This window comes from Macaca nemestrina, chromosome 1, assembly GCF_043159975.1.
Source record: "Macaca nemestrina isolate mMacNem1 chromosome 1, mMacNem.hap1, whole genome shotgun sequence".
NCBI lineage: Eukaryota > Metazoa > Chordata > Mammalia > Primates > Cercopithecidae > Macaca > Macaca nemestrina.
Window position 1 is genome coordinate 177,247,480 of NC_092125.1, and position 288,358 is coordinate 177,535,837.

At 39.7% G+C, this 288,358-nt stretch overlaps 1 long non-coding RNA gene across 2 annotated transcripts; it reads right to left on the reverse strand.

The window, feature by feature from the left end:
* Positions 1–31,869: 31,869 nt before the first annotated feature.
* Positions 31,870–194,954, reverse strand: LOC105495127 (uncharacterized). Of its 2 annotated transcripts, XR_011620447.1 has the most exons (6): positions 194,717–194,954; positions 188,646–188,708; positions 86,506–86,645; positions 49,838–50,007; positions 47,170–48,682; positions 31,870–32,285 (listed from the first exon to the last, which is right to left on the reverse strand). It is a non-coding gene; the product is annotated as an uncharacterized lncRNA (long non-coding RNA). The 2 variants fall into 2 exon arrangements; XR_011620446.1 differs by having other exon boundaries at positions 188,646–194,954.
* Between the last annotated feature and the right edge of the window lie 93,404 nt (positions 194,955–288,358).

Here is a 288,358-nt window from a genome sequence, read left to right on the forward strand (position 1 = left end):
AAGGGAAGAAGTCACATATCTGGGACAACAGGTTTAGTGAGGATGTGGGCCCACTCTCACTCCCATAAAATGCTTCCCCTCCACCCTCCCTGTTTTCTCCTGGGAGTTTGACTGTCCTTAGGGCACCTCCGAGTTTTAGCTGTGGGATTGCAAGTTTCCTGAAGGTGGAAGCATGCCTGTTACCTCTTGGCTGGCCTTTCAAGCCACTCAGGAATCTCAGTACCTGCACTGACTCATTCAAAAATGTTTGAATATGTATTCAAACACAAATTTTTAGTTCAAGGGCTTAATGCCTGGAAGTTAGTAATAATTTAATGTTTGAATAATTCATAGTAACTGATACTAATAACAATAACTAAATTCATAGTAACTGATATTAATAACAATAACTAATCTTTACTTAGCCTTCTAGTATGAAAAATATTTTCACACATATCTGCACATTTGCTCTCATGGTTGCCTTGGCATTAAGTATTATTATTTTTTGTTAAGGTGAGGAACTTGAGACTCAGAAAGGACTTTCTTAAATTCTTTCAGCAAATAATGGAATGGAGACTCGAATACTGAGTGTCAACATTGTGACCATCCTATTGTATTGTACTGTTGTGCACAAATAAAACCCCAAAAGTGTGATGCAAGTGTGCAGGTAAACCATCTATTAAAATAGTTGGAATTTGATGAAAGAGATCATGCAAGAGGAAGGATGTAAATTGTCTTAGAGATTCCTGTACTCATGTGTTTATGGCAGCACTGTTCACAATAGCAAATATATGGAATCAACCTAAGTGTCCACCAATGGATGATTGGATAAAGAAAACGTGGTATACATACACAGTAGAACACTATTCAACCATAAAAATGAATAAAATTATATCTTTCACAGCAACACAGATGGAACTGGAGGCCATTATCTTAAGTGAAACAAATCAGACACAGAAAGACAAATACCACATGTTCTCATTTGTAAGTAGAAGATAAATAATGTAGACACATGGACATAGAGTGTGGAATGATGGACACTGGAGACTGGGAAGGGTCTGAAGGTGGGAGGAGGGTGGATGATGAGAAATTACTTAATGGGTACTGATATGGTTTGGCTCTGTGTCCCCACCCAAATCTTACCTTGAATTGTAATAATCCCCACATGTCATGGGAGGGACCTGGTAGGAGGTAATTGAATCATGGGGTTGGTTTTCCCCATGCTGTTCTCATGTTCTCATGGTAGTGAATAAGTCTCACAAGATCTGATAGTTTTAAAGGGGAGTTCCCCTGCGTATGCCCTCTTGCCTGTCACCATATAAGATTTGACTTTGCTCCTCCTTTGCCTTCCACCGTGATTGTGAGGTCTCCCCAGTCATGTGGAACTGCAAGTTAATTAAACCTCTTTCTTTTATAAATTACCCAGTCTTGGGTATGTCTTTATAAGCAGCGTGAGAACAGACTAAGAAATGTCTAATCTACATTACTGGAGTGATGAATAGCCTAAAGGCCCTGACTTGACCACTACATGATCTATGCATGTAACAAAATTGCACTTGTGCCCCATAAATTTATACAAACAAAAATTAAAATAAAACACAGTGAGATACCATTGCACCCTAGCATGATTAAAAATAAAAAGACAAATCATACCAAGGGTTGGCAGAGATGTGGAACCTGGAATTTCCATGCATTGCTAGTGCTAGTGGAGAATGGTATAGCACTTTGGACACCATTTTTCAGTTTCTTTGAGAATTAAACATACACTTACCATAGGACCTAGCAATTCTAGTCCAGAGCTTTTACTCCGGAGAAAAATGAAAGCATAGAAAAATGAAATGATACCTGTGTATGAGTACTCATGGCAGCTTTACTCACAATAGCTCAAAAGTGGAAACAATCCAAATGCCCATCACTTGGTGATTGGTTAAATACATTGCAGCGCATCCATACAATGGGAAAGTTGGCCTTTTAATTAAATGGTGCTGGAACAATTGCATAACAATTTCAATGTGATAAAAAGGAAGGAACTGCTGATACTTGTAACAGCTTTGATGAATCACAAAAACTTGATGCTAAGGGAAGGCAACCAGATACAAAATGATTCTAATAATGATGAACTTCTGGAAAAGGTAAAACTATAGCAGTTGAAATTGGTAAATGGTTGCCTGGGGCTAGCTATAGTAAGGAATTCACTGTAAGGGAGTATCGATGTTACTTTTGGGGGAGGGGAAAGTGCGTTACATCTTGTTTGTGTTGGCGGTTACATTATCGTACGTATTTGTCAAAACTCGTTGAATTGTGTATAAAATTGGTGAATTTTACTGCATTAAATTATATGTCATAAAGCTAATTTTAAAATAAATAAATTGTCTTAGAAGGAGGAACAGTGTTCAGAAGAGAGGTTAATAATTAAATATGTATGTGCCTGTATGTGTGTGTGTGCGTGCATGCTCATGTGTGTAGAGGGGAAAGGTGTGCGTGTGTGTGTGTGTGTGTGTGTGTGTGTGTGTGTGTGTTTAGGCCATTCCAGAAGGAGGCAATAACCTAAGTGGGCCTTGGATGAAGCATGGTATGTTTATTGAATGATGAGTTTGAAGTCCTAAGCTGGAAGGTGTATTCATGAGGCAGGCCAGTGAGCAGGAAGGAGGAAGGAGACAGGCCCAGGGTGGTTTGTGTGGGGAGGATAGGATCCAAATCTCCATTTGGTAATTTACTAGCTGTATGACTTTGGGCAAGTTATTTATCTCAGCTTGTTTCCTCTTCTTTAAAATGAGCATAATACTTAGCTACTCCAAGGTGGTTGCAAGGATTAAATATCACTATGCATGTCAACAACATAGTTGGCCCATTCCCAGATGATTTTAGGTGTTCAAGATAAATTAGTACTCGCTCTTCAACCATAAAAGGGGCTTTGTGATACAAAGTCTATAAGGAAGCTTAGCACCAGTCATGAAGCATAAAGGAGTGTGAATAGTTTCCCCAAACTGGAGAGGTTGGTGGTTTGTGAAACATAAACAAATAATTTTTTTGTGTTCACTTTCGTTTGTTCCTTTGTTTTAGAAAATTGTGGTCAAGATAGGTAATAAATCAGAGTCTGGAGGCAGACCAGGCTGGGGGTACTTAAAGGACATATGTGAGAAGAGAAAAATTCTTGTGATGTAGTAGAAGAAGAATGAAGGGGAAAGGTAGGGATAGGGCATGAAACAACAACCATCAACATTTACTGAGTATTTCCTATGTGCCAGGCATTGTTCTAAACGCTTTAAAGCCTGAACTCATTTAACATATCAGATGAATTAGCTTGTTCAGTACTCACATCGCACCTGAGGTGGAAGTTGCTCTTATCCGTATTTGGAAGTAAGGAAACTGAGGCACAGCCAGGTGAAGGTGCAAAGAATGTATGCATCTAACCCAATTCACTTTTAAAATGGATTTTAAAAGTTCTTAAAGAAACATGCTCTCATTATAGAAAATTTGAAAAAGATTTCCATCTCCACTGCTCTCTTGTGTTCAATGTATGTTGGTGTGTTTTCTTTGAGAGTGTTTTAGATGATTCTACTCTCTACTTATATGTAATTGCAATCATGGTGTACATTCATATATATCAGGAGCATATTGCTTCTTGCCTTCATGACTATAGTTTTAAATGGTGGTTTAATATTTCATTAAGTGGGTATACTAGAACTAGTTTTTTCTGCTCATGTGAACACCTTGGGACATGAATCTTTGACAGCCACTCTTATTATGTTTTAAGGATGCATTTCCTGAAGTTGAATTACTGAATGAAATAGAATGGCCAATTTCATGGCTCTTCATTCATATTGCCAATTTGCTTTTCCCACAGGGTTGAACACATTTATAGTATCCTGAACAATGTAGGAGGCTATCAATTTGATTACATCCTTGCCAGCATTGTGTGTTTTTATTTTTAGTTTTTGTGAAATTTATTAGGGAAATATGGTAGACTGTGTGAATTTTAATTTGCATCTTTTTACTTATTATTGGGACTGCTCATTTTCTTTCACATGTGTTCCCTTTTTCATGATTTAATAAACTTTTTGGTGAGTGTAATTTTTTCAAAACAAACATTTGCATGTTAGGATAAATGAAGTACATAATTGGGCGAAGAGGGGGTAAAGTTGGAGAACCAGGAGATTTTGAGTCTAGAAAACTGGAAGAAAGGCCAGCCCCAGCCTTAACAAACAGAGGGGAGGCAGGAGTCATTGGTGGAATACTTGGAACCTGTTTCAATGCTGTCCAGAAAGTGGTAAGCCTTGCTATCCTCTGGATAATATCTTCTTTTTCCTTTTTATTAAACAAATAAAATATGTTCATTGCAGGAAAAAAAATAAAAATAAGGACAAAGAAATAAAAATCAGCCATATTTCTACCATTCAAAGACAATCCTTTAACGTTTCATTATATACTCTCTCCCTCTTTGTATAGAAAACATAACACACATACACCTCTATATAATAGTGTCTCTTTTGAGCTTTTGTCTCTTAGCCATGAAGTTCTTGCTCTTCCTTCCTTCCCTTTCCCTGTCATTCTCTCTCACAGCTCAGATGCCTTTGATCTTGCAGTTGTTTGCACTTCCTTATTCAGAATTGCTTAAGAGACTTGAGACCTCAGGTCACATCTTCAAGGTCCTATGGGAGTTCATATGGATTCTGAACCAAGCCACACAGTTGGCCACAGTTATTTCTGTGTCTTTTTTTAAACCTGATTCTATTTGTTATCAAGTGCTTCTGACTGGCAGAGGGCAACTTGGCTAGATCTGGAAGGACAAACACAAGATAAATCTCATTTGTGTGCTCATAGTCATCGTGGCTTCTTTGAAGAAAATCTATGTAATCTAGTAGATATTCTCCAAAAAAGTGATGAAAAAGTTCATGTTAGACTGATCTCAACACTTCTATTATTGACTTACGTTATTAAAAAATTAAAGTTTCAAGGGCAGCTCTCTTCATAGGCTCAATTTATGAAAGGGGAGCCCCATTCTATTCTTAGGGCTCCTTCACTTCTTCTTAGCCTTTAAAAAATTTGGTCGATAGGGATAGATGGGTTCTAATGAGGCTCAGCAGGCCACCAGCCCCTAAATTCCCTGTCAGAGGCAGAATTTTGGATGGAACACTTATGTGGTTATTATATGATAAACTCTTTTACATACATTTAACCTCTCTAGATTCTCCAATCTTTCCAAACTTCAGTTACTGTATCTGTAAAATTAGAAATAATAATGCCTATTTTGCCAATTTGCCATGGGAACAAATGGTATAGAGAAGGTAAAAGCTTAGTTCAGGAAATGGCTCAAAGAAGGCACCTGATATATGGCAGCTCTTATTACATAAGGGGCTACAATGGTGATTTCACCCTAGCACTGATCATGACCTGCAGTTGTGTTGGAAGCTCCTCTGGGAGGACAGCCTACAAAGTACGCAAGATGATTTACACAGGCCATCCCATTTAATCCATCCACCATCCTACGAGATAAACTATTTACCCTCCATTTTATGGATTCATTTATTCATTCAACAAATATTTATAAAGCACCTCCTGCGTGCCAGGCACTATTTTAGAATGTTGGAGACACAGATGCTGGTGAACAGAGCAAAGCCCCTGTTCTTATGGAGCTTACATTCAGGTTGAAGGAGACAGGCAACAAGTTTAAGTGAATGACTATTTCAGGGTGTGGTAAGATTATGAGGGAGGAGAGAGCAGGATATGGAGGATAGCAGGGCAGAACAGGGGGAGGTCACTATTACATAGATTCATCTGTTTCTGTGAAAGGGGGATCAGAGGAGGCCTCCAGTGGTGTGAATCTGTGCAGAGACCTGCAACAAGTGAGAGAGTGAGCCACGCTGATGACCTGCAGAGGCACACTCTGGGCAGCAGGCCCTGCACCTGCAAGGGCTCGGAGGTGGGAACGCACTGGTTGGAGGCACAAGGAGGGCAGTGTGGTTGGGATGGAGTGAGTGAGAGGGAGTGCAGTGGGAGAAGAGGTGAGGGAAGAAGTACTGGCTGTGGGAGAAAATATTTAGTAGGGCCCTGCCGGGCACTGTGAGTACTTTAGCTTTTACTGAGGGAAATAGGAAGTAGAGAAGTGACACGTGATCTGACTTTGCAAAGTATCACCATGGCTGCTGCATGAGTAAAGTCTTTAAAGGTGAGAGTGTGGAAGCAGGGAGACCAGCCAGGTGACTGTTGTAGTAATCCAAGCAAGGGATAATGGGAATGTGGATCTCGGTGCTAATGGGGTGGATGGCACAAAGAGGTCAGGTTGGGGAAGGTAGAGCTGGCAGGCTTTGTTGATGGACTTGGAAGGTGGGGGTGTAAATACAATATGATGGTTTTAGACCTGAGTAACTGGTGGCATAGGAGTTACCATTTTCTAAGATGGGGAACACGGGGTGGAGCAGGAATCAAGAGGTTGGTTGGGGTGTGTTAAATTTGAGATGTCTATAGATGGTCCAGTTGAGATGTTAGGTATGTACTTAAATATTAGAGCCTAGGGTTTTGGGGAGAGGTCTGGGCTAGATAAACATTTGGAAGCCTTTGGCATATAACTAGTATTTGTCATATAAATAATATTTAAGGCCATGGGTAACATCGCCAAGGAAATGAGTACAGACAGAACAGAGAAGTGGTCCGAGAACTAAACTGGCAGCATTTCAACATGGCACAGGTGAGGGAAACCTACGACCCATGAGAAAATCAAAGCAAGGGGAGTCAAGCCATTTGCTTCACAGCAAGTAGCAGAGATGGAAATCCAAGCTCTATGGGTCTGACTCTGAAGTCTGTGTTATTAACCCCTGAGCAACACTCCAAATGCTGGAGCAAAGAGGTCTTTTCCTGGAGACATAAAACATAGGTGGCTTGCCAGTCTCACCTCTCAATACGCCAGGATTGCAAGCTAAGCCCTCAGGTTTGAGCAAATAAGATACTTCAGTTGCTGGTAGAACCAGACTACATCCATCAGTTCCACCTGGTGCAGTACTCAGGGATCTCCAGGGAGCAAGAAAGGTCTAGTAATTAAGAAAGATTCCTTTCCTGAGCTGCACTGGGTCACAGTGACTGTCAGGGTTGAAAGATTGATGGCTTAATAAAGACCACCTGAAAAGGCAATTGACCAGCCAGGGAAAAACAATCATTGCCACCCACCCACTACCGGCAGAGTCTCCAGCGAATCCCACCATGAAAGCAGAGCTGCTTGGAACTATCTACACTCATTATCAGAATTGTTTGAACAATCCTCAAACAAGCATAAGATGCATTCCTTCCTTCACTGGTAGTCTACTCTCTGCCCACTTACTCGACTAGATATGTCACGATAAATAAGCAGGTCCCCTGCTCTTAGGAGTTCAGAATATTGCAGAGGCCATGATTATATTCAAGATTCTGAATAAGCCAAGCCCCCCATTTAAAAATACCGCGTGTATGTATGTTTTAATCTTTTAAAACTTCACTTCTATAATGGTATGGTGATTTAGAGCCCAGTATGTAGTAAATATTCAATAGGTGATTCACTGAATTTGAAGCATGTGTGGAGTCATAGAGAAAGGGCCCAGAATCAAGAATTAGGAGACCTGACTGGGTGTGGTGGCTCACACCTGTAATCCCAGCACTTTGGGAGGCTGAGGCAGGTGGATCACTGGAGATCAGGAGTTCAAGATCAGCCTGGCCAACATGGTAAAACCCCATCTCTACTAAAAATACAAAAATTAGCAGGTGTGGTGGTGCACACCTGTAGTCTCACCTACTCTGGAGGCTGAGGCAGGGGAATTGCTTTAACCTGGGAGGCAGAATTTGCAGTGAGCGGAGATCTCAACACTGTACTCCAGCCTGGGTGACAGAGTGAGACTCCATCTCCAAAAAATTAAAAAGAATAAGGAGACCAGCATTGCAGCTACAGCTTTGCCAAAAAAAAAAAAAGGCCTTGTAGCTTTAGATCCCTCCCTCTTTCTTCTTCTCTGGATTTTAGTTTGCCCATCTGTCAAAAATGGTTGAATTAAATTATCCTTGGAGATATTTTAGATCTAAGATTATAATTTGTCTAAAGGTCTAAAAATATAAAAAATAATCCCCTTCCTAAAATGCTACTAAATGTCAAGATGTGCTTTTCATAGCACAGGTGTTCCAGAGGATTTAGGAAACCGAAGCAGATGCATGCTTGCTGTGTGAAAACTGCCATCTTCTTTGTGGAACCTGCCCCTACCCCAATATTCCACAGATTCTAATTGCTCAGCACTTCAGCTTGATGGAACACTTGGCTGGGCAGTTTCCAGGAAACTTAGCCCAGGTCATTCTCTATGGCAGCCCAACAGTGGCAAGGTGGAACATATATGAGCTACCTTTGCCCATTTCATTGCCTGCCAGAAGCAGTGCATATGTTGGCCAGGAATATGGCAACTGTGGAGCTTCCTCACACTTTGATCCAGATGAAGGATGGATCTGTGGGTGCCCCAACCCAGAATTGGGGCAGCTGGTATGCAAGTTGCAAAAAGAAAAGGTGCTTTTTTCACTGGATACCTCTTGAAAGAGAAATTGCCATGTATTTGCTTTAAGTTTAGGAAGTCCCTTTTGGGGAGCTTCCAGTGCAGAATTTTCCTAAGGGAGAGAGTCCAGTGAATTTTCATCCTTAGTGCCACCATATTAGTTCTAGCTCTGGCTTTTTTCTCAGCAGAACCATTATATAGCCTCCTTTTTAAGTGAGGATCTGCCTTCAGTCTCCTTCCAATTCATTTTCTATAAAGGAACTATTAGTAGAGTTACCGTTAAGAAAAAAAACAAATAAATAAAAGGGAACTGAAAATTCCCCAAACAAATTGGATCATGCTACTGCCCTGCTAATGAGGCCTCCAAAGGCTCCCATGGCACTTAGCAATGATGCAGACACCCACCATGGCTTGCAAGCCCAAGTGGCTTCATCTGTCTCCCCTTCTGAGCTCTTGTTAAATTGCGTCATTTTCCTTTCACTCATTAATTTCATCCACTTTGGGTTTTCTGAGTTTGCCACATTTTTACCCATCTCAGAGGCTTGCCCAGTCTTTTCTCTCTGCTGGGGCTACTCTTCTCTCTCCCATTCCTTTCTCCTTCCTCTGATTAAGTTTGCCTCTGAAAGTGTTTCCCTGGCTACTTTATCTAAAGTTAAAGCCCTCACTATGTTTTCTGGCTCAGCTCCTTATACATCAAAATGTGCAAATGTTTTATTTATGTGTTTTTAGTCCCCCTACTACTCCTACCAGGTTCTAAATGCTCAACTTCAGGAAAGCAGAAACCATTTCTACATTATTTACTGTTGTCTCTATCACCAGGGCCTCCCTCAGTGCCAAGCACATAGTAGATACTCAGTGAATGTTTGCTAAATGACCGATCTGGTTCTGCTCAACTTCCTAACATCAACTCCCATCCCAACCCACATACACTTAACTATGTCCGAGTCTTAAAGCTTCTGCCAGGTGCAGCACGCTTCCTGGCTGCTGCTCGTTTGCCTGTACTGTTCCCTTGCCAGAAGTATCCTTCTCCCCTATTTTCCTCCTGAAAAACAAACTCATCTTTCAAGACTCAGTTCAAATACTATCTTCTCTTTGGTGCTTGTTCCCGTCTTTCTTGGCAAAATTAAAAGCATCTGTCCCATGATCTGTGCACACCCAAATTGCAGCCTTTGCCATTCTTGCATGGTCCTGATCTGTTTTCATATCTACTTCCCCCACTGCACTGACCTCTTAGAAACAAGAACAATATCCAACTTACCTTATATCCCTACTTCTTAACAGTGTTTGTTGAATAGTCAACATTTGACGAATGTCTGTGGAGGTAATACATACCTTAATAAATAAAGGAGCTTTCTTTGTGAAATTTCAGTATGTTGAGTCTTCCTATCTGAGAAACCCATATGTGTATACCTGCTGTTTGCATATTTCCTGTTAGAAATTTTCTCCGGGGTTCCTGGTTCAGGGAGAACATCTCTCTGTTTTGTGTCTTCTAGGATTAAGCAGTTGGTTTGGTTTAGAAAACAGAGTTTGCTGTTACCTGCTTTAAAAGCAACCTAACAAGTAACAAAAGTCCCCTGGGAGAAATCCGGTTGCTATTGAGGTCGCAGCCCCACTCACAAATATTTCATTTGCTGGTCTACCCACCTGTGGAACTGTTAAGGATTCATTCATTCATCCACAGACTAATTCATTCATTCATTCACTATCCATTGTTCCCGTGCCAGGCACTGTGTTGGTGCTGTGGTTACAGAGATACAAGAGGTAGAGTGATGGTCCTGTTCCTTGTGGATGAGGAAGCACAGACAGACAAATAGTGTAGTGGGATCAGTGTTCTGGTTGGGGCTGTGTGGGCAAAGTCATGTGGCAGCAGAGGGAGTTAAGGAAGCATGCAGGGGCTCTTTATGCTGACTTCTGATACATGATAGAATTATTTGGTGGATAACGGAGGTAAGAAAGAGAAGAAAGAAAGAAGATGGGGGGAACAGCATCCACAAAGGCATGAAACAAGGTAGTGCGTGTGCTTGAGAAATGGCAAGGAGTTTGTAATTAACTGTCTTCAGAGCTTTGTTACTCAACGTTTGATAAGTGGACCAGCAGCATTGACTTTGCCTGGACACTTGCCAGAACAGCAGAATCTGGTGTTCTCCTCTGGCTCAACTAAATCAGAATCTACGTGGTAATAAGATCCCCAGGTAGTTCCTGTGCACCTCGATGTTTCAGAAAAACTAGGCAAGAGGCATTTTTCAAACTCTAGCACACATCAAATCCCATGCAAGGTTTGTTAAAAAACAATAACAATAACAACCTCCACAACAAAAACAGGTCACTGGGCTCCACGTCAGTTTCTGAATCAGTAGCTCTGGATGGGGCCTGAGAGTGCACATTTCTCTAAAGTTCACAAGTGATGCTGATGCTGCTGGTCCAGGCACCACACTTTGAGAACCACTGTGTATAGTAGAATGGGTAATTTCTGGAAAATGAACATGGGAAGGTAGCTGGATTCAAATCCTGAAGGACCTTGAGTGCAGAAGAGTTTGCACTTTGCCCTGGAGTGCTGAGGACCACTGTGGAGTTTTCACACAGGACAGTGACATGGTCACTCCTTTATGTTGGGAAGATCTCCCTGGCAGCATGTGGAGGATGGTTGGGATGACTGTCACTATATTCCAGGTGAAGCTGATGGATTTCCAACCAAGTCAGGGGCAATAGAGATGGCTTCAAGATAAATTAGGGGGCCAGAATCTACAGGATTCAGTGGCAGTAGAGATGGCTTCAAGATAAATTATGGGGTCAGAAGCTATAAGAGTCCGATTGGTCGAATATGAGGGTGGGAGGCACACCCCTGGTCTCTGGGGACCTGGGTGCTGGAGGACATCCTGTTGCTTTTTCTCTCTTGTGGCTGTCACCCTTTTAGGTCCAGAAAGCCATCCCACTTTATTTGCCTTATCTGCACAAGTCTGCCTCTGGCTCCATCTGACAGGTTTCAGCCTGCAGTGTTTGCAGAAAGGGATGCAGTAAACCATTCAGAAATAGGATTTATTAATGGGAGGCATGTAATTACTGCCAGACACAGCAATCTGAAGAGTTTATGGCTGAAATGTTTGGTGTCATTCATTAAAACAAAGTGGGCTCTTGGCATGGACGCTGTCACCCTGTGACCAGATCCATCTGTTTCTGTGAAAGCTCCTCCCCTCCCGGGTCTGCTAGTTGAGCCTGGCTGAAGGGACAGAGCCAGGCAAATCACCAAGGCAGGGTGTTCGGTACTGGCAGTGGGCCTTGCTGGAAGTCCTTTAAGGAACAGGTCCTGGTTTCAGGGCAGAGTTCCCAGAGGGGATCATTGCCTGTCTGCATTTGTCTCCTGAACCTCTGATCCCATAGTAACATGTTGGCAGACCTATTATTAACAATGATCTCTCACATTTATAACTCCTCCAAAGTCTTTCTCCCTGTTATTTTGCTTCTCACCAGCCTCTCACAGAACCTATGATGCAGATGGCAGAGGGTAGCATGGCCTCTTGACAAATGAAAAACTGAGGCCCAGAGAAACTGGGTGAGTCCCCGAAAGTCATACAGAAAAAGGAGCATGCTTGAACTGAGGTCCCGCAAAGTTGTGCTTGAAATCCCAGCTCAGTGATGAGAGTGCTGGTTTGTCTCGAGGACAGACCCAGCTGTCAGAGGCACTGCTGCTGCAGGACTTGAGTTCAAACAAAGGATTTCTTTTGACTAGCACTATGAACTTGGGAGAGCTGCTCTGAGCATCAGTTTCCTCAAGTATAAAATGGGGGAGAGGGAAATATGTGACCTTCTTTACAGGGTGTTGTGAGGGTTAAATGCCCTTGCAGGGTTTGGTGCTGGTCATCCACTTTCCCCTGACTTGTGGCCCTCTCTGGGCCTCACAGAAAACCCTGAACTATTCAGGATAGATATGTTGGTGCTCAGATTAGATAATGGAGGGATATGCTTTGGAAAATCCTTGTACAGCATTCAAATGTGAGGTAATAATAGGAAAATGGATCTGCTACCATCCTGCCAAGAAACCAGCAACTTTTGAGACAAAAAGCAGACCTGAAATCTAGAATCCTCATCATCATGATTGGTTTTGGACAGAGGAATTTTTCTGCCCTTTCAAACATTTATCTCAAAAGTTATTTTATTGTGAGGACTGAAGAGAATGCCTATGAAGCACAATGTGAAACCCATAGTAGGCTATGGATATCTGGCAGGTTGTATTAGGTTGGTGCAAAAGTAATTGCAGTTTTTGCCATTACTTTCAATGGAAAAATACCGCAATTACTTTTGCACTGACCTAATAAAACCTGCCAGATATCCTGCTTAGTACACTAATCAGGATATTATTCCATTCAATGGTAAGCTCTTCCCAGGGGACTGACATCTTATTTATCTTAGTATTCTCTAGTGTCTAGCACAGGGTCTGACATATGGTAGGTGCTTAACAATTATTTAAACTGAATCAAATTAGATTCTCTCATATTCTATGGACTCTTTGAAAACAGAGCCTATGTTTTACCCATTTCTCTCTTTCCAGAACTAAGATTAGCGTCTGGCCCAGAGTAGGTACTTAATAAATTCAGGTTGGGTTGAAATAAAGCACTGTGAAAAATAAGGTAGTTTCACTTAATGTCTGCCCTGAACCATGCGGGACCCAGGGCTCCAGGTAGGAAAGGAGTCAGGAATTTGTAGCCTGAGTAGGTACCAGTCAAATGACACGCTCACTTCAAAGGCACGTGGTGGGGAGCGAAGGGGATGTGGTTTCCCAAATGCCTTTTTGGCTGGGTGAAAGCCTCAGTTGGCGGCAAGAGCCAGGTCGGGGAAGGTTGGCAGCATAGAGAAGACGGCGACGGCAGCCAGGACTGCCAAGGCAGGAACGCGTCAGAGGAGAGGAAGCAACTCAGATGGAGACGAAAGGTGCTTAAAATCTTCCCCTCTCTGCATCTGCAGGAACAGACGTGGCAGCAGTGTACACGCTGGAAGGAAAACAGGCTTTGCAGTCAAATAAATCTGCAGATCCTCTCAGTGCAAGCCAGGGCTGGGGGGTCGTGAATGTCATGTTTTATTTTTCTCAATCTCCATTTCCTCATCTAAAAAAATGGGATCAGTGATTCTTACCTTACAGGGTTGTTGTGGATATCAAAAGAGTGTTTTGTAAGTAATAAAACAGCCATTTATTAGGCACCTGCTCTCTACTAGGTACTGAGCCTAGTAGCTGTATGGATTTAATTAGTAATCCCCTAATCATCCTGCAAGGTAGTGATGATCATCTCTAGTCTCCACTTCCGAGCCGAGGAAGCTGAAGTTCAGAGACGTTGAGCAATTTGCTCAAGTAATACAGCCAGAATTTCAACCAGGTTCTTTTAGTAAAGGTTACCATATGAATATGGACATGATTATTAAATTTTATAAATCTTTGTCAAGTCTCAAATTCTCCCAGAGCAGCAGGGTTCCTTCATTATCAGTGCTTTTTCTCTCCCAACTTCCCCCAACTTTTTGTTTTTTTAAACTAACCCTTTGGCTAACCTGGCAATCTATGAAAGAGGGATTCCACTAAGTGATTTAAACATGATTCCACTCTCTTTGTCCTGTTGCTCTTCGGCTTCAGTGGGACATGGATCAGGAAATTATTTCTATGTGTTTATATGAGGAAAGAGGAAAAGCTGCTGAGAGTTAAACTTTTAGACAATCCAACAGAATCTGAAATATCAAAAACTATCCTTCTAGAAGAAAACTATCAACTCTTTCAACAGTTTTTGAATCTTTCTTTGAAGCTAAAAGGTAAGGAAAGCAAATTAACTTTTATTGAAATCCATCATGTGCCTGTGTCTTGATGTACTATCTTCTCAGTTCCTCCCAGTAACCCCGTATGGTAGGTATCATTAGATCCATTCTTCCACATAAGGATGCTCAGAAAGGTAAACATTTGTCTGAGATCATACAGTGATTTGGCAGCAAAGCCAAGATTCAAACCTCAGCCTGCTTGGTCCTAAAGGCCAGGCTTTTTTTTTTCTTCTTCTTCTCTCTGCTTCTGAGTCTGCAGTCTCCTGAGGGGAGCAGTTGTTTCCTCTTTCTTTAAGGAGTCCAGTCCATCCTTTTGTCCTGGATAGCCCCAGAGAGATCCTGCATCTTCAGAAGAAAAAGGACTTTTCACTTTAAGATGGCTTGGGACCACCAAAGGTATTTAGCAGAAAATGCAAGCAAGCACCCTATTGGAAGGTGCTCTTAATGAAATGAACATCGGCTGGATGGTTCTATTTTTGGATGTGGGCTCAGACAGTAGGAGCAGCAGTATCTTTTCTTTTCTTTTTCTTTTTTCTTTTTCTTTTTTCTTTTTTTTTTTTTTTTGACAGGATGGGCTGGGGTTGGGGGAGGAGGGAGCAAGAATTAGAGAAGGGGAACTCCTTTCTGTTCATCTAACTCAAAGTGAGTATTATGGATCTAAATAACCCATGTGCAGTTCCTATTACTTAGTGGTTTTACTCAGATCCAGGCTACTACAGCTGAAAGATGTTCTATCTGTCCTGTGTTTAATTTTTAATACAGTCTTGAATTGCTTTTGTAGAAAAATCCAAACAAGCTACCAAACACTTAGTTTGCATGCCATCCTCAAGACTCTCCTTCTGGGGTAGTGGAAAGCTCACAGGCTTTGGGGATCATGAGGCATGAGTCTGACCTTCCGCCATGCCACTGATCTGTGTGGCTTTGGGGAAGCCATCTAACATCTCTGACCTTAGGCCCCTCATCTATAAAATGAGTACAATCTTGCCTGCTTTTTAAGGTTGTCATCATTGCAAAGTGCTTGATGCTTGGCAGACACTCATTAAACATTAGTTACTTTTTCTCCCTGTATCTCAAAGTGCAAATTCTTTATCTTTATTCTCTTCGGTCGAGAAGGGCATGAGTGATGACCTGTACTTTTAGGACAGCTTGGATCCACTCAGATTGTTGGCAGGGACTATTGGCTGTGGTTTAAGACTTAAGCCAATGCCCATTATGTCATTATGGAGCCTGCAAAAGTGATTACTAATGTTACTTTTCCAGTTCACTGCAGAGCAGAGGGGAGAGTTTTTCACACTGCTGGCGTTTTGTTGGAGCACGAAGATACGAATCACAGATGGCTTCCTCGGCAGATGTGGCCCTGTAGAACTGCAGTGCTGGTTTATAAGGGGTTTAATGAAAACCTGGCACCCTTCCAGACTTGAATCAATCCTCTGGGGTCTCAACTTATGCACGTACAGACCAATCTGCAAATGTGCACCATTATTGATGGTGTGGGGAACGCTGGGGTGAAAAGTTTTTACCTGAGAAACAAAGCCAAACCTATCTGGCCAAGTTCACAGGCTTGGGCCTGGGAGATGGAACAGTGCCGTGGAAGGGAAGTTGGTAGGAGGAGAGTGGCTGCAGCTGGAGGATGTCCAGATGGCCGCTGCCCAGCTGGGGGTGATCTGGGCTCAGGGTAGAACGATGGTTTTACCAGCTGTTTCGGGCTCACAGTATTTTCTTCCTTGCCATGGCTAACAAGAGTGAGCAGGACTCACAAGTGGGAGATGTGGAATTTCGAAATAGTTTCTATCTAGTTCATATTATGGACTGGAACTGAACTTGCATATTGTTGCCTCTGCTTGAAGTGTTCTTCAAATGGTCAACTTGCTATTTCTCATCTGTTTTATTTTGGCTTCAGTGTCATTCCTTGGCAAACACGTTCTTGATCACTTCCCTGAAATAATCTCCAAGTTCTTTGCCATATTCTATCTTAGTTGTGCATTTGTTCATAGTATATTACAATTTATTTGCCTATTTGCTTGCTGTTTTGGTCCTTTACTAGAATATAAGCTCTTTGAAGGTAGGAAGTCTGTTCATCTTGTTAACCAATGCAGCCAAGTGCCTAGTGGAGTACCTGGAACATAGTAGACATTCAATAAATATTGTTGGATGGATGAATACATATTGTGACAAGAATAAGGTAAATCAATCTTTGTAGCTTAAAGCCACCACTTACAAGCTGTATAACTGTCCAACTTACTTAATCTTTCTTAGTCTCAGATTCTTTATCTGTAAAAAAAAAAAGATGACCGGGCACAGTGGCTCATGCCTATAATCCCAGCACTTTGGGAGGCTGAGGCGGGTGGATCACCTGAGGTCTGGAGTTCGAGACCAGCCTGACCAACATGGTGAAATCCCATCTCTACTAGCAATACAAATTAGCCAGGCATGTTGGCGGGCGCCTGTAATACCAGCTATTTGGGAGACTGAGGCAGGAGAATCACTTGAACCCTGTGGGGGGCGGAGGTGGCAGTCAGCCGAGATCGTGCCACTACCCTCCAGCCTGGGCAACAAGAGCAAAACTCCATGTTAAAAAAAAAAAAAGATATAATAGAGGGTAGCTGTTTGTGTAGAATAGTGTCTAGAAATAAGAAATGATCAATAAAGCCATTATTATGCAGTTATTGAAGAATTAAGTTAACCACCAACAAATATTTATCAATATTTCTATTCTAATATCTATTGAGAATCTAGTATATGCTATGCCCCACACCAAGCCCTTTTGCATGCATTATCTTATGTTATTCCTCACAACCTTGTGAGATATTCTTCCCATTTTAGAACAAAGGAAATAGAGAGATTAAGTGGTTTGAACAAGCTTACATAGCTACTCAGTGGCAGAGGCAGTATTAACTCCATTTCTATTTTTAAAGCCATAATTTCCCCCCATAATTCCAGGCTGCTTCCTATTAACACTCACTCTGGATAAATAAACATAAGGAAGCCACATTCTCTGTCCTCTGGGGGCTCTGGTTTAGGTGATAAGACATATGTAAGAGTAAAATGAACACTAATAAAAACCAGTTTTTTTGTGTGCTGCTTTGAAGTTTACAAAGCTTGTCCCAATATTTACAATACATTCAAGTTTTAAAAGATTATTATCCAGGATATATAAATAATTCATACAAGTCAGTAAGAAAAAGACAAACAATGGAAAATCTACAGATTATGAACAGGCAATTGGAATGGCCAATAATCATATATAAAGATGTTTAACATTATGAACTGTTGGGGAAATTCAAATGAGAACAGTAAGACACTATTTCCCATTGTTGGATAGGCAGAAATAACAGTCTGAGATACCCAATGTTGAGGAGGATAAGGAGACATGAGAACTATCATACCATGTTGGTGGGACTATAAGTTGGTAAAACAGTTTGGGGAGCAATTGACAATACATAGTAGCAGTCAGTATGAATACGCAACTAGGGCTTCCTCTATGAGGTAATGGCTTAGAGAAACTTTTGCATATGTGCCAAAGGAGATGTGCAATAATGTTCAGTGTTAGCATTGTATATAATAGTGAAATATTGGAAACAATCTCAAAGTACATTAATAGAGAAATGGATAAATAAATTGTTTTTTAGAGAGAACATAAAATAACAAAAAATATATAAAATAGCAACTAAAAGAATAAATTAGAGCTACATTTAGCATTATGATAAATCACTAAAACACTATTGAATATAAAAGACCAAGTTGCAGAAAGGCACAGAAAATATATCATTTACATGTATTTAAAAACATGCAGGCTGGCCAGGCCCAGTGGCTCAGGCCTGTAATCCCAGCAGTTTGGGAGCCCAAGGCAGGCGGATCACCTGAGGTCAGAAGTTCGAGACCAGCCTGACCAACATGGAGAAACCCAGTCTCTACTAAAATACAACAAAATTAGCCAGCCGTGGTGGTGCATGCCTGTAATCCCAGCTACTGAGAAGGCTGAGGCAGGAGACTCTCTTGAACCTGGGAGGTGGAGGTTGCGGTGAACCGAGATGGTGCCATTGCACTCCAGCCTGGGCAACGAGAGTGGAACTCTGTCTCAAAAAATATATATATAAATAAATAAATAAATAAAAAATAAAAAATAAAACCGCAGGCTGGGAGCAGTGGCTCAATGTCTGTAATCCAGCACTTTGGGAAGCCGAGGTGGGCGGATAATGAGGTCAGGAGATTAATACCATCCTGGCTAACACGGTGAAACCCCGTCTCTACTAAAAATAAAAATAAATAAATAAATAAATAAATAAATAAAATAGTAAAAAAATTATCCGGCATAGTGGCACATGCTTGTAGTCCCAGCTACTCGGAGAATCGCTTGGACCCGGGAGGCGGAGGTTGCAGTGAGCCGAGATCGTGCCACTACACTCCAGCCTGGGCCGCAGAGCGAGACTCCGTCTCAAAAAAAAAAACAAAAAACAAAACCATGCAAAACATGTTTTCACTTATAAGTGGGAGCTGAACAATGAGAGCACATGGACACAGGGAGGAGAATGACACACACTAGATAGAGCCTGTTGCGGGAGGGCAGGGAGGTGTGGGAGCATTAGGAAAATAGCTAAGGCATGAGGAGCTCAATACCTAGGTGATGAGTTGGTAGGTGCAGCAAACCACCATGGCGCATGTTTACCTATGTAATCTGCACATCCTGCACATGTACCCTGGAACTTAAAATAATATTTAAAAAACATGCAAAACAATGCCACAAGTTTAAAATTAATTCTTTATGTACCATAAAGATCTGGTAAGGAAGAATACATGCTTCTAGACGGTAATAATTACTTCTAGGGAAGAGGTAGGGAAAGCTTGTTGAAGGAACTTCCATGGATCTTGAACTAAATGTTTTAATTTAAAAAAAATCTGAAGTAAGCATGGCAAAATATTAACATTGTTAGATCCAGGTGGTGCATTCAGTGCGTTTGTTATACTTATCTTTGAACTCTTCTGTGTGCGGGGGAATATTTTCTGTATGTACGGGATACACACATACAAACACCTCACTAACCCAGAGCGTCTTCCCCAAACCTTATCTAATTTGGTCCTCATTAAGGTCTTGGGAGCAGCAATGAAGGAGAAGACGTTAAACTCTCGAGTTTCAGTCTGTGCCTCTCCTGACACCTGCTTTTGTTTTGCTGATTGGGAAAGCTGGTCAGGTGGAGTAGAGATGAACTGATTTTCATTAGAAAGGGTCTGCAGCTATGGTGAGGATGGGGTGGGGTCAGGGAAAAGCGGGAGAGAATCAGGAGGGCAAAGGTGCCAAAGTTCTGAGAAAAGGCTGAGGAAACCAAGGTTCGGAGGAGGAGAGTAATAAATCAAATGTCCTATAGGGATAGAGCTGGAATCTGCTCCTGGTTACCTAACCCCATATTTAAGTCAAAGGCAAGTGTATGCTAGGGACAGGAACATGGGCACGGAATTTGGACTGATCTTGGACAGATCACAGCTTTGCTTTTTAGTATCTGTGTGGCCTCACACAGCCCACCTAACTCTCTGAGCTTGGGTCACTATTACCTCTCTTAGAGTGTCACTGGGAGAACGAATAACGTAATATGTACAAAGGTTACATAGTGGGACTGGCACTGTCGGCATTTTACTCCATAAAGAATAGTTATTACCACCAGCAGCAGCATCTTTCCAATTTGTTTCAGCCATTTCTCAATAACTTGTTCTTTTACCCTCTTTCCTTCATTCCCCAGCCTAAACTGGGACAGTTTCCTATGGGTGAGAATTTGGCTTATCTCTGTCCAAGAATTGGTCTCAGCATTCCAATAAAATCTACCAAACCCAGAGACAAGCCGAAAGATCACCTCCTTTTCTCTGGAGTCCTTCCTCCTATGAGTGCAGTCTGAGGTCTCATCAATTTTGGGATCAGCCAAATCATATATTACTATTCCTATCAACTAAAGCCCTTGAATCTTTTAATATGACTTAAAATTTGCCCACCCTATACAGTTGGATTTTCTAACTCAAATGAAGAATCTTGATTAGAAAAAGAGGAAAAGACCAAGGTATTTAAAAAGAACTTAGTACCATGGAGGAAGTAAAATTGCTCTTATTTGTGAGTATTTAAGAGAAGCCTATTTTTGCTCCTTTTGGAGTTCTGTGACATTAAAACTTGAAGATCATAGGCTGCTCTGCCTAGGGAGTAGCCATTCTTTTATTCTTTTACTTTCTTAATAATCTTGCTTTCACTCAAAAAAAAAAAAAAAAAAAAAAAAACAAAACTTGAAGACCATAGAGTTGAACTCAATATTCCTCCTTTTCCTCCTTTTCCTAGTAGTAACTACTTCAAAGAACAACTTCCTTCTTTCCTACTTTTAATTTTATATTTATTATCATGATCTTATGGGTTCTTCTTTCTTCCTTATTCTTTTTTTTTTTGTTTTTGTTTTTTTTTTTTGAGAAGGAGTCTGGCTCTGTCGCCCGGGCTGGAGTACAGTGGCCAGATCTCAGCTCACTGCAAGCTCTGCCTTCTGGGTTTACGCCATTCTCCTGCCTCAGCCTCCCGAGTAGCTGGGAACACAGACGCCCGCCACCTCGCCCGGCTAGTTTTTTGTATTTTTTAGTAGAGACGGGGTTTCACCGTGTTAGCCAGGATGGTCTCGATCTCCTGACCTCGTGATACCCCCGTCTCGGCCTCCCAAAGTGCTGGGATTACAGGCTTGAGCCACCGCGCCCGGCTCTTCCTTATTCTTAAGTGTACTATGAATTATTATCACCATTATCTTTTTGATTTCCCAATTGATTTGACCAGTGGGAATTCCTTCAAACCAATTCTTACGTTCTTTTGATATTTCGCCATCAATCTTTGAGTACCTCTTTGTTTTCTGACAAGATATTCTTGACTTACCTTATATTTTCTTTGCCCCAGAGCCAAAATCAGCTATTTCTCTAAGAAGCAGTGGTTCTTTTTAGTGGAGAATGGTATTTAGAAATCAAGATTTAGACATAATATGTGCTCTCTGCTACTGGGGTATCATTGCTTCTGGGCCCTTTCATTACAGAGCTAGAATAAATAAATGTATGTGTATGTATTTCTGTCTCTATCTTCATCTATTGGAATCTCTGATGGTTAGTTTTATATGTCAGCTTGGATGGATCACAGTGCCCAAATATTTGGTTAAACATTATTCTGGATGTTACTGTGAGGATGTTTTTGGATGAGATTAACATTGAAATCTGTAAACTTTAAGTGAAGCGGATTACCCTCCTTAATGTGAATGGGCCTCATCCAATCAGTTGAAGGCCTGAATAGAACAAAAGACTTATGTCCCCGAAGCAAGAGGGAACTCTTCAGCAGATGGCCTTCAATCTTAAACTGCAACATCGGCTCTTCTCTGGATCTCTATCCTGCTGGCCAACCCTGCAGATTTTGGACTTGGGAGCCTCCATAATCCTATACACCAATTCCTTGAATAAATCTCTCTCTGTATATTTGTGTGTGTGTGTGTGTGTGTGTGTGTGTGTGTGTGAGTATACAAATCCTAATGGTTCTGTTTCTAATTAAGAATCCTGATTAATACAGAGTCTGATAACTCCAATTACAATACAATACTGTGTTCTTGCTCACGTTCCTCATTGATATTTACATCTCCCTTTTTTTACAGTGAGAATCATAGTTTCCAATTAAAGTCTATATAGTTACTCATTTTTTTGTCCTAGTCCAAATATATATAACAAGACAACTGTCTTAGAATCTTCAAAACTGTCACTATCACGAAAGAAAACAAGTAAAAAGGCAGGAGAAATGTTCTGTGTTAGATAAAACTAAGGAGATCTGGCAGCCAAATGCAATGTGTGATACTTGTTTGGATTCTGAACATTACTGGGGAACTTTGAATATGGACTGTATATTAAATAATATTTTATGAAATTAAATTTCTTGGGTCTGATCATGATATCATGAGGAAGAATATCATGGTAAGAGATGACAGATTCATGTTGAATTATTTAACAATGCAGTGTCTTAATGTTGGCAAGTTATTCTTAAATGGTTCACAAAAACATATATATGTAAATAGATATAGATATAGATAGATTGATTAATGAGGGAGAGAAAGACTGTGTGTGATGGGGGAACACGTGAAGACATGGCAAAATACTAACAGTTAAGTATATCTAAGTTTAGGAAATATAGGAGTTACTTGGATTATCCTTTCAACTTTTCTGTTTGAAAGTTTTCAAAATAAAAAGATGGGGGAAATAGTAGCAAGTATTATATATCAAGTATTTATATACCCTCGAGCAGGTATTATATACCAAATGATAACTTTGTTTTAGGCATGTGTTAAATGCTTTATGAACATCATTAACTTGTTTCATCCCCGCTACAATCCTCTGAGGTAGGTAACATTATCACCCTACTTCACATTTGAGGAATCTGAGGCTCAGAGAAGTGCAGAAACTTCCTAAATTCACCCAGCTAGCAGGATAGGAAATTGAGGCCCACAGAGAGGAGTGACCTACCAAGGCCATCAACTAGATGTGACGACAGCAGGACCAGGACTACAACATCTGATTCTAACTCTGGGCCTCAATCCCTTGCATCGGAAAGGTTTTTACTCTTTGTTTTCTTGCCCACTTTGGCTCCATTTAGAGAACGGGTTCTGCTAGTTCTACTAGACTTATTCTGAAGAGAAAAGATTGTTGCCCTCTTCCCCATTAAAAAAGATAAGCGTCCAGCTTCCTGTCCTCTGGCTTTTACCCAGACCTTTTAGACTCATTATTCTCAGCAATGCATGCTCTCTCTAGTTATTGGGTCACAACTTTATCAGATTCCAGAGATGTGAAAACCCAAGCAGGCGCAGAAGCTTCGGACTAAGGGCAAGCATTTGCATTCATTAACAGAGGGACAGTGATTCTTTGTCTGCCTCTAGCTATTTGCACGCTATTCACTTTAAACGCAAGCATAGAGTTGGCCCAGTACAGTCTTCCCTGCACACTGCGGGTTATGACCCATCAGTGGGTCTTGAAATCAGTTGAGAGGGTGGCTGTCAGCATTTAAAAAATGATTTATAATCAAACTGGATAGAGTAGAAAATAACCGCATACATGCTCATTATAAAGATAGGTATTGTTTTGTGAGTGCACGGACAGACGCACATAGATGTCTATTCTGGGTGATGGTATAAAATTTATTTCTTGTGAGTCACAGTTAAAATGATTCTAAAGCTGCTGATCTAAGACAGGGGGTGGCAAATGACTGTTTTTGTGAACAAAGTTGATTGAGACATAGCCATACCCACATGTGTATGTATTATCTTTGGCAGCTTCTATAGGACAATGGCAGAGCTGAGTAGTTGTGACACACTGTAGTGCCTGCAAAACCCAAAGTATTTGTTACTTGGTCCTTTACAGAAAAATTTGCTTGTCCCCTTATAGCCTAGGATATTAAAGCAAAAATTTCGACTTCAAAGTCAAATAAAGTCCCCATTGTATATAATCTCTGGAATTTCTATCTCTAGTATTTCTTCCCCAAAAACTAAGTTATGTATTCACATATAGACTTATGTAAATGAATATATAATTACAGAAATATAGATATAACAGCAATTATTGCTTAGGAAACAAGGAGTATTCCGATGCCATGTCCTTTTAGCACATAGCAAACAGGATGACCTTTCCATCCTAGGAAAATATTTTTATGTTTAACCTCATTGCACTCAACCAGACGTTTCCTTGCACAGATTTTCAAGTGAAATATTTCAATCCTGCATTCATCTTGGGGGCCACGTGTCTTATCCAAGTTAAATATTTCCAGAAAATAAATGTCTAGACACCGTCTCATATAAATTAAGCACCCGGTTTTTAAAAGATTCCTAGCAGACCTCCTTTCTGGTGTGTGGGTGAATATAATTTTACTCCTGTGAAAAATGCTGGGTAAAACCTGATGTGCCTAAGTCAGTGCACCTGCAGGTGACTAATGAGTGCTGCTCCTTCATTAGTGGACAATACATGTGTGTGCTTGTGTGTGTGCATGTATGTGTGTGCGTGTGTGTGTGTGTGTGTGTGTGTATTAGGGAGGGGGAGGCCAGATGGAAAGACAAGACTCAGGGAGTATATTTCATGGAAGAGTCCCCTCTTCTTTGAGATTATCATTTATAAGAATCTTGGATGAAAGAGTACATGTATGTTGACACCTACTTCAGGGAGGCTCCAGATTTGTTGAATCCTCTCTTCAGAGAATAACAAACATGTGAACGAAGTGCATGAAGATAAATTTCTGTTGTAGCTCTTTGACTTTTTATTTTATTTGTGTTTGATGTTTTTCAAACTGATGGGTTTTATTTAATTAATGTGAGCCATTTTTAGTGTTTTTGCTATTTATAATTTCTTTAATATATACTTCTGTATCACTGTGAAATAAATTACAGTATTTTTCATTAAAAGCGAACTCTTGTAATCGCAGCACTTTGAGAGGCCGAGGTGGGCGGATCACGAGGTCAAGAGATTGAGACCCTCCTGGCTACCACGGTGAAACCCCGTCTCTACTAAAGACACAAAAAATTAGCAGGGCGGGGTGGCAGGTGCCTGTAGTCCCAACTACTTGGGAGGCTGAGGCAGGAGAATGGCGTGAACCGGGGAGGCGGAGCTTGCAGTGAGCAGAGATCTCGCCACTGCACTCCGGCCTGGGCGGCAGACCGAGACTCCGTCTCAAAAAAAAAAAAGTGAACTTTTGGCCGGGCACGATGACGCGTGCCTGTTATCCCAGCTACACGGGAGGCTGAGGCAGGAGAATTGCTTGAACCCAGGAGGCAGAGGTTGCAATGAGCCGAGATCGCGCCACTGCACTCCAGCCCAGGTGACAGAGTGAGAGCCTGTCTCAAAAAAAAAAAAAAAAAAAAAAAAAAAAAAAAAAAAAAAAAAGTGAACTCTTTAAGGAAAACCAAATATGTAAGGGAATGAACAAACATTTTTAGCTACTTTTATTATATTTTATTACATATTTATATTTTACATACCTGCTATAAATATGGATATTCATATACAATTTATTTTTATAAATGTAAATATAAATTAATATTACAAATATTGAAATCATTTGTATATTATATAAATATATTAAATGTAAAACAATTATGACAATAAGTATATAAATAAAATAAATAAAAATATGTTATATTGTGTAAATTCTCACTATATTTTTTAGCTATGCTTATTAAGATAAAATAATTCCATATGAGGGAATTCATAGTAAAATGCATTGAACCAACTGAAATTCTCAGGAGAGGTAATTTAAGAAGTAGTATTTTCCTTTTCTAGATTTTTGAAAAAGTCATGCAATCATGCACAGTATTCTGTGTGTCATACTTTTTTTTTTTTTTTTTTTTGAAAGGGAGTCTCGTTCTGTTGCCCAGGTTGGAATGCAGTGGCATGATCTCGGCTCACTGCAACCTCTGCCTCCTGGGTTCAAGCTATTCTCCTGCCTTAGCCTCCCAAGTAGCTGGGATTACAGGTGCGTGCCACCACATCCAGCTAATTTTTCATATTTTTAGTAGATATGGGGTTTCACCATGTTGGCCAGGCTGGTCTTGAACTCCTGACCACCTGCCTTGGCCTCCCAAAGTTGGGATTATAGGCATGAGCTACCACACCTGGCCTCTGGCCTTTCTTAGCAAGCTCCATTGCAGTGGAACTTTCTGGTCTCAACTGTTATGAATTCTGAATGTGGGAGACTGTGTTTTCCAAATATGTCCACAGTAATATCTCCTATCCCACATTTCCTTTCTACAAAAAAATGGCCTTGGCAATTTCATTTGTGGGAGTCTAGTTTCCTTCTCTTGGCAGTTTCATTTGTGGGGGTCTAGTTTCCTTCTCTTGGCAGTTTCATTTGTGGGGGTCTAGTTTCCTTCTCTTGGCAGTTTCATTTGTGGGGGTCTAGTTTCCTTCTCTTGGCAGTTTCATTTGTGGGGGTCTAGTTTCCTTCTCTTGAATCTAGTTTCCTTCTCTTGAATCTGTCCTTCTCTTGAATCTTTCCTTCTCTTGAATCTTGTGACCACGTAGAAGTAATTCTATGGGACTTTAGAGACCAGGTCATAAAGAGCAATACAGCTTCCATCTGCATCTGTTGGGATGGTAACTCTTGGGACCCAGCTGCCATTCTGTGAGGAAGCACAGGCAGCCACATGGAGTGGCTTTTTGTAGGTGTTCTAATTGACAGCCCTAGCTGAGATTCTCACTAACAGGTAGCATCAACTCCAGACGTGTGAGTAAAGCAGCCTTCATAGGATTCCTGCTCCTACCATCAAATTACCCCAGCCTGAGTCTCCAAGCTAAGGCCTGAGACACTGGAACAGAGACAAACTGTACCTGCTATGCCCTTGCCCAATTCCTGACCTAGGGTCTGTGAGCACAATAAGATGGTTGCTGTTTTACATTATCACATTTTGGGTAGTTTATTTCACAGAAGTAGACAACTGAAACAGGTATTTAGTGTCTTTATTGTCAGCTGTGGGCACTGCTGGTATCTTCAGGCACAGAAGGATGGTACTCAAGTTCTAGTATCATTGAGTTAAACAAGTTAACCTAATGGAATCCCAGAGACATGTCCTTAACCACCAAGATAAAAACACAGGCTAGATCATTTAAACAGCCAAGCTGGGTGAAAAAGAGGCAGATGATTCCACTCCTGTGCGGGCCTCACTGATAGACAACCAGTGAGCCAGCCTCTAATGTGCCTGCACTGTCTACCCACTGGCCTTCATGAAGGCTTTGAGAATGTGACCCCTCTTCTATATGACCCCTTCACAGAGCTGAAGACAGGCATCATCTTCTTATGTCCAGTATTAGGTCATTTTTGCATTGCTATAAAGAAATACCTGAGCCTGGTGGGGCGCGGTGGCTCACGCCTGTAATCCCAGTACTTTGGGAGGCTGAGGCAGGTGGATCATGAGGTCAGGAGATCGAGACCATCCTGGCTAACATGGTGAAACCCCGTCTCTACTAAAAATACAAAAAATTAGCTGGGCGTGGTGGCACGCGCCTGTAGTCCCAGCTACTCGGGAGGCTGACGCAGGAGAATCACTTGAACTCGGAAGGTGGAGGTTGCAGTGAGCGAAGATTGTGCCACTGCACTCTAGCCTGGGTGACAGAGTGAGACTCTGTCTCAAAAATAAATAAAGAAAAATACCTGAGCCTGAATAATTTATAAGAAAAGAGGTTTAATTAGTTCATGGCTCTGTATAGGCTATACAGGAAGCATGGTAGCATCTGCTTCTGGGGAGGCCTCAGGGAGCCTTTACTTATGGCGGAAGGCAAAGTGGCAGCAGGCATATCACATGGTCAGAGCAGGAGGAGAGAGCGACAGGGGAGGTGCCACACACTTCTAAATGATCAGATCTCACGTGAACTCCCTCATTATTGTGAAGACAGTATCAAGGAGGATAGTTCTCTACCACTCATAAGAAATCTACCTCTTACCAGGCCCCACCCCCAACATTGGGGATTACATTTCAATATGCGATTTGGGCAGGATCACACATCCAAACTACATCATGATCAAACCATGTTATTTTACTTGCCAGTCATTGAGAATAGTCTGCAAAGGCCCCAATCAAAGGATCTGTTCAAGCTTTTTCTGCCCACGCCTTAATGCCTGCACACAAGTGCAGCCTCCCCTATTAATCCCCTGTGCAGTTTATAGCACAGAGATTAATAACATAGCCATGGGAGATATTCTACCTGATTCAAATATTTACTCAGCAGCTTAATTGATCGTGAGTACATTACTTAAAATATCTAAGCTTCAAGTTTCTTATGTATAAAATGGAGATGATGATAATAGTACCTATTTCATGGCAATATTGTGAGAATTTAGCAATGAATTAATTTGTAAAAACATTCAAAATAGGATCTGGCTCATAGGAAGCACTATAGTAAATAAATAACATAAAATATACATTTACATATAATATATAGGAAATATATAGAATAGGCATATATAGTTATAAATACCTATACAACTATACATGAGATATATATAATATATGCTTATATATGGTAAATATAAAGTGTGTGTGTGTTTATATATTTTGTTTTTCTTAAAGCCCTTGCTACCCTCAATATTAATTGTATCATAGCCATGTGGTTATACATATTCTTTACCTACCCTGAAAATTCTTTGATATGAGTAAAGCAGGTCTTAGTCATGGTTGTTTTAACTTGGAACCAGTGAAATACTCTGCCTCCTCTCTCACCTCTGTGACTGCAGAATCCAGCACAGGCTTGTCCACCGTAAGAACTCTATAAATATTGCTTGAACTAATGAATGGCTAAGGGATCCATCTGGGATGTGTCAGAGGATGGGCAGCCTAATGCTATGATGTTGAAAAATCAATCCTTTCTTCCATGAGCTCTCTGAACGTGCATCGTCTCAAGTGGCAGAAGGTCTCAGACAAGCCCCAGTGATCTGGCTGGTCAGCCTCCAGGAGGGAGCCAAAGTCAGAGAAATTTGAGGCAGTCATTAAACATGAAGGGAGGGCTAAAGCAACAAGAGCTTCTCCTGTGCTGTGACATCACCTTCTATCCATTTATATGGGTGAAAACGGTTTACCAGTGGTCCTGGGAATTTTTAAAAAAACATCTCAACTTCTCCATACATTTAAGGATATTAACGGCCCCAGGAAATGACTTGGGTGCTGAGGTCATTTCCTAGATGGGTTTGCAAATTTCATTTGTCGTCAATTGCAAGGCAAGTGCAAAGAAACTGGAAACTGGATGTGAATAGTTCTGGGAAGTAGGGGGACGTGGACACCATGCATACCACCCAGGGTCCAAGGAGGAGCTTTTGAAACATAACATCATAGGCGTGGGACCGGGTCAGGCTTCAGTGATAAGGCACTTGAATGTGGAATATGAAAAGAGAAAATCTCTCCCAAGTGAAGTGGAGACCAGCTGCTATGGCGTGTGGTCATGTAATAGATTCACATTCATTTAAGTATTTTTGAATACACACTCTCTGCCAGACCATTCTGAGGACACAGAGATCAATACAATCTTTATCCTCAAGAAACTCACTCTTGTGAGACACCAGCATACAAGCAAATAATCACCAAACATGTTCTAAGTGTGATGAGAGAGGGAAGCAGAGGTGCTGAGGAAGCACAAAGGAGAAACTGGATCAAATCTGCGAGCATGAACAGTGACTGCCAGTGTGGAAGAGGGGGCTTTGCTCATGATATCCTACACATTTGCCAGGGTGATTTTTTAAAACTGCAAATGTGGCCATGTTATTTCCTTCTTACAATGTTTTTTAAATAATAATTTCTATGTACTAAATGTTTGTATCTCCCCATAATTTATATTGAAGCCATAAACCCTAAAGATGTGATATTTGGAGGTGGAGCCCATGGTAGGCATGTAGGATGAGGCCAAGAGGGTGGATCCCCTGTAATGGGATTAGTGTCCTTATAAGAAAAGACACCACAGATCTTGCACTGTCTCTCTCTCACTCTCTCTGTCTTTGTCTCTGTCTCCTTACCATGTGAGGACACAGTGAGAGGGTGGCTGTCTGTAAAGCAAGAAGAAGGCCTGCACCAGAACCCAACCATGTAGGCATTCCCTCTCAAACTTCCAGGCTCCAGAACTGTGTGAATTAAATTTCTGTGGTTTTAAGTCTATGGTATTTGTTATAGCAGCCCAAGCTGACCAAGACAATCATTTAAAGTAAGAATTGCTATCTCGAGTTTTCCCCTCCTTCCAGATTGAACCAATGTAAATCTTACATGTATTGATTGATGTATTATGTCTCCCTAAAATGTATAAAAGCAAGCTGTACCCCGACAACCTTGAGCACATGTTGTCAGGACCTGCTGAGGCTGTCACGGGCTCGTCCTTAACAATGGCAAAATAAACTTACTAAATTGACTGAGACCTGTTTCAAATATTTGGAGTTCACAAGGTATATCAGTTTTCTTTACAAACCATTCAACGTTCTTCACAGTGCACCTCTGGCCATTGCTCTCCTGTTTCCTTTTCTGCCACTTCGCCACGTGAACCTTGCCCCACAGGCATGTTCAACTGCTTGTACTTTCCTGAAGAAGGCTGCATGCTTCGGCATCTGCTGTTCTGTCTGCTCTCATGGTGGCTTTCTGCACCTTGTCAGCTAGATCTGTTGCTAGTCATCCTCCAAATCTCAGTGGACTGGAGTTTCCTCTGGGAAGCTTTCCCTGCTCTCCAGGATGGAATTCACAACTCTGCCCTCTGGGCCTTTGCTTATGCCACTCTAGTACCCTGAAATGCTCTCCTTCTGGTTATCATCGACTTCTCTTTCAAAACCCATCTCCAGAATTATCCCAGGTAGGAAGTTTTTGCTGACTCGTCTGAGACAACCAGTCATGATTTCCTTGATGTTCCCACTCAATAGACTTCCCTTATTCCACTTGTGACATGGAGCTCTGAGCTCCTTGAAGGCAGATGCTATGATTCTGTCTCCAAATCCTCAGCCCTTAGTACATGTTTGGGAAATGAATGGATGGATGCATTTATCACATCACATTGTAATTAGCCTGCCGGTGTAACCTTGTATACCACTGTGTAACGTGAGCCCCTGAGGGCAGGGATTTGTTCCTCTAATTTATTCTATCTTTTCTTTTTCTGTGTTTTCTCTCTCCAGCACTGCTATCCACCCAGACTAACTAAAAGGCAATGTTTGTTAGATGGGTGAGTCAAGGCTCAGGCAACTCATCCGGCTGCATTTGTGTTATTTTTAAACCTTACACTAAATGAAGTGACCCAATTAAGAGTCCATGCTGAATTCAAAAGAACACCTTACAAGAAGCCCTATGCTCTGACCTTCCTACCTTTATATCCAGAATCTTTACTGTGACCTTGGTCAGTCACTTACTCACTTTGAATCTGTTTTCTTGGAATGACTTGTCAGCTAGACTAATAATTTCTAACACAGGGGGTGGTTTTGAAGATGAAACAAGACAGTATACACAAAATGCTTGGTACTTGAAGGTGCTCAATGTTCATTTCCTTTTACTTGGTTAATGTCATAATATGGCTTCTATTCGATTAGTTCCTTAAAAGCAAAATTCTGTAGGTCTTTGAGAATTATAGACACAGTCTGGGTTATGTCCCCCAGTCAGCTGAATGTTAAATGGTGCCCTTGAAACCTGACACTAGACTTTGCCAGGAAGATATTAACCTATTCCCAACTCATGCTATTTTGGGATTTGATGGCTTTGGAAAGAAGATAACAGCTGACTTTTATGCAGATAGAGGATAGCTGTGTTCTGAAAGAAGGTGCCAAAACCTCAACTAATGCCACTTGGAAAGAACTCCACACACTCTGAAGTTGGGCATTCAAAGGCTATTATTTGTATGCCAGCATAAGAGTATATTCAGGAAGTTGCAAAAAAAAAAAAAATCAAATCTAGTAGTAGTGGACTCCAAGAGAACTGGAAAATTCTTTAGCCCTGCTGCTTGTATGTGTTCAGCTGCCATGAAGATGGAAATAAGGGTATATTTGTTAGAGTAGTCTAGGTTATGTTGTAGTTACAAATAATTTCAAATTTCCAGTGACTTGAAACAGCAAACATTTTATTTTATTTATGCTTCATGTTGCTTATGTGCAAGCAGGGTTCTGCTCCATGTTGTTCTCACTCAGGAGTTGAGGCTGACAGAGGCTCCACCAGATGTAAAGCCCTATTCATTGTGGCTGGGCGTATAGGCCATGGTGAAGCACACACTGAGTCTCACAACTTCTGCGTGACATCTATCCTATTAACACAGGTTTCATTGTCCAAGCCGGTCCAGGGTGATGTCTTGATTCCTCATTTTGATGATGGGGTAAAGATGGTATAATCCACCAAAAAAGATACGCTCAGTTTGGGACATGTTATATTTGCTCTGCCTAAAGACAAACAGGAGCAGATATCAAATAGGCAGTTGAATATATGGATGTGGAGCTTAGGTGAAAGATATGAGCTTGAGATAAACATTTGGTGGCCATCAGCTCAGAAGTGGTAGACGGAGCTAAGGTAGAATGGAGAGAGGAAAAAATAAATAAGAAAAGTATGACAGTGTCATGTTTTGGTAAGGATGTCAATAATGCAATGATGATGAAGTACAAATTGATACAACTGTTTTGAAAAACAATTTTCAATTAACTATTAAAGATGTGCAAACCCTCTCACCCAGCAATACCAGTTCTGGATATATAGCCTAGAAAATTTCAGAGAAAATATAGAAAAGACATTTATAGGAGGAAAAAAAAAAAAAGAAAAAAAAATTGGAAACAACCCAAATATTCATCAACAATAGAAAAGCTAAAGAAATGTGAAGTATTCATACAGCAACAAAAAATTGTAAGGCAGAGTTGCAGAAACAACATGGATGAACCTTACGAACATAATGTTAAGTGGAAAAATAAAGTTGCAGAAGAGAATATCCAGGATGATTCTTTTTATATAAAGTTCAAAGCTTGCAAAACTAAACACATGTGGTAAAACTTACAAGTGAGGAACTGATAAACACAAAAATCACGATAGTGGTTGTCTCTGTTGGGAAAGGGTTGGGGATAGGATCCCAATAGTACACAGGAGGTTTCAAAGACGAGTGTAATATTCTATTTCTTCAAAAGGGTGGTAGGAACGGGGGTGTAAATTGTACGTTTCCTTTATATCCTACGTGTATTTCATAAATGCCATTTTGCTTCTACTTAATACTTGTTACTACTTTATTTTTTAAAGTAGCAATCTAAAATGTAAAAACAAGCAGACAAAAAACAAAATAAACGAGGATTAAACCCTCAGGCATAATACATTTTAAATGGTAACCAGAGGACAAGGAACCTTTAAAGGGGACTCACCCAATGGGCAGAGAGACAGCCAGGAGGGAAGAATGTCTTGGAAATTAGAAGAAAGGTAATCATCATGGCTATCATTGATGAAGCATCTTCCGTGTGCTAGACACTTGGCTAAGCACATTATAAATATATTTCATTTGATCTTTCAACAATCCTATGACATAGATATTATTATGTTCTCTTAACATATGAGGAAAATGAGAAACAAGAAAGTAATGAGTCCAAGGTCTTATATCTGTTTAAGTGTCAAACTTGCTTTGGAACAAGGTCTCTGACTACAAGTCTATACTGTTTACCACAATGTTATGTCCGAGGGAATAAGGATTTTGAGGAGGAAGGGGTCAGAAACATCAAATGTTGCAGAGAAACCAAAATAAAATGGAGCAGAAATGCTTCCACTGGATTTGAAAGTGAGGAGATTATTGGTTTCTGTCCACAGGGTCAGCAGTGATCATGGAGTGGTGAAGTGAAGTTCAAATTGTATTAGATCAAAGCATGAATTGAAAGCGAGAAAGTAAAAATAAATTGTATCTAATATTCCTCAAAGGAAAAATTGCCCTAAGCAAAGGTCATCTTAAATTGATGATACTAAAAATTTGGGTAAGAAGGAAACTTATAAGTGGTTTGCAGAATCAGGGACCTGATTTGAGTCAGGAAAGCGAGGGATGGGAATATGTGAGCAAGAGGACCAGAGAGTAAAAGACCAGGGTAGATAGAGTGTTTTCACTTTCAACCCTGATGAGGTAACAAGACATGAACTTAACCTGCTCATAAACAATAAACAACATGATAAATTAGGTGAAGGAACTGATTTCCAACATTGGACAATAGGTAGCGCAGGGCTATGATCCTTAAAAAGAAGTAAACAAATAAGGTGAGCCCTAAAGCAGCTCCAGCTTTCTGCCTGCAGGTAACTTCTAAACTGTGAACTTAGGGAGAACCTGAAAGGAGCCTGGAGACCCCACTTGAGGGCCATATAAGAGATGAGGAAATTGACGTATTCCGTTTCCATGGCAGAGCTATAGAAAGAATGGATCAAGGTAAAAAAAGGATCCCCAGAAATCTGCGTAGGGTCCTCTTAAATCTTCGCAGAGTAAAAACTCACATTTGTATAGAGTGAGGTGGCACAAAGTCAGACAAAGAATGACCAGGAGTTGTAATCAGAACAATTCCCAGAGGTCACAGAAGGCAGAGGAACATTCAAGCTTCCACCAGTCAAATTGCAAAAGCCTTGGTGATCATCTGGGACATTCAGTGAAAACTCCAGAGAAATCATACCATAGTCAAAGGCTGAACAACCTCTGCAATAAAGCCTGTTCTGGAACTGCACCAGAAAATCTTACAAACAGGTCTCTAAGGAATCAAACTGATCCACAAATAATTTAACTACTTGTCAAAATAAAGCACAACACTCTTTCAAGGAAAAACAGAAAACTCCAGAACCTCATTGACATAATAGTCAAAATGTCTAGAATCTAGTAAAATATTTACAAGACATAACAAGAAAGAAGAAAATATGACTTTCAGCTGGCAGAAAAAAAAAATCAAACAAATGAACACTAATCCATTAGTAGAAACAGACCCAGAAATAACAGAGACAATTATGAGCTATTAGAGAAGGACGTTAAAATAGCTATTATAAGGGCCAGGCCCGGTGGCTCATGCCTGTAATCCCAGCTCTTTGGGAGGCTGAGGCTGGCGGATCATCTGAGGTTAGCAAATCGCCTGAGGTCAGGAGTTCAAGACCAGCTTGGCCAACGTGGCAAAACCCCCATTTCTACTGGAAATACAAAAATTAGCCGGGTGTGGTGGTGGGCACCTGTGTTCCCACCTACTTGGGAGGCTGAGGCATGAGAAGCTCTTGAACCTGAAAGGCAGAGTTTCAGTGAGCCAAGATCGTGCCACTGCACTCCAGCCTGGGTGACAAAATGAGACCTGCTCTCGATAAAAAAAGCTATTGTATCTATGTACAGGTATTAAAAGGCAAACATGAAGTTAAGCAGAGAAAGAGAAGATATAAAATAAGACCCAAATGAAATTTCTAAAAGTTAGAAAAAAAATCCCAACATCTAAAATGTATATTTCAGTTAACAAGATTAATAGCAGATTAAATATTAGACAAAAAAGATGTGAACTTAGAAAGAAGCGAACTTGAAGACATAGCAATAGAATCTAAGTCAAAACAGAGAGAGAGAGAGAAAAATTCTCTGAGGAACAAAAACCTGAGTGTTAACAAATTGTGGAATAATATCAAGTAGGCTAATAAATATGTAATTGTAGTACTGGAAAATAAAAAGTAGGGGGAGGGACAAAAAACATGACGAATAATGGTCAACATTTTCCAAATTTGATGAAAACTCTAAATGTTCGAGTTCAAGAACATCAAAGAACCCCAGCGCATGAGCACACACACACATGCTCACACACACAATCACACCAAGGTATATAATAATCAAATTGCTCAAAACCAGAGATAAAAAAAAATCTTAAAAGCACTGACATGAAAAGGATTCTATGTATGTAGGAACAAAGATAAGAATGGCAGCATACTTCTTTTCAACACCAAAATATAGTGCTATGTATTTTTAAGTGTTAAACAACATTTTTTAAGTGCTAAAAGAGAAAAAGTAAACCTAGAATTATATGTTGAAAGTGAAAATATATTTCTTTTTTTTTTTTTTTTTTTTAAAGAGCGTCTCACTCTGTCACCCAGGCTGGCGTGCTGTGGCGCAGTCTCGGCTCACTGTAACCTCTGTCTCCTGGGTTCAAGTGATTCTCCTGCTTCAGCCTCTCGAGTAGCTGGTATTATAGGCGTATGCCACCATGCCCGGCTAATTTTTGTATTTTAGTAGGGACAGGATTTCACCAGGTTGGCCAGGCCGGTCTCGAACTCCTGACTTCAAGTGATCTGCTTGCCTCGGCCTCCCCAAAGTGCTGGGATTAAAGGCTTGACCCACTCTGCCCCTCCCTGAAAATATCTTTCAAAAATCAAGGTAAAATTTTAAAAGTTTTCAAAAACCAAAAGCTGAGAAAATTTATTAGCAGTAGACCTGCACTAAAAAAGTCCAAGGAAGTTCTTCAGGGGAAAAAGTATCAGGTTGGGGGTAACATAGATCTACACAATGAAATGAAGGATACCAGAAATAGTAAATATATAGATATATATTAAATACATTTTTTCTTATTTTAAAAATAGGGAAATTGAATGTGAAAAACAACATGCATGACAATAGTATCATAATGGGCTAAGGGTGGGGGATGAAACTAAAAGTTTAAATGGTCTTTACATTATATACTAGGTGGTATATTACTTGTATGTAGACTATACTATGTTCAAGAAGCATACTGGAAACCCTAGTTAAAATACTGAAAGTTAAAGAGGTTTAGCAAAGAAGCTAATATTGAATATAAAATAGAATAAAAATCCCCAAATTATTCAAGGAAACCAGGAAAATAGGGAAAAATAGACACAGAAACAGAGAAGAAAAGTAGAAAATAAATAGCAAGATGGTAGATTTAAACCCAATGATATCAATATATGTAAATAGTATAAATGCTACAGTTAAGAGGCAGGGATTGCCATACTGGATAAAAAAGCAAGACACAACTATATGCTGTTCACAGAAATCCGCTTAAATATCCAGACACAGATACTTAAAGAGTAGATGAAGATATACCATGCAAACACTAAGCATAAGTAAGCTGGAGTGGCTATTTAATGTAACATGAAGACGACTCCAAAACCAATACTCTTCCTGGAGAAAAGAGGCATGTTATGGACTACATGTTTGTGTCTGCCCCAAATTCATATGTTGAAAACTAATCCCCATGTAATGGTATTTGGAGGTGAGGCCTTTAGGAAATAATTAGGTCATGACAGTGGGACCCTCATGATCAGTGCCCTTATAAGAAGAGCCTGGAGAGCTAGCTCCATCTCCTTTTACCATATTAGCATACAGTGGAAAGTCGGCAGCTTGTTACTTGAAAGAGAGTCTTCACAGAACCTGCTGTGCTGGCACTCTGACCTCAGATTTTTAGCCTTCAGAAGGGAGAGAATTAAGTTTCTTTTCTTTATAAGCCACTCAGTCTAGAGCCCTTTGTTGTAGCAGCTTGAACTGACTAAGACAGGGAATATATGAAAAATTTGCAGCTATGTAAAAGTGTAAGACAATGCTTTCCAACCAAGATTGGGAATGAACAGTGAATACCCAGTCTTACCACTTCTATTTAGCCTTGGATTGGAGTTCCTGTACAGTGCAATAACATAAGGAAAATAAAAGAAATAAGAGGCATACAGATTGTATAGTAAAAGGTAAAGTGTCTTTATTCATACAGTATGTGATTGTCTATGTAGAAAATCATAAAGAATTTACAGAACTAAAAGGTAAATGTATCAAGAATAACAGATCAATATAAAAAAGTTATGTATTTCTATATGCTAGCAATGAGTTACTGGAAACAGATTATTAAAAAGGAAATCCATTCACAACTGCATTCAGAAAAGATGAAATACTTATGGAGAAATTTAGCAAAATATGCAGACCTGGACAATAAAGAATATAAGATATTACTGAGAAAAATTAAAGAAGACATAAATAAATAGGGACTTACATCAAGTTTATGGAATGGAAAATCCAATATTGTTAAGATATTTATTTTTCCCCAAATTGATCTATGGATTTAGCATGATCAATCACCCCAGCAGGCTTTTTATCAAGATTGACAAGCTGATTTTAAGGTACCTATAGAAATGCAAAGGACCTAGAATAGACTCATATTTTTTTAAAAAGGTGAGCAAAGCTGGAACATGTTACTCAATTACATATATATTTTTTCTAGATTCACGGGGTACATATGCAGGTTTGTACATGGGCATATTGTGTGATGCTGAGATTAGTAGTAAACATGGTACCTGATAGGTAGTTTTTCAACCCTTGCCCTCCTCCTTTTCTCCCTCTTTTTGGAATCCCCCATAGTTAGTGTTCACATATTTGTGTCCGTGTATACCCAATGTTTAGCTCCTACTTGTAAGTGAGAACATGTGGCATTTAGTTTTCTGTTTCTTCATTAATTTGCTTAGGATAATGACCTCCAGCTCCATTCACATTGCTGCAAAAGACATGATTTTATTCTTTTTTTATGGCTGCATAATATTTCATAGTGTATATGTACCACATTTAAAAAAATTCAAATCACTGTTGATGAATACCTGGGTTGATTTCATGTCTTTACTATTGTGAATAGTGTTGCCTGTAATAAACATATGAAAGGAGGCACCTTTTTGGTAGACAATTTATTTTCCTTTGTATATATACCCAATAATGGGATTACTGGGTTGAATGGTAGTTCTATTTTTTTTTTCTTTTTCCCCGAGACTGAGTCTCACTCTGTCGTCCAGGCTTTAGTGCAGTGGTGTGATCTCAGCTCATTGCAAGCTCCGCCTCCACGGTTCATGCCTTTCTCCTGCCTCAGCCTTCCAAGTAGCTGGGACTACAGGCGCCCGCCACCACGCCCGGCTAATTTTTTGTATTTTTAATAGAGACAGGGTTTCACCGTGTTAGCCCGGATGGTCTCAATCTCCTGACCTCGTGATCCTCCCGCCTCGGCCTTCCAAAGTGCTAGGATTACAGGCGTAAACCACTGCGCCCAGCAGGTAGTATTTCTATTTTTAGTTCCTTGAGAAATCTCGAAACTGCCTTCCACAGCGGCTGAACTAATTTGCATTCCCACCAAGAGTGTATAAACTTTTCCTTTCCTCTTCAACCTCACCAACATATGTTACTTTTGGCTTTTTAATAATAGCCATTCTGTCTGGTGTGAGATGGTATCTCATTGTGGTTTTAATTTGCATCTTTCTGATGATTAGTTATGTTGAACATTTTTTCATGTGTTTTCTGGCCACTTGTATGTCTTCTTTTGAGAAGTGTCTATTCACTTTGCCCCCTTTTTAATGGTGTTATTTGTTTTTTTCTTGTTGATTTGTTTAAGTTCCCTATGGATTCCGGATAGTAGACCTTTGTCAGATGCATAGTTTGCGAATATTTTCTCCCATTCTGTAGGCTGTCTGTTTACTCTGTTGATAGTTTCTTTGGCCGTGCAGAAGCTCTCTCATTTAATTAGATCCCAGTTGTGAATTTTTGTTTTTGTTGCAATTGATTTTGAGGACTTAGTCATGAATTTCTTGGCATAGGCCAATCTCTAGAAGAGTATTTCCTATGTTTTCGTCTAGGATTTTTATAATTTGAAGTCTTACATTTAAGCCTTTAATCCAGCTTGATTTAATTTTTGTATATGGTAAGAGGTGGGGTTGGGGGGGTCCAGTTTAATTCTTCTGTATATTGTTAGCCATTTTTCCCAGCACTATTTATTTAATGGGATATCCTTTCCCTACTGTTTATTTTGGTTGACTTTGCTGAAGATCAGTTGATTGTAAGTGTGCAGCTTTATTTCAGGAGTCTATGCTGTTCCATTGGTCTATGTGTCTTTTTTTTTTTTTTTTTTTTTTTTTTTTTTTACCAGTACCATGCTGTTTTGGTTACTGTAGTCTTGTAGTACAGTTTGAGTCAGATAATGTGATGCTTGTGGTTTTATTATTTTTGCTTAGGATTGATTTAGCTATTCAGGCTCTTTTTTGATTCCATATACATTTTAGAATAGTTTTCTTCTAGTTCTGTGAAAAATGATGAAAATTTGATAAAATAGCATAAATCTGTAGATTGCTTTGGGCAGTATAAACATCTTAATGATATTAATTCCTCCAATCCATGAGCATGGAATGCTTTTTTATTTGTTTGTGTCATCTATGATTTCTTTAAGCAGGGTTTTTTAGTTCCCCTTTTAGAGATCTTTCACCTCCTTGGTTAGATGTATTACTAAATATTTTATTTTACCTTTGTGTGACTATTGCTAATGGCATTGTGGTTTTGATTTGACTCTTAGCTTGAATGTTATTGGTGTATAGAAATGCTACCAATTTTTGCATATTAATTTTGTATCCCAAGTATTTGGTGAAGTTGTTTATCAGGTGTAGGAGTCTTGGCAGAATCTTTAGGGTTTTCTAGGTATATAATCATATTGTTAATGAAAAGATAATTTGATGTCCTCTTTTCCTATTTGGATGTCTTTTATTTCTTTCTCTTGCCTGATTCCTCTAGCTAGGACTTCCAGTAATATGTTGAATAGGAGTGCTGAGACTAGACATCCTTGTCTTGCTCCAGTTCTTAGGGGGAATGCGTCCAACTTTTGCCAATTTAGTATGATGTTGGCTGTGGGTTTGTCATAGATGGCTTTCATTATTTTGAGCTATGTTCCTTTGATGCCTAGTTTACTGAGGGTTTTTTTTTTTTAATCATAAAGGGATGTTGTATTTTATCAAATGCTTTTCTTCTGTACCAGTGGAGATTATCATATATATGGCTTTTGTTATTAATTATTTCTAAGTGGTAAATGTGATTTTTAAGTGGTAAATCACATGTATGTTGAACGACCCTTGCATCCCAGAAATAAAGCCCACTTGATCATGGTGAATCAACATTTTTATGTGCTTCTGGATTTCATTTGCCAGTATTTTGTTGAGGATTTTTGCATCTATTTTCATGAGGGATATTGGCCTGTAGTTTTCTTTTGCTGTGTCTTTGCCAGGTTTTGGTATCAGTATGATACTGGTTTTGTAGAATGAATTAGGGAGGAGCCCTTCCTCCTTGATTTATTGGAATAGTTTCAGTAGAATTGATATGAGCTCTTCTTTATATGTCTGATAGAATTCAGCTGTGAATACATCTGGTCCAGGGTTTTTTTGGACAGTAGCAATTTTTTTTTTTTTAATTATGGTGAAGACTCAATTTCATTACTCATTATTGGTATGCTCAGGATTGCTGTTTCTTCCTATTTTAAACTGGGGAGATCCTTTGTTTCCAGGAACTTATCCATTTTCTCTAGATTTTCTCCTTTGTATGCATCAAAATGTTCATACTAGTCTCTTTCAAAAACCAACTTTTCATTTTATTGATTCTTTGTAAAGTATTTGGGGTCTCAATTTCATTTAGTTCTGCTCTGATTTTAGTTGTTTCTTCTGCTAGCTTTGGGATTAGTTTGCTCTTATTTTTCTAGTTCCTTTAGGTATGAAGTTAAGTTGTTAATTTGAAATCTTTCTATCTTCTTGATGTATATGTTTAGCAATATAAACTCTCCTCTTAACATTGCTTTTTCTACATCCCAGCGGTTTTGATAAATGGTGTCTCTGTTTTTGTTTGCTTCAAATGAGTTTTTTATTTCTGCCTTAATTTTATTGTTTTACCCAAAAGCCATTCAGGAGAAGTTGTTCAGTTTCCATGTATTTTTGTGGGTTTGAGGGTTCCCCTTGGTATTGATTTCTATTTTTACTCCACCATGGTCCAAGAAATACTTGGTATTTTAAAAAATTTATTGAAACTTGCTTTATGGCCAAACATGTGGCCAGTGTTGGAATGTGTTCTATGTGTAGATAAGAAGAATGTATATTCTGTGGTTGTTCGGTGGAATATTCTGTATTCTAGTAGGTCTAATTGGTCAAGCGTCAAATTTAAGTCTAGAATTTGTTTTTTAGTTTTCTGCCTTGATGATCCAATATTGTCAGTGGGGTGTTGAAGCTCCCTACTCTTATTATGTGACTGCCAAAGTCTTTTCTTAGGTCTAGAAGTAATTGTTTTATACATATGGGTGCTTTAATGTTGTGTGTTTATATATTAAGGATAGGTAAGTCTTCTTGTTGAATTAAACCGTTTGTTATTATTTAATAACAAAAAATAAAATTCTTTGTCTTTTTTATTGTTGTTCATTTAAAGTTCATTTAATCTGATACAAGAAGAGTGACCCCTGCTTTATTTTTGTTTTCCATTTGTATGATAGATCTTTCTCCATCCCTTTACTTTGAGCTCACAGGTGTTGTTATGTGTGAGATGGGTCTCTTGAAGACAGAAGAAGAATGGATCTTGTTTTTTTTTTTTTTTTTTTTTTTTTTTTAAAGCTGATAGTCCACTCTGTGTCTTTTAAGTGGAATGTTTAGGCCATTTATGTTGAAGTTTAATATTGTTATGTGAGGTTTTGTGTTGTTTTTAGCTAGTTGCTTTGTAGTCTTGATTCTGTAGTTGCTTTATAGGATCTGTGGGTTGTACACTTGCATATGCTTTTATGGTAGAAAGTATTGTTCTTTTGTTTCCATGTTTAGAACTCCCTTAAGCATCTCTTGTAGGGCCAGTCTGATGGTGATGAATTCCCTTAGTGATTGCTTGTCTGAGAAACACTGTTTTTCCTTAGTTTATGAAGCTTAGTTTGGTGAGATATGAAATTCTTGGCTGCCATCTCTTTTCTTTAAGAAAGCTAAAATGGGCCCTCAATTCCTTCTGGCTCGTAAGGTCTCCGGTGAGAAGTCTGCTGTTAGTTTGATGGGTTTCTTTTTATAGGTAATGTGACGCTTTTTTTCTAGCTGCCTTTAAGATTTCTTCTTTCATATTGTCCTTGGATAGTCTGATAACTGTGTACCCTCCGGATGGTCATACTGTATAGTATCTCATAGGAGTTCTTCAGATTTCTTGTATCTGCATGTCAACCTCGTTAGCAAGGTAGGAGAAATTTTCCTGAATTATGTCTTTGAATATGTCTTCCAAGTTACTTACTTTCTTTTATTCTCTCTCAAGCATGCCAATAAGTCACAGCTTTGGTCACTTCACATAATCCTGTATTTCTTGAGGGCTTTGTTCATTTTTAAAAATTATCATTATTATTATTATTGTTTCTGATTGGGTTGATTTGAAGGACAGGCCTTTGAGCTCTGAAATTCTGCTTGCTTTAGTCTGTTATTAAGGCTTACAACTGTATTTAAAAATTTCTGTAGTAAATTTTTCAATTCCAGAAGTTCTGTTTGGTTCTTTCTTAATACAGCTATGTCATCTTTCAAATCTTGGATCTGTTTTTTGGCTTCTTTGTATTGGATTTCAGCTTCCTTTTGGATCTTGTTTTCTTCATTATCCATATTCTGAATTCTATGTCTGTGATTTCAGACGTTTTATTCTGGTTAGGATCCATTGCTTGGGAGCTACTGAGATCTTTTGGAGGCAGTGAAATACTCTGCCTTTTTGTAATGTTGAAGTTCTCGTGCTAGTTTCTTCTAGTTTCTTCTCATTTGAGAAAGCTGACACTTTTTAAAAATTTGCTATTGTTTGGATGGGGCTTCTTTATTTTATTTTATTTTTTTATATTTTCACTCATGGGAGTATGGCTGTGGCGTATATTTGTAGGATTGACTGGCTTCATTTATGGGTGATTTCAAAGTACCAATGCTCTGCACAGGTTCCTTAGTTGCAAATAAGTTGCAGTGGCTTTCTCTAATGCATACCCTCCCCCAGGTATGCATTTGCCTTCAGTGGGGGTGGAGCCACTGGAGAAGCCCAAGAAGCAGTCTCCTTCAGCCTACACTCCCCAGGCCCTGACAAGAAAAGCCAATGCGAAGTCCACAGCAGTATACTGAGGAGGGGGCTGGGATATGAGATATGACCCCTCTCCACACCAAAGCTCCTGGGCTTTGGTGGTGCTGCCTTCAGTGGCTGATGCCATGCTTGCATTTTCTTTGACTTAAGGAGGGCTTTGGTAGGCTGCATTCCCCTGTCCTTAGGGGCAGACTGCATTGAGGGTTGGATCTCCAGGGGAGTGGGACCCCTCCTTCTTCTCAGAGCTGGTGGGGCCCCGTCCCTCAAAGGAGCTAGGGAGCAGGCTGAGGCCCCCAGCAGTTATGCCCACAGATGGGTTCCAGGTCATAAAGCTGTCCCTGGCTGCAAGTCTTACTGCCCAAGAGAAACTCAGCTTCAGCAACTCTCCTCTTGCTACAGTCCTGTGATGACAGAGGACTTAATTTCAGCAGCTACTGCTGGGTCACTTTCCACATTACCTGCTCAATTCTGGCTATGGGAGCCCTTCCACCATTCCAGAGCAAGTTCTCCAATCTCTGGCCCAAGACTAAAATGTCTGTTGTGGCTGCTGCTGCCAGGTGACCAAACAGTATCTCTAAATTCTCAAAACAGTGCCATATGCGGGCTTGTGACTGGAGAGAGTGGGGCCCTTCTCAGGTGGAAAGAGCATGGGCAAGAAACTGTGCGGAGTGTGGTCTGTTAAAGTCTCAGTCTCACAGCAGCTCCTAGCAGGATGTTGGGCATTGTCCTACGTATGCATAGGAGAACTTGGCTTCCCTGTCCCTCCTTGACTGGGTGGTGGTTGTAGCCATATCAGCCTAAACTCAAGCCAAGGGTGGTTCTCAAAGTAGTGCCATGAGCCTGGGACTGGAGAGGGTGGGGCACCACACAGAGAAGCAATGTGAACAAGAAGCTGTGGAGAGTGTGGTCCATTAACGTCTCATCCTCAACAGCAGGTCATAGCAGGGTGGCAGGGACCCTCCAAGGGCTGTGTGGAAGTGGCTATTCTCTTCTCTCTCTCGGAGAAACACAGTGGCCGCAGCCGTGTCTGGAGATCACTGGTATGTGAGGACTCTCACAACGGCACCTGGCTGAGGCTGCTCTAGGTTCAGATACCCGTGGAATTTTGTGTGGGTTCTCTTTCTGAAGCAATGTCCCTGTGCAATCTTTAGGCAGATCCATATGTCAGAAACAAAGCCCTCTTGGGTTTAGAGTCTCTCCCAGAGTTCTGGGGATTTCTCTCTCACTGTTTTCCTGTGTCCAGGAATACATATCTACATCATAGAATAATTCAGTCTGGGTGGTTAGTGTATCCATCATCTCATGCATTTATCATTTCTTTGTGGTGAGAATATTCAAAAGCCTCTCTCTTCTAGCTATTTTATAATATACAATATTTTGCTGTTAACCATATTTTACCCTACTGTGCCATGGAACACCAGAATTTATTTATCCTACCTAATTGTAACTTTATACCCACTTACCAACCTCTCCCTATCCTCCCCTCCCCTCACCATTCCCCATCCTCTGGTAACTACTGTTTTACTCTGCTCCTATGGTATAAACTTTTTTTTTTTTTTTTAACATTCCATACATGAGTGAGATTATGCAGTATTTGTCTCTCTGTGTCTAGATTATTTCACTTAACATGATGTCCTTGAGGTTCATAAGTGTTGTTGCAAATGACAGGATCTTATTCTTTTTTATGGCTGAATAGTATTCCATTGGGTATATATATTACATTTTCTTTGTCCATTCATTTATTGTTAGACCCTTAGGTTGATTCCATATCTCAGCTATTGTGAATAGTGATGCTTATAGACATGGTAGTGCAGGTATCTCTTTGACACACTGATTTGATTTCCTTTGGATATATACCCAGCAATGGGATTACTGGTTCATATGGTAGTTCTAGTTTTAATTTTTGAGGTAATCTCTACACTGTTACAGTAATGACTGTATTAGCCTGTATTAGCCTGTAACTCTATCTCTGTTTTCTGCAATGATTATATTAGCCTACACTCCCACCAACGGTATCCCTTTTCTCCACATCCTTGCCAACACTTGTTTTCTTTTGTCTTTTTGGTAATAGCCATTCTAATTTAGAGTGAGGTGGTATCTCATTGTGGTTTTGGTTTGCATTTTTCTCTCTGGGGAGGCAGGGCTACCACTAAGCTGGATGTTGGGCCAGGTAGGTGTGCATGGGTGTATGATGCTGGGTAGCCCAGTGGTGGTCTGTCAAGAAAGGCAAGGCTGCTGATGACCAGCTGTTGTGCCATTGTGATGTTGTGGGGCTGGGCAGCCCTGTGGCAGTCTGTCCCAGATCATGGCTGGACTGGCATTCTGGCTAGTCATAGGCACACATGGACTGGGTGGGCTGCCTCCCTGTGTGGTGTGGGTGTGGGCAGGCAAGGATGCTGCGTGGCTGTGTGTTGGCTTTTCCGCTGTGCAGGTCTGCCTTGTCCCTGGGAGTGGTGGTGTGCTGCATCGGTTTAGACACCAGGGTCTTGGTCATCATATCTGGCCTAGGCTCTGGGCAGCCAGCAGACAACCATGTGAATGTGATGGAATGACAGTGGGGACTCAGGAATGGAGACAGTCAGTTGCTACTAACCCCCAGGGAAGGACTGATGATAGTAGTGGTTCCAGTTTCAAGATGGTGCCAAGCTGTTTGTGGCAGCATAGCTCACAGGGAGGGAGATGCTCAAGGAGGGCTCCTACTATGATGCAAGGCTGCTGTTTGAACTCCTGGCTACTCTCCAGATGGAATTCGGTGCCTGCAAGGACTGGAAGACTCTCCTGTAGTAAGGTTGGCTGGCGTTGGTAGTGACAATGAAGACTACTGGGGATCTCCGGCTTACCTTTTCCCTGTAAGAAGTCCCCTTAACTCTGAGTCTATCCCAGTGGAGGAAGCAGTGTGGGCAGAGGCAGAATGCCTTGCTCCCCTCTCCGTGGCGCTGTCCTGGGTTTCCTGTGCTCCACAGTGATATCACCTTTCCCCTGGTGCTCTCTAGCATGTTTTCTTAGTCACTCCGGTCATAATATAGTTGTTTATTTGTTGTTTTGGTCTCGCGAAGGGGATGAGCACCAGGTAACCCTAATTAGCTATCTTGCTAATATCTCCTGTTCTCCTTTCAGTCAATTGATTTTTTATAAAGGTGCTAAGGTAATTCAATGGGAGAAAAGATAGTCTTTTCAATAAACTGTGTTGAAAAAATTTTTCCTCATATATTACCTATTTGAGGAAAAATTTACCTTGCTCTTTTCATTATACCATACATAATAACTAACTGTAATAACTAACTGAAATGGGTACAAACCTAAATGTAAAACCTAAATCTACAAAACTTCTAGAAGAAAGGAGAACATTTTTACAATAGGATTGGCAATGACTTCTCAGGAAACAAAAATCATGACACTTAAAAGGAGAAATTAGGCCAAGTGTGGTGACTCACGCCTATAATCCCAACACTTTGGGAGGCTGAGGGAGGAGAATCACTTGAGATGAGGAGTTCCAGACCAGCCTGGGCAACATAGGGAGACCCTGTCTCTACAAAAATAATTAAAAAATCATTTGGGCATGGTGGCAAGTACCTATGAACCCACCTACCAAGGAAGCTGAGGCGGGAGTATCACTTGAGCTTGGGAGGTCAAGGCCACAGTGAGCCATGATTGCACGACTGCACTCCAGCCTGGGTGACAGAGCAAGACTCCATCTCAGAAAGAAAAAGAAAAAAAGGAGAAATTAATAGATTTAATTTCACTAAAACACTCGAAAACACTTAAGAGTATCTCCAAAACACTGTTAAGAAACGGAAAGGCAAGTCATAGACTGAGAAAATTATTACAAAACATATATTTAACAGAGGCCTTGTATCCAGAACAAAGAACTTGTGCAATTCAATAATATTATTACCAATTTAATAAAAAAAGGTGAGAAAAAGATTAGAGAAGATTTTTCATAAAACAAGGTGTACAAATGAGTAATAAGCACAGGAAAGGGTGCTCTGCTTCAGAATCACTTTTCATCCTTCATGTGTTATTCCAAGATTTCTTTGCAAGTCCTCCCAAGTTTTCTAGTCTCTACCACAGTGTCTTGCAAAAACACATGAGTAAAGCAATATCATGTGATTGTTGAGCTATAGTCATGGATCTTACCTATTCAGTCAGTAAAATTTCTTTTTCCTATGTAGTTATTAAGACGGACAAACTCATTAGTAATTAGGACAACATAAAACAACAATTAGATACCACAACACACCAATTGGAATGATTATAATTCAAAAGATTGATGATGCCTAATGTTGGTAAGGAAGTGGGGCACTGGAACTGTTGTCTATTACTCACTGGAATGTAAAATGGAATGCCCACGTTGAAAAACAATTTGACGGTTTCTTGTAATGTTAAACATATGCTTGCCAACTTGGCAGTTCCACTCCTGAGTATTTACCTTAAAAAAATGAAATCAGGAGGCTGAGGCGGGTGGATCACCTGAGGTCAAGAATTCGAGACCAGCCTGACCAACATGGTGAAACCCCGTCTCTACTAAATACAAAAAAATTAGCTGGGTGTGGTGGCACATGCCTGTAATCCCAGCTACTTGGGAGGCTGAGGCAGGAGAGTCGCTTGAACCCAGGAGGCAGAGATTGCAGTGAGCTGAGCTGAGATTGCACCATTGCACTCCAGCCTGGGTAACAAGAGTGAAACTCCATCTCGATAAAAAAAAAAAAAGAGAGAAAAGAAATCATAGCTCAAAGACTTGTATACAAATGTTCATAACATCTTTATTCATAATACCCCAAACCTAGAAACAATCCAAATATCCATCAACAGATGAATGCATAAACAAATTTTAGTAAATCATACAATGAAATACTAGTTAGCCATAAAAAGTAAGGAAATATTGAGGTATTTAACTCAACATGGAAGAATCTAAAAATCATGGTAAGCAAAAGATAATGTACACAAACGACACATACCGTATTATTCCATTGATAGGGACAGAAGGAACATCGGCGGTCACATGGCATGTGGGAGTGGGGCACGTGGAGGGAACAGGGTAGGCAAGTTCTTCATCTTGAGGGCTTGGATTACAAAGGAAGCTTGGAAAGGGCACAGGTCAACTGTTTGGGATTATGGAAATATTTTATACCTTGATTGTGGTGATGGTTATGTGAGTTTATACATCTGTCAAAATTTATCAAATTGTGTTATTCAAATGGGTGTGTTTCATTTTATATACATAGTATCTTGATGAAGTTGATTTTTTTTTTTAAAGCCAGAGTCTAGACTCCAGGGACTTGCATGATGGATAGGTGACAAGGCAGATACTGAGAATTAAGTTCTCCTCCTTCACTTCAGCCCAGGTTCCTCTTTTTTCAGGACCCATATTTTCCCAGGTGATGGCAAGAGTACCCTAAAATTCCATGTGCCCTCCTGCCAGTACAGGGCTCATTGTAGGTACTCAAGATGTATTAACAAATCCAGAGTGATGCTGAGAGGTTAGCCATTAGCTCCAATTTTGCTTTTTGGCAATTGTCTCTTGGTTTATTAAATAGCTTTAGTTGTTAAAACTTCAAAAATTTCCCCTCTAACAGAACAATTTTACTTAGGATCCATCATGAATATCAATCAATTTTTAGAAACACATTATGACTGGAGAAGAAAACTATCTCAAATCAAAACATTGTGCATTCCTGAGTCTCTGTGTACATAATTATATCCTAAAATAATAAATAATAATCCACTTCTCAGGTCAAGTAATTTAACTTCATGGCTTAAAACCCTTCTGTGGTTTCCTATTGTTTTTGAGATGAAGTCCAAACTCCATGGCCTGGCTCCTTAGATCCTTCATGATCCAACCTTTGCCATTCTGTTCCATCTCATCACTTGCCACTTCTCTCATCAGGCTTTAAGCTTGTGGTTTTCTATGCACAGCACTCTGTCAGCTCTATTCCTACTCCCTAGAATATCCCTTTCTCATTTGTTAATGTGGCAAAGGCATACTTGACTTTTAAGACTTAAGTCATATGACAGCTGCTTCCAGACCTTTCTGACTTCACCCTCCTACATTCCCTGCTCCCTGGGTCTGGGATATGTAAGTCTTGTTCGGTGTTTCCACATACTCTATGTCAGGGGTATTCAATCTTTTTGTTCCCTGGGCCGCACTGGAAGAAGAATTATCTTGGGCCACAAATAAAATACACTAACACTAACAATAGCTGATAAGCTAAAAACAATTGCAAAAAGAAATCTCATGATGTTTTAAGAAAGCTTACCAATTTGTGCTGGGCTGCATTCAAAGCCTTCCTGGGCCACATGTGGACCATGGACTGCAAGTTGGACAAGTTTGCTCTTTGTAGACCTTGATTGCTGCATTTCTTTAACCATGTGAAATGATTTCCTTCTTATCTTTCTTATTCATCTTGTGTACATGGATTATTCATCTCTGTATTTGCAAAAAGATAGTCAGAATGATGTATTATCCAACTCCTGGACTCTTCGAGTCCAGGAGTTGAAGGATGCAGTGAGCTATGAATGCGCCATTGCACTCCAGCTTGGGTGACAGAGTAGGAACCTGTCTCTGGAAAAAAAAAAAAAAAAAAAAAAAAAGACAGTGACAAAACCAGAATTTTAACTCAAAGCTATGCAGCCCTAAAATGTATCAGTCCATGCCCTGCCCCTTTTGCCTCTGCTGCAAGAATCAATAGCAAGGGTTGGTTTGGCCCATTGCTCACCAGTTGATAGCATGTACATGTGTTTCACTGGTTAAGTTTTGAAGTGAATTGTTTCTCCCAACACTCTTTTTAAGTGACCAAGCTAAATTTGAGGTCAAGTGTCTTTGGTGTCATGAGAAGCTCCAGTCCAGTTGGTCTCTGTAAGAGCCCCTCCTAGAACCTCCTCCTGGACTGGTCTACTATAGGAGCCGTCAAATGCATTGGTTGGCACCTTAGTGGATACCATTAAATACTTGTTGAATGAGTAGACCCAAGAATTACATAATTTATAGCTTACAAAAGGAAACCTCTCCCCAAACTCTTCTTCAGTAGAGTGAAATACTCATCTACACCCTCATCTCATCTCCAATATTTCATGTAGAGTCTTGAGCAGAGAGCCATGAACAGAGAAGGAATTTAATTGATGTTGACATCTTTGTTGAAACATACATTTATGATAAGTTGTCTTTAATAATTCTTTTTATTTTCAAGTTAAAAGACTTTAGTTTTAGCTTTGGTTCTGCTATCCTTGTGAACTTTAATAAGCACTTTCACCTCTCTTAGCTTCACTTTCCACATCTAAATAAAGGAAATGATAAAACTTACCACAGAGGACTATTTTGAGAATGAAATGATATATCATCTAGATCAAGAATTGTGGCATTTTAAATGGTCAGGGAGATCTTTCCTAAAAGGTGATATTCACAATTATTCAGAGATGGTCTAATCTGGAGAGCCTGGGGATGCTGGCTCAGAAAGGCTGCCTGAGGTATCTAGTCAGTTTTGGGGCTGATGGCTGAAAGATAATCTTGAAAAATCAGAATGGGTTGTGGTACAGCAGGGAGAGGCCATAATCTTTTCTTGCCCTCTTTCTTACCTCTGGAGACTTCTATCCACATCTGGCTCAAGTCATCAGGCAAAATTAATGTGTTGGTTTCACCCTGCTGATATCTGTTTCTGGCAGTGCAAGCCCTTGGCAGCTTGGATGCAAATGAGCACAAGTGTCAGCCCTTTCCCCAGGGAGACCCAAACAATATGCCTGAATTGGGAAGGAGATTTGGGCATGAGTGAGATACCATTTCATGATGCTGTCTGAAAATATATTGAGTCCTCTAAATGACAAAATTTGAGCAAGGGCTACTTCTGCATTTTATGGCAAGTGTCAAACCTCTTGCCTTGCAAATAGTAACAAAACAAATCAGAGACAACTGCTTTGGTTCCTTTCTTATTTAAAGTGGAAAGAGTTGGATAAGAGAGTATCAATGATGGTTGGATGCTGTGGCTCATGCCTGTAATTCCAGCATTTTTGGAAGCTGAGGTGGGCAGATCACCTGAGGTCAGTAGTTTGAGACCAGCCTAGCCAACATGGTAAAACCCTTCTCTAAAATACAAAAATTAGCCAGGCCTGGTGGATCATGCCTGTAATCTCAGCTACTCGGGAGGCTGAGGCATGAGAATCACTTCAACCTGGGAGGCAGAGGTTGCAGTGAGCTGAGATCACGTCGCCGCATTCCAGCCTGGATGACAGAGTGAAACTCTGTCTCAAAAACAAACAAACAAAAAAACTATCAATGAAAATAATTATCCTGTTACAAATGTACACACCTCTTTTCTCTGAAAGTAGTTATTCATTTTCTCATTTGATCCTCACAGCAAGTCCTTGGGGGTAGATAGGGCAGGTATTAACCCTATGTCATAGCTAAGAAAAGAAATACTCAAGTTCATGAGAGTTAAATTCCTATCCAAGGTCACCGGCTAAGAAGTAGGAGATGTGGGTCTTGACCTTAGTCTCCTGATTCCAAATCCTCATTGAGTGACACAAGCTGTTTTCTCCTCCATGTCTTTGCTCATGTTGTCCCTTCTGCCTGAAACAACTTAAAGCAAAGAAAGAACTTTCTAACAGCCACAATATCCAAAGAAGGAATGAGGTAATGAGCTCCTCATTGCTGCAGAAGGGTAAGCAGAGGGGAAACCAATTGGCAGGGATATTGTAGATGAGATCCAACTATTGAATTGTAGATTGGACTTGACAGTCCGAAAGTCCCTTCCAAACCTGTGATTCAGTATCATTAGCCTAAAAGTACTAAAGCTAGCATATAATCCCTGGACATGGAAGCCAGGCTGAGAGAGCAGAAGTGTGGAATATGGATTCTGAACCAGAGGGAACCCTTCAATTCATGTAATCTCAGAACATCATAGCCAGAGGGGGCCTTGGCCCAGGTTCCTGGGCCAACTGTCAAACTCCCCTCCCAACAATCACCATTGTGCTAATTAGGACAGCCCCAGCAATCTGAAAAAGAAGAAGTTTAAGGGCTGTTCTGGCTCTGAAAATCTGGAAAAAGGTGCCTCTTGATGGCTCCTGGAGTAGACCAGTCTGGGAGGCGGTTCTAGGAGGGGCTCTTATAGAGACCAACTGGACTGGAGCTTCTCATGACACCAAAGACACTTGACCTCAAATTTAGCTTGGTCACTTAAAAAGAGTGTTGGGAGAAACAATTCACTTCAAAACTTAACCAGTGAAACACATGTGCATGTTATCAACTGGTGAGCAATGGGCCAAACCAACCCTTGCTACTGATTCTTGGAGCAGAGGCAAAAGGGGCAGGGCATGGACTGATACACTTTAGAGTTGCATAGCTTCGAGTGAAAATTCTGTTTCTGTCACTGTCTTTTTTTTTTTTCTTTTCTTCAGAGACAGGTTCCTACTCTGTCACCCAAGCTGGAGTGCAATGATGCATTCATAGCTCACTGCATCCTTCAACTCCTGGACTCAAGTGATCTTCCTGCATCAGCCTCCCAAGTAGCTGGGATTACAGGCATCTGCCACCACACCTGGCTAATTTTTTAATTGTTATTTTTTTGTAGAGATGGGGCCTTGGTGTTTCTCAGGCTGGTCTCAAATTTCTGGTTTCAACCAATCCTCCTGCCTGGGCCTCCCAAAATGCTGGGATTACAGGTGTGAGCCACTGTGTTCAGCCTCTGTCACTGTCTTGCAAATTAGTCGCCTGTCTTTCCCTGCTTTCTTATCTATAATTTGGGAAATATGTAGGCACCCCTCTCAGAGAAATGAGTAAAATAACATATATATATATATATGTATTCACATGGTACAAAATAGGTGTTTAATAAATCCCAATTTGTTGACCAGGCGCCGTGGCTCACGTCTGTAATCCCACCACTGTGGGAGTCCAAACTGGGTAAATCACTTGAGGTCAGGAGTTTGAGACCAGCCTGGCCAACATGACAAAACCCCGTCTCTACTTAAAATACAAAAATTAGCTGGGTGTGGTAGTGCATGCCTGTAATCCCAGCTACTCAGGTGGCTGAGGTATGAGAATCTTTGAACCTGCGGGGTGGAGGTTGCAGTGAGCCGAGATCGCACCACTGTGCTCCAGCCTGGGTGACAGTGAGACTCTGTCTCAAAAAAAAAAAAAAAAGAAAAAGAAAAAATAAAATAAAATAAAATAAATCCCAATTGGTTGCTCCCATCCCAAATAGTAACAGCGTGTCCAATAACTGAAATATAAATGTTGTATAACATGTAAAGATACATGAAAACACTGGGAAAAAAAGATTTAAGAAATTGCCTACTGTTTTCTTAGACTTAGAGTGAGAACCAAGGGCTAACATTTATTATCCATCATTCAGCGCAATTTGAAACAAAACAATGGGAGCCTGTGGGCCCTTAATTTGGCTGAAGAGGTTATCGTGCCCAAGTCTAACCCAGTGTTCTTCACAGCTTTGCCCAACACTGGATTTTCCCCTGCACTCTCCACCCCACGCCCCCTGTCAACATGACTGATGAATTCAATATCCCCCTCTTTCCAGCTGACGAGTCATAGAGCTGACTCCAATCAGCAGGATCCCCTGGTCGCCTGACTCAGGCCTCCCCAATCAGAGGTAGAGTCTGCGGTGGACAGACAGACAGGTCTGGAGAGGCTGGTAAGTAAGAACTCCCCGAGTGCCTCCGCCAAGAACCAATTTGATGAGGCTGCCATTCACTCTGTCAGGCTGCGTGTGGGATTCATCAGGACCCAGCCTCGCTCTCTTTCACCCCCATCAATGTGCCCTAAAGGATTTTTCTTTAAACCTGATTGCTTGGAAGGCATCGTAAGTCCACTGCCTTGTGATTCATCAATCCATGACAGCTCGTTATTCCAGAAGCGTTTAGGCCCCGAACCAGGAGAGAGGGAAAGGTTTCTTGGTGCCATCACGGGACAAAGATTCACTGGCTTATTGATTCATGCCACAAATATTTCCTCAGCCTGCTCTTTAACTGTGGAGATGAACTAGGGGGTGGATATTTGCTGGTGGGCCTCACTATAAAGAAATCCCACTCAACAAAGTGGAGTCCAGAAATTCTGACTTAAGGACTATTAATATTGAACTTCTGAGAAAAGCGTTTTACGTACATCACCTGACGGACTCTATGATGTCTCTGTATGTAATACAGTAATCTTTATTTCACGCATGAGAAAACAGAGGCTCACGGGGCTCAGTGGCTTATTCAAGTTCCATAGCTAGAAAGTAGCAGAAATGGGATTCAACCTGTCTGACTCCAAATCCCATGCACTTAACCATTTTTTACTGCATTACTTGTTCCCACATTTTTTTTAGTTGTTGATAGGTTAAAAGGAAAACAAAGCTGTTTATGGAAGCATTTGAAAAATATAATACTCTCAGTTGTAAGAGAATACTGTGGTGTCGAGTTATCTGGAATTGCACCGGGTGTAACGTTCAATGGGCAATGGAGCATTTGGTAGCCTGACCTCTCTTCCAAGTTCAGGAGGCCTCTCAAGTTTCAGTCATCAAGGCTCCCTTGGAGCACTGGGATTCTGAACTATTTGCTTATGTACTTCTCCTGGGCTGAAGCTCCTGAGTGTGGCTGAACCTGGTGGCACTCTTCTGCCACATAGAGGTGAGGTCAGCCTGGACACTGCCCTGGGGTGTTAATCTAAATAACCACTGGATCAGGCTGCATTTAAGCTGGCAAAAATGTTTATTTCTTATATCTATTTGAAGTAAGCTTCCTTTCCAAGAGCTCCCCACTAAAAGAGAAGGGATAGAGGGTTTGTCTGTGTTCAGAGAACTCTCTCTTGTATTCATTAGTTATCAGTAATAGAGGCTGAGTTTTTCAGATCCAAAAGACATGGAGATAGGATATTAAGAGAGAATATGGAGTAGCAGAAAATGTTTTGAGCTGGGAGTCTTACTCTAGGTCAGGGTCCCTTGTATTCATTACTCCACTCACTGTCATTTTGGGCAAGTTGCTTAACTTCTCTGTTTTCATTTCTACATCTATAAAATGGAGACGATGGGCCGGGCGCGGTGGCTCAAGCCTGTAATCCCAGCACTTTGGGAGGCCGAGACGGGCGGATCACGAGGTCAGGAGATCGAGACCATCCTGGCTAACACAATGAAACCCCGTCTCCACTAAAAATACAAAAAAATTAGCCGGGCGTGGTGGCGGCGCCTGTAGTCCCAGCTACTCGGGAGGCTGAGGCAGGAGAATGGCGGGAACCCGGGAGGCGGAGCTTGCAGTGAGCCGAGATCGCGCCACTGCACTCCAGCCTGGGCGACAGAGCGAGACTCCGCCTCAAAAAAAAAAAAAAAAAAAAAAAAAAAAAAAAAAAAATAAAATAAAATGGAGATGATAATACTTTTTATCTTACAGAGTTATTGTGCAAGTCTTATATAATAATAATTTTATTCATTCATTCATTCACTCAGTAACTGCTAGAAACTTGATATAATGATGAATAAGACAGTCATAGTCTATGCTCATGAAGCTTACAGTCTAGTGGGAGAGATAGACATAAATCAATCTTGATAGAGAGGTAGTTGTTCAAACAAAAGTTATGAAAAGTATTATAAGAAAGGAATATAGGGTGCTGTGAGGGCCTACTACTGAAAGTGTCATTGAAAATGAAACTAGAGGGATGAGTCATAGGTAGTGGAATTAAAGGGGAGAGGAAGGGCATTTTGCTTAAGTAAAGCAGCATGCATGAAGTTGCAATGCAGTCTTGCACAAACCAAGAATGGAAAGTCAACATGTAAAGTGACCATATGGTCCTGTTTTCTGTGGATAGTCCCTTTGTAAACCCAGTGTATTTGTTAATAGAGCTTTTGTGCACTCCCTAAAGCATCTCTATTGGATGGAGAAATAATACAGTCATCTCATTAACGTGGCTGGTGTGTACGGAGCAAAGTGGGATGTTAGGCTAAACAGGTTCACTTAGATAGACCCAAGCTTTGTAGATCATATTAAGGAGTTTGGTCTTTACTTCAACAGCAGTAGGCACCAATTGGAGGGTAAAAAATAGATCAGAATACTAGTTAACATTTATTTAGTATTGCTACATGCCCGTATTATGCAATATGCTTTAGAAGAGAGAAGTGCCATTGCAATCTCCATTTTATATACGAGGAAACTGAGCCTTATACCGATCAAGGGACTCGCCCAGGGCCACTTGATGGTTAGGGGCAGAGTGCTGATTTAAAGCCAGATGTCATTCCTGAGTCTAGGTATTTAATCTCTCTGACACTGACTCCCAATGTGGAAGCCTTTAGCTGTAAATGCATTCTTTTCAAAAGCTACTTCTTTTCTGAGCACTTAGCCAACTTTTGTATAGGTGCGTTGAAGTGATTTGAAGCCTTCATTGCAACGTCTCCCTACTCTATGAAACAGTAGAACTGAGTGCTAGGAGGGACATCAAAATAGCAGCAATGAAACTCACTGTGGTATCAGTATTTAGGATTCAGGCCCTGGTTCTGCCAGCTGTGACCTCTCTAACAGGACAAACCTGGTCTTTTACCAGGAAGAACACACCAAATGTGAAAGGGCCCTGCAACCTGGAAAATGCAATAGTGATAACAACAGCCAAACACAAGAAAAACCTTTGTTAGGAGATTTCTTCTTACCAAAGGACTGTGTTAAGTGATTTATAGAATTTTTTTTTTCCATTTACCCTTCAAAATTGCCCCACAAAATAGGCACGATTGTCATCACCATTTAACACGTGTAATCTGAGGCCCAGAGAATTAAGTAACTTTTTTTTTTTTGGTAGAGATGGGGGTCTTGCTATGTTGTTCAGTCTGGTCTTGAACTCCTGGCCTCAAGTAGTCCTCCCACCTCAGTCCCCCAAAACATTGCAATTACAAGCATGAGCCACTGCACCTGAAAAGAATTAAGTGACTTGTTGAAGGTCACAGGGTTGGTACTAAGAGCCACTAAGCTAGGGTTCTTTGCCATTATATAAGTTATGAAACAATTTTATGAAAAGTACTATAAGAAAAGAATATAGGGTGATGTGAGGGCCTATGCCTGAAAGTGTCATTGAAAGTGAAATGGGATGAGTCATAGGTGGTGGCATTAAAGGGGAGGGGAAGGGCATTTTGCTTAAGTAAAGCAGCATGCATGCAGTTGCAAAGGAGTTTCGCACAAACCAAGAATGGAGAGAAGGTCTATGTGTAAGGTGGTCATATGAACAGGATATATCCTGTTTTCTGGGGATAGTCCCATTTAAACCCAGAGTACTCATTAATAGGGTTTTTTTTGCACTCCCTAAAGCATCTCTACTGGATGGAAAAATAATAGTTATCTCATTAATGTGGCTGGTGTGTACTGAGCAAAGTAGAATGTTAGGTTACAAGCTTTGTCCAAAGAGGACAACATACCATGGCTCTGAACCATTTATCCCGAGAGCTTAAGAGCCCCAAGGATGAGGATGTTCAAGAAGAGAAGAAGTGGAAGGCAGAGAGGCACTGGCTTATGGGAGTCTGTCCAGGAAGAGAAAGTGACCTCAGATTAAGGTTCACTCACAGGGTATTGAGGGAGTCCTGAGATGGCCAGGAAGGGCCAGAAAGGAGTCAGTGATGAGAAGTAAATTTTTTAGGACACAAATGATGAGTTTTGTTTAGAAGACAGATCTCTTTTTTGCTGTGAATAGCATAGTAAATGAGAATATGACTGCCGTTTTGGTGAGTTCTCAAGTGGATTATGTTAAGGATGGTACAACATTGCCTTGTGTTTTCTCTCATCAATCAATCAACAAATGCTGCACAAACCAAGACTCAACTAATGTGATAAGTGCCATATTTTGAGAATTTATTGCCTCTCAACTATCATTCCATATTTTTTATATGTATTACTCCAATAAACCTTTAAATCAGGCCCTGTTTTACAAATGAGGAAACAGCACAGGAAGTGAAATTCTAAGCCAAAGTTCCCATAGCTGGTAAATGAGTTTGAACAAAGTTGTTCTGCTTCAGAGTTTGCTTTCTCAATCACTGGACAAGGTCACCTTCACCGATATATACCAAGTAGAGTGGTCTCAACTCATATTTATAAAATGCCTGCTCTGTCCTGGGCCCTAGGAGTTGCTTTTATATAACTTCATTTAATTTGGCTTTGCCATATAACCCTGGACATGGCACTTAACACTTCCGGTCTGTTTCCTCATCTGTAAAATGAGGACAGTAATAGTACTTACCGCAGAGGGCTGATAAGAGAATTAAGTGAGATAAGCAATGCAAAGCACTTAGTAGAGAGTCTAGCAAGCAGAAAGCACTGGAAAAGTGTTTGCCAAATCAATATTCTGGACAACTGCCTTGTTCTGTAGTTACTTTATCTATTATTCTAATTTTAGCCTGGAGCTGAGAGCCATAAAGAAGGCAGAAGACACTATTTGCTTGCCTCTGGATGATGCAGAAGAGCGACTCTTAGCGCCATAGCGACTATTGCTTCTTCTTCCTGATCCTCTGCCTCCTTCTCTTCCTTCTTCTTCATATACAATAAACTGCACATGTTGAAAGCATACAATATGATACATGTATATATACACCTATGAAACTATCAAACATAACTAAAGTAGTGAGCATATCCATCACTCCCATATGCTTCCCTGTACCCCTTGATGATCCTCTCTTGTCCTTCTCTACTTGCTTCCTCCAACCTCATTCCCATCCCCATCCACATCCCTATTTTCATCTCCATTCCCATCCCCATCCACACTTCCTTCCCATCCACATCCCCACTTGCATCTCTACTTGCATCCCAATTGCCATTCCGATCCCCACTCCCATTCCTGTCTCCACCCCCATCCCCTTCCCCAGCGCATCCTCATTTTCATCCCCATCCCTGTCCCCAAATCCATATCCATCCTCATCCCCATCCCCATCCCCATCTCCATCTTCAGGCAACCATGGATCTGCCTTCTGTTACTGTACATTATTTTGTATTTCTAGCATTTTACATAAACAAAATCAAACAGTAAGTATTCTTTTAAAATTCTGCTCTTTTTAATCAGCATAATTATTTCGAGGTTTACCCTGTTATTCTATGTATGAATAGTTCATTCTTTTATTGCAATACTATTTCATTGTATGGATATACCATATTCATGGATCCATTTACCTGCTGATGAACATTTTGGTTGTTTCTAAATTTTAGACATTACAAATAAAGCTGTTAGGAACAATAGTGTTTGTATGGACATATGCTTTCAGTTCTCTTCGTTAAATTCCTAGGAGTAGAATGGCTGGGCCACATGACAGAGGTGTGTTTAACTTTACAAAGATGTCAAAGTGTTTTCCAAACTGATAATAACATTTTAAACTTCTCCCAACAATGTATGAGAGCTCTACTTGCTCTGTATTTTCTCCAGCACTTGGTGTGTTAGTCTTTAAACATTTAGATATTCTAGTAGGTGATTAGCATATCTTACTGTGCTTTCGTTTGCATTTTCCTAATGACTAATGATGTCAAGCATCTTTGCATGTGCTCATTTGCCATTTGTATATCTTGTTTTTGGTGGAGTGTTCAAATATAATTTTATTTTAAAAATTGAATGATTTTATTTTTATTTTTTTATTTTTTATTTTTGAGACAAGGTCTTTCTCTGTCACCCAGGCTAGAGTGCAATGGTGTGGTCATGGCTCACTGCAGCCTCAACCTGGGATCAAGCCATCCTCCCACTTTCACCTCCCAAGTACCTGGGACTACAGGCACATGCCGCCACGCTGGCTAATTTTTGTATTTTTTGTAGAGGCAAGGTTTTGCCATGTTGCCCAGGCTGGTTCGAATCTTGGGCTCACCCACTTTGGCCTTCCAAAGTGCTGAGATTACAAGTGTGAGCCACCGCACCTGGCCTGGTTTGATTTTTTTCATTACGAGTTTTGCAAATTCCTTATAAATTATGAAAATATTTTCTCCTAGTCTGTGGTTTATTTTTCCATTCTCTAAATGGTCTTCTCACATAGCTTAGTGATGATTCATTCATTTTTTTTTGTTAGTTTTTTCTTCCCTCTCTGTTTTGTTTTGGATAATCTGCATATTCACTGTCTTTTTCGGGGTTAGATTTGCCATTAAACCATACAGTTTGTTTTTCAGCTCAGATGTTGTAGTTCAATTTGTGTCTTTTTACATCTTTCATGTCTCTGCTTAACATGTTTGACCTTTCCTCTGGCTTCTTGAGCATGCAGAATACCCTTTCAATAGCTGTTTTAATGCCCTCGTCTGTTTATTCTATCATCTGGGTTACTGTCATTGGATTGATTTTTTTCCTCATAATAGATTGAGGTCCCTTCCTCCTGTCTCAGGTAGTTTTCTTTACATGCACATGCTGCTTGTAAAGAAAAATTAAATTGTAGAGAATTCATCACAAAAAAGCTGTTATTTGTTTATGTTCTCCCATGTTGGCAACATTGTATATAGGCTGTTCTCATGGCCTAAGATGCAGTATCAGCTGAATACTTAAGGGGGACTGTCAGCACATCTCAGGAGTTCCCTCTCTCATTGGCTTCTCCTTCTAGAATACTACCCCTTGAACCCTAGACACCTTGGTCTCCCTAGACCACATCAGCTTTGTCTTCTCAAATCAGGGTGTCCACTAGCCTCCATCTGGATGTCGCATCCTATGACCACATCAGCTTTGTCTCCTCAAATCAGGGTGTCCACTAGCCTCCATCTGGGTGTCGCATCCTATGCTGTGGCCTAGAAATTAACTCGAGGCTGTAAGCTCGGGCAATCATAAGACGTACCTTCTTTTCCTGTTAGTATAGTTTGGATATTTACCCCACCCAAATCTCATATTGAAATGTAATCCCCAATGTCGGAGGTGAGGCCTGGTGGGAGTGATTGGATCTTGGGGGTAGATTTTTCATGGATGGTTTAGCATCATCCCCCTGATGCTGTCCTCACGATAGTGAGTGGAGTTCTCATGAGGTCTGATCACTTAGAAGTGTGTGGCACCTTCCCTTCCACTCTCTGTCTTGCCCCTCCTCCTGCCAGGTAGTGTGCCTGCTCCCCCTTTGGTTTCCACTGTGACTGGAAGCTTCCCAAAGCCTCCTGAGAAGCAGATGCTGCTGTGCTGCCTGTACAGACTGAAGAATCATGAACCAATTAAACATATTTTGATATAAATTACCTAGTCTCAGGTATTTCTTTATACCAGTGCAAGAACAGACTAATATAGCTGTCTTGCAGGAATCATTGTCCTACATTGCCTAAGTGTCCAATGTCTTGAGAACTATTGTTGTTGTTGTTGTTCTTGTTGTTGTTTGATTTTTCAATTGTTTCAGGTAGGAGAATAAAGCTGGTTCCTCTCACTCCATTTTGGCCAGAAGTAGGTATCTCCATAGTTTTTTTTAGGACTCTTTTAGTCCTTTGTCAAACCTATTATTTTTACAGATTAGGAAACTGAGGAACTATGCATCTATCATCTACAGTAGATAATTTGGGATTTAAGGGGCAAAACATGCACTATTTGGTGTTGAGGTTGGGGGATAAATGTCACTAAGGCTGAAGGGGTGGAGAGAAGACAGAGAGTAAAGAATGTTGAATACCATGTAAGTAGAAGGGATTTTATTTTGTGGTTGGTGAAGGAGGAACTGAGGAAACATTTTAAGTCTAGAAACAGCAGAGTAAGGCTTAATAGCCTAATTAATATTAACACATCCTTTTTAAAATGCAGTTGAACTGTAGTTACCTCTGATACTAGAAAGGAGTTGATAGAGAGTGAGGAGTTGTGTTTGCTGAGCTCTGGACCATATTCTGATCCTATCTGTGTGACTCTGAACACATCAGTTTATCACTCTTAGGCCTCAGTTTCCATGTCTGTGAAAAAATAATTAATAAAACTGAGGGTCAATGAGGTTGTTTTGAATGTGGTAACAGAGCAAGTAAGGACCAGCACTGAGGCTCCAACTCAGCTCTCAGATAGTTTTCCATGCCTATGACCCTTGAAAGCAGGATTTCATCCAAGAGAGGTAGTAATGACTGGTTGAGGCAAATAGCCACAGGGCCATAAAGATATATACAGTGGTGGTGAAGAAGTCTTCTCTGCCCACCAGCACTCCTTGACCCAGCTGTTATATCCCAACCTGACATGATTTTCTGACAATGAATGTTGAAAGCTGTTCAATGTCAGACACAAAGAGTTACACTTTACCAGCTGTCTGCAAATGAAGAATCAGAGCTCGACTGTGGTGTGCAAAGGTTTATGGTCATAAGTTTTAACATAATGTTTTGGGAAAAATTAAATTGTCAAGAACTTCAATACACACACACCAAAGCTTTTATTTGTTGATGTTCTCCTATGTTGGCAAGATTTTGTATAGGGCATTCTCATGGCCTAAGATGCATATCCACTATCCACAGTGTTCCTTATATGTCTGATTGGAAAACACACACTCTTCCTTCAGTTCTCAGATCAGATACTATTAAACATTTCCTGACTTCCTCAGGCAGATTGTATATATTTTTTTCTATTCTTGATTCCTCTGCATTTTGCAAATATTGTTCTTTTCATAATTGACTTTTTTTTTTTTTAAATCATGCTATTTGTCTGTGTCACCCATCAGACTGTGAACTCTATAATGGTAGCTATTCCTCATTTGTTAACTGTAGTATCCCTAGAACCTAGGACAATTCCTCGAACTGTTAATGCTCAATACATATTTTTAGATAAACGACTGGATGAATGGGCATTAGGAATAGAAGGTGAAGTGATATACGTAAAGAGCTCTGCACATGGGAGTTCCCCTTTTCTCATTTGCCTCCCTTGTGCCAGCCTGAGCTTTCATGGGGTATGTATGATGTCTTGTTTATTTCTACATATTTACCCTGATAGGTTGTTGCAGAACATAGCAAGGGCTCATCAGATGCTGAATGAACAAACACACCAGCCTGGAGCCGTAGTTGCTTTATCTGTTGCATGAAATGGTTGAATTAGATTTCATAGTCACTCAACCAGTATCTCCTGAACCTCTACTATGTGTCAAACACAGCCAGGCCGGGCACTGTGGCTCACACCTCTAATCCCAGCACTTTGGGAGACTGAGGTGGGCGGATCACCTGAGGTCAGGAGTTCGAGACCAGCCTGGCCAACATGGTGAAACCCTATCTCTATTAAAAATAAAAAATTAGCCTGGCATGGTGGTGTACACCTGTACTCCCAGCTACTCATAAGGCTGAGGCAGGAGAATCACTTGAACCCAGAAGGCGGAGATTGCAGTAAGCTGAGATCGCGCCATGCACTCCAACCTGGGCAAAAAAGAGTGAAACTCTGTCTCAAAACAAAACAATGAACACTGAGCCTGCTTCAATCATGGACGGTGGCATCAAGACTACAGACTAGTTAAATTGAGACAGGGACTATAATGCAAGGTAAAAAATGAGGGGTTGCATGTTGAGATGCAGCTGAGACTGACAAGGAGTGAATGAGACTTAAACCCAGGCCTTTCCTGTAGGATGGGCAGGTTCTTGGTAGATGGTGCAGCTACAATTATGGGAAAAAAAAAAAAAAAAAAAAAAAGAGTTCGACTATCAACTCCTCTACACCCCTCAGCCAGAGGTAACCTTTTTTTCATTCAAAATGCTATAGGCCTCTCTCTGAATTCCTTTTAGAATACCAATTCCTTTCTTGGAGGTTATGATGTTTTATGTGTCAACTTGACCAGGCCAGATATTTGGACAGACATTATTCTGGGTGTGTCTGTGAGGGTGTTTCTGGATGAAATCAACATTAGAATTGGTGGCCTGAGTAAAGTAGATGGCCCTCCCTAATGCGGACAGAACGCATCCAATCAGTTGAAGACCTGAACAGAACAGAAAGGCTGAGGGCGGGAGTGCCTCGTGCCTGGCACTTGAGCTGAGACACTGATCTTTTCCTGCCTTTGGGCTCCAGCTGAAAAGCTGGCTCTTCTCAGAGTTGTGAGTTGGCTTTCAGACTGGAACTTATGCCATTCACTCTCCTAGTTCTCAGGCCCTCGACTCAGACTAGAACCACACTATTGGCTTTTCTGGGAATCCAGCTCGCTGACTTCAGATCTTGGGGCTTCTTGACTTTCAAATCATGTGAGCCAATTTCTTATAAGTCTCTTTACACACTCATACACACGGTCTATCTGTCTGTCTATCTATCTGTTATCTATCTATCCATCTATCTATCTCCTATTAGTTTTGTTTCTCTGGAGAAACCAGACTAATATGGATGGTTAAAACAAACAACAACAACAACAAAAAAGACAAAAAAAAAAAAAAAACAAAAAAACTTACCCTTTCTTGAGCTAAAACATGACAGGTACTGGGCTAGGTGATTTATAGCCATAACCTTATTTAGTTCACATAATACTCCTCTGAGGGTGGATGTAATTTCTAGCTTATAGATGAAAACCTTGAGGCTCAGAGGAGAGACACACCATTCCCAAGGTCACACAACAAGCAAATGACTAGTCAGGTTAAAACCCTGTTTCCTCTAGTTCAATACTCCATGCTATTTCTCCTCTACTCAACCATATCCTTCTGTGCATGTTTTGTTTCTTGATTAGGCAGTAAGTTATCTATGGGCAAAAATTAAGTATAATAATTATCATTTTTTCTATCTGTTCGCTTTTAATTCTTGTGCCTACCATGGTATTTGGCACATGAAGGTGAGGAGGGGGCGGTGGCCTCAGGAATTCTTGTATGATCTACTTGGGTCATGAGACTTCTCTGCAGGGAAAGACTTCAGAAACCACCTAACGCTTTCCACCCCTCCCTTTGTTCTTGTTTCTAGACTGATTCCTGTCTTCTCCATGCTGTTAGTAATTACTATATGGCATGTATTCCCCAAGGGATTGCAGGGCATCCTGAAGTTTGCACCAAAAGTTTGGGGCACATACCTGCTCAGGATACACTTCCACAAGCCCCTTTTGGCACCTTGATTTTCCTGCCACCTGGGCCTGGAGCCAGATCTGCAGTTGTGCTGGAGCAGGGAAGAGAGAGTGTGAGCTAAAGAGCACACAGAGACCCTGACAGGCTCCTGGGGCCCCCAGTGGTTGAATTCTGGCTATAAATAGAAGGAATATGAAGCAGAATGTCTTTTTAATATGCACATGGAATTCATTTATTTAATGAAGAATTTTCCTGGAACAGAGAGCTTGCCGTCAGAGCTGAGCTATTTTTGAGTAGGATGTGAAGGAAAAACTCCAGAGAATTATTTGCTGTTTGGATTTATGCTTTTAAAATAGGTTGTAATAAAAAAAGCAAAACTATAGGAAGAGAATTAAGATCAGTGTTTGCCAAGGGTTGGAGGTAGGTGCACGGGATTGACTGGAAAGAGGTGTGAAGTGACTTGCTGGGGTGCTGGCAGCATTCTGTATCTACTGTGGTAGTGGTTACATGGCTGCATATGTTTGTTAAAACTTGTAGAACAGTTCACCTAAAATGTATGACTTTTACTGTATGTAAACTATGCCTGACTTACAAACAATGTGTCACCGTGTTCTTTCCAAGGGAGAAGAAGGAGGAAGGAATGAATGCTTTCAAACATCTCCTTTGGGTGGGGTTCTTTGTAGCTTCTTTACATTATTTATTCTATTTAATACCTGCCAAGCACTATGAGATAGAGATTATTATCCACATTTTACAGATGAAACACCTGAGGTTTTGAGAGCTTAAATTAATTGCCCAAGGTCACACATCAGCTTCTAGTGAGAAGTAAGTTTCCAGATTCCACAATGACCTCCTTCCACTTACCTGATGTTCATGTAGATGGAGCTTAGAATTAAAGCCTTGAAAATAGAACTGAGTTTTGCTCCTTGAAAAAAATGCTTCAGACAGCTCCATGCTTTCTCTCCAAAATGTTCCCCCATTCTATGTTCTTTGGCTGTTTCTGGCTGCATCTGGGAAAAGGTCTTACTAAGGTGCTAATGGTCTCTAACAGCTTTGTTTAGTGCCCTCGGATCTCCCTTTTTATCAAGCAGGCTTGGCTTTGGGCATACTTTGAAATCTTAAAGGGATGGGATGTGTTCTGTAGGACCTGGTAGCATTCCTGGATCCCGTTCCCTTGGCTGGCATCATTAATCAGTCGTGATGCTCTCTGAACCCTGATTTGCCCTTGTGATGCTCCATAGCATGGTCCTCGGGGCAGTAATTACTAAGAGATTTGAGTTGGCATTCAAGATATCAAAGCCTATTTTGCATACTACCTGTGTTGCTAGGCCTAACCTAGGTACATTTATAAATTGAGGGTGAAATCTTATCTTTTCCACTCCTAAGACCTGGAACCCTGATAAGAGTTAACGTCTGGATCTAGAGGCAAAAGTCGAAAGAAAGAACAGGGATTTGAAAATTACAACTGGGTTTAGAGATCAGCTCTGTACCACTTTCCTCCATCTCACCCCAACACTCATTTTCTTCATCTGTATTATTAGATAATAATAATAGCTATCTAAAGGTGTTGAGGTGAAGCTCAAATTGAATGAGATAGCACCCAGGAAACAGAAGCTCATTATGTGCTAAGAACTTTCATATGCATCATCTTGTTCAACCTTACAACAAAGTTATGCATAGGAAATTTAAATCTACATTATATAGATATGCTTAATTTGTTCATGTCACACAGTAAAGGGTAAAGTTGAGAATTGAACTCAGGCCTGACTCCAAAGCTCGTATTGTTAATGACAAGCTACACTGCCTCTTGTTCCAGGCATGGAACAAACAGTATTTGGGATGGTCCCTCTTTTATTCCAGGTCTGAGAGGATGCGCAAGGACTCAGATCAGGGACTACCACCACATTAGGCTGGTGCAGGCACTGAAGAGGTGGAAGCAGTCCAGTGTGGCAAGACAATCTGGGAATGGTGGCAGGTACAGGTACCAGCACATGCCTGTGTTAAGGATCTTATATCTGGAAATGGTTCTTTCAGGGTCCTGCTGGTCTGTTTGGTGCCTTTGTATAAATTAGAAAAAAATGCTCCCTTGGGACAGATGAATCATATAAGGTTACTCCCTCTGGAAGAACACAGCTCAAAAGAATCAAGGCTGAGTGGTTGGATTAAAAAATTCTTGTGAGCAGAAGAATTAGTACAGTGTGGACTGGATTTCAGCAGGCATTCAGCCCCTCAGCTACTGTGTCTGTGCTGAACATAACTTATACAGCAGTACAAAGTGGTCCTGGGTCTTGATGGGAGGGAAAGGTGTAATCTTAAGGAATCTAGGAACAGAAAAAAGATAAATGTCCAGGGAGCAATTTTGTTGGGGAGTTAACGCCATTGGCCTGAACCAGAATTGGATCCAGCTCTAAACAATTCCAAAGCCAGTGGGACTGATCGTGAGCATCACTTGGGGGGTTGGGGGAGTGGGTCTTGGTAAAAATGCAGACTACCTGCTCCTTCTCCTGAACAATTTAACTCAATAAGTCTGGGGTGGGCAATTCTAATGATCAGAAAAGTTTAAGAAATGCTGCTCTATTTCATGCTTATCATACTGTGTTGTAACTGTCTCTATTAGCAACCCTGGTTGCCATCTGGTTGGCTGGACTTTTGAGTGTTTCAAGGGCAAGGCCATCTCTGATTCAATTCCACATCCATAGCACGTAAAGCAACGTCTGGCAGAGCAAATAACCGATCCATCAATTGAATGACATCACGGCCAATTTTCGAATTCTGGCTTACTTGTCATGTTATCACATCTGCCAAGGCAACTAAAACTATGTGTATTCCTTCCTGCCTCCTCACGTCGTCCTATTTCCCTAACCACCATCTATTACTCAACCTAACCTGAAAAAGGACAGTCCTGACACTATGGAAGATGCTTTCAGACTTAAATCTAGAACGTGGCATGTTTCCTGATATCCACACCTATGTTTGGGTCTGGGCTCCATGATGGTGCATATTTGGGCCTCATTTCTCCCTCTATAAAATGAACAGTTTTACAACATGATTTCTGAGGTGTCTTCCAACTTTGACATACTAGAGTCCTCTGACAGGAATCGAGAGTTTCCAGTAAATTCTGTGAGATGTGAAGACCTCCTTCGAGGCCTCCATATTGGCATCCTTCAGCTCGTTGGTTGGAGCCCAGGCGACGGACAGCTGCAGTCTGGGATTTTCCTGAGGTCGACTTCACTGGTGGGTAGGCTTCGATTACTGGGCATGTTCCAGCAGGCACCCTGTGGGCAGGTCAGTAAATACTGGCTGCCTGACGATGTCTTGGATGGGAAGCCAGTTGGATGAGGGATGTGTGTGAAGCCCTGGGAAACACAGCAGTTCAAAGGCTGTGCTGAGTAGGTTTCCAAATGGACTCACCCTCCCAGACTTTGAATTTGAGCTCCATCGGAAAAACACAAGTGTTTGGTTCCAAGGGAATGGCTTCTAGTAATAATAATAATAATAAAAAGGGTTTTGATGGCTTCTTGGAAATCAGTTTCTATAAAATGGTGTTTTGAGAATTTGAGTGCAAGTCAAGCAGAAACATGGATTGAAATTCTTCCCTTTCATACCCATTCTTTTAAAATATTTTATTTTTAAATATGAAAATAATGTGTGCATATGATTAAAGAATGCAAACACTACAGAAAAGTACAAAATAAAAAGTGTCTTTCTTCCTCCCTCCCTTCTCATCCTGTCTCATGTGGTAATAATTTATTGTTTTGTGTGTGTGATTACTATGTGAGTTATTTTTTTTAAAAAATTTTATTGTGGTAAAATATACATAACATAAAATTTACCATTTGACCACTTTTAAGTGTCCAGTTCAGTGGCATTAAGTATATTCACATTATTGTACCTATCACCACATTCATCTCCACACCTTTTTTCATTTTCCCAAACTAAAACTTTGTATCCATGGAACAAAAACTTCCCATTCTCCCCTGGTACTAGCCCCTGGTAGTCACCACTCTACTTTCTGTCTCTATAAGTTTGACTGTTTTAGGATGTCAGATAAATGGAATCATATAATATTTGTCTTTTTGTGACTGACTTATTTCACTTACCATAAACAATTTTTTTGGTCTATTTTTTGTTTAGGTACGAACCTATATTTTCTTTATTTTTGACCATTTTTTAAATTTAGGTACTAACCTATTTTTACCATAGCTCTAATTACATGCTTATATCGTGTCACTTAACCTCTCAAACTTAAATAGCATTTGTTAATTCCTTGCAATGAAAGATTTAGCATAATTACCTCACATCCAAAATTCCTTCACACTCTTCATCTCTCATGCTATTATTTCTAGATCTTCAAGTAGGTGTTCCTTTCTTCTGAACTCCAGACTCATGCCCAACTGCCTATTTGCTATCTCCACCTGGCAGTCTAATCAACATCTCAAACTTAAAGTGTCCCCAGCTAACTAAATTCATGGTGTTTCACCTCATCCCACTTGCCGTCTCCAATCTGTCTCCGCTTTCGTCTTCCCACTCAGTGAATGCCACTTCATCTGTGTAGCTGCTCAGCTCTCAAATCTTGTAATCATCTTCCAGTCCTTTTTGTCCCCTTCACATCTCACATCCAAAGTGATGAAAACTCCTGCTGACTTTGCCTCAAAATATATCCAGACTCTGACCATTTCATACTGACTTGCCCTAGGATAAATCATCATCACCTCTCACTTGGATTATTGAAATAGTCCAACTTGTCTTCTGCATCCTCCTTTTCCCTCCTGTAGTCAAATTACAAAATAGTAACCCAAGTGCTTCTTCAAAAATGAAAGTCAGATCATGTCACTTCTGTGCTCAGAATCAGCCAATGACTTTTTATCTCATTCAAATAAAAGTCGAAGTCTTTATAATGGCCCAGGGGGCTCCACACCAGTGATTTTCAAACTTTAATGGGCATAGTATTCAACTAGGGATCTTGTTAAAGTGCAGATTCTGATCCCAGGGGATCTGATGTTGTTGGTTGGACTACCACACTTGTATTGCAAGACTACACAGTCTCCTGCTCAGACCTGCAAAATCCTCCTACAAAATCCAGCGCTGGGTCTGCCCCCTGTAGCTCTCGTCCTCCCTCTTCTTGCTCCAGCCTCATGGTTCCTTTGTTGCATGCTCCCACCTCAGTCTTTGCACTTGCTGTTCTCTCTGCCCAGAACATTCTTCCCCCACAGATATGAGATCTAAGGCTCACTCACTCCCCTTCTTCAGCTCCTTGTCCAAGTATCCATCTCTCCCATGGCCTTCTCTCATCTCCCTGTTTAAAATGGCAACCTTTCTCTTTATGGCTCTCCCTAGTCCTTATCCCTGCTTATTATTATTATATTTTTATAGCAAGAGTGTGCAAACTGTGACTCATGGGCTGTGGGTCAACTCGAGCCCACTGCTTGTTTTTGTAAGTAAAGTTTTATTAAAACAAAGTCACACACTTTTAAAATACATTGTTTATGACTGCTTTCCTGCTACAGTGGCAAAGTTAAGTGTGTAACAGAGAGGACTTATGGCCTGGAAAATTTAAAATATTTACTATTTATCTGCTTTTTACAGAAAAAGCTTGCTGACCCCTGCTTTGTAGCATTGATCACTATCTGACTTACTATAAATAGATAAGTCAGTCATTTATTTGTTTATTGTAAGCTTCACCTCACTAAATTGTAAACTCCATGATTAAAGGGGCTTTGTCTGTTTACTGTTATATTCCTAATACGTACAAAGGTGCCTAGCATAGTCATTCAGTAAATATTTGTTAAATAAATAAATTATTACTTTTACAAGTTAAAAAAATATATATATTTTTGTCAGCAGTTTAGATAGCATCAACTGACTTCCCACCAAGTGAGAGGACACTCTTGGACTGCACTTTCTTCTCCTCTCCTTCCACCTTTCCTGACTCCTGATGGCCAGCATCATTTTTATATTTTTAGTGTTGATACCAATTATATCCTGTACTATCATTATTATTACACGTTAATTGTTTTGCCTATAGATTGATTCTAAATATTCCAAAGAAGCCATATCAAATATTGTAATTGGGCAAGCAATATTTACTACAGAATCTAGGTATGTGATTGAACCCATGGAGAAGAAATGATAACTCTAAGCCATAGGCATAAAGGGCAACATGTCTGTTATCAGGGGTAAATGGATTCTCTTTTCTAACTCTCTGTCAATTGCTTAAAATCATACATATTTGGGGCATGACTTTTGTATACGCTTTCTAACCTTTCCCAAAGTTCCTAATTAATCTTTTTTTAATTCACAGAAGATATAAATGTCTTCATCAAATATTTAAGATCCTGTGCTTCTCAAACTTATAATGTTTGAAATGGAATTTACTTTCTCCTTTAAGATTTTCACAAAACCTTTAGCTTTTTTTTTCTAATTTTGGTGGAATGCTTGTTAGATCTGTTACATAGCTGTCAACTCTGTCTTTACATTTACTTCTGGATTACTTCCATTGTATCTTGTATCATGTATGTTTCCCTTTCTTAGCTTCCACTTTCATTTTGCTAGATTATATCCTTAAGTAACTGTTTTTCAAAGTGGAGTTTGGGAGGTAATTCTAGTTGCTCTAACACATTACCACAAATTTAGTGACTTAAAACAACACAGATTTATTATCTATAGTTCTGTAGGTTACATGGCTGACATGCATCCCACTTGGCTAAAATCAAGGTATCCACAGTGCTGAGCTCTTTTCTGAAAGCTCTTGGAGTAAGTCTGTTTCCTTGCCTTTTTCAGCTTCTAGAGGTCACTGACATCCCTTGGCTTGTGGCCCCCTCCTCCATCTTCAACACCAGTAACGTTATATGTCCCTGACCATGATTCTGTAGTAACCTTTCCCTCTAACCACAGTGTTAAAGGTTTATTGGTTTTTAAAGAAGACATTGATTCTTTTAATTGACTAATCAAAATGGTATATATTTGTGGTGTATAAAATGATGTATTGAAATATGTGTATACTGTGGAATGGCTAAATCAAGCCAATTAACAAAGGTATTAAAGTATCCTGCTTTTAATGACTCATATCAAAGTCTTTAATTTGATTGCATCTGCAAAGTTTCTTCTGTAATGAAAGGTAACATGTTCACACTTCTCTGGAAATACAATGTGGATACCTTTATCTGTGGTGGAGGGCTAACAGGAGACTTGTTTTTTCTACCACCTAACATTTCAGAATCCTCCCAAATACTGAAATTTCTTTAATTAAGCTTCACACTGTTCATAGAATTCTAGGTTCAAAAACATGTTTCCTCAGAACTTTGGAGACACTTGTCCTCTGTCATTTGGGGTCTAGAATTGTTGAAACAAGATCTGAGCACAGTCTGATTTTTGTCCTTTGTAAGTACATTTACGCTCACATCCTAACACAGCTTTTAAGTCTGTCTTCTTGACATTTTATCAGACTATGACTGGGAGTGGGTTTTTGTTTTGTTTGTTTTTCACATCCATCACATGTCTTATTGGAATAGCTCTTTCAACCTGAAGAATTGCATCTCTATTTAAGATAAGAAATACTTTCTTCCTGTTTTTTCTTTGATAACATTGGAACCCTCACAGCCTTCACTAATTTCTCCACCTAGTTTTTTTTTTTTTTTTTTTTCAGTCAGTGAAAATTTATTGAGCTCCTATTACAGTCAACCATTATGTTAAATGCTGGAGAAGCAGCAATGAACAGGACAGCCCTAGTTTCTCCTCTCGTAGAACTTATAAATTTAGCTATAGCTACAGACACTAAAACAAAAGTGAAATTTTTATTAGCTATGTTCCCTAAATTCTAAAAACAAAGTTATTATTTTATTTTATTTTATTTTATTTATTTTTTTAATTTATTTATTATTATTATACTTTAAGTTGTAGGGTACATGTGCATAACGTGCAGGTTTGTTACATATGTATACTTGTGCCATGTTGGTGTGCTGCACCCATCACCTCGTCATTTACATCAGGTATAAATCCCAATGCAATCCCTCCCCCCTCCCCCCTCCCCATGATAGGCCCTGGTGTGTGATGTTCCCCTTTCTGAGTCCAAGTGATCTCATTGTTCAGTTCCCACCTATGAGTGAGAACATGCGGTGTTTGGTTTTCTGTTCTTGTGATAGTTTGCTAAGAATGATGGTTTCCAGCTGCATCCATGTCCCTACAAAGGACGCAAACTCATCCTTTTTTATGGCTGCATAGTATTCCATGGTGTATATGTGCCACATTTTCTTAATCCAATCTGTCACTGATGGACATTTGGGTTGATTCCAAGTCTTTGCTATTGTGAATAGTGCCGCAATAAACATACGTGTGCATGTGTCTTTATAGCAGCATGATTTATAATCCTTTGGGTATATACCCAGTAATGGGATGGCTGGGTCATATGGTACATCTAGTTCTAGATCCTTGAGGAATCGCCATACTGTTTTCCATAATGGTTGAACTAGTTTACAATCCCACCAACAGTGTAAAAGTGTTCCTATTTCTCCACATCCTCTCCAGCACCTGTTGTTTCCTGACTTTTGAATGATTGCCATTCTAACTGGTGTGAGATTTCTCCACCTAGTTTTTTCATGTCTGAAACTCTTATTAAAGGAATGCTGATGCTTCTGGGTTTATTCTCCATTTAGTTTAAGTTTTAATTTTCTTATATTTTCCTTCTCCTCACCTTTTGCTACATGTTCCAAGAGATATTTTTTACTTCATTTTTCAAATTACTAATTTGGTCTTTAACCACAACCAGTCTACTACTTAGCACCTCCACTAAATTTCAAAAATGTTGACAAACATAGTTTGCATTTCCAAGAACCCTTGACTCCCTCTTTCTCATAGCAACAACAACTTCAAATTTCTCACAGATTACATATAAAATTTATTTTGAAAATTCTTTTCTATTTCTTGCTTATTTCTATTCCTCCAGATTCTGTTGTTTGCATTTTCTTAATGTTTGTCTTTCTCTTTCTCATCAGTTTTCCTCAAAGGTGGACCCAGTTGACTTCCTTTTATTTGTGAATCTCTTGCTTGATAGCATACATAGCTGGCATAGGTTTCCTTTGTAATCCTGCAGGTTGTTTACCCAAAATGCCTTTTCTCTAGATTGGTGAGCTGATGGTGAACTCTGTGCAGATGAGCGTGCCTTGCTGAGTGGCAGGCTTGTCTTTATTGTGCATGGTCGGGAGCAGGCCAGTTTGCTTGCGCCCTCCACAGTCTCCACGGTGAGCTGATCCTCGGGTTAGAGCACTGCAGCATGTTTCCTTTCTTAATAGAAGCATCCTTCCTCTTTCTTTTCAGGTCAAGGCAAGGTTGGGGATTTATGCTGAACTGTTCTCTGCCTCCATCCAGAGCCCCTGTCTAGACTATGGGCCATCTCCAGCCTAGGCATGACTCCCTCACCATGGCCCATTCCATAGCCTTCTTGGCTGCCCTGTTTTTTCTTCAATAAGTTCAGCACCCTCATGACCTTCCCTAGCTGAGGTCTTTCCAGGGCTCCATCAGGTGACACAGTGCACACACTCACCACAATCCTCTGCTTGTGTCTTGCACTGAGTTCTTATGCTCCAGTTTAAGCCTCAATGATCCCGTTTGCTTTCCACCCTCCGTGGAAACCTGAGTAAATCTCTGTTGTATGGGTATCACACTTTTTTTTCTTAAATTAGAATTAATAATGATTTATGTATTCTATTTTGTACAACTTTGTTTAATGGGCTCTTATCTGAGTGGGTTACCTTCTCTGCTATATTGAACCATAAACCTGAAATTCTAAAAGTCTAAATACAATTCAAATTTGAAGGAAATAACATGTATTGCCATTAAGGAGTTTTTTCTCCCCTCCTCTCCACCCAGATTGGTCAAGACCCCTCGTTGGGGTTCCCATGGGAGCATCTTGTGCTTCTGTTTACCATGCTACATCACATTACTATTTGACTCTCTCTGTAGTGGCTGCACCTCCAGGTTATAAGGCCTTTGAGTGCAGGTTGCATGTTCATCTTTAGATCTCTGGAGCTGCACACATAGTAGATGTGCAGTGAATATTTCCAGATTGAATGCATGTGCACCTACTCGATGAACATGAGGAATCAAAGGTGGCATCATATAGCTTTAGCTTTCAAGGAATTCAAGGCATATGGAGGAAAACAGATATGACAACTAATAATCATCAGACAGTGTAAACAGGGTGGGTACAAAGTGTATGGGCCCACAAGCAAGAGAACAGAAAACTGTGCCTAGGGTGGGTATAGAGGTCAGGAAAGGCCCAAAGTTATGTTATGTTAGTTTTGAGGGTCACATAGGAGCTGTCAGGAGTATTGGGAGTATTAGAGCCTTCGAGAAACAAAAGAGAAATTCAAAGTTAATTATGGCTGGGATGTAAAGTATAATGGGGGCAGTGGCAGGGGAGGGATCCTATGAAATAAGAGGGGGCTAGAGCACACCAAGAGCATCGGCAGCCCAGGAAACACTTGCATTTTATCCTGAGTTGAGACATCAGAAAGTTTTATTCAGAGAGTGGCATGATCATATTGACATAAAGATTTCGACTGCAGTATAGAGGATGGACTGGCAGAGTCCTAAAGATTTGGGACTTGAATGCAGTAGTACAGGGCAGATGTGATAAGGGATTGACTAGGGAAGTATGGGCTGGGATACAGAGACAGATACAGATTTAAGTGATGGCAAGAGGGTAGAATGGGCAGGGTTTGATGGCTGCTTGGTGTCAGGGGTTGCTGGAGAGGAAAGGGGGCAAGCATTTTGAGGGCCCTTCCAGTGCTGGGGTTCCAGGGTCCAGTGACTATAGAAAGAACATGAGCTATGTTGGTTTTTAGTCAATGTAGAGTGAATGGCAGAAAGGCTGTGGTTGGAGTAATTTATGAGATTCCACTGGGCTGTTTCCATCTTTTCTGAAGCTGCAGATTCTAGCTGAAATGAGAAAAAGGTGCATCTTCAGTTCTGTTTTGACAGCCTGTCTACTCACTTCCTTCCCAGGAGGATGTCCTGGTAAGATGCATAATATCAGCTTCTTGTCAATTTGGTTTAATTTTTAAAAATTGGATTAGCATCCAACTGAAATGGATGTCAACTGCTTGGAATGCATCTTTGGATCTGAGTGATTTTGATATGAACCAAATGTGATCGCCTAAGAAAGGTTTTATCTATTCAGAACCATCTTGATGTTTCAGCCACATCTCAAGTTTAACTCTTAGGAACCCAGTAAAGAAAGAAGTACATTTCACTTGTTTTGCCTTTGTGGATTTATACTTTATCATGGTGATTATTTACTGTCCCTAACAATGACAACAAAACACAAAAATGTTCATGAAAAGAAAGGGAATAGGTCTTACCATATATTGAGTGCCTTCTATATGTTAGGCATGTCCACTAATGTTATTGCATAGATTCTCACGAGTTAGGAGGTTGGACTCAATGCCAAAAGTGGGTCTCAGACACCCAATCAGATTGAGGACTAGCTAAAACAGGGCCAGGGTGGAAGCAGCTTTGCAATCAGACATGCCCACCATTGTGCCATGTCAATTTATCATTGCCGTGGCAACACCTGGGAGTTACTGCCCCTCTCCATGGCATGACCCAATGACCCCAAAACTACTACCCCTTCCCTGGAAGCTTCTGCATAAACTTCCCCTTAATTTGCATGCAATTAAAAGTGGGTATAAATATGACTGCAAAACTGCCCTGAGCTGCTAACCTGTGTCTGTGGGGTAGCCCTGCTCTGCAGGGGCAGTCATGAAGCTGTGACACCACCAGAGATGTAACACTGCCTCTTCAATAAAACTATTTTCTTCTACCTCTGGCTTGCCCTTGAATTCTTTCCTGGGCAAAGCCAAGAACCCTTCTGGGCTAAGCTCCACTTGGGGGCTCACCTATCCTGCATCACTCACAAACACATTAAAGAGAAGTATTATATCCATTTGATGGATTTGGAAATTAGATCTCATAGGGGTCTCTAAGTTAGTAAACGGAAGAGGGGAATTCAAACTCAGAACCAAGTGATGTATGGAGCACCTATTATAGCCTGACATTACACTCACACTTCTTTATTTAATCCTCAAAGCAATGTAAAATATAAAGGCTTAGAGAAGCTAAATAAAAAGAGGCTTAGCAAGATTAAATAACTTCCCCAAGGTCACTCACCAGAGACCTATGTTTTCTTTTTCCCTCTTTATTTGCAGACCAAAGATAATTATTCTATACATAAGGGTGTGTTAACAAATACATGGGCAATATTATGTCATTGCTAGGAAAACTCTTTATGATGCTATTCAGATAAAGAGAAAGAAACCTTTTTCAGAAGCAAAAACCTCTGTTTGCTAGAGAGCCATTCACAGAGCCTTTAGAGAGGGGGCCAGAGATGGGGAGTAGGTTGCTCCAGGCCCTGTATTAGACTACTCCACATGCCACATGTAATTCTAACACCCCAAACAAACCTTTGGGGTGGATATAATTATTCCTGCTTCCCAGATAGGAAAACTGAAGTTCAGAAAGGTTATGTAAAGGTTAGGTAATTTGCCCAAGGTCCTACCCAGGTCTCTTTGACCCAAAGCCACAGGTTTTCAGGATAGTGCTAACCCACTTTGAGGGCAGTTATTTAGAGAAATGTGAAAAGGAAGAAGATGATCAGAATGCAAGCTCTGCCATTGGCATTTCATTTTGCCCCTGATGTTTCCCTGGGTAGGTGGTGAATAAACGCCCTTTGATGAAATTTGCAGATGATTCTAAATCAGGCCCTGGGTAAACATGAGCAGCACAGAAAAGCAATACAAATGATCCCAAATGAAGGAGGTTAGAAGTGCAGGCAGGAAATAACATGATGAGACTGATTACCACACGGGAAATTCTGAATTAAAACATCTGGGTAGGCCAATGTGAAACAGGCCACTAACATTAGCACCTTTCAGTAGCTCCAGCTCTGCAGTTGGAAGGGCCTGAGTCAGTCCTCTCAAATCCTGTCACTGCTTTGTTAGCTGAGTTTATGTAACATTCTAGATCCTTTGTTGTCATGTCAATCATGTTCATGGGATGTTCACGAGGATTAGATAGTATCTTAATAAACTGCTTTCTTTGCTCATTCATAAGAAGCACCTTCTCATCTGTTCAAATTTTAGCATGAGATTATAGCAATTTAGTCACATCCTCAGGTTCCACTTCTAATTCTAGTTCTTTTTCTGTTTCCACCATATCTGCTATTACTTCCTCTACTGAAGTTTTGAATTCCTCAAATTCATCCATGAGGGTTGGAGTCAATTTCTTCCAAATTCCCATTAAGTATTGACCTCTTCCCATGAATCAAAAATGTTCTTTATGGCATCTAGAATGGTGAATCTTTTCCAGAAGGTTGTCAATTTACTTTGTCCAGATCCATCAGAGGAATCACCACCAAGGGCAGCTATAGCCTTATTAAATGTATTTCTTAAATAATAAGTCTTGAAAGTCAAAATTACTCCTTGATCCTTGGGCTACAGGATGGATGTTGTGTTAGCAGGCATGAAAACAACGTTAATCTTGTTGCACAGCTGTACTGGAGCCCTTGGGTGACTAGGTGCATTGTCAATGAGCAGCAATATTTTGAAAGGAATCTTTTTATCTGAGCAGTAGGTCTCAATGGTGAGCTTAAACTATTCAGTAAACTCTTCTGTAAATGAATTTTGCTGTCATCCAGGCTTTGTTGTTGCATTATTAGAACACAGATAGAGTAGATTTATCATAGTTCTGAAGAGTCCTAGGATCTCCTTAATGATAAACAAGCATTTACCATTAGGAAACCGTAATGCCCAACATAAGTCACCAGCTACATAGCCTCTGACAAGAGAGTCAGCCTGTCCTTTGAAACTTTAGAGCCAGGCGTTGACTTCTCCTCTCTAGCTATGAAAGTCCTAGAGGGCTTCTTCTTCCAATGGAAGGTTGTTTACATTTACTTGTACATTGAAAATCTGATGTTCAGTGTAGCCACCTTCATCAATGATCTTAACTAGATCTTCTGAATTACTTTCTGCAGCTTCTACTTCAGCATTTGCTGCTTCACCTGGAGACAGTTTCTTTCCTTAAACTTCATGAACCAACCTCTACTAGCTTCCAACTTTTCTTTTGCAGCTTCTTCACCTCTCTCAGCCTTCATAGAATTGAAGAGAATGAAGGCTTTGCTCTGGATTAGGCTTGGGCTTAAAAGAATGTTAAGACTGGTTTGATTACCCAAACCATTGGAACTTTCTTCATGTGAGCAATAGGCTGTTTCTCTTTTTTTTTTTTATCACCTGTATGTTCACTGGAATAGCATTTTTAGTTTCCTTTAAGAACTTTTCTTTTGCATTCATAACTTGGCTAATTCTTTGGCACAAGAGACCTAGATTTTGGTCCCATGTTGGTTTTTGACATTCCTAAGCTTAATCATTTCTAGTCTTTGATTTAAAGTTAGAGGTGTGATGTGTGACTCTTCCTTTTATTTGAACACTTAAGAGGCCATTGTAGAGTTATTAATTGGCCTATTTGTAATATTGTTGCATCTCAAGGAATAGCGAGGCCTGAGGAGAGGGAAAGAGATGGGAGAATGGCCAGGGGGTGGAGCAGTCAGAACATGCACATTTATCAATTAAGTTCACCATCTTCGATGGATGTGGTTCGTGGCGCCCCCAAATAACCACAACAGTAACATCTGATCACAGAGCATTGATCACAGATCACCATAAAATATATAATAATAATATAAATGTTTGAAATATTGTGAGGATTACCAAAATGTGATATGGAGATATAAAGTGAGTATATGCTGTTGGAAAATCGTGCTGATAGATTTGCTTAAGGCAGTGTTGCCACAAACTTTCAATTTGTAAAGAATGCAACATCTGCAAAGTGCACTAAAGTAAAAGTGCAATAAAATGAAGTATGTCTATAAATCATAATACATGATTCTCCCCTAAATATCTGAATGTCTGAATTCACTGAATTCTTATAGCAGTACTCTGAGATAGGTACTCTTAAGTTTTAACAAGTACTTGGAGAATGGAATGTTACTAATCTATCAGTCAATCAAATCAAAAGTGAAATGTCCAGCAAAAGTAATTTGTAAATATTCAAGCACCATAAAAATATAAGTTAACATTTTAGTTCTTCTATTTCTCTACTTTGATGTAGGGGGCACACTGCTCAGGCTTATAAAAAAGGGAGGAGAATAATTTATAGAGAATTCAGAAACACTGTTCTTCACTTACGTGATTTCATTTAATCTTTCCTACAGCTATTTGAGGAAGATATAACTAGCCCATTTTATAAATTTGGAAACCGAAGCTCAGATAAATTAAGTAATTTAGTAACTTGCTCAATAGCCACCCGACTATGAAGTGGCAAAGTTATGATCCCAAGTTGGCTATCTCTAAAGCCCTGGTGCTTCCGGAAATGGCTAGGGAAGAAGAGGAGGCAGGGAAATGGAGAGCAGAAAAATAGGAGGATTCCGATGGGTTTGCAGGGCTCCACAAGCAGGACTGGATTACAACAGGGATTAAAAATATCAAGGCCGGCAGAGGTGGCTTATGCCTATAATCCCAGCTCTTTGGGAGGCCAAGGCAGGCAGATCAGTTGAGGCCAGGAGTTCCAGATCGGCCTGGCCAACATGGTGAAACCCCATCTCTCCTAAAAATACAAAAATTAGCTGGGCATGGTGGCGGGCACCTGTGATCCCAGCTACTTGAGAGTCTGAGGCAGGAGAATCGCTTGAACCCAGGAGGCAAAGGTTGTAGTGAGCTGAGATTGTGCCACTGCACTCCAGCCTGAGCGACAGAGCAAGACTCCATCTCTCTCTCTCTCTCTCTCTCTCTCTCTCTCTCTATATATATATATATATATATATATATATATATAAAGAAGAACTGGAGCATTGCATCTACTCAGCTTTCAGCATGATCTCAAATGTTTTTCTTATTCTGAGAGTCAGAAGCAGATGTCCCTGAAGTACCTCTGTTTTCAGGGAAAGGCTGATGAGCACTCTGAAGGGAAGAGCAAGAGTTGAGATGTGTGCCTATGGGGTCTATGAACTGTGAACACAATGATTACTGTGCTTGGGTTATACTCTTTTTTTTCCCCCCCAAGTGTCAGCAAGAAAGCATGTGCAAGTGGCATGAATACTGAACCAGAACTTAGGTGATAGCACCTGGGAACCTTGCTAACTTGCTTTCTGCCCTTTGGCCCTCCCCAATATCCCCCTCTGGAGGATCTCCTTCTTAACTGAGTAAGAGTGGACTGGACCAGCGGACATGCAAAGGCCCTTCCTGAATTATATCCTATGGTCTTAATTTATTGTTTATATTCTAACTTCCTACATCTTAAAGAGGGTGATTCAGGTCTAACTTTGAAAGAAGATGGGGCATTCTCGTCTGGTATTTCTGAAGCATACCTTTACTAATGTCACATCTATGCTTAGGTCTCTTGTATGGTATTTTTGCAAATTTCTTACACTATGTGTCTCAGGCCCTGTACTCAGTACTTTAAATGCTTATATTATTTAATTAGATGGTATGGGTGGTAGTGAGGGAAATGGGGGAGAAATGCCTGAAAGGTAGATTCCCTGTTTGCAATCCCAGGTTCACTTAGTACTAACTGTGAAACCTTGAACGAGTTACTAACCTCTCTAGGCTTCAGTTTATCCTCTGTAAAAGAGAGTAATAATAGTACCTACCTGACTGAGTTGTTGAGAGGAGTAAATGAGTCTGTTTTTGGAAAGCCCTTAGAAGAGTGTCCAGCCCATAGTAAACACTCAATGATACGTTATTTTTAAAATAAATTCTTACCAATACTCTCATTTACACATGAGAAAATGGACCTTCAGAAAGTTTAAGGAACTTACTTGAGGTCCTAGAATAAGCAGATGCTAGGAATAGTGATGGCAGTTTTAGGATATTTTGATTGTATTTCAACCATGGACTTGGAATTGCTTATATAGTAACTAACACTCTCTTACCTATGGTGCTCTACAGCCAGAGATTTCTAAACCACAAAGCAGGCCAAGCCATTCCCAGATTAAACCCTGCGCTGGCTCTTCCTTGTGAAGAGGAAATAAATCTGAGCTCCTTAATATTACACAGAGACTACTTCTTATTTATATATTTATTTATTTATTATTTTTAATTTCAATAGGTTTTTGGGAAACAGGTGGTGTTCGTTTAAATGAATAAATTCTTTGGTGGTGATTTCTGTGACTTCGGTGCACCCATTGCCCAAGCAGTGTACCCTGCATTTGATGTGTCAGACTTCTTTCTACCTCCCCAACCTCACTGCGGCACCCCAACCCACCCAGAGATCTTTGCTTTAGACCTTCACTTAGGACTTTCCCTGTGCTTAGAATGGTGTTTCTCCTTCTGTACTGACCTTCTTGGCCTTCAGTTTTCACTTAGATATTAGCGCTTCTAAGAAGCAATAGCCCAAGAATCCCTTCCAATGTCCACTTGGAACCTTCTCTCTCATCACTTCCCCCGGTCTGCTTATTTGTCCTTATAACTTCTTTGCTGAATCCTATTTAGACTGATGTGCCATTTCATTGTGGGATGGATCAGTCTCCAATTTGGAACTTTTGGAAGGTGCCACTCTCGTCTCTCTAGGCCATTCCTGCTTACCCAAAGAAGATGAGTGAATAGTCAGCACTCAGTTTATAACATGAGCATGATGAATGGATACAATTCCAGCCAAAAATGGTGGGAAGAAAAATCCTTTTCAGTTCTCTTAGCATGGTGGCCCTATTATGGTTACAATATGATTTCCTTGAAGTCTTGTAAAATTTTGACAGGATCCCCTGAGCTGTTCTTTAGGGAATTTTCTCTAGGACTTTTTTCACAAGACTGAACCTCAAGGCTCTTAATTATGCCACAGGACAGCAGGGAAGCAGTTGAGGAGGAGAAATTAATGAAAAGGATTCTTATCATAAGCTCCTTCTCTAATTTGGGGAAACAGAAACCTCTGCATGTTTTCTCAATAAGCACTCTATCAGAAGCCTTCTTATCCTGACAGGCTTCATTCTTTCATAAACACAGCAAGAATAACCTCTGGACACTGGCCTGCCATAGTCAAGTATGAAAATGTGAATTCCATGGGTCACTGTTTTTGCAGCCGCCAGATGTGGATGAAAGAGGAAGGGTGTTTTATTGTGTTTTCTCAAGAAACAGAGAAAGGTCTGTCCTGAGATGGGCCTACTTTTCTCCCACACAAGTGGCCACCATGTGGCCAGAGGACAGCTAGCTAATTTGCAAGATTAAGCTTTTCCAAATATTTGGAATTGGTCCATTCTGTCTTCAGCTAATAAAATAGATCTTTGCTCCAAAATGGATTTAGGAAGCAGACAGAAGAGCTCCTAAGGGCTTGTTGGCAAGTTACCTGTTAACAGGGTCTGTCAAATGGATACACAATGGGTAGGCTCCATATGGACTGTCTCCAACTTGACCTCTCTAGGATGCCTGCCTTCATGCAGCGGTTCTGCCAACGGCAGATGGTATCCAGTGCCAAATGATGCTGAAATGCCCAGGATATAAGCTTCTGTTCTCTGTCATTCACTCACACCTGAGTAGTGAATACACTGAAACAAGCATACATTAGAAAAACATATGCACAAGTGAGGAATCCATATTAATTGCAAATATCTGATTTAAGGATTCATTCATTAGTTTAATATTGGGTGTCTACTATGTGCCAGAGATTTTGCCAGGTATTAGGGAAATAGATGAAATAAGACATGGCTCCTGCCATAAAGGAGCTTATGGCTTATTTGGGGAGGCAGAGTTATAAACATCTATAATATAAAGTGCTATAAGCTGCAAAAGAGCTCTGGAGAAGGAGCCCCAGGGTCTGTCTGGGAGAGGCAGGGGAAGTTTATAGTGGAAGTAGCCCTTGCATTGGGTCTTAGAGAATAAGTAGGCGGTTTCCAGTGGGAGAAGTATGTTCAGGACAGAAGCATAGACCCTTTAGAGAGCATTCTGTGTTTGGAGAATGGCAAGTTGTTCACGTGGCTGGATTGTGAAGTGGGAGGGAAGGTAGAGGTGGCTTGGGGGAAGACCAGGGCCAAGTCATCTGGGCATTAGTCATGCTAATTAATTTATATTTGACTCTGTAGGCAATGGGGGGACATGGTGGAGAACTGAATCATATTAGTGGAAGAGCAACATGGTCATGCTACGGTGTAGAAAGTGGTTTAGAGGTGAGTGGGGCAATAAATATTTAGTCCAGAGAGTGAAGCGCAGCTGCCAACAACTAACTATAATACAGGGTAATGAGTTTTAATACAGCAAGCTGGGGCTCTTCCTTCCTCACTCCTCAAATCTTTCTCTCCAGTCTTCAGAATGCTCTGTGCCCCAGGGGGATGACCTGTATGGACTGTTCCAATGGGCTTCCTATCTAGTTGGGTTCTGCTCATAGAAGCGCAGGAGGGAGATGGAAAGGAGAGAGGAGAGTGAAGTCAAGGTATTTATTCCCTTGGGTGCTTCCCTGAGGAGTCACCTTGGGCTGATTTTGTTCCTTGATGGAAGCCATAGCTTCTCTTAAGGGGCCCCTCTCCACAAAACTCTTTCTTTTTGCGTTCCAGTAACCCCTCCTGTCCTTAGTCCTTCAGGTGTAGGGTTGCTAAAAGCCTTGCTAGCATTTGAGTATGATGCTATTCCTTGTGGTTTCTCTACATTCTACACAAATCTTCCTAAATCATCCTTTATTAAATCCTGTTTGTATTGTCCAAATTTGAGTAGGTTGTCATTTCATGGTGGGGCCCTGACTACTCTGTACAAGGTGGCATAGGAGTAGAGGGCATAGAAAAGTTAGTTCTGCCTGGGACAGGGAAGAAGGGATCAAGAAGAAGAGGCAGCACTGGAGCCCTGTACTGAAAGATGAGATGGAGTTTCCTAGGCATCGAAAGTATGAAAGGCATCCTGGACTGAAGGAACAGAGTCAATAAGTGAATGGCTGAGTGAAGAAACAGGCATTTGTAGGGAGCAGTGACTGAGAGGAGAGGAGGGGCTGATAAGGGAGGTGAGGTACTACAGGAGGTGAAGGGGCAAAGATGAAGTTGGGTCAGAGTGGAAGAGCTTTGAATGCCAACTGAGGAGTTTGTGCTTTCTTCCAGAGGAAAAGGGGCAAGAATGGTGACCACACTGGGAAATGAGTCATATGAGGATAGGGGATATGTGCGTGTTTATCTTGGAGAAAAGACTTGGGAGTATGATTGTCATCTTCAAATATGTGGAGGATCTGGATAACGATATGGCACTATGCATCATGAGTTCATAGTTTTTGGCCTGGGAATTCTGTGTCTAGGAATTTAGCTGAAGGAAATAATCCAAAATGCAGACAAAACCTTCTGGCCAAAAACATCCATTGCTGCATTATTTATAATAAGCAAGAACTGGAAACAGCCTAAATGCCCAGTGACAGAAGAGTTGTTAAATGAGTATGGCAGGTCTTTACAATAGAATATTATGTGGTTGTTAACAGGGTGTACAAAAAGTTTAAAGGTGCAGGAACATGCTTTTAATATGTTAATTTAAAAAATTGGATATAAAATGTCTATGTAATTCAGTAATATATAAAAACAATATGAACTAAATAAAGACGTCAAAATATTATTCATAGCTATTGCTATTGATGACTTTGTGGGTGACCGATATTCTCAGGCTGTTCCAAAGATCATTTGTAAACAGGAGTTGGGAACTGGTAGTATCATTAAGATAAGTACACAACCTCTCAAGTGAAAATCGTTGAATGGGACCCCTACCATTTAAATATATATTTTATGCTGTTTGTTTATCACCATCATCACCACCACCATTGAATTTATTGAACGGGTACCATCTCTTAGGCATGTGCTACTTTTTTTCCCTACATATTTTATCTCTTCACCCTTTTAACTTTGTAAAAGTTTTATTTTTACTTGCATTTATGAGACAAGAAAACAAGAGTTCAGAGAGGTCAAGCAACTTGTCCAAGATTATTCTACAAGTAAATTTCATAGTTGAGATTTGAACCCAGGACATGTGATTCCAAATTGTGAGGCTGTACTGTTGCTGTATTACTTTTGCATACTCACATCGTTGTCTCCAGTCATATGTCACTGATTAGAAGTTTTTCCCAATAATGAACTCCAGTGGTCAAAATGGTACATCTTCTTGGTAATACATTATAGATGCTGACTGCATTTTAAGTAGGTGACCCAAGTGGGACGAAGTCCTATGAACGGGAGAAAGATTCATAGTAAATGCAGTAATAACTTGTTTAAGAAAAGTGATAAATAATATTGATGAGCTCTTATCATGTGTCAAGCAATATTCTAAGTTTTTTACATTAACTTTTATAGCACTCTATAAGCTTAATACTATTACAGTCTTCATTTTACATACAAGGACACTGTGTTTAAATAATTTGTCCAAGGTGACACAGCTAGACGACATATACAGCTCACTATGCTTCCTACAGTGCAATACTGCCTCTGGATACGTGCGTAATGAAGTGAAAAAGGAATTTTTAATCTTAATGGCTAGTGCCAGAATTCTTTTTTTTTTTTTGAGGCAGAGTCTCACTCTGTCTCCCAGGCTGGAGTGCAGTGGTGTGATCTCAGCTTACTGCAGCCTCCATCTCCCGAGTTCAAGCGATTCTCCTGCCTCAGCCTCCTGAGTAGTGGGGATTACAGGCGTGTGCCACCAAGCCCAGCCTTATCTTTCTTTATTAAAATACCTCAATAGGCCGGAAGTGGTGGCTCACGCCTGTAATCCCAGCACTTTGGGAGGCTGAAGCGGGCCTGAGGTCCGGAGTTTGAGACCAGACTGACCAACATGGAGAAACCCCTTCCCTACTAAAAATACAAAATTAGCCGGGCATGGTGGCGCATGCGTGTAATCCCAGCTACTCGGGTGGCTGAGGCAGAAGAATCGCCTGAACCCCGGGAGGCTGAGGTTGCGGTGAGCTGAGATTGTGCCATTGCACTCCAGCCTGGGCAACAAGAGCGAAACTTCGTCTCAAACAAACCAAACCAAACCAAACCCTCGATAAACTACTTTGGAATAAAAGTTTTAGCAACAGCTTCAGCAACAAAAGAACAGTCAAGCTTCTCTGCCTGAGAAAGTGAGAGGAGTTTGTTTTTCGCTCTAGAAAAGGAGACGGGAGGGAGACGTGTAGTACATCCTGCAGCGTGTAGATCCTGCCGGAAGGCCAGCCGGCAGCAGCAGGGGCAGAGATGAAATGCAGGGAGGCCAAGGGCATAGAGAGAGCAGGTTACACCTTCACTTCAATTTGAAGTTAGTTGTGTCTTAAATGTAAAGTCTGAAGTTAGTTGTGCCTTAAATCTCTCCCTCCAGAATGTCAGTGAGTACTACTATGCTCACAAACAATGTATGATTATGTTGTTGTTGTTACTGGAAATTGAAGAAGGGCCTGAATTTTATATCTGCCTCAACACTGTGTGAAACAAGGTCGACAAATTTAAACTGGGATCCTAGAACCATATACGTCCTATCAAGAAATGCCCCTGGAATTTGCAGAAACGTGTGTGTGTGTGTGTGTGTGTGTGTAGGGGTGTGTTTAGACTTTCAGTGTCTGGAACGGGAGACTCCAGGAAGTATTTTTTAGATGTCTCCAGGAACAGAGGCCCCAGCCAACACCTGAGTTACCTGCTTCATCTGGTTTAAATTTCCTGACCCTCCTGTAATCTCTTGCTCTGGTCCTTTTTTTTCAAAAGAAAGAAACTGTGTTCAGAGAAGGTACAGAACTTCTTCAGGTCTGCAAGGAAAAGGAAGTGCTGGGACGCAAAGCCAGGCTGGTCCAATGGATTACAAAGCCCATGGCTTCCCAGGACCTTGGCTGCCTCCTCTGTCTTGGTTTTGCTTTTCTGTTGAACCTCTCAAGGAGACCACTGCAACTTCAGTGGTGGAGATTCTGAATCTCTGGGTATTGGGATGGTCCAGGTCTTAGTCCATAGGCCAGGCCTTAACACTAAGTCAGCAACCGGGGTGGACCTCCTCATTTGGTTATACAGAAGAACAGATGACGCTAGGCCCCTGTGAGGGTGAGCCAATGGGCTAATTTGGGAGAGCAACAGGTTATTGGTAAAGATTTTAAAAGTAATGGTTTCCCAGTCTTACAAATGTGCAAGACACATTTTCCCAGTTTTAGACCTGCAAATTCTTATTAAGATGTGCTCAGCCTTATCACTGAATTTTCATAATTCTCAAATATTTTTAAAATTGAAAATGAATACACATTGAACATTTGAGAACTACAGAAAAGAGTAAAGGAGACAAAATCTTAGGAATTTTAGCATGACATTATCAGTAAAAAGTACCTTTGACAATTTGGTTCATAAAAGCCATCACTTATTGTTGTAATTTGCATTGCTTTGAATACTCAGGGAGACTCCCACACCTTTCCATACATCAACTGACAATTTGTTTCTTCTTTCATAAGTTGCTTTTTTATTCCTTTGGCCCCTCTTTTTCTGGATAAAATTTTTGTTTATATTGAAAATAGAGTTCTCTTACAAGCTCTGAAAAGAGGCGGTTGTCCAAACATCCTAGCACTTCACCTATATAATAACTGTCTTTCTTTGGCTTCCCCATGTATAAAGATGAGGGGGAAGTGAGTTAGCATAATCATGATAGAGAGCGGTATTTCCCCAATTGTGCTTTCTGGAACAATAATACAAGGGGGAAGTTAGTGGGTGTAATGGGGGAAAGGGCTCAAATGAGTTGGAAAATCCTTTATTAAATAAAAATAAATGGTTTCCCAAATGTAGTAAAACTATAGAATATGCCGTAGGCTTTTGGTGTTCATAGGGACCAAGACTTCTCTGGAAAGGGGTAGAAGATAACATTTCCCACTCAGCACCTCAGGCACTTCAGACATCCCTGGTGTGGAGGAAAGAATGTAGGAGAGGGTGGTGGCCAAAGGCCTGTTTTTCTCCAGGTATGACACTGATATGTTTTATGACTGTAGGCAAATTCCAACATCCAATCACTGGTAAAATAAACAAGGATATGTTTGAGATGAGGCTTGAAGTATGCATAGGATTTTGATATGAGAAAAGAGGTTTCAGGTGGAGGCAATTGAATGGGCAAAGTCCAAGATGCTTTTCTACCCAGAGAGATACCAAACCAAATACTATAATTCTGGCCCCCTGTTTTGTAACAACCCCACCCTTTGAGTAGAAAACAGATGTGTTTTCTTCTGAGACACAGTTTCACCAAGTGCCAAGATTTTAAAATTCTATTTCAATGCTCAGAAACCCGCCTACCTTTTCCGAAGTGTTCCTGCCCACCTAGATAAACCACATCATACAAATTCATATTTGAAATAAGAAACCTCAGTGCTTCAGTCACTTTGACAGCCAGACTTTGGGCTTATGGAGAAATTACAGATGAATGTCTTTAAAATTCAGTGAAAGACTTTTATGATCCGTTACTTGAATAGCAGGTCTAGAATTTTCATACATGGTTTATTTATACTAATTGTATAAAATATCCATGCAAACTCATTAGAAAAGTATCTGTTTTATTAAGGTGGGGAGGGGGGAAGCATGAACCAGAAGATTATTTGGATTGCTAATTGTGAAATAAGTTACTCGTTTTTAGAAAAATCTTGAATTTGCAGTCATTGTATTACATGTATAATGTAATACATTTCAATTCACTCAAATTTCTCAAACATCTCTTTTGCATCTGGCACAGCGCTGGAGCATTCTTGCTATCCAGGAGCTCACAGACTAGAACACAGCTAAAAATAATCCTGCAGTGCCCCCAAAACTATGTTAGTGTTCTCAACAAAAAAATCCTACAGATCCCAGAGAAAAGAGTGACTGTCTTGCTTGGGGAGATACATAAATTCCACAGAGATAACATTTAAGCTACCTCGTAAAGCTGAATAGGATTTTCTCCTTAAAAGGAAGGACATAAAGTCATTCCTTACTCCAAGAAGCCTTCCCTCATCTTCATAACCAAGTCAATTTCTTCTACCATTACTCTCATAAACAATGTTCCTCCCCAGTGAAGCATGTACCATCTCCTAAGTTCCCATTTCTTTGTACCATTTCCTAGTTCATATCTGTTTAATTCATCTAGTTAACGTTAGACTTTACGTCCAATGGAGGTAGGGGCCATATCCTTCTTTTTTCCCTATTCAGAACTCAGGTCAGAGAAGGAGCTCAGCAAATGTTGAAATGGATAAACAGCATGAACAAAGACAAAGAAACAGGAGGTAAGGGCACTTTAGGGGAAGAAAGAGCAAGTTATTCAACACATCGGGAGTAGGATGCAGAATGGACCTGGAATTGGCAAAAATTTGAGCAAAAATGTGCTAGCTCTTAGCTACCAATTTTGAACTAAAGTAACCAGAGGGAAGTGAAAATTAGCCAAGCAGCATTTCTAAAAGGCCAGGTTGACTCTCTCCAACACCCTGAGTCCATCTGTGGTTTCCTACGTCCTGTCTTGTGGTTGAAGTCCTTGTCTACTCTAAGGCTGCAGGTGGACAGACCTTTGAGCATTTTTGGTTTTTCAAATAACTCCTTTTAGTTCAAAGACATTTTATTCTGTCTACTCATTCAAAGTAAAGAGGAGCTTTGGGGACAACAAAATCCTTCTCAACCTTCCAAGTGAGGTTCATGTTCTGCCTCATGGAGTTCTTGAGCCTCAGAGCTAGAAAGGACATTAGGAAGCTGAAGAAATTGAGGCTCAGACTGAGGAAAGGACTTGCTGAGAGCCACACAGCTAGGAAGGAGCCAAGCTAGGTTTAGACTCCAGGTGTGTCTGACTCCACACCATCTCATCATCCACTACTTTTCTGAAACTTCTTGTCTTTCATTCAGCAAACTTCTGCATTTCCAGGCTTCCTGCCCCAGAAAAGTTTCCTGTTTCACCTCCAAAGCCATTAGCAGGCCTTAGGCCCCTGCCAAACATCTGGCACTTGACAAGGGTGTTCCCTGCTTCCCCATCTCTGCAGGGTGCTGAAGGGGTGGCTCATGAGTTATGCCTTGATTCCATACAGCCAAGCAGAGTGCAAATAAGCAAGAGGGGAGAGCACATGTGCGAATAGAGTGGATGGCACGTCCTCCTCTTTGTGTGGCTGTCTGCAAGACAGCCTTCAGTAGCTTCTCTCTGTAGCTGCCTCAGACTTTGCCTTAGCAGGGATTCCTTGAGACTAGGCCACTATCTGTGCCTTAAATATGGACCCCTCCTAAATTATCTCTTTCTTCTCCTATAATACAAAACTGTGTGTACTTCCCATAATGTGCCATGTTCTGTCATACTGCCAGGTTTTCCATTTCGTCATCTCTCTTGTTAGGAATTCTCTCTCCTGAGTTTTTGGGCCTTTAAGGCAGTTCAGTTTAAGAGTTACTTCCTTTGTGAAGCAGCCTTAATTCCTCCAAACTTGAGGGCTTCTTTACCCATTTTTATTCTGCACTTTCAACTCCTTGTAAGTCCATCATTGCATTTATCTTATTGGATTATACTATCAATCTCCCCCATCAAATATATAACAGCTATCATTAATAACTATAATTTATTAAGCACTGACAATGTGCTGGGAAATGCATGAAGAATTTGTCTCATGTTATCATAGTTAATCTTTGCCATGACCTGGTAAATTTGATGCCTTAATTTGAATTTCCCTCAAATTGAAGGTTGATTAAGGTAGCTGTTATATTTTTATATCCCCGGTTCAGGGGATCTCAAGAAGCAGGAGTGAGGGACAGGGAGAGGGAGACAGGGGAGGAGGAACAGTCAAAATAAGTCTGTTTTGTTTTGTTTTTGAAGTCACCGCTGTAGGCAATGGGTGTTAAATTCTGTCTCCTAGGAGAGTGGGAGGCTGGTGCATTCACTCATCAGCCACCATGCCCTGTTGATCAGGAGCTGTCCTGAGGGCTGGGAGTTGTTAATGCCCCTGCACTTCTGGGCTGAACTTACCTACACAGGTCAAGCAGATTATGGCAACCCTGGAGAATGTCCTGGGACAGAATACTGAAAGATGGGAGCTACTTGCTTGATGTGGGAAGCTGATAGTACAAGGTGATTCTGAGCATGGAGATATCTATCACAGCTGCAGCTGGAACAAGGTGTAGGTCAACAGGATGTGATGAAGGTGCTATAGCAGACAGCCTCTGCCATAACAGATAGCCCCATTTTACATGTGAGGGAACCACCATCTCTAACTCTGAAGCTTGGGCTTTTTAGTGGTATAGTAGAGTCTAAGTGCCCAGAGGTTGAGAATCGGTATCTTTTGTCTCTGCAGCTTTAATGACTAGCAAAGCCCTGGCACATTCTGTGTCCTTAGAAGATGATAGCTGAATAAATGAATGAGTTGCCAGAGTAGTAATTTGAGGCCCTGTAGGATTGATTCTTACCGTAAACACTCATCCGACTTACGTTAAGCAACCCAAGAAGCTTGTAGCCAATCAGGAAAGGCAGATAGCAAATAAGTATGTTTTAAAAATCTGATGAGTGTTTTAAAAGTAGAACTCTGTGTTATGGGAGCATGCAGTGGGAGGGCTCATCTAGTTTGTAGCTCAGGAAGGCCTTTTTGAGGAAATGAAGTTTAAGCCAATACTTGAAGAATAAATAAGTAATGGAGGATGGGTGGGAGGAGGAAAAGCACACTGAGAATGCCTGGCAGTGTGGAGAAGTTGTGGAGCTGAGAGGAGGTCAATAGAGCTGTTGTGTGGTGGGGAGGGCCTGGTTGTGATAATTAAGGCTGGAGAAGTAGATGGGGCTAGATGATGGAGGACTTCTTTGTAAGCCAAGTTAGAAAAGAGCATTCTGGCTATGGTAAGAAAAAGGTATTGGAGAGAAGTGAGTGTGGAAGTGGGAAGACCAGTTAGGAGATGGTAGCTGATGTCCAGAGGAAAAATGATGGCAGCTTAGTTTCGCATCTAGGGGTGGCGAGGATTGGAGAAGTTGGTGAATTCTGGAGATATGTATGGAGCTGAGTGATTAGGAATTGTGATCCACTGGAGGGAGGGGAAGAGACAGTCATGTCAAGGGTGAGTTCTAGGATTCTGGCTGGAGCAAACAGATAAGTGGTAAATGGTGGTGTCATTCCCTGCGATCGGGAGTATAAGAGGACTAGGTTGTCAGTGGAAGTTGGTAGGATCCATTGCAATCATGATGAACTTGAGAGGCCTATGGATCAATAACTAATACACAGACCTGAGGGTTAAGGGTCACGACTAGAGTTAGTCAAGCAGGCACACAGCAACCAAAATTTAAGGAGGCACTCACTTTCAGGGTACTGTAAGCACAGGGTTAGCACGTGAGAATAAGTGTCTCCCTAAATATTGTACCTTAGGAATCTTGCTTACCTGATTGCAGTCCCAGCTCCATAGGAGGTAAAGGAGAGAGGTTCTGGTTGGAATTTTAGGTTGGGACGATAGCAGCATCGGTGATGGAGTGGACATTTGCCATTGTTTCGCTTCCCAGCATTGATTTCTACTTCCTAACAGCATTCAATTTCATTGGGGAAATTTCATTAGCTTACTCCATTGTGTGTCTTGGTGGGACATTGTGTGGGAAATAGGTGCCTTGCCTCCCACAATAGAAAGCTAAGAGGGCCCCTGGAAGGACACACTGAATATCAGAGCTTGAATCTAAAGTCCATTGTTGTACTCAGTGTAAATTTTGATATAATGGTTCTAGCTCAACAGTTAAGCAAGAGAGTCAAAGAAGAAAATGAACAACTATAGGCCATTTCAGTTTGCTGGCCATCATTCTGTCTTCTGGTCTCCCCATTGCCAATTTTTAATGCAATGTTTCAATGTATTTTTCAACAGAAGAAAATATCACCCTTTTCTAAAAGTGTGATGTGTGAGGATTTGAGGTCTGTACCCACTACAGCAATTTTTCTTACTATCAGTGAAGCCCCTGAAGCTATTTTTGGGCTGGGGTTATGGTAGGCTGGCGGCATACAGAGCAGTTGCGGGAGGAGGACATGTTGAGTCTTGGAATAAGGCAGACACCATAGAAGGAAGACCAGAGACTATGAAAGAAATTGCATCTTTGGTGACATTGTTGGAAACTTCTGGATCAAGTCTACTGAAAAGAATTGTGTTAGTAAGTTATAGACTATGCTGCTATAACAGACTCCTCAATAAAGGGACTTAAATAGCATAGAAGTTCAGGTCTCTCTTAACATAACAGTACAGAGGTCTGCCATCTGCCACACATGGCTTGGCGTCTCTAGGTTCATAGTGATTGCCCCAGCTGACCCATTTCTCAGCCAATGGGAAGAGCAAAAGAAGAATTGTAAAGCTATCAGCTTCTCTGTTAAAGACAGTGGCTTGAGAATTGCACTTATCTCTAATTCACATTCCACAGCATGGTCACCCCTAGATGCAGGGCAGGCTGGGAAAGGTAGACTCTGGAGGGTGTATGAAAGAGATGAGTAGAACCTTTGGGTCTTTGGAGACATGATGGTCTATTACTAAACGAAAGAAAAGGAGACAAGCTTTTGAGGGTAGTGATCAGCTTTTGTCAAACCAATACATTATTTTTTTTTCTTCCCTCAATCCAATTGGAGTTTGGGTTTCAGTTCTTAGCATGAAAATTCCCCCAATATGAGAGAGGATTTGTCACTGAGCCTTTGCTCTTCCCATCATACTGCCTCTCTATCATCTCAAAGGGACAGTCCAATGCTGTGCTTATTTGAATGCAATCAAATTTAATTTGTTAAGGAAAAAAGAGGGAGGGAAATAGCCTGAGATTATACTACATGCCAGCTACTGTTCTACAATGTTTACATATGTGATATCCTTTAATTGTCAACATAACTCTTTGCTTTCTTTATCTCTGGGTTGCAGGTGAGAAAAATGAGGTGGAGAAGGGTTTATACAGGTGGTACAATAGTTAATAGAATTGTGATTCAATCCCTGTCTGTCTGATTTTATAGCCCCTGCTTTGTGTACTCCATTCCCACTGTGTCTTTGTGGTATTGAGGTGCATGATGGCATAAGAATTAATGGGGACATGGAAGGAAAGATTGGCAGTAGGGAGATAATGGTAAGAGCACAGGGAGCAGTAGGGCTAGGTGTCACACATGTGTGTATGTGTATGTATCTGTGTGCTCATCCACAGAGGTGAGGAGGCAATCAGGAGCCAGATATGTGCTGATAGGACTAGTGAGAGATCAGCCCATAGTCATCACTATTCCAAGGCCCCTTCTTTGTCAATGGCACTCTCAACTCCTCCTTGACAGGAATTTACTTGTTGACTGGGTGTTTATTTGAATGAGATGGACTGCAGACCTGAAGCCTTCTTTGCTCTGACAAACTTGGGGAGGCTGGTTGCATAACACAAAGGTCTGGGATTTAGTGCAGAAAGTCATTTGAGGCCCATCCTGGCTGAAAGCACCATTGGGAAGCTGTTACATAAGCAGAGGAAGCAGTAGCTGGAAGTGCAGGGCATTGAGCAGGGGCAGAATAAGGGTGGGGAGGCAGTTTGTTAGTGAGATGAATTTCCAGGAAGGAAAGCCTGCTCTCCGCCACCCAGGCTGCATTAGGGCTGCTGCAGGATGTCTCATTCCTGAGAAAACCCTCTCACAAGAATTCTATTGTCTGATCTTCAGGAACGCAAGGAAACTTGTTCCTTAGTGAGCACAATGAGGACGCCAACAGCCAAGGGAGGAAGCGAGGAGTCCTTGAATTTTCTAAGAACCTACTGCAGACTGCCTTTTGGCAAGTGTTCAGGGAGTGGTGCTCTAGGAAGAGCCCCTGGTGGAGCAACCTGGCCTGGGAACAGTGGTGAAGCAGAGGGGTCAACCTCATGACCTCACTCAACCCTGTCTCCTTCTATCCGAGGCTTATAACTGGGAGTCTCCAGTCTTCCTTGTGCCACAGCCCAGCGTGCCTTATTTCGAGCCAGGCAAAAAGGCTCACCATCCCTGAAGAAACAGCCCACTTTCACCATCCCAGGTTCCCTGTCACACCCTTTCTTTCTCTACGTATCTGCTCACCCTTCAAAGGCCTGATCAAATGTCACTTCTTTGGGGAAGCCTGCCATCATGGATGCCTACTTTCTACTGAGCTCATATTACTTTTACCTGCATACCTTCACACCTAGCTTATCATCATAGGTTTTGCAGGTGCCCAGTAAATATATGTTGGTAATACGAATAGTCCTGATGTACTTTAATGTTATTTTGGATAAAAGTCATACTTTAAATAAACAAATAGGATTGCACTGTATAGGTTTCTGGATGAAATTCTCAAGAACTTTCTTGAACTTTGTGTTTTTTTTTTTTTAGTTCATGGTGTATGGTTAACCTGCATTCAAATGACATGGTAAATGAATTACATGTCACTCACTCGTTTCTGACTGTGTGCTCCTCAAGACGGCCACTCTCTTGATTTCCATCTCTAAATAAGGGTTAGGAAACAGGGGACGCTAAAGTTTCTTCTAGCTGAAAACTGTTAGGTCCCAGGTCTGAAATATTTAAAATGTGACCTCCCAGAAACATTTGCGTTTTAAAGGGTTCACTTAATTAGAGGCAAGAAGCCTTAGAGGTGGAACTTTAATGGAGGATGTCATAGCAAGCAGAGCTCCAAAGGCAAAGATTCAAACAACTTTCTCCAGAATGAGGAGGTAAAGATCCTCTATTCAGCCTCCTTCGAGTATCCTTATTTGACTTGGTGTGAATGTACGTATCCTTTTAAAAATATAACAAAGGAAAAGACATGGAGACAATTTTTTTTTTTTTTTTTGAGACGGAGTCTCGCTCTGCCGCCCAGGCTGGAGTGCAGTGGCCGGATCTCAGCTCACTGCAAGCTCCACCTCCCGGGTTCATGCCATTCTCCTGCCTCAGCCTCCCGAGTAGCTGGGACTACAGGTGCCCACCACCTCGCCCGGCTAGTTTTCTGTATTTTTTAGTAGAGATGGGGTTTCACTGTGTCAGCCAGGATGGTCTTGATCTCCTGACCTCGTGATCCGCCCGTCTCGGCCTCCCAAAGTGCTGGGATTACAGGCTTGAGCCACTGCGCCCGGCCTACATGGAGACTACTTAAATGCACGTTACTAAGTGAAAGAAGCCAGCCTGAAAAGATTATACGTGGTAGAATTCCAACTATATGATTTTCTAGTAAAGGCAAAACTATAGGGATGATAAAGAGATCAGTGATTGCCAGGGATTCAAGGAGAGGGAGGGATGATTAGGCAGAGCACAGGATTTTAAGGAGAGTGAAACTACTCTGTAGAGTATCATAATTGTAGGTACATATCATTATACATTTGTCCAGGTCCATAGAATGCACGACACTAAGAGTGAACCCTAATGTAAACTACAGATTTTAGTTAACAGCAATGTGCCAATATTGGCTCTTCAATTATAACAAACCCACTACAATAATGCAAGATGCTAATAATAGGGCAAATTATGTGTGAAAGGAAAGAGGTCTACAGTAATTCTTTGTAGTTTTTGCTATATTTTTCAGTAAACCTGAAACTCCTCAAAAAATAAAGTTTATTAATAAGAAATGAACCACACATCTTCTTAATCATAGCTAACATTTATATAGCACTTACCACATACCATTCACTGTTCTAAGCACTTTGCACATATTAATTCATTGGAAAAATTCTCACATCAAACTTGTGAACTATGTATTATTGTTAATCTCATTTTATAGAGGAGAAAATGGAAGCGCAGTGAGGTTAAGTGAGTGTGCACCATGCTACACTACTCTTTTTTATTCTGTACTATACCATATGCCATATGTGTACTTTACATGCCCAGTTGTCACCTCTTCCAGGAAGCCTTTCAGACCTGCCATAGGCAGGGGTAGGTCACACCTCTCTATGCTTTTATAACATCCTGGCCCAACTCTGCAGACATATTCCATTTACCATCTATTTGTTGAATGTGTATTAATGGATTTCTAAAGAAGTGTTTGGCACGTGTTTTGTTGAATCCCAGAGAAGCTAAGAACTTCCACTGAACTGACAACTCATAACTGTTCACAGAAAGGCAGGAGGTGAATGAGTTTGCTGTGGCATGCTCTGTGCACATTTATGCAATCTCCTGGTCACTTCTGCTTCCTTCTCTGATATCCTCAGCTCTCCCCTTTGATCACCTCATCTGCCTCATTGCTTGATCCAAATGTCAAAGCCACTGCTGAAGTTTGCTGTGTCTACTTCTTTTTTCTCATTTTTGGAAATGAAAATAATGTTGGTTAAGTTCCCATCCTTTCATGCTGTTCTCCCTCTTTGTGTGTCCTCAAAGCCCCATTTTTGGGATGGAGTTCAATACCAGCCAAGGAATGAGAACTCAATTAGAAAAATGAAGGGTTCACTTACAGTACCCCAATCTCCTGGAGACGATTTTTCTGGCCAGAGAAGAAAAAGGAGTGGGGCGATTCAATTTCCCCTCACTATTTCCCAAGCATTACACCATTGGTCCCAATCAGTAGGCCACCTTCACATTCCCAATTCACCCTGATTCTTCTATTCACAATAATTGGACTGTGGAGATATGGGTAAGTGTGGGCTGAATTCTTCAACTTGACAAATGGATTCCTGGGAAGAAGCTGTGGTTTGACTGGGATTCTGGAAGGTTGGTTAGAGCTAGGGTCTCACTGAGGATTATAGGTTGCAAAGCATGGAGCCTAAGGACGTCTGAAAACTGTGCAGTGTAGATAGTTGGAAGTGAGTGGAACAGCCAGCCCTCTCTGCATAACCTGGCTCTGGTGCAGTCACATCTCATACCACTCACTCCACATCCTCTGGGACCCAGTTACCTTGAGCTCCCTTTATGCCCCTTGCTCCCTGCTCTCCCTTCCCTTGGCTAACTCAGCTTCTGTCCAGTCTCAGCTGAAAGGCCAATGTCTCCAAAGATCCTCTTCAAAGATTCTCCAAGATTCCTCTTACAGGATAGAGTGCTAGCTATATTTCCTCATACGGTCCTGCCTTCCCCTAGCAATGCACTTGTTACACTTAGTAGTCATAAGTATAAACCATGGTTTGATTTCCTTATTAGTTTATAACCTGCATAAAGGAGAGAGAATGTCTCTGTCTGGCTTGTCATTTTATCTTTCACTATAATGCCTGAAGTAGGAGAAGTGCTCATTAGTGAGTGTAGACAAAGATGACCACTCCACACAAAGTCACAGGCCAGAAGCCACTGTCGGTAGGACAGCAGCAATAGCCTATGCATTTGTTAGTTTCTCTGCCCCCAAAATGTGTGTTTAACAAATGAAAGAGTATTGATTTCACTATGCTTGGAGTTTGAACCACAATATCCCCCCAAATTAAGTAAGCCTCTAATGAAGTAAAACACTTTCTCCCCAAGAATCAGAATGGCCTCTGCTGATAAATTTTGGCAAGTGCTGGATCACAGATAAAAAATTAGAGTTTTTCACCCTTCAAAGTACTTCCTTGAGGATGCACTGAATCACAGTGAATGGCCAATTGAACCACTAGCAGGCTCATTAGAAAGTGGGTTGTCAGAGACTCATATTACGTAGGATTAATATTAGGCATCTCTGTCTCAGCCCAGTGAAAGGCCTCAAGTGTCCTTGGAATTTCAGCGACCTTTCACCATCAATGATGACATTGTTCTCCAGGCTCGATGGCTTAATTCATAGGAAATGCAACACACTCCTCATCATGATTGCCCACCACATCTGGGATGGGGTCTGGGGGCCTGGGAATACTGAGCTTCAGACACCAAAATGTTACATTTCCCTTGCATAAACTTCCCAGGCTTTGGGAGTTCCTGAGTGTTTTTTTCTGAATATCTCGACAATCTTCCCAAGGGTCTTAACTGAGAATTAGGAAGCAATTGCACAAGTTCTAGGAGCCTAGCAGGTCTTAAACCTGTCATCAGTGGGCTCCTCTGATCCAATAAGGCATAGCTGCAGATGACAAAATCACCTAGAAGTTAGGCAATATTAGTAGGACCCAAGCCCATACATACCATTTTCAGTTGGGGAAATCACAATGTCACTAATGGGTTGTTGGCATGTTTGTTTCTAAATCTTCTTTGTGCCCTTAAGAGTTTGCTATTGGTTAGCTTTCATTTTACAGATGAAGGGGCTAGGGTTCAGGATACATAGCAATTAAATGGATTGCTGGGATTCAAATGTAGGTCTGCCTGATTTCAGACAACAGAGTGAGTGGTGATGGTACCTATTGAATGCCTAGTTGTATTACACAATGTACTAGGGGTTTTACATTCTTTTTCTTGTGTATTTCTCATTGCAACCTTGTGACGTAGAAACTGAAGCTAAGACAATTTTGTTAATTTTGTTATGATGCAATGCAGCATTATTAAGCAAAATTGGCAGCCAAAGCAGGGAAAATGAGTGACTGGGTGGTGCAGAATGAGTGATCTGTAGTCTGGTGAGAGGATGGACTATGTTGGAGAGGGAGTGAGGGCAGTCTGTAAAAGCAAGGATGGGTCTTATTTAAGGTGAGTCTTCTGCCTGGAGAATGACTGGCACTCAGAATATGTCTTCTGAATAGATGTGTGAATGCTAGCAGGAGGCTGGTGGACAGGGAAGGTCCTGGAGGATCCAGTGGGATCTAACAGGGAGTCTTCATTTGGCCACACATTACTCAGTCTTCTAAACCTTCTCCTAGGCCTATCTGTGCTCTTCGTTGTAAAATCTAGTTTTAGCAAGAATGCTACTAAGTCAGTTTTGCAAGAACTCTCTGCCCTCAATACCTGATCTCTCTTGATATCTGGTAGGTTCCTCATCCTGCACCACCAAGTGATGACTGACTACTCTAGTCTATCTTCAGCAAGAATCCTGTTAGGTCAGTTTTGTCAGAAATCCCCCTTACCCTTGATGTTTCTGCTTAGCAATTTTCCATCCACTGACTGCCACCCTGATGTTTGGCTATAAATTCCCACTTGTCCGTGCTGTATTTGGAGTTGAGCCCAATCTCTCTACCCCACTGCAAAATCCCATTGCAGTGGTCCCTCTATGCCTATGGTAATGGTCCTGGATAAAGCCTGCCTTACCAATCTTTAACAAGTATTGCTGAATAACTTCTTTAATAGGCCTTAAAGCATCAGTTTTGACAGTGAGCTACCAGGAGTTGAGATCCTAGAGTGGAATGGTGGACTTTAAGGGTCTTAGAAGAGGAGTCATTTGCAATGATGACAAGAGCCAATGTGGGGTCGTGAGCCGGGCAACCGCAAAGACATGTGGCAATGGCCCCTGGCACTGAGGAACAAGAGGCTGAAGAGGGCATAGCCTAGGGTGACTCCTTCCACTCAGTTCCTGAGTATTTCACACTCTTCTGGGTGGTTGGTGCACACAGGGGTAGGATGGATGTAAATCCTCACTTTGAAGAGCCAAGTGTCAGGTTTCTCCAAAGCTCAGTTTCCAAAAGGGAGAGAAGGCTGTAAACATCTTTATATCAAGGTCCACTTTGCTCCTGTGATGTTAGGGCTGCCTGTGGTGTGTAACCAGGAAGCTCAGATGTGGGCAGTGGTGCCTCCTACTGTGGCTTTCTCTGGATTCAGTGGAAGGTAAAGACAGAGTTAGTTTGTAAGTACATTTTCTTTTTCATCCAGGCTCTGCCTTTACCCAATCAGCCCCTGCTTCCTGCAGCACAGATCTGGGCTGTAATAGAGCTGGCCTTATTTTATTTTTTATTAAGTTCATGAACTTTAGAGGAAGGAACTTGAAAAAAATGGTCTCATTACCTCAGGAATGAAGGCTCAAACTTCTTTTAATGCCAGACGTTGGCGTGGCCTTGCTTGTTATAGCCACAAATAATCCTGGTGGAAAATTGCAACAGAGTGGCCAGGCACAAACAGGATGGCTTCTTGGGGTGAAGCAGGTGGGGTGGAGGAAGTGGAGGTCAGTGAAGGGTCAACTTAAAATGGAAAAGATCCTGAAGTTGAGGCTTGTAGACTTCAACTATGGCTAGCCATTCATATAGATTGGCAATGGGAGGGCCAAATCTACCATTGACCCTTCCAGATGCTAGGATATTGGGAAGAGCTTGGGCCTGGATTCAGATGCACTTGATTCTTATTCCCATGCGGCTACTTACTATAAGCTACGTGACAGTTTACAATTTTCTTGAACCTCTTGTGCTTTAGTTTTCCATGTCTGTAAAATGCAGAAACTATCTACCTTGCAGGATTGTTAAGGGGATTAGAGGAGAACATGGGAAAGTTGTCAGGCTCTGGGTCTATAAAGGAAAATGTGGTACAAGCAACATTCTTTAGGAAAATATCTCCTTGCATAACCCAGGGCAGCAGTTCCCACGGTTTAATTGTTAACTGACCAGGAGGCTGACCACGGTGCTGGAATCTCCCTCCTCTGCAAAGGGTTGTTGGAGGAGTGCTGAGCCTCAGGGCCCAAAGGTCATTGTTTGCCAAAATTCTCTGATGATGAGAATCTCCTGAGGGTGTTTGTTAAATATTACTAGTTTCTGGCTTTGTCCCAGACCCATTGAATACGAAGCTCTAGGAGGGCCAGGAACCTGTGTTTTTAATAAGAGGCCCTGACAATTCCTATCATCAGGGAATTTGGGGAAACACAGTTATTGCTTCCTGCACTTCTGAATGATTGGTGATAGGAAGCTAGTTTTTGTCTCTGTATGAGTAAAATACATATTTTCTACACAGATGACCTCCAAGGTTCGTATTTATTAAATTTCTTAAACCTTGTATTTGACTGAATTTAGGGGAAGAATGTGTCATGTTTTTAGGGGAAAGACACTGTGTCATTGCTCCCTGCCTTTGCTGTTGCTGTTCTTCCTGCTCGAAATTCTCCCCCTGTCTTGTCTACCTGGCAAATCTTGCTCCTTCTCCAACACCCGGATCAAGACATTTCCTCTGCAAACCTTTTGTGACTCTTGCAGGCTGGATCAGGTGCTTCTTCCTCTGTGTTCCCTTTGTGACTTTGTGATATGAGAAGTGATTATAAGAGGAACCATTTCATATTATGTGTTTGTTTTTGCACACCTTCCCACACTAGCTTATATGTATAGGAGTCAAAAAGAATCACGGTACCTGTATTTGAATCTTATGAGTCAGGTCAGGCAAAACACTTGAATAGGGAGTTGAAAGAGTAAGAGTGGTCCAGATTAAAAAAAAAAAAAAAGGTGATTTCCAGTGAGTAGCAGGTGCAAAAGTGTGGATGTTAAAGAAAAACACAGCTTTTTTTTTTTCCCCATCTTGAAACATTTTTAATGAGAAAATAATTTTTTTTGAGATGGAATCTTGCTCTATCACCCAGGCTAGAGTGCAGTGGCGTAATTATAGCTCACTGCAGCCTCAACCTCCAGGGGTCAAGCAATCCTCCCACCTCAGTCTCTGAAGTAGCTTGGACCACAGGTGTGTGCCACCACGCCTGGCTAATTTTTTTATTTTTTGTGGAGATGGAGTTTCGCCATGTTGCCCAGGCTGGTCTCAACTCCTGGACTCAAGCAGTCCTTTTGCCTCTGCCCCTCAAAATGCTGGGTTTACAGGCATGAGTCACTGCACCTGACTTGAGAAAATCATTTTTGCAATGATAACTTTTGAGGTCTTGAACATTTTTTAGTAAGGCCATGATTGGTAGTTTTTCATTAGGATTTAGTTACAAAGGCCAGAAAAGGGACTATTCTAATTCTGAAAATAATGTTTTTAATTGTTAAAATTAAAAAGAGCACAAATTAGTCCTTTGTGTGTGAAAGTGTGCGAAAGGCTTTGGCTTCAGACATACCTGATCACCTCTGCCTTTTCTATCTCTCACTGGGTGGCCTTGAGCAAGTTACTTAGATTCTTTATGCTTCAGTTTTCCATGTGTAAAATAGAAAATGAACACCCTTCTCCTTTCATTCTATCCTTTCAAAGTTGAAAGAGGAAATTAAAAAATCAAAATAATAAAGATTTTAAAATAACCCTGATAGGCTGGAGCACTGGACTAACACTACTTAGATAAAATTTTAAAAAGATAAATATTGGCCGGGCGTGATGGCTCATGCCTATAATCCCAGCACTTTGGGAGGCCGAGGCGGGTGGACCATGAGGTCAGGAGATTGAGACCATCCTGGCCAACATGGTGAAACCCCGTCTCTACTAAAAATACAAAAATTAGCTGGGTGTGGTGGCACATGCCTGTAATCCCAGCTACTTGGGAGGCTGAGGCAGGAGAATGGCTTGAACCCAGGAGGTGGAGAGTACAGTGAACCGAGATCGCACCACTGCACTCTAACCTGGCTGACAGAATGAGACTCTGTATCCAAATAAAATAAAATAAAATAAAATAAAATAAAATAAAATAAATATTAAGTCCAGAATTCACATACATAATAGAAATACTGGCTTGAAATGAATTAATTTGGTAGCAGCTCATGTCAGAAGCACTCTCCAAAATTATTAGAAATTAAGTTCAATCACTCCAATGGGTTAATGGGACACTAAAAATGTACTTTTTCCTCTGGCATTATAACTAGGTTGGTAAAAAGTCTGATGTATGATGTGATGTGTTATCAGGAAAAACAGGATTGGGAACCCTCATGCGCTGCTCGGGGGAGTAGTGCAGTCATTCTGGAGAACAGTCTGGTACTACTAAACAGGTGAAGTTTGTGTATGCCCATCACTCATCAGTCTCACCCTTGGTTTGTGGCAAGTTTTATAAATTAGTTCATCCAACTTCCTTCTCCCTCACCACAGAACATGGTTTCCCACACACTAGGGGACACAAAGGGAAAAATCAATATTTTCCGGATGTCTTTATTGCTCAGGGTCCATTTATTGGATTTTACCCTTTTATCCCCTAGTGTGCAGTAAACCGTGTTCTAAGGTTGCACAAATACATGCATGTGATGGTTGGAAAGTGCAAGGAATTATCATGAGGCAGAGACCTTGCCTTTGTTGCTTCTGTTACTTTTGCTAGTGTGCATAATCACAAAGACTTTAATTTGCTGCAATTTATTTTTTGGAAGACGTAGCCAAGGTCCTAGTGTCTGTTTCTAACATGGTGGCATTGGGAAGCTGGACACTGGGTATCCCTTTTACTAGTTGTGATGGCAGTAGAGGTGGTGTTGGTTTCCAAGCCCCACAGCCCTCCAATGGTGGCAAAGGCCATTGCTTCTTGGTGTACCAGTTCAGTTGTGTTTTTCTGGGGGTTGTTTTTGGAAGCTCAGTCAAGATATTACTTTGTTTTGGCCATTTAAAAATGCAGAATTCTTTTACACAACGTGGTAACTATAGTCAATAATAATGTATTGTATGCAGACGTACCTCATTTTATTACACTTTGCTTTAGTGTACTTTGCAGATTTTGTATTTTGTACAAATTACAGATTTGTGGCAACCAAGTCTAATGGTTCCATTTCTCCAATAGCATATGCTCACTTCATATCTGTGTCGCATTTTGGTAATTCTCAAAATATTTCAAACTTGTTTGTTATTATTATATCTCTTAGTGTAATCTGTGCTCCGCAATGTTTGCTGTTACTGTTGTGGTTATCTTGGGGCACCATGAATCTCATCCATATAAAATAGTGAATTGAATCAATAAATTGGTGCATTCTGACTGCTCCCCTGACCAGGTGTTTTCCCATCTCTTTCCCTCTCCCCAGGCCACACTGTTCTTTGAGATGCAACAACATTGAAATTAGGCCAATTAATAATTCTACAATGGCCTCTAAGTGTTCAAATGAAAGAATGAGTCACACATCTCTCATGTTAAATCAAAGGCTAGAAATGATTAAGCTTATTAAGGAAGAAATGTCAAAAACTAAGATGGGCCAAACCTAGGCCTCTCATGCCAAGCAGTTAACCAAGTTTTGAATGCAAAGGAAAAGTTCTTGAAGGAAATTAAAAGTGCTACCCCAGTGAACACATAAATGATAAGAAAAAGAAACAATCATATTGCTCATACGGAGAAGGTTTTAGTCTTCTCGATAAATGATCAAACCAGCCTCAACATTCCTTTCAGCCCAAGCCTAATCCAGAGCAAAGCCCTAATTCTTTTCAATTCTACGAAGGCTGAGAGAGGTGATGAAGCTTCAGAAGAAAAGTTTGGAAGGTAGCAGAGGTTGGTTCATGAGGTTTAAAGAAGGGAGCTATCTCCATACGTAAAAGTGCAGTGCAAGGTGAAGCAGCACTGCTGATGTAGAAGCTGCAGGAAGTTATACAGAAGACCTAGTTAGGATCATTGATGAAGTGTCTACACTAAATGCCATATTTCCAATGTAGAAGAAACAACATTCTATTGGAAGAAGAAGCCATCTGGAATATTCACAGCTGGAGAGGAGAAGTCACTGTCTAGCTTTAGAGTTTTAAAGGACAGGGTGATTCTCTTATTAGGGGATAATACAGCTAGTGACTTTAAGTTGAAGCCACCCATTTACCATTCTGAGAATCTTAAGGCCCCTCAGAATTATGTTAAATATACTCTGTTTGTATTCTATAAATGCAACAGAAAAACTTAGAAGATAGCCCATCTGTTTACAGCATGGTTTACTGAATGTTATAAACTCACTATTTAGATCTGCTACTCAGATGAAAAGATTCCTTTCAAAATATTCCTGCTTACTGACAATGCACCGAGTCACACAGGAGCTCTGAAGAAGATATACAAGGAGACGTATGTTGTCGTCATGCCTGCTAACACAGTATCCATTCTGTAGTCCATGGATGAAGGAGTAATTTCGATTTTCAAGTCTTATTATTTAAGAAATACGTTTCATAAGGCTTTAGCTGCCATAAATAGTGATTCTTCTCATGTAGCTGGGCAATGTAAATTGAAAACTTTTTGGGGAGGATTTACCATTTTAGATACCCTTAAGAATATTCATGAGTCATGGAAGGAGATCAAAATATCAACATTAGAAGGAGTTTTGAAGAAATTGACTCCAATCCTCATGGATGACTTTGAGGGGTTCAAGGCTTCAGTGGAGGAAGGAACTGCCTGTGATGGAAGAATCAAGAGAACTAGAATTGTAAGTGGAGCTGGAAGATGAGGCTAACTTGCTGAAATCTCATGATAAACTTGAATGGATGAGGAATTGCTTCTTAGGGACAAGCAAAGAAATACAATCTACTCATGATGAAGTTGCTATAAACATTGTTGAAAGGACAACAAAGGATTTAGAATGTTACATAAACTCAGTTGATAAAGTAGCATCTGGATTTGAAAGGACTGACTACAGTTTTGAAAGAAGTTTTACTGTGGTTAAAATGCTATCAAACCGCATTACGTGCTATATAGAAACCTTTTATTAAAGGAAGAATCAATTGATGCAGCAAACTTCATTGTTGTCTTATTTTAAGAAATTACCACAGACATAAAAAGGAATGAAGTCATGTCATTTGCAGTAACATGAATGCAGCTGGAGGCCATTAGCCTAAGGAAATTAACACAGGAACAGAAACCAAATACGGCATGTTCTCACTTATAAGTGGGAGCTAAACAATGAGTTCTCATAGACATAAAGATGGAAACAATAGACACTGGAGATTTCTAGAGAGGAAGAGTGGCTAGGGGACTAAGGTTTGAAAAACTATTGGGTACTATACTTAGTATCTGGGTGACAGGATCGATCATACCGCAAACCTTAACATCATGAAATACACTCAGGTAACAAACTTGCACATATACCCCTTGAATCTACAATAAAAGTTGAAACTATTTTAAAAGAATCTTAAAAAAATGCACAGTCCAATAGGAATACTATGTGAGCTGTATATTTTATTTAAACTTTTCTAGCAGCCACAGTTTAAAAAGCAAAAAAGAAACCGTTAAAATGAATTACAGTAATATATTTTAGTTTTCCCAACATATCCAAAATGTTATCATTTCAATGTGTATCAATATAGACAATTGTTAATGAAAAACAAGGAATTACCACAGCCACCCCAACCTTTAGCAATGGCCACCCTAATTAGTCAGCAGTCATCAATGTCAAGGGAAGACCCTCCACCAGCAAAACTATTACCACTTGTTGAAGGCTCGGATCATTGTCAGCATTTGTTCACAATAAAGCATTTTTAAATTAAGAGATATACATTGTTTTCTAACACATAATGCTATTCCACTCTTAATAGACGACAGTATAGTATAAACATAACTTTTATGTGCACTAGGAAACCAAAAAATTTGTGACTCATTTTATTGTGATTGTATTTATTTATTTTTGCAATGATCTGGTACCAAAGCTAGTATCTCTGAAGTATACCTGTGTTTCAAAAAAAAAAAAAAAAAAAAAAAAAAGACAGTAAATTTCTTTTTTTTCCTTTTTTTGAGATGGAGTCTCACTCTGTTGCCCAGGCTGGAGTGCTTTGGGGTGATCTCTGCTCATTGCAACCTCCGCCTCCCACGTTCAAGTGATTCTCCTGCCTCAGCCTCCCAAATAGCTGGGACTACGGGCCTGGGCCCCCACGCCCCGTTAATATTTGTATTTTTAGTAGAGATGGGTTTTTGCCATGTTGGCCAGGCTGGTCTCGAACTTCTGACCTCAAGTGATCCACCCACTTCAGCATCCCAAAGTGCTGGAATTAACAGGTGTGAACCACTGCACCCTGCCAAAGACAGTAAATTTATAATGTGTCATTAAATCTAACGAACATATCTATTATCTCATTTACCAATAATAAGAAAAACAAAGATATGTTTATTATCTTGATTTAATCATTCCACATTGTATACATATATCAAAACATCACATTGCACACCAAAAATGTATATAAAGATTTGTCAATCAAAAATAACAGTAATTAAAAAATAATGAATTTTCTTCATTAGATATCTTTTTGGTTATACTAGGTTGAGGAGATTCTGACAACTTCAAATGATTAAGGAGAACCTCTTTTAAAGGGGATATGAATGAGGATGTCCACTACAATGTTACATGCAGTAACTGGGAGTTAGAGGCCACTGTTTACCAGCATTGAGGGGATGGATTTATAAAATGAGATGGGTGGACGCTCAAGAACACTATGCAACAATTAGAAGCAAGGAGCCACATTTCCACATAGTGACATGGACAGATCTTAATAGTACTTAGTTTAAAAAAAAAAGATGATGTCTATAGCATAATGCCATTTATTCAAATTGAGAAACACATGTGTAAAAGACAATGATATGATTGAAAATGACATACCTTCTTATTTGATCTTTCCTGCAACAGAATGAGTGACTAATTGGGGAAAAGAAACAAAAGCAATGAATGCAGAAACAAGGAATGAATGAAGAAGAAGCCCTTTCACATACTCTTGAGGAACTCAGGAAAATGATTTATAAAAATCTTTGCACCTAGGATGGGGGAGGGAAAGAGAACCAATGTAATATATCACAAGATAAAATACTTCTAAGTATCTCTAACACCACATCCATAATGCAGTATAAATTTTTCTGTACAATAAAAAAGGAAGGACTTTGACAAAAAATAATGCCCATGAGGAAGGAGAGTAGGATGATGACAGGTCCATGAAATATGTTACGAAACAAAGTTTTAAGACCTTGAGGATCTTCAGCCTGGAGACGAACAGAGAGGAGGCCAGGTGACCAACTCTCCTGGTTTTCCTGGAACTTTCTCAGTCTTAGCATTGAAAGTCCTTTCTCCCAGGAAATCCTTTAGTCCAGGGCAAACCAGGATGGTTGGTCAACCTAGGGAGGCATAATTGCTATCTTCAACTATGTAAAGAACTTTCATAGAGAAAGAGGAATTAAACGGGCTCTATGCAACTTTAGAGGGCAGATTTTAGACCACTGAAAAGAACTATATTAGAGAAAAAATAATTTGGCTCAATACATGGAGGGTGTTTTATTTGATTTTATTTTTTATATATAATAGACGTAGTTTATTACTTTTAATTTTACTTTAAGTTCTGGGATACATGTGCAGAACATGCAGATTTGTTATAGAGGTATACATGTGTCATGGTGGTTTGCTGCACCTATTAACTTGTCATGTAGGTTTTAAGCCCCACATGCGTTAGCTATTTGTCCTAATGCTCTTCCACCCCTTGTTCCCCACCCCCAACAGGCCCCAGTGTGTGTTGTTCTCCTCCCTATGTCCAAGTGTTCTCATTATTCAACTCCCACTTACAAGTGAGAACTACATGGAGCATTTTCTAATGGCAAATTGTGAATCAGTGAGCAGGCTATCTTTGTCTACAGCAGTTAGTAATGTTAAATATCGCAAATATTGGAGTTTACCAATTATACAACAAAATAATGTAATGTATGTGATCTGGTTTAATAGATCTGTTAAAGAAAGACACATCCACATACTCTCCCACTTACCATCTTTACGATGGTAGTAGATAAAAACAGGTCACGACAGTACCTGTCATACTACTGACCACTGCTATTCAGTGAGTACCTGCAAGGTACATAATCTCATTAGATCTTCACCATACTGCATTTAATTTATGACAAAACAAAATAACTTTCCCAAGGTCAGGCAATTAATGATTTGAACATAGTGCTGTCTGACTCCAAAAAAAGTCAATGTTCTTAACTGCTGTCTTTTAAGACAATTTAAAACTTTCAACACCAAGATGGTAAAATTGAGTGCTACATTGTATGTTACAGATTAACAATGCTCAGAAACTCAGAGGTAAAGAATTTCAGTGAAATTCAATGTGCTTTCAGGGACAAATTGTGACTTGATGATGAAAATACTTGATTCTCCTAAGAAGTCTAGCAGACACAATCCTGAAAGTCTGTCTCTGGATGGAAAACTCAATGACAATTGATAAGGAAAGAGCTTTGAAGAGCTTCACTACGTGCGTTAGCCCATGATAGACTCTCCTATTGTTGAGCCTTGAAAAGCAAAGCAGTTTATTTATTTATTATTATTATACTTTAAGTTCTAGGGTACATGTGTACAACGTGCAGGTTTGTTGCATAGGTATACATGTGCCATGTTGGTTTGCTGCACCCATCAACTCGTCATTTACATTACGTATTTATCCTAATGCTATCCCTCCCCCAACCCCCCACCCCTGACCAGCCTGGTGTGTGATGTTCCCCACCCTGTGTCCATGTGTTCTCATTGTTCAACTCCCACCTATGAGTGAGAACATGTGGTGTTTGGTTTTCTGTCCTTGTGATAGTTTGCTTAGAATGATGGTTTCCAGCTTCATCCATGTCCCTGCAAAGGACATGAACTCATCCTTTTTTATGGCTGCATAGTATTCCATGGTGTATATGTGCCACATTTTCTTAATCCAGTGTATCATTGATGCACATTTGGGTGGGTTCCAAGTCTTTGCTATTGTTGATAGTGCTGCAGTAAACATATGTGTGCATATGTCTTTATCATAGAATGATTTATAATCCTTTGGGTATATGCCCAGTAATGGGATGGCTGGGTCAAATGGTATTTCTACTTTTAGATCCTTGAGGAATCGTCACACTGTCTTCCACAATGGCTGAACTAATTTACACTCCCACCTACAGTGTAAAAGCGTTCCTATTTCTCCACATCCTCTCCATCATCTGTTGTTTCCTGACTTTTTAATGATCGCCATTCTAACTGGTGTAGGAGGGTATCTCATTGTGGTTTTGATTTGCATTTCTCTGATGCCCAGTGATGATGAGCGTTTTTTCATGTGTGTGTTGGCTGCATAAATGTCTTCTTTTGAGAAGTGTCTGTTCATATCCTTTGTCTACTTTTTGATGGGTCATTTGTTTTTTTCTTGTAAATTTGTTTAAGTTCTCTGTAGATTCTGGATATTAATCCTTTTTCAGATGGGTAGATTGCAAATATTTTCTCCCCTTCTATAGGTTGCCTGCTCACTCTGATGATGGTTTCTTTTGCTGTGCAGAAGTTCTGTAGTTTAATTAGATTCCATTTGTCTCTTTTGGTTTTTATTGTCATTGCTTTTTGTGTTTTAGTCACGAAGTCCTTGCCCATGCTTATGCCCTGAATGGTATTGCCTAGGTTTTCTTCTAGGGTTTTTATGGTGTTAGGTCTTACATTTAAGTCTTTAATCCATCTTGAGTTAATTTTTGTATACAGTGTAAGGAAGGGATCCAGTTTCAGCTTTCTACACATGGCTAGCCAGTTTTCCCAGCACCATTGATTAAATAGGGAATCCTTTCTTCCTTGCTTGTTTCTGTCAGGTTTGTCAAAGATCAGATGGTTGTAGGTGTGTGGTGTTATTTCTGTGGCCTCTGTTCTGTTCCATTGGTCTATATATCTGTTTTGGTACCAGTACCATGCTGTTTTGATTACTGTAGCCTTGTGGTATAGTTTGAAGTCAGGTAGTGTGATGCCTCCAGCTTTACTCTTTTTGCTTAAGATTGTCTTGGCTATGCAGGCTCCTTTTTGGTTCCATCTGAATTTTAAAGTAGTTTTTTCCAATTCTGTGAAGAAAGTCAGTGGTAACTTGATGGGGATAGCATTGAATCTATAAATTACTATGGGGAGTATGGCCATTTTCACAATATTGATTCCTCCTATCTATGAGCATGGAATGTTATTCCATTTGTTTGTGTCCTCTTTTATTTCATTGAGCAATGGTTTGTAGTTCTCCTTGAAGAAGTCCTTCACATCCCTTGTAAGTTGGATTCCTAGGTATTTTATTCTCTTTGTAGTAATTGTGAATGGAAGTCCACTCATGATTTGGCTCTCTATTTTTGGTTTATGGGAATGCTTGTGATTTTTTCACATTGATTCTGTATCCTGAGACTTTGCTGAAGTTGCTTATCAGCTTAAGGAGATTTTAGGCTGAGATGATGGGTTTTCTACATATACAATCATGTAATCTGCAAACAGACAATTTGAATTCCTCTTTTCCTAACTTAGTACTTTTGATTTCTTTCTCTTGCCTGATTGCCTTAGCCAGAACTTCCAACATTATGTTGAATAGGAGTGGTGAGCGAGGGCATCCCTGTCTTATGCCAGTTTTCAAAGGGAATGCTTCCAGTTTTTGCCCATTCAGTATGATATTGGCTGTGGGTTTGTCATAAATAGCTCTTATTATTTTGAGATATGTTCCATCAATATCTAGTTTATTGAGAGTTTTAAGCAAAAAGGGTTGTTGAATTTTGTCGAAGGCCTTTTCTGCATCTATTGAGATAATCATGTGGTTTTTATCGTTGGTTCTGTTTATATGTTGGATTATGTTTATTGATTTCTGTATGTTGAACCAGCCTTCCATCCCAGGGATGAAGCCAACTTGATTGTGGTGGATAAGCGTTTTGATGTGCTACTGGATTTGGTTTGCCAGTATTTTACTGAGGATTTTTTGCGTCTATGTTCATCAGGGATATTGGCCTAAAATTCTCTTTTTTTGTTGTTGTTGTGTCTCTACCAGGTTTTGGTATCAGGATGACACCAGCCTCATAAAATGAGTTAGGGAGGATTCCCTCTTTTTCTATCAATTGAAATAGTTTCAGAAGGACTGCTACCAGCTCCTCTTTGTATCTCTGGTAGAATTCGTCTGTGAATCTGTCTGGTCCTGGACTTTTTTTGGTTGGTAGGCTATTAATTATTGCCTCAATTATAGAACCTGTTATTGGGCTATTCAGAGATTCAACTTCTTCCTGGTTTAGTCTTGGGAGGGTGTATGTGTCCAGGAATTTATCCATTTCTTCTAGATTTTCTAGTTTATTTGTGTGGAGATGTTTATAGCATTCTCTGATGGTAGTTTGTGTTTCTGTGGGATCAGTGGTGATATACCCTTAATCATTTTTTATTGTGTTTATTTGATTCTTCTCTCTTTCCTTCTTTTTTAGTCTTGCTAGCGGTCTATCTATTTTGTTGATCTTTTCAAGAAACCAGTTCCTGGATTCATGGATTTTTTGAAGGGTTTTTTTAGTCTCTATCTCCTTCAGTTCTGCTCTGATCTTAGTTATTTCTTGCCTTCCGCTAGCTTTTGAATTTGTTTGCTCTTGCTTCTCAGTTCTTTTCATTGTGATGTTAGAGTGTCAATTTTAGATCTTTCCTGCTTTCTCTTGTGGGCATTTAATGCTATAAATTTCCCTCTACACACTGCTCTAAATGTGTCCCAGAGATTCTGGTATGTTATGTCTTCGTTCTCATTGGTTTCAAAGAACATCTTTATTTCTGCCTTCATTTCATTATTTACCCAGTGGTCGTTCAGGAGCAGGTTGTTCAGTTTCCATGTAGTTGTGTGGTTTTGAGTGAGTTTCTTAATCCTGAGTTCTAATTTGATTGCACTGTGGTCTGAGAGACAGTTTGTTGTGATTTCTGTTCTTTTACATTTGCTGAGGAGTGTTTTACTACCAATTATGTGGTCAATTTTAGAATAAGTGTGATGTGGTGCTGAGAAGAATGTATATTCTGTTGATTTGGGGCAGAGAGTTCTGTGGATGTCCATTAGGTCTGCTTGGTCCAGAGCTAAGTTTAAGTCCTGGATATCCTTGTTAACTTTCTATCTATCTGGGTGCTCCTGTATGGGGTGCATATATATTTAGGATAGTTAGGTTTTCTTGAATTGATCCCTTTACCATTATGTAGTGGCCTTCTGTGTCTCTTTTGATCTTTGTTGGCTTAAAGTCTGTTTTATCAGAGACTAGGATTGCAACCCCTGGAAAAGCAGATGCAGTTTCTGTCTCTAAAGACAGAGTGGATAACTAGAGTAGTCACAACTGTGAATAATAATAATAATAATAATAATAATAAATCATAATAAAGGCTATCTTTCTTTGTACATATACTATGTGTTAAGCATGGTGCAAAGTGCTTTACATGCATTCAGAGTCAATCACAAGGATGCAATCTCGCCATAAATGTTTGATGAGCAGGTAATCTCATGTAGTTTTCTGCTGCATAGCCATACCTGGAGACCCTATACAACTCTAAATCGCAGGTCCTGTTATTATGCAGTCACTGAGGATCAGAAAAGAATTTTACTGCTACTGTCATCTTCTGTTTTTCCCTACTACCATTGTAAAATTGGGAAGTAGGAGAGTATGTGGATATACTTTCCTCTAACAGATTTATTAAACTAGGTCACATACATTATTTTCTTGTATAATTGGTAAACCCTAATTTTTGCAACATAGTAATATTACTAATCATCTCATTTCTTCTTTTTAGGTTTTTAACTCATTTCTCTTCCCAGTGGAAATATTTTACATTTTTGCTCTGAATTTATTTTCATTAGTTTTATTCATTTTTTGGATGGAGATATTTTAAACTTGATTTTGCCATCTATCATGGTTTCCAAAATCATGGCTGATGACAAAGATTACCTGGGGTTCTTATTTACAATGATTTGTAGGCATGCCTCTGGAGATTCTATCTCGGAATCTGTTTAAAGATCCATCTCATTGTATTGTGTTATAATTAGTTATTTACTATGCAGTGACTTTCTTAAGGTACACAATGCTCAACAGTAATTTGTTGAATGAATAAATGTATCATATAGACTTACCATATAAATCTTCACCAAGCAATCTGTACAGTTGTTAAAGAGAAAAGGAAAAGAAGTGATGACGATGCTTTTGTTCCAGAATAATTTTGATTTACTCTTTAACATGATTTTCATTCATTGACAAATTGACAAATTTAATCAACTCCAAATGTGTCTAAATGGCATTATCTTCTTGCTAATTTTTTCTGTCTTTTTCACGTGAACATTTTGCGAGATTTGTTAAATGCTTGAGCAGGAGAGAGAGTTTGGCAGCATTCGTGATTTGAATCATTTATACCCCAAGATAACTTTATTTTTAAAATGCTCCTAAATTTTGCTAGTAATTAGTGAATCTGCCCATAGTCTTTTAAATTCATCCTTAGTTGTCTTTTAAAAGACAAACACTTTTTCCAATCTCCTGTCTTGTGGCATTTCTCTAGCCCTCCAATATTTTAAAAAATTCCTGAAAATGTTTCTAATATCTCAACTCAGGGACAAATTTCACTGGAACTGGATTAGCTGAATAACTTTAATCTTCTAGTTAAGCATTCATCCATTCATTCAGTTTATTGCCTTTGTTGAGTATCTACAATATGTCAGATTTTGTGCAAAATACTTGGGAAATGGCAGTGAATAATGATGTGGTCCTCACGGTTTAGGCAGGGATAACAAAACTAAACAGTTGATTATATTATGATGAAGGTAAGCTGAGGCTGCTTACAAGAGAACAGTGAAAGGACACTGGGCCTTCTACATTAGCTTGGCATCAGAGAAACCTCAGGAGAGCTGATTCTTGGGCTGTGGCTTAATGGATTCTCAGGCAGAGACATGGGAAAGGACATTTTAGGCAGAAGCAGAGCATTTGCCAAGCATGGAGGCAGGGTAGGAGTAAGAGGAGACTGAGGAAGAGAACTGGCAGGAATTAGCACCCTTTCTCTCCAAGACCCAATGCAAGATCTCTTAGGAAGCATAGACATTAAAGAATCCCCTCCTTGTCCTCTACTTGAACTCCTTTGGTGGTGGGCAATTCTCAGCTCACAAGGTAACCACTCAATAACAATATATTGGCATAAGATGAGGAATTGCATGGAAACAATATTGCCCCAACCAATGATCTGAAAGACTCAAACAGATTCCAGTGGCGCTGATGGGGAAGAATAAGAGATTTTATAAAGTGGATTCTGAAGAAGCCCATATTCATTTACGTCTTATTGCTAGCACATGCCTTGCATAATCATTTTGGTTAGTGCCATGTGCTCCTTATCCCACTCACAAAGCTGCCTGCAAAGCTAGGATTTATATTTATACATGGTTGCACTGTCTGCAATCAAGAAGCTTTGCCTTTGACTTTGCAGCAGTTTTCATTTAAATAAGAATAAAATTAAAATCAAATGTTGCATTTTGAGCTGGTCTGCTTTCTTTGTCATTTACTAATCAGCGCTTCTCATTATTTAACCTCAGAAATCAGAGCCGCTGGAACCGATGCATGGAACTGTGTACCTGCCGTCCATTTGTTTATTAACTTTACTTATTCTCTAGTTTCCCTATGAAACTATCCCACATGTTGGTTTCATATAGTCCAGCTAAATTAGTGTTTCTCAAGGTGTGAACTCCAACACATACGCATCAGAATCACTGGAAACTTTACTCAAAATGGTGATTCCCCAGACCTCAGACAGGCTTTCAGCATCAGAATTTCTGGATTTATAAATGCCCAAGTATCAGCATATTAGTCTCTGGTTGATTCTTATTAATATTCACCTATTATGTGCATCTACTTTGAGTACTGTGAGTACCCGTGCTTGGGGTTCAAAGTTGAATAAGACACAGTTAGTTCTGGCTCCCAAGCCACAGTCTGGTTGGTGACAAATGAACACACTCAGTTTATCCAAACTGATAAGTGTAGGGGTGAAGCACATGCATTAGATTAATAAGCACTATGTCAAGGCATGATGGTGGGTGATGGAACAGGAACTTTGCCGCTATTGATTAAAAACATCAAAGTTCATAAATTATTTTAAATAAAATATACATTAAGTCAGATTCAAGGTTTCTTATGTTATTTTAACATATCTTTATTATGAAAAGTTTCAGACATACACAAAAGCAGTATGACTATAACAACAACAGTGGTAATAATAACTACAGTATGATAATAGTAGAGTGTTGTGTAATAGTGTAATGAACTCCATACACGTGATACATACATCAGAACTTTGCTTCACTCCCTTGCTTCATCAACCTCTGCATCCCCAATTCTGCCCAATTATTTGCCTTTTTGAATCCCATATCTCATGTCCTTTCATCATGCAGAGTCCAGGATACATCACTTAGGAATATAGACATTGTCTTAGCTAACCACAGGATTATGATCACATCTAAAGAAATTCACTATAATGCCTGGTGCAATATTCAAATTCCTCCAATTGTCTCAAGAATGTGATGTTACTGTTGACTTATTCAAATCAGGATCTAAACAAGATCCACATATATTGCATTTAGTTGTGTTTCTTAAGTCTCTTGGAATCTAAAACAGCCTGTCCTTCTTGCCCTCTTTCCCTGACCCCTCCATTTTTATTCTATTTTTTATTGACAAAGCCATGTCTTATAGAAAGACCCACATTCTGAATTTGTCTGTTTACCTTTTTGGGGTTTCATTTAACTGATTTCTCTATCTCTCCTATTTATAGCAAACTTTAGAAGTTCATTCTAAAGTCTTGATTTGATTTAAGTCCAAGGTCTATTTCCAAGATGATTTCATTGTCAGGGCCGTGTACTTCCTTGTTGCGTCATATTAGACAGCACATAATGTCTGGTTGTCCCATTTTTCAGGATGCTAATTTAATCAAGGGCTCAGATGGTGACAGTGTGGTATCTCTATTCTAAAATATCCCTTTAACCTTTCATCCAATGGTTTCCTCTATGGGTAATCTTTGCTTGAGTCAATTATTTCATTAGGGATTGAAAAGTGACAATCTCTCTAATTCTAATTCCTTTTACGTTTATTAGCTATAATTCTTCTGTAAAGAGCCATTATGCTCACAAGCTATGAATATCTGATTACCCTCAAACATATTTTATAAAGGAAAAATAGGATATATTTTTCCCCTTTAATCGGCAATTAAATGCCGATTTTCACAGAGTTCGTGCTTAGTTAAAACTAATGATGGTTGAGTGTGGTGGCTCATGCCTGTAATCCCAGCATGTTGGGAGGCCAAGACAACAGTATCGGTTGAGCCCAGGAGTTAGAGACCAGCCTGGGCAACACGATGAAACCCCATCTCTACAAATAATATGAAAATTGGCTGGGTGTGGGGGCACATGCCCGTAGTCCCAGCTAGTGGGGAGGGTGAGGCAGGAGGATCACTTGAGCCTGGGAGGATCACACTACTGCACTCCAGCCTGGGTCACGGAGCAAGGCCCTGTCTTAAAAACAACAACCAAAAAAGAACAACAACAAAAGAACTAAAACTAATGATAAACACTGAGAACATGGAGGTTATTTTATTTTCCTATTATCATTATGAGTGCCTGGGTCTTACACGCAGTGTTTCAGTACATTGCAGTCATCATTATTTTGGCCCTGAGTTCTTTTATTACATCCTTGGTAGTCTTTGATAACTTCCCTACCTTCTGGTAAAAGAAGTTCCTGGAACTTTCTCTCTCTAGACCTTAATCATCATTCAGTCGTAGAGAAGTTTCTGTTTCTTTTGGACAGGAATAGCATTTGTAAGTCACAATTTGGGTGCTAGTTATGCTCACTGCCATGGGGTTGTAATTGCTTTTAGGCCCTTTTAGTGGGCAGAACTAGAAAATACCTATTTTTAAAGATTCACGAGTTTAATAATTTTCAACTCAAATATAGCAATATATGGTTTAACTTAAGTGTATTGAATTTACATTTGGATCTCTTTTCTCCCATACTGAAAATCTTGGTTCTTGATAAAATTCACATAAGTACTTACATGTTATGTCCATAGTATATTCTTCTCTTTTTCACTCTCACTTGCATTCCAATATAGTTTCTTAACTGGGAGTCAAAGGGGGAAAGTTCCAGCTGGCATAATGCTTGCTAATATTTGTCAGGTGCATGTTAAGCGATGGGAAAATTTTAACTGGCCCGTGTTTAAGTTGTTAAGTCATTTAATCCTCACACCAATCCCTGGAGATGGGTACTGTAATTATTCCCATGTTAGAATTGGGGAAACCAATGAACCAAGAGGTTTAATAAGTTGCTCAAGTTTACACAAATGGTAAGTGGTAGAGCTGGACTTTGGATAGACTAATCAGGCTGTAGAGCTTCTACTCTCAACCATGAAGAAATAGTGCCTTTATGAAGCCATCTGCTCTAGGTCATAGAAAAAGAGGTTGGGAAATCTAATATCCCAGGTTCTTCAGTCTGCACCTACCACTTCTTTCTCCTTCAGTACTGACTAAATCTAATCCATTTTGTTCTCTATGCTTTGCTATTGAAGATTGTAGAAATTTAATAAATACTTTCAGTTTTACTTGTAATCATTTATTCAGTAAACCAGTAACTCTGAAGACAATCTGATTTATATGTCGGCCAAACTGGAAAGAAGGTTTATTTTTGTTGTATTTTTAGGATACAAGGGTACTAAATATAAACTTCGTTTTTTAAGAACAAGCCCATGTTCCAGCACAAAACTATTCCACTACTGTACCAATCTCCTTTGATTTCATTAACTCTTAGAATTGAGTCTGAGTGGTTTAGGGGAAGTGCATGGAAGACTTGGGCCTTCATCATTTTAGTTTTCACGTATGAGAAGCTGGGGGAAGCCCATCAGAGGCTCTGGCCACAGGAGTGCATTGGGGTTGGAAGATTCTGGGTCCAAGTTGTGGAGCGAGGGTATTTACTTAAAACTTGAGGCAGCATAGCTTAAGTGATACTGAGACTGTCCAGGGTAGCCAGGAAATATATTAGTCAAAACGAAGAATGAAGCATTGAGGCAATCTGTTACGGTAAAGAATCCAAAGAGAAAATAAGAAGTCAGTAGAAGTTTAGTAGCAGGATAGAATCAGGGACAAGTGTTGGACAAGAACAATTCTGAACTATGGTGGTGAATGAAAGAGAGAAGTGTGCTGGAGTCTCATTTACATGATGCTTATTGTGGATTTCCCAGTGGCTATGGCAGTTTAAAGCCTTGCTGCATTATCTCTGTTTCATCTCAGGCCAACTGGATCAGAATCTCCATTTTAGCAAGATTGTGGGAGATTGAGGAACACATTAGAGTTTGAGAAGCACAGATCTAAGGGACTTTTCCAATGGCAACTGTGTGATTCAGGGAGGTCCATTTCCCACCGTGGACCTTCAATTCCTGATTCGTAAGACGCAAGAGACACACTTAAGCTTCCAAAGTACTTCTTAACATTGGAATCTCTCTTGGATTGTGCTACGGATGCTGTCTCCTCCCTAGCACCAGGATACAGCACAGTATGAAGGAGCTGGAGCATTTGCATCCAGCCTTGTTTGCAGAGCTCCCTGAGCCATCTTAGGTCACGAAGCCCAGGCCTGCCTTGCCCAGATGGCCCACAAGCTGGGAGCCACATGGAGGCACCTCTCCATTGAGAGACATGAAATGCTCCCTGATCAGCTATCTAGGGGTTAAGTGACACAACCCAGATGTGTGGAGAGTTAATTCCCTACCGGGTGAACTTGACCAATGGGAAAAAACAGACCAGGATGAGCAAAGTAGATGCATTTCTCTCCTTTAACCCTTCTGCAGAGTGCTCTGAGTTGTGGTGTCTGCTTGAAAACCTTTTGGAAAGTCATAGCTGCTGAAGAACTGAACAAACTTTTGTAGAATGAGCATCTCTTTGCAGCTGATTATGAAGAGCTGCATCACAACCATGCCCACCTCATATTCATCCAAACATTTCCCCCTTACTTCTGCTTTCTTCCTCACACTGGCCTTGCCTGGCTTGCACCTACAAAATGAATTACCAGCACTTTGATCCCTAACTCAGACCACTTTCTAGAGGTCAAAGTCTAAATTAAATGTCAAATACACCATGTTGTTTAATTGGGGGAAGTGCTGTCATCCCATTTTATAGAATATAGACAAATGTTGAGTGTGAGTTGTTCAAGGCCATGTGATCAGCAAGTGCCAGAACAAGATATTTATCCTAAGTCTATTGGTTCTGAATCCATGTACTTCTTTAGTCAGGTGTAAATCTGAGATTTATGGAGCATTAGTTAACATGACAGTTTTCCCACTCAATCCTTACAACCACCCTAGAGGATAAGGATTATTGCCCTCAACTTACAGATGAAGAAACCAAGGCTCAGAAATTTATCAGATTTGCCCAAGATCACACAGAAATTAAGTGGTAGGACTCAGCCCCATTCAGAGGTCTGCATCATTACACAGCAGTTAACAAATCATTTATGATACCCGTGAGCCTGTGCAAGGGTTCTGTCCCCATATTACTGTTGCTTGCTCACAATCAAACCTGATTAAATGATATGAAAATCACTATGACAGAAAGCATTATAATACACAAATCTTAGAAAAAAAGGCTCAAAGTAATTTTTAAACGAGCTTTTCTTGTGATTATTACTCTCATTTCACCAAAATGTTTCCTATGGAGTTCTTCATGGTAGCAGCCTGTAGCAGTCTTGAGTTGTCCCCACTCTCACTTCTACCCCACATAAAAAGATAAAAACTGAAATTGCCAAAATACAATAGACCAGCTCCATGGAATATATTTTGATATCATGACTTCAAATAAATACCAGTCTATCTGCACAGTCTTCCCTATCCACTCCTGTCCCTGATCCCCTTTCCGCGGATGGTACACAATTATTCCAACAATCACTGGCTTTTCTTCTTTGTCTCTTCTTTAGCCACGTCATGTATGGGGAAAAATTATAGGAGGAAAAAAATCTCCACCTCTTCTAGAGTGCTTGAAAATCTGCAGGTGTTGAAGTCTTGCCTGGGCTGGAAGAAAAATAAGAGGAAAATGACCTTGCAAATGGATTCAGAATACTTCATGAGAGCCACGCCATCTACCACACCTGTGGAATAATTCCTTGCAGCCAACAGCTACAAAATGAAACTGAAGCCATAGCAGATTGCAGGAGGCCATGCTGATGGTCCCCTCACACCAACCACAAAAGTCCTCTTCTTATGCAGGTTGATGGGGAACGGCATGTCAGCCTTTCTACTTGAGCTTTCCTCCATCTTTGTGCTCAGCCTCATTGCGTGGACCAGTCCCCTATTTATTTTCCCTGCTTCCAGTATGGCCCTTCAAAATCTGATCATGTCATAAAATCCATTACCGTTCCTTCAGGATAAAATCCAAATGCTGAAGTATCTCATAAAAGGCTAGCACTGACTCCTGCCTCACTTTGCAGCCTCCCTCAGTTTGCTTTATATTTTAGAAACATTAGGTGTGTACAGGTTAGGAGAAGTTAAGCTTCAATAACAAACAAGTTCAGTGGATTATGTCTTGCTTATGCTGCATGTTTACTGAGCCCCTGCTCCATGTGTCTTTCATTCACATGCCCAAGATAGCAGGATCTCTACCTCCTACTCTTGTGCTGTCCAACCCAGTAGCTCCCAGACACATATAGCAACTGAGCACTTGAAATGGGGCTAGTCAAAACTAGAAGCTCTGTAAGTGTAAATTACACACAGCATCTCACAACGACTCAGTACAAAAGAAAAGCTCATTGATAATTTGTATACTGATTGCATATTATAATATTTTGAATATATTGGGTTAATATATTTTCTATATTATTAAAATTAATTTCACCTATTTCTCTTCACCTTTTATTTTAATGTGGCTACAGGAAATTTTCAAATTAAATGTATGGATTACATTATATTTCCAATGGACAGTGGTAGTATCTCTAGTCACATACTGGTTGAGTACTGACTCTAAAAGCCTTCCTTGCAGAAATGACAGCTGTCACTTGTATTCACATTTCGTCAGCCAAAGCCAGTCCCAGGCCCCACCTAACTTTAAAACAGCTGGTCGTGTGCTTGAAAGAAGAGATGACCATCCCTAATGATTAACTCTTAGTGTATTTCTGAACAGAGCATGGGTGACTTTGACAGGCTATTGCTTTTGGTTAAAAGATCCTCCCTTCCCACATACATTTGGCCAACTCCTATCCCTCTTTCAGAAGGTGGCTCAAATGTAATTTTTACTGGAAAGTCCTTCAGGATCCCATCTAACCACCCACCCCAGCAACATACATACATTGTGAAGGGTTGGTCGCACTATTCTCCTGGCTGAATAGGACCTTGAACACCTCATCTAGTTCCTGAGGCTTTAAACTGCCACAGCCACCAGGGAAATCTACGCTAAGCATCATGTAGATTAGACTTTAGCACACTTCCTTCTTTCATCCACTACCTTAGTTCAGAATTGTCCTCCTTGTCCAGCATGTGTTCCTTAGTGACATGTTTCTGCATCTGTTGCCATAACAAGCTCCCTGCTTCACCCATTGCTGCATCCCCAGCACCTCTCTCACTGCCTGGCAAGGGAAAGCACTCAGATGACACTGAATGACCAAGTGGAGTGATGGGTTGTACAGCACTGTTACTCCTTTTCCATCTCTGTGTCCCACGTGAACCTTATGGCACCCATGAGAGGGAGGTTGTACCAAGTTTATCCTTTCTGGTTTCCAGACGAGAAAACAGGATCAGAGTGGTGCAGATAATGGTCTACGTCACAGAGAAAGTAAAGTGTTAAAGCAGGAATAGAACATAGGCTGCCTGACTTCCAGTCCAGTGCTTTTTGCTCAAATTGCCTCTTATTTCTCAGGTTATTCTTGAAATGGCAGGTGGGGATTCTGTTTAACGAAACAAAAGTGACAATTCTTTCTTTCTTGAGGAGGAGGTGGAGACAGAGTCTCACTCTGTCACGCAGGCTGGAGTGCAGTGGCGCAATCATGGCTCACTGCAGCCTCAACCTCCTGGTCTCAAGTGATTCATCCACCTTAGCCTCCTTGACTAGCTGAGACTACAGGTGCACACCACCATACCTGGCTAATTTTAAAAGTTTTTTGTAGAGACAGGGTCTCACTATATTGTGTATTCTTGTTTTGAACTCCTGGTCCCAAGTGATCTTCCTGCCTCGGGTTTCCAAAGTGCTGGGATTACAGGCATCATCCACCATAGGGCCTAGCCTGAAAATTCTATGCTCTTAACATTTTCTTTCTCAGTATTTCTCCATCCATCCATCTATTCACCCATTTATTTCACAAATACTTATTGAACACTTCCTATGAGCCTCCGTGGACTGTCTTCTGGAACAAAGGCTCTTGAGTCAGAATGGATCAAGAAGCTCTCCCAGTTACTAGCTGTAAGGTCATGGTGAATTTAACTATTCTTTGTCTTAGTTATTCAGTAAAATGGGAATTCTAATGATTCTTTGTTCATAGGGCTGTGTTGAGGGTTTTCTATGTACTACTGCTGCTCTAACAAATAACACAGACTTACTACCTTAAAACTAACACCTATGTGTTATCTCACAGCTCGGTGACTTAACCGTGTCTCTGCCCTGGGCTTTACAAGGCTAAAATTGAGGTGTCAGTAGTCCTGTGCTGTGTTTTGGAGGCTCTGGGGATGAATCTACCTCCAGGCTCATTTAAGTTGTTGACAGAATTTAGTACCTTGTGGGTATAGGGCTAAAGCTGCTGTTTCCTTTCTGACTGTTGGCCGGGAGTTGTTCTCAGCCTCTAGGGGCCACTTGCATTCCTTGGCTTGTGGCCTTTTCCTCCATCTTTAAAGCCAGCAACATGTCAAGTCCTTCCCACACTTAGACTTGCTCTGACTTCCCCCTCTGCTTCATCTCTCCTACCTCCAGTTGGAGAAAGTTCTCCACTTTTGAGGTCTTATGTGATTAGATTAAGCCCATCCAGATAACTTCCACTTCAAAATATTTAACTTAATCACATCTGTAGCGTCTCTTTTTTGCCATGTAAAGTAATATTTACAGGTTCTAGGGATCAAGGTATGAACATCTTTGGGGGCCATTATTCTGCCTGCCATAAAGATTAAATGAAATAATGCATGTAATACACTTGGTAACGTGCCTGGGCATATTGTAATTACTCAATAAGTGTTAGGTATTATGATTGCTATTGTTGTATTGTTATTAATTTTATCTTCAGTAAGACAGGGCAGGGAGTGTTACCCTACATTATGAATAAGGAAATAGAAAAGCAGAGATGTGACTTAACTAGTTTGCTCTGATGGTACGGTGCATCACTGAGTGTTCATCTTTGCATTCCCAGTGCCTAGCATGGCATCTAGTAAACTATAAGAATCACTACTCTTTGAGTACTTGCTGTGTTTCAGGTGCTTTGCAAAAGTGTTTTTTCACCAGAATAACAACCCTGGAAGGCAGGCATTCTTAACCCATTTTATAGTGGGGAAATGGAGGGTGAGATGTGTTAAGTAAGATCTCAAGGCCTGGGGCTCACAGGTAGTGAAATTGAGACTTGAACCCTAGTCAGTTTAATTGTACACCCTGCCTCTTTCTGCCTCTGCATACTGACCCTCTGGTTTGCCTTACTCCAACAAGAGATATTCCTTGATCAACCCCATCCCTTCAGCATTGCTATTTTTACTTTTTGATACAGATCTGAGGTTCAAAGAGGGTAGATGACTCATTCAAGGTCATAGAGGTACTAGATAGCAGAGATGGGATTTGAACTCAGGTTTAGTCTAATTCTTGCTCCTACCACTGTGCTGCTCAGGATATTTGCTGAGCTGAGGCTCAGCACCTAAGTGTTAAATGAATTAACAGCCCATTCCAGCCCTATTCCTGTCTTCGTATTTCACAGGAAAACAGCCAACAGGTGCTGTTGCTCTAGAGGACTTCATGACTTGGGAGAGTAGCTGGTTTTTTGAGGGCTGAAAGTGCTGGACTTTCTCCTCTGGGAATGAGAATTCTGCGAGGGGCCCACACTGCCGGTGGTCTCAGCCTGCTTTTTCTTAGGACTTGACGGGGATCATTGTGGAGTTGCCCGTCATGGGTGCTGGCAAGACAATTACTACATTATTTTTCACTGTTTGGGATTATTTTTAAAAGGCCAGCTAGAGACCAGAGGAAAAGGAGTATGGGAGGTGGTGAAGCCCTGGTGTTATCCACAGTTGCCACCTTTTCTGTCTTATTTCTGTTCATGGAAATTCAGTCAGACTAAGGCCTCTGGTGCTTGCACGCAGGACAGTGGTTTCAGGGGACTTTAGCCATCAAGAGGGCAAGAACAACTTTGTGTCAGTAACTGCTGATTGACTAAAAACATATTGGAGGGTTTGTTCGGGCAGCGTAAAAACATGAAGTCATAAATATTTCTGACAATGATCATTGACACTTATCTTGGGCAACCCCGTTTGCCCCTCTGATCCTCGTTTTCTCATCCTTAATTATGGATAATAACATCAAATGACTAGGGCTATTTGGGCATTAAGTGAAAACATGTAAGAACAGGGCATAAATCTGGGACTAGCAGGGAGTAGAGGCTCAAAGTGGCGCTGTGATCCTTGCACAGGTACATCACCTGCTGCTGTGAGAGAACATGTGATGTGGGCAGGCTCACCCAGCAAATGAGAGGCAAAACAGGTGCTGGCTGCCTTAATTCCAGAGGTTCTAATGCAGTCTCCTGCTGACTGAATCCTCTTCTCTGAGCCCGTTCATTCACTATCTCTGCCAGCTCTTTCCAAGTGTGAACCCAGTGGAGACCTTTTCAAACTGTAGCCATGAAGCAGTTTGCATGAGGCAGACCCATCTCCTGGCAGCTGTCTCCATAGACACAACAGGTTTCAGTCTGCATCCCTTGCCTAGGTAAGTACAACCCTTTCCTAACTGCTTTCCCCAGTTCGTTTTGGTCATACACTACTGCTGGAGCAATGTTGCTAAAAATACTTACTTTAAAACCCTTCACATCACTGAAGACCTCATCCACTCCAGGCTCACACTGGGGAGTAGGGTTTTCATTTCTCTCCACCGATCCGTACCTCACAGTACTGGCTGAGGGATGTGGTCTTCCCAAAGGATCTTGGAAGGTGAACAGTCCATTCACCCCTCTGGATGATTGAGGTTCCCTTTTGGAATCAAGCGGAGCCATCCGAAGGTCAGTGAACTGTGTTGCCACAGCCCTGTGCAGAATCAAGCTGCGTTATGCCTTCATGGCGTCTGTCCCACACTGGGACACCATTGTGAATATTGTTGACTGTATCACACAGTGCCTCCTGTGTGAAGCCCATGGAAGAAATTCTTTTAGAATTATGCTGGGGAAATAATTACGGATTGGCTCTCCTTTGTGCTTTGGCTGCCAGGAAACTGGAAGTCACACTTGAAACTGTACCATAGCAGCGAGTGAGACTTTATGGTCTGGGCTTTTGGGCTCTGTGTTCTTTCCCCATGTTAATCCATGATTTTTGTGTGTATTTTCTCTCATTCTTACTCTTTATGCTAATGAACCTAGTCATAGGATATAATTGAAATAAGAAATAAAGTGTCTGGTATTGTAGAAGTTAATTTGTGAAGTAATAATAAGTAACACTTATTGAGTAATTGCTCTGTGTGAGGCATTGTTCTAAGTCTCTTATATGCATTTTTGCATTTAATTTTCACACAAACCTTAAGTGGTAGGTGATATTATTGTCCCATTTTTACAGATGAGGAAACTGAGGCATGAAACAATAAGTGATTTGCCCAATGTTATGCAGCAAGTAATTGGCAAAGTCAGACTTTGATGATGGGATAGTTTGACTCCAGAACCTAAGACCAGAACCATTAGGCATTAAGCTTCCCAAGAAACAAGAGAAACGGGCATAGCCTAATTAAACCTTAGGTATCTTGTCTTTGTTTATAAGAGAAATGAGATGTGGTGTGGGTAAGAGTTTGCTAAGGTTGATGTACACATAGGAGCAACTAGAAAAGTGAATAGATCTGAGTGAGGCATCAGGCTCTGGAAGACCCCACTATGTTTCAGTGTGTTCTGGAATGGGGACATCTGTGAGCAGAGCCAGGGATTATTTCAGGTCAGGTAACTCCATCATATATACCCTACCTGCCTCTATCACTTAAGTTTCAGTCAGGCCAATTATTTTCAGTTCCACAACCCTGCCAGCCAGCACACCCTCTTGCCCTGGGTGTGAATACGCTGCTCCTCTTTCACTTCCAGGTTTAGCCTTGTAAACCAGTCCATTTTTCAGGAAACAGCTCAGAAATCCCAGGGGTGCTTTCTTGGGTTAGACGTCCTGTCACAGTCCCCAAACTTGCAAGTTGCTGTGTTTTTCTTTTCAACAGTGCTGAATGCACTATTAAAAAGGCCTGTTTATTGCTCTATTTTCTCTTGTAGAATCTGAGATTCTTGAGGGCATGCAGTATGTTTTATTCTGCATTGCATGTTGGAGTCATTACATTTGCTTGTGTGCGTAGACTCTGCATGAAGATTTGTCAAGCAGAAAATCGTATCTGCTTTGTACTTCTATTTGCACGACTATTCAAATTATCATACTTTGTTATTTTACCATGTGTGGTCTCACGCAGGCCTCATTGTGGAATAAAATAGTGTATAAACAAGCAAGCAAGCAAATAAATACATGTAACTCAAATTTGCCTAGTGCTTTTTAGTTGAAATCATTTAATATCATTTATCTCATTGGTTACAACACTCTCATTTTGCATGTGAGGAGAGACTGCTCAGGATTGCTCAGCTCATAAGGTAATTTAGGGCAGGCTCAAATCCAGAACAGGGGCTTTGGATAACACAGGTCCTGGGCATAAAGGCTGACCTGACCACTTGAGGGCCTCTTTGAAATTTAATTTTCTCATTTCTAAAATGAGAATAATAATAGTACCTAGGGTAGCAGTGCAGATCCAGAGAGTTATGCTAAGCATGAAAGCTGCATAAATGCTTGGTGAATACATTAACATACAATTTAACTCTGTAGAAAACTTTGCAACAAATGCCAGGTTGTAAGAAAGCACTGGAATTCCTTGTGTGTTCCTGACCACACTCATTCTTCCTCCTAACTTTTTGCTCATTCACTTCCCTCTAGATTTTGCAGTTACTGAAGAGCCTTAGTTTTTGCCACGTGTACATGATTTCATAATTCTTGGCCTTGCTTTGGATTCCCACTCTCCCTGAGCTCGCTCTCCAAGACTTGTTCTTTCGCTGAGTTGGAAAACTTCCTTCTCCTCTTGCACAACTTCTCTGATTCCACAGCTGTGACACTCCACCTGGCAGGGAGCTCTGCTGTGGACACAGAGCTCACTTGGGGGCCTCAGCCAGGAACACAGAGGCCTCACTGCCTTGACCCAGCAGAGAACACCTTCCTCTGATTCTAGGAAATGCACGAGAGGACCTGCATTGTTTCAAAGCCAACATTTTTCAGGCATTGGACAATTTGATGGTGGAGTTCATTTCCCCCTTCCATCTGGCCTGGTTCATTTTGATCTGTCAAGTATCCTTGGGGCCAGACAGATTGCCAGATTGGGTAATTTTCTCAGAAAAGAGCTATAAAGATGAGGGTTTCAGAAGTGCTTTCAGTATGAATCACGAGTTGCAGGCACCAGGGCCAATATGGAGCATATGTCCATCAAGGAGGATGGGGCAAAGCAAAGTGGGAACTACATGTGACATCCTTGGGGCGGCCACAGTTCAAAAGAGAGTCCTGCACCTGTGAACTTTTAGTACTTTTAAAAGGTATTTCCATAACCCTTTAGATTGAATTCACATTGTTGTTCGTTCAAAAATAATTATCGAGCCTTGAAACAGATAGTTATGGCCCTGGCAGTCTAGTTGGAAACATTGGCCTATAAAGTGACTAGTACAATATAGTGTGATGAGGGCTGTAGTGAGGGAAGCACAGAGAGCTACATGATGCTGCGTAAAAGGCCCTCCATCTAGACTTGGTGGGGGTCGTGAAGATGGAGGTGACAGGTGGCAGGGAAAACTTGTCAGAGGAGTTTATCACTTAGCTAAGATCTAAAGAATGAGAGGAAATTAGCTAGTTGAAGAATAATCCAGGAAAGAGTAATCCAGGGACAAGAAATAATATGTGTAAAACCCTGGAGGTGAGGGAGCATAACGTGTTTGAGAAACAAACACAGTTTCTGAGTGGGACTGGGGTGTAGGCAGAGATGAGGTGAAGACTTAAAAGAGAGATGTGGGCATTCACTCCCAATTTTTTCCCTCTTTTCCCTTTACTACAATATTTGCCTGAGCAAAATGTGCTCAGGAATAAATGTGTTAAATGAGAAATTCCTTACACTCATAGATTCAGAAATTCTTAAAGTTCTAACAGGACTTTAAAAGCTACCCATTCAGAAAGGAGGCTATCTTAAAGGTGGCCTTTAATAAATAAATAAAGAAGCAACTCAGAACTTTCCTGGGTATGGCAGGATTTTGCAGGATTTGGATCCCAGTATTTGGGCTTATTACTAAGCCATTGTATGAGGCCCTAGCAGAGCCAGCGCATGAACTACTAGGAGGGGTTTGCACATAATAAACCATACCTGCTGTTGTTATATTAACAATCAGGGTTAGCTGAACTGCAAGTTCAAAAGATTTACCAACGGGCTATCTGGCTACATAATTTCAATAACCCCAACTACTCAAGCCATTTGGGACTCCATCAAAGGGTACCTACTAAGTGTAACATGGTTCTTATCTTCCTGGGAACTTTAATAGCTGTGTTATTCCTGCTAATCTTTGGTCTTTGTCTGTTTAGCTTCCTCGTAAAGTTTGTGTCTTCTAGGTTGCAACAATTCCATGTCAAAATGATGGTCGTGCAAGGATTCCAATTAACTGCTGCCTTGGATTCAGACTCTTTTGATGACCCATGCTGGGAACACTGAGACCAGGCAGACAGAGATTTCCATGCCCTCACTAGGCAGGGCCATCACTCCTAATCAGCAGGAAGTAGATATAGAAGACTAACATTCTCCCTCATTGACCCTTAAGAATAAAGGGATGGAAATCTCTGCAGGGGGGAAAATGAGACAGGAATAATACAGGGTGGTTGCAGGAGAATAGAAAATTCCAGGCAGCAGTTTCACATGACTAGCAAAAGGAAACTGTTAAAATAGCTGCAGAAGCTATAGGCTGATAAGACTGAAAAACCAGGGTCTGGACCAAGCTGGCTAAGACCAACTGGACACAACATGGCACTGGGATTGAACTAGTTTTCACCCAAGACCTCATTATATGCTCATTAACACATTAAATCACACACTCACCAGCACCATGTCAGCACAGGAACACCTATAGTTGGTATAAAAATGGATATCATCACAGTTCCGAGATCTCTCCACCTTTTTTCCAGGAATCTTCCTGGCTAAAGAAACCCATAAAAGTGGAAAACTCAAACTCCGCAGTGCGAATCTCTCTTGAGTACCCCTGCACTACCCTCTCTTGAGTGTGTACTGATAAGACTTTGAATGACATTTTAAGAAATTTAAATTTCAACCTGAAGTCAATAAGGAAGAATGGAGTCCGTTAGAAAGAACTGGTTGGTAAAATGAGAAAAAATGGATTGAAGGAGGTGAGTCCAGAGGCAGGATACTATTTGAAATGCAATTTCAATAGTCCAAGGTAGAGAAAATGACTGTATGAAAGAGAGCATTGACAATGGGGATGGACAGAGAGGAAAGTTCTGAAGAGAGAGACTGCTAAAGTGAGATCTTAATAAACCCCAGCAGACTGACCTGTTGCTTTTTTGTTAATTAGGGCAGTGGTCCTATCCCTGGCTAAGCATTAGAATTTCCAGGGGAAGCAGGCCTAGACTGTACCTCGGACCAACTGAATCAAAATCATTAAGGGCAGGGTCCTGATTCTCAGGTGATTCGCTCTGTTTAGCTCTGGTTGAGAACAGATCATCCTAGGGAGAGTTTTTCAGGCCTTTGCTCTCTGGGCTGGGAGAGATTTGGCATTTATTTACATCAGGAAAGCTAGAAATGGAAAAGCGCACTATTGCATGGATGAAAGAGGGCAGTATTTAATATATATCTAGACAGAGCTATCTAGACTTAGAACTGTTATGTAATTTATCATCCAGGCAGAGAAACTATTAACTGCACAGGACACTGGACTATGAGTGCAAACTGAGATTGTCATGGGTGAACCAAAATAAATGGCAACCTTATATTTTGTCACCAATTCTACTGCTCCCATTCTTTCTAGAGCCTTCCCCCGATGAGGCTTTCACCCCATTATTCATAAGAACTTTTATTGTCCAGGTCACCAATTACTACATGGTTGAAACTAATGGTCAATTGCTCACTTATGTGGTGCAACAGCTGATTTCGTTGATTCTTTATTCACTTAGCTATGTACCACACTCCTCTGGTTTTCCTCTCAGCTTGCTGGCTAGTTTTTGTTTGTGCTGGCTCTTTATAACTCCCTGACCTTTCAATATCAAAGTGCACCTGGGTTCAGTCCCAGGCCCCATCTTCTTTGTCTCTCTCCACTCTTTGACAATGTCATCCAGTTTCATTGAATGGAATGTTATTGTTATGCTGACAAGTTCCAAATTTATGTTTCTAGCCCCGGACCTCTTCTGTGAATTCTAGACTCTTCTTCCAAATGCCAGTTTGACATCTCACCTGAGTGATAAAAGAACCTGACTTCAGCTTTCCGGCAGCTGAACTCCAGCATCCTCCTGCCCCTGCACAAGATCTGTTTTTCTCACAGTCTTCCTCATTTTAATAAACAATAACCCCTTTCATCGAGTTGCTCAGACCAGAAGACGTATTGCCTTTCCCATGTCCTCTCTTTTTCCTAATCACCATACTTAATCTGTCAGCAAGTGCCTTCATAACACACCCAGCATTTGCCCACCTCTTATCCCACAACTGCCTTCATTCTGTGCTAAGCCGCCATTGTTTAGTGCCTAAATAATTTCACCAATGGGTCTCTGTACTTCTGTTCTGGTTTCCCTGCTGACTCTTCTCAACTCCACAACCAAATTAATGCTTTTAAAATACATGCCGGTTGATCTCACTTTGCTGTTCAAAATCTCCAATGGCCTCCCATCCCATACAGAGAAGAGGTCAATCTTTACAATGACCTTCAATGCGCTGTACTCTCACCTCCCATCTCCGGCCTCATCTGCTCCCATCATCTCCTTCACTTACACTGCTCTACCCACACTTGCATCAGACTTGATCCTAAAATTCACCACTCTGGGTGACTTAGACACTTTGGGCTGCTATCAAATTTCTCAGGAGTTCAGGAGGTTGGAAGTCCGGGATCAAGGTGGCAGTTTGATCAGGTTCTGGTAGGTACCTTCTTCTGGGGTGCAGACAGCCAACTTCTTATGTACTCCTATGGAGTGAGAGGGCTCTCTGGGGATCCCTTTTATAAGGACATTAATCCCATTTTTGAGGGCTCCCCCCATGATCTAATCAACATCCAAAGGCCCCATCTCCTGGTACCATCACATTGGAGGTTGGGTTTCAACATGTGAATTTGGGGAGGACACATTCAGGCCATTGACTGTAGCAGATGATCATTTTCTCTAACTTGGACTCTTAACATTACTGCCAACTCTGGGCCTTCAATGTTTCTTCTGCTTTAATGCCTTACACCAGGTATCCCTGTAGTCACTCTGTTACTTCCTTTGAGTCTTTGCTCCAAAGGCAACTTCCGTAAGAGGTCTTGGAGGAACACTCCTTAAAGTATCACCTTCCTTCTCCCCCAGCACCAAATGTATACTCTATCTCCTTTTATGCTATTTCCCCATAATATTTTTCATGACTCGATGTGCTTCAGATTATACTGACTTATTTATTATTTGTCTTTCACCCATTTAAATATAAGTAAACATAGGAGCAAAGGTTTATTTTCTGCATCCCTGGTGCTTAGAAGAGTGTCTAAAATATGATAGGTGCTCAATAATTATTTTATGAATAAGTAAATTGAATTAGAGGAGTTGGAGTGAAGGCTGAAGTCTGGTTTTCAAGAGGATGGCATCATAATGATTTTGTAGGGGCCCATTGTGGGAAGCTAAGGGCAGCAGAAGTGGATCTTCTGTGTGGATGAATCAGGGGTCATTCAATTAAATAAACATTTATTGAGGACTTATTCTACATTAGGAGAATTTCAGAGTTGCTTCTGACCTGGAGAAGCTCACATGCTACCGAAAGACAGGAATATAAACCATGATGTTAAGCAGAATCACGTGTGTACAAAAAGGAAGGATAAACATGGGGAGTAGAAGCAGAAAGGGAGGAGAGATTTGCTCAGAGGAGGAAGGGAGACTTACTAGGGAAACTTCCACAGAGAAGGTGGCATGGCATTGTGTTTGTATCAGATGAAGAGAACTTCAATGGAGGGAGGGTGGAGTACAGGGCACAGCATGGAAATAGAAACGAATAGGATGTGTTTGGTCAGTGGGGAAGAGACCATCACGAGTGCATCATGAAGTAAGTGGGCAGAGTTAGTGAGATACAGACAGGTAGGCAAAAGCTAGACCACTTGGGTGAGGGGAGCGGTGCTGTGTTGGAGAATTTGGCTATTATTCAGTAGAGAGCTGATTACATTTTGGAGACCTTAAGTGATGTGATGTAACTGACTTTGTAACATAATAACTCAGTTTGAAGCAATGGAAGAAACCAGAAATTTCAAAATCAGGAGGCCATTTCTCAGATGAAAGGTTATGAATTTAAGGTAAGTAATGGACATCTGATTGCCCGCTGTCTTCATTCTTAACCTACCTAAATCTTTACCACCCTTTAGATTGAACACTTCTTTCAGGAGGCCTTTCTGAGTTCCCCAAGATCCCTTTTTGTGCCTTTAATCTGTTCATTTGTTCATTCATTTAGTCTACAAATATTGAGTAAGCATCTCTTTCCTACAACTGTGACAAGTATATTAACACAATAATAACAGAATAGATATGAATTATAATATGGGCTAGAAAGGAAAAGAATAGAGGGGGATATAAGGAAATAAATAACAGGAAACTTAATTCAATTTAAGGTCAGGAAACTCCTCTCTAAGGAAGCCACATTCAGATTCTTTGACTGAAAAGTAGGAGCCGACCAAGTGAAGATAGGAGAGGAAGACTAATCAGGCAGAAGAGATACATGTGCAAAGGCACCACAATGGTGGGAAGAGTGTCTGTTTCCCTTTCTAGAATATAAGTACTATATCTTTAGCACTCAGCAGAGTAGCTGGGGCTTAATAAGCGCTTAGAAAATATTAGTTTGGTGAATGAATCTAGCCACGAGTCAAGTCTAAATATGATTGGCTATTTAGCAGACACCTCGGATCCTGTCTCTCTAAATCCAATATGATTTCATTCCAGTGTGGCTTGTATTTACTTCAATTATTGATTCGGGCAATAACAGTGATCACCCCTATTCTTGGATACAACCTGGAAATAAACAGAAGAAACCTGGTGTGTGTGTGTGTGTGTGTGTGTGTGTGTGTAACCGAATTGGAGAGTTACTTGGTTGATTATAACACTAGCTCTCATATATGATTTTTTATTGCAAAACTTTTTTGTGGGGGAATCAGCTTAGGAGGGTTTCAGAGCTGAAAAAGACTCTGGAAATCAGGTTTCCTAACCCTTTGTTATAAATTGAGACCTAAAAAGGCTTACTGTCTTGTTTGTGGTTGGACATATGGTCATGCAAAAATAGTAAGGCAGGGATATTGGAGGTAAGAGGAAGTTTTCAAACCCTGAACGATAGTTCCTCAATGCTCAAAAGGCTGAGAAAGAATTCTAATTGGTAGTGGGGCTGGAAGTGGGCGGGGAGCAGGATTGTTGTTGGTAAATGTTAAAAAAAAAAAAAGTTCTGGATTTACTCCTAAAAAGAAGGAACTGAAAAGGAACTGTTTTTTTTTTTTTTTTCTTCCAGATATGGCCTTTAAGACTGTGAAATAACAGAAAACCCAAATGAATCTAGTTTACTTCAGAGAGCTGTAAAGATTTTACAGAGGAATTTTCATTAGTCTTTGCTTTTTCTCCAGGACCCAAGTGACCACCTGGTAATTACTTCACCAGCAGAACGACTCATACAGCCAGCAGTCCACTTTGTTCTTCTACAGATCCTGCCTGCAGTGTTGGATCTAACAACTTCTTCCCTGACCGAAGATTATGAAGAATTTCTCCTGTGTTTTCTTCTAAAAATTTTACATTTAGATATATAATCCATTTTGAGCTAATTCTCAAAGTATAGGTTGAAGTTCTTTTTTTTTTTTTTTTTTTACAGATGCATATCTAATTTTTCCAGCACCATTTGTTGAAAAGACTAATGTTCTTGCCTGAATAGCCTTTGCATTGTTGTTGAAAATTATGTTTACACATATACACATTCCATTGATCTATTTGCCTATTCATGAAAATACTATAAATAGGGATTTATAGGGAGTCTTGAAATTTTGATTAATATAGATTTATAGGGAGTCTTGAAATCGGATAGCAGAAGTTATTTAACCTTACTCTTGTTTTTAGAAGTTGTTTTGGATAATCTAGATCTTTTGCATTTCTATATAAATTTTATAATCAGTTTGGCAATTTATTTAAAATATTCTTCTGGGATTTTGATGGACACTACACTGAACCGGTGGATGGCTTTGGGGAGAACTGACATCTTAGCAATACTGAGTCATCTAACATATGATCTTGGAAGTTGCTCCATTTATTTAGGTCTTCTTTCACATCTTGAAGTAGTGTTTTGCAGTTTTCAGTGTGTAGGTATTTAATAGATTTAAAAACATGATCCCTAAATATTCAATTTTTTGACGCTATTGGAATTTTAAAAAATTAATTTCTTTTCTGTAGAAGGAAAATAATAAAAGATTAAATAAGACAAAAAGAATCAAAGTAAAAGAGAAATCATTGACAAATATAATAAAAATAAAATAAAATACAAAATTAATTTCTTATTTTTTTGCTAGTATATGGATATGTAATTGATCTTTGGATTATTGATTTTGTATCCTGCAGGCTTGCTAAACTCATTTAGTTCTAATACCTTCTTTTGGGCAGAATCAGTTGGATTTTCTACATAGATGATCATGTCATCTGTGAATAAAGTCAGTTTAACATCTTCCTTCCCAATATTGATGTCTTTTATTTATTTCTTTTTATTGTCTGAAAACTCTTAAGAGTTTTCAGAATTATAAAGAAATCTTAAAATTCAATAGTAAAAAGGCAAAAGATGGTCAGAATCTAAACACAGTTCTCCTACATGGCTAATGGAAGTAAACCAGGGCAATCATGGGATTCAGCTGTTTTGTTTCTCACATCTTAATGATTACTCTCTGTTTTTGCCTGATGTTCACTGCTTTGAAGACCATTATTTCATGTACGTAGTCTGGTTTCTGATTATATACGGCAGGAGGGTAAATCCAGTCTCTTTTACTCCATCTTGACCAGAAGCAGAAGTTTTCCCAATTTGCATTTAAGATAAAGGTAAAAGATGAGATTTTAAAAATATTCTTCAGATCTTTTGGCAAATTTATATTCACTGCGTGCAGAGCTTCTTGAGCCCATGTGTTTAATTTCTCATGGGAGCAGATCAAGCATGGAGAGATGCTCTTCCTAAGGGAGCCACAGGGGCCAAAAGATCTAAATTATTTTCAAGGTCATAGTGATAGTAACAAAGCAGTTCCTGACATATGTGTAGCCCTTCATGGTGTAGAGAATGCTTTTGCATTCATGAGCTCAGTTGAGCCACACAGCTTCATCAGACAATAATGGCTATGAGGCGGTGGGTGAGTATTGACAAAGACTTGGATGCTCAGAGAAATGAAATGAATTTTCTAAGAATATGCAGCTAAGGAGAGGAGCTAGGGGAGCTACTACTTGAGTCCTGGGTTGTCTTACTCCTTATCCAACTCTTCTGTTTTTGAAGACATTTTTTTTTTTTTTTGAAAAACCACATTTTGTTTATTCAACAGTTGCTGGACATTCAGAAAAACACTCTTTTAGCTTTTTGAAATTTCCACTTTATGCGTATTGTAAACACTACTGCCATGAACATTCATATATAGGTTTTTGTGTGGACATCTGTTTCCAGTTCTCTTGGGTGCACGCTTGAGTGGAATTGTTGGGTCATATGGTAACTCTTTTGAAATTTTTGAGGAACTGCCAAACTTCCAAAGTGACTCCACCATTTTATAATCCTAGGAGCAATGTGTGATGGTTCCAATTTCTTTCCATCTTCACCACTTGTACTGTGTCTGTGAGTCAGCCTAGTAAGTGTGAAGTATCTTTCGTGTGTTCATTAGCCATGTTGGAGAACTGTGTTCAGATTCTGACCATCTTTTGCCTTTTTATTATTGAATTTTAAGATTTCTTTATAATTCTGGATATAGGTCCCTTATCAGATAGAAATGCTTCTCAATTTAGGATGGGTTATGTCCTGGTAAACCCATCGTAAGTTAAAAAATCTCAAGTTGGAGCTGGGCGCGGTGGCTAACGCCTGTAATGCCAGCACCTTGGGAGGCCACGGTGGGTGGACCACGAAGTCAAGAGATTGAGACCATCCTGGTCAACATGGCAAAACCCCATTTCCACCAAAAATACAAAAACTAGCTGGGTGTGGTGGCATGCGCCTGTAGTCCTAGCTATTCGGGGGACTGAGGCAGGAGAATCATTTGAACCCAGGAGGCGGAGGTTGCTGTGAGCTGAGATTGTGCCACTGCACTCCAGCCTAGTAACAGAGTGAGACTCCGTCTCAAAAAAAAAAAAAAAAAAAAAAAGGAAAAAAAAAATCTCAAGTTGAACCATCATAAGTTGGAGGCCATTTGTATATGATTTGCAAATATTTTCTCCCATTTGGGGGCTGACTTTTCACTTTCTTGATGGTGTCCTTTGAACAGAGCACACAAGTCTTTAATTTTGATGATGCCCAGTTTATCTGTATATTTTACTTGTTGTTGTTTGTGCTTTTGGTGTCATATCTAAAAAACCACTGCACAATCCAGGGTTCTTAAGATTTACTCCTGTGTCTTCTTCTAAAGGTTTGATAGTTTTGTCTCCACTCTTCAGTTTTCAAATATTCTCTTTAGAAATGCCCAAAGGCCTTTCTGCCAAACAGAAAAGTCAAGAATCCATGGTGTCCCTCACTTGCAAATGAAGTAATATGAATAACTTCCAACCTAAGAGTCCCTGTCTTTACTACTTTTATCTACTTTCCAATCATGTGGTCAGAAAGGACCTTAGTTCTTAGTGTGGAACAAATAGAATTCATTACATGTAGTAGTCTAGGAATATTTTCAGAGCTTGTGCTATGTGCTGGGCAACAAACTAGGTGCTGGGGGTACAAGTGAGACCACTCAGGTCTGCAAAGAGCTCACAGGCAGTTGGTAATGATCAGAAACAAGAAACTACAGGGTCACCAGAAGTGTGATAAAAAGCGGCCCCTCATAATGCAGTGAGGTTGGGGTGGAGGGCATTCTCCAAAGTGAGTCCTAAAGGAAAAAGCACATGCAAAGGCCCGAAGCTGACAAGTACATGGCATGTATTGAGAACTGCAAAGAGCTTGTTATGACAGGGTGATCAGGAGCAAGAAGAGTTCAAGAGAAACAGGTGTTCTAGAGAGAAGTTAGCCAGAAAGGTAAAGCAGCTACCAAGATCATTGTGCTGTGCTAGAGGTTGTGGATACACAGTGAACACCTGGCCTTTCGGTGCTGGCTCCAGTTAGCACAATTTCATTTCATGCAACTATAAGACCAAGTGGTTAACCTTGGCCTTGGAGTATTTTTAATTGACAAATAATAATTGTAGGCCAGGTGTGGTGGCTCACACGTGTAATCCCAGCACTTTGGGAGGCCGAGGCGCGTGAATCACGAGGTCAATAGTTTGAGACCAACCTGGCCAACATGGTGAAACTCCATCTCCACTAAAAATACAAAAAATTAGCTGGGCATAGTGGCAGGTGCCTGTAATCCCAGCCACTCAGGAGGCTGAGGCAGGAGAATGGCTTGAACCCAGGAGGTGGAGGTTGCAGTGAGCTGAGATCACACCACTGCGCTCCAGCCCAGGCAACAGAGTGAGACTCCGTCTCAAAAAAAAAAAAAAAAAAAAAAAACCAGACAAATAATAATTGTATATATTTATGGGACACAGTGTGATGTTTCATTAAATGTATACACTGTGGTATAATCCAATCAGGTGAATTAATAGATCCATCACCTAAAATATTTATTTCTTTGTGGCAAGAACATTAAAAAACTCTCTTTCTTGGCTGGGCACTGTGGCTCACACCTGTAATTGTAGCACTTTGGGAGGGTAAGCTGGGAGGATTGCTTGAAGCCAGGAATTGAAAACCAGCCTGGGCAACATAGTAAGATCCTGCCTCTACAAAAAATAAAAAAAAATATTGTGCAGACAAGTTTTTAGAGAAGTTTTAGGTTCATAGCAAAATTGAGAGGAGGGTGCAAAGATTTCCCATATAGTCCCTGCACCAACACATGCATAGCCTCCCCTATTATCAATATCTCTCATTATAGTGGTACATTTGTTACAATTAACTTATATGAGGAAAGCTACAAAATCCACAGTTCATTAGATTTATACTTAAGTATTTCATTTTTAGGAGTGCTAATGAAAGTGGTATTGTGTTTTTAATTTCAAATTCCACTTGTTCATTGCTGGTCTATAGGAAAGCAATTGGCTTTTGCATACTAACCTTGTATCCTGCAAACTTGCTGTAAATTTTTATTAGTTCCAGTTTATTTTGCCAGTTTTTTCAGGTTTTTTATATAGACAATTACGTTATCTGCCAACAAAACCAGTTTTATTTCTTCCTTCTAATCTTCCTTTGATTTCCTTTTCTTGTCTTATTGCATTAGCTAGGGCTTCCATTATGATGTTAAAAGGAGTGGTGAGAGGGGACATTCTTGCCTTGTTTCTGATCTTGGTGGAAAATCTTCTACATTCTTACTATTAAGTATGACATTAGCTACAGTTTATTTTAATAGATATTATTTTTCAAGTTGAGGAGGTCCTTCTCCATTCCTAGCTTACTGAGAGTTTTTGTCATGAATGGGCACTGGGTTTTATCAAACGCTTTTTCTGCATTTATTGATTTGGTCATGTGATTTTTCTATTGGGCCTGTTGATGTGATGATTAACGTTAATTCCTATTATTATTATTTTTTGAGACAGGGTCTCACTTTATCACCCAATATGGAGTGCAGTGGCTCAATCATAGTTCACTGCAGGCTTGACCTCCTATGTTCATGTGACCCTCCTGCCTCCGTCCCCTGAGTAGCTAGGACACTACAGGCACATAGCACCACACCTAGCTAATTAAAAAGATTTTTTGTAAACACTGGGTCTCACTTTGTTGTGCAGGTTGATCTGGTCTCAGGTAATCCTCCTGCCTCAGCTTCCCAATGTGTTGGGATTACAGGCATGAGTCACCATGCCTGGCCAACATTCATTGAATTTTGAATGTTGAATCAGCCTTGCATTCCTGGGGAAGAAACATCTCGCTTGGTTACAGTGTGTAATTCTTTTTATACATTGTTGTATTCCATTTGCTGATATTTTGTTGAGGACTTATGCATCTATGCTCATGAAAGATATTGGTCTGCAGTGTTCTTGTAATAGGTTGTCTTCCTGTGGTGTTTCCCAGTCTGGATTTCACTGATTATACCTCTGTGGTACAGTTTAACGTGTTCTTCTGTCTTCTGTAGTTCCTAAAAATTAGTTTGGTATTTCACTCTTTTTTTGAAAAATAAATACTTATGGAGAATTTCAAACATGCTAAAGTAGCTAAAATTGCATAATGAATTCCCACATATTCATCATGTGGCTTTAATAGTTATCAACTCCTGGGCACTCTTTCTCCATGTATACCCCCATCTACTTACTGCACTTCATACTAATACATCTCAGCTGTAACATAATTACACCGGTAAATAGTTCAATATGTACACTAAAAGATAAGGGGTATTTATAAATGCATACTTATAATACCTTTTTATGTCTAACATTAGCAATGGTTCTTTAATGTCATCAAGGATCCGGGACATCTAGAAATTTATAGTGGTCTCCGAATGTCATAATTTTTTAAACAGTTAATTTGAATCAGGATCCGGTAAGTTCACCACATCGTAATTTTAATGTATATGTTTCTTCTCCATCTTGTTTTCTTCCTTTTGTAATTTATTTGTTGGGAAAAAAAAAAACCCCAAAAAACCAGGTTTTTTCCCTGTAGTGTTTCCCATTCTGGGTTTTGCTGATTGTACCTCTGCGATACAGTTTCACATGTTCTTTTTTTTCTGTAGTTCCTGAAAATTAGTAGTTGTAACTAGAGGTTTGATTAGATTCAGGTTTAATTTTTTTATTTTAACAAGACAACCTTATAGGTGGCGTTGTGTTCCTCCTCAATAGGCACATAATCTCTACATGTTTTTTTTGTGATGTTAGCAGTCATTGATACTTAAAGCCATAATTCATTGCGGGCTGCAAAATGGTAATACTCTAATTCTATCACTTGTCTGGAATTATTTTCCTTTATATTATCATACATTCTACAAAGTTACTTTAAATATATTAGCTTATCTGCTTGTAAATAACCCTTAAGGTAGGACACCTGTGTATTAGGTTGCCACAAAATGGCCCTCCAGAGAATCATGTTTCTCTGTGACCATGTTCCTTTCTGCGGTTTGATTTTGCCTTCCTCCCATCAAAGGGTTGGTGTGGAGTCTCTGTTCCTTGCCCTTGATTCTGGGCTGTCCGTGTAACTTGTTTTGACCAATAGAATATGGAAGAATTGATACTGTGTGAGGCTGTGCCATAAGAGACTATACATTTTCTGGTTTCCCTCTCTTGGAACATCATTGTCATGTAAAAAGGCTCAGTCTCACTACTTGGGTATGAAAGATACTATACAACAATAGATTCTCAGAGTCTTAGCTGTGTGCCTTGAGCCTAGATCCCAAATGACCCACCAGTTAAATGCTGCTCCATGAATGGGCCCAGGCAAAATCACCAGAACCGCCCAACCAACACAGAACTGTAAGAAACAAACTCCTGATGTTTCAAGTCACTAAGATTTGGGGTGATTTGCTGTGCAGAAAAGGCTAATGAAATGGAAGGAAGCTATCTACATTTTACGGATGAGAAAATTAAGGCCCCAGATAGGGGATACATCCAACTTACAGGGCTGTAGAACAAGATTAGAGTTTAGGAATTTTAACTCCTAATTCAGTGTTCTTTCCATTTATATTTTCCTTTCTCTTTCCCAAATTTACTGGCCATCTTAATCTAAACTCTATTATCTCATGGCAACCTCTGAGGCTTCCCAGCACATCGAGAAACCCTATGAACTGAGCTGAACTTAATAACTAGCTATTAGCTGGGGATCTAAAAACTTCCTTAAGGAAAATAGAAACCGAACATCTTTAGTAAAGTTTCAACCTGGGCTCTACTTTTAATTCCTATCATCATTCAATCTTTGGAAACAAAAACTTGAAAATTCCCAAATTGGCGGTGAGTATGAAGAAAGGCTTGCAATGTGCATAGCGTTAAGGGCTTAAAAAAAATACCCAAGCATAACAACAAATCTCTGTGTAAGTCAAGTAAGTGTTGACTGATTCTATCAATTTGTAAGTCCAAACAACTTCCAGATGGTTCAAATAATAATAAAAGTATCTTATATTTGATTAGTGCCTTTCAGTTTACAAAGCAGTTTCACATCTGTGTCTTTGTTCCAACCTCACAATGGAGCCTGTCAGAAAGGTAGGCTGGGGTCATCACTTCCATTTTTCTAGATGAGGAAACTGAGTCCTAGAAGTCACTGGCACAAAGCCAGTGACTAAGCAACTAGAAGAGGCAAGATTAAATCAAATCTTCTGATTTTGTGGTCAACAATTTTTCCACTACCTTGCCTTTATTCTTGCCTGTAAAGTTTCCTGAGAAAATCCTCTATCCATTTCCATTTTAATAACATGAAAGACGCAAGCAAAAATGATAAGAACACAAAATGGAGGAGCTCACAGTCTGGCAGAGCGATAGATAGGGAGACACATCCTTAGGACAACAACAACAATAATAGTATTAATAGTCAATATTAATTGAGTACTATATGTCTAATCCTGTTCTGAAAGTCTTACCTATCTGATTGAATTATCAAGACAATTGTATAAGGCCTGTACTGCTAGTATCCTCATTCTATAGATGAGACAACTGAAGCATAAATACATTTTAAGTAAAGAACTTCTTAAACACGACTTGTACGTGGTAGAGCTGAGATAGTAAGTTTCGTAGTAAAGGCTTATAGAGGGTGAACAGGAACACAAAGAAAAGGATTCCTAGTTTCTCAGGAAAAGTCTGGAAAGGCTTCACTGAAGACAGTTTACATCTATTAGGACATGAAGGATCTTGGGTTTGTCAGGAGCCATGGGCAGTGTGATGGGCAGGTGGCATGTTAGAGAATGGCACGATCATAGAATCAGGAACAGTTCAATATGCTGAAGCTTACTAGCAAAGTGCTACTACACAGAGAGATATGTAAACGGACAACCATAAGGACAATTGCAACTCATATGCTTGTATAATAACGGGTGGTTTTGGTATTTATCAATCCTTTTCACCTCAGAACAGCAGAACTCTCAGACCAGGAAAGCAAGGCTAATGTGTTTCTCTTGTTCAGTTTCGGCTAGGTTCATTAGCTTGCTTCCGAATCCTTGGGCCGACTTTCATTTGGGATGTTTACTCTACAGTTTCACGCTAGTTCATGCTTGGCGGACCTCTTCTCAGTATCAGTGCTAATTATCATTATTATCAAGAATTTTAATTAGTATAATTGCCACCAACATACATTTTGATTAATGCTAATTAACAGTAATTTCTAAGTTTCATTATTATAACTGAGATTTAATAAATTAATTAATATACCAATTAATAACATAGTTATATGGGACTTAATTTGCAAAGTGGTTTCAAATATAAAATCCCACTTGATCCACCCCGAAACTCCAGATAGTCAGCAGGGTGTGGGTTATTAACCCCAGTTTATAGACAAGGAGGCTTAGGTAAGATAAATACCAAAACTCATTCAGTTTCCTGCCTCCCGGTCTAGTTCTATTTCTTCCTCAATCTCTCCATCTACAATTACTTTGAGTTTCACCCCAACGTGAAGAGTTTCTGCCGTCGTGGCATGTATCATTCATTGTCCTACCTACAGGAAGATAGCAAGAGATTTAAAAGGAGTGCAGGCTACAGATCCAACTTGGTTATCAATTCTGCTGTGCTGTATATGAGCTGGGCAACTTTGAGAAAAATCACTTATTCTCTCTGAGCCACAGTTGTCCCTTCTGTAAAAAGATGATCATGTTGTCTACCTTGCGCAGCTGTAGGATACGCAGAGGTAATATATTTAAAGCAGTAGTCAATAAATGGCAGCCATTATTATTATCTCTTTTGGGTCCTAACTGCTGGTGCCCATGAAGAACATCTCTCCTATAACTAACTGCTCTCAATTTAATGCTCACAAATGCAATAGGAGAGGCTTTGTGATATTAAGTAAGAGAACAGGCCATCTTCTGGGCTAATAGCCACTTTGAAGCCTGACTCCCAATTTTCTCAAATACCTACCCGCTTTGTGCCAATTTTTTTGTATCTGACAGACTGTAGGTCTCTCTCTCAGGCATTCCTGGCCTGGAAAAAAAAGCTAAGACCATGAAGATCCTTATAACTGAGTGGGCTTTGGTGTGTAATTGGTCCTATAAAAGGAAACAAAACCACCATGTATTGACATCTATGTGAATGATTCAAGCATTTTGCATATCTTGTTTAATTTAAAAAAAATGCAAAGAAAAAAATTATCGTTTTTCCAATTTTCACATGGAGAAACAGGCTGAGAGTAAGTGATATCCCCCCCACCACAAAAAGTCCAATGAGTGACATCACTAAAGTTTGAACACAAACTTTTCTCTGGCTCACAAAGCTGGTGCTCTTCTTCACATACCACCTGATAAAACTTTCTGCCCAACCCGCTTTCTGCAGGTCCTGGGCTTTCTCTGCTAGAAGAGGCTGAATCCTTGGAGTACCTAGAGTGGAGAACTGGTGAATGACATCTTATCTCCCTGCTCTAGCCTGTCCTATGTAACTTGGTCCCAGCCACCTCTCCTGTGGACTTTTCCTTCTTCTGAGCTTTTCCAGATGCTGGGCTGAGCGCAGATTCTGGTTTGATGGCATCTAGTCTGTAGGAAAACAGTTTGGTTTTGACCAGCACCTGATAGACTCTTCTTCTCTTTTGAACTAGTCTTCTAGACATTAATGGCAGTGGAATTTGGCCTTCTGGTCTTCCTTTTATGTTTGCTAAAATAAATGAAGCCAATAATCTCAACAGATAACCCAGTATTCCCATCGCATGGCTCAGGACTACCCCCATTTGAGGTCTGTGATCCTGAGTATCTTTTACCAAAAAAATATACCACTACTAATAATTAAGGTGATGGTTTACTGAAATCCTGCTAAATACTTAGCCAGGAGCTGGTTGTTTCACATGACTCATTTCCAATCTTTTCATCATTCTGCAAGGTAATAATTAGTATTGCAATTTAACAGTTAAATGGGGGCCCAGAGAAGTTAAGTAACTTCTCAAGGTAACACAGCACAACACATCATTAGCTTCTTTTCACACCTTTTCTTTATTTCTTCCTGATTCTCTTCTCCAAATGTATCTCTGAGGAGCTCTCCTTAGCCCTGTCCTCCTCTCTTGATGATTTCCCCTGTATTATACTTTCTTCTGGCTTCTGCTCTTATATCTATGTGGATCATTTCTAAAATGGCAGTTCCAACAGTGGCCCCTCTACGTTGTCCAAGAAAGGCTTTTAGAAGTCCTATTAATGTCTTAACATATCTTAACCTATCACTTGTCTTTACCCTTAAACCTACCCTTTCTCTGTCTTTGAGAACACTTCCACTCTCTGGGCACTCAGGTTCATAATCTTGGTATTCGTATGGGCAGATTCTCCTTTTCACTCCCCTAATCTGACACTCAGTCCCTAAATCTAGCCCTTCTCCATTCTCTTGATAGTGAGTCCTATTCAGGATCTCATTATCTCCCACCTGGCTGATTGCAATAGCTTTCTTCAAATCTCTCTGCTGTCATTCTCCTTTTCCTCCTCCTTCTTAGACCCTGTGGCAAGATTGTATCTTGGAAATACCTCCTTGCCTCAGGAGCCACTGATAGACCAGCAGCCTCCATGATCCAGCCTAAGCTAGTTCCCCGTGATTCCCCTGCATGTCCCATTTGTGCCAGCAAACCAAGCAATTCACTTTCTCAGAGTGTGCACTCAATTCTATTCCCTGAGCGCATGCGCGTGTGCACACACACACACACACACACACACACACACACACAGAGTGCGGTTTTGCTTATGATGTCATGGAGTGTTCACAAAGGAGGTGACATAGGAGCCAATCCTCAGGAAAGGAGCAGTTAGTCAGCTGTCAAAGAAGGGGCAGGGTATTAAAAGCAGAGAAAAGCACTTGCCAAGACAATGGTGAAGTAAAAAAAGCATGGTTCATTCAGGAAACTACCAGGATTTCAAAAATGTCCATGTGGCAGAACAAAGTTTGGGAGTCAAATAGACCTGGGTTTGGGGCTTAGCTCTGTCACCTTTGTGGTCAGCTGTGTGATCCTGAACAGGTTTCTTAACTTTCTGAATCTCAATAAAATAAAGGTAAAAACATCTCATAGGAGGCGTTGTGAAAAAATTTTATATAGGAGGTATGTAGAGGGTCTTCCCTAAAATTTGGCTATGTTAGTATCATGGTTATGATGATAAAAGAGGATGGATCCTGGTGGTATGATGGGTGAAAGTGGCAATGTCATATTAGAAGGATGCAGAAGCTAAATTATACAGAGTACTGGTAAGTAATTGGGACTTTATTATCTAGCAAATAGTAGCCACAGAGAGTTTATAAGCATGGCTGACATGGTTATATCAGTGTTTTCAGATAACCATCCTGAAAACAGTACGGAGGTGAAGGACTAGTTAAGAGGCCGTTTAAACTCTCCTGGGGCAGAGATATGAAGGCCTGGGCTAAGGCTATGATATATTGATGGAGAAGAGGACACAGGCTGGAGATGTTCCAAGGAAGTCCATCACCCGGCCTACTGCCTGATTGCTTGTGTGGTTTAGAAAGACGATGCCACAGTTCCTAGTTCGGGCAAATTTGCAGCTGATGGGCTATAAACAAAATGTTGGCTGACAGAGACTTTTCATGTGTCTTGCAGTTATTTCCTAAGGATGGAGATTATTCCACAGAGCCTTAATTTCTTTAAAGAGTGCTGTCTGAGACATTGCAGTAGGGTAGAACTTGGCCAAATGAAAGAAAAACTTTATTTTCTTTGTTAATCAGTACTTCACAGCATGAGAAAGTTCAGCATAAACCAATTATAATTCAGTATCACTGAACTGGGTGAAATGAAAAAATAAGCAGAGACCAGGTGGTGTCAGCACAAAATGAATTCAGAAGAACAATGTTTATGTCTGTTTTAAAAAACCAAGAAGAGCCCAACACTGGAATCCAGGATAAATTAACTCTGTTCTTGTTTCCTCAGTTAAATTCTGTCAATCTGAGTTCTAAAAAAATAGCCTAAAGTATTTGTCTGCCTGCCTTACTGGCTCTTCCAAACATATTATTTCAAAGGACAGATTTCATTTAAATATAGAAAGTCTCAAAATCATGGCACGCTAGAATTATGTGAGAGAAAATAATAGCTCACCTTTGTTTTGCATGGAGGTTTTCTTAAAGCACTTTTACTTGTCTTAATCTCATTATCAGAAAAGTAGACAAGGTAGAAATTATTTTTCTCAATTTGCAGACAGCAAAAGTGATGCACACACTTTGGGAGGCTGAGGCAGTTGGATCACTTGAGTTCAGGAGTTCGAGACCAGCCTGGACAACATGGTGAAACTCCCTCTGTACTAAAAATACAAAAATTAGCTGGGTATGGTGGCATGCTCAGGAGGCTGAGACAGGAGAATTGTTTGAACCTGGGAGGTGGAGGTTGCAGTGCACCAAGATTGCACCACTGCACTCCAGCCTAGGTGACAGAGCAAGATTCCATCTCAAAAACAAAGCAAACAAACAAAAACAAAAACAAAAAACAAAAAAACACCAATGCACAGAGAGATTAGGGGTCTTGTCCAAGGCCACACAGCTTACCAGTGGCAGGGGTAGATCCCAGGACTTCCAGGTTGTACCGACTATTGCTTTGCTTCCCACGGAGGCTGAGGCCTAAGACAGCAGTCACAGGAAGTAGAGAATAGCTAAGTATGGGAATTGAGCACAAGGCTTTGGAATCAGTGTCCAGGATTTACATCTGCATTTACAACTTACTACTGTGGGACCTTGAGCAAATTAATTGGCTTTTATGAGTCTCAGTTTCCATATTTATGAACTGGAGATGAGCACTACCTCTCGTGCTTGTTGAGAAAATCAAATGAGGCAATGATAGAGCTAACACACTTTCTCTGTTCAGGGTCTGGGGCATTTTTAATCTCCCACAAATGGTGACTACTGTTATTAATTAAGTGGATACCCTCTGGAGTGGCTTTTGACTCACAAAGAATTTTGGAGACTGACCCTCAGTATGCAGGGATGGGGTGAGCCCCCCAGTAGCTTGTGTTCCTACTCATAACTGATGGATTGATGGGTAAACACGTGACCCACTCTGAGCTAATCAGAGGTTTTCCCTTGGATTTCAAGCCCAAAGTGAGAATGGGTCTCTCTGTAGCTGTGAAGTATGAGGTTCCAGAACTGAGGGCAACCAAGCTCCCACCACATGAAGCAAGAAAGAGTCCATGGGCAGAGAGTTAGACAAGAAGGGCAGAGGGTCTTAACAGGCCTCGTTCCTGAGGGCCAGGGGATTTCTGTCTTTCTTATGCCTGAGTGCTCAACATTTCCTTCATTATGTTGGTCACTTCTGACATATCTACTATAAGCTCTCCCTTTGACCTAATCCAGTTGAAGTTGAGCTCTTGTTATTTACAGATAAGAGTCTGGATTAATGTAATTATTGTTCGCCAGTCTTGATTATTTACTTCTGGTGGGACTAGAAAGCCCTTGGAAATAGAGGCACAAGATGATTCCAGAAACCAGGCAGAAAGAATGGAGTTTGCAGGCTGGCACACTGCTTACCAGATGTGTGACGTCAGACATATTCCTTCACCTTCTGGTACCTCAGTTTCTTCCTCTGTAGAATGGAGTTCTGCCTGAAAATATCTGGCACCCAGATATTTTCAACAAATACTAGCCCCTTTTCCCTCTCCTTTTCACTTCTCTTCCCTTCCATGACAACGCAGTCATCTGCTGTGTTAATAGTCACATCAGAACAAATCTTCCACTCTGACCTCCATGAGGGTTTGTCATCAGAATAGTGTTCCTCAGTAGTATTATTTTTCATCACCAATTCCACTCCCCTTAACATCCCCACTTTGTCTTTGTCTTTCCTTTACCCCCTAGTCCCCATAACACATACAAGTGCTTTCAGTTTCTCAAACATGTCATGTTCTCTCTCATCTCTGGATCTTTGCATGTTTAATTTCTTCTCTGTGCACTAGTCAATCCTTTATCCATCAAATTCTTTTGCATCCCTCAGCTGTCTGCTCAAATATTCTTCTTCTAGAAAGTGTTCTCTGACCACGTTCCACACTCAGGCTAGGTAAGCTGCCCTTTCTCTCTTCTTTCATTGCACAGTGTTTTACCCTATCATGCCACTGAACCATACTCTATGATTAGTTACCTACTTTACTTCTCTCTTTCTCTCCTATTTTTTGCCTAGTTATTACTTCTTCAGGAAACTTTCTTTGACTTCAGTGACAATACCAGCATCCCTCTCCAACACCCATTTTACCCACTAATAGTTAAAACTCCTTACTGTGTGAGGGTCTTTCACGAAGATCTGTCTCTGGTTTTTGCTCAGCCCTTTGGCATCAGCACCTTGCGCATAGTTGGTCCTTGAACATATTCATTGGCTGACTAACGAACCTATAGAGCAAAGGAATTTCTGAATTCTCTAGAACTAGCATAGGGCCTAGGACACAGAAGGTACTTGCCACTGCCCCACACTGCCTGCCAAAACGTGGGCTTAAACAAAAACAAAAACAAAAATCAATAGGCCTTTGTGGACCACAAGACAAAATAGTGGCAAAAATTATGGTAATTATTATTATTTTTTTTGATGGAGATTTGATGGAGCCTCAAACCTCCATTCTTTCCCCATCAGCCAGGTTGGAGTGCAGTGGCATGATCTTGGCTCACTGCAACCTCCGCCTCCCAAATTATGGTAATTCTAACCGACCATTGGATTGACAATTTTGAGCTGATGGGGAAAGAATGGAGGTTTGAGGATCATAGAGTCTGGGTGGGAATTCTGGCTTGGCCACTTACTCTTGGTATGATAGGAAAGCAATGTAACATTTCTGAGATTCAATTTCGTCTCTGTACAATGATATAGAGAAACGGTAGTGAGGTTATGACGTGCTATATGTAACATATTGCCTGTAGAACAAGCACTCGACTATGGCTGCTGTAACCTGGATAGCTTTTACCCATACATAGCCACTTGGGCCTTGACATCTGGATGATCTTCTTCATTTTTCACTCTGTTTGGAACTGTTGTAGCCTCCTAATAGGCAGGCGATTTTTCCAGCGACTCCAACCATGGATTTGTCATGAAGACTGTTTACTGAACTGGAAACACTTTGGCTACATGCACCAATGATCAACGTGTCTCTGTGGAAAGAAGCTAAGACTTAAATTCTTCATCCTCTGAGTGTTCAGAATGAAGATGTATCCAAATTATTAAAGACTCCAGAAACCCAGGGACTGTAAAAGTGAGTTGTAAAAGAAAGAATGGTTCATCATGGATTTTACTACTCCAGGATCCACGGAGGAAATGTAGTTGGTCCAGGCCACCAAATGTGTGAGGGATTTTATCATCGGGCAAGTTGCACATTGTCTCTCTCTCTGGACAGAGCCAGGTTCTTAGGATTCAGAAGCAGTGCCAAGGCTTGTGTCCCACAGATTAGCCCATGGGAGACTAGTAGGGTCACTAAGCTTTGATAGATGGAGACAGCATACATTGTACAGCTGTGCATTTCCCTGTGCTGTTTTTTTCTGCCCAGAACACTGTTCCCAACTTCTCCCCACACGCAAGGCTCTTGCACTTTTTATGGAAGGCAGCAGACCAATAGTCAACAAAGAGCATGGGCTTAGGAATCAAACTGTCTTGGGTTTGAATCCTGACCTTGCCATCTCCTAGCTGTGTGGAAAGTGACTCATCTCTCTACACCTATTTCTTTGTCTTATAAACAACAACAACAACAAAACAATGGGTACTGGTATTCTACTCATCTGAGAAGGTGTTGTGAAGATTAAATGTGACAACGCATACAAAGTGTTTAGCACATTGTAATGCTAATAAATGATAGTAATGTTTACTCATTCTTGATTCTCAGCTCAGCTCTCTCTTCTTTGTAACTGGTGGCCTCAAACACTCCTCTTTAATGTTCTCACTGCTTTTGGTCCAATCCTCCATCATAGCACTTTCCACGTTCTATTGTAACAGCCAGATTTTACAATTCAAGCCTTATTCATCAGCTTAGAATATGTTTTCATATCAACCACCTCAATCTGTGACTTCAGCTAATCTCCACCCACTCTCCTCTTCCTATGAATTATTTCCCAATTTATAAAATGAGGCTATTGGGCAACTCTTTATGGTCTCTTGCAACTTCAAGCTTTCTAAAAACTTGAACCAAATTATGACGGGATGCCAATTACCCCACTTCTCAAATCACAAAAAAACCTTTCCTTCTGGAACATTTATTATTTATACACCAATAAGCCTAGATCAGCCATTTTTCAAAAGAGTAGCACAAAGTGAATTCTCCATTGGGGAAACAAACGACGAATTGAAAGAGATTTCACGCCTGAATGCTCTCATTCTGCTCACGCCTGGACATCATGGCTGCTACCTTGCTGTACATTATCAAGGGAACTGGGGTTTGTCACTTGCACCAGACTCTGGCCTCTCCCAGAGAACCTCCAGAGAAGGCCTTAGCGGTTACCGTAGAAACGTCTTCCTTCCTGGATGCAGACCCACGAAGGCTCAGGCAGCCACGACCCAAGAGGGGCCTTGTTTAAACAGGAAAGAGCAGACAGTTTAATGGGTAGCTTTGCAGCTCAGATTCCTACACAGCTTACAGTAGTTGGAGTAATAAATTCATAATGAATGTTTCTTTATTTTACAGCTAACTTTTAATGTTTGTTTTCTTCTTCTTTTTCTTTCTTTTGTTGTTTTTTCTGAACACTATCTATCTGATGGTAGGCAGTGATGGTTTTTATTTTTTCATTTTTAAATGATAGAAAAATAATATAGAGAAAGATTGTGCTTTATGGACATTTATCTCATTAATTCTTCATGATATTTCTATGACATTTGTAATTATTGTTAATACTTGATAAAATTGGGAAAATTAAGAGTCAAATAGCTTAATTTCCCAACCCAGGGACACATGGCTATTTGTATAAAGTGGAACTTTCAAATGAATAACCACAAAAATCCATTTAGGCTTCATTAATAAGTTAGGAATTAAAAGTGGAATTTTCCATAAGTAAAGACCATTTGTAATTTGATCCATAAAAAGTGTAACGTCTAGCTTTCAGGTACATTACTTAGTTACTACTTCAAGGAAATAGTCAAAGAAGCCAATTATTAAATTTTCTTTTGGAGAATTTTATCCTCAGTTGCCTTTGGAAACTTGAGACCTCACAATTTGTCAGGCAGTATACAGTACATTGTTGAAACCAAGGTAAGATCTAGAATAGTCACTGATCACCTGTCATGTATCAGGTACTTTACCCATGCTACCTTCTTTAACTACTAATAACCCTATGGAGTAGATGCTACTATCTCCATTTTACTGATACTGTAAATAGAGCTTCAGAAAGGTAAAAGATAAGTTATTCAATGTCAGGGCTATTTTTTTTTTTTTTATTTTCAAGCTCAGTGCTTTGCTGGCATGTCATATTTTGTCTTCCCAAAGGAAATTCTTATGAGAAAAATGAAGAGCTATTGTCTCAAGATAGATGGCATTTCTTTAAATGTAGGAAGCCTTAGCTTCTTACAGCTCACACCCAGTTCCTTAGTAGATGACCTGCCTTTGAGATTTAAAGGTGGGTATACTGACTGCCTTTAAATGCCTCTGGTATAGTGCAGTATCCAGTGGGCACTGTGGATGGGGACTGAACTCACTCTCACATTCATGGAGTAGGAAAATATCAGTTATTACCCTGGAAAGTTCCCAGGAAAGAGCAGGCAGCTGCGGGGAGTTACAAACTGTGAGAACTACCTGGAGCCAGGAGGGCAGGTCATTTTAAAAGCCAATGGAGAGTTTTATCAGGCCATGGAGAGTTTTAATTGGTGGAGATGCTCTTATACTCAGGACAGTTAACTGTCCTCTACTGTGCTCAGTAAACCAAGAACAAGAAAATTACTGTGCGTGTGTGTGTGTGTGTGTGCCTGTGTGTGTGTGTGTTTGTATAGAAGAGAAGAGTACAGATTTGGGGGCAGGTTTTATTGAAAAGGACCTGTGGATTTATCCACATGTCCAGAACCCATACTAAATGTGAATCAGCATTTGCCAAATAAATGATGAGTGAATGGGTGAAGTCTAGTAAATAAAGATAGGAAAGGAAGTGGCAGATCACAAGGTTTAGGAGCACCATAAACCTTCCTCTCTGCACTCAGTTGCCCTGAAGCAAGGCACATTGGAAACTCCAAGCTCCCCGTTATGTCCCAAGACTTTGTGCCTTCACACAATCCTGGTCTTCTTTCCAGGATGTCCTCATCAATCCTCCACCCCAGACCTTATTCACATGGTAGATGCCTTCCTTTTCCTTCTAGAATCTTTCTCTTCTAGGAGGTCTCCTTTTCCTTCCCCATTTTCCTCCTTTGTTTTACATACCTCCCTGAGAGCAAAGCAAGATGTGTTGTCTATTTGATATTTGTGTACCTTAATTTGCACTACAATATGGACGCCTGAAAGGGAGAGATGAGAGCTTTTATGTCTTTAACACTTAGTATATTTTCTTGCACACAGGAAGTGCTCAACGAGTATTTATAAATGAATGAAAGAATCAATGAATGGATACACTAGGCAAATCCTCTTACTTCAATCAGTAGCCTAATCTGAAAATAGAAAAGGTACTGTGCCTGCACAGAGAATATTGACATGGGGTCCAGGGGACAGGGTTGAAATCTCACATTGCCAACCAACTTACTGGCTGATTTTGGGAAAGTTACTTACCATCTCTGAGCCTCACATTACCTGTGGGTAATAGGAAAGAGTCGGATTACGTGATGATTAGTGCCCTACAACCTCCAGCATTCTAGAACTTACAGTTTTAGCAAGAGTCTAGGTAGATTAAAAGCCATCTCCATGTCCTAGTTGTTACTATGAAAGCCACACCACTGAACTTGTGTTTTGCAGTGCATTGGTCTCACAAAAATTTTTAGGTCTTCTGCAAAAGGGAACTATAGTCAGTACGTGGAAATGGTGGAGAGAACAAAATTAAGGATGTGCTCTGCTGCAGGTGTTCTTGGTTCACTTAATATGCAGATGGACATTGGGTCACTTTAAAACGGACATGTTATATTTGGTATTGCACTAGTGAATACTCTGTGGAATGAGTAATATATAGAAGTTTTGGAAAAGTCCTGTGCTAATGTGTAAGAAGATCTCACCACTGCCAAGATTCTAGAAACTCCAGATTTTGACTCAGACTGAGTTAGAATAAGGAAGCTGTTAGTAGTGAACAAAGTTATGGTTTTTGTGTGGTATCAGAGTGGGCAGGAAGGCAGAGTTAGGGTTCTGGGATGGTTGAACTCTGTATCTGACTGATTCATTCTTCTCCCTAATTCTTGAATTAACAGGGGGTTCTAGATTTGATATTGTGACCCTAGAAAACCTTCACATGCAGGTAGAGTGAAAGAACCATGGAATATGGCGACTAAGCAGAAAAGGACTAATCATTATTGAACATCCACTGAATACTACATCTCATTTAATTCTCACGGCAAATCCAAGAGATAGGTGTTACTGTGCCATTTTACAGCTGTGGTGATTGAAGCAAAAATAATTCAAAAATATGCCCAAGGTCATACATACAATAGATGGCAGACCTACAGTTTGAACTTTGGTCTTTTGGGTTCCAAGGCCTGAACTCTTCCATTACAACATGACTACCTGGCTAGAAGGGCACTTTTTAAAAAATGTGTTTGTTTTGGCCATGATTTTGTTGACCATTGCTCATTTACCCTCCTCTGTTGCCCATGAGCCTCATACTTCTCCTGTGTACAATGAGAATGGTAATTTCTCTATTTCATGGAAGTTGTAGTGAGGATAGAATGGGCACATTTTCTTCCTTCCCCATATTTTCCTTCCTTATTCAATTCTTTAAACTGAGGCACATCAAAAAAAGAAAAGTTGAGCATTTCATTTGTTTTTATGCAATAGGGTCAATCCTAAGCAAGTTGATGTTTAATGTAACTTACAGTTCCCATAATTTCCCATGAATATTTGGAAAATATGCTGACATTGCTTATTTTAATAAAGTACGTAAGTCAAGTAGATGGTCATGAAATGTAAAGATCACTCTCCTCTCTCTGAGTGGGTTATAGGCACAAGTAACAAACTTTGTCTTTTTATTTATGTTATAAATAAAATTTATGAGGGAAAAAAAGAGCTCAGAGAGACTAATACTATATACATTCATTTTTTGGCTGTCCTTCTCAGTGACGCTTGTGAATGAGAGAAACTCTTGTCTGTCGTCCTCAGGATGCAATAAGCCTTGTGATTAGTTCAGGTGAAATAACTCTTGTATTTCCTGCGTGAAACTCAGTAATCCAATTGACTTAACGCTTCTTTGTTTTGCTTTTTGTGGGGCAAACTTGGTGGCCGGGTTTCACCTGACTTTGGAGTTACGCTGTTGTTGGGGTTTTAGATCATTGCCTTTTAGTGGATGTTAATAAGCTGACAAAAAGAGAATGGAAGTGGAAATCCTTCATGCGCAGTTGGGACAGTAATGTGGGTTGTTATTAGTGCCTACCGTTATTGAGGGTAGAAGATGAGGTAGGTTGACTACTGTGGCCTGACTCAAATCTCATTTCAAATCTCCGCTCAATCTTTGTGCAGTTACATGGGAGTCACCTTCTTTATGAAGGAATCCCTGGCTAGCTCTTCCCATATGTGTCCTAGCATCAGGAAGATTTTGTATCCTGATTTTGGAATTTCAAATAACATAACTTTCTCTACAATCACAGCATCTCTTTCTCATTGACACACACATCTACCATGGTACTTACTCCCTCATGGGCAAGGGCCATACCTGATTTTACTCTGTGTTCCCAGGGTGTGGCGCAGGGCCTAGCATGCTGTAATGTTGGAAATAGTAGCAACCAACATTTCCTGAATGCTTAATAATCCCAGGCACTCTTTTAAGTGTTTAATATGGATTAATTCACTTAATCTTCACAACAACTCTCTGGGGAACAAACTAATGTCATTTCCATTTTATAGGTGAAGAAACCAAGGCAACACATGATTAAGTGACACATTTGAGAGAGCCCAGGGAGTGGAGGTCAGAGTTCAGACTTGGGCAGAGAGGATCCAGAGCCACCTTCCTGGTTATCGCATGGTACTGTCACAGGTTGGGTTCTCTGAAGAAGAGATGGAGATACAGTTTGTGATGGGATGTGTTTACTAGAGATTGACAACATCTGTGAGGAAGCAAGATCAGGCAGAGGGAGTGCTGCCGTAGATATTGTTAATGAGACTTGATCTGACTTAGGCTTAGATAGCTGGAGCTTTACACCCTTGCTTTGCTTAGTCTTCATACATGGGCTGCTCTAAGGAAGGGTGTGACCATGGGCAAAACTGCTCCTTCTAGCTAACACACAGACCCAGATGTTGCTGGCATCTGGAAGCTGTGTGTTCATCACACCTTTCATAACTGGTCAAGTCCTTCCTAGAAAGGAATATGGACAGCTCATACCATTGTCAACCATATATCATAGTCTCTCAGAGGAAATATAATAACCATTTGTTAAATTAACAGAGTGTTTATTAGTTATAATAACTATAATAATGACTGTCACTTCTTGGGCAGTTACTACGTACCATATAAATATGGCTACAATTTATTGAGCCATTAATCATCATTAGAATACACTGAGGTTAACACTTGTTACATAACCTCATTTTACTACTAATAAAATAGAGATCTAGTGAAGTTAACATGTCCAAGATTCTATAATGAATAAGTGGGAGAGCTGTGATCCTCTCCAAGTCCATTTGACACTGGAGTCCACACTCCTAACCTCTAGGTATGTATTGCCTCAAATTGATTGTTGTGAGCTTCTCTGGAGCAGAGAGCATCAATTTTGTCATGACCAGCCCTAGTAATGCCTGACACATAGTGTGGACTGAGAATATTTTTGTTGAATGAATGATTAGTTGGTCTTCCATTAAAAATAATTTCATAATTTAGCAACTTTTATTGAAAACAATTGAGCATTTAATCAGGCATATAAAACCATTAAAGTTATAAATCTTTGTTTATTTAACAAGCCTAGTCAAAGCTAAGAATCGTTAGTGAAAAGAACAGGAAGAATGCACGCAAGCACACACACACAGACACAAATTGTGCAGAGGTGGCTAGCTGGCATATTGAGCAAATCAATCAAGGTAAATGAGAGGCTACATGCTCTTATAGAAAGAGCATTGGCCTAGAATTAGAGACGTCTTAATTGCAGGCATTTCACTCAAGTGAGTTTGTCATTGACAAGTCACTTCACTATTCTTATTTCTGAAATGAGGAAATTAAGTGTGGGAGATGATCCTCAAGTTTCCTTTATTACTGACATGCTATAATTCTTAGAACTTATTTGGAAGTGACATCAGGTATTTTGTGAAGGAACAGAGAGTGGAACCAGAACTGGTGGGTATAGATAGAGGAAGAGAATTTCAGCTCCATATGATCAAGTATATTCTAAAGAACAGCATTGTGAGGAAGTGATTCCTCCTTAATTATAAGTGTTTAAGCAGAAGCTGACCTCTGCTTAACACCATGCTGAGGAGCTCTGGGTGGGCTCTCTTTGTTGGGTCAAAGGCTGGATGAGATTCTCATAAAGGTCAATGAAATCTAGGAGCCTGTGGCTGTAAAAAGCAACAAATAATCTCAGATATGATCAAAGTGTCAAAGAAAGCAGAGTGACAGATTATAGCCTGGGACATAGTAGCTGCTCAATAAATATCTTGAAAGAATGAATATTTAAAGTCATTTAATAATAAATCAGCACTTAAGAGTAGGGTTGAATGTACTTGATATATACAACCTCAGACAGCTTGAAGTTAAAATGATAATATCAATGTGAAGGTGTTTTGCAAATTGGAAATGTCATAGCTTAGGTTCCCCCCCCCAAAAAAAAACTGTGCCTGAGACAAAGACTAAGGTGCAGATAATATTGCTGCATTCCCAGTAATTAAAAAATAGTTAATAAAAATTGCTGAGTACATATAATATGTCCTAAATAGATAATATCCATAGCAGCTATTCCTACTGAAGAGTGAGGATTTTCCTGAGGATAAAAGAGCTCTAGGCAGAGGAAAAGGTATTTCAAAAGGACTGAATGTAACGGAGTAATTGGCATTCTCTAGGAAAGAAAGATATTTTTATTTCGAGCCTGTTCATGGGGAAATTGAGTAAGCCTAGAAAACTAGGCAAGTGAAGATTGTAAAGGTTTTGTGAGCCGTATCTGAGATTGGACAAATTTAAATATATTGAACTATTGCAAAAATATCCTTAAAACTGTGTGTAGAAAATAACAAAATTGAAGAGTAAAAAAGAGTTAAATTCCAATGATAAAAGTGCCCATGAAGAGCAGAAACTCAGGCATGAATAATATTTAAGCATGACAGACTTTTTTTTCACAAAATGTGGAGAAAGCTAATCTAAAAAGAATTGTGCCTTTTCTTTCATTTTCTTCATCTTTTTTTTTTTTTTTTTGAGACAGAGTTTGCTCTTGTTGCCCAGGCTGCAGTGCAATGGTGTGATCTCTTGGCTCACCACAACCTCTGCCTCCCAGGTTCAAGCGATTCTGCTGCCTCAGCCTCCTGTGTAGCTGGAATTACAGGCATGCGCCACCACACCCAGCTAATTTTGTATTTTTAGTAGAGACAGGGTTTCTTCATGCTGGTTAGGCTGGTCTCGAACTCCCAACCTCAGGTGATACGCCCACCTCAACCTCCCAAAGTGCTGAGATTACAGGTGTGAGCCATCGCGTCAGGCCTCATTTTCTTCTTTTTTCTTTCCTTTTTTTCTTTTCTTTTGCTCTTTCTTCCCTCTCTTCCTCTCTCTCACTCTTTCAACAATATCAAACATGTTGGAAATAAGCCACAAATTATAAATTTTAATCTGACCTTCTACTGTTGGAGATTTCCTATCAGTAAATGCATTTGTAATTTATACAAAATAAATGTATGTAAATTTGAAGTTCAGATGCAGTTTTATATTTATGTAGTGCACACTAAAAGCATCTTAGAAGGAAATAAAAGGATCTTAGGTGATGTTTAGGAGTCATTATGTTTGAATATAAAGGACAGCTATCAATAGCACTTTACTGATTACAGAAATCCCAATCTGATGCTGAAATATTGAGTTCCTTAGAGTGTCTTGAAGGTGCCATGCTGCTTCATGCCTCTGTGCTTTTGCATATATTCCTTCCCCAGACTGAATACCCAACAGCCAGCCTTAGCTGAGCACCAGCTTCACCCATTCAGCTAATATGTGCATATTTTGTCTCTTTTATATCCCCACAGCACTCTGTACTTACCTTAGCATTGCCCTGAGCCCAGTGCTTCTCAATCTTTAATGTGTGCAGGAATACCCCAGGACCTTGTGAAAATGCAGATTATAATTCAGTAGGTCTGGGATAGGATCAATATTCTGTATTTTTAACATTCTTTTAGCAGACGATAATGATGTTGGTCCCTGAAACATAGTTGGAGTGACAAGGTCAAGGCTCACACTGTAGAAATAATTAGATTACTTGTCTGTTTTGACTGTTAAGACAAAGAATTTTTTTTTATTCCTATTGTGTAATATAAGTCTGGCACAGAATAAGATACTCAGTAAACTTCTGGTGAATGAATACATAAGTATCACCTCAAAAGTTCACTATAATAACCTGAATTACTAGTATTACTATTAGCCTTTTTCTTTTTCTAAGGAGAAAAAATGACTCGGAGAAGTTAAATAACTAGTTAGAAAGTGATGGAATGAGAACTCTAATGCAGTTCTACTAACTCCAAGTCTTGTGTGCTATTCACTCCACTATTTGCCTTCCAAAATTCAAACACAATGCAGGTTAGATCTGAGGAGTGGAGAGGCTTACAAAACTAACAAAATACAACTATTCATAATGTCTTGTTTAAGAGATTAGAACTTTAAAATTTTAGCCTCAGACAATATAGAGTTGCAGGAAATCCTTGGTCTTGAGAGATTTGGACCACACTTCCAACTCTGACGTTCTATACCATTCTCACAGCTGAACAAATACGACATATATAATTGTTGAGCCCACCACTGATTTTACGAATTAATTCTGGGGATTTATGATGTTTTGTTCTCTCTTTTCAAAGCACCTTACAATCGTTAATTATTTAAGCCGCCTTACATCCCTCAGAGGAAGGACAAGGATATTATTCTGCCCTGATCCTGGCGGGAGGTGGAGGTCGAGAGAGGTGGAATACCAGTGGTCGCCAGAGTCAAGGGGAAGAGAGATCAGGTTGCACCTGAGTGAACTCAGAAAGTTTTATTATTGAGGAAATTCTGCAGGCGAGATGGGACAGGGCTTCTTTCATGGATGTTTGGGTTAGTAGATGACAGTGCAAAGGCCATTCTTGATACCTAACCATAAGAATGATAGCTATCATTTTTTGAATACTTACTATTAATATACGGCAGATGGTCTACCATGCCATTAAACATTTTTAGTTTAATTTCATATGAGAAATGTGAGTTGGCCGATGATAAAAATAATAGCTGCCATTTATTGAGAAGTTTGTTTGAGACAGAATCTCACTTTGCTACTCAGGCTGGAGTGCAGAGGTGTGATGTGAACATAACTCACTGTAGCCTTGACTTTCCAGGCTCAAGCGATCCTCCCACCTCAGCTTCCCAAGGCTGAAGTCCCTCCTGGGACTACAGGCACATGCCACCATGCGCAGCTAATTTTTTTTTGTATTTTTTAAGACAGGGTTTCACCATGTTTGCCAGGCTGGTCTTGAACTCTTGGACTCAAATAATACACCCAGCTCAGCCTCCCAAAGTGCTGAAATTACAGGTGTGAGCTACCATGTTTAGCCCATTTATTGAGAACTTAACATGTCTTGCCTTTTAGGATCCTTGGAGCAACCTCATAAGGCTCCTACATTACAGTAGAGAACTGAATAACTCAAGTCACATACTTGATACATAATAAGACTGAGGTTTGAATCTTGGATTTATCTGCTTTCAAAGCCTGAGTTCTCTCCATTTAGTTTTACTGCAAATCATTGACTATTTCTGAACCTCAGTTTCTTCATTTGTAAAATGGGGATAATAATATCTAAATTATAGGACATAATGAGGATTCGCTATGATAACATCCTTGGCACTCAATAAGGATGTGGTAGAAAGATCATGAGCTTTAACACAGTAAAGACTGGGGTTTGAGTTTAGTCTTAATACTTAATAACCATAGTATCTTATGCTTGTTACTTAGCTTTCTGAATTTCAATTTTCTTATCTGTAAAATAGTGATAATACTAGCTACCTTACAGGGTTTGGTGAAGATTAAATAAAAGGATCCATACAAAGTGCCTACTTCAGTGTTTGGCATTTAGCAGTACTCAATGTAAGCTGTGATTTTTTGTTTTGTTTTTTCTCCTTCCTTCCCCTTCTGGGCCGTCTTCTCCGATATTCTTACTTTTGGATTCTCTGTCAATAAATAACACCACCATCTTCTCAAATGCTATGTAAAATCTTGAAATTCCTTTAAAACAATTTCCTATCCCTGTCATTCTCATTTAACCAACTGTCAGTCATATTTGGTGAACTATGTCAGACATAGAACTGTTTCGTCAGTATCTACCAGCATTCTGATTTTAAGGCCCTCCTACTTTATGAGGCACAATTATAGGAACCAACATTACTTATTTCCTTTGACTTGCCTGAAGCAGAAATGCTGGTAAATTCATATGCCAGTGTCTCAGTATTCTACTGAGGAGATGTCCTCACTACCTCTATGCCTATGCAAATAAAGGAGAAAGAGAAAGAAAAATCCACTTGAGATGTTGTATTCTAAGTGTGTGAGTATCTCTGATGTTTGGTGCCTGTGACTTTTCAGGAATTGGAGTTAACATCCCTGGAGACTATTTTTTTGCCATCAAACAAACATTTGGTAATAAATTGAATCAGATTTCTCTCCCTCCACCCTCCCCACACTGCCTCACCTTGCCTCAATGTCTGGGTAAACTCTTAAGTTTCTCAGAAAAGCTCTGAAATCCAGGCGCAATGAATCACCCTCACATGATAGAAAACAGTAAATAATAACCACTATTAGAGTGAGCAATGGACTCTTCTTCTCATTCTCTTTTTCACTATTGACAACATGGCTTTGGGACCTTGAGGAGATTATAGAGGGGAAAATTTTGCCCAACTGTTGCTATGACACATGCCCAGAAACTTCTAAAGCACGTTTGGTGCTTGCCCAGGGCCTATTGGCTCAATCACCAACCTTCAGATTCCATTCTCTGGGCTGTGAAAATCTAGGACCTCTCACACTACAAAGCCTCTTCACTGACTGAGCTGCACCAGGTGCTTCGTTGACTCATACATCTTATGGCTGCATTTGAGACTCTGGGCTGGGGACTGATTAGAGCTTTGTCTCCAAAATGCTGAAGGTTTCCAGATGAATTGGCTTCTATAAGAGTTCTGATTAAATGGTATATAAAATAATGGAGAACTCGTTTGCTTATTTTAACTCTGGGAAAAAAAAGTTGGAGAAACTAGACTCTTCACTTCTATGCAAGATATTTTCCAGTTCTAAGATATTTCTATTCCTGCTTCTTTACCATGCAACAGCAATAGTAACACAGGGAGGGACATTAATGGGTAATACCTGTATGGAGATAAAGATGTGCCAGAAATTATTCTAAGCATTTTAAATGTATTAGTTCATATAATCCTCACAATAGTCCTATGGGACATGCATAATATTATTATTCCATCATTATTATTCTGATTTTGAGATTAGACATTGAGAGATTAAGCAATTTACCTGTGTTCTAATCCAGGTACTCTGGCTCCAGAGTTAGTGTGCTAAACAATAGTAAGTATGAAATAGTAAGGATTACCTTGCATAGATATTTAGAGTTTACAACAAGTGTTCACATATATTATCTCATTTTATTACCACAAGAATCTACTAAAGTAGACAAAGAATATCTATTACTCCTTCATCACTGGGAGGCTGTAATATTATAATAGCTAAGAACATGAACTTTGAATTTAGAAAAATATAGGCTTGAATTTTTGCTCTGAATTTCTGAGTCTCTATTTCTTCACCAGTAAAATGGGGTTACAATGCCATTTTATAAAATTTTTGTGAGGAGTAAATGAAATAATGTAAACAAAGCACTTCATGCTACACAGAATAAATGTTAACAGCTAGCCTTTCTCCCTTCTTTCCTTCTTTCTTTCTTTTCTTTCTTTCATACTTCCTTACCTCTCTGAGTAAATACTGGGCTTTGTATCTGTACTAAATTATATATACGCAAAATTATACATATATTTTTATATATGATATATGGATACTCATATATTAAACCTATTTTATATAAAATATAAAACATAATATAATTTACTCTCTTAACCCTCTTTCAGGCATTGGTGAGAATAAAGTTAGAGATTGATTTGAAAGAATAAGTAGTATAGTTCAAAGTACATTTATTGTGTACCTCTTATGAGCAGTTGTTGTACTAGGAAGGGAATGTGGGTATAAAAATAATTAGATGTGATTCCTACCCTCAAGTAGCATATACTCCTTGATGAATGGAAGCAAGAAAACTTATTGAGGGCTCACTCTCTGTCAAGTACTGTATATTACATGTAAAATCTCATTATGATCTCATTTGGCTGCTGAGGAAACTGAGGCTTGGAGAAAGAGGTAGAGTGATTTTTTCTAGATCATCATTATCTGATAATATTTTCTGGATAATGTAAATATTCTATTTGTGCTGTCCAATACAGACACTACACTGTTTATTACTTGAAATGTGGCCAGTGCAAGTCAGAAACTGAATATTTAATTTTATGTAATCTTAATTCATTTACATATAAATAGCCGCCTGTAGCTGGTTGTTGCCATATTGGAGAGTGCAGCTGTAGAAGATGAAATAGCTGGAAGTAGTAGACTCTGTGGCATCTGAGCCCTGCTCTTCTTGACTGCAAAGCTAGGATTTTTTTTCCATTATGTGAGTAAGCATGGCTCAAGGCTTCCAAATTTTTTCATAGAGTGTTAGCAGAAAACCCTTTGCCAGCAAAAGACAGGCAGTCCTGATGGCGGGGTATTGTGGAGAACATCCACCCACACATGGCACACACATTTCCTCCTTGCTCAGAACGAGGACTGGGACTACGAGCACTCATCCTTTTATACTACAGCCCTAAAAACTAGGAAGCTTTTGCATGCATGGATTTCCCTTTGTTGCAATAGCAATCTTTGAAAATTTTCTAGTGTTACTGACGCAATAAGAAGACCAACTAAGGTCCTAAGTAGGGAGGACTTCTGAAATCCCTTAGTGGGAAAATAGGAAAAAGGCTGCTTGTTGTTAGGGTGAGGCATTTTAACACTATAGACCAAAGGCTTTTAGATTTTCTTGTTGCCATCTTCAGGATTTCATAAGCCATATCATCAACAACACATTTGCTGCCAACCTGAATATAAAGATGTGATGACTCAATTCTTCCTGTGACCTAGGCTGACAAAAAAACTTCAGAATTCTAAATAAATACAGTTGGCCCTTGAACAACATGGGTTTGAACTGCACGGGGCCACTTATACAAGACTTTTTTTCAACCAAACATGGGTGGAAAGTATTCATGGCATGTATACATGGGTGCCACAGGGCCACCTACTGGACTTGAGTATGTGCAGATTTGGGTATATGTGGGAAGTTCTACTACCACAGGTCCTTGTTACAACAGGGATGACTCTAGTAGCATTTGTGTTTTTGGTCTTTACTATTGCTGTCATTATTATTATTAATAAGGCATTTAGTTTGTATAGGAAACACCGGGCAGGGCAGGTGTTAGATACATTACCATACATGCAGAGAATTTGTGTGTGTAAGGCAGTAAATAGTCTTATAATTTCTGGAAAAATGATTTATTCACTAATGTATTCATTCAGCCAATACTAGTAATTAACAACATTCAGAAACAATCAAATAAAATACCGACAGATAGGTGCCAGAAAGAAAATGCTCAGGAAGCTACAGTAGTAGAGAAAGAACTACTTTGAACAAGATAGTTAGGAACTTTCTGAAGAGGTGACCTAAAACTCACACATGAATGTTGAAGGGCAAGCCGTGAAAGTGACTGGGAAGAGCATTCTGAGTAGAGGAAGTTTATAAAAGGTTCTGACGCACACTAGATCTTGAAACATTCAAGGGTAATTATCAAATTTCTGATGCTTATCAGATGTTTAAGAGAGGATGTCAAGTAGGCAATTGGATATGCAGATACAGAGCTCAGGGGAGAGGACTTGTTGGATAAATAAATTTGGGAGTCATCAATCATAGATGGTATTAAAATAATGGGGCTGGATGAGATCACTTATAAGCTATGTAGGTAGAAAAGAAACAAAGGACTAAGACTGAACCTGAGGAACTACAACGTTTAGAGATTAAGCAAAAAAGTAAGGCAATACACAGAAAAATTAAAAGCAGAAGCTCAGAAAATAAGAGGAAAATCAGGATTGGTGTTATGGAAGCCCTACAGAAAATAGTCTTTTGAGGAAGAGGTGGCCAAAGAGGTCAAACCCTACTGGGCGTAACATGCAGCAGAGGGCCCACTGGATTTGGCAGGAGAGAAGACCACTGACAAACTTGTTAAGGGAAGTTCCATCAAGGTAGTAGAGATGGAGGCCGATTAGAGTGTATTGAAGAGTGAAAAGGGAAATATCCTCTTGTATATTTCACTTTTTTCTTTGTGAACTTTTGCTGTAAAGAAAATAGAACATGACAGTAGCTGGAAGGGGATGTGGAATCAAAAGTTTTTAAGGTGAACAATATTTGAGAAGATGTTGATGGAAAGGGTTCAACAGAGTGGAAGAGATGAGCAATGCAGAATAGAAAGAGGGTAATCAAAGGACTAGCATAATGAGAAATGAGAATGAAACTGAGCATAGCTGAGCAGCTGGTCCTTGGAAGGAAGAGAGATTGTAACTGTAGGGAGGGAGGAGAAGAAACATCCAGAGGTAGAAATTGTTATAGATTAACAGTGGGGAAATGAGGAGCTATCCTTAGGTGGCTTCATTTTCTCACTGAAGTCAGGCATGGCATCAGATGAATGTTAGGACTGTGGAAGGAGGCAGAGTGCTTGAGAAGAGCAAAAATATAAAATGGGTGTCTTGAAAATGTAGAAAGTAAACCACCTAAGTAATTGGTCGTAATGTTCATCAGTGTTGAGTACCCAATTGGGACTCAAGATTTGTGATTACAGTGTTAAAGTGAAGTAGATTCTTAACTGTGTAATTTTCCTCCAGGAGTGGGCACAGAGGAGACAGTTAGATTCAACCAGAGTTGGAACTTTGTCATGTGAAAGAGGGGCAAAAGGGTTGAGACTTTTGTAAAGGAATTCTTAAAATGATAGGCCCAGGAAAACTTGATGAGGTAGGTCAATGGCTTAGAAATCAAGAATTATTGCGTGAAGTTGCTAGAGAAAGTAAGCAGGAAGGGCTGGAGGTGAGGAACACAAAGCGAGATGCTTGAGAATGAAATTTAGGAGGTGGTGCATTTACTGGGGATGCCAAGGCTCAGACTGTGACCATGGGAATGAGAAAGAAAGTTATTGGAGGAGAAGTGGTAAAGCAACTAACAAACTGAGGTGTTCACTGGGCCAGCAAGATGACTGATGCAGAAATAATAATGCCAGATTTTAGAGTAGAAAGTTTGAATTATTTAGGATTTGGTAGGAAATTCATGCTTTTTCTTTGCTCTATAAGATGCAGCAGTGTGGTAGAGTCAGGGCTCCAAGTTTTGAATTCTATCTATCACTTAAAGTGTGGAACTCTGGGCAATTTTCTCCTTTCTTTTATCCTCAACTCTCTCTCTTTCTTCCTTCCCTTACTGTCTTTCTTTTTGAGACTCTCCTAGATTTCAAGCATCATGCAAGGTGATAGGGATATAATAGTGAGAAAGGAGACATAGCATCTGCTTCATAAGGCTTATACTGGAGATAGAGGCAATCCAATAATTAGACAAATGTATACTTATGAAATGTGACAAGTGCTGTAAAATAAAGTATTAGTGGCTATTAGATTTTGTAACAAATAATCTGCCTTCATTAAGGGGCAGAGAGTCAGGGAAGCTTTCCCTGAGGAAAGGATGAGATGAGATCTTGAAGGATGAATAGGAGTTAACTTGGACTGTGGTGTAGGGGCTAGGAGAGATGGGGATTAGGTTACAGGCAGAAGGACCTGCATATGCAAAATCGCTGGGGTTAGAGGGATCTGGTCCTTTGGAAAAACTGACAGATAAGATTAGTGTGTCCGGAACTTAGAGAGCAAAGGCATGAGATGGGGTTGAAAAGCTGGGTGGAGGCCAGGTTTTGCAACATGATTTAGGTTACATAAGGATTTTTGGTCTTTAACTCAAAAGTGACGTGAAGAATTTGAAAAGGTTTGTGTAAAGAGGTTGCAGAGTGCTAGTTGTATTTTTTAAGAGATCATTTGCTACTGTGTAAAGAAAATTGAAGGATGATAGAGGTGAACTTGGAAATTATCTGTAGTCAATGGTAGTAAGTCCGGGTGAGAGACTAATTAGCCTCAGGGTAAAAAATGCTGGATGGAAAGAAGTGAATGGACTTGAGGAATCATTAGAAAAATAGGACTACAAGATGGTACGAATGAGCAGATTGCATGGAAAGGAAGGAATCAAGAATTATGTTAATTTTAGGTTTATAGCATCTCACCAAGCTTTGTCTTCAACTCTATAATAGAAATTATGTAGGTGAAAGTGCATTATAGCATGCTATATTTATGATCTGTGAGAATATTTAGGAGTGAACGATATACTAATAAGCTAATCATCAGATGGCCTATTTCTCAAAGTAGATGGTAAGATCCTTGAGGACAGAGACTAACTATACATTATTTTATGTCTCTAGTTCATATAATATTGTATCCATCACAGGGTAATTAGTTTTGCCCTCTGTGTTGGTCCTTGATATTTTTGCCCTGAGATTCAGCCTTATACTTCCCTACTTGCTTTTATATTGTAGTGGGCTGGTTCCTGAAGTCCCTTACCTTAGGCTCCTACATCAGCCAGCTAGCTTCTGTCTGGATTTGCCTATTGCAATGTACTGGTGAGAGATTGCAATAGGAAGAAGGGAGAAGCCACGGTTCCTTCTTCTCTCTGTGTCTCGCGTAGTATCTGAGGCCTTTGACTCATGGTGATTCTAGGTTCAGCCAGGTGACCTGGATGCTTAGGTACTTGTCTTTGTTTTTAAGCCTAGGGGTGGTAGTAACTCCCTGCTGTAGCTAATCTCTGGGGTGCCTCATGGTCTCTTGTGCAGCCTCTCACTCTTTCATCACCTGTGTAACCAATTTCTCATGTGAAAATTTTCTATTTTAGACATTTGGAATAGTTTTTGTTACATCCTGTGAGTAGATCTTGACTTATACACACATAGGCCAACTTTGATTCATTGTCAAATAGTATTCTTTTCCACAATGCAGTATTTATGTACAAATAACCTTTGGAACTTTAAAACAATAAAAAACAAGATACTATCAACATAAACAAATATCAAAATTATAAACAAACTTAGAAGGGTATTCCTTGTAATTTAGCAATAACAACATTAACTATAAGTTTTTTCAACTTATTTTTTCAGCTGACTGAGCTTCAGAGCTGAGACAAATGTTTCACTTAGTGTTCTTTAAATAGTATTTAGCTAGTTCTAATTTGAAGAAAAAACATTCATCAGTAGAGACAGAGAGAGAAATAAAAAAATAAAATAAACAAGTAACATACTCTGGAAAAACTTGTCATTATGTCATAGTACTACATGCTATCTTGGCAAATTTATGGATAGTTTTAATTTTTTGTTTCACTTGGTAATGGTTTTATAGAAAACAGTGATATCATGGGCAAGGATTCTCTTATGTTGCTTGAAAATTTACTTGGAGTCTTCTCTGTGTTCCTTACAATAGAATGTTTTTTCAAGATAGTATTATTAACTGATTTACTGATACACTTACTGGCTTATTAAAAATTTTGGAATGACTACTGCATTTTCTTTAAAAAACGAAGTATTTCCATACAGAAAAACTCTTTGATGGACCTTCCTTGAACGTTATTGAGGTTATCAATCTATTTTTGAAATAATTTATTCAGGTAAAATTCACATAACAAAATTACCCATTTTGCAGTGAACAACTCAGGGCAGTTAGTACATCCATAATATTGTGTAATTATCACCTCTGTATGGTTTCAAAACATTTCCATCATTACCAAGTAGAACTCTTTAGCTGTTAGTTTCTTCCCATTCCCTCTCCCTCCAGGCCCTGACAACCACCAATCTTTATTCTTTATGGATTTACCTATTCTGGATATCTCATAAAAATAAAATCACATGAGATGAGACCTTCTGTATCTGGTTTATTTCATGGCTGAATAATAATCCACTTGCATGTACAGTAGTCCTTTGGTATCCATGGGAGATTGGTTCCAGGATTGGTTCCAGGTGGTATTCGCATGTAACTTATGCACATCCTCTCGTATACTTTAAATTATCTGTAGATTACTTATAATATTTACTGCAATGAAAATACTGTATAAATAATTGTTACACTATATCTTTTAGGAAATAATGACAAGAAAAAAGTATGTACATGTTCAGTACAGGCACAATGTTTTTGAATATTTTTGATTCATAGTTGCTTGAATCCATGGATGCAAAACCCAGGATATGGAGGGCTAACTGAATATAATACAAATCTGTTTATCCTTTCACCTGTTGATGGACATTTGAAACGTTTCTATCTCTTGGCTATTGTGAATAGTGCTGCTATGAACAATTATGTGCACACGTACTTGTTTGTATACCTGTTTTATTTCTTGTGAGTATAGCCCTAAGAGTGGAATTGTGAGGTCATATGACAATTTTGTGTTTAACTTCTTGAAGAATTGCCAATTTATTTTCCACGGTGGCTGAACTTTTTTACATTCCTAACAGCAATGTACAAGGGTTCCAATTTATCTGTGTCCTGGCCAATATTTGTTCTTTTCTGCTTTAAATATTATTATAGTCGTCCTAGTGGGTGTGAGGTACTACTTCATTGTAGTTTTGATTAGCTTTTCCCAAATGACTGACAATGTCGAGCATTTTTTCATGGACTTGTTGGCCATTTGTATATCTTCACTGTTAAGACGTCTGTTTAAGTCCTTTGCCCCACTTTTAAATTGGGTTGCTTGTCTTTTTGTCGTAGAGATGTGGGAGTTTGTTAGGTATTCTGATATCATTTGCAAATATTTTCTCTTATTCTGTAGGTTTTCTTTTCACTTTCTTTTTAATGTCCCTTGAAACACAAAAGTTTAAAATTTTTTTTTCTTTTTTTTTTTAAATTTATTTATTATTATTATACTTTAAGTTGTAGGGTACATGTGTATAACATGCAGGTTTGTTACATATGTATACTTGTGCATTGTTGGTGTGCTGCACCCATCAACTCGTCATTTACATCAGGTATAACTCCCAATGCAATCCCTCCCCCCTCCCCCCTCCCCATGATAGGCCCCGGTGTGTGATGTTCCCCTTCCTGAGTCCAAGTGATCTCATTGTTCAGTTCCCACCTATGAGTGAGAACATGCGGTGTTTGGTTTTCTGTTCTTGTGATAGTTTGCTAAGAATGATGGTTTCCAGCTGCATCCATGTCCCTACAAAGGACACAAACTCATCCTTTTTTATGGCTGCATAGTATTCCATGGTGTATATGTGCCACATTTTCTTAATCCAAACTGTCACTGATGGACATTTGGGTTGATTCCAAGTCTTTGCTATTGTGAATAGTGCCGCAATAAACATACGTGTGCATGTGTCTTTATAGCAGCATAATTTATAATCCTTTGGCTATATACCCAGTAATGGGATGGCTGGGTCATATGGTACATCTAGTTCTAGATCCTTGAGGAATCGCCATACTGTTTTCCATAATGGTTGAACTAGTTTACAATCCCACCAACAGTGTAAAAGTGTTCCTATTTCTCCACACCCTCTCCAGCACCTGTTGTTTCCTGACTTTTTAATGATCGCCATTCTAACTGGTGTGAGATGGTATCTCATTGTGGTTTTGATTTGCATTTCTCTGATGGCCAGTGATGATGAGCATTTTTTCATGTGTCTGTTGGCTGTATGCATGTCTTCTTTTGAGAAATGTCTGTTCATATCCTTTGCCCACTTTTTGATGGGGTTGTTTGTTTTTTTAAAAGTTTTAAATTTTGATGAAGTCTAATCTATTGGCCTTTTCTTTTGCTGCTAATGCTTTTGATGTCACATCCAAGAATCCACTGTCAAATTCCCTTGGCAATGATGAAGATTGGTCTGTTTTTATTTCATTAATTTTTTAAAAAATAAATTTTGTTATATACATTTAAGGCATATAACATGATTGTGTTATGGAATACATAGAGATAGTAATAAGGTTACTATACAGAAGGATATTGACATATCCATCATCTCACAGTTACTCGCTTTTTTTGCATGTGGCAGGAGCAGTTAAAATTTACTCATTTGGCATGAATTGCAAATACAGTACAAGTTTATTATTTATAGTCCTCATGTTATACATGATGTTTCTAGACCTGCTTATTCTACATATCTGCTACTTTGTATCCTCTGACCTACATCTCCACATTTCCTTCCCATTTCTCCTCTCTCCTGCTGTTGGTAACCAGTATTTTGATCTCTGTATCTGGATATTTAATTTTTTTTTTTTTAGATTCCATATATAAGTGAAATCATGCAATATTTTTCTCTTTGTGTCTAGTTTATTTTACTTAGTATAATGTCCTCCAAGCTCATCCATGTTGTAGAACATGGCAAGAGCTTATTATTTTTTAGGGCTTAATAATATTCATATATGCATATACGTGCCACTATTTCTTTACCATTCATTCATCAATAGAAACTTAGGTTGTTTCCATGTCTTGGCTATTGTGCATAATGCTGCAATGAACACAGAAGGGAGATATCTTTATAAGATAGTGATTTTATTTTCTTTGGGTATTTGCCCAGAAAAAGGTTTGCTGGGCCATATGGTAGTTCTATTTTTAATTTATTTAGAAATCACCATACTGTTTTTCATAATAATCGTACCAGTCTTCATTTTTGCCGACAGTGCACAAGAGCCCCCCTTTTCCACACCTTCACCAATATTTATCTTTTGACTTTTTAGTAGCCATGCAAACAAATATGAGGTAGTATCTCATGATGGTTTTGATTTGCGTTTCCCTGATTAATGATGTTGAGCACCTATTCGTATCCCTTTTAGCAATTTTTTTTAATCTTCTTTTGAGAAATGTCTATTCAAGTCTTCTGCCCATTTTAAAATCAGCTTATTTGTTTTACTGCTTTATAAATTTTGGACATTAACCCTTTATTACATATACAGTTTGCATATATTTTTCCCTATCTGTAGGCTGCTGTTTCCTTTTGTTGATTGTTTCCTTTGCTGTGCAGAAGGTTTTTGGAATAATGTAGTGCCATTTATTTATTTTTGAATTTGTTACCTGAGCTTTTAATGTAACATCTAAGAAATTATTGCCAAGACTTATATCCAGGAGCTTTTCCCCCATATTCTCTTCTAGGAGTTTCTATAATTTCTAACCTTACATTTAGGCTTTTTATCCATTTTGAGTTGTTTTTTTGTGCATGGTATAAAATAAGCACCCAATTTCATTCTTTTGCATTTGGAAATAGTTTTCTCAGAACCATTATTTGAAGAGACCACTATTTCCCCATTGTGTAGTCTTGGTGTCTTTGTCAGAAATTAGTTGATTGTAGCCATGTTACCTACAGAGGGCTTCAAATGGGTGCTGTTGTGGATTTCTGTCATAACTTAAAGGGAAACTTTCAAAATGTCCAAAGCCCTTGATGTCCTGCAAATGAAAGAGGAGGATGTTCTCGAGTTTTTTGCTGCAGGAACCCATTTAGGTGGCAACAACGTTGACTTCAAAGTGTAACAGTACATCTATGAGAGGAAAAGTGATGGCATCTACATCATAAATATGAGGAGGACCTGGGAGAAGCTTCTGCTGGCAGCTTCTGTCTTTGTTGCCACTGAAAACTCTGCTGATGTTAGTGTCATATCCTCCAAGAATACTAGCCAATGGGCCTTGCTACAGTTTGCTATTGTCATTGAAGTTACTCCTACAACTTGCTGCTTCACTCCTGAAAACGTCACTAACCAGATCCAGATGGTCTTTTTGAAGCCATGGGTTCTGATGGTTACTGAGCCCAGGGTTGACCAACACCCTCTCATAGAGGCATCTTATGATAACCTGCCTACCATTGCTTTGTGTAACACAGATTCTCCTCTGTATTATGTGGACATTGCCATCCCATGCAACAACAAAGGAACTCACTTAATGGGTTTGATGTGATGGATGCTGGCCTAGGAAATGGTTTTCATGTGTGGCACCACTTCCTGTGAACACCTATGAGGAGTTATGGCTGATCTCTACTTCTACAGAGATCCTGAAGACCTTAAAAAGTAAGAGCAGGATGCTGCTAAAAAAGCTGTAACTAAGTAGAAATTTCAGATTGAATAGACTGCTTCAGCTCCTGAGTTTACTGCTACTCAGCCTGAGGTTGCAGACAGGTCTGAAGGCGTGCAGTGCAGGTGCCCTCTGTGCCTATTTAGTAGTTCCCTACTGAAGACTGGAGTGCACAGCCTGCCATGGAAGACTGGCCTGCAGCTCCCACTTCTCAGGCCACTGAATGGGTAGGCGTGACCACTGAGTGGTTTTAAGATGTTTTTCCAGACTGCTAAGCAACACAAAAATAAGGTTGATGGAAAATAATCATCAGTTTCTTATAAAAATTTAGTTGACTGTATACGTTTGGATTTATTTCTGGGTTCTCTATTTTGTTCAACTGGTTTATGTGTCTGTTTTTATGCTAGCACCATACTGTTTTGATTATTATACCTTTGTGATTTAATTTAAAATCAGGAAATATGATGCTCCCAGTTTTGTTTTTCTTACTTAGAATTATTTTGACTATTTGGAGTTTTTTATGTTTCTCTACAAATTTTGGATTGTTTTTCGCTACTACTGTAAAGAATACCATTGGGATTTTTCCAATTTCATTGAATTATTTATTTGTGTTTTTGTATATTTTACTTAGTTTCCTTAAGACCATTATTTTGAATTCCTTTTCATGTAAATCATAAATTTTCATTTCTTGGGGTCAGTTACTGAAGAATTATTATGTTCTTTTGGTGTTTTCATGTTTTCTTGCTTTTTTGCTTCTTGTTTTTCTGCACTGATGTCCCACATCTGATGGTGCAATCACCTCCTCCAAACCTTAAAGAGTAGCTTTTGTAGGGGAAGACTTTCACCTTCAAATGGGCCTGAGGTTGCTGGATGGGCAGGATGCACTGGCTCTGGTTCCTTGTAAGTACATGATGTAGTCTCTATCCAGCTCTTTTGTGACCAATGTCAACAATGACTACAAGTGCCTTAGTGTTCTAGGCTGCAGGAATTTGTGGCAGTGACAGTGGCTGTGTAGGTTATAAAGGCCAGGGTTTTAGTAATTCTTTTGTTCTTGTCTTTCTCTCAGTGGAAAGTTTTAGCTGAGAGGATATCTGTTGATGTTGGGTCTGACACAGCCCTCAGGCAGCTGCAACAACACTGGGATCCAGAGTACTAGTGCTTGGAGCAGCTGTGGGGTCAGGTTCCTGGGCTCAGTGAAACTGCTGTAGCAACTGGAACTTGAGACAGAGGTTCACTTTTCAAGATCCAAGTGGATGCAGTTCTCCTGCTAAAACAGGATCTGTTGCTCTGAGGCACACCCAAGTAGCTCAGGCCCAGGGGCTTGGGATGTGGTTGTAATCTGTCCCTGGTGAGCAGGGAATAGCACTGGCATGGCTCAGGGCAAAAATGGGTGCTTCAGTGGCTTGGGCTCCAAGGAGTAGAATGCAGCTTCAATTCAGGACCCCAAATCAACAGGGCACAGTGATTCTGGAATGAAGAGGATGGAGTATCTTTGTGGTAGCTTGGACCTAGTGGGTAGGGCAGAGCAGCAGTTTGTCTTAGGGGTGACTTGTTACCAGGTAGGCATATTGCAGTGGCAGCAAAGCTTCAGGGACGGAGGACTGCAATAGCTACTCACCCCTAATGTAGGATGCACTCTGGCAGTGACTCTGGTTTTAAGGTGGTACAGTGCAGTAGCAACATGGGTCACAGGAGCTGGGGACACAGTAATGGCTTTTTCTCTGAGGGTAGCTCAGTGTGGACTCTGAGGAGCTTCCTCAGCTAGTTTCAAAGCCTGGGAGTACTGCAGGAGTCTCTAGTAGTGAAGACTCAGGTATTCATGATGGTGATGGCAGGTGCTGGGATCTTCTCATTTACTTTTTCTCTGCAAGAGGGAGTCCCTCCTGGTTCTGAGCTGATTCCAGCTGGGTGATGGGGATACTGGAGGCAAGATGTTTCCTTGCTTTCTTTATGTGCCATCCTGGGTTTCTATGCTCCACAGGATTTCTGCCACTTCTTTGCTGTTCTCTGGAGCTCTCTTTTAGTTATTTTGGTCAAAATATAGTTGCTTATTCCTTGTGGGTTTTTTTCCTTTGTCAGGAGGGAAGAGTGCTACGAGCTTCTAGTTGACCGTCTTGCTGATGCCACTCTCCAATCTACTTTTCATGTTTGTAAATTTTTGAATATTTTTTTTTATATCATGTACAACTCGATCTGTATAAAACCATATACATACATATATGCACATATTTATATGTATATATCTTTCCAAAATATCTTTTAATTTATTGAATCATTGGATTTTTTTAACAATGTCATGAAGTAGACAAAGCAATGGTGATTATTCTCATTTTAAAGATTAAAAAACCTAAACTTTAAGGAGGAAAACTGCCTGCCAATGACTTATGAATGGTAAATAGCAGATAAAAGATGTAAGTTCAGCCATTTGATGCCAATCATGTGTCTCTCATTTTACCATCTTGTTTCACTAGATTGTTCCAATATATTTGCTGAATAATGTGAAGAGCAGGAAAGAAAACCAACATTTGTTGTGTCTCTAGTATGCACGAGACTTAATTAAGGTGCTCTTACATGCACCATTGCACAACTCTTACACTATTCTAGAGGTGGATGTTGATATTCTGATTTTAAGATGAGGAAAATGAGGCCCAGAGAGTTTGCAATTCACTGTGTATTATGGAATTGCCAGTATCAGAGTTTTTGTTCAATCCCTAATTGGCATGATTCCTTGTGATAATATAGCACTTAAAAGAGAGCCTAGTGGCATGGGATTGTTTCAAAGACAGGTAATAATAGAATATAATCCCAAAATGGGATGTGATATTATAATTTTCTTCTTTGTGTTCAATCTCTTATGTTTAATAAAATCTGAGCATTTGTTTCTTACTCTTACACCTCATCTGCTTAAGTGATGTCTTGCTTTTTAAAATTACCCCTTCAACCAGTATCCTTTTCCTGACAATATTAAATATTCCCCACACCAGAGATGTGGAACCATTTCTAAAAGCTTCAGCCTCCAGTTCCAGCTGGCCAGGCCCTATGGTATAGCTTTCGCAATCACCATGGATCCTCATCTGGTACTTAACAAATCTTGCCCCTCCCATCCATACTCTTGGCACAAGGACAGGAAATTAAGAATTAAGAGAAATTCGCCTCTGACCTTTAATTTGCTTTTTAATAAAAGCATTCAGAGTCACTTGCATGCTTTATGCTAGACCCAAGGAGAGCCAATTTTCATGGCCCTTTAAAAGTGAACCCATTCATCTTCATGCCCTGGCATTTTTTCAGTGTGTCAATCCTCAAAGTCAATTGTTAGCCCAGAGCAGTGATCCGTGATAAAATCTCACTCAGTGCCCAGCACATAATAGGTGCATGAGCATTGACTGTGCTCAATGAATATTAGTTGTTCTTGAAAAGTGAATGACAGTGCCCTACATAGCAAAATAAATTAATGATAGGATTGTCCCAATTTTATATATTGCTCCTATCATTTTTTTTTAAACTATTGGCACATTTGATGTAATGTTTTTACTAGACATGTCTCTTTTGTCCGTTTGAGAAAGAAACACATACAAACTGGCTTAAGAAAACAAAGGAGGGAATTTATTAGCTCACTTAATAGCCATGGCTGGATTCAGATAGCTTCAGGAACCTGCCTTTCTCTGTTGTAGTGGATTTTCTCTGACTAGTTTCATTCTTAAGCAAATTCTAATGGCAGCAAGGTGACCAGTGAAATTCAGCCATATTATCTTACCAGTGTGACAATTTCAGCTGCAAGACAGATCTGCTGTTCCAGTTGTGTAGCTCTAATCCTGGGACTACTTGTCATGTGCTCATGCCTGGACCAATCAGGTGGGCATAAAGCTTTTGTACTCTTATTGGTTAGATATGGGTCTCACACTCACCCCTGAAGCCCGAGGGGAGGATCAATCCCCTTGAATTACATAGAGCAACACTGGGGAAGGGGATTCCCAAAAGAAAATTTGGCTGACATATTTGGATGAGGAAAAAGGGGATGAATAGGTAAAACAACAAATGTCCACCACATGTATGATATAGTACATGATGATTTAGAAATTATAAATTTGAAACGTACATCTATAAGTTTGATTTTTTTGGAGTTAGACAAAAGCATTATCATTTTTAAGTGTTCTGCAGTTGGAACAGAAGATGAATATCAAATTAGAATATACATTCAAAGAGCTTCTTTCGAAGCCTCCTTTACATGTATCTGAGCAAAAGCTGTAGTTATCTATATTGATATATTTACTTAGTCCAATGCATTGCTTACTTTCAGCATTCTCTACTATTCATAGACTATTTACTGTGTACCAGACATTGTATCTTACTTTGGCAATAAAAATGTTAAATAAGAAAACATTCCTGTCCTCATGGAGGTTATAGCATAATAGAGCTTAGAAGATACATCTAATTAACTCTTAACTGGGACTTACTAGAGTTATTCAACTGATGAAACCAAATTGTTACATTTTCAAAGAATGGATATGTAGATATATTCACTTTATATAAGAATTAGGTTAATTGAATATGTTGAATACTGATAATTTGCTTGGATCTGTGTTAGACACATTGTACTGATAGCCACCTTCATCCTTAAATTCATTCTGCAGTTCCCCTTAACACATGGAGTCAGGTAACTGGCCCACTGTCTCACAGCAGGATAGGGGGCTAGGTGCTTGCCTAGGACTGGCTTTTAAGCTTTTCAAGGATATCTTGCCTATATTGGGTGATCTGTGACTTTTCTTATGGCATAAGCATCAGCCACATCCAAAAATATATGTACATACGTAGTTCGTTTATAAAGGTCATTGGGAAAAAAATTCTCAAGATCATCTGGGAAAGCTGTGAGGACTATGTCATTAAGTCTGGCTCCTTTGTTCTTTACAGATTCCATATCCATTCCCCAGGCCCTGCAACCTTGTTTCTTCATTCCTAAGGCATTGTAAATATAGCAAACTCTGCATGTATGTGTGTGTGTGTGTGCATGCACATGCATGTGTGTGTGTGGTGGGGGCTGATGGAAGGAGGCTGACCTCAGAGCCCTTGAGCAGGCTGTAATTAAGGGATTTGTGGCCTACAAGGAAAGTCCATGTGAGGAGAGAGCCGTGTTTCCTAGCGGAAAAAGCACTGGACTAGAATTCTTATGACCTGCCTTTGAATCCTGGCCCTACCACTTAGGAACTGTAGCCACTTAACACCTCAGTTGGCATTTCAATTACTAAAAGTCAGAATTCACTTCCTTATACTTCACGCCACCCAGGTATCTTATGAAAATCAAATAAAACAGCACCTATGAAAATTGCTTTGGGCATTGAGGAGAGTTGTTCCTTTGTAAGGCTTTATTGTGTAAACCACTGCTCTTTCTATCTGCCTCTGCTTGCTCTCTCTCACACAACTAGTGGTTTCTAGCATTCCGGAGGTGGTATAGTTCATGCTTAGTGTAAACATGTCTCTGTTTCGTTTTCCATTTTTTAATTTATTCTCATCCAGCAACCATTTCCTCCAGGGTCCCTCATGTTCTAGAAGCATGATTTGGGGAAAAGAGTATGAATTTTGGATTTACAGAGTGTGTGAATCCTGACTGTATCTGCACAGCTTTGAAAAAGTCAGCTAACTTCTCTACACGTTCAGTTTCCCTATCTGTAACAGAAATAATTTCCATGATTTATCAGGACTTGGCTGAGTGCTGGAGGGAACACATGGCTCAATAAATCAGCCATTATTTTCTTCAAGACATTTTCTCTGCCATCTAAGAGCTCACAGTTTAGAAATGGAGATAAGACTTTTAAAAAAGATTATTCTAAATCAGGGGAGAGATTAACTGGCTGGGAGGGACCAACATTTCAGTGACTGAGCAAGGCATGACTTAACCAAAGGTACCTAGCTGGTGAGCAGCAGAATGGAGTCTTAACTGCAAATTTCCTAGGGAGTTTCCAACAAGGTAAAAATCTTTAAGTTGTGAAACTATTGTTTGGGCCTTGATTTGTAAGAAGATATTTAAGAACGTTTCCTGAAGTTAGTAAATTTTCCAAATAAGAGAGGACATGGGAAATCCCACACTAGTCTAAGGAGCATAGTTTTTCTTAAATAAAATAATTAAATGTTTTGCATGGAATTAAATGTTTCTGAGACAGAGAATTCTGGCACCGAAAAGTTGTTTGATTTTACAACAAATGGTTACTGTCAGAAAATTACTCACTGGTTGGCCAGTCTAGGACTCTTTGGTGGTCTTGTCCTGGTTTACAGGAATGTAGGCTATCAGCCAGTCAGCATGATGCAATTGTGTGTTGTTTCAGGTAGCAAATGGTATGTCCATTATGCAACAATCCCACTATAGTCAGCTTCTCTTGACTCTTGCTTTCTGCTTCCCTACCTTTCCCCACCAAATGCCTACAGCATAATTATATCTACCTATGTTTGGTTCTTATGCATGATGATGTCCTTGAGAGATCACCTTGGATATCACCATGAAGCAGGGTGAAATAGGGTTTTCAATGCCCTTCGTTAATAAGCCAAATAACAGCTTCCAAAGATAGCAGGCCCTAATTTCTGGAATCTGTAACTGTTACCTTATTTGGAAAACGGCCATTGCCAATTTGATTAAACAAAGGATCTAGAGATGGGGATATCATGGGTTTTCTGAGTGGGCCCTAAATACAATCACGGAGGTCTTCTTAGAGAGCAGCAGAAGGAGATTTAATGTAGAACAAGAGGAGAAGGCAATGTGACCACAGACACTAGAAGCAGACTGGGATGATGCAGACACAGGCCAGGAATGCCAGTAGCCATCAGAGGCTGAAAGAGGTAAGGAAGGATTCTCCTCATGAGCACCTGGAGACGGCACAGCCCTGCCAACACCTTGATTTCAAACTCTGGCCTCCCAAACACGGAGAAAAAATTCTGTTATTTTAAACCACTAAGTTTGTGATAATTTGTTACAGGAACTATAGGAAATGAATACACCCTCTATCTCCTTTCTGTCACCATTCCTCCATTCTCAATACTATTGAGAATGTTTAAATGTGATTTTTAACAAAAGGTTTTATAAAACAAGCCCATCTGCATTTTAGGACATCATGAGAGGCACCATGTTATAGTAAGTAGAGCTGGAAGGGCTCTCAGAGGCCATGCAAACTTCTGATTGTAAACTGAGAAGCCAATAGAGAGGGTCTTGTGCTCACGATCACTCAGTAAGCTAGTGGTATCATCAAGGCCTACGCCAAGAGTCAAGCCTCCTAACTTTGGTCAAGTGCTTTTCCACCACAGGTAAAGGGACATAGCTACCCCTTTATAATTGCTGAGGATTTCTAGCTCAGCAAGTAGGAGGGAGAGAACTTATTTAAGCTTGTTCAAAGAACGTGACCTTTTTAGTGAACTGCAGACTGCTCCTTTCACTCTGGTTAACAAAACTCAAGAAATATTTTGGAGAACAGAAGACAACAACAGCTTTTTCTTCAAGAAACAGATATGATTAAATATGTCTCATTTGGCAATATATCCCTGATACACAGTGTGGTTAGGTATGTGGACTGTGAGATCATAGGGCCTGGCTAGAATTCTGCCTCTGCTACTTCCTAGTGCTGTGAACTTGGGCAAGTTACTTTCCAGGAGCCTCCGATTTTTTAGCTGCTAAATAGAGGTAGTAATAGTACTTGCCTCTGACTATTGTGGGGACTAAATAAGATGCTATATGTAAAGGTGTTTTGCCTGGTGCCTGGCAATTAACCAAGGCTCCATATTTTAAATCTCTTATTATACAAGAAAGTAAGTTGTAGCAAAGTATGTGGGATTTTGGCTTTTTAATATTTCTTGTTTGGACATTTTACCGTATAATCAGGAAAAACAGTAAAGATGAAAAGCAGGTCTGACTCACAGCAAGCAGAACCTGCCCTGAGGCTTTCTGGTCTCCAGTGCAGCAGCTGCTGACAGGATTGTCAGGCTCCCAGAGCTGATGGGAATCCTCGGATCTCTCTTCTGGGAAATGTGTGGCTATAAATGTTCATTAACTGAATAAATAAACAAGATCAAAGACAGCTTGATCCTGGGGGGAGTGAGGTGAGCCCATTCCTGTAACCTAAGCTCCAAGTTGTATGACGACCTGATATTGTCTAGGGGGCTCGGAGCTGGTGGTAAAGGAAACTGCGCTCTCATCCCTGCTGAGCCACTCAGAGTTTGTGTCTGGGACATACACGCTCTTACGCTTATTTTCTTCTCTCTCAAACACGCGGCCCCCTCATAAGGCTCAAACAGGGTAAGAGATATAAAAGCTCTTAGTAAGCAGATAGCAAATCAGAAAGGGACACTATTTTATAGCCTATCAATTACCAAGCTCAACAGAGTGTACTGCTGAAGCATATTCCAATTCTGTTAATTCTGTTCAGTTTTCACAATATTAATTCATGTTCTCATTCCTTCCCTCTTGTCTGTTTGCGTCATAGTTGGTCTTCCCAATTCTTGTGGTTTTTCTCTGTGTATTCTAACTGAATAATCTTCCTTAAACACACCTCCTGCCATATTTCACCACTAAATATATGAAATGGCTGGGCATACAAGAAGGAAAGCATTTATCAAGGTACAGCCATGTGTTTTAACTAAGAAGCCCCAAAGGGAGCTGCGAACTTTGTTTTCCTGTCCCTGTTGCTGAGATGCCAATTCCCTGGTCCCTACGGGGAAGCTTTGAGTGACCCATTCTGCTGGGAAAAAAAAAAAAAAAAGGCTTTAGTTCCTGTTCCTTTGCCTTCGGTCCTGTTCCTGGCTTCTAACCCCGGTTTAGACCAGAAAACTGGCTATTGTAATTTGACCAGCTGCTGATCTTTTTCTTGAATATATTTCATACTTACCCTCTGGCTATCTCAGGTAAGTTTCCTTCTAGTCGATGGGCTGACATTCTCTGGACCTGTCCAGACTTTCCTATGAGAGGGAACAATTTGTTCTTTCATTCTACACATGCATTAAGTACCTAAAGTATAGGAACTATTCCAGCTGAATATGGCTCCTGCCTTCATGAAGCTTATAGCTAAGCAAAGAACATAGGAATTGAAAAAGTTATTGTAAGTATGGTGAGTATTACTAAATAGGAAAAAAAAAAGATGCTGTCGAGACAGATAACGGTGGAACCTCTAACTTAGGTAGGGTGTCAGGGAAGGCCACCTTGAGAAAGTGGCATTTATCTGAGATTTAAAGATGAATTGGGTCAAAGAGCAGTAGGGATCAGCATATGGGAAGATCTGTGGCCTAGACTATACCTAGAAATGACCCCCTTTCTTCTTGCAGTCACTCAGAACAGAAGGTCTCAGGGCATCCCCCAGAAAGTCTATTGATATTAAGTTGCAGATAAATTTGGACTGGTTGAGGGCAGCACAATGCAGTGGCATGAACACAGAACAATCAATCATATAGTTCTACTTCTGTCACTGTGGGCTGTGGGATATTTGGCAAGTCGCTTATGAAATAAATTGCTGATGCATAATTTCCACATCTGTAAAACACAAATGATAATGCCTTAGGGTCATTGTGAATGACTTATGAAATAATGAACATGAAAGCACTTTGCAAGCTGCCTACCATATGAATTAAAGGGAGGAGGTTGGTTGTAGGGTGTCTGATCCAGCACATTGAGATGGAACAAGGAGCAGAAAATGCAGATCCTATTGAGAGCGAATTCTTTCAATGTTTTACGCCATCTTAGAACTTTAGGAGTTTCATGTATGTTATGAATACATATGCTTCATATATGTTATTTAGAGCAGTAAGAGCTATTTTTTATTTTATCTACACAGCCATGTCGTCCCAAGGGAGACAGCCCTCTTTCTAAGTGATATCACTGAAATTCCAGTTGCCTGGCTTAATGGAACCTGGTATCTCTGTAAATCCCTGGAACTGGAATGGTTGTATCCTGCCCTGGTGTTATATGACATGATGGGTGGATTGTTTGTGTCACTGTTTTGCCAGCAATAGTCAACAACTTTCTATAGACTCAATGGCCAATTATAGGCTGGCAGAGAACAGCTGGCTTGGTCTTTACATAAATTGTTTTGCATTTTGAGGAACAAAACTATGCAATTGGCACTAGTATGGAGCCAAGAGCACCAAGCATCACATGGGCTCTGGAATGACTGTAGGCTTCTGGGAGGTGTCAAGCATTAGCATCATAGACATTAGCCATATTTTTAGTGTAATGACATGGCAGAGAGATTCATGGCCTAATCTCTGGATGCCCACCAGTTACTTTCTTTAGATCATTTATAAATGAAACACAGAAAGAGTGACACTCACAGTGCTCCTTTGACAGTTAATCATGGGTCACTCCTAGCGTGAGGTACAAGTGCTCTTTTAGTTGCTAGTGAGCAAAGGTGGCACAGGGAGCCCAGTCACTGAATGGACCTCAGGCAATAGAGAATGTCTGGGGATGACTGTTTTCTCTGCAATCTGATTGCTTAATAGTGCATACATACAGGTATGTTATGAGGGTTGAATTTTTCCTACAGGTAATGCACCAGCATGGTGCCCACAGACGATAAATGCTCTGCATATGACTATCACCAATTGGGCATGGGAAATATGGTCTAAACTCACCAAAGAAAAAAAGGCTTTAGAACAGCATATTCCTTTTCTTTGCGTTTCACACAGTATTTCCTCATAGCCCCTTTGGATTGAGACACCAGAACTGCTTTCCTAGTTATGAAGGCCAAATCCTAAGAGAGGAAAGGGCATTAGGGACAAGCCATCCTTGGAATTTGAAATGGCAAATAACCAAATGCCCAGCTTGTGCATGTGTGTATGTGTGCATTGTGTGATTTGTGTGTGTAGTATGTGTGTGGTATGTTTTATATGTGTGTAGTATGGTGTATGTGTGTGTGGTGCAATGTGTAGGTAATGTGTGTAGTATGATGTGTTTTGTGTATGTGCTGTGTGTGTATGTATACTAAGCATTTGAAATAGGACTTTTCCACTGATAATCTCTAAAGGCCATTCTGGCTATGAATTCTGTTAGCACGGTACTAGTACTACAAGAGCTTTGAGAAGGGAGAGGCTGACAAGGAGGAGGCAGAATCTGTGGTCTTCCAACAGGTTCAGGACCAATTCCCATCTAGTGTCTGCTATATTATATAATTTAACCTCACAATTATCCTATGAGATACAGGTTAGTACTCCTGTTTCATAATGGGAACACTGAGGGCAGGAGGTGAAACAGTTGTCCAAGGTCATATAACTAGTAGGAGATAGGGCCAGGTGTTGACCTGGTAATGCAAAGTCAACCAATCTGAGGGAATAACTAGTCCAGGCAACAGGGTGATTAGAGCTTAGGGGGCTATAGCCACAGGATGTGAACAGTGAAATTTAAAAACTAGTGTTAGACCCTGGAGACTCTACTGGAGGTCTTAAGGGAGCAATTTTCTTCCAAGACCTCTTATTTTGGTGTTCTGAGAAAACTAAGAGGGAATAATAGGGAAATCAGCCCCCAGAAACAGACCATTCCCGATACTCTGTATTCAACAGCAAGAGGCTGGGCCAAGTCAAGAACATTTGTGATTAAATTCCCTTGGGGTCACTTTCCAAGGACAAGTTTTAGATTCTATGTTGGACAAGAGTGGGGACTTTTTTTTTTCTTTATTGTTGCGCCTAGACTTTGATTGCTATCTGCAAGGGAAACAGACAGTGGAAACTATTTCATGGGGACTGATGAGAAAAACACATTTTTACGTGCCCTGAATAGCAATGTATGGTGTTTGAAGTCATTATCATAATAATGGGTAAGGTGGAAGGAAGGAAAGACACCACAACTGACTGGAAAAAAAAAAGAGCAAGAGAAAAAGAAAGAGAAGAGAGACAAGAGAGGAGAGAGGGAGAGAGAGAGAGAGAGAGAAAGAGAAAAATAATTATAAAAGTCAGACTGGGTGTTGATTGCTGGTAAGAAATTTCCACTGAACATTAAGCTCTTCCTGATCTTTCTTCCTGCCTCCTGGCTGGGCTGTATGATGGAAGAAAATATATGTGATTAGGCGTCTCCTGGATGCAGCATAATCAGGGCCTGCCAGGGCTCTCTGACGTACGGAGTGCCTCATCAGTTCCTTTATTTCTTTATTCTTCATTGACTAATTCATTTTATTATTTCTTCATTCATGCACACATTCTTTGGACACTTCCTAAGTGTCAGGCTAGGAACTTAGTATCAAGACAGCAAAGATGAATCGATCAGACAAAGCTCCCCAGTCTAACGAAGAAGAGTAAATGTAGATAATTATAGCATGTGTGATAATGCTAGAGCAAATGTAGAGAGAAATGGTAGGAAGGAAGTAGAGAACAGAGTCTCTAATTTTCACTTTGTCATACCTATTTTGTGCTAGGAATATAAAACAAACAGAATGTTCCCTGCCCTTTCCAGACCTCACAGTCTAATGGAAAAATGGCCATTCTGGAAGGAATTTTTTATTTTTATTTTTTTGAGACAGGGTCTCACTCTGTCACCCAGGCTGGAGAGTAGTGGTATGATCTCATCCTACTGCAGCCTTGACTTCCCAGGCTCAAGTGATCCTCCCACCGTGGCCTCCTGAGTAGCTGGGACCACAGGCATGGGCCATGGGCTCAAGCAGTCCTCCTACCTCGGCCTCCTAGAGTGCTGGGATTATAGGTGTGAGTCACCACACCCGACTCTAGAAGGAATTTGAATCAACAACCCTAAACCCATGGAAAATAAAATATTAACTACTGGCAGGCTCAATGAGTGAGAGATATAAGAAGACCAAATTTTCTAGCCCTCAGGGTTTAAGGAGAGTTCGATAAAAAGCTGAGGAACTTACAGTGGTTGAACTTGATGTCCCTTGATTCAATGCCTCTTCATCCACTGGGTAGATGGTATTACTCTTTATGGATGTGGAGAACATTGGAGGGAAAAATTTGTGGGAAAAAATGTTAATCTCCATTTTGGACACACCTGGCTTGAGATAGATATAGCACATTCAAGTGAAGATGTGCAGATGACAGTTGTATATATGAGACAGTAAGTCAGAAGAAAATGCAGTTTGGAAATATAAATTTGGGAGTTTTTATTCCCAACTTTGGGAGATCATTGAAAACAAGAACTCTGATGAAATAATCTCAACAGCGGTCATGTGGGTTGTCAATGAGGTTTGTAGATAACTCTCTAGAACTTGAGGAGAGTAGAATTACAAGAACTCTGACTGAAGTGGTTATTTAAAGAATCCAGCAATTTATTTGGTGCAACTATATACGTCAATTCTCTACTCAAGAGGGACCATTTTGTCATCCAACTCAATTCCTACTCAGTGCAATAATATACCACAGAGCATCTCAATCTCAGATTGAACACCAGCCATTGGAGGTCTTGTAACCATTGCTGGACAACATAGTGTAGTGCAGAGGAAGCACCCTAAATTTAAGCCCTGGACGTGCCTTTTAAACCATGCTACTGTCTAGTCCTCATTGCTCTCTTTTACCTATTATAGAGCTCACTAGTTCAACGTAGAGCTATTTAAATATCAGGTCTGATGTAGTAATCCAGTGATCTATCAACAAAAGAACAAAACTAATCTGGGATTGTTTGATTTTCCTGAACTCACGTTAACTCCTCCAGTGATCACATTTCCTTTTTTCTTTTGATGATTACAAAACACCTAGACTTCTTCTATCAAGCTGTTCATTTTTGTGCGAGTTCTTAGTAATAACAGTATCCTTTGTAAAAATGCTAGGCTTTTTCACATTTAAGGACCATTAATAGTCAGTGATATAGTTTGGCTGTGTCCCCACTCAAATCTCATCTTGAATTGTAGTTCCCACAATCCTCACATGTCATGGGAGGGACCTGGTGGGAGGTAATTGAATCACGGGGGCAGTTACCCCCATGCTGCTGTCCTCATGATAGTGAACGAGTTCTCATGATATCTGATGGTTTTATAAGGGACGTCCCCTCTTTTGCTCGGCACGTCTCCTTCCTGCCACCATGTGAAGAAGGATGTGTTTTCTTCCCCTTCTGCCAGACTGTAAGTTTCCTGAGGCCTTCCCAGCCTTGCTGAACTGAGAGTCAATTAAATCTCTTTCCTTTATAAATTACCCAGTCTCGGGTATGTCTTTATCAGCAGCGTGAGAATGGACTAATACAGTAAATATATTAATGTTGACTATCAATATTGCATGGAAGCAAGTTGTCAGTCAAAACCTTCATTTCCTAGGATGGGGGAGGCCCAGACCACAGAAATTAAGGACATGCTCAGGATTTACCAACAGTTTGTAGCAGAGGTGAGACTGCCATCTTGTACCCTCTCTCCTATCTTGAGTGGGCTTTGTCCACTTGTTGGCCAAACATTTCCCTATTTCTAAGGAAAGAGTCGGGCAGATGTATGAATTTGAACTTTTTACAAGTCAGTCTGCTATTGCAACATAACTTAACTCTATTGCAACTTAACTCTGATGAGTTAAGTGCAAATGAATCAGAACCAGATGGACAAATTTTTTTGAAAACAATGTGTTTAAAAGTGGAGGAGAATGAAGAAAATTGTTGGCGAAACTCTCGAAGATCTGTGGCTACATCTTATGTGAAACACTTTGCCCTGCTTTCAGCTACTTCCATCACGGGAGAAAATGACATATCAAAGCTCCAGGGGAAGTAGGGTGGTGAGAGTAGAGATGGTACCCACCATCCTATAACTAGTGTGAGTTTTTTATTCCTGTTTTCTCTGAGGTCATTTTTGGCAGGCAAATGAAGTTTGGATGAATAAAACCATCATAAGGAATCAATTTTGTAGAAAAGTCCAGGAATAAACTTTTAACACGCATTTCTCTTGGACTATGATGAGATTCAAATTTTCAGATTCAACTAAGGTCTCTTGAGTCCTTATTAAATGCAAAGTTTTGTGCTAAGCACTTGCATGGCTCTTCCCTCTCTTTGTCAATCCAATGAACTTGCAAGGTGACAGGATTATGAATATTTCACAGATGAGTGATCTCAGGCTCCAAGAAATAAAGGGACTTGTTCAAGGTCACACAACTAGAAAGCAATAGAACTAGCTATGCTATCCAACATGGTAGCCACTAGTCACATTGGAGCTAAACAAATTTAGATTAGTTAACTCTAAACCAAATTAAAAGCTCAGTTGCTTAGTTGTACTAGTTACATTTCAAGAGTTCTACTGTCACACATGGCTATCACTGTTCTATTGAAAAGTGCAGCTAGAGAACATGTCCATTATCATAGAAAGTTCTACTATGCAGTGCTGCTATAGAGTCTGGGTTTCAACTATTATCTTTATGACAAATTCTGTGCTCCTTCCATTATATCAACCTGAGTTGTCCCACATAATGCAAGCTCTAAAAAGGAAGACAATTTCTCCTGAATACAACTAGAAGCTTTCTCCTCACCCTGGTTAGAGTATACCTGGAAACTCAGGCTGATTCTTTATGAAGTCTGCTTTGTCCTTTATGAGGCCACTGTGGAACAGCTATGGACCAGGACTCACATGGAAAGGGAGGAGAGGGAATGGGTTGGCTATACTGATCCCCCACTGGGCTCACCTACATTTCAGGGGTACCCTGGGACTCAGGCAGAGGCTTTCACCTGGGACAATATTAACACTCAGAAAAATTAGGAAGGAGGGCAGAAGGAATCAGCATGGTGGAGTGGAAAGATGGCGCATATTTAGTCAATAAGATTTGGGTCTGAATTCATAGCCATGTGGCCTGGGGCAAGTTGTGAAAAGGGGATGGTGCTGTCTCCTTTACAGGTATGTGAGGATTTAGGTGTTATCACAGCTATCAGACCCTCAGCAAAAAGCTAGGTCCCTCCACTTTGGCCAGTTGTGCCCTGCTCTCACCACCCTTTTCCTTGCCATCAGCCCTCATAGTGTCAAAGAAAACACTCTTTGATTTCAACCCTTCCCTCCCATTTTCAAAACTAGCTGTCAGGAAAACTGCTGCTATTATCCTTTGAAATATGTATGAATTATAGTAACCGTCTCAGATGTGTCTTTCTCTCTTTTTTTGGTTTTTAACTATTCTTTAATCTTGGAAAAGTGAGATTATTTATTTATTTTAGACGAGATCTTGCTTTGTCGCCAGGCTGGAATGCAGTGGCACGATCTCGGCTCCCCGCAATCTCCACCTCCCGGGTTAAAGTGATTTCCCTGCCTCAGCCTTCCGAGTAGCTGGGACTACAGGCGCATACCACCATGCCCAGCTAATTTTTTTGTGTTTTAGTAGAGACAGGGTTTCACCATGTTGGCCAGGATGGTCTTGATCTCCTGACCTCACGATTTACTTGCCTCTGCCTCCCAAAGTGTTGGGATTACAGACATAAACCACCGCACAAGGTCGAGCATCTTTATTTTAAACCTCACATAAAGATAGGTTTGGCGTTGGATAATCGGAGAATGACAATCAGATTTACTTAAGCAAAATTAATAAATTTTAATCTGGGAACATTTCCTCAGCTTTTATTTGTTAATTTGTTTATATATCAGTATTGAATTCCACCCTACAAAGTATTCATAGCAGCTTACTCAGTATGGCTCTACTAAAATAGTAAAGCAGAAAATTAAAATAGTTAATATTCAGAATCTAGAATAATATAAATCAGAATAGAAGGTTAAGATCACAGAGAACAATACAACCTCAAAATGGAGATGATAAGGGAAGATACAACATGGAAATAATGAAATTACACTATTCATATCATTAACCAATAGTCAAAAATGTCATATTTATCCTTATATTCGACTAAGAGTTCATGGAGTTATACACAGAACCTGCCACATGATAGAAGTGTTGCAAATATTTCTTGAATGATGTGAGAAAAATGAACCTCCAAGAGGTGCAATGATTTGTGAAGGTCACCCAACTAGTTAGCAACAGAGGCCAGGTTCAGGTTCTAGGGCTCCTGACCCTGATTCATTGCCCTTTTGAGTGAGCACAACTCATATTTACTCAACGGTAGAAACGTACAGTATACGAGGCTTTTTATTTCTGGAATACTTCTATTGAGCTCCCTGACACTCTTGAGAAGTGGGCATTTTTTCCTAGTGTTACAGATGAGAAGTGACTCACACAAGGTGGCACAACTTATAAGGAACATCGTAAGCATTTGAATTCTGGTAGTTTCACTTTTATGTTCAGTGTTCATTCCACCACAACCTCTTTTTCACTGTTCTCAAAGTTGCAAAACTAAAAATAAAAACAGAAATACAGTATTTCCAAATTAGGGCATTAACATCTACGGGTGATCTGTGAGGTGATATTTTCAACTTCTTATGACAGGGAAAGAAACCCAAGGAAGTCTGTTGGTCAGTAACTCTTGCAGACTCTTGGAACAAATGCCATGATATTTGCTTTAATTAAAGGGCATTGAAGTTCTGAATGTCCACTCAGGACTGATTTCAGCCTATGCCTGTGTGTGTTGGTGTGCAGAGCATGTGCAAAGGAGTCAAGAGATGCCCTTGGCCATGTCGCCAGGGCTGCTCAGTCTCCATCAATGCAGCTGTCTCCAACTGGTTATTTCTTTTCTTAAGGACACTGCTGGGGAGGGATGTGCTGATGTGTGTGTGTGTGTGTGTGTATGTGTGTGTGTGTGTGTGTGTATACTAGGGTGATTTTTTTTTTCCTCCAATGGCTGTCATGTGTTTTATGATCTTCACAGATGTAAGCTTCACCGTGAAGAGAAGGGAGGGGAGAAAGGCTATTATTTGGGAGAGGGAGAGAATAGGTGAAACGGATGGGAGGCAGGAAGCAGAATTGTGTAGATTTAATTGGCCTCATTTTATAGCAGTTAGCTGTTTTCACGGGATAGCAATGAATAGGCCCATAACGGTGAACTGTTTTTCACTATTATTAGTCCAGGAGATGAAAGTTTCATTGTTATTCTTCCTTGGAGCTCAGGAGGCCACTTCAAATATTAACTTCTTTTAGCCTAAGGGACTTAGAATTTCAGTGGAACCATTTGAACTTGGCTCAGTTTATAATAATGATCCCGTATGTTTGTAAAGCATTCAGCTTACAAAGCATTGCTCCATCTTATCCCAACTGCTGTTTCAGCTTCAAAATAATCCTACAAAGTATCCAGTGAAAATTATTATTCTCATTTTCTTGACAAGAAAACTGAGGCCCAGGGAAGTTAAATGGGTTTCTAGAAACACAGGCAATACCAGACTTAGAAAGGAAGAGAAGGACACCACTATTTGTTGATTGTCAACTCTATGCCACCTGCGGTGTTGAAAGAGGACTCTAAATCCCAGAGAGAGGTTATATTTGGCCTGAAGTCGTTCCATGCAGGACTCGCCAATGACTGGGGGGCCAGAATTGGAAACTGAGCCTGCTTGCCACTAAACTAGTACTGCCTTCCATGAACTCTCTGTGAATCACAGCCATGGTGCAAGCTTTGAAGGGAAAAAGACCTCGACATTGATTACCCCAAACCACTGACAAATCAAACATTATGGAAATCAGGACCCACCACTGAATAATAACTCACATGTGTAAGGCACTTGCAAAGGCGCTTTGCAGTTAATGCTTCTTTAACCCTCACAACAAACTTATGAGCTAGATAGTATTATTATTCCATTTCACAGATGAGGAAGGGGAGGCTCAGCAAGGGGAGTAACTTATCTAAGGCCACACAGTTAGTGAGCGGCAGAGCTGGAGTTCTAACACAGCCCTGTCTGACTCTTACAGAGGGCCCCTGTTTAATTCATGTTTCCCACAGGCTAATTCCTGTTTCAGTTAGGTCATTTCTGTGGTTCCATGTCTTAAATTTAACCTACCCCCATCCTACCCTCATAACCTACAACACAAAGTTCAAACTGCTCAGTCCAAAGTTCAAAATCCTCCAGTTTTTCAAAATTGTCTTCCTTTACCTTTCAGGACATACCTTATACTCCAGCTATGTGCCAGTGGATGCTTTTTCTCTGACCCCCTGAGCTCTGCTGCCATTGATCTTTGATTTCCTAGTTATTTGTGTCTAAAACAGCATTTTCTTCCTGCTTCCTCTTTGAGAACACTGTTCCTCTTTCAAGGATCACCTTCAGTGCCATCAGTTCCAAATACCCTTTCAGGACCCTCGTATTAGGTGTGCTGGATCCCTGTATGCTCTCTTACGGCCCGGGTTGTAATGCTTATCTTGTCTCCGTCATCCTCCCCTGATCCCGCCTTGAATGACCAGGCAGGATCTCATTGCTTCATCCTCAGACTGACCATGGTGACTGACACACACTGGGCACACAGTAGACATAAAATGAGCATTGTCTTTAGATACGCAAACACTGACAAGTACCCTAATACGTAAGTGGCTTCCCATCATTCCTGCCCTTGGTGTGATGAAACTATTCAGGGCTTTGAAATCAGATAGATCTGAGTTCAAATTCCAGCATACCTACTTCTGCACTACATAACTTTGGGCAATTACTTATTCGGGCCTCCTGATCCTCAGTTCTGTCCTCGGTTAAAATCGTGACAGCGCCACCTTTCCTGCAGAGGCAGTAACTGTGAGATGGAATAAGATAGAGAACAAGCATTCAGGACAGTGCTTGGCACAAAGAGAGCACTTAGTGAATGTTCATTGTTAGTCAGAGCTATTATTATTGTTGTAGTTTATAATATCTCCCAGCAATGGGATCGGATTTCCTTTGGATTTAGGTGTGCATGCAATTGTGTTGCTTTAGAGTTTAACTCCTTACCTTGACCAACAATTTACTCTTCTGTTTCACTTCTGCCATTTCCCATGTTTGTATCACTATTGCTGGTATTATGTATTTAGAGTTGTGTCTTCGTAAACTGTTTCTTAAAATATTCCTATGCTTTAAGAGGCAGCATATTGGGGAAAGAACACTAGGCAGAAGAGAGTAGGGGAGACAGGGAACAGGGGTGGAATCTGTTCCTTAAGAAATCCACTCAACCTCTCTGGGACTTGTTTGTGTTATCTGCAGATTGAGGAATATTTGGCAAGATAGGGTGTAAAATCCCTTAGAGCTTCAATGCGCTGCATTTTAAAACCTGTTACTTTCCTATCTTCAGCCACCAAAATGCTTTTAGACATAGATGACTATGTATGCAAGTGCATCCCTCCCACCCTCCTTCCCAAACAAACACACACACGCCCCAAATGCTCTGAGAAAACCCACAGTTCTGCTGTTTGAACATGTATGTTTTCTTTAACCAAGTGGTTGTTTGCAAACGTTTTCTGATTGTAACAGCAGTGAGGCCACCTCTCTTAGAGAAGACTGCGTTCTTTCTCTTTGAAAGATGCTGTTTACTGAAATAAATTCCACCTCCTTCTTTGTTTGGCTTTTCCTTTGTAAACAATCAAAACCAACTGGCAAAGTCGGGGAGCTTGTTTTAGTCCAATGTGGCATCTGACTTGATTTCTTTTTTTTTTTTTTTCCCTTCTAATCTGAAGTATAGACACTATTGTGAGCCCCAGATTCCTTTGCAAGAGGCAATTAGTTCCGTAAGCATTTACCAGTGGTGCACAATGCACCAAGCGCTGTGGGGAAAAAGAAAGATCCTTTTGTTGTTGAGCTCAGGAACAAGGAGGGTCAGGGCTGGGAGGAGCATTAGAAACCATCTAGTCCAGGGTCCCGTATGTGTTTTCACAGAATGCTTGTCCCATGAGTAGTGCCTCAGAAAATGCCCAGGTGGCTGATGACGTTGGAAGAAAATAAAAAGGTATACATAGCCTCTAATCAGGATTCACAATGCACCTGAATATATAAAAGGTTCGGAAATTTGCAATTTAAAAAATTATCTTTAATTTTGCTTAATTCTAAGTCTCCCAAATATATATGATGAGGTGACTTGTGTGCATGTGCGTGTGCATGTGTAAGCATGTGTGTGTAGGCAACGCTAATTAACCACAGAGTGAATTTGTACCAAGGCATTTTGGATACCAAAACCCCACCCACTCCCTGCTTCACCAGCTGTACCTGCTAAAAGGTTGGCCATCGAGGTGGAACCCACCAGCTGCATCTGGTTCACTCACTTGTGGGGTTTGGCATTTGTAGTCTTAGAACCAGGATGTTTTACATTTTTGAACTATTTACCAACATTTAGAAGTTGGGAGTTTTCTTATAAAAAGCCAAGATTCTTGCAAAATTGGGAGATCTGGCAATACTGGGCCACAGTTTATCATGGTGACAGCAGGAACACAGCTGCTCCCCTTGGACAGCACACTGGCTCTCCAGCTCACCACGTTCCTGCCCAGGTTGACTGCACTAGCTGGTGTCATAGGCTTGGTCCTTGTCGACATTTGAGCTGACAATCCCTGGTTCAAAGCACATCCTAACGAGGCCATATTTTTTCTCCTTGTATTCTCTTGCTTTTCATTCTCAAGAGGCGATTGGTGTCTTTGATGAGGGCATCTTTTGGCAGATGAAACCCAATGACTTCCTGACATAATGAACCACTGGCTATTACAATAAAAGAGAAAATATATTAAGAGTGTATTTTGTGTCGACCTGTGTTTTTAGCAAGGATTCCCTTATTTAATCTTTGTAACAAACATAGTGTGGGTATTATGATACTACTTTTTGAGATAAATTAAAGCCCAGAGTGATAAGTATAACCTGCCCCAAATTATATAGTTTATAAGTAACAAAGCTAGGGTTTGAATATAGAAAATATGCTCTTAACGACTATATTACATTTAATAAAGTATTTTTTTTATATAAGCAACATCATTTTATTTTTTGAAACATTTTATTTTGAACTAATTTTAGACTTATAGGCAAGTGGAAAAAATAATACGAAGAACTCTGTTACATACCTGTTCCATCTAATGTTAATATCTTAAATAACCATAGTACAATTATCAAGTGATGAAAATTAACATTTGGTACAATATTATTAAGTCAACTATAGGTCTTTTTCTAATTTCACCCATTTTAGCATGAATGTTTTTCTCTGTGTGTTCCAGGATCTTATCTAAGATCTCAGATTGTATCTATCTAGCTGTTATTTCTCCTTTGTCTCCTTCAGTTTGCAGTAGCTCTGCTTTCCTTGGCTTTCATGAGCTTCAGTTTTAATAGATACTGATTAGGTATTCTATAGAATGTCTCTCAATTTGGGTATGTCTAGTATTTTCTCATGTTACAAATGAGGTTTTACATGATTTTAGCAATACTAAAAAAAACGTCGTGTCCCTCTTATATTGAAGAATTCATGCCATTGATTTGTGTTATTGCTGGTAATGTATTTTTTCCTGAAATACAGAATAATCCCTGCATTAAAATTTTTTTTTTTTTTGCTGGTAACATATTTTAATCACTGGGTTAAGTTGGTGTCTGCTGGGTTTCTCTACTATAAAGTTACTATTTTTTCTTTGCAGTTGATACATTTCTTGGAAAAGATAATTGGAAATATGCATATCTTCTTTTGCCTACTAATTTTAGCATCTTTTCGTTGACTTTATCTGCAACATTGTGCTTTTATTGCTTTTAGAAAAAGAATTACAAAATGAATAGAATCTATTAGAAGATTATAGTAAGAATCAAGATTTTAATGCAAAATATTTGAAAGCTACTTCTTTACTTAATAATAAATATTGCCTTTGATTTCACAATGAAGTTAACATCATCATTTCACACGAATAAATTTTGAGACTATGAGCAAACACTTATAGTTCAGAACCTATTTTCTTATTTTTAATAGGGACAACAATAGTAATTGAAAATATTGCTGCAGAAATAGAAAGTCATTAAGAGTAGATGCTCTAGTCAGACTACCTGGGCTGGGAAGCGTGAAAATGTCATTCACTAACTATGGGTCTTTTAGTAGGTTATGCAACTAGTTATGCTTCAGTTTCTCATGGAACCAATGTGAAGCTTAAATAAGATGATAGATGTCAAATACTTACTTAGCACAGTGCCTGGCATATAGTAAGTGATTGATATGTATTTGTTAAATTTGAACTTAAGCACAGTGCCTGGCATATAGTAAGTGATTGACATATATTTGTTAAATTTGAATTTAATGTATTCAACCACTAACCTTAGATGTAACACGTAAGAAATGTAAAGGGTCTGAAATTTTTCCCTACTTGCAAAGTAATACAGGTTACTCTGCCAGTTTCATGGATGCTGACAGAAGTCACAAGATTCTGGGACCAGAGACAAAGGACTTTATTACCCATCATACAGCAAATAGCATGAGCTTCTCGTTCTCATTGGCAACCCTTGTCTTCCAAATACCTTGAGGGCCATATAGAGTGGCCCACATAGAGGGGTTTCTTCACTAATGAGGAATCCTGAGCTTGGGAAATCTTTCTCTTTTACATTGGAAAGCAAAAATCCTGCTGTCTACTCCAGAGAAAGACACTATCTCTGTCTTCTGAGGTTGTCTACTATATAAGTATCCTTGAAAACATAGCCCGGAACAAAAGATATCAGTGCCTTTGCTCAGAAGATATGTGGAAATGGGAGAGAACCATCGAGAACTGTCTCCTAACAGCACTGAGCAATGTTTGATGCTTTCTTTGTGAAACAGCAAATTGATCTGTAGGAATTTTTACCAGCTTTCCAGAAAAGGACAGAAATTAGTCTATTTAGTTAATTCTATAATGACTTCAGGTTTCTTGAGACTCTTCATTTCATTTGCTACTGTATTTCAGTTTCTGTAGAGCTTTCCAGTATATAAATACTACATTAATGCTTTTTTTTTCCTTCTAATAAGGCAATATAAGATTCCAACCACTGATTCCAACCACTGGTCTGATTCTTAATTGTGTCTCAGAGCAACTAGCTCCTGAATCAATGTTCTATCTTGTCCAAATGGAGAAAACTATCTTCTCTATATATTTTGGATGGGTTTTAGTAAGGGTAGGGTATGCCTATGGACATACAACATAACTCCAACTCTGCCCAGCTCCCGCTCTGACTCTTTTCTGCTTTCTACAGTGGAGGTTTTTAAAGTGTCACATCTGTTTATAATCCCTTCCTTCAGTCGTTTTCTGTATGATCAACTCAACAACCTGACTTGTAAAGGGGTCTAGACTGTCTTGTAAGACACCCAACATATGTTTTAAAAAATGCCCATTTAATATGTCATTTGAAAAACAAACACACAAACACACCATAAAAGTTTTTTTCAGTGTTTGCATTCAACACAGAAAGAATTAACTACCTTTTTATGGACATGGAATTTACTGTCTAAATCACAAGAAAGATGTTTAAAGCAATATATTTTGCTTTTTAAAAAGAAAATATTTTTAAACTATGAACATTTCACACATAGAAAAGAGCATAGAAAATAATCTAGCAGACATCTATTATATATGACAAAAATTAGACATTAACATCTGGACATATTTGTTTCAGCTCTCTCTTATAAAAGAGGAAAAAGGAAAGAAACAGTTAAGCACAATACTCTCCTCCTTTTTCAAAGGTGTAACTCCTGTTATGTATGCTTTAAAAATTATTATAAATAATATAACATTGGAAATATTCTTTTGCTAGATACCTTTTGCATTCATCATTATATTTTGGTAATTTATCTCTGTTGATATATTTCGATCTCTCTTATTAATTTTAAAGAACTTAGGCCGGGTGCGGTGGCTCACGCCTGTAATCCTAGCTCTTTGGGAAGCCAAGGCAGGCAGATTGCTTGAAGTCAAGAGTTCGAGACCAGCCTGGTCAACATGGTTAAACCTGATCTCTACTAAAAATACAAAAATTAGCTGAGTGTGATGGCTGATACCTGTAATTTCTGCCTCCAGTGTTCAAGCAATTCTCAAGCCTCTGCCTCCCACTGAGGTTGCAGTGAACTGAGATCACGCCACTGCACTCCAGCCTGGGCAACAGAGTGAGACTCTGACAAAAACAACAACAACAACAAAACCAAAACCAAAAACCCCCTCTTTTTTTTTTAATACTTTAAGTTCTGGGGTACATGTGCAGAACGTGCAATTTTGTTACATGGGTGCCATGGTGATTTGCTGCACCCATCAACTTGTCACCTATATTAGGTATTTCTCCTAATGTGATTCCTCCCCTAGCCCCCCACCTCCCGACAGACCCTGGTGTGTAATGTTTCCCTCCCTATGTCCATGTGTTCTCATTGTTCAACTCCCACTTATGAGTAAGAACATGTGGTGTGTGGTTTTCTGGTCTTGTGATAGTTTGCTGAGAATGATGAAAAACCTCAAATTTTAAAGAATGCAATAGGTTAGGGACTGAATGAACTCTCATCAGATTCTGGGTTCAAAATCTGAGTCTACTGTTAAGTAAGTGTGATGTGCTCAACATCAATTTGGATAGAATCTTTGGGTCTTGATTTCCTTATACATAAAATGTCAACAACAATATCAACATTATTGAGTAGCTGTGAAGATTAAAGGAGGAGCGCATCTAGAGTGCACAGGATAGTGTATTCATTTTAGGGCTGCCATAACCACCCCCACAAACCCATCCCAGGCTGGATGGCTTAAACAGAAGTTTATTTTCTCACTGTTACAGAGGCCAGAAGTCCAAGATCGAGGTTTTAGCAGGTCTGGTTTCTTCTGAGGCCATTTTCCTTAGTTTGACGACGCCTGCCTTCCTGCTGGGGCCTTACATGCTCTTTTCTCTGTGTGTGTGCATCCCCTGGTGTCTCTTTATTTGCCTAAATTTCCTTTCCTTATAAGGACAGCAGTCAGATTGAATTAGAGTCTACCCTAATGGTCTCATGTTAACTTAATCGCTTCTTTAAAGTCTCTATCTCCAAATACAATCATATTCGGAACTGGAGGGTTAGGGCTTCAACGTATGAATTTTGGGGAGACACAGTTCAACCCATAACACATAGGTATTATTCTTGGTTTATGTTATTTGTATGCTCCTTAGTTTATGTATGCATCCAGCCCCCCAACCATCACCACTGAGAAATAGTTGGTTGCCTACTCTTTAACAATTCTAAAAAGTTCATTTTTGTATAAGTATCTTTGGACATATGCAAGATAGTTTTCTTTTTCTTTTTTTTTAGGATAGAAATCTAGAAGTAGAATTGCTGAGTGAATCTCTACAACTTTCAACTTTACCATGTATTGTCAAATTGCTCTCCAAAGCGATGGTACCAATTCATGATCCTACCAATAAGGTATGATATGTTTTTCCCCCACATCCTTGTCAACATTAGGTGTTACCAGATTTATTAATGTTGGCCAATCCGCCCCACCCCCCCCCGCCCTTTTTTTTTTGAGGCAGGATGTCCCTCAATCACCCAGGCTGGAGTGTAGTAATGCAATCTTGGCTCACTGCAACCTTTGCCTCCTAGGCTTAAGCGATCCTCCGGCCTCAGCCCTCCAAGTAGCTGGACCTAAAGGCAGGAGCCTACATGCTGGGCTAATTTTTTAATTTTTTGTAGAGATGGGGTTTCACTATGTTGCCCAGACTAACCCCTGAGCTCAAGCAATCTGCCTATCTTGGCCTCCCAAAGTGCTGGGATTACAGGCATGGGCCATCGTGCTCAGCCATGTTGGCCAATCTTAATGCTACATCATGAATTTGGGGGCTATCTCATTGTTTTAATTTGCATTTTTCTAATTTTTAATTAAGTAATTAATTTTTGCCAATATGAATCTGGTAAATAATATTTGAGTATCTTCTCATAAACTTTTCATTTAGCTTCTTCACTCCCCATTAACCAACAATTCACACCCTTTGCCTATTTTTCTGTTTGTCTTTATTCTATAAACTCATAAGAGATCTTTATATGTTCTGACTAGTAATGCTTAGTAAAATATGTGGGTTGTGATTATATTTTTTTTAAGTCTACAGCTTACATTTTTATTTAATGATATCTTTTGTCATACAGAAGATTTGATTTAAATGTATTATAATTTAATAAAACTGTATTATAAAGATTTGTCCACTAAATTTTGATGACCACCTATCATATGTTAAAAACTGGGTTAGGTGCTGGGACTTTTAGAAAGTTGTAATTCTTGTTCTGACAGCTGATTGTCTGAAGGGATGATAGTCACATATATTAGGGATGCTAATGTAATGCAAAAATTATTGAAACTGAACTCTTGATTCCCTCTTCTAATGCTCTCCATCTTGGTAAATGGCATTGCCAGTTGCTCCATTGCTTAGGCAAAATACTTAAAGTGATCTTTCACTCTATTTCACACTTTGTATTCATCCATGAACAAATCCCATTATGCTGTATCTTCAAAATATATTCTGAATCTGACTACTTCCCACCACTCCACTGCTACCACTGTCAAGCCACCATCATTTCTCTCCTCAACTATTGAAGCCATTTGTAACTGGTCTTTCTGTTTCCATACTTGCCACCTTAAATTCTTAGCAGACCAGCAGAGGGATTCTGTAAAAGAGAAGTCAGATGATTAATTCTCTGCTCAAGCTCCTCCAGTGGCTTCCATAAACATGTAGAATAAACTCAAAGTCCTTCCTGTGCCCATCTTAGTCTGTACATTGGTCTCTGCCTTTGCGTCCTCCCTTTCTTTGCTTGCTCATTCCATTCCAGACACACTCAGTTACTTGCTACTACTTGAATATATCAAGCATATTCCCTTATAGACTTGGCATTTGGGGTTCTCTTTGCTTGGAATAATCACTTCTCCGGTCTTAACTCCAGAAGTTCACTCAGATCTTCTCCAAGTGTCATCTAATCAGGAGGCCTTCCTTAGCCACTCGATAGAGAGTGTCCTTGCCCTTGCTTTTATCCTGTTTGTTTGTTTTCTCTGTCATTGGAATGTAAATGTCTTAAGGGCAGGTCTTTGTTTTGTTGATGTGGTGTTTACAAGTTCCCGGTTTTCCTGGTTTAATCACTATGCTACTTTTCTAGGCAACAGTTTTGTATCTCCACTTCTCAAATTCTTCTCTCTTCTCCCTCCCCACCATTTCCTTCATGAACTTGCTTCCCATTTCATGGAGAAAGTAAAACTTTACACATTTTCAACATAGTATCTACTAACTTATCATGCTCTGCTTCTGTTCCTTTAATATAGATGGACATCCACAATTTTATCAAAGGCCCACCTCTCTCTTTGTGCACAGATCCATCTCCTTACACCTTTTCAAGGACTTGCCTGTAGCAATTGCACTATCTCCTGAATTATTAATATATTCCCCGTTTCGCTCTACTGTATTTCCTCCATCAGGATGTAAGTGCGATGTTACATATTTCACGTTTAAAAAGAATCATTTTACCCCACATCCCCCTGTAGCTACTCCTCCATTTCTCTGCTCCCTACATAGCAAAACTATATACTTGTTCTTTACTTTCTCTTTTTGGAAAAGCAATTTGAAAGTGAAACCAAGATATTCAGTTTTAGTGGATCTTGAGTGAGGTCAGGATATTGCATTATATGTTTTTAAGACTCCCTTGGTGAGTGTGCTCAGGATTGAAAACTATTAATTTAAGATTTTGTGTTAGGAACTATTACTAACTGAAGATGACCATAAATGAAAATGAAATTCTCCAATTTTACTGGAAGCCAGTATTATAACCATTTGATTTATAAGACATAGGTAATTTACCAGGAACACAGTCATGATGGAAAAACTGGTGTCCCTTTGTATTAGTTCCTTGTTTATCTTACTGTTATGGAAATCTGGGACTAGTAACAGGAAATCTTAACATTGTCTCTATAGGCGAATGCTTGCATTTTCCAGCCTTATTGATGTAGGAAGCAGGCAATAGATGAGGTGAGAGGAAGAGGTGGGAAGGGTGTAGGGAAATTGTGATTTCTCTATTCAAGATGACTGTGTTTTCCAGATATAGATGCATAAGGTCTATATATATCCTTGTATGCCCTCCTTAGTACTTAACACCTTGCCTTTTTTGTGGCAGTTGTTAGCAAATAATGTATTGAATAAATAAAAACAGAAAGTTGTCATCTCCTTTTTTGCAATTCCAGAAGCTCTCAGGAAGTTCCTAATGACTAACCAAAGATGCCTGTAAAGAATAAATCTGATGCTTTAGCTCTTTAGTAAATTCATTCACTCATTCAAAAAATAGTTATTTTTATATGCTAGGCCCTGGGATTTAGCAGATTTGTGGATGCAGATTTGTTACTACTCATACAAGTTTTAATCTAGCGTGATTTTAAGCCATGCAAACAATCCTATGCCACCAGTTTCTGACTATGTGGTTTTGTACAGATCATTTCCCTGCTCTGTACTTCAGCATCTCCATGTATGAGATGGGAAGATAGAGTATATTTTAATGGATTGCTATGAGGATTAAATGAGAAAATCATATAAGAATATTATTTGCCCACTATAAAACCTAGCATAAGTTTTACTTATTTCAACAGTTTATACTACACAGTTTTTACTAGTAAATTGGAAACAGAACAAATGTAAAAGGTAAAGCTGAATTGTTTTGCTGTTGCTAGTTGTTACTTTTTTATTTTCAGAGAGGCCTTTTCGGGTTTAAAGCTGACTGCTATGAATGAAAAGCCTGCTTCCTGCTTCAACATTCAAGTGCAAGGGTGATAACCTGCTACAGATCAAGATGACCTTGCTGGGCTTGTGATGCTATGGCATAGCGTGCTGGTTGTGGGACTCTCACAACCTCGAGCACTCTGCTGGATGTGAATGGTTCTCATACAAAACAAGCTGGCAATCCAACAGTGTCTTTAATCACTGGCTTTCTTTAGGCGAGGCCTCTTCTTTGGTGTCTAGCTCTCAGTGGCAAGCCACTTGATAAAATTTCCCCAGAAAATCAGAGCCATTATGAACTGCTACCAAAAGAGACCATGCTTTTACACAACCACTCTTGTGTTGCCTTCAAAGAGGCTGATAACTTCATGAATCAAAAACCTGAGCAATCACCCAGGACTATGGTTCCCAAAGGCCAGTACTCAGCTCAGGTTTCATCATGATGGCATTTTCATTGATTTCATCAGCTGAATATATTTTAAAGAATTGTCCTTTATTCTGTTCTTTCATAAAATGACAAATCAACATTGAAAAATAGCATGGTTGTCTTTTCTTGCACACAGGCAATCTCTGAGATCACAGATTCTAGGAACTAGTTTTACAGATGGGGAAAATGAAACTCAGAGAGGTGATATGAATTTGCCAAAATGACATAGTCCATTATTTAAAGTACAGGAGTAAATCCTAGATCTACTGATTAATAGTTTAGTGCCAAGTAAGGAAACAGAACCACATATAATGAGAAAAGTAGTTTTCACACGTTAGAAAATCTCCAGCTTCCAGAGATACTTTGCTATTGCAGAGCCAGTGTGCGCCATCATTGGCTTGTATTTTGGCAGAGGGAAAGTTTATACCATCACAGCCCATGCATTTTCCATTTACTCACTTCTTTAAAAAAAAAAAAAAAATTGCCAGGAAAGACCTCATAGCATATTGGGCAGGCAGTCATGAATAAGGTTGGTACTTGAGATATGTTAGGACTTGGGCCTAAATTCTGGCTTTGTTATTGGCATTGTCACTTAATGTCTTGAACCAGTCTCATTATCTGTAGTCTCTTTTTATCGGCTAAGCTTCATATAAAGACAAAAAGGAATATATAGATAAAATTGCTTTATAAGTTGCATAATGTCCTACAGGTTGAAAAAGTCATTATTGATGGCAAAAGTTAAAAGTTGTAACCTTTTATCTGTTAATAGGCCTAACTCTTAAGGGTAGTAGAGAATAGAGATTTTTGAAGTTGTGTGTGAATGTATGTTGGCAGCAGAAAAAAAAGAGACTGCACTTGCCTGAGCCTCAGAGCAAGTGTCTCGTTATTTATTTATTTATTTATTTATTTGACAGAGTCTTGCTCTGTCACCTAGGCTGGAGTGCAGTAGCGCGATCTCAGCTCACTGCAGCCTCTGCCTCCCGGGTTCAAGCGATTCTACTGCCTCAGCCTCTCTAGTAGCTGGGATTACAAGCACCTGCCACCATGCTTGGCTAGTTTTTGTATTTTCAGTAGAGAGGGGGTTTCACCATGTTGGCCAGGCTGGTCTTGAACTCCTGGCCTCAAGTGATCCACCTGCCTTGGCCTCCCAAAGTGCTGAGACGACAGGCGTGAGTCACCGTGCTCAGCTTGTGCCTCTTTAAATTTTGCATTCTAGGCAACTCTCTTCCCTCTCTCTTGTCCCAACCCTGAGTGTTATCTTGGTAAGGTGACTCTCTTTACCTGAGGGTGAATCTCAGAAAGGGATTTAGTTAAGAACTGTCGGTTGCCATTTCTAGCAGTTGAGGGAATGGGTGCGTTAGTCCTGGAAAAAGGAATCTGGACAGCATGGTACAGCATCCACTAAACCTCTGTGGAAAAGTTTGGCAGTCTCTAACAGAGCTAAAATACACTTAACTTACAATCCTATAAGTCTGTTCTCAGGTATATTTCCAAGAGAAATGGAACCAAATTGTTCATAAAAATATCTACACAAGAATATCCAGAGCAGCCCCAAACTGGAAACAACCCTTTTGCCTAGCAAAAGGTAAATGGAGAAACAAATATATTCAAACATCTTAATGCTGCTCAATAATACACGAGTTTCACAGGTAGAGCTCTCAAACACTATGCTAAGCCCCAAAAAACTGGGTAAAAAAATAGTACATTCTGTATGATTCAATATGAGGTCCTAAATAAGCAAAACTCATTTATGACTGAAAACAAATTTTGGAATGACTGTCTCTGACATGGAAGATTGTCTGGTCAAGGGCATGAGAAAGCTTTCTGGGCATAGGAATGCTCTATATTTCATTAGAAGTGTTGATTACACAGATGTACACATTTGCCAAAAGTCATCATATTCTTAATATTATACATTTTACTAAATGTAAATCTAACTTAAAAAAAAAACATTTTTGTCTAATTGGGAAGATGCAAATTTTTAAAGCTTAGATTTGGCTAAGAGGTGACTATTCAGATTTAAAGGATTTTATAGCATTTCTCACACATATTAGAACGTATTAATGATATTGCCTGACCAGGTAAATAGAGAAAGTTACTTTCTTTCCATTCATTAACCCGTTCTCAGATTAGTAAGTATTCAAGACTGTCTCTGTATGGCACCTGATCTCCTAAAGTACAATTGTTACAAATTTGGAAACTAAACTTTGAGCAATTATAGATGGTCATAGAAATTCAAAGTCTGCTCAAAGAGTAATTACGCCTTTGATATCAAAAAAGGACTTCTTGGTGTGATGAAGCGCCATAGAACATGGACAATGCATATAAAGGGAGTCAGAACAGGCTAGATGATAGATTTTTTTTTTCTTTGCTCTAAGTTTTCTTTTCTTTTCTTTTCTTTTTTCTTTTCTCTTCTTTTCTTTTCTGAGACAGGGTCTCACTCTGTTGCCCAGGCTGGAGTGCAATGGAACGATCACAGCTCACTGCAGCCCCACCTCCTGGGCTCAACCAGTTCTCCTACCTCAGCCTCCCAAGTAGCTGGGACTACAGGTGTATGCTACCTCACCCAGCTATTTTTGTGTGTATGTGTGTGTATTTTTTGTAGAGATGGAATTTTGCCATGTTGCTTAGGCTTGCTAATTTCTTAAACTAATTCAACTGTCTATATCATTTGTAGGATGGTTATATATAATTGTTTTTAAATTAGGCACATAGAAAACAATAAGTACCTCTATTCCATAGTGTGGTTTGGTCACTCTGAAAAAGTCTATTTTAAGAAATATTACCAGGAATGTCACTGATGAGCAAACTATCTTCGATTATTCTAAAAAAGGTAGCAGACAAAATCACACAAAAAGCTTCTCTTACAGAATGTTATTTAATAAGACTTATTTCTGTCTGAATTCATTTGTTTGTATTGCCTTGAGTTTTAAAGAATTTTAATTTAATAAAGTAAAAACAAACCAAAATGACATTATATAAAATTTCCCAAATTTCACTAAATTCTCATCCCACAAATCATCCCGTTTTATTTCCTGTTGTTAGTGCCACTGAGAATTCTTCTCAAAGTAACCATGACTATTTGTATTTTCTATGGCGAAATTGGGCAACAGGAGGGAGAAGGCGATGGTTTGTCTAAAAGCTTTCTACAAAAAAGTGCTCCAGCTTTCACAAGCATTGGAGTTCTCATTGGGGAGTGATCAACTTCACTTGAAAAAGTAACTCCTTTGTAATTTTTTGGTTAATTTTGTCAGAAAAGTTTATTTTCTTTCCATTCATTAATTTATTCTAACTTTTATGCTTAAAATATTTATTGAGCACCTACTATGGGCCTCTATAATACATGGTATGCATTTTACACCATATTGTATATGATATTGTATTTGCTGATATGGTATAAAGAAAAATAAGTCATCATTGACTGAATTCAAGACACTTGCATTCTATAAGAAGAATAAATTTGAACACAGCAAATCAACCCAGTATAATTTACTTTAATACACTACTGTTAAGGTTACTTTGAAAAATGATGTTAAAGCAGAAAGAACAAAATCTGAATTTTGGTGAGAGTTGGGAAATGGCCTAATTTAAAGATTCGTACCTATATCATTCATGCTTTCATTTCAACCCCCCAGTTAATTAGCAACATGGATTATGCGTTAGCTTTTACCCTTCTCCTTCAACCTCCATCTTCTTATCTTGTAGCTCTCTTGGGTATTTTTGAAACACAGAAAATGCACTTAACCAAAAGATTTTGCTACTGAGTTTAATTAACTTGAAACACTTTTGTTTTTAAGTTTGTCCCAAGTCTTCTTTATGCATGTCATGAAATCTCAGATTTAGCTGGAGTCCTCCACCTGATATTTGGAGATGACACTGAGGGGCATATTTCCATCCGTTTTTATCTATGCACAGATTCTCCTGACTGAGATCAAGCCCATCGTTTCTGGTGCTTTATCTTCTGTTTTTAAGGAATCTAGTTTCTCTATCAGTAGCCGCTGGTCTGCCTTTCAGTGCCTGAGTGTGACTGAAATTCTCAGATTTCATACTGTGAGACTTTTCCTTACTTAACCAGGAGAGAAAAGTTTATTTCTTTAAGCTCTCAGTTTTCATTGTTCTTTCTTTCTCTGGGATTTCTCCCAGTTTCTTCCTTTACTGCCAGACATAGGGTTATTACTAGCCTCCAATGGAGGCATTTCTCACCCCAATCTGCTGATTTATTGTCCCTTCCATTTTTTCCATAGCACATTCGATAAAATTAATAATTGCCGTCAATCAGGCTCAGGCTATGTGCCAGGAATTGGACAGTTGTTTTTACGGACAATATATTTAATCCTAACCATGATCCTGCAAAGTAGGCATATTATTACCCATGTCTAATGGTAAAAAACCTGAGACTCAGAGAGGTTGGGTAACTTGTTACAAAGTGAGTAAACAGAGAACCAAGACTGGAACCCAGATCTCTTGACTCCAAATGTTAGATTTTTCCCAGTTTACCATTTTGCTCTGTCTTGAGGCATAGTGCCAGGAACTTGTTAGGTATTTAATAGGTGTTTGCCAAATTTAAATGTATACGTATGTGGAACCTCCTATATACCTTTTTCCTATAGTGAAATTCTAAAAGTATCTGTAATTGGTAGCTGGTAATGGTCTTGCTCACTAGCCATAAACAGCTAGAAAAAATGAGTAATATACATGGTACATCTGTTTTCACACATTGGATGATACAGGATCATGCTCTATGAGAGAAGGTAAACACATGAGGTGAGCCCTATGATCAACTCAATTTTCAGTTTGGGGGCACTTTCTGGAATGTGGCACAGGGAGGGGGAACCCAAGCAAAGCTTGAAAGTTTCACTGAGTTGAGAAAACAGAGAGAGGAGTTAAGCCCAGAAAGAGATCCAGAAATATGCATAGGAGTTCCTGTGAGCATTTGGCTGAATATTATCTGGTGCATGTATAGAATGGGACTCTCCCAGGTCAAGTGAAGAACAAGTATCTGGCAAAGAATTCCTAATGAGGGAGTGTAAGCCAAATAATTCCTAGAGCCAACAAAGGGCTGGGAGTTCTGACCAACCAGAACACAGAAATCTTGTTAAACCTCTAGGGCATTCTGTAGAGATTCAGGAAGATTCATGCCATGGTAGCAGAGTAAAGGATAGTCTAAATCTAGAGTTATCCTAACAAGGTTTAAAAACAGTATGTGAAAGCAAAAGCTGATTCACAAGCAACTTAAATATTGAAAAAAACAAGCTGTCACATTTTTTAAAGGAAGACAACAAAATCTAGATATTTAATAACATAAAACTTACAGTGTCCAGCATCCAATAAAAAATACTAGCTATGCAAAGAAACAGAAAAATGTCACTCATATCTGGAATAATAATCAGTCAGTAGAAATGAATCCAAAAGTTATAGAGATGATGTAATTAGATGACAAGAACTCTAAAATTGCTATTATAAATATATCCAAGTATCTAAAGAAAAATATAAACACGAGTCAAGAAATAACCAAATGGAAATTCTAGAGATGAAAAATGTAGTATCTGAAATACAATATTCATCTAATGGACTTAACAACAGAACGAAAGATTAGCAAACATGCAACTAACCAACTGAAGATACGTAGATAAAAGAGGCATAATACAAAAAATAAACAGTACCTCAAATACCTTGAGAAAATATGAAATAGTATAATATCTACATAATTAGAGACCCAGAGGGGGGAGGGGGGAGGGATTGCATTGGGAGTTATACCTGATGTAAATGACGAGTTGATGGGTGCAGTACACCAACATGGCACAAGTATACATACGTAACAAACCTGCACGTTATGCACATGTACCCTACAACTTAAAGTATAATAATAATAAATAAATTTAAAAAAAAATTAGAGACCCAGAAAAAGGAGGGAAGAAAAATTATTTAAGAAATAATTGCCGTTTTTTCCCAAAGGATCTCAACAGGATAAACACAAAGAAAATATCAAGGTGCATCATAGACAAATTATTGAAAATCAGCGATAAGGAGAAAACCTTAAAAGCAGCAAGATAAAAAGATACATTATGTGTAAAATTTAAAAAGAAAACAATGATTGCTGAATTCTCATCATACCAATGCACAGAAGACAACAGAACAACATCTTTAATGTGTGAAAAGTAAAATATATATATATATATATATATAGATATATATATATAGATATAGATATAGATATCTGTATGTCAAACTTCAGTTTTACATTCAGGAAAAATATTCTTTGAAAATAGAAGACAATGAGATTTCTGATTTGTGGTCATCACTCCCATTCTCATAATAAGAAAAAAGCTGAAAAACTGGAAATCCACAACTCTTCTTAAAATTGAGGTAACAGGGCAAGCCATTACTCTGAATATTAGAGAGACAGGAGGAGGAGGATACAAAGAATTCAGCTTAAAGAAAGAAGAAGCCTTGGAGGAGAAGCCTGGTGCTGGAGCCTGTACCACTTTCCACAACATCAACTCTGCTACTGTATAATAACAGGGCATTATGGCCAAAAGAACTGTAAGCCTCAGACCCTATTTAAGGAAGAGTCTCCAGGGAAATCTAAAAATAACAGGGAAGACTAAAACAAGGACACCCAGAGAAAATGTTAGCCTCTGATATCTACAGCTATAGTAACTGGCAAATACAATGTAACTCCTAGCCAGATCAACATTAAACCTCACACATAAGGTCTATTTACTTCACTTCCTTCTAATCGATACATCCTCTTAGGCTGTCAACAAAAAACTAGAAGACGTGAAAATGCAAAAACTCTGTCTGAAGAGAGAAAGCACGCATTAGACTTAGACTGGTAGAAATTTTGAATGATCAAACCAGGTATTTAAAATAACTATGATTAAAATGCTAACAGAATGGAAAAAGTAAATAATACACACAAATGGAAGGCAAAACAAAGACATTTTCAAATAAGCAAAAGGTGATAGAATGTGTCATCCACAGACCTGCACTATAAAAAACAGCAGAGGAAGTTCTTCCCTATGAAAGTAAATGATCCAGATGGAAACTGAGATTTACAAAATGAAACATCACTGGAAATAGTAAATATATAGGTAAGTATAAAACATTTTTTTCTCATTTAAAAAGAGTATCTTTAAGGGCAAATTAATTATTTAAATAAAATAATAACTTCATTGTACAGTTAACAACATATGCAGAGGTGAAATGTATGATGAGTATCACAAAGTAAGGGGGGCAGAAATGATAATTTACTCTTTTAAGTTTCTTTTATGATATATTATTTGATATTTGATGAATATTATTTGATGGTAGTCTGTGTTAAGTTAAAGAGGATACTGTAAATCCTAACGAAACCACAAAATAAATAAAACTAAATGTTATGGTTAATAAACCACTAGAAAAGATAAAATGTAACACAGATCCTGTATAATTCATCCAAACAAAATCAGAAAAAGTAGAAAACAGAAATAAAAAACCAGGTGGGATCAACAGAAAACTAACAAGATAGTAGATAGAAACCAAACATATTGGTAAAATGGTAAAAATATATGCATATTCTAAAAGAAAATAACCTAACTGAAATTGCCAACATTTTATAAAACCATATATTCACTGAACATCAAAAATGGAGAGCTCTTATCCAAGTCTAAATAGATTTAAATTGAGGATGCTGTCCATCATAGTCTTCTCATTTTCCAGGATTAGTTCTGGATGGTACTGCTGCCTCCAAGCAGCACCAAGATTTAGGAGGACTAACAGTGATCGGACATAACAATAGGGGAGCTTTGGGTCTCTTTACTGGAGTACTGGCCAAGGGCAAAGGAATGTAGATATATATTAACTATGGAATAAATGATCCTTTATAGAAACAAAATCCAATGCAGCTATATCCATGTTCTTTCTTGCATTTTATGTATATATGTGTCTGTGTGTGTGTGTGTGTGTATATATATATATATATATAATATATATAGACAATTTTTTTATTTTTCCCTTACTCTTAATATTTTATATGAGCAGTGTTGGTGATAGTTGCCTTTTTAATTTAGTTTTTTAGGTCATAGAATATCCAGGTAGAATTGTGAATCATGGATATGGTGGCTGACAGGGCTTTATGCTTCTCAGTTTTTGAAAATGATAACAGAATTTTTGTAGGAGGAAGAGGTACATCACATTGTGCAGGGCCACGATTCTGTTATCAATGGAAATTAAATATGGCTAAAAGGGTGAGAAAGAATCTGAGTAACTAAAGGGCTGGACTGCGCCAACTGCTGACTGCTGTTAGCTCCTTTCCAAGTTTTCCGTGCTCTGTTCTGTATCATAGGGACTAGACTTCTGCAAACTACACTTCCCAAACTCCCTTGATGGTGGGTTTCCCTTTCTATTTCACCGATGGGAGGTAATAGCAGCAGATTGCAAAGCAGAGCTAGAACTGGGGCAGGGAGACAGATAGAGAGGAAGGTCATTGCTCTTCTCTTTATGCTTTTGCTGTTGCCACTGGCAGATCTGAGTGGCTATGTACTCTAGCCACCTTCAGTAGATCTAGCCGCGTTAGATCTGGTGGGTGATTGCTAGTGATGGCCAGAGGTCATGGGCTTCAGTGATATCAGTAAGTTGGGCAGTTGTGATTATAGCAGCATAAGCAGTAGTTGCTGTCTGAACCCGCAGCAGCAGAGTTGGCAGTTAGTGTTCCTAGGCTCTGCTAACACCACCTCCATCCTTCTGTGCCTCCAACCCTACGGGTGGTAGCAGCTTCCTGAAGTTACTAATCTCTGGGATTATTTACAACCCCGTTTTGGCTTCCTTTGCTTTCAAATGCTTTTGGAACCAAGTGCCTGCATCAAATCCTCCCTCCCAACCCTTGTTTGAAGTAACTAGTGTAGTTTTCAGTTTCCTGATCAGACTCTCACTGATTTAGGGGACAGGAGAGATTTAAGCAATTATAAGCTCCTTCTAAAGGGTTTCCTAACATCTCCACTGCAGGATAGGCCAACTCGTGAGGTACTTACCACACCCCTGTCTCTTTGGGCATGCCTAGTCCAGCTACCCCCAACTCTCAGGTCTTTGAGTACGTTCAAACAGACAACATGTGCCTAGGATTCAAACTGAAGCTGGGACATGTTCAGTAGATATTAAGGTGGTTTATATTAACCTTAAATGTACCTTTTAGTTGTAATATTTTTGAATAGTGGTTTCCATCCTGTGGATCATTGTGGGATGTTAGAGATTTTTTTTGGAAGGGATTCATAAATCCATGTGGGCACGAGAATTTGTATACTGGAAAAATATAGTTTCTTGAAATATTATCTTTTTTAAAACAAGTGTAGGCAGATAGTTTCAGGATTAGTAAAATATAAATTTATGAAATACAAATTTATATAAATGAATACACAGCTGTTTTTGGTAACTGCAATTTAAAAATTCAACATAGTCTAATAATATTATTTTTACTTCTTGTGATAGGGGTAGATAAAAAAATTATTTTATTTTTAAAAAGAAGCACTTTTACCTGAAAGGGTTGTAAACCATTATACTAGAGCTCTGACTTTCAAATATGGCATAGTTTCAAATTCAAATGACTGAATTTAAAAGTTCTAAAGACTGCAGTGTTTGGAGGATAATTTTCTGGAACCAATCTTTGATTAACAAGAGTTTACTTTTTTAAACTATGATATTCCTAAGTAAATCAGATTTAATATGCTTAGGTCATTTTAGGAATTCCATCACAAATGGGCTTTTATTGGCAAGATAATTAATTTATGGACATGCATAGTTTTTGTTTTCTCCTTAACAGAAAATTTTAATTATATCTTAAGAATCCAGGGAGCAAACTTTGAGAATAGCAGTAAAATACAACTTTAAGGTGACCTTAAGTTATAGTCCCTGGTTTTCTTCCAACTGTCAACACAAGTGCTGCCATTTTAGGATGTTAGGTTAACTAACATCATTACTTCTGTCATAAAAATTACTAGTGACAATGCATTGTGGTTGAAAGAAGGGAACCTAACATTTACTGGTGGCCTACTAGCAGGATGTCAAACCAGGTTATGAATATGAAACTTAACGGAAGCGCCAACATTGCAATAATTTGGCCAGGAACATATAGTTAATAGCTAGCCAAGGCAGAATTTACATAGATGTTTGTTTGGTTAAGAGCTAGATTTGACACCAAATGCCTGAGTGTGACCCCAATTCCTCCAATAATTATCTCTATGACCTTGGTCTAGTCACTACCTCTAGCTGCAGCTTCCTTATCTGTAAAATGGGAACAGTTACACTGCCTCTATCATAGGATGGTTTCAGAATTCAATGTGATGGCCAGGCGCCTTGGCTCATGCCTGTAATCCCAGCACTTTGGGAGGCCAAGGTGGGAGGATCACGAGGTCAGCAGACTGAGACCATCCTGGCTAACACGGTGAAACCCCGTCTCTACTGAAAATACAAAAAAATTAGCCGGGCGTAGTGGCGGGCGCCTGCAGTCCCAGCTACTCGGCAGGCTGAGGCAGGAGAATGGCGTGAACCTGGGAGATGGGGCTTGCAGTGAGCGGAGATGGCGCCACTGCACTCCAGCCTGGGCGACAGAGTGAGACTCCGTCTCAAAAAAACAAACAAACAAACAAACAAACAAACAAAAAAAAAACCCACACAGAATTCAATGTGACAATGCATATTATGCACAAAGCATATTGACTGACACATAGTAATTACTCTAAATGTTAGCTCTTACTATTTTTATAGTGCTCCCATTTTCCTTGAAATGAGAGTCAGTAAAATTGATGTTTAGACCTAAGTCTATCACTATCACTAACAACTAAAGTTGTATGAGTTTCAAAAAGTCACTTCAACCTCTAAACTTCAGGTTTTTTAATCTGTAAAATGGAGATAATTAATAATTATTTTCCAGCCTCTTTTGGAGGCTATTATACAAGAACGAAATGAGATTAAGGAGGCAAAAACAAAACAAAAAAAAAAGATTTGTGCACCATCATGAGTTTATAAATATATAACTACACATTATACTAAATATAGAGTTGTTTTTGAGAGCTTCACCTTGGCTTAGAGTTCATCCGTTTTAAGAATAAGGTGTTGCCTCATTTAAAGTTTTGATTTATTTACATGTTTTCATATGTAATTTTAAATGTCTTCAGGAAAGGGTGTGCATGCTCTGTTTGAAACCCATTGCCGGTTTCACTATTTCTTCCTCTTCCCAGAGAGGCTCAATTTAGCAGCAGAGCAAACCGGACAGTTTCTCACCATTTGTTTCACCAGAGAAAGGAAGGGACAGCAACTTGGAGTCTGGAGCTGACGCAGAGGATGTTTCTTGATATCTTCAAGTTGAACCTGTCTCACTTGACAGATTTATGCTGCTACAGCGGTTCTTCTAGTAAGAAGTCCCTTGTCATCAGACACTGCATTTCACTTGGTGATTTTCCAGACCCCTCAAATCCTCTATGGAAAGAGGTAGATCATGGATATAAATATAAAAAGATTAAAATAGCAACTTGCCTTTCAATTGAGTACAACTGTTTATTCACCATAGTCAAAATGAATTAAATTTTTGGAAGTTATCCCATTAGATTATCTTTAAATGATTAGTATAAAGCCAGAAGATGTATTTCACTTCCAAAGGCATAACCTGTTAATCTCAATTTTCTACAATTTCTCTTTAATCTCTCTTTTTCTCTCAACCTCTTGTGTTCATTCCCCATCCTTGCTTTTTTAGGCTACTGCCATTCTTCTAAATACCCTTTCTCTAGTCTTCTAGCACCTTCACATTCCAATGGCCACCTTGTTGCCTTGTTGCCAGAGGTACCTTTATTAGATACACATCCGAGCTTGTTATTCTCTTTCAATATCTCCCTATTACCAACAACCCCAAAGTGCACACATTTTGCATAACAGTAATCACAAGAAATACTAGCTTCCTACATCCCTTCATTGCCTAACCTGGCGTTTAAAGCGTCCTCAGTCTGTTTTCCATCTGCTCTTATATTTTTATTTTCTTCTGCCCTTTTCCACTTTGCAAATTCCCAGTCATCCAGGACATCTTTATGTTCCCCAAGGATGAGTTAAATGTTCGTATTTCCATGCCTTTTTTTCAATTTTTTCTCTCTCTTCCTTGACTGGAAAATTTGTATTCATCTTTTTAGAATCAGTCACCTTGTGCTGCATCCTTTGTGAAGACTTATTTGCCAGTCCCTGACAACCAACCTTTCCCACCTGTAGGTTCAGTTCTCCCACCTCTGCACTTTCATGGCATCTGGTACCTACACATGTCTAAGAGTACACTTGGATATTAGCCTGGAGCATTTGTGCACATGGCTGTCTCTCTCAGTGGACTGTGAGGTCCTTGAGGGTAGAGACTGCCTATCCTATTTTATTTTTTGAGTCATTAGTGACAAATATAGTGCCTGGCACAGGGTGCTAGTAGACTGTAATGGCTCAACAGTTAAACTACAGATTCAAAAAGACATGAGTGGAAGTCCAATGTTGGTACTTACTAGCTAAGTAATATTGGGAAAGTCACCTGACTCCTCTTTTAACTTTTTAACTTTTTTCATCTGTAAAATGCAGACAATAACAAAATGCTTATCTTATAAAGATGTTACAAAAATTAAATAAGTTAGTATGTGTAGAACTTTCAAAGCAATGTCTGGCATAGCAACTCTGTACTTTGTATTGGCTTTTGTTTATTATTATTAATATTATTGTTACCTCTTACAATTGTTGGGAAGATTACATAAGATTGCTCATACATGGGAAATGTTTAGCATGGCAACTGGCCTGGAGTATATGTTCAATATAGATTAGATGTTTTAATCGTTATTACTTTTATTATTAAGAATTGTTGAAGAGATGATCTTCCTGTTTTCTTGTCTGTTGCCCTTTAGATACCATCTCTGGAAGTTCCACTAACTTCAAAACTCAGTACATCCAAAATTTGTCTCACCATATTCTCCTAAAACCTGCTCATGTAAAAATGCTTGGCAGAGCAGCTACATAAATATTTTCTTCCTCCCATCCTGTCCCCTTCCCTCTCTTCTTCCTCCTTCTTCATCCCTTTCTGTTTTTCTCCCTAATTATCCTATCACCTTTCTCTTGGTGTTCTAAAATTACGTTAATCTCTTGCCTCTCCTTCCCTTCAACACAATATTTCACTGATTCCCATGACATTTCTGAAAGATGTCTGGGTTGCATATATTTCTGTGTCATTCCCTTGGCCCTTTCTTTGCAGAGTTTCACCTGCCACCTGGATCAATTTCTATTTTTCTGCATCCACTTCAGGGCAGGGACCCAGTATCACGAAGCTGCAAGGTAAATAGTCCATAAAGGTTCAAATCTTAACTGCCTACGTATGCTCACAGGAATATAACTGAATGAGGCCCACCAGCAACCAGGAAGTGAGCTGAGCTTAACATATGGGAGAGATCCTGTCTCATCTGCAGAGAAGAGCTGCTATATGGGAAAGTATCTGCTCATTGCTGCCATGTGAAAATGCTGGTATTGCTGGACTTTCTGATATTTTAGGAGAAACTGCTGATCTGTACATGAAGTCTGATATATAAATGATGATACTATATTTATATATCTATTGGTAAATAAATAATGTCAACTAGTTCCAGAAAAAAAAAAAAAGACAAATAACAACAACAACAACAAAACGCACTGTGGGGGCTGAACAAGCCTGTTGATTAGATTTGGCACATTGAAAGAGACGTTAAGGTTCCTAAGTGCCTGAAAAACTTTTGTGAAGTTGTTTATGAGAACAACTTCGGCAAAGTTTCAGGATACAAAATCAATTTACAAAAATCAGTAGCATTTCTATACACCAACAACGTCCAAGATGAGACCCAAATCAAGAATGGGGTCCCATTCACAACAGTCACACACAAAAAATACCTAGGAATACAGCTAGCCAAGAAGGTGAAAGATCTCTACAACAAGCTTATAAAACACTGCCCAAAGAAATCAGAGATGACACAAACAAATGGAAAAATATTCCATGCCCATAGATAGTAAGACTCAATATTGTTAAAATGTCCATATTGCCCAAAGCAATTTATAGATTCAATGCTATTCCTAGCAAACTACCAGTGACATTTTTCACAGAATTAGAAAAAAAAAAACTATTCAAAAATTGTATGGAACCAAAAAAAAAAAAAAAAAAAAAAAAGCCTGAATTGTGAAAAATACATTAAGCAAAAAGGGCAAAACCGAAGGCATCACATTACCCAATTTTAAACCATATTACAAAGTTACAATAACCAAAACATCATAGTACTGGTACAAAAACAGACACACGGACCACTGCAACAGAACAGAGAGCCTAGAAATAAAGCCACATGCCTACAATCATCTGATCTTTGACAACATTTACAAAAACAAGCAATGGGAAAAGACGTCCTGTTCAACAAATGGTGCTGCGATAACTGCCTAGCCATATGCAGAAGATTGAAACTGGACTCCTTCTTTTTACCATGTACAAAAACCAACTCAAGATGGATTACAGACTTAAATGTAAAACCTAAAACTATAAAAAACCTGGAAGAAATCCTAAGAAAAACTATTATGGACATAGGTCCTGGCAAAAATTTCATGCCAAAGATGCCAAAAGCAATTGCAACAAAAAGAAAAATTGACAAATGGGATCTAATTAAATTAATGAGCTTCTGTACAGCAAAAGAAACAATCAAGAGAGTAAAGAGACAACCTACAGAATGGGAGAAAATATTTTCAAACTATGCATCTGACAAAGTTCTAATATCTAGAATCTATAAGGAACTTAAGCAAAATAACAAGCAAAAAACAACCCCATTAAAAATTGGGCAAAGGACATGAATAGACACTTTTCAAAACAAGACATACACACAGCCAATAAGCATGAAAAAATGCTCAACATCACTAATTATTAAAGAAATCCAAATCAAAACCAAAATGAAATACCATCACACACCAACCAGCATGGCTAATATTAAAAGGTTAAAAAATAACAGATGCTGATGAGGCTGTGGAGAAAATAAAACACTTATAAACTTTTGGTGGGAATGTAAGTTAGCGCAGCCATTTTAGAAAACAGTTTGGCAATTTCTCAAATAACTTAAAATAGAACTACCATTTGACCCAGCAGTCCCATTATTGGGTATATACCCAAAGCAATGTAAATCTTCTACCATAAAGTCACATGCATGCATATGTTCATCACAGCACTATTCACAATAGCAAAAACATGGAATCAAATGCTCTTCAACAGTAGACTGGATAAAGGAAATGTGGTACATATACACTACGGAATACTACACAGTTATAAAAAGAACAAGATCATGTCCTTTGCAGGGACATGGATGGAGCTGGAGGTCATTATCCTAAGCAAACTAATGCAGGAACAGAAAACTAAATACCATGTGTTGTTACTTACAAGTGAGAGCTAAACATTGAGTATACATGAACACAGAGAAGGAAACAACAGACTTTGGGACCTGCTTGAAGGTAGAGGGTGGGAGCTGGGTGAGGATTGAAAAACTACCTATTGGGTACTATGTTTAAAACCTGGTGACGAAATAATCTGTATAACAAACCCCCATGACATGCAATTTACTTATATAATAAACCTGCACATGTTCCCTTGAGTCTAAAATAAAAGTTAAAAAAAAAAAATCGAGATTTGAGAAAAGAAAATGTTTATGAGAACAAATGTATCCAGGTCTTTTTACCCTCCTATCTACTTCCCAGGCCTTTATTCAATTTCTTTCTGCCTCCTGGATTTTTCTCTTATTCAATCTCATCTTCAAAGCCCTTCTTTCATACCCTTTATCCAATTGAGAGCTTCCTCTATGGTGAGAAGGTGAATTGATAATAAGGAAATATAAGGAGATAACTGGTGAAGTAACGGACAAAACCTGGTAGAAAATAGAAACAACAGTTCCTCAATTATTTTGAAAAATCTAGTATTGTCTTTGATACTATTGCACTCGGAGGAGAGTTGTAAGCTAACTTTTATGTTAATTGAATTATAAAGCATTTTACATGTCATTAATGTCTAACTAGATTGTGGGTTTCTCAATGGCAAGGAACGGGCATTAAATATGAATTATATTCAGGGCTCCTATAGATCATCAGATAACTGGGTATATAAACATCAACAAATAATTACCTACAAGTCAGTTAGGGCTGACCACTGGTTAGTTTTAATTAGGAGGGGAATCATATTAATACACAATTAATATAATATTATTAGCTTTAGTTTATTAGCTTAGTTAGGAGGGGAATCATATTAATGTGCAATTGATAAAACAATCTTTCAACATAGGGCTAAGGCTTTTGCTTTGCCTGTAGATCTACTGACTGGAATGGCCAGTTGACCTTTTCTCTCTTTTTATTTCTCTTTTTCTTTTTTAAATTTTATTTTATCATGGTAAGAACCCTTAACATGAGATTTACCTGTTTGACAAAATTCTAAATGTACAATACAGTATAGCTGTAAGTTGCTGTATGGAGATAATGTTTTACAACAGGTCTCTAAACTTCTTCATCTTGCATAATTGAGACTTCATGCTCTCCCAATTTCCTGCTTCCCTCAACCCCTGGCAACCACCATTCCACTCTCTGATTCTATGAGTCTATTTTAGATACTTCATATAAGTGGAGTTACACAGCCTTTGTCCTGCTGTGATGGGCTTATTTCACTTAGCTTAATATCCTCAAGTTTCATCCACGCTGTTGCATATTGCAGGGTTTCCTTTTCTGAAGGCTGAATATCAGTTGACTCTCTTGAGTGATTGTTCCCATAACCTCTACAATTTTAAGTTTCTTTAAAATGAAGCAAGCTATAAAGGCACTTGGAGGAAATTTGAATGTTTAGGCCTCTTAGATTTTTATTATTTTCCTCCAATCTTTTACCATGGTCTGTTTCATGACTAATTTGACAAGTGTCTTTTACCAAGTTGACTTTAATTAATGGTCTTGATACAGTTGTATTAAACATTTGTATTGAGATAGTTGTATGAACTTTATCATATAAATACAAATCTCTTTATAAAAACTCACATTTTATCGTTTCTCAGCCTTTTGGCTATGATCAAGTGTAAAAACTCACATTTTATTAGCTTACATGATATTTCATTCAATCTTATTACATTAAAAAATACAACAAAGGACTCTGAGGACAAATACAACTGACTTTTGCTCAGCGTATCACTGGACTGCTGGGAGATAAGATTCTGGCATGCTAGAGACTAGGCCAGCAGCACTGGACACCCTCTATTCCATAGGCATAACTTTAAATTTTTTACAAAATGAATGGAAACTATTGGATATTCTACCAGATCGGTTAGGCAAAGGTTCAGGTAAGAGAGTATTTACACTACTACTGATTGGATTCAAGTAGCATTTATTGGGTTCTTTACACCAATAATATTTTCTCACCCATGTATATGTTCAGTGCAATTTCCAAGGTGCATTTTCTTATATTATCATACTTTAATGGAATCCCTATGAATAAAACTTTTTTTTCCCTTTTGACAGATGATGAATATAATTTTCAGAAAGGTTAAAGTGACATCCTCTAAGATCTTGAAAATAACAGAGTGGAGTCTGGAAACCTGTTCTGATCTGACCCCAAGTCCAGGGCCCTTTCTGCTCCCCCAGTGCTTCCTCTCTATACCAGGCAGTTGGCTAATGAGCCTTAAAGACTCGTTCAGTTCTAGCATGCTCTGATTACATGATATATTAGCAATATCCTGTATACATCAGCCATTGTATTGCTAGGAGCTAGCTATGCCTTCATATCTCTGTGGCCCCTGGCAAGACATGGAAAAGAGGAGATTAAGTGGAGGGACCAATTAGTTTCAGATGGGTTGGGTAAATGTTTCTCAACATCTTTGGGTTTGTCCCTCTCTCCTTTGATGAATGGCTCTCGCCTCTTTTTGACAGGTTGATCTTGAGTGCTGGGCATTTTTCTCTTACCACATTTGCTGCCAGTTTTCCATCCATCCCCTGGGGCTGAGATGAGGTGAGAGGTAAGTTGTTTGTAAGTATGACTTGACTGAGCAGCGCAACCAGGCTGAACGTTCAGAAAGCCCTTCTGTACTTGGAGCCTGCTTTCATGTCTTGAAAATCCTGATTTATTTCAGGACAGGGAAAATCTGAGCTGGCGTGCAGAGTGGAAATTAAAATCTTAAAACTATGTATGAAAATTGAATATTCCAAATGGCCTGGTTTAAACATCACTCTGCATCGTTGATCAAATGTAAAAGTTCTTGAAATGAAACGGGGATTTATGACTAGGTATAGGACTGGAGAAAGGCTTGACGAATATTTATGGGTAACTTCAAGGAATTCCACTCACTGCACTTTAGTCTGATTTTTGTACCCTCAAGTCTCTGCTTTGGAGATTTCAAGCCTGCAAATGCTTATAAATTTAAAAATATTTTGGTTTGGCTGTATTCTTTTAACTTCTGAATTTTGTCAAGGAGTGGAAGAGAGAGACGATATATATTTATTTCCACACATTTATCACACTGCATATGAGTATATGCATATATTTTTCTTTAGATTTATGTCTGTGACTTTGAGAAGAGAAACCTTGCTTTAATTATCTCTGCACACCCTGACCTAATATAATGCCTGGAAAATAAAAGACCCCTATACGTGCTCTACTGACTCATATTTGTTTGGTTATATTTGTTGAACACTTCCTTGTGTTAGGCCCTGTGCAAATTGCTGAGGGATGTACAGAGACAAATGGAGAGAGCAGGAATTTAAAAATGACGTTAACTTTAAAACTTAAAGGAATACAATTTTAGAATGTAAAGCATAAACCAGCCAGCCTTACAAATCAGTTCCTTTTTTGTAAGCTTCAGTCAACAGCCCTGCAGGTGAACAAATGTTGATCATTTCATACACATATCTTAGGTTTGTAAGGAAGAGGCAGGGATGTCTATTTGAATTTTATTCTCCCTTTGGCTGGAGACGAATGAGATTTACATGTATAGCCTTTGTTGTTGGACAAGTTGGTGACAATGGTGTAAGCGTCATCAACGAAATCCAAGACATGGTTTTAGGTACTTCCACATAAATTATCTCAAAAGTTCTGTAAGATTGAGAATTTTACTTATTTATTTATTTATTTTTAGATGGAATCCTTCTCTGTTGGCAAGGCTGGAGTGCAGTGGCACAATCTCGGCTCACTGCAACCTCTACCTCCTGGGTTCAAGCAATTCTCCGCTTCAGCCCCCCGAGTAGCTGGGATGACAGGCACCTGCCACCACGCCTCGCTAAGTTTTGTATTTTTAGTAGAGACCAGGTTTTACCATCTTGGCCAGGCTGGTCTTGAACTCCTGACCTCGTGATCTACTCCCCTTGCCCTCCCAAAGTGCTGGGATTACAGGTGTGAGCCACTGCACTCAGCTGGGAATTTTACTTATATATATTTTAAATGCTGTTCCTCTTCCTGAGAGACTTACCTTCTACCTTCCATCTGTTAAACACTCTCTGTCTTTCAGCTGACAGCTCCAGGGGTGCCCCTTGTATGATGCCTCTTCTTCCAACTGCATGCTGGTTCATAGTCTCCTTCCTTTCTACTCATGTAATGCTTTGCATATTCCGCAAACATGGCACATATGCATCTGTATGGCAAATAGTCTTTTCTGAAGGTTGGACTGTGAGCTCCTCAAGGCAGCTTGCTCGTTCACAGTAAATAACATTCTTCCACGCAAGTGCTCAAACTGGGGCTCTGGGAGCTTGTCCTGCCACCTTCTCCACCTTGCTACGCCTCATGCAATGAGTCATCAGGTTCTTTGCGTTTTACCCCTAAATACAACTTGAAGCCTCCAACTCTTTCCACTGTGGCCATTTAATTCACGTCAGCCTTGTGTCTCTTCAGAGAGCTCCTAGCTGGCCCCACTATTTTCACTCTCCTAAAACTCTGTCCTTTTTCCCTGCTTAAAACTTTTCTGCAAATCCCAATTACAGCTAAAATAAAATCCATAGATCTTAACATCCCCTACAGATCCCTGCATGGTCTGGCTCCTTCCTGCCTATCCAGCTCTATCTTGGACCTTGGCTCCCTGATCTCCAAACATGTTGGTGTCTTCTTTGTCAAGTGCATTTGTACATCATGTTTCCTCTGCCTGGAATGTTCTCTGTCCCACTCTTCACATAGCTAGCTCCTGCTATCTGCAGATCTTAGCTCAAATGCCACAGTCACAAGTGAGCTTTATTGGACCCCCGAGATTTTCTTCAGAGGAGTTTATTTTTTTCTTTATAGGATCTATCGGAATTTTTATTTATTTATTTATTTGTTTTTGCTTAAAGTCTGTCTTCTCCCCTGGAATGTAAGACCCATTGGGAGAGAGATGCATCAGTCTTTGTTTTTTATTTTTCACTGTTTTATATATATATATATATAAACAGTTTTATATATATATACACACATATGTGTGTGTGTGTATATATGTATATATCCAGTAATAAGTTAGTGCCTAAGAGTACAGGAGACATTTTCTAAGTATAGAAATAGTAGTCATGTTTGAATAATTTTATTTTTATCCATTCCTTTATTTAATTTTTTTATAAATACTTAGAAAATGTCTATACTTTGAATGGACCCCTTATTTGTATTTAGTGTGTTTCTCACTAGTAAAGGTAATTAAAATATATATTTAGTTTTTTCTCCTATAGATAGGTCATATATCATATATATGATACATATTATATGTATAATATGATATCATATATATGATATATATGATATACAATTATATATCATTATATATTATATATGATACATATATGTATAATATATGATATCATATATGATATATAATTGTATATCATAATCATATGTATATGATATATCATATATATGATGATATATCTCTCATATATATATATATATTTTTTTGGACAGAGTTTTACTCTGTGGCCCAGGCTGGAATGCAATGGTGTGATCTCAGGTCACTGGAACCTCCACTTTCTGGGTTCAAGCGATTCTCCTGCCTCAGCTTCCTGAGTATCTGCGACTGCAGGCCCCCCTACCACACCCATCTAATTTTTGTATTTTTAGTAGAAATGGGGTTTCACCATATTGACTGCCTTGACCTCCCAAAGTGCTAGGATTACAAGCGTGAGCCACCATCCCTGGCCTATATTTTTATAGGTTGTGAATATCCTTTGATTCTCACTTTTCCCTCACCTAACAGTAACTGGAAGGTACTAATTGGCCCATCTATGAGCACCTAAAATACTCCATCTGAAAATACCCCACTTCCTGCCCATGCACGCACCTGTAAGTCGTCCATCCCTGCATTCTCTGGCCTCCCACCCTCTAGGGGAGGTCTGCTTCCTTCGCTTTGGTGAGGGCTGCTGAGCAAGCCATTGTAGCCCCATTTTACATACAAGGAAACTGAGGCAAGCATACAGTGAAACGACTTGACTGAGCTAGAACAGAGTCTCAGGGCTACCTGTCAAAGAAGATAGATGGACTAGCCAAGGAGAGTTGGGGAGGAATTCAAACCACATGCCTGGCCTAGGTTGACAGTGAGGCTTAATGCAGGTAACCACACTTCACATCCTGTGCCGGGTTTGAAGTGCTCTGGTGATCTGCAAAGGGAGCCTCAACACAGCCAACTCACTGCCAAAAAAGAAATTCTCACTCAGAATATTTGCCAAACAACATTTTTATTTGAAAGAAACCAAGCCAAATAAAAACACATAGTATTTTCTTCTCATGCCTTTCCTTGCCTGGGATATTTATTTATTTACTTTTCTTTCATTCTCCTGACCACCTCTGACATTGTTTTTATTTTGAGGAGATTTAAAAATAACTTCCCTGTACTCATTCATCTTGCTGTCCTGAGATAGAAGGAATTTTCACATTTTCCAGCCAGTTTTAATGTAGCAGAAACAATCAGAGGTGCTGCTGTGACTTTTGGTGTATTAGAAAAGGCGAGGGCTGGGGCAGGTGGGCTTGACCAATAGAATACAGCTGGGGTACAGGAAACTGCAGAGAGATTTCCCAGACTTTCCCTGCTCTGGAGCCCGGCTGTGCTCTCCTGTGAAGCTTCACCAGGCAGGCCTCTAGGCTGAATTCCCTCCTGGGCTTGAGAGGGCCCTCCCATGTTGGTTATTCTTGCTCCCTAGTGCAAGACTTCATTTGCTCACACTGACACTGCTTCCCATGTATAGGACAGTGCTAGCGCTGTGACTCATTTCTTGCTGAGATCAGTTTAGACAAAACAGCATCAAATCTGAAGAATTGTGTCCTCCCTGCACCCCCCATTCTGCCCCCACCATTATTTGCTCACCTTTGGAGGTAATCCAGGATAGGAGTCCCTCTGAAGCAAACAGAACATCCATCAAAGACCCTAAAGAATATAAGGTAATAGGCCAGGTGCGGTGGGTCATGCCTGTAATCCCAGCACTTTGGGAGGCCGAGGCGGGTGGATCACGAGCTCAGGAGTTTGAGGCCAGCCTGGCTAACATGGTGAAACCCTGTCTCCACTAAAAATACAAAAATTAACTGGACATGGAGGTGCGCGCCTGTAATCCCAGTTACTTGGGAGGCTGAGGCAGGAGAATCGCTGGAACCCAGGAAGTGGAGGTTGCAGTAAGCCGAGACTGAGCCATTGCACTCCAGTCTGGGTGACGGGGAGAGACTCCATCTCAAAAACAAACAAAACAAAACAAAACAAAAACAGGAAAGAAAAAAAAAGAACATAAAGTAATTTATTCTAGATTGTTTTCTGTTTATTTCATTGTTCCAAGCATGATTACTTCCATTCCATCTGCAACTTGAATTACAGATCATCTTCCCCGTCATCCTCCCTGAAGGGCATTTCTGAGAATGTCATTCAAATTACCTCCATGGTTTTTCTGTGGGCCTTTGCTTATTGCTGTTTCCTTGCCCTTGGAATGGCCTTCCCCGGGGTTTTTGTGTTACTACCCATTCCTCTAGGCTCAATTCTAACTCCACCTCGTCCACCCTAAAGCTTTCTTGGAGGAAATTAAGTGTAAAAGCCCATGTTCTAGAACTGGGATTACCTGGAGATTGTCATTATTATTATAATTATTATATACATGTTCATGGTGATGATGTTGGTAGAGGTGAATTCTAAGTTATTCACTGGCTAGCTGTACAACTTAGAGGTATTTGCTTAATCATTGTCTCAGTTGCCATATCTGTAAAGTGGGAATAATATTTATGTCTATTTCATAGAACTTTGGAGAATACTTACTGAGTTAAATGATGTGAAGTAGTTAGATTAGTTAAGTGCTCAATATCATCTTCTCCATAAAATTGAGCTGATTTGAACTTCCATGATAATTCTTACAGCCTTCATGCATTTCTTAAATAAATACTTTTCAAGGTTACATGTGCTAGGCAACTCTGCGAGGAAGATAATCACAGCATAGGATGCCATGTTTATAGTATTGTATGTTTGACTCCTGTCCTTGTTCTCAGGCTGCAAAACCTGTCTATGAAGGTAAGCACTTCCATTCATTCTGAAGTCCTCACATAGTAGTTATTCAGTGAATGTACCCTGGGTTGAGTTAAATTTTTCTATGGATTAAAGATGTTTCATAGAGATGGGCCCTGAAGGAGCCATATTTTACCATCTGATCATCCCTGATCTCACAGGAGATGTGTATGTGTTTAATGGCATTACTTACTTTGAATAGAGATATACATCCCTTAAAGATAGCATTTGATATCACATGAAACTTAAAGTTTATGTAAAAGACTAGCACATCAATAACACAACTACTAACACCACTATCACCATCGCTATTGCTATCACCATCACCACCATCATTATCACCATCACAACCATCACCAAGATATACATCATCATCACCATCATTACACCACCATGATCACCATCACCACCATCATTATCACTACCACCATGACCACCCCAACACCATCACCTCCACCACTATCATCACCATAAACATGTATATAATAATAAGGACAAAAGTTAATAGACATTGTTAATTTTCAAGGTTACCCAATAACTTGATTAGATAGGAATTTCTTTTATTCACATTTGATGAGGGAAGTAAGTTTCAAATGCCATCACCTTTTAAATTCGTATATTTTTTTCTGTTTTAGAAATGGTACTATCAATGATTTTGCAGGGTGTATCCTGTTTGTTCCTCCAGATCCACTTTTCACCTTTCTGCTTACCTGCTTTGTGCTTTAAGAAACTGACTTCAACAGAGATCATCATCTGGGCTCCTTTACTCTGTAGTGTTCAACTGAGTTCAGCCAGTGGAAGATGCTAATAGAAGACTGGAAGGATAGAGGAGAGAAAGATTGGAATATTTATTCCCATCTCATACTACAGTTTTTGTAGTGGTTGTTCTTCCTACTGGACAGCTTCCATCTATAACGACAGTTCTCTCCTGGTTCCAGGAACTGCTTTCTCCACTTCTTCTCCTGACCTAGGAGTAGCCACAGCTCCCAGCTGTTGTTAGACCCCAGGTATTTTTTGTCATCTCTTGTTACTTCCCTTAACCCTGCCACAGCTCTGAAAGCAGTCCAGTAATTAAATACTTTTGAATTGTTTCTTTGAGTATGCCACCTGTTTGTTTCGTGCCTGGACCCTGATACAGTATAATACAGTATAATAGATAATGTTCAACACAATATGCAATGTAAAATACCATATTTTACCATTTGATCATCCATTATTATCTAATTGAATTAGATAATACAATTCCTAAAAACAAAAAGGAAGAAAGGAAATAAAGAATAAAAAAAGAAACAAAGAAGGAAAACCAGATTTCTACCACCAAAATGAAATTATTATAATTATAGTGTATTTACTTTTAGCTTTTTAAATGCAATTTTTATGTAGTTGTTACTGTGGTATATATATATTTATGCTTATTAAGTAGTTATTTTTAACATTGCCTGATCTCTATCAACATCATTTTTAATGATTGTATAATGGACTATTTGGGGGTGCTTTAATTTATTTTTCAAGCTACGAATGATGCTGTTTCTATGTTTTGGTTATATCTATGACAGATTTCCTAAAGTATGATTTTTAGATCAAAAGAAATGAATACTTTTTGACTCTCAATCGTATTCTCAAATTTCAAATCAAAGGATTCTATTTTAGAAGGTAGTATCAGTCTAATTTTTTAAAGCAAACCTATTATCCCTAAATGTCTGTTTTTAAAAATTAAAAATAGTTAACAAAACTGTTTTCTATTAAAAAGGAGAGATTTAAAACATTAATAGTTGTTTTCATAATTGTTTTGTTTCATATGGCTTTTGCTACTTATTTTTTTTCTACATTCAGTGTAAGCTTCCTTTTACAGTTAGGTTAACATTATTTTTTGCTCTTTTGGTGACTTTCTTAAAGTTTTCATAGTCTAAATGCATATTTAACTAATAATCAAAGGTATAAGCAAACAAAAGTTTTGATATTTTGTGCACCATGGATTGTTTTTGCATTAATTTGGATTCTTTAAAAATATTGCATTACAGTCTTATTTATTTGCTGACAACTCTTAAAATTTTGCTCTGGAGGCAAGTGCCTTGCTCGCCTCACCCTCATCTTGGCTGTAAGGTGGGTGTCTCACTCATGTTAGCACCTTCAGTCCTTAGCAGAGGTTCAGCCCTCGCAAGGTATGTGATGCATCCTGACTGCTTATTGGGGCAATTTATTATGCTATGTCTTACATATAAAGTGTTTGGGAAGAGGGACTCTCGAGCTGATTGACATGAATCATTTCCCTGTCCATAGAAACAGACTTTCCCATGCCCTCTGCTGCCCACTGTCTGGGTAAATGAAGCATTTCTGAGGTGACGGCTTTTGTAAATGTTCCTTAGAGCCCTCCATTTGATTATCCATTTCATTATGATTGCCTTCCCTTACACAAATACTATCTAAATATTATGACAAGGAATAAAAACAAAACAAGATGAAAAAGGAAAACCAACCATCCATTCTTCTTCAGGATTAAGCATTGGGCAGAAGTATAAAACAATTACTATTTTACCTAATTGACTGCAGCTGTGCAAACAGACCAGACTCCTAGGAGACTGATGTTCCCCCACCTCTTCCCAACCCTCACGCCATGAACATTTTGATAACTGGGTTTGTTTCACTTTTGCTCAAGGTAAGGTATGGATAGCAAGAATAAAACCAGGTTTACTGGATGAAAAGGGAAGGGATGTATCCTTTTGTAAGAGTCAAATGGAGCTTGTGTCCACGGGATTTGATTCTTTTGTGGTTCCAATTTCCAAAACTCCCTTGTCAAGAAGAAAAGGTCATCTGGTCTCAGAATAGACTAGAGAAGGTCAGAGCAATAGTCTGTCTTTCTAGGCTTTGTCTTACACAGAGAGGAGGGAATTTTACGATACCTGGCCAATTTGTGCCAGTCTCTTTAAATTTGCTGCGATCGTATTATATCCTTGGAAGTATGTGTGCTTATCCTCATTTTACAGATTAAGAGATAGGAGCTTACAATAGTGAATGCTTGAAAGTTAACTTCTCTAACTAGTTCTGGGGAATTTGGGATCTGGACTTCCATGGCTTGACTCTGAAGTCCATGGTCAGACATGGTCTTTTATGACATTATGTTCCATAACCAGTATTATCTGCAGGGCTCCTTGAATTCTGGCTTCTACCTTTTCCCCTTCACTTCTGTCGCCTACGTACTTTCAAAATCTCCAGCATCCTCCTCTGTTCTCCTGCTCTCAACTACCTCATTCTTGAATCCTTGTTATCTGCTTCCCTTGAAATCTGAGGTTTTTTTTTTTTTTTTTTCTTAAAACTTTGGAGGTTTAAGGCTGAAAGGGGCCACTAGAAAGAAGAACTTTCATAAAGGCAGAAGATAATGAATGTCGTTGGTTTTTGTAAAATCTTTAGCACTCCACATGAACACTTGGAAGACTTTAAGAAGGTGCCAAATAAATGCATGTTAGATAAACATATTTTAAAAAGACACACAAGGATCTTGCTTTTTAAAAATAATGAATAAATTATTATATTGATGTCATAAATTTTTACTATAATTCTTATTAGTGATTTCTCAGATTGTATGTGATATACTTAAGATTTTCCAGTTGTACTTTAGTAACAGAATCTTGGATCTCCAACTGCCACAATGTTTATTTTTTAAATGCAAGAAAAGCAGATATGATAAATAAAGAAAACTTTTAAAAGGATTGATTCAGAGTAAGTCACAAAGGCTGAAGTGTGAAAATGTATCTGTGTCAGACACTGAGTATTGTGTAAGTCCAGGGCATAAAGAGCAGAAGTCAAAGCAGCTGAATTTGGAATCACAAGTCTTGGTTCTACATGAAACTCTGATCAGCCCTTTGACCTTAGACAAATCCCTCGCTCTCTCTTAGCCTATAGACATCTCTGTCTTTTGAACTCTAAAGTCATTGGTTCTCTGAAAGTGAGTGCTCATAATTATAGAGTTTATATTCTCAGAGAGGCATTTGTCAGTTTTGGAGGGTAATAATGTACAATAATCTCCCGTAAACTGATTCTCTTCATATACATTACAGAGCTGCATGGAGGTGATAGCTTTTGCCATGTGTTCATCCAGGAGACGCCTTGAACAGCGCCTTGCATCCTCAGTCCTGGGGACATGTTTGTGTGGAAACGTGACTTGCAGACAATTGAACTGAACTCAAAGGAATGTTTCAGGTCTGCTCTTGGCAAAGTACTCCTTTCCTTGCTCCCTAATGAAGAACTGGAAGGCCAAGAGAGGCCTCACATAGCTCTTCTTGGCTGTTGCCTCCCTCTTTAAACAATGCTGGATGCATTCTCTAGAAAGAAAAGGAAACATATGGATTGAATTTCCCTCAAATGCACTGTGGCCTAGGAGTGGATTGGAGGCTGGCGTGTAGGGGGCAGAGAGGAAGGTTTTGGTGTAGCACACCAGGGAACTTAGTAAAACCTGGGTACCCTGAGAAGTGGTGGGGTGAACATCAGGGGTCAATAACTAGTTGTGACTAGGTGTGCTCCATACTGGCCACAGTAAGACAGACCTTTATAGAGGACCCTTGGAAATGAAGGAGTGAGTAGAATGATGTCGTATTGGGAAACAGGGAAAAGATGTGGTCACTGAGTCAGGCAGAGGCTTCCAAAATTTTTGAAGAGTCCTCAAAAGTCCAAATGTCAAGGGATTTTTTTTTCTGAGGAAAGCAGGTCTGGCTCTATTTTGTGCCTTGTGCAATGGGATTGAGAGTTTGGGATTTAATTTAGTTTAATCAGAACAGCATAAAACAGTGAGTACAAGTCCTACTTCTCTTGCCAAACTACTAAAGACTCACTACATGGAGAGTCATGATGGGGCTCTCTCCTTGGCATTGGAGAAACAATTGCATATGGCAACTTGGAGGGCAAGAAAGGGAAGATGGAGACTGTTTGAGAGTAGAAGTGCACCATTGTGCTTTTGTGCATGTTGTGCTTCCACTTACAAAGTCCTCGCATCCTTCTTTCTCTTTGTGACCAACTCCATCAGCCCCTTCAGTGCCTGAGCTTCTTGCCATGATACCCAGGCTTGCAAGATTATGATCCCTCAGGAGTGACAAGCTGTACAAAGCTCTCTTGCTACATGTACATGAGGACTCGAAATAATCTGTAATTTTACATATGTATAGCTTCTTCTAGACACAGGTGAGCATGTGGTACTGCTGTTTCTTAATTCTGATCCTAGGTGCCTGTTTCTGTCCTACTGGTGCAGAGTGAAATCCTAAAAACTGAGCACTTGGCTATTGGCCTGACTCATTCCTAGTACTAATATGTCCTTTCCCTTGGGGAAACTGGTGCCTGACTTCCATCATCTCCTTTAGAATGACTCATTTTAGTTTACTTGAGAACCAAGAACAGCAAATGCCCTGAAGCCTGAATCACATGACTTGCCTCTTACCTTTGAATCAGATTCTCCCTGGTTTTAAACTTAAGATTACACTGAATTTTGCCCATCTCCATTTGACTTGATTTTGAATTGCCGGGTCCACTGGGCGAGGGGCTGATTTTGTTGGTCACAGTCTTCTTTCCCAGTCTCTAAATTTGTTTTGGTTTGCCTTTATCCCTTTTAGTGATGGGAGGCCCCAACATGCCATGTCATAAATGAAAACATCATTTAAGACTTACTCTAATGTTACTTCTTTTGTGGAGTCAGTCCTTCCTTATTTAAGAAAAAATAGTGGCTTCCTTGCACTTGCTTCTCACATTCATTTCGCATTTATTATGTTGTATTATAATTGTGACCTCTTCGGAGGGCAGAAACTAGGCATGCTTTATAATTGAACTGTTATAGTGATATAGTCCTATTTTCATTCCTTGATATCTCCTAGAGTGTATGGCAAGACAGGGGTGCTCAATAAAAGTTTCTTGAGCAGATGAAATATTTATTTCAGTGCCCTACTCTTACAGATGAGAAGGTGACACTCAAAGAAGTTTGATGACTTAACCAGATCCTCAGTGAAATCCTTTAGGGCAAAACCATGTTTCATTTATCCTTGTACTTCCAATGCCCATCACAGCACCTGGCATGTATTGGACAATCAATATATGTATTGTATTGAACCATAAAGGAATTTTGAAGACCACGAATCTACTTAGTGTCAGGGCTGGAGCTATAAACACATACTGGCATTTAAACTCTCAGGCTATAGTAAGATTAAATTGTAACCAAGATGTTCAAGGTATTAAAAAAAGAGGTGACATGAAAACATCTCTTAAATTTTGGTCTTGGCAGATAGTTCTTATTTATTCTTCCTTTTTACCGGATATCCCTTTTTATTGTCCTGTTCAAATCACACAACACTTAAAATATGTGGTTGGCTTAACACTGAGCAAGCCGTTTCCTTTCTTTTTGATAAATATTCCAGATTGTGAAAAAAATTGCTCTAAGTAGCAATTCTACAATGAGATTTATTCAGGACAGGACATATATAAAAAGTTTTTTCATGTGTCCCGGATAATTTGGGAACCTATGTTTTCTGAAAATACTGGATGTACACAGATGCTAAGAAATGTCTCAAGTGAGCGGAGTAAAATATAATGGTTATAGATGCTAGAACTGCAAGGGGCATCAGAAAGGAAAAATGAATTATTTTGTTATGTTACCTCCTGCACACCAGAGGGCTCTGCACACATTATGGTTGCCTGTTTTTCTACATGGAGACTAAAGGTTTATTTAAGAGACTGGTAATCTTTCTGTAAAGGGCTGGGCAGTAGATATTTTAGTCTTTGCTGATCTCTGTTTCAACTACGTGACTCTTCTGCTGTTACATGAAAGCAACCATGGACTAGATGCATATGAATACGTGGCTGTGTTCCAATGAAACTTCAGTTATGAGCCCTCACCTTTGAATATCACATGATTTTCATGTACCATAAAATGGCATTGTTATTTTAATTTTTAAAAACTACTTAAAAATGTAAAACTTCTTCTTAGCTCACAGGCTATTCAAAAACAGGCAGGCCAAATTTAGTTTGTGGGCTATAGTTTACCGACTCCAGGTCCAGTTAAATAATAGTAATAATAATAACTTCCATTTGATGAATCCCTATTTTGCGGGAAGCACTGTGCACATTTTACCATTCACTTTTCAAGTGAGGTGGTAAACAAACACTCAGAGGGGTTAATTTGGTCAATGTCACAAAGCAAGTAAATAGAAGAGCTGAGGACCAAACGCAGATTGGTCAGTCATGGAATCCATGCTTTTCACCATTATGCCATGCTGCCTCTTAATTTAAAATATGCAGTTTTACGAAGCTTACTGATAAAATTGTAGTTCATGTTTGCAGGCTTTTGTTAAGAGAGCACTTTAGAAGGCATTAAGATGAGATTCAAGTGTTGGTACCAGCAATGCCAATAACTCCCCATGTGACTTTGGGAAAGCTCTTGAGTTTTCTGAGTTCTCTCAACCATAAGACAAAGGGATTGGAAGAGGGTATAGTGGTTTTCAAGGGCAGTGACAATTTTGTCCCTCAGGGACACTTAGTAATATCTAAAAACATTCTTGCCTTCATTTGCCACTGATAACTTGCACGAGTATGCTGTTGCCTTCTAGTGGGTAGAGCCCATGGATGGTGCCAAACATCCTACAATGCACAAAACAACTCTTCCCCCTCCACCCCTCCCACACACACAACAAAGAATTCTCCAATCCAAAATGTCAATAATGCTTAGATTGAGAAACCATGGACTAAGGTTTGAGGAGCTGATGTACCAATTATCTCCTCAATTTCTAAGAACTTGATTTTTTTATTCATTTCATGAATTCATTTGGATTCATTTAATTAAAATCCAACTCATTTCTTCTCTGTGAATCATAGATTCCTTTTTTATAAAACAAGAGGATTAAACAATATAATCACAGAGATTCTTTCCAGCTTTAAAAAGTTCAAGCCTATGATTAATAGGGTAATATTAAAAATAAATGTTGTGCTATTAATTCCAAGATAACACGAGTCATTTTTATATTTTTGTCTCATTAACTAGTGCTGCCCAACTCCCTCATCCTCATAGGGCAAAGTTTGTAAATTCGAAGTTCATGGCCTGAACTCAGCCTGCAGATGTGTTTTGTTTGGCCAATAGAGTGTATTAGAACTTTGAGAGTTAGTGGCCAACATTTAAAAGACTGGATATTTCCAATCAACATTCAGATTTCCAGATTTTTTTTTTTTTAAATCATAAGATCTAGCAACTCTGGACTTGATTCTTGCGTGGCAATGGCTAGCTGAGGCTGAGTAAAGCTGTTTTTTTAGAAGGGGCCTAGCTCTCCTTTAAGCAGACTTCATAGCTCGCAAATTTTGAACTATACCTGGCCATGTTCATTTATTTACATGACTTCTGTCCCTACCTGCCTGGTTCCTCAAGGTAGCTGAATTTGCTACTCCTGTCCTAGAATTCTCCATGTGCTCATGGAATGCCCAGAAATGCACATGGTGGGCATTTAGAATTGTGGGATTTTAGAATAAATGAAATACATGTTAAGCTCTGCAATTGAGTCCAAGTAAACAAGAGGATAGGAACAGGATGAGGAGAAAAGTCTTTGCAGCAGCTTGTAAAAACATCTTTAGAGTTTTAAGGGACAGTATGAGGCAATGGTGTTCTGTGTCTGCCAACTAGCTAATGTGATCCCTGGCTATCTTATTAAGAGTGCAACATTCCGATGGGACATGGGGCAGTCCTGCTCTTCTCTCTGATGCTCAGATGTATTTGACTCATCATGATTATTTCTTAGCACTACACTTGAAGTGATTTTAACAAGGAGTTGAGCAATGAATTGGTGAGATGGCTTGGAATCTCTTCACCGGAGTGAGATTTGACGAAGCTAGGGCCACTGATTCTAGAGAAGAGAGGGCTCCTGAGGCACAGGGTGAAACTTTTCAAATGTTAGCATAGGTGTCCTGAGGACGAGGCACAGATAAGCATGATGACCTTCAACACACGCTCCCAGCCCTCTCTTTGAGCTTCAGCTTTCTCACTTTTATGGTAAGGGGATTTGATTTTTAATCCCCTGAACAAAAATTAATCTCGAATAAAGCTATATAACTATGGTTGGGGGGTTTAGGAGGCCTAGAGCCTCGACTACTTAGCTCTTCTTTTCAGCCCTTCAAGTTTCACAACTGAGAAAGCTCTCCAGAGTCATGGAGTTTGAAAAACCCTGATCTAGATTTGATATAGATTTCTAAAACTGCTACTAATTCCAAAGCCTTTGTATTTCACTCAGCCCGTGTTTTCTGGCTGCGAAACAGCAAGGAAAGCTTTTGGAATAAGCTTAGGGATGAGATGTATTATCAAAGGCAGGGATGGGGAATAGAGAGTCCCAGTGGAAGAAACAGTAAGAGTCATGGAGAACTACACAGACTGGCTGAAACCTACTTTGCCTAAAGTGAGTCAGTCCCCACTCCATGACAACTGTCTACTAACAAACGATGATGGCAGCTTTGTCTTTGTTTCTTTAGACACTTTTGAAGTCTGGCTCTTGTTGACCGTGTGGTTTTCTCTTTAACACCAAGTCCACCTCCCCACCCTCTTGCATTTTGTGGTTGCCATGGAGTTTGAGGATTACCCCAGTGCAGGAGGTGGGCCCCGTTGGGTTAAGCAGTCATGGTGATCCATCTTTCTTCACAGTGATTGGTTCAGGAACCCAGACGCCAGTCAATCAAAGTGTTTAAAATCCCTGTAATGAGGATTGTTAAGGAATGAACGTATCACCCAGCTTGGGCAATGAAAGCTGCAAGGGAATGTTGGCTGAGGCACTCTTTAGGAAAAGTTTCTTCATTTATAAGAAAGAAGCAAATGAAGAGACAGTTTATGCCTTCCTCTGGATATTGGAATGTGGTCATGTGTGCACGAACGGCCTAGAGTTGCTGCAGCCATTTTAGTGGCAGCCTGAGTAGAAAGTTGGCCTGTGGAGAAAGACTGAGTCAAAAGAATTTCAGGACAGTGGAGCCATCAAATCTAAATCCTGCTGATCTTCTGGACTCACAGGCATGTAAGCCAATAACTTCCCTCCTTTCCTCATTATTTTAGCCAGTTTAATTTAGGTTTTTCTGCTTCTTTAAGCTTAATGAATCTCAACTGATACACCAGCTCTTCCAAGCCAGAAAGGTTTCCTTTCGGTGACAGTCCATGGGAGTAGTGAGGCATGTTGAAGAATGGATCAGACACATCTTATGTCCCACCTCAGAGTCTCTTGGCCTTACCTGCCTTTTGAATCCCAGATTGCCTATTCTACCCCAGCTGCTGCAGCTGTCTGATTCTGTGATAACTCACAGTGTTAAACTTCCTAAGGCCAACCAACACGACTCCTGAAATCAATAGTGGTTCATAACACTTTTGGACTCATACAAAGACCAAGCTGCCGGCACGAGATCTGGCTTCCTGAGCAGCTGCTATAGGAGCTAGGTGATGCAGCTTAGGATCGTGGGGGAGTTAAATCTCTGGAAGGTAAACTTTGAGCAATGGAACTTAGGAGATGTGAAGGAGCTGGCAGACACATTTCTATTCCTCCATGCAATAGACCGAACCAAGGAGTATGTTCCTTCTGGAACCGCCCACTAGGAAAAATATCTCATATAGGTGGACTGAAGCCCCTGCTGAAGTGCAACACCTTGCATTTATAGTTCTGCTTCTTACTTCTCTGCCTCACTTCCTTTTTTGCTCAGTTTTGCAGCCATAGAAACATACCTCCTAAATAAAGCATTAGCACTTAATACTTACCCAGGCTCTGTTTCTAGGAAAGCCATTAAGCTAGAAAGGAAAAGATCAAAGAAGAAATAAATGGTGAAGAGTTTAGACTATTGCCTGGGTGTGGTTTTGGTATTTAGAAAATCAATCTTAGATTAACAATCTGGGTGGAATGCATACCATATAGTATATACTGGTTAAGAGCTCAAAATGTATAAGTCCCAACTCTGCCCTTTACTAATTGTGTGATCTTGTTCAAGTTACTTAAGAATCTAACTTGTCTAATAGGGTAATTGTGAAGATTAAAGAAGATAATGCATATAAAAACATTTATTGCAAGGTTTCTCAACCTTAGCTCTACTGACATTTTGGGCCAGATAACTTATTTTTGTGGGGGACTGTCCTGGGCATTGTATCATGTATGTTAATATCTCTGGCCTCTGCCTACTAGATACAAGCAACCTGACCCAGTTGTGGCCATAAAAAAATGTTTCTATAAGTAGCCAAATATCCCATGGAGGCATAATTTCCCCCATTTGATAAAAACTGGCTTATCCTTAGCTGACAGCCAGCACCAAATGCTGTCCATGTAAGTGAGGTCACCCTAGACCTTCTAGCTCAGCCAGCAATCCTGCTGAATGCACCCGTATGAATGAGCCCCTCCAAAACCACCAGAAGAACCACCTAGCCAAAACATAAAATTGTGAGAAATTGTGAATTACTGCTATTTTAAGCCACTAACTCTTGGTTGATTTGTTATACAGCAATAGAAAACTAAAGTGAATTGGTAACTAGAAGTATAATGCTGCCATAACAAGAACCTCAGCTATGACATTGGCTTTGGAACTAGATGGTGGATAGGGACTGGCAAGAGAAGAGAGAAGAGAGGTTAGTGGAGCAGAAAGGAAACTGTGATTGAAGATAAAAAAGAGGTGGGGGACAACCTTGGTATAGACTGGCAGAATTATAGTAATTTGGAAGATTAAAAAAAAATGTACTGATTGAACTTGTTGGATCTGTCTAAAGAAAGATTCAAGCAGAAGGATAAAAAAACTAAATCTTTAACTTTAACTCCATGTAATACAGTATGAAAAGAGAGATTAGCTAATTAGAGAACTGTAGCATTTGCAAGCAGAATTAAGAGAAAATACAAGAGAACAAGTACTTGCTGGGTTGGACAATAAAACTGTTTTATATTTTATGTCTCTCCAGCTGGCAAAAATTATCAAAGTAAAAAATGGCTTCAGGGCAAAGATCAGATCAAACCAAAGGTGTAGCTATAGTATCTTTTGTTAAGATCTCGTAAGATTTAAGATGCCTAATCCTTTTAGCTGGGAAAAGAAGCTTCTAATCATCTCAATAGCATTGTCCCAAAGAAGCCTAACATTTCTAAAGTGGATAGAAGTCAGTCTCAAAAAAAGAATTGTGGATTTGGCTTTTTGGGCACATGGAATGAGTGCTGTTAAGGTGAAAGGGGAGAACCACAAAGATTTTAAGAGAATGATGTTGCAATAGCATTGGTAACCTGAATTTTGGTACCTTGAACTGAAAGGGATGAAGACAGCTCACATGAAAAGAGGCTTGTGAGAAGCAGAGCACACAGGCTCCTTCAGAAATCTACTCAGATACAAGCAACAGCCATTTTCTTTGGAAAAAGAAGGGCCTTTTAGAAAGCCAGACAAAGAGCTCAGAAAGCAAGGTGAAGATCTGAGGAGAAGAATGAGCCCACTCCAGGGGTAAAGAACCTGTTCCCAATCAAGGAACATTTTCTGCTCTCAATGCAGGAAGCCTGACAAATGTGACATCTGGATTTCAAGATTGCTATGAGTTAGTGACTTCTTTGTGTCTCCCATTATCCCATTATGAATGGCATTGTCTTCTGTAGATCATTTTTCCCTAACTCAATGTTATATGTTGGGTGTGCCTGGGAAACAGACAAGATACCTTGTCTTTTTAATTTACAGGGCTCTGGAGTTGCTGCTGTTCAAGGTTTGCTGTGCCTGAAACCCACACTTAAGAAACTTCGTTTACATACAGACTTGAAGGATATCATAAAATTCCGGACTTTGAAGTTGGTGCTATAATCTGTGTGATAACAAACCTCCAAAATGGCCCCCTATGGTGTTTTATGGTTTCCTCCCATACTGAATAGGGCCGGCCTTGGTAGTTAACAAGGTGTTACAGAAAAAACTAGGTCTATCTTTCAAAGCAAGGCCACAAATGACATTTAGATTTTTTCTTTGCTCTCTGTCATATCACTCACTCTGGCAAAGCCAACTTCCATATTGTGAGAATATTCAGTCAGCCTTACAGTGAGGTCAATGTAGAGAGGAATGGAAGTGTCTTGTCCACAACCACGTGAGTGAGCTTTCTGGATAGTGGATCCTCAGTCCTATTCAAGCCTTCACATGACTATAGCTCTGGCTGACATTTTGACTGAAACTTTGTGGGGCACCCTAAGAGAGAGGCACCCCGCTCCTGAATTTTTGACTAACAGAACTGTGAGAGATGATACATGGTTATTGTTGTTAAATTTTAACAACAGCAGCTAAATTTTGGAATTATTTGTTATGCAGCAATAGGTAACTGAAACAATTGGGATGAGACTCTTGGAGGTCTTAGTTTGGAAGTAAGAGTATTTTACACCTGGGAGGAATATGAATAATTTGTGGCAAGAGGGCAGAATCTATAGATTGTTTAATGGCCAAAAATTCCTCTCCTCTCAGTATGCAGGGATGCCCCATTTTCAATGTAACATTGCTGGCCCTCCCATCCAGAGATGGACCTTTCTTTTAAAAAAGTATATTATTGAGGCTGGGTGTGGTGACTCACACCTGTAGTCCCAGCACTTTGGGAGCCCTAGGCAGTGAATCACTTGAGGTCAGAAGTTCAAGACCAGCCTGGCCAACATGGTGAAACCTCGTCTCCACTAAAAATATAAAAATCGGTCAGGTGTGGTGGCAGGCACCTGTAATCCCTGCTATTCAGGAGGCTAAGGTGGGAGAATCTCTTGAACCCAGGAGGCAGAGGTTGCAGTGAGCCGAGATCATGCCACTATACTCCAATCTAGGCAACAGGGCTAGACTCTGTCTCAAAAACAAAACAAAAACAAAAACAAAAACAAAAAAACACAAAACGTTATCGAATCTGGACATCCTAGTGACTTACTTTTATAAATAGATTTGGCAGAAGTAAATTTATGTGACTTCTGAAACTAAGTCTCGCAAGGCCTTGCTGCTTCTTCCTTTGTCATCTTGGATTACTGCCCTGGCATCTAGGAGACTTGACTGAGGAAAGTCAGTCAAGTCTCCTAGAAGATGAGAGGCCACATGGAAAAGAACTCACACACCCCAACTGATAGCCAATAGCCGCTGCCAGGCTTGTGAATGATGCCAGCTTCTAGCCCAGATAGATCTTTAGGATCTATCTGCCTTGGCACATTTGCTAGAGGAAGCTTCAAGTCAACCTACACAATTAGTTGCTGTTATGGGGTTGTAAGTTAAGCAGCAAAAGACAATTAAAACAAACTTTGTTCTAAAAATGTATATAAAGTATAGCCTTGAACTCATTGTTTCTCAATAATATCTAAAGCTTTATTTCAAGAAATTATTGTTGGTGACATCTTGGAATATCATAGAATAATGGCACTTATATTCTGTGTAGACACAACTTAAAATAGAATTACTGGCCCTTTTTTTTTGTGGAATCAGCTGCATGCCCTGTGTACTTGCTCCATACTTTCTATCCGACACAAAAAACACATATCTGTCTTAGTCAGTTGTCTGTTGTTTTAACAGGACACCTGAGATTTGGTAATTTATAAAGGAAAGAAGCTTATGCCACTCATAGTTCTGGAGGCTGGGACGTCCCAGATCCAGGGGCAGGCATCTGGTCAGGTTCTGATGTTAACCTGTGAGAGATGAAAACTCACTCCCACAAGACAGGCACTAATCCCTCTTAATGAACTAATCACCTTCTAAAGATATTACCTCTCAACACTGCAACATCGGAGACCAAGCTTCAACATGAATTTTGGTGGGGACAAATCATATCCAAACAATATTTAGTAATGCATTTTATGGGACAATTTACTTAAAATTGAATTTTTTTAGAATTCTTGACTAATCCAACACATTTGTATTTGCTCTCCTCTTATGTATATAACTTTATACTTGGTTTAAAGCAGATCATCACAGAGGCATGGCTATTGTTTAATTTGATTCTCACAACAATCCTATGATGTAGGAAGGATAGATATTTTAAATCTTCATTTTATAGATGAGGGAAACTCCGTAATACTAGATCCTTCAACCAATGATGTACATTTAAGGAAAAAGGATTTACTTGCATTCATTCTTTGCATTTTGTTCCCTTCCTGCTACAATGGTGTCTAGGTCATTACTAAGGTCCTCCACATGTAACATTCAGTGATTTGAATGAATTCACTGTACACTATGCTATAATTCATCTGGTGGGAAACTGAATGCCAAAAGACTGTTAGCTTTAGTAAGTGGTTACTGAGTTGCTTGGTTGTCTGGGCAGAGTGGTGGGAGATTCTGTTTCAACATCTGTCTGGGGAGGCAAACAAACAAAGCTTTAAACCCTGTTGACACGTGTGTCCTGGGTGACTCAAGATTCTGACAGGAAGATAGTCTCTGGTGTCCAGTTACCTTATGACTGGAGCAATGTTCCACTGGATGTGGAATTCCTTGGAGAGGAACAATGTGGTTAGCTAAATTATGGGCAACTGTCTTTAGGATGCAAATCAGAAAGGCAGTGAGCTCAAGGTAGACACTTAGGGGAATGGGTGGTTTTAAGAGACTCTGAGTCAGGTCTGAGGGAATGAATGGAGGATATGTACCATGGGAAATCATACTATATGCTCTGCAAAGTGAAAAGCAATAAATAGACGACTTTTATCTTTTCCCCTTTACCACATCCTCAAATTCACACCACACATCTACAGATATAATCCATTTAGTGTCTGTGTTACCCAAGGTAAATCACTTATTCTTTCTGAGTCTAAATTACCTCATCTGTACAATGGTAATGATAATATTATTTACCTTACATGGTTTGTGAAGAATAAAACATTTGCAAAATGTCCAGCATATAAATAACACGGACTAAGCATTTCCTGTTAAAAATGAAGTTACTTGCAAAAATCTAACAGCCTCAAAATATAGAACTAGAACTATGCTCCAGTGGATGAACTAACATATACTGAGTGCCAATTATGTGTGATGTACTTTGCTAGGCTTTTTCATATACACTTTTTACGTGTAACCCCCATGAAACCCTTGGGACAAAAGTATTTCACAAATCAAGTTTCAGAGAAGGCAAATAACATGAATAAGGCCTTGATGATGTACCATTTTAGCATTTGATTTACACAGAAAAATCTTAAGGACCTCAAGGAAAAAAAAGAATTTTTTTTTTTTTTTTTTGAGATGGAGTCTCGCTCTGTCACCCAGGCTGGAGTGCAGTGGTGTGATCTCGGTTCACTCCAACCTCCACCTCCTGTGTTCAAGTGATTCTCCTGCCTCAGCCTCCTGAGTAGCTGGGATTACAGGCATGCACCACCATGCCGGGCTAATAATTTTTTATGCATAACACAGCACACACACAACTGATCAATTCTACCCCGTTAAAATCAGAGATTTCTATTTACTAAAGATATCACAAACAGGGCTAAAATTAAAATCCAAAACTGGAAGATATTTGTAATACATACAAGACAAAGGATTAGTATCCATAATACACACACACACACACACACACACACACACACACATACATTCTCCTAAAAATTCTTAAGAAAAGATAACTTGAAGGGCAAATAAGCACAAAATACAAACAGGACTTTTACGTAAGATAAAACGTATGTGTTTCATAAAGTTATGGAGATGTTCAGGCTGACTGGCAATTGAGGAGATGCACATTGAATACCTTTTCATGACCACTAGATTGACAATAAAAAGTTTGACAATGTCACTATTTCCGAGGATATGAAGAAGGAAATTATCGAACTCCATGGGAGAGAATGTGAGTGAGTATACTAACCTTAGAAAGTAGTTTTGCATTGCTTAGAACAGGAGAGTGGCACTACCTTATGATTCAGCAAAGCCAATTCTAGATATGTTGCACTGATAAATTTCCGTCCAGCTGCACACAAAAACAGGGTCAATATGTTTATAACAGCATTTTTCAGAATAGCAAAAATGACAACAGCAACAAATCCAAATGTCTACCTATCGTAGACAGATCAATAAAGTATGGCATAGCAACACATTGTACACCAATGAAAATGAATAAGCCACAGCTATAATAGCAACACAGATAAATCTACAAAAATGTTAAGCCAAAAAAGCAAGTCATTGAGGAATACATTCTGTATGGTTCACTACATAAAGGCCAAGACCAGGAAAAAATAAATGGACAAAACAACAGAAAAGAAAGTGATTCACATTAACTTTAGCTTAAAAAATTCCTCTAGTGTGGAGGGGGAGATGATATCAGGGATGGCCATACATGAAGTTTTTAAAGTTCGTGCCCTCTTTCATATATGTGATGTGTTTCAAATGAAAAAAAAAAGATTAAACAAAACAAATGCCACCTCATTTCACCTCCCAAATCTGTAGTGTTGAGTAACAAAAGACACAGAATGAAATTTATAATACCGTGTGATTTATATAAGTTAAAGGCATATATACACCCAAGTCAACACTACATATTTTACAAGTAAGCATGATTATTAAGGATATATTTCAAGCTCACTAACATGAAGGCCTGTGGCAAGAAGGGAACTAGGAATCAGACAGGGGGAAAAGACAGAATGGGGCAAGAGAAGTACCATGCATGAATTGTTTTTCAGTTATGTAGGGTTATTTATTGCAACTCTGTTCCCAAAAGGATTTCAGGAGGCAGAAAACATGGCAAAAAGACTATTGTACTTCTCCGATCCGTGTTCCGCATCTCTGAGCCATTTAATTTTCTAGATTTCATGGAGGTCAACAGGAACGTTCCATATTGTAAAGGAATTCAAATGACTTTGACAAGGAGCAGTTTATTTTCTGAAAGCTAAGCTGGGTCTTAGGGAATGGCAGGCCCTGGAATTAGAGAGAGAAGCTGAGGACAGAACGTGTGTTGGGCATGACTAGGACATTTCCACGCTTCATTCCAATCCCACAAGCTCTGCCTGTTTGTCCTCAACCTGTCAGGACTGAAGGGAAGTAGAAAGCAGGTGCCCCCTTTCCCAGTCTAATATTACACAATTGATCATGCAGAACGGAGTCCCTTGCCAAGCTAGATGGAACGCCGGCTTTTTGGTTGCCCTGGTTAAGCCACAGCTGATTGCTCACTGCAGATCCTGCACTTGATCCCAAGGGTTTGTTTCTTCAGCTACTCTGAGCCTTCAAGCAAAGAAGAAATGGAGTAGGATGGTCCAGATTTCAGGACCACCGCCTGGCCCGTGTACCTGCTACACAGACAGTTTGCAAGAAGAGATAACTAAAGGAGTGAGGATTCCCAGAAGAGGAGTGAAATCAATGGCATGGAAAACATGAGCAGATGGATGGGTTTATCTTAATCAAGGAAAGGAGAAACCTCTTTCTTCTTATTTCCAAGATAGGAGTAACAGATGTGAGACATGAAGATAACGTCATATACATATATACATATATATATATAAAACTTACATCATATATATGAAGATAACTTCATATATATAACTTATATAAATATGAAGATAACTTTATAGATAGGGGAAGGAGGGAGATCATGCATGAATGCTTCAATTTTCTTGCAAAAGTAGACAGTTATAGTTAGGTACAAAACTTTGTGCTAAGTGCTAAAAAGGCTAAGTCACAGAGCCTTGACCCCAAAAGTTTGCATTCTACTTCAAGTGCTTAACTTACATGCATATTTAGTGCAAGCTATGCATGTCTAAGGATCACTAAGAAAAGAGGTGCTCAGAGGAAGGACAGAAACAATCAGTATGGCTTGGCATAGTCAGTGATGGTGTTAGACACACCCTTGGTGTTCCATTTGCCCTTGATCCACCTCTAACTTCAACTACAGTTGTGGTAGGCAGTCCAGAATCACTTCTCTCTGCTGGAGTCCCTGTCTTTCAGCTTCTTCTCTCTGGGTCTTCTAGACCCTGGGAGCATCTTCAGCCTGCTGGAGGGCACAGCCTGGGGGAGATGTCACACCTATGTTCTCTAGCTTGTAGAGAATAAAGTCTATACACTTCACTTCCAACGGGTGAGTCGCTGTAAATCTTTGCCTGCAGACTCTCTCTGACAGCAAGACCCCACTCTGTCTGGGAACGAAGGAAGTGCCAGGAAATTAAAGTCCCACCCCCAACCCATGGCATAAACCTCAATCATGACTTACGAAAGTGGTGGATAAAGTCCCTCCAGCCAGTCTCTCTGCAGGGATAAATCTGAGGCACATTTCTACACTGGCAGCTCCCCAGCAGGATCCAGCTCCAGCTGCCTATAGTGGTAACTTGCCTGCTCTCACACCCTTGATTGGCTTCCTTCCTTCACACTATCAAGTTCCCACTCTCCTACAGGTGCTTCCTTGCATCACCTCTTAAATGACTTCCACTTGAATCCTTGTCTCAGGCTGTGCTTCTAGGACAACCTACATAAACTAAGACAGTACTGTGGGAGCAACCCTCATTCAGGAACAAGGGAAGGGGAACAAGGAGTGAAGAAGCCTATGGATAAATGCTCCAGTTTCCTATCTAGCTGATGGATAATTGTGGAAGGCATGCCTTACATTTCTCAGGAGGTCCTGGCAATGGCGACCTTGGCAATGTAATTTTCCTTTCCCATTTCACTCATCACACACTCTCACTTCTGCTTCTTGGGATTGCTCTCAAGTAAATGACCAGCATCGGGTCTCTGACTCAGGCTTTTGTTTTCTAAGTAACTCAAAGTAAGGCAGAAAGCTTTGTGGGAAAGAAGGTGTGAAAGGAACTGGAATGTTAACTATGGACAAGAGTTAAGGGAAAGGTCAGAGAGGATGCCAGACAGGAAAAGAAAATGACCAAAGGCAGGGAAGTAGAACCGGCTAGAGGATTTTCAACAGGCCAGCTCCCCAGAAGGTTCTTGGTGGTAAGCTGTGAGGAGAATACCAGAAAGGTAATTGTCTTCTTTTCTTAGCCTCTTGAGAAGAAACTGCCTCATCTGAATAAGCTGGCACTGGTGATACGTACAGTGCTGCCGCATGTGCTTATACCCTGCGTCTGAAAGTCCTCCAGATGCCCTGTTTCCTGTCTGTCTTCAAAGTTGTCTGGACCATTTTTATTGTAGCTTCATATTTTTTCTCTGTTCTTTGCCACTCAGTCACCTGGTGTAGACTCACTCTCCCTCCTGTGAGAAGGACAAGGCCAATAGGATGCTGGCTCTTGGCAGTCAGGTAACCATACGAGCTAAGGAACATGGGTATAGATAGCATCACCACCAGGCTGCACTTGCCAGCAGGCTGAAGATGTTTCCAGGGACGAGGCTCTGGCTAGTTGGGAAAGGGTTCCCTGGCATTGGCCCATAGACTGTGCTCTCCCTGCTCCTGGCTTCCCCCTTCAGAGGGAAGGAGCTAACTAGGAGGTAAGGATGATATCAGGCCTCGGTCTGCTGAGGATCAGAGAGTTAATGGGTTAGCTAGGAGGAAATGCAAGCTAGCCAATAGAGCCTCCTGGGATGCTGGACAGGTGGCCACAGGAGGTCATTATGAGTCTGTGCAGGATGCTGGAATTGGTGTGGTCATTGTTAACACAGAGTAAGATCTTTAACAAGCTACAGGTGGCAGGGCGCGGTGACTCATGCCTGTAATCCCAGCACTTTGGGAGGCTGAGGTGGGCGGATCACCTGAGGTCAGTAGTTCAAGACCAGCCTGGCCAACATGGCGAAACCATGTCTCTACTAAAAATACAAAACTTATCCAGTCATGGTGGTGGTCACCTGTAATCCCAGCAACTCAGGAGGCTGAGGCAGGAGAATCACTTGAACTCAGGAGGCAGAGGTTGCAGTGAGACGAGACTGCATCATTGCACTCCAGCCTGGGTGACAGAGCGAGACTCTGTCTCAAAAAAAAAAAAAAAAAAAAAAAAAAAAAAAAAAAAAAAAACCAAGCCATAGGTCTCCAGTTAGAGAGCACCTCTGCACAGTGTTCCTTCTTTCCTTCTTTCCCCTCACAGGCTGCTGGCACACAGAGGAAGGTAAGTGATATTCCTAGTAATGTAATGACTGCACTTGGGCTCCTGCTTCAAAGCTTGTCTCGGAAATTGCAAGTTATACCATCCTGCTTTTCCTCATCACCTGGTCCTGCTCAGACAATCTGCCTGCTCAGTGAAGCATGAGCTCCGGAAGGTTTGCTTTGCTTCAGCTCATCTGGGGAATCACTGGGGGTTTTCCCTGAACATTTGTTCATTGTTAGGGCTTCCTCCCATCAGCCTTCCTAGATGGCTGGATCTTGTCCATGTACTGTGAGATATTCCAGAATGACTTGCTGGGAAGGAGAAACGGCTGCATCTCACAGGAGGGAATGTCCAGTGATGTGGTGGTGTGGGCCTGTGTTATAGCACCCATGAGAGGCTGCCAGAAAGACAGGTAAGGGCATCAGATCCCATTTGGGTCAGGAGATGGAGCGAGCTCTGGGGCTGACTCTCTCTGTGCCCTTCCTTATCTCCTCTCTGGGCCTCAACTTTCCATCTACAAAATGCAGATGATCTCAAAGAGCTTTTCTAGGAATGCACAGTCATGTTTTATAGGGGGACTCATTCCAGAATTGCTCCAACTCGTGTTGATTTTGCAATCTCTATGCTCACTAAATACATTCTTCATTCAGGTATCAAATGTCTCTGACCTGGAAGAAGACAACAGCTTTTTGATTAGTCTCCTTGTCTTCCATATGCCTCCAATTTTTCTCTTCCCTTCTGTTAGAATGACATTTATAAATTAGAAATATGATTATGGTTTCCCAATAATTACAAAAAAATTAAATGGGGTGACACATGTGAGGTCTTTTAATATCTGAGCTCACTGCCATCTTCCAGCCTCTGTTCCCAGCTCTTTCCCCCAGGGCTATACGTTTCAGCTAGTCTCGAAACCTCACTTTTCCCTGAAGGTATCATTCTGCCTCTCTTATTTCCATTTGGAATAGCAGAATTGATATAAAAGAGTTTTTAGAGCCAGGAAAACCTGGCATGAGACTTAGCTCTGCCATTTACTACCTTTGTGAATCTGGACATGCTGTTTCTTCTCTGAGCTCCAGCTTGATTGTTTCTAGAATATGATTGAAGTGAGAGTTAATGATAAAGGCCTATGTTTTCGTTCATGAAAGGCAGTCAATAAGTTTCTAGAATTATTATTATAATTATTATCTTTTTTTGATAATTCCCTATTTCTCCTTTAAGACCCAGCTCCAATGTTAGCTCTTTGGTGAGGCTTCTCCAAGTACCAGACAAAGGACCTTGCTTTTTCTTAGAGCTCTGTTCAAAGTTGTTAGAATACTCACCATCTTGTATTTTTATTGTCTATTTATGTGCTTGTCTTGCCTGCCTGACTTCGAACTCCTTGAGGAGAAGAATTGTATTTCATTTGTCCCTTCATCTCTTGTGCCCAGCACAAGGCCTGTCAGGTGCTCGGTGAATGCTGAATGAACAAATGACTGTTTTCATTCTTGGTTAGAAAGAACTTTCATTAAAACCCAGAGGAAGGAAATGTGGAGGTTTGTTTAGTCTGCGTTGCCTGATTAACTAGGCACACCCATGCTCTCTTGATTCCCCTACTGGTCTGTTCTTTGGCAAATATCAGGAGGTCGTGTGGCATCCTGTCTCCCTTATCGAGGTGGGTGTGATACAGCCAGGGAAGCCTCCACACCCTGTATGCAAATAGACCGGCCAGCTCCAGCCATAGGGAGGGCTTGGAAAACAAATTCAGTACTTGTCTCTGGGAGGTCTGCGGGGGTAAATTTAACAATCAAGGCTCATCAGAAATGCCTGGAAAAACTTGCCCACACATACTATTGTGCTGCCAGGTATAAAGGGATATACAGAAAGTCCAAAGATTCTGGAAATAAAGGTTTCCTTAGAGCTACAACTGATGGGTTCGTATGTAAAGAGAAAAAGGAAAATGGGTCTGAGATAGGAAAATGAACAAAGATTTTAGAGCTGTAGAGATTAGCGCTTGAACAGCAACCAGTTGGGTAAAAGGTCACCTTTCTGAGATTAATTATGTATTTCTTCACTGGCAAAATAGGGATAGAAATTTCTATCTTGCAGGTTGATAGAATGGTAAAATTAACAAGACAAGAGCAGTCTGTCATTTCTGAAACACTCTCAATGCTTTATGTTTTCTTAGTACTTGAAAAATGACAATGTACATTCACAATAACTCCGGGGGAGCAGGTAGAGTAATTATCGTTCATGTTGGGTACTTTCCTTTCCCCTCTGGATCTACTCTTACTCTTCTCTACCCTGCTCCATGCCCCAGGGGACTGATCTCTAGGACACAGTGGGCTCCAAAGTCTTTGGCTCCTTATTTGTTTGGTTAATGTTAATGGGGAACACAAGCAGATAATTAGAGAAAAAAAAGAAAGTGAGGTCCGGGGATTCATTTCTTTGAAATTCATAATGTTAGACTCTGGGTTGGCTGCACACCTCTTCCAAAGGCTTCTTCTAGGAGGCCTTATTCTTCAGGTTCCAGCTACAGCTCCTTCCAGGTACAACTCTCAAACCTTGGGGCCTAGGAGTGGGAATGGCTCCCTGCTGTTGCTAGCTGCCCCCTACTCCACATAGTTCACCATGTTGTGTTGGTTTTCTCCCAACCCTGTCCACACCTTTGCAGTAGTCCATTCATTAACCTGTCTTCACTCATCCCATTTGTATACACCATCAGTTTCTTCCTAGGACACTGACTATTGCAACCTCCAGCTAATGGGTCTGAGAAATCAAAGCATGAATAAGTTAAATATCTAGGACAATGTCACATGATTAGGAATTGGCAGAATTTGTCTTGAAATCCAGGTCTTCTGACATCTGCTTCCATGTTAGTTTTAAGACTCAGTGATAATGACACAGTCGAGGCCTCTGTTTTGGTCTAAGATTTAAATGATACAGTTCAAATCCTGGCTCCAGCCAGACCTAGCTAGTTGACCATAGACATGTACCTTTACTTCCATTATCCTCTATTTTCAATTTTTTTCTGAAAAACAGGAAAAATACCACTTATTCTGTTCATCTCTGGGAACTGTGGTTAAAACAAGGTCGTATTTGTCTCAAATATACAGATGACTTCCCGAAACTTAGAAAATGGTTATTGGTTTAAGTAGTCCAGGTAATTTTTAAATTTAATATCAATTTTAATAATAATAAAAGGTATTAACTGCCTAAAATATCAAGGACTGTACTATGTCAATAATATGATAATAATAACAACCCTATGATGATGATAATGGTAGCAAGTATAATAATAATAATAATAATAATACTAGAATATAATGTTTGTTGAGTTTTGTATTAGTCTTCTTAGGTTTCCATAACAAAATATTATAGACTGGATGGCTTAAATGACAGAAGTTAATTTTTTCAGAGTTATGGAGACTGGAAGTCCGAGGTCAAGGTGCCAGCAGGATTGGTTTCTGATGAGGGCTCTCGCCTTGGATTGTGGATGGATGCCTTCTCACTGTGTCCTCGCATGACCTCTTATTAGCATGCCCTCTCGGGGTACGAAAGGTACAGGAGCGACAGAGAAAGAGAGCACACAGAAAGAGCTTCTGCTTATAAGGACACTGATCCCATCAGGTCAAAGTCTCATCCCTATTATCTCATTTAACTTTAATTAGTTCCTTTAGGACCCTACTTCCAAATACAAATACACTGGCTTCAACATAGGAGTTTATGTGGTGGGGCAGCAGCTAACATTCAGCCCATAACAAGTATTATCTGTGTATCCGAGTCTGTGCTAAGCACTTCATTTTCATTTGTTGTTGTTGTTGTTGTTGTTATTATTAATATTATTATTATTATTTGAGACAGGGTCTTGCTGTCACCCAGGCTGGAGAGTAGTGGCTCATCATGGATCACTGCAGCCTTAAATTCCTGGGTTCAAGCAAGCCTCCCATCTTATCCTCCTGAGTAGCTAGGACCACAGGTGTGTGCCACCAAGCCTGGCTAATGAAAAAAAAAATTTTTTTTGTAGAGCCACAGTTGCCCATGTTGGTCTCAAACTCCTGGGCTCATGTGATCCTCCTGCCTCAGCCTTTCAAAGTACTGGGATTATAGGCAGGAGCCACTGTGCCTGACCTTGTGCTAAACACTTTAAATGTGTCATTTCGCTTAGTCTTCATAACAAGTATATGAGGGAAGAATACTACAAAAGCAGTCATAGATAATGTGTAAATGACCAGAAGTGGTATTGTTCCAATAAAACTTTATTTACGAAGCAGCTGGCAAATCAGATTTGGGCTACAGGCTATAGTTTGCCAACTCGTGTACTGTATGACAAAGACGATGTTAGGTCCTGGAGACAAAATGATGATCTCAAGAAGCTCACACACAGGTGGAAAATAAATGAACAAATATGATGAAATTATATCAGTGCTCTCATGGAGGTCTCTACCGAGTTCACTGGGGGTAAAGGAGAAGGAACAGGCAATATTTCAGGTGTGAGAAGGGTAAGAGTTTCATGTAGAGGCAGTTTGGGGAGTTGGCATACTCTGGAGTTTGGATTTTTCCTTTGAGCTATAGAGAACCATATTAATGGGTGGACATAAAGCACATGGGCTTTAGACTAATTGCTGATTTGCCCATTTAGTAGTTTTGTGGCATTAGAAAAATAACATGATTTTTCTAAGACTTGTTTTTTCTCCTGAAAATGTGAATATTAATATTTCCCCCACAGAGTTGTCATGTGGCTCAAATGAAACAATGAATGCAAAGAATTTAGCATGACACCTGACATATAGTATGTCATATAGTTCTTAATAAATAATAAATATACATATTTTTGTTTTAGAAAGATTACTCTGACATGGTAAATGTATTAAAAGAACTAATGTTAAAGGCAGGAAAATAAAATAGGAAATGATGACAGAAATCCATAGGAGAAAGAGTGAAAGCATGAATTTAAGGAGAGGCAGAAAAGATGGGGAGAGAGATGTGGACAGGGCTTGAGAGCTAATTCAATGTCAGAGTGAGAGATAGGTCTAAATTAGCTCTAGTGTGTTAGGTATCTAGTGATGCCATTCACCAAGTTAAGGAACACAGGAAGAAAGCCAGATTTGGGGTAAAGGTATTAAATTCCTTTTTTGGACACATTGATTGGGTGGAAATGTCCAGTAGTTAGTTGATTGCATGCTTAACATTGGAGTTTCATAATTGAGAATTATCATCAGTGAAAGAATTGTCATCATAAAACCGCTGGAAGAGGTGAAATCACCAAGGAAGTATTAATAGCTCAAAAAAAAAAATCAGACAAATTAGCCTTGAAAAACTCAGCATTTCAGGGAGCAGAGATAAAGAATCTAGTATGTGTTTTTTAAAAAGTTCAAGAAGGAAATGTCAGAATAAGTCAAGGAGCTCAGAAAGCACCCACACCTCAAGAGTCAATGAAAGAGAGTTAAGAAGAAGACAAATCCTAAATATTGGTGAGATGTGACAAAGTGGTCAGCTGAGTTAGCAAATAATCCATAAATTTAACTGAGATAGATTTGGTAGAACAGTAGAAGGTATGAGATTTTCATGGATTAGAGACTGAGTGGGAATTGGGGGAGTAAAGGCAGTGATTACAGATTATTCCTTGGGGAGAATTTGATTGTGAGGAGAAAGGGAAATGAGCATAGGTGCTAGCAAAGACATAAGGGTGGACTTCCTCTCTTTCCTTCAACCTTTTAGAAATTAAATGTCCAGGAAGGAGGACTCTCTAGAGGAATCAGGTGAAAACTGACTGGGAGAAGAGATGGAAAGATTTGCCTTGAATAGAAGGGTGTCTATTAGTTTGGCACAGAATCCAAGGAGATATTGCCTGATGCTGAAAGTTGGACTTCTATTGATCCTATCACCCAAATAGTCAACACAGTACTCAATAGTTTTTCAGCTCTTGCCCCCCTTTTGTAGTTCCTAGTATCTATTTGTTCCCATCTTTGTGTCTGTGTGTTTAAATACCCAGTGTTTAGCTTCCATTTATAAGTGAGAACATATGGTGTTTGGTTTTCTGTTTCTGTGTTAATTCACTTAGGATAATGGCCTCCAGCTGCATTCACGTTGCCGCAAAAGTGAGGATTTCATTTTCTTTTATGGCTGCATAGTACTCCATTGTGTATTTGTACCACGTTTTCTTTATCCATTCCACCACTGATGGCCACCGAGGTTGATTCCATGTCTTTGCTATTGTGAATAGTGCTATGATGAACAAACATACAAGTGCAGATGTCGTTTTGATTGAATGATTTATTTTCCTTTGAGAATATACCAAATAATGGGATTGCTGGGCTGAATGGTAGTTCTATTTTTAGTTCTTTGAGAAATCTCCAAACTGTTTTCCAAAGGGGCTGAACAAATTTGCATTCCCACTAATGGTGTATAAACATTCCTTTTGTGCCACAACCTTGCCAACATCTGTTTTTTTTTTTTTTTTTGACTTTTTAATAACAGCCATTTTGACTGGTGTGAGATGGTATCTCATTGTGGTTATGATTTGCATGATGATCTCTGATGATCAGTGATGTTGAGCAGTTTGGTTTTACATAATTTTTGACCACTTGTAGGTTTTCTTTTGAGAAGTGTCTGTTCATGTTCTTTGCTCACTTTTTAATGGGGACGTTTTTCTCTTGTTAATTTGTTTAACTTCTTTATAGATTCTGGATATTAGTCCTTTGTCAGATGCATAGCATGTGAATATTTTCTTCCATTCTGTAGGTTGTTTATTCTGTTGATAGTTTCTTTTGCTGTGCAGAGGCTCTTAAATTAGACCCCATTTGTCGATTTTTGTTTTTGTTGCATTTGCTTTGAGAAGTTAGTCATAAATTCTTTGTGTAGGCCAATGTCCACAAGAGTATTTCCTAGGTTTTCTTCTAAGATTTTTATAGTTTGAAGTCACACATTTAAGTCTTTAATTCATCTTGAGTTAATTTTTGTATATGGAAAGAGGTAAGTGTGCAATTTCATTCTTCTGCATATGGTTAGTCAATTTTTCCAGAACCATTCATTGAATAAGGAGTCCTTTCTCTGTTGTTTATTTTTGCTGACTTTGTTAAAGATCAGTTGATTGTAGGTGTGTGGCTTTATTTCTGGGCTCTCTATTCTACTCCATTGGTCTATGTGTCTATTTTTATACCAGCACCATACTGTCTGTGTTACTGTAGCCTTCAAGTGTAGTTTGAAGTTGGCTAATGGGATGGCTCCAGCTTTGTTTTTTCACCTAGGATTGTTTGGGCTATTTGAGCTGTTTTTTGGTTCTATATAAATTTTAGAATAGTTTTTTCTAATTGTGTGAAAAATGATGTTGATAATTTGATAGGAATAGCATTGAGTCTGTAGTTTGCTTTGGGCAGTATGGACATTTTAACTATATTGATTCTGCAAGGAGAGTTTTCAGTTGCTTATCTGATAGCCTCAATTTTCTCTCTGAAGAGTCTACCAGGTTATCTAAGAGAAGGGGGAGCAGTAATTAGGAAGGTGGTTTGACCAGAGTACGATTTGAAATATTTGCTCTGGTGATAAGGCCCAACTCAATGTAAAGACCATAACTTTAGAGTGGCACACATTTATTTATTTAATTTTGTCATTCATTCTAACCATGCTCAGCAACTAGGGGGAGAAGAGAAGATGGTAGATGATCACATTGACACAGAACTGAGAATTTGAGTGACAATATGGTAGGAGAACAAAAGATTGGGAGAATAGGGGCGTTAGCAATAAAATACCTAAAGTGATGGACTATGTAGTTCCAACGGATAGAGAAGAAAGTATAGGTAGGAGGAAACTGATAGTGAAAAAATAAACTAAGGGTCAAAGAACTAGAGGGTCCTGATGAGATTGAAATATCATGTGTGGGCCAGGAGCAGTGGCTCCCGCCTGTAATCCCAGCACTTCAGGAGGCTGAGGCGGGCAGAGGTCAGGAGTTTGAGAACAGCCTGGCCAACATGGTGAAACTCCATCAGTACTAAAAATACAAAGGTTAGCTGGGTGTGGTGGCAGGTACCTGTAATCCCAGCTACTCGGGGGGCTGAGGGAGGAGAATCACTTGAACTCAGGAGGCAGAGGTTGCAGTGAGCCGAGATAGCACCATTGCACTCCAGCTTGGGTGACAAGAGGAAAACTCTGTGTATGTGTTGTAGGCATAAGGAAGGGAAAATTGGACTGATAGAAAGTTAGAGGCAAAGATTTGTATATTAGAGTTTAGGATGTCAGGGGTAGAATGTTTCCTTTTGATGATCAACTCTAAGATGTAGCCATAACACATGTTATTAAATTGGGGCTATAGAAGATGGTCAAGGATATTTTCAGTGATAGTAATAACATACAGTTTTCATCTGTGTGATATTTTACAGATTGCAAAACACTTTCATATCCATGATCTCAGTTGACTTCATCCTATGATATGGATAGAGCAGGAATTATCTTAATTATTATCTTAATGTTACACTTCAAACAATTGAAGCTTGCAGATATTAAGTGTCTTATCAGGCTGGTTACATAATGGAAATTTCAACTGGGATGAAATACTAGCATCTGGATTAAAGGTGAAAAGACTCCATTTATTTCCACCAATTCAGACAATGCAGTGTTATACATACAACTGAATGAATATTCTGGATGGCATTGATTTGGCCAAACAAAAACAAACCAGTACAGCAATAACTGCTCCTTTGGAAAAGTTGGTGGATTCAAAATCATGAGGTTCCCTCAGCCCCCATCCTCAGCCAAACAAAACATTCTTTACCTGCTCAGTCACACCTGGTAATTTCACAACCATTAGGTGATCATGTTCCCTGGCTCTCATCAGCAGCAAGGCTCCTGGAAGTCCTGCTTCTCATTACTACTGTGGACTAGAGCCTCCCCAGAGCTCCCTGGGGCCCTTGGCCTGGGTGAAGATGGATGAAGATCAGATCCAGCAGCTGTGGGTAGAGGAGGGTCCAGGAAGCAGGCACAAAGTGAGGTAATTCATCCACATGGCAAAACAGAGCACAATCTGGGGAAGCTGGAGGCCTCCCAAACAGGGTAAGAGAGAGCGATGCCCTTCCATTTTCAGCTCAGATTTCTCTTTTGCCTCCATGTGGGCCTATTCTAGTCCCAACCTAGGTGTCAGATTCCCTCTCAGTCGCTAGTTGTTCACTGGTTCCTCAACCAGAACCCACATCTTGGCCTATGAAAGTTATTAACTCCTTCCCTTCTACCCCTTTTCTGTTTGTGCTCACCAGGAAACAGTGGTTCAGCCAATCACTGTGGTGTTTGGAAGGACCAAACTGGATTTGACTATTTTGGCCACTCTTTTGCTCTGTGAGCTTGTATATGCGACTCTTGATCTCTATAGCTAATTTTCTCATCAGCGAAATTGTTGGTTGAACTACCCATAAAAATAAAAAACTGGTAAATAGGACTCTTTATAAACACCAATTCAGAAATGCTGTTAGTGGCTTCTTGGGTCTCTGTGTTGAGAAGGATCCTGAGGTATGTCGAGGTTCAGGAGAGCTAGCACAATGGGACCCCATTGCCTGTAGAACAGTTGCTCTCAAACTGTAGTGTGCAACTCATTATCTGGAGAGCTCATTAAAACACAGATTGCTGGGTCCCACACCCAGAGTTTCTGATTCAGTAGGTCTGGGTTGTGGTCTGAGAATTCGTATTTCTAACAAGTCCTCCAGTAAGGCTGATGCTGCTGGTCCAGGGACCATACTTTAGAAACACCACCATGGTATTTAATTTCTTATGACTCAATTTGGTTTTCTTGAAACAATGTCAGCCTTATCACCAGCTAGCTGACACAAATAGACATAGGGATGCAAACTTCTTTAAGGGAGGTTAGAGATTTATTAAATAAAACAAGTTGCACATCTGGCCTTAAAAAATAGAGTAGAATACCTCTAAGCATAAAATTCTATGATTTTATAGTTCATATTTAACTAGTATGGTAAGACAGAAAAACTATGGGCTTTGGAGTCAGATTTAGCTGAGTTTAATCCTGGCTCTACAGTTTAACTATTTGACCTTGGACCAGTTATCAAACTCCTCACCTATAATTTACACAGTAAATTCACAACCTTTTTGTTTTCTTTCGTTGTTCTATGCTCAGTGTCTAATTTATAGCAGGCAATCAAAAATATTCTTTGAATGAATACGCAATAATCTGTAATAGACAAATCTACAGACCTGCAGACATTATTTTCTCTTTTTGTTCTCTCAGGGTGTAGGGATTAATGAATAAATTCTAAAGGAGTTTTCAAGAACAGAAAACCAAACACCAGATGTTCTCACTCATAAGTGGGAGTTGAACAATGAGAACACGTGGACACAGGGAGGGGAACATCACACCCCAGGGCCTGTTGTGGGGTGGGATGCTAGGGGAGGGATAGCATTAGGAGAAATACCTAATGTAGATGACAGGTTGATGGGTGCAGCAAACCACCATGGCACGTGTATACCTAGGTACCAAACCTGCACATTCTGCACATGTATCCCAGAACTTAAAGTATATATGAAAAAGAAAATGTCATCTGTAAATATGCAGGAAGTCTGAACTCTATATTATGACTCAACTGTGGTAACAAAATGTAGCTTCTTCCTTCCTAAATCATTCTATGAGGCCAGCATCATCCTGATACCAAAACCCAGCAGAGACACAACAAAAACAGAAAACTTTAGGCCAATATCCTTGATGAACTTCGATGCAAAAATCTTCAGCAAAATACTTGCAGACTGAATCCAGCAGCATATTAAAAAGGTTATTCACCATGATCAAGTAGGCTTTATCCCTGGGATGCAAGGTTGGTTCAACATATGCAAATCAATAAATGTGATTCATCACATGAACAGAACTAAAGACAAAAATCACATGATTATTACAATAGACATAGAAAAGGCTTTTGATAAAATTCAACACCCCTTCCTGTTAAAAACTCAATAAATCACTACTGAAGGAACATATCTCAAAATAATAAGAGCCATCTATGACAAACTCATAGCCAACATATACTGAATGAGGAAAAGCTGGAAGCACTCCCCTTGAAAACTGGCACAAGCCAAGGGTGCCCTCTCTCACCATTTCTATTCAACATAGTATTGGAAGTCCTGGCCAGAACAATTGGGCAAAAGAAAGAAAGAAAGGGCATCGAAATAGGAAAAGAGGAAGCCAAACTGTCCCTATTTGCAGATGACATGATCCCATATCTAGAAAACCCCATAGTCTATGCCCAAAATCTCCTTCAGCTGATAAAAAACTTCAGCAAAGTCTCAGGATGCAAAATCAACACACAAAAATCACTAATACTCCCATACACCAATAACAGTCAAACCAAGAGCCAAATCAAGAATGGAATTCCATTTCCAATTGCCACAAAAAAATAAAATACCTAGGAATACAGCTAACAGGGAGGTGAAAAATCTTTATAAGGAGAGCTACAAAACACTGCTCGAAGACATCAGAGATTACACAAACAAATGGAATAACATCCCAGAATCAATATTGTTAAAAGTGGCCATACCCAAAGTAATTTACAGATTCAATACTAGTTCTATCAAACTACCAATGATATTCTTCGCAGAACTAGAAAAATCTCTTTTAAAAATTACATGGAACCAAAAAAAAAAAAAAAAAAAGAAAGAAAGAAAGAAAAAGAGAGATAATTGCCAACAGCCGAGGCAATCCTAAGCAAAAAGAAAGCTGGAGGCATCATGCTACCCAACTTCAAAATATACTACAGGGCAACAGTAATCAAAACAGCATGGTACTGGTACAAAAACACATAAACCAATGGAACAGAATACAGAGCACAGGAAAAAGGCTGCACATCTACAACTATCTGATCTTCAACAAAGTCAAAAAACACAAGCAATGGGAAAAAATACTCCCTTTTCAAAAAATGGTGCTGCGATAACTGGCTAGCCATATGCAGATGACTGAAACTGGACCCCATCCTTACACCATATACAAAAATTAACCCAAGATGGATTAAAGACTTAAATGTAAAATCCAAAACTATAAAAATCCTGAAAGACAACCCAGGCATTATCATTCTGGACATAGGAATGGACAAAGATTTCATGACGAAGACACTGAAAGCAATCACAACAAAAGCAAAAATGATAAATGGGATCTAATTAAACTAAAGAGCTTCCACACAGCAAAAGAACTTATCAATTGAATAAAAAGACAACCTACAGAAGGGGAGAAAATTTTTGCAAACTATGGGTCTGACAAAGGTCTAGTGTCTGGCATATGTAAGGAACTTAAACAAATTAACAAGAGAAAAATGGACGACTGTATTAAGAAGTGGGCAAAGGACATGAACAGACACTTTTCAAAAGGAGACACACATGTGGCCAACAAGCATATAAAAAATGCTCAACATCACTCATCATTAGAGAAATGCAAATCAAAACCGCAATGAGATACCATCTCACACCAGTCAGAATGGCTATTACTAAAAAGCCAAAAATAACAGGTGCTGGCAAGATTGTGGAGAAAAAGGAGCACGTATATATTGTTGGTGGGAGTGTAAATTAGTTCAACAATGATAAAAAGCAGTGTGATGATTCACTGAAGACCTAAAAACAAACAGCAATCCCATTACTGGGTATATACTCAAAGGAATATAAATCATTCTATCATAAACACACAGGGCATAAGTATGTTCATTGCAGCACTATTCACAATAGAAATGACATGGAATCAACCTAAATGCTCATCACTGGTAGAACAGATAAAGAAAATGTGGTACACGTATACCATGGCATATTATGCAGCCATAAAAAAGAATGAGGTCATGTCCTTCGTAGGGACATGAATGGAGTTGGAGGCCATTATCCTTAACAAACTAATGCAAGAACAGAAAACCAAATACCACATGTTCTCACCTATAAATGGGAGCTAAATGATGAGAACACATAGATACACAAAGGGGAACAACACACACTGGGGGCCCACCTGAGGGTAAATAGTGGGAGGAAGAAGGGGATCAGAGAAAATAACTAATGGGTGCTAGGCTTAATACCTTGGTGATGAGATAATCAGTACAACAAACCCCCATGACACGAGTTTACTTATATAACAAACCTGCGCAAACCTGCACCTGAACTTAAAATAAACATTAAATAAGTAAAAAGGGAAAAAAGAAGAAAGTGTAGCTTCTTTATTTTTCATAATGACTCTAATCTTGCTCATAAAACTCACTCTTCTGCTTCACAGTCAGGAGTGGGAGGAGGAACATGTAAATGGTGAAAGTTATCCTTGCTTTAGTTCTTTTAAGGCATTTGCTCTTCTTTTTGTTTTTTCAAAAATGTTTAGTTTTCCATAACTTACTCTCCCCTTCTCCTCTTTTGTGGCTCCATGTAAAGATGTGACCATGTGATCCCAGGATAACCCAGGAAAGGACCACTCACTGGTCTGTGTGGTTTTGTGGTTGGTCTTGTATAGCCTCTGGGATGTTGATCATTGAGGTCCAATTTGTTCATTCTGGCTCTTTGGAGCATCACTCAGACACCACTGCAGGAACGCACTGTCTTTGCCATTTGGTTGCTATGTCCAAGCTCACTGTGGCCTCTTTGTCCTTCCTTCTCTTGGATTCCTGCAGCTCTCTTAGCCCTATCAGGACTATGGTGTCACCTCATCTATGTAAGGAGAATTTCTGGACTCATGACTGTGATGTAGGCAGGGTATTTGTTCATATCTAAAGTACAACTATACTCAAAAAATTCAATGTAGCTTATTTGGAAGAACTCAGGAGTAAGTTCCAGAAGACCTGTTATATTGCCAAGTTGATCATTCTATAGAAGCCCTATTCATGTCCTTTCATTACCTCTTACATGCTGTGGGATGTCGAAATCATTGCTTAGTTTCTTGCACATTCATTGCTTCATTTCTACCAAGAGGATTATATAGCAATGTTAAAGAACTGATGTGTTTATAAAAAGAAATGTTATTTGTAACAATTCTCGATGAAAAGCAGAGCTCTCTCTCATTCCTGGGCAGATGTTTTCTGAGAAGTTACTATGTGTACTAAGTTCTGGGGTAATAAGATACCCTCCTATATCCTCATGATATTCACAACCTTGTGGGGTGCCTGACTCACCGAGTGATCATGACAGAGAAGCACAGGGATTGTGGACATCACACTGAAACACAAGAGCCTGTGTCACCTCAGATGTGTTGCTTCAGTTCTCAGAGCCTCTGTGTCCTCATATGTCATGGAAGTAATACAAACATCTTAATAACTGTGTGTGTATGTGTGTGTGTGTGTGTGTGTGTGCAAGAAGATTAAATAAAAAGGAAATAAAGGCATTTTGTTACCAATAAAGAAGGAATCATAAGAGTTAAAATCAGAATATTAATTATAATAAGTATATTCTTCCTTTCATGGAACCACAGCCATCTTAGAGTTGGAAAAAAGAGATAATCATCTTTAATCAAAACTCAAAGAAAATAAAGGGAAATGTACTCAAATTTAAAAAGACAAATACTTAAAACATATTTTTTGTTCTAATTTTGAAAGACAAAGCTCTGTAAGTTTAAGGATTAGAAGTGGGGATCTGGAGTTGTGTGGAGGGCTCTGGAGCCTCTTAAAATAGGGAACTTAATATGAAGAGTAGGGAATATAGAATGATCAGCTTGGCAATATAACAGATGCCTCATTTCATGCAGAGCCTAAAAAAAAAGCCTCCCCATATGCTGCAAATGCCATATTTTTAATTTGCCAAGGAACTCTATCCTGTTTTATGTGAGCCATATAATTAATATGTAATAGCATATTTGGTTGAGTAGACATAGTATTTAATCTTTGAATACACATCGGGTATTGTCACTGTGGAACCAGGAGCAAAACTGAAGAAACGACTGAACACATCTGAACCTTTAGGCTGAAGGGTTTTTTAAGGTGGAGAAAGTGGCTACTTAGGAAAGAAGATCCATTACTGAATGTTTACATATTATGGCTGTAGGATCATAGACATTTCCAGCTGAGAAGGACCTTAGAAATTAGCAAGTCCAGTCCCTTTTTACACAGATAGGCAAGCACCCAGTTGCAGATAAGGGATTGTGGTTCAATGACAACAACGTCAACAACACAAACAGCAACAGCAACTACCAAGATTCCCTGAGTATTCCTTCTGTGCTAGTATTGGTAGTGCTTAGCATGGATCCTAGAAGCTCCCATCGTGCATGAGGTTCCTGGACTCACACTTCCCCAGCTTTAGGAATTGAGTACAACTGAATCCCAGCCCTCTTATGGCAACTAAGCCAGGCCAAGGTGTTCGGTCACTGAAGCTGCTGGAATTTTCACTATCTTGGTTCATGTGAGTCATGCCCTCCTGCATGAGGCCCAGCACCCACTCTGTCAAATAGAACTCCCCACAAGGGCACTCATCCCTGTTTTTCATTTTATTTTATTTTATTTATTTTATTTTATTTTATTTTATTTATTTGAGACAGAATCTCACTGTACCACCCAGGCTAGAGTGCAGTGGCGTGATCTTGGCCCACTGCAACCTCCGTCACTGGGGCTCAAGTGATTATCCTGTCTCCGCCTCCTAAGTAGCTAGGATTACAGGTGCCCGCCACCACATCCAGCTAATTTTTGTATTTTTAGTAGAGATGGGGTTTTGCCATGTTGTCCAGGCTGTTCTTGAACTCCTGGCCTCAAGTGATCCTCCCACCTCGGCCTCCTAAATTCCCATCCCTGTTTTTAACTTTTAACACCCAAAATATAACTTACTTTGGTGGTTGTCTCCTGCCTTTAACTGTGTCACCGTCACCATAAGGCTAGGCAAAGCTCTCATCTTCAACCCATCTCTCTACTTCTCTGAAACCTTTTAAATTCATCCTTTCTATCCTGCAGACTTGCCACTCCAGAATCAGCGAAGTCCTCTCTACTCCCAGTCTATCCTCAGAATGTTTTACTCACCCCTTCCCTTAACTGAGACCTGGCTTTTTCCTGCTGGATGTTACTTCCCAGGCAGCCATCACAAGCAGGATCTTTTTATTCTCTCCCATTTTCTTCCATGAACCCCAGGACTAGGGTGGGTTTGTTGAGTCCCTTAGGTCCCATTTCTGCTTCCAGATTTCTATGTCTTCATCATCTCGTAAAAATTCTGTTCCCATTAAGCCTGTGCCTGTTGGTATACCATCCTCCCCTCGTCACTAGTATCTTCGACTCTTGCAGTTTCTCCTACACACTTGTTGAACACGACAGACTAAATGAGTCCTCCTAGCCATCCCAATGCCTTCCCTCATCCCAGGTGATCTTCCCATCTCCATGGGGATGGAGTCAATACCCTGCCCTCTCACTTGCTATGCTCCTTTCTCCTTTACTTCGTTTCAGATATCCCCCCTGTCACTCCAGTTCTTTACTTTGCCACCATTCAAAATATCCTCAAATTTGAAATAACTAGTTCAAGCGTCGTGCTTTCTATCCATCACTTTGTGCCTTTCCAGTTTGTTTGTTAATTTGCTATTAGTCCAAATATTTTTTAATCTCTTTGGAACCTGCCGTGAATTGATTCTTCATTTCTACAATCTGTCAGCCCTCTTAATTTTTTTAACTTCACCCCTTATGATTTAGACTCCGTAAGTCCATTATCTCTGTAACTCTCCTGTCAACACCCGTCTCCCTTTCTTTTGTATCACAGCCACTTGGCAAAATTTGAACCCTAGATTAATTCCTCTATCTGCTTTCTCTTCATCTGCATCAGAGCAGCTGACTACTGCTAGAGAAAGTCAATTGATGGGGAAAACCTGTATATCTCTCAGAACATTGTAGGGAAATCATAGAAAACTCAAACTCAACTCAAAGTGACTTTTGATTTGGGTTAAACAAAAAAAGGAATCACTGATGAATGTAACCAAAAAGTCCAGAAGCAGGGCTGGCATTCAGAAATCTTTAATCTAAGATTCCTTTAATCTAAAGGCCAAAATGATGTCACTAATGTAACAGTGTTATCTTCATTTGTTTCAGCTTTTGATTTTTTTTTTTTTTTCATTCTCTCTTGCCTCTGCTTTCCTGGGTGACACCACCATCCTCAGCTTTACACAGTGCCTCTGACATCTCTGAGTACCCCACTGTAATGACTGCTGACTGCAGTTCCCAGTGCCATATTGTCACACCATATTGTGCAGAGAATGGGACACCTTTCAGGGAAGCTTCATTGTCTCCAAAGCACATGTGAATGTCTCCTTGCATCTCATTGGCTCTGATTGGCTTACACCTTCATTCCTGACCAATCACTGTGGTCTGGGGTTAGGCTATGCTGGTTGGCCTAAAGTAATCAGGGCCTAAACCAGGAGCTGAATATGTAAAAGGGAAAGATGTCTCAAAGAGAAGTTGGAGGATCTGTTCTATCTTCTGTTGAAGGCCAATTCTTTCACTTCTGTTTTGAATTCCACCCCCTTCCTGCTGCTTCTTCACCTGCCTGCCACACCCCTAGTATCCATTCCAAAACAGAGCCCAACCACTGTGAAATTTACTTCCAGAATTTCCCTGAATCCATGCATCTGCTCATCATCTCTGCTGCTATTACTCTTGTTCCAATTCTTCTGTATCCACTCCGGCCTTCTTCAGTTTCATCCCCACAATGTAGCCAGTGTTATCATCAAACATGTAGATATGTACATATTAATTCCATATTTGAAAGCTCACCAGTGAATTTTCATTGTTTCTATGACAAAGACAGAAGTCTTTGCCGAGCTTGTAAGGACCCTACCTGATCTAGAATCTCCCTATGTCCGTAGCCTGATTTTACACTACTTGTGTTTGTCCCCAGTAATACTCTCCTCTTCCTTTGCTGAATTAGCTGCCTGTCAATATGCAAACTTTAGTCAAAGCTTATTCCTCAGGTAACTTTCCAGACATTCCTAGTCTCGAGAAGGTTTATCAGCTACAGATGCTCTCAAAACAGTGGGTCTTTCTTTCAGAGTGTTCAAACAGCTTGTAATTATTTGGTTGTTGGCATGATTGGTGATCAAGTCTCTTCCTCACTAATCTCTAAACTACATGACAGCAAATTTAGATCCTTCTGAAACTGGTTTCTTTTCTCATTATTTAGTTCCCAGCAATTAGCAGGCAGCTTACATATATTAAATTTATTCATGTGACTGAATACAAGGGATAAATCCATACGAAGTGGTTAACATAGTCCCTGGCAAATGGTAAGCATTCTGACGTGGTAGATATTATGACCATATTCTTCCTATTGTTGTTGTTATAATTCCCTAATATTACAGATGTATTTTTCATGTTACATGCTTCACCTTCACTCCGTGGAAAAAAAAAATTACTAAAATTTTCTACAAACATTGAGCACAAAAGCAACTGGTGATGCACAACTCTGCATTTGCTAATCACAGATCAATGGTTGCATGTTAGGTAGCTTGAGATAACAAAATTTCTGAAGAAGGGATGTGTTTCCCTCCTCCATACAAACAAGGAGAAAACCAACTAAATGGCTTAATGTTGCTCCATATAGCGTATACATCTTAATTCATTGTCAGAAACATTTTATAATTTTCTCATGTCTTTATTTTAAAATAGGAAAAAACTGGCTGGACATGGTGGCTCATGCCCGTAATTCCACCACTTTGAAAGGCTGAGGCAAGCTGATTGCTTGAGACCAGGAGTTCGAGACCAGCTTGGCCAACATGGCAAAATCGGGTCTCTACTGAAAATACAAAAATTAGCTGGGCCTGGTGGTGGGCGCCTGTAATCCCAGCTACTCAGCAGGCTGAGGCAGGAGAATCTCTTGAACCCAGGAGGCCAGGAGGCGGTGAGCCGAGATTGCACCACTGAACTCCAGTGTGGGTGACAGAATGAGACTCTGTTTCTAAACAGATAAATAGGAAAGTACTGAGAAACCATCTCGTCCTAGATATCATTAGTCACCAAGCCTCTTTCTAAATAATCACACACCGATTCTCTCTATAAAATGTTGCTTGTGTTAATTATGCTTTAAAATCATTACAGCATAGTATAAATTTAATTAGGTTTGGAAAAAAGGAAAAAGATTCTAAAGAAATAAGACAAAATATATATTTTGTCTTTGGATAGATAGATTTTACATCATTTATGTTTTCTCTTTATACTTTTCTAAAATTCTAAATTTCTAAATATTATCCTGTACTTGTATTATAATCAGAAAATGTAGACATAATATTTTAACTCTACATATCATACTTTGTATATACGATCTGATCACAATTATGTAAGAAATAAACGTGGCAGAAGTAGACTGTAGAGAAATATAGCAAACTCTTAACAGAAGTTATCCCTGGGTATTACAACTATGTGATATTTTCTCTATTTTTAAAATGCAATCATTTTTATAAAGGAAAATGATTTTTGCTTTAAAGTGAAATAAATATATGTATAGGATATGGCCCTTACCTTTGAAGAACTTGCAAAAATTCTTAGCACAGAATCGATGATTGCAAGTATAGTGGATTATAGAAGTCAGGCTGGAAAACATTTTACTAGAAGCCAAAATACTTTGGAAAAATCAAGTTTTTCACTTTCAGTGAAAAGTTATAGTGAGATAAATTGTCACTTGTCTTGCATGGATAACTTTAGAGTGGAAAGTAGTGCTAAAGCCAGGAAGCTGACTGATTTCTTTCCACCATACAATATAAAGTCTAAGGAGCTGAGCAATGAAAAAACTATTTGCTAAAATTACTTGGATTAGGAAAATAAAATTAATTATTATGTTTTAAAATACAGAAGCCTCAAGTACTTTTTAAAATAATTTTCACATAGTAGGCCCTCAATAAAATTTGAAATTCACAAATTATTTTCCTGGACATTTTATATTGGTAAGGATACACATTGCCACATAACAGGCAAAAGTAGAATTCTTGGCAATTATATAAATGTTTTTTCCTTACTGATCTAGGCCATATGAATCCTGTCTTGACTTCAATGTTGACTTATAACCCATTTCTTCAAGGAAGCCTCCATGACTGCACTAATGTGTAGGCTTTGTCCCCTCCTCTGACATCTATTAGCATTTTGTCTCTAAAGCTCGTTTGAAAATTTATTATCTCTTTTATTAACCTGTACATTTCCTTAAACAATCCTTTATAATAGTTAAACCTACTGCTATACAAAATCCTAATCCCCTTGTAAAATGACCTTGGGTTTGGATTGCTGCTCCTCTCACTTTTGTCCTTCTTAAGTAATTATTATTCCTGACCTCCCCAAGTATTCATATTTCTGCTAAATTCCTCTATTTATTTTCTCAGCTCTTTTGTTGATGTTTCTCAGTACCATTTTTCTGGCCACTGCCTTGTCTGTTCTTCAAAACAATACTGGTTGCCTTCTCTGACTACTATCCTGAGATTTCTTGGACTCTTGACCTCTCTTCAGCTCTATCCCCACTGAGTCCACTTTGATGCTTGGGTGGGACTGAAGCAATAGGCCTTGGCTGTCCAAGGACACTGTCTGCCCCTTGGGATATGAGATAGCATTTTTTATGCTTAAAAAAAAAGCTTCTTGTGCCCAAGTTTTCTCATCTGAACAGGAAAACAAAATCTTCCACAAACAGTTATTGTAAGGATTAAGTAAAATAATGTGTGTTAGCATCCATTAGTTACCTACTATATGGTAGTCCCTATTTTGGATACTTATTCTTTTTCTCCTTTTCTTTGGGATTATGAATTTTTATTTTCCAAATTTTAAAACACAGATCCTGCAATTTGTTACCAGGTATTTTTTGAAATAAGGATTATGTGATAAATAATTTTGGGAAACATGAGTTGAATTGGACTTAAAAGATTTCTCCTCAAGATCTAGAATTTGTCATGATTCTGTAGTAGAGTATAATAGGCAAATTCTTCCAAACACATTTGACAATGGATGTTAGCTTCTCACAGAATGTTTATAAAAAACTTGGATTAGAGGATCATGTTGCCAGTCTGACTCCTCTTTATGCAAACCTCAGAATAAAGCTTCTGTTTTATTGACTGATATGCTAAGATAAATTATTTTTTTAAAAAACTCTTTTACAATTATGTACTCATATAAATCAAGCTTTCTCAATACTGTGCAACCAAAACAAAACAGGAAATGAAATTGGATGCTGAGCATGAAATAAGATGGCAACTTGGGAATCATAAACTTTAATTTCAACCTTCATGGGTTTAGTAAAACATCTTTATTCATCTCAGTTAATGATTCCATAAAACCTTAATGTTATAAAAATTGAACTTCTTGTTAAATTTTAAAAATTGGAATTAAAATTTCACCTCCAGTATGGAGTAGTGAGCTACTGCAAATAACCGAACTTGGAAAAAGATACAAAACACTAACTAACCTGAAAACTCTGGAGACTGAGCAAAAGCAGAAGGTTGTGGAGGAAAGTTGAAATATGAGATTAACTGTTGTTTATTCCTTATTTGGAGCAGGTTGTTCTCCTGCCTCAGCCTCCCAAGTAGCTGGGACTACAGGCACGTACCACCATGCCCAGCTAAGTTTTTTGGTATTTTTAGCAGAGACGGGGTTTCACCGTGTTTGCCAGGATGGTCTCGATCACCTGATCTTGTGATCTGCCCACCTTGGCCTCCCAAAGTGCTGGGATTACAGGCATGAGCCATCGTGCTGGGCTGTATCTTTTAAGTGGAGCATTTAGCCTATTTACATTCCATGCTAGTATTGAGATGTGCGGTACTGTTCTATTGATTATGCTAGTTGTTGCCTGAACTATGCTAGTTCTTTGTGTGTGTATGTGTGCATGCATGCATGTGTGTGTGTGTGTGTGTTATAGTTTTATAGGCCCTGTGAGATGTATGCTTTCAGGAGGCTCTATTTTGGTATATTTTGAGGTTTTGTTTCAAAATTTAGAAACAGATTTCTTTTAGCATTACTTGTAGTGCTTGCTTGGTAGTGGCAAATTCTCTCAGCATTTGCTTTTCTGAAAAAGACTTCATCTCTCCTTCATTTATGAAGCTTAGTTTCACTGGATACAAAATTATTGGCTGATAATTGTTTTGTTTAAGAGGCTAAAAATAGGACTCCAATCCCTTCTATCTTGTAGGGTTTCTGTTGGGACATTTGCTCTTACTCTGATAGGTTTTCCTTTATAGGTTACCTGATGCTTTTGTTTCCCAGCTCTTAAGATTATTTCCTTCATCTTGACTTTAAATAACCTGATGAGTATGTGCCTAGGCGATGATTTCTTTGTGATGAATTTCCCAGGTGTTCTTTGAGATTCTTGTATTTGGATGTCTAGATCTCTAGCAACAGCAAGGAATTTTCCTCAATTATTCCCTCAAATAAGTTTTCCAAACTTTAGATTTCTCTTCTTCCTCAGGAACACCAATTCTTATGCTTGGTCATTTACCATAATCTCTAATTTACTGGAGCCTTGTTCATTTTTTGAAAATTCTTTTTTCTTTGTCTTTAGCAGATTTAGTTAATTCAAAAGCCTTGTCTTTGAGCTCTGACATTCTTTCTTCTACTTGTTCAATTCTATTGCTGAAACTTTCCAGTGTATTTTGCATTTATCTAAGTGCATTTATCATTTCCAGAAGTTGTGATTGTCTTTTTGTTGTGATATCTATTTCTCTGGAGACATTTTCATCCATATCATGTATTTTTTTATTTCTTTAAGTAGGTTTTCACCTTTCTCTGGTACCTCTTTGAGTAGCTTAATAATCAACCCTGTGAATCTTTATCTGGCAATTCAGAGATTTCTTCTTGGTTGGGACCCATTGATGAAGAACTAGTGTTATCTTTTGAGGGTTTTATAGAACCTTGTTTTCTCATATTACCAGAATTATTTTTCTGTTTTTTTCTCATTTGGGTAGATGGTTTTAGTGGAAAGATCTAAAACTCAAGGACTACCATTGAGATTCTTTTGTCCTATGGGGTGATCCCTTGATGTGGTGCTCTCCTCCTTCCCCTCATCATCAGGTTTCCTGAGAGCCAGAGTATAGCAATTGTTAGTATCTTTCTGGGTCTAGCTACCCACTGGGGCTCCTGGGCTCCTGGCTGATGCTGCAGAATGTCTGCAAAGAGTCCTCTTATGTGATCTGTCTTCAGGTCTCCCAGCCATGAATACCCCCGCCTGCTCTAGTTCAGGTGGCAGGGGAGTGAAGTGGACTCTGTGGGAGTCCTTGTTGTAGTTTTGTTTAGTGCACTGGTTTTCTTGAATGCTGGTTAAGCTAGCAGTGAAGTTGTCACACAGATAGACTCAGGACCTCTGATTAGCCACGGTGTTGCAGGAAGTAGAATTAACTGTTGTTTATTCCTTATTTGGAGCAGGGTTGTTCTGTTATGAGTTGCTGTGATGGTTTGAGTTAGTTGGCCTCCAGTCAGGAGGTGGTACTTTCAAGAGAGCACCAACTATGGTAATAGAAGGGGGATATAAGCTTGTCCTACATTGGCCAAGATAAGTACTGGCATTTCTCAGGCAATGGGCAGGGCCATAGTGTTCCCAAGTGTTCATGTATTTTGCTTTGCCTACCAGGGCAGGTAGAGAAAAACCATCGGTTGGGGACAGGGTTAAACAGGTCTGAACTCAGACTCTCCTTGAGCAGGGCTTGATGTAGCCACTGTGGGGGATGGGTGTTGGCTTTCAGGCCAATGGAGTTACGTTCCCAGGGGGATTATGGCTGCCTTTGCTATGTCATACAGGTCACCAGGGAAGTGGACAAAAGCCGAGAGTGACAGGCCTCACCTAGTTCCCATGCAGCCAGCAAGGCCAGTCTCACTCTCACTGTGCCCCACCAACAGCAACAAGTTTATATCCAGGCAGCCTGTGAGCGGGGCTGATATTTTGCCCAAGGCGACAAGCCTCCCTTCTGAGAAAGCAAGCAGGACTCTCAGTCCTCTCCTTTTCCCACCTGCCCACACCATCAGCTGTGGCTTCTGTGCTTGTATCTGCACTTCCTGTTTGCCCCCCTCAAACCCAGATTCTAGTCAGGGAATTTTATGCTCAAAGTTATTACAAAATTTAATTGTAATAAACTAGAAGCTTTCTTCACCTAGTGGCCCCTGCCCAATTTCACTGGCTGCTTTTCTCAAGGACCCCTTTGAGGTAATAAAGCCAGGGATGGCTTTCCTGGGCTCGAGCTGGTGACCAGGAGTGCCTACAGGACTCTTCCTGCTGCTTCTTCTGCTTTTATATTTCACTCAGCTCCCTAAATCCATTTCAGCTCTAGGTAAGGTTAAATTCTTCTCCTATGATCTCGATTTCCATTTTCCTCAATAGGGATAAGAATTCAAAGTGGACTTTTCCCCCTCTCACACTTTGGGAACTCACAGTTTTTCAGCTGTCTCGGGGAGTTCATAGTGGCAAACTGCTTCTTTCAAAGGGTCTGTGAATTCTTTTGGTTTTCCTGGTATGTCCCTGCGGTGGTTCTTGGAGCAGAACTTCACAGTGTGAGTCTCTACACACTGTTCTGTCCACCCAAGTGGGAGCTGCACATTAGTCCCGTCACCTGTCCACCATTTTCCCCAGCCACCTGTGTTATACTCATTTAACCAGTGAGAAACAGAGGCTCTGAGGTCACTGAGCTTGCTCAAGATCACACAAGGGCGGACCGCTGAGCCTACCTCTCAACCTCAACAGACGTGGCATTCCATCCTTTCTCAATCACTTCAACTTACCTCTCTTCTATCTTGGAATTTCTCCTATGACCAAAAATGAACAAAAGTTATACATCACTAAGGAGGAAAAGAAATGTCTTGGGAGACTACCACGCAGGCCAATTTGAGGAAGACTTGGGAAGGGCAGCTTTCTTGGTGGAGGGGATTCTTTCTGTTGTTACTTCACCAGGACAGAAGTCACTCAGCCTCTCTGTGATCAGTGACCTTTGATGTTACTATTGGGATAGTTGTGGGTCACCACAAGCCACACACATATAAGATGGCAATGTTAATCAATAAATGTGTGTGTTCTGACTGCTCCACCAACCACCTGTTCCCCTGTCTCTTTTCCTCTCCTAAGGTCTCCCTATTCTCTAAGAAGAAACGATGTTGAAATTGGACCATTTAATATCCTCATAATGGTCTCTAAGTGTTCAAGTGAAAAAAAGAAACTAATGTTTCTCACTTTAAATCAAAAGCTAGAAATAATTAAGTTTAGTGAGAAAGCCATCTTAAAGGCCAAGGTAAACCAAATACTAGGCACCTTCTGCCAAATGTTTAGCCAAGTCGTGAATGCAAAGAAAAAGTTCTTGATGGAAATGAAAAGTTCTCCTCCAGTGAATACACAAATGATTTAGTGAAATGACCTTATTGCTGATATGGAGAAAGTTTGAGTGATCTAGATAGAAGATCTAACCATCCACAACATTCCTTTAAGTCTAAGCCTAATCCAGATCAAGGCCCCAACTTTCTTTAATTTTGTAAATGCTGAGAGGTAAGGAAGCTGCAAAGAAAAGTTGGAAGCTAGAAGAGGTTGGATCATGAGGTTTAAGAACAAAGTCATGTTCACATATAAAAGGGCAAGGTGAAGCATCAGGTGCTGATTTAGAAGCTGCAGCAAGTTATCCAGAAGATATAGCTAAGATTGTTGATGAAGGTGGCTACACTAAACAATTGATTTTCAATGTAGATTAAAACAGCGTTATCAGATGAAGATAACATCTTTCACAGCTAGAGAGAAAAAGTCAATGCCTGGCTTCAAAGTTTCAAAGGACAGGCTGACTCTCTTGTTAAAGGCTACTGCACATGACAACTTTAAATTAAAGTCATTGCTCATTTGCCATTTTGAAAATCCTATGGCCCTTCATAATTATGCTAACTTTACTTTCTCTGTGCTCTAGAAATGTAACAAAAAAGTGTGGATAATAGCACATCTATTTACAGTATGGTTTACTGAATATTTTAATCCCATTATTGAGACCTACTGCTCAGAAAAAAAAATTACTTTAAAAATATTACTGTTCATTGACACCCATAGTCACCCAAGAACTCCAATGAATATATAAAAGGAGATAAGTGTTGTTTCCATGCCTGCTAACACAAAATCCATTCTGCAGTCCATGGATTAAGGAGTAATTTTGACTTTCAAGTCTTATTATTAGAGAAATAAATTTTAAAGGGCTATAGCTGCTGTAGATAGTGATTCCTCTGATAGATCTGGGAAATGTCAATTGAAAACCTTCTGGGAAGGGTTCATCATCTAATTGCCATTAAGAACATGGGAAGAGGTTAAGATGTCACCATTAACAGGAGTTTGGAAGGAGTTGATTCAAGTCATAATGGTTGACTTTGAAGAGTTCAAGACTTCAGTGGAGGAAGTAAATGAAAATACGCTAGGAATCACAAGAGAATAAGAATTAGAAGTAAAGCCAGAAGATGAGACTGAATTTCTGTAATCTCATCATAAAATTTGAACAGATGAGGAGTTGCTTCTTATGGATGAGCAAATAATGTAGTTTCTTGAGATGGAATCTACTCCTCGTGAAGATACCATGAACATTGTTTAAAAGACAACAAATAGAATATTACATACACTTAATTAATAAAGCAGCAGCAGGGTTTGAGAGGATTGATTCTGATTTTGAAGAGCATTTATCTCTCACTCTAAATAAGAAAGCTCAAAATAGATTAAAATTCTAAGTATGAGACTTGAAACTGTAACATTACTAGAAGAAACAGGGAAAACGATCCAGGATATTAGTCTGAGAAGCAGTTTTACGAATAAGAACTCAAACACGCAGGGAACAAAAACAAAAGTAAATGGGATTACTTCAAACCAAAAAGCTTCTGCACAACAAAGAGAACAATTGACACAGTGAAAAGGCAATGTACAGAATGACAGAAAATATGTATAAACTATTCCTGTGACAAGGCTTAACATCCAGAATATACAAGAAACTCAAACATCTCAACAGCAAAGCAATCAAACAATTCAATTAAAAAAATAGCAAATGATCTGAATAAACATTTCTAACAAGAAGATATACAAATAGCCAATAAATAAAGAATAAATCCTCGACATCACTAATCACAAAATCAAAGCCACAATAAGGTATAGTCTCACCTCAATTAAAGTGGCTATTATCAAAAAGACAAATAAATCACAAATGCTGTTGAGGTTGTAAGGAAAAGGGCACTCTTACATGCTTTTGCTGGGAATGTGGAAGAGTACAGCCACTATGGAAAAGAGCATAAAGGTTCCTCAAAAAACTACAAATAGAACTACCATATGATCTAGCAATCCCACTAGGTAGATATCTAAAAAAAAGGAAACCAGTATGTCACAGAGATTCCTATACGCCTATGTTTATTGCAGCACTATTCACAATAGCCAAGATATGGAATCAACCCAAGTGTCCAACAGCAGGTGAATGGATAAGGAAAATGTGGCATATATACAGCATGGAATACTATTCAACCATAAAAAAGAATGAAATCCTGTCATTTGTGGCAACATAGATGAGCCTGAAGGACATTATATGAAGTGAAATAAGCCAGAAGGAGAAAGTTGAACATTGCATGTTCTCCTTCACGTGAGGAAGATAAAAATCCCATAGAAATAAAAAGAATAGAGGTTACTAGAGGCTGGGAAGGGTAGGGAAAAGGGGGGAAAGAGAGGTTTGTTAACAGAAACCAATTACAGCTAGATAGGAGGAATACGTTCTATTGTTTTATAGCATTGTAGGATTACTATAGTTAATGACACATTAAATCTTCAAATAGCAAGAAGAGAGGATAATGAATGTTCCCAGTAAAAAGAAATGATAAATGTTTGAGATGATCGGTATGATAATTACCCTGATCTGACCACTATATATTGTATGTATCAAAATATCACTATGCACCCCATAAATATGTACAAATATTATGTGTCAATTAAAAAAAACATTTTAAAATTTGCTATCAAACAGCATTGCATGCTACAGAAAAATCTTTCATGAAAGGAAGTAAAGCAATGCAGCAAACTTCATTGTTGTCCAATTTTAAGAAATTGCCACAGTGACCCCAACCTTCAGCAACCACACCCTGATCAGCCAACAGCCATCAACATGGGCAAAACTTTCCATGAGCAAAAAGATTAGGATTTGCTGAAGGCTCAAATGATCATTAACAATTTTTAGCAGCACAATTTAAAAAATTATCATATGTACTTTTTTTGACATAGTGTTATTGCACGCCAAATAGACTCCTGTGTAGTGTAAACATAACTTTTATATGCATTGGTAAACCAAAACCTTTGCGTGACTTGCTTTATTGTGATATCTGCTTTGTTGTGGTGGTCTGGAACTGAATCCACAACATCCCTGTGGTATGCCTGTAATGAAAAAGATACAATCTCCAGAGGTCAAAGCCAAGGACAATGGAGATAAAAGTAGAAGGATGACACTCCCTGAGTGTTGAGTCGGGCTTTACTTAGGCACATTCTCTACTCTTAAGTAGGGGACCTTCAAGATTTCTGCCTGTTAGGATTTCCGATTTACTGTGGAACAGTTTCTGCTGTGTGTCTGCTGTAGTTTCTCTCTCTGAATGAAGTTATTTATTGTGGCTTTTCTGTTCTCTTGTATATTGGGTGTGTAGGGCACAGATGATTTGTCTTTTTAGTACAAAGGTCTCCACATCAAGAGAAGCCACATCTGGACCTGATAAAAAGACAACTTTGCACAAATGCTCTGATGCTCTGATTGCTGCACGTAGCCCAGTATTCGAGCTGAATTGTCCCCCCTCCAAAAATTATATATTGAAGTCCTAACCCCCAGTGTCTCAGAATGCAACTGCATTTGGAGATAGGGGCTTTAAATAAAGAGGAAATTAGGTAAAATAGTATCATATAGGTTGTCCCTAATTCATCATGACTGTTGTCCTTATAAGAAGAGAAGATCGGTGGCTCAAGCCTGTAATCCCAGCACTTTGGGAGGCCGAGACGGGCGGATCACGAGGTCGGGAGATCGAGACCATCCTGGCTAACACGGTGAAACCCCGTCTCTACAAAAAAAAAATACAAAAAACTAGCCGGGCGAGGTGGCGGGCGCCTGTAGTCCCAGCTACTCGGGAGGCTGAGGCAGGAGAATGGCGTGAACCCGGGAGGCGGAGCTTGCAGTGAGCTGAGATCCGGCCACTGCACTCCAGCCTGGGCGACAGAGCGAGACTCCGTCTCAAAAAAAAAAAAAAAAAAAAAAAAAAGAAGAAGAGACGATTAGGGCACAGATAGGCACAGAGGGAGGACCACGTGAAGACAAGGGAGAAAACACAGCTATTTACAATCCAAGGAGAGGGCCCTTGGAAGAATATCCTGCCAATATCTCCATCTTGGACTTCCAGAACTGTGAAACATATACTTCTGTTGTTTAGGTCACCCAGTCTGTGGTATTTGTTATGGCAGCCCTAGCAAACGAACACATCCAGATAACTTGAACTTTGTGTTGGATGTAGTGGTTGGACAGACTTTTGGGGTGACTCCTTGAAGACGGGTGTGTGTATAATGTGTGCACAGAGGCAAGCGAGTAAAAATGTTGACATTATAAAGGCTGGTCGTGTTAGTCATTAGAGCTATTTATTGATCTCTCTGGTTCTTCTCTGTAGTGGTCACCTTCTTCTGGGTTATACTGCTACAACAAAAGACTCCAACCCCTCAGTGGTTTATAAGAACAAACGTTCATTTCTCATGTAATTGACATGTTGACTGCAGGTAGACATGACTTCACTTTATGTATCACCTTCATTCTAGAACAGAGGCTGCCTGAACAACCCTTATTTGGGACATATCATTTTTGTATCAGGGAAAAGAACAATGACAGAACCATATGATGGCTTTACATTTTCTGCTCAAATGTAACACATATCACTTCTGATTACATTTAATTGGCCAAAGCAAGCCATATGGCCAAGCATAATATTGATGAAATGGGAACATGTACTTGTCCCACAGTCACGTAACAATGTATGGTAAAGGTACACAGTCCTATTTCAGGAGAGTAGCATGTAATTGGTACCAGTAATACAATCCAAGGACATCACTTAATTGCTCATTTAACCTTTTTAAAGTTAAGTGATTAGGCAAATTAAGTATAAGTGAACACAATGTGTGTCACTTTCAAGAAGAAACCTTTAAAGACTATTGCATGATTCACCCCTTTCTTTTCTTCCTGCTATGGTAGACAGTTGGGGGATGTTCAGTTCACATGTATTCCTGATGGAGAAGGGGGAGAACAACCCTTGGCCAACTCATAATAGACATGTAGTATGAACAAGAAATTCATCTTTGCTTTCTGAAGCCACTGAGATTTTAGAGTTGTTTGTTACCACAGCATAACATAACACATTCTTTCTGGCATAGATGCTAAAAGTGATTTGAAAACCACTCATTGCCTTAAAGAAACTACCACATAGAACACAGTCATAACTCATTTGTTTGCATAGTTCTATGCACAATAAGTGCTCAGCAATATAAGCCAACTTATCTCTCATATGCTTTCTATAACTACAGTTGCTTTTCTTTATGAAAATGATTCTAACTATTGTGATAATTAATTACTTCTTTCTTTGTGCTGCTCCTTATGGTAGAAGATACTGACGAAGTTGTTTGCCTGTCATGCCTTCTGGAGGAATTGCTCCCTTTCTCTCCATCTGAGTGGCTGTGGTAAAAATCGCCATGGGATATAATGTTACTGAAATGGCAAGGGCACACTAAGTTGGGCGAATAAGCTTTTTTCTGGGAAATTCCATCTAGAATGAAGAGAGTTGAACAGGGCTCTTGGTGTGTGCCTGGATTGTAACATTAAAGTTGAGACCTGCTGCCAGCCAGATTTTGCTGTGTGGTAGTCTGTGGAGCAGAAGAAGCCAGGCTTCAGCTGCAGGGAGAACAGCATAGACATGCACAGCAGAGATGGAGAGGAAAGTCAGGAGTATTTGAGTTCTTCGGTCCAGTTTGACCTTGGCCACATCTGAAGTAGCTAAAGATATATATCAGGTATCCACAAAATATGGACTGCAGACCAAATTTGGCCATTTTAATAAAGTTTTATTAGAGCACGGTCATACCCATTTGTTTGCATAGTGTCTATGGCTGCTTTTGCACCATAATGGCAGAGCTGAGGAGCTGTGATAGAGCCTTATCATCCACAGAAGCCTAAAATCTGTACTATCTGTGTTTTTTTTTTTAAGTTTGCTGACCCTTGATATATGCTACCTCATCCTTTAAAAACTGTACATTTTCATATTTTTTATATAAAAATACAAATTCATAAGTAAATGCCTCATATATACATTATACATTTTATGTAAATTCATAGATGTAATTTTCACTGGTAGTGGTGCAGAATCAAAAATGATTGTACAGCACTGATATAGGCAATAATGAGTCTCTGGAAGTATTTGATCAAGACAACAGCATCAACAGATTAGCAGGATGATTCTAGGGTCAATTTAAATGGGAGAGAATAGGAGAATAGGATCAATTTGAATAGGAGAGGAAGTTAAATATGATATGAGAGTTTTGCAATTTAGACTAAAAAAAATACTTTAAAGCTGGTTGGGAAAAGTAGCAGTTGGGATGAATGGAGAGGAGAGGACTCATGCAAATGACTCAGATGTGGCGTTTCAGCAGTCATTTACCAACAGATGACAAACTCCAGGTTTGAGGGAACAGATTGTTTGGCTATGAGAAACCATCAATAATGATTTGCGTGATCATCTCATCTTGGCCCAGTCGCCATTCCAACCAAGTTATTAATACACACATTATTCTTCTTGAAGAAATAGAGAAACACATTCCATATTGCCAAAGAAAGAGATTCTCTATGATTTACGCTGAAGTGCTCCTAGAACTTTTTTTCAATCATTCATCTTCAAGAAATACTAAAGACAAATATATCATGAATCCAGAGGTGCTTCTAGTCGGCATCTGGAGACGATCTTGAGAATACAAATCTGTTATCATTTTTCACCACAGGCCTCAACTGTCAGAACATGTAATAAACATAACCAGCCAGAGGACTGAGGGGAGGCAGAAGGCACAAAGTTAACCACTGCAGCAGGAAGTAGCAGAAATGAGGGTATGCTCACCCTGTACCTACTTTTCATAAACCATCACTCTCTTTTTTCTAACAAATGTTTGAATACTGAACACACTGCAAGTGCTGATACTCTCCAAGGGTGTAATGTTTCTTTAAATTGTCATATGGAGAGGCAGCTTAGTGTAATAGAAGGGACATAGGCTATAAAGTCAATCAAATCCTTGTCCTGCTCCTTAATACCTGTGTGACCTAAAAATTCCTTAACTTTGCTGACTACTATTTTTATGTCTATAAAATGGACTTGTCTATAAAGCCGTAATGTAAGTGAAACTACTAGCAGAGCCTAGAAAAAAAGTTGCTGTAATTATCATTACAAAACCATTCTTTTTTTTTTTTTTTTTTTGAGACGGAGTCTTGGTCTGTTGCCCAGGCTGGAGTGCAGTGGCGCGATCTCGGCTCACTGCAAGCTCCGCCTCCCGGGTTCACGCCATTCTCCTGCCTCAAACCATTCTTGCATTACCACTATACATTCACCAGATGATTAAATGAAATAGACATAAAATACATGCCATTGGTAAGAGTATGGAGCAAGTAAAGTTCTCATACATTGCTGGTTAGAACGTGAAATTGGTACAACTCACTTTGGCAGTACCGACTGAGCTGAACACATCCTAGTACTTAGCAATTCCACTCCTAGATATGCACCCAAAATAACTGCTTGTGTAAGTTCACCAAAAACATGAAAGAGAATGTTCAAAGCAGCACTATTCATAATAGTATATAACTAGAAACTGCCCTAATACCCATCAAGAATATAAGGCAGATATCAGCAAACATTTTCTGTAAAGAGCCAGATGGTAAATTTTCAGTCCAAGAGGCAAAACTGAATTATAAGTGCATCATTAATATTTCTGGCACCCCGAGCAACCGTGCAAAGCAATAGTACTACATATGGTCTCTGTTGTAACTACTTCACTGTACCATTGTAACGTGAAAGCAACCACAGATAATATGAAAATGAGTAAGCATGATATGTTCCATAAAGTTATTTATAGACACTGAAATTTAAATTTCATATAATTATCATGTGCCATGAAATGTTACTCTTTTGATTTTTTAAAGCATTTAAAAATATAGAAAACATTCTTAGCTTTTAGGCTGTACTGAAATAAGAGGTGGGCCAAATTTGGCCCATGAATTGTAGTTTGCTAACCCTTTGTACAGTGGATAAATAAATTGTACCTTCACACAGTGGAATACTATACAACATTGAGAATGAAAAAATACAAGTGTCCACAACACTGTGGATAAATTTCATGGATATAACATTAAGTGAAAGGAGCTATTTGTATAAATGGGATCATCTACTTTTTGTGTGATTCAATTTATATAAACTTCAAAAACAGTGACACTAATCTCTGGTTTTATAAGTCAGCATAGTGGTTCCTGAGTGAGGGGTAATAACAAAAAGTGGGAACGAAAGAGATTCTGGAGTGAATGGTAATGTCTATTTCTTCATTTGGCTTTTTCATTTATAAAAGTTCAACAAGGCAAATGCTAGTTATATGTATGCTTTTCTGTATGTATATTATTTTTAAGAAACACTGAAAAAATTCCAACCAATTCCATTCTTCGGTGCAGGCTTTCTCTACTTCACACATAACTAACAAATTTCTTGGTGCTCCTCCCCAATTTTGTTACCTTATTTTCTATTGCTAGAGAATCGAAAACACCAATTTGTCCTTGGTGTTTTAGTGGAAAGAATAGCTGATGCACAGCGTAGAGTTCCGTACTTAGAAATGAAGATCTGCCGGCGCGGTGGCTCACGCCTGTAATCCCAGCACTTTGGAAGGCAGAGAAGGGCAGATCACAAGGTCAGGAGATTGAGACCATCCTGGCTAACACGGTGAAACCCTGTCTCTACTAAAAATACAAAAAATTAGCCAGTTGTGGTGGTGGGGGCCTGTAGTCCCAGCTACTCGGGAGACTGAGGCAGGAGAATGGCGTAAGTAAACCCAGGCGGCGGAGATTGCAGTGAGCCGAGATCGCACCACTGCACTCCAGCCTGGGCAACAGAGCGAGACTCCGTCTCAAAAAAAAAAGAAAGAAAGAAAGAAAGAAAGAAAAAAGAAATGAAGAACTGAGTTGAACTCCACTGTGTATCAATTGTGTGACTACAGGGAAGCACGAAGCACTTAGTCTTTCTGAGTTTTTGTCATCTGGAAAATGGGGAAATAATTCCTTGTTTATAGGTTTGATGTAAAGATTACCCTTGCTAATGAGGAATTGTTCTGTTAAGCTGTATATTTCTATACAAATTATCATTGTTTGTGACATTTCTTGCTTAACTACCCACAATGATCAAGTTGAACCGCATTCATCTTCTTTCTTCCCTATCTTCTATTCCTCTGTTTGGAGAAGCAGTATAGCATAGTGGTTAGGAACATAGACTCTCAGTTCAAACCTTGACTTTCCACTGGTACTGCAGTTTCTCTGAGCCTCACTTTCCTCCATGGTAACACACCTATTTCATATTGTTCCTTTAGAGGTTCTGGTAGCCAGCCTGCAAGATGGTCTCATAGATCCCGCCCTCCTGGTATTCTCACCCTGGTGTAGTGCTCTCCCATACTGTACCAGGGTTTGTCTCTGACAATAGGATATGCTGTAAATGAGGGAATTCCACTTCTGAGATGAAGGAAGTTAGGAAATATTGTGGCTTCTGCCTTGACTGCTGTCTCTGTCTTGGGTTACTCACTTTGTGGGAAGCCAGCTGCTATGTCAAGCAGCCCTATGGAAAGGCCCACATGGTGAGAAACTGAGGCCTGCCAATAACCACATGTGATCTGGGTTTTTTTCCTCCATTCCGAGGTAAGCTTTGAAATGACTGTAGCCCTGACTACAACCTCATGAAAACCCCAATCCAGCAAGCTACTCTCAGATTTCTGACCCTCAGAAACTGTTAAATGAACTAACAGCAGTGAATAGAACCTGATGCATACCAGGCATGCAATAAAATAGGAGGTGTTATTATCTGCCCCATAAAAGCTGGCACTTCCACGAGTGTAAAGCCTATTGTTGATACTGCTATATTGTGCAATGCAACAGCCAGTGTCAATGGACAGAGCATAGGCAGTTTCTCTCCCTTTTCCTGGTCTCCATTAGATAAAACATTATTAAGTGTCTTCTGTCTGAGGAACATTGACCCTAGTGTGTGGCTGGGAGTCTTTATGGAAATGATCCCCATTCTAGAATATTTTCTTCAAAGAAACTGCCTCCAATCCTCATATTTTTGCCTTCTGACTTTTCCTTGTACATCCTGTTCTTCGATTCCCTTTCTTGTTTTCTCAATCATGCTAATGATTCAGATTCTCCTACTTTTGGGATGTGGTCTTTTGTTCCCTTTGTCATGGGCTCCATAGCTCCCGGGTCAGCCACGGAGTCAACTGGTCCTTCTGACAGCAGAGGTTGAGATGGAGTTGGGGCTTTGGTGAGGGTACTATGAAAGGTAACAGGAAAAGAAGCAGGATGGGGGAGGGAACACCTTCAGACTATGATGTAGATCCAATACCTGGGAAAGACAGAGGAAAGAGGCAAGGTTAGGTTGAAGTAGCCTCAGATTATGATGCAGGTCTGATAAAGGCACTGATGCAACAGCCAGTCACAGAGCAAAGGTAACCTGAAAGAAGAGTCCTAATTCATGCTGAAATGGCCACTTGGCACTTTTACCATGCTCAGTCATTAGCAAGGGGCTCTCTGGGACTTCTGAGACCTCAGCAAGAAAGTCAAGATGAGTCCTAAAGGTGCTAGTATCTGGAGGAGTCAGCTCACCGTACTCTTTGCACCTTTGGCAAGTTCTTTCTTGAAGGATGGTCCAAGCAGTGCCCCTCCATGGCTTCTACGGCCATATTCTTCCCCATTGCCAAGCCTGGCCTCCTAGAAGCCCCGCTTGTGTCAAACACTGGAGTTTCCTGCATGCTTGGAAACGGGACTATGACATCCCCTGGGCTCCTGCAGGCAGAGAGAAATAAAATGAATGGAGTGTCTATATGAAGAAAGAAGATACTCATAGAAGTAAGAAGATAATTAATTATCTCTATGGCAACTTTAGGGGGCACAGAATGTTTGGTAATAATCATCATGTTTCTACTGTGCATATATTATGCACTCTGTACTGTGCAAGGTATTTGCTATAAGAAACCCAGAACTGTCCAATTATAAACTTGCAAGGGACTCTAGTGCCCAGTTAAGTCTCCCTCCCACAGAGCAGGAATCCCTTCCAAAATGCCCCACAGGTTCAGTGTCCTCTTACATACATCCAGTGATGGCAAACTTTTCACATTAGCCATCTTCTTGGTTGTTGGACAGCTTTAGTTGGTAAAATCTTCCCCCTCAAGTGGAATTCAAAATGCCCCACCTCCATTAATTTCTGAAGTCAGTTTAGTAAGACTTATTGATCTCTTATTTATTAATCTTTTAAATAGTTGAAGATAGTTGTCACTGTTCCTGAAATGCCTTTAGGGAGGAGAAGCAATAGAGCCTCTGATTCCTTAACTATAAAACAATAGGGAGTTATTCCTACTGATCACTAGGGTCTCTTTAAGGGCCAAAAGTCTGTGAAGTAATGAAAACTTCATGAAACAATTTTCAAATAAAAGAGAACTCCATATAAATTAAAAAACAATGCACTCATTCTGAAGTGTTTGTTGTACATTTCCTCTGGAGCACATTGGGACTCAGGAATAGTGGGACCATCTGCTGAGCTATTGCCCATTTATGTTGAAATAAAACAGGCTCTTTCTAATTAGAAGCATGCTCCTCAAGATGAAACAATACAATCGCTCCAACATTTCCCCACCATTAGCAATTCCTGATGTTGACGTGACATGTGAATACAACCCCCCACTTCCCATCAGGAAAAAAATAAAATAGGCATGATAGTTCACAGCACAAGAAAGAATTATTTATACGTACAGTGAACCAGCATACATGGATGCACTATGTGCCGGCCTCCAGAATAGGTATTTGCTCATATATGATGTTATTTTATTTAATCCTCACAAGAACATTATGAGGTAGATTTTATTAACTCTACATTTCAAATGAGGAAATCTGTGCCTCGGAAAAATTGAGGAATTTGTTCAAGGTTACCTAGCTGACAAATGGATAAACTAGGACCTCCTGACTTGAAGTCCAGTGCTCTGTCCGTCTACCAACTACAAGAAAACATCTTAATAAAACCCCCATTCCTGGGTATGTACAGTATGTAGATACCTTACTTTGGGTCACCCCAGAAGTAGACCCCTAAAGCAAGGATTTAGGTAAAAGTAGTTTATTTAAGAGGATAAGGAAACACCGAAATAGAAATGGCAAAGTGGGTCAGAGAAGGGAAATAGCCAACAAATTGGTCATTTTCAAACCTACTACCACTGTTGACAACTGACGCTAAACCCTGCTGGAAAAATTCTGAAACCCAGTGCACAGAATTAACTTACCTGAGGGGAAATGGGCTGGGGTATTTATAAACCAACTCCTTTAGTCATTGGTTGAGGTCTTTCTTCAGCAGATGTTAACTTTCTGGCACTAACCTGCTGCAGATGCAGACAAAGCATGCTTCAGTTGCCTGAGAAAGACCTCAGGCAGAGAAATCCACAAGCTTGCAATTGGAGGTCAGGTTAGTGTGCACTAAAATAAAGGCAAGCGGTTATAGGCAGAGTCCAGATAGCACTTTGTATAGCAACTAAGTGTCAGATACCACGCAATCTGTCAGCAAACATATCTTGACTACCTACTGTGTGGGATGACACAATTCTGACATAACACACACACATGCTTGCATGAGGCTTATTATCCAGGGAGTAGCACAGAATTAAGTCATTCTAAATAAATATGAAATAATTAAAATGTGCTAAGTGTTGGAAAATCTCTGAAAGGGATCTCCCACTTTTTAGCCAGAGGAATGGACACAGGGACCTTCCATGAGCTGGAGAGTTTGGGAAGAAATCCCTGTTGTTTGTTTTTCTTTTTTTCTTTCATTTTTTTCCCTGGCATTTCCCCAGCAGCACCAGCCCCATTTAGGAAGCTGCATGGCAGCTGGGGGATTGTGGTGTGGGCATCTAAGTTCCAAGGAGATAGCCTGTTTCTCTGGCCTAATTAACTGGGAAAAAGACCCCTCCAGCCTGAAGAATGTAGGGGAAATCCCTGTTTCTCCATCCTCTTTCTTTTCTTTTCTTTTTCTTTTTTCTTTCTTTCTTTCTTTTTTTTTGAGACAGAGTCTCACTCTGTCACCCAGGCTGGAGTGCTGTGGCATGATCTCTGCTCACAGCAACCTCTGCTTCACAGGTTCAAGTGATTCTCCTGCCTCAGACGTCCGAGTAGCTGGG